Source organism: Aythya marila, assembly GCF_965140915.1.
Source record: "Aythya marila genome assembly, chromosome: 2".
Classification (NCBI taxonomy): Eukaryota; Metazoa; Chordata; class Aves; order Anseriformes; family Anatidae; genus Aythya; species Aythya marila.
In genome coordinates this window covers 154,906,664-155,195,021 of record NC_139043.1, presented here as the reverse complement: position 1 = coordinate 155,195,021, position 288,358 = coordinate 154,906,664, and the positions used below count along the sequence as shown (strand labels likewise).

Below are 288,358 nucleotides of genomic sequence, written 5' to 3'. Positions count from 1 at the left end.
TAGTTTGCTGGCCTGATCATAGGTTACTGTGACTATTTTATGTGTCTTGAAGTGTTCTGCATGGGTTCTATGAAGCAATAGATCTCATGTTGTTATTTTGTCCTATCAACCAGCAATACGTAGATGTCTTAGGTACACTCAATTGTCTAAAACTTGACTGAATGTTTGTGCCTGGACAAGCAAATGACATTCAGTGGATTACAGAGTTTTATCACATCTTAGAGTAGACTTGCACTTCATCAGGTGATTCATGCTCTAAACTCCACTCATTTCATTGATTGGATTGTCTTTAAGTAGGATGAGAATAAGAATAATTAGCCAAATGGAGACAACTAATTTACAGACACATGAAATTATGGACATTAATCTTGCCTTTCATCCATGACTCAGTTTCTTAACAGTAAGAGGAGATTAATAACACTTTCTTATCTTGTAAGGCCAAATACAGATTCCAAGATGTTCAAAGGCTACGAGAAGAGTAACATGGGACAGCTTTTCTGCGTTAGAGATAAATGCATTGAAATTACTAGGTTGTGAGAACATCCCAGGTCTGTCCAGGATTAAGCAAACAGTAAGGTATTTCAGGCATTTCTTCCTCTTCACATGCTCAAACTGGATGGAATTTTAGAATAGAAACCATTCTGATGGACTCCAGTTGAATGGAGTCCATCAGTTGACTCCTGATGAAGTTTCACAAGTGCCTAAACAGAAGAGAGATGCTGTTATGTTAATCCAGGCCTTGCATTGCTCAAAATTATCAACCACAGTCACAAAGAAGGCATTGAGGATACCTTGTTAGGAATGCCAGTACAAATTATGGCTATCCTCTATAGGATAAGCTACGATGAACTACATCACGATTGCTATTGTCTATGAGGCTGCACACAGACTGCCACAGTTCCTCATTTGATTCATAAGCAGCAGTAAATCAGAAATGTGCCTGAGTCTTTGCAGGGTAATTCATATTCACCAAGTAAGGACTGTGACAGCAGAAGATATGGACAATTTCCAGCACCTTCCCTGTCCTTCTGGCTCCTCTCTGCTGCTTGGCAATGAATGGCAGCTTCTGTTGATAGTGTCATGACAAAGGCCAAATACCTTTTAAAATGTTTTTGATAATTAATTTGATGGTGGTATTGCTGGGAACCTCAATACACATTCATTATAACTTGGCTCCTCTGAAACAAGTTAAAACCTGGATGAATTGAAATTAATGGATGGTCTAAGTACCATTCATCACTGATCAGCAGAAGTCTCAGGATGTGTCAGAAGCAGTTTCCTTCACACCACAGTAAAAAGGGAAAAGAAAGTTCACACTTTAAACTTCCACTTCAATATACTTAAAAGCTAGATTAAGGAGAAAGAAATAGGTGGTTTCTTTCTCAGCTTGAAACCTGAATGCAGAACAAAATAATCTGATTTCATATTTGAAGGTGCAGCATGCGTTATTCAGTAATCAAGAGACATTTGCTGCTTTTTCTTCACCTTTCTATGTGCATGAATTTAAGTGTGTGTATGTGTATACTGCCTTAAATCAATCGAACGATCAAAGGAGTTGTTGACGCTTTGGCCACGCTTTGTTTTCAAACTACCACATCCACAAAGTGATAGCCTGGCTCCACTGACGTCAATCAATGCTTTTGCAGTGACTTCAAAGGAGCAGGCATCTGCTCCAGCATGCACTCAGGGAAGAAGAATTGCTTGCCTATTCCCCAGTGGGACACAAGCGGACACATTTGCATTGCTCTTTCACCCAGGCTGAAGAATTTGGGCTGCTTGTTTATCCCAAGCTTGGCTAATTCCCATCTGCAACAACTGGTCCAGGAGAGCTCTCTGTGTATTTCATGCTGCCCCTCTGCCACGTTCTCCATTCCTGACCAATGAAGGGTGAATATCTTCTTCTCTGGGTGACTGAAAAAAAAAGAGAGATGAGAAGAAAAAGTAGTGACAAGATGAACGCTCAGGAAGGTGGAAGAAATTCCTGCTTTTGAAATGTCTCTGTTGTTAACCATTTGTGAGTCAGTCCCTGGGACTGTCCCAACTTTCTATTGACATGAAAGCAATTTACTTTCTTGCAGCTGCTCTGGCAGGGCCCTCAGGTGGGAAGAAAAGACTGCCTTCCCCAGTCCAGAGTTCAAAGTCCATGAAAACAGGTCACCTTAATAACCATCCTTCTACAGAAGGTACTAAATGCATGGACAATGTACATATCTGCCTGAATCTACCTTTTAGAATCTGCCTGATTCCCTTTTAGGAAGGCTGTGTTACTGAAGATCAGCATGAAGCACTGCAAATGACCCAGCTGAGCCTAAACAAGCTGATAAAACCACCTGGGACTCCAAAACCAGGTCTCAAGGGCACTTGTTGCAGGGCTGCACACATGACATAGATGTGCCAAGATGGAAGCACAATTACTTCGAATACAGCTTCAGTCTTTGAATACACATTCAAATTGCTTTGAATGCAGCTCTCAGCACCCCCAAACACAGAGATGTCTGCTGAACACTGCACTGATGCTGTTGCTATCCCACATAGAACAAAATACAGCATTTCCACTTCTTGGCTTTACTGCCTAGGAAGACCAAAGTATCTTCTGCCAGATGTTTAAGTAGAGTTTAGGAAACAGACTCCAAGGGACGAGTTTTGAGTGAGACGTCGTAGCTGAGATGGTGAAAGATCCTGTGAACTGGGAAACATGCCATTTTCCTCTGATGAAGTGAAAATAGTTTTTCTTTCTTGATGCTGCCTTCCTTGGACACCAAGCAGAAAGGCTGAAAATACAAGCTGAAATTACTTGTGCTTATATAATCAAGCTGCGTCTATGCAAAATTGCTTCTTAATGACTCATCAAACTGCACTCTTTGTCTTCTCCTGCCGATCAGCTGACTGAGAGCAGTTGTTAGACCTCAGATTCCTCCCAGGCAGCCTCCATAAACCTTTTAGTTTTATTAGCTGTTTATAAATTATATTGAAATGCATCAGGCACCCACAGTTACAAAATATCAGTAATTGCTATATGTAATAAATAGAAGAGCATGAAAAAAAATACATATACATTTTAAAGTGCACCTGAGGCATGTTATAGTTGTTGCATAATATGTTTTGAGTTAATAAGTAGATGCACTTTGTGCAAAGAAAGTGCTTAAACTAGCTTTCACCGACTGATTTATTGAATGTAAATGTTTACACATCCAGTTTATATCCCAAGGCTAGTATGAATATAGTCAAAACAAACCTTGTGCGGGGAATGCATTTCATTGGGAAAGGTAGCATCCTCTTCTCCCTTGCAGTGATGTAAAGCTGGCACATCTCTCCTGGCTATGCTAGAATAGCAATGGCTTATCTTTGATATCAGAATGGTACTTAACTGCGGCAAAATGGATTCATGCAAGCTCAAAATGCGTATTTCTTTTCATTTTACAGACAAAATAATTACATGTTTGAACAGCTTACACAGAGAGATGATAGTTTCCCTATCATTTGATTTAATCAAGATGTAATGACCTAAAACCCCCAAAAACTAGAAGAAAAAGAAATGATTTTTGCTAGTATAGTTGGATATTATGAGCATGTTTATGTATATATCTGATATATTTCTATATGTATACACACATGTATGCATGTACATGTATAGAGATAAAGACACAGAGACAGATCTCTGAGGGTCAAATTAGATTATACTAATCATTTTTGATCACCCTGTAGTTCAAGGCTGGACAAGGGACCTAACACTTTTCTACGGACACAAAAAAGGTTTGCTCCATGTTTAGTTTTTAAGTGAATTTTTTAACAAATTGCATCCAAAGTCCTCTGAAAGTTCTGGACAGATTCCCACTGAATTCAGCAGATTTGGGGCTAAAGCCAAATTCAATGTCACCATGTAAGAACTCAGAGTAGTTGCACTTTCATTTACTACTGATCTTTTAACAGTTGTGTATCTGTCTACATATTTTAGATATGTGCTGGTACTTACACATTAATAGTTATGTGATGCCTTCCACTTCTGGATCTCAGATTGTTTTATAGTTATGAATTAACAACTCCTCTGAGGTACTTGCAGTGTTGCTAGCTGTGCAGCTCTCCTCATTTTTAAGCGTTAGCTTGGTATAATATTTTTGCTCAGGTAGTTAAAATGATTGGAAGTTAAACACATGCTGTTGGATATTAATTAGAATCCATATGATAAACATCTAAATTCACTACCCCTTATCCCAACATTTTTATTTCAGTGTTTTCTTTTAAATAATTGTCTAACTCTTAATAATAGTTTTGAATACCAGAGATATTACAATCATTAGTTGAACTGGCAACAATTTCCTTCTTAAAGAATGCACATTGACATCAAATTTAAAATATCAGATTTCAATTTTTTTCCTCTTTTTTTTTTTTTTTTTTCAAACAATTCCATTAACATTCACTATTGGTCTAAATTCTTCTGATTTTATTTTTCTTTTAAATCAAACTGTCTCAAAAACTAAAAATATTTTAAAACTAAAATGTGAGGGATATTCAGATGAAACAGGGATAGGTGCTCTTAAGAAATATCAGAAAAAGTCCTAAACAGACTAAATTTCTTACTGCTTAGAAGGTCTCCACTGTCACAGCATTGCCTTGAAGAAGAGATAGTTGAGCACTGGACAGTGCAACAGATAAATGCACAGGATTCTCATGGTGCACAGAGGTATCAAAGCTAGCTTAAACCATCCATGCTGCACAAAGCTAACAGTATCTGCAAAATCCCACAAGCAGGATAAATTAGCTCATGATTCGTTCCATCCTGTCTCAGCTAATACCCTGATACTTGAGTTAATGAATTCAGAATAAACTTGAATACATCTTGAATGCTCTGGGATTTGTGGACCTGGTTCCACTTTTTAGCTAGCTGAATGACACCCTGTGTAGCAAAGCACTTCTCTGCATTTCGATTTTCCATCTCTAAATGGACATACTGGAACTTTTTTTTCAATACAGCACTGTGAGAATAAACTGTACATCTGAACCATGCTTGGATACTCAGTAAAAGGCAGATAATACCTCTAACAAAAAAGAAAGCAGCTGGTTTCATTACTGAGACAGAGGCAAGGGTCAGCCAGTCGAGAACTAGTATTGTGCTCACGGTTGGTGGCCACTGAAAATGGATAGCTAACATGGTGTTCCCAAAAACTGTTTACTATTCAAGACATAAAAATGTTTGCATCCAAGTGTTCTGCCAATGATGCCAGAGAGGAGAGGGGATGGCAGCCTGAGCAAGCATATCTTACCACTTGAGTCCTTCTTAGGTGGATGACCATCTGTTGGGTTTGGATATGCCTTTTTGTCCCCTGAAGGATTTGAGGGGCATCAGGATCCAAGCCTTCAGGATTTACTGACTCCTTTATATTTTGATTTGGGTTTCCTGAGAAGCTATGTGTTTAAGGCCATGTTTTACATTACCTGTTCATCGAGTTTTCACCAATGTTGGTCTTCATTGTGGTCCATCTCCTGGTCTTTGATCCTTCTGTTGCCTCCACACATGATGCTCCCAACCACTCTTCATTTAGATCAAGATCAGTATTTTTATTTTGGTTCTCTATGCCAAGTCACCAAGTCATTCTTCTTTTGCTATTTTCCAGTTTGTTCTATCAGAGGTATAGGAAGAGATGAATAAAAAGGCACCTTGTCTCTTTTTCTAAGTTCTTTTAGGTCCTTTTTGAGGTAGGACATCAACCAAGAATAATAGGAGGAACCCAGCACTCAGGGTCCACTTTCTCCTTTCTCAAACTACTTTCTTCCCTCCAGACTTCCTTCCTAGCCTTTCTGCAAGGTGTGTAACACACTTTTAACCCTGTCCCTTTATTCACTAATGAATTGAGCCTACCTAAGCACTGTCTGGAAATGGGTAAGAGAAGCAGAGGAGCAGCAGCCCAGTTTCTTCCATCATTGTGCTGCTGAAGAAGGGATAAAGCTGGGACATCAGCAAGGGTCTCACTCACAGAACACCTGAGATGGGAAGGATGCTCTGGAGATCACCCAGTCCAGCCCTCCTGTTCAAGCAAAGCCACCTAGAGCAGGTTGCCCAGGAACACGTCCAAACACCTGGTAAATATCTCCAAGACCAGAGTGCTGAACCTAGCCTTGGCCTGGGCAGGATTGCTAGAGCGAAAATAAAAGTCACAGCTTGTAAAATCTTTAAGTTACATCTTAGAAAACACCTCTGGACCCGGTGTTTCCCTGATGTACCAAAGCCTGAGATTTCTACCCTGCAGAGAGCCATTTTCCCTGACCCTTTAGGGAAAAAACAGGCTGTGAACTCACTGCTGCCTTTGCACTGGGAGAAGGGTTATGTTTCTGAGGGGTGAGGTTTGAATTGAGCTCTTGCTACAGGAACACTGACAAAGAAGCACAAAACATTAGCATCTTCTTTAAACACAAGCTTTGGTGGAAAGGGGCAGAAACTCCACAGGCAGATGCTTCAAATTCAAACCAAAGATACTGTGTAAACCACCAAAAGAAAAATAGGAGAAAGAGAGAGGACTTGATAACAAGGAGAAAAAAAAAAAAAAAAAAAAAAAAGGAAAAAAAAACAAATAGAAGAGGCTCTGGCATCTGTACTGTTGCTCAAAGGTGATATCAAAACATCTTTCAGCCTTATTAGGCTGCTGACAGACTCTGTGCTGGCTTGCTGGGGTAGATCATTGTTTGAGTTAACGGTGCCAATTAGCTGCTGTTTACAGCCTGCCTGGACACAGGTCTGTCTGGGAGGAAAACGGACCTGGTGGGTGCCAGTGACACAAAGTGCCCCATTTTCAAAGTCCATGACAGTTGCACAGAGGGAAGCTATCTCAGCCATGCTCATTTCTGCCCAGACTGCTGTCAATTTACAATTTAAAAGAAGGATTTCACTGAGCATGCAGTAATTCTAGGCTCTGCAAGAGGCACAGGCAGGTCAGCCAAGGAGCATGAATTGTGGATAGTGCTTTTTTCTGAGAAAGCAGAAAAAAACATCGGTGGTTTTTAGTGAAAGGAAATGTAAGGAGAAGATGGAGAAACAGCTAACACCCTCTTTCCCATACCCGCTTCTCTTTGCACTGCAGACAGACCGTGGTGTGTGCCAGATGTTTGGTGGAATGAAACAGGACTGTGCAAACACACCACATCTGTAGCAAAGATGTTATTCCAATATGCCATTAGTAATATTATCAGTAACATTATTTCTCTGGGCAGCATTCGTGTTGTATGCCTGGAATGCCTAGAGCCCAGCCTGCATGGTGTCATTTTGATAAAACTTGTCTTTCAAACAGAAATCCTGTTAATTTCTTGTGCTGGGGATCTTAATTTCTTGTGCTTTGGATACCCTGTGGCCAACTGAGTCTCTGTGGAGTGAGATAAAATATGTAAAAAAGCAGAAATAGGAAAATACAGTTGTCATTCCAGATCTCTGAGTTGCCTGCACGGTATGACCCAACCTGCACTGTGTCTGAAGTGATACAGAAAAGGAATGAGTATGGAGTATACCCAAATATCATCCCCTACTTCCACTCCAGCAACTGGGGATTCCCCTCCAATACTGAAGGATTGCTGTGAGTGAGCCAGGACTCCCTCCTCCTCCTCCTCCTCTTTCTCCACAATAGAGCTGGAGTCCTCTTCCCTCTCTGTTTCAGGAGCTCCTGCCCTTAATGCTATGTGTTTGACTTCACCACAACAACTTCTGAGGAGTGACTTCAGTATTTTCATGGGTGCTGGAGGCCAACCTGAGGTCTAAGAAAGGGGACTGCTGGCAATGATAGGGTGGGAGAGGGTCTACGAGAGGGGGGGCTCCACAGAGGGCAATGGTAGGCTGGGAGGAAAAGCCTTATTCCAGTCTTTCAAGGGTTTTATTCCAGCATAACTCACTTTTTTTACCTTTATTAGAGTTATTCACAGTTTCCACCAAGAATGAGAACAAAGACTTACCAGTAAGCTTACCAATGAACTTTTATCATTCCCCATCATAGCTCAGTTTGTGCTCATTGTCTTTCTCTCTCTCACATACACAGACCTGAAGAAGACCCATGGTTGGCTGATCTGTTTGTCACCCACTTTTACTTGCTTATCTGTAAAACAGCCCAGTGAAGCTGCTCGAAGACGAAATTTAGACATTGTATGCAAAGCGAGATGTATTTTTTTTTTTTTTTTTTTTTTAATAAGCATAAAAATACAAACTCAATTTTCTGGTACAAAGGCTGTGTTGAGCCATCCACACACAGGCAATGAATAATAAAGTGAACACAACGAGGTGGATCGGACCTAGGCACAACCATTTTCCACCAGCTTCAGGGCTCATCAGGGACCTTCTGAGACCAGACATGAGTCCGGCACATGTCCCCTGGGCAGAAAACCACCAAACATCCCACATCATCTGCCCTCACATAACCAACTGCAGCCCAAGGTTAAACGAAAGATAGATGGCTGGAGAGTAAGGAGGGAGGAGGGAGGTGCTGGAAGGTACAGGGGATGCTTCTGATCTTCTCACAATGGTGCAATCAAAGGACGAGTAGCCTGGGGACAATTGCATCTGCCAGCAAAGTCGATTCTTGGCTGCCGTGCCAGTTCAGGGACTCCTCCTTCCCTGTTCTTTTGGTAATTACCCCCCTGCATGAGTGTCTCCCTGCCAGTGTGTTGTTTGTTCATTTAATACTGCCTGCCTATCTCCTTTTGTTTTTCTTTCCCTGGTTCCCACTGTATCTCTTCCCCTTGTTTGTCCTCAGCAGCTTTTGTTTGAATTAAATCTCTTTTATTTGCTCTCTGTGGGAGGGAGGTTGTTCAGGCTCCGTTTGCCTTGCAGCAGAGGCATAACAAAATGGGACATGTTAGGCCAGTGGTATTTCATCCGTCAGCACTATTAACTTGGAGTCCTTTGATTTTCATTCTTTCCGTGTTTCTTCCTCACCGTATAACTAATTCTTTGATTTTTCCTGCACCACTCACCCAATTTCCACGTATTATACCCCCCACACCGGTATTTGGCAGCATCTATAAAATATATTTATATTCTAATTATCACCAAGGCCCTCGTATAACTTCCTAGAAGATTAAACATCAAAAATCCTTTACAGAGTGAACAGCAGCTAACAGGGAGTTATGGGAAGCATCACCAGGAGCTTTGCTTAACCCCAAATCATGCAGGCAGTGACAAGAACATGATGCAGGGACATACCTGCCAGCACACCCACACGTTGGTGTTGACACGTGGATCCACAAGACATGTGCAGTCACAGCAATGCACGCTTGCAGAGGGGAACGTGAGCACACAACTCACAGAGGCAAAAAGCCAGGACCTCTTTCTGAAGTTTTCTGGCATCGCTTTGGAGGTGGGAAGTGGGAAGTAGCTGCAAGCTGCACCGAAAAAGCTGCTCACGCAGCTCCTGTCAGATACGGTTTGTACCAGCAGAAACCTTTCCTCACATGACCTGTGTTTCCACTAGAGGGCTGGAAGAGCAAAGCTTGTGCAATGTGCGACGATCTACACACAGAAACCTCATTTTTTGCCTCATGTTCCTGGAGTTATGCAAACATTCTTCCAAAAAATAAAATAAAATAAAAATCACTGTTTTAAGCATCTCCTTACTTCATCACTTAAAATGACAGCCACAAGTCTCTGCCATATGTGTCTAAGATGACATGGCATGAAGAGCTTCTGTGACATCAAGCAGAGGCTGTGGCACATTGAAAAAAAAATAAAATTAAAAAAAAAAAAACACACACACAACAACACACCATTTGTGTAAGGTAGTGGCTCACAGCCCAGAAACTGAAAAACATCTTTCTTATTTTAGGCATATCTCATTCCTGTCCATCCATGCATCTATCTATGTCCTCCAATGCTCTTCTTCTATCAATTTACCTATTAATATTCCTACTTATTTAAACAAAATAAGCTCCTGCCATCTGTTTGCCTGCCTGTGCATTCCATTGGGATTTTACTCTAAAGCTGATGCTGCTGTTGTTCTCCTACTGAGATTTCTGAATAAAGAACAGCTTTTTGGGTACATTTGAGGCATTTTTGAGGAATGTTGCAGGTAAACAAGTATTCTTGTTAACCACCCTTGACCACTTCTTTGAATCTAAAAGGTCCTGAAGTGACAATTTGACTTCAGGCAGGTGCTACACCTGATGTTAAATCTGAGAACAAATGTTAAATCTGAGGACAAGGAGGGCTGCAGAAACAAGTCCTCTCAGGCCAAATTTCATGATTTTCAGGGTTAAAGATGTACTTTTGTGAAGGACCATACTCTTCAGCATTAAACTCAGCTGTACAGAGAAAAACTGTTTACCAGCAAGAAATAAAAAAGCGTCGCTAATGAATTGCTGCTCTATGATTCCTATTCCCTTAAGCCTTGCAGTTAATTATGATATTAACAGTTACTGTTATATTATGCTGACATTTAGAGTACTCCAAAATTGGCACAATGTGCAAAATGGGAGAATTAAACACAGAGAAGCTAATGAGTGATGCTTGGGCAAGGAGGGGGGAATTACCCTTTGCTGACAAGAGAGGATGGCTGAACTTTTTCTCTATTTGCTTGTGATGTACAGCTTGTCAGAACTGGCAGCTTTCATGCAAAACTGCTACCATGGTGGAATAAAAGCATGAAGGAGGAGGGGGTGTCATTAACATAAAAAAAAAAAAAAATAAAATTCTAACTGGATAAATCTTCTATGAGTGAGCACTAAATATCCCTGTTTAGGATTCATACAGCTCAAATTGATCCGTAAGAAATGCCGACTGTACATTTTTTCCCCTTCAAAGCAATTAATCTGATGAACAGGAATAAAGTGAAAAAGGAAAACTTTGAATGCAAATAATAATAATAATGATAAAGCATCCTGAAGCTTTTGAAACATTATGACATAAATTTCAACTTAGCTGCTCACTTGCAAACTCTTTGCTGGTGAAATGTGTCTGCAAATCCTGGCAGAGATGCCAGGTTCTCACCTGATACTGGCAGATGGCAGAGGAACACTGTCTGCCACTTTTGGATGTCAAGGTATTATAATAACTTCTCTTCTTTTCCCAGCTATGAGGCATGGTGTCTTGGGAAAACTGGGTTCTGTCTGGATGCTGAAAGCAAGAGGCAGCCCCCAGCAACATCCGTGTCCATAATTTGTATGGCAGGTAGCTCACCATTCCACTGCAAGCAATCTTTTTTTTTTTTTTGCAAAAACAGGGAATTTCATCTTGGCAGACATTTCTCCAGCTGATGGGCAGACATTTCTACCACATCATGAAAGCTCCTGAGCGGAACATCATGTTTCAGCTTACAAATGGACTTGTCATAAAAGAGTGTCTTTTCAGAGAAATTCACAGAAAAAAAAAATACTTTTCCAAAGGAAGAGTTTAAAACTCATGCTTGCCAAGCCATGTAAAATTTGACTCAGCAACGTGAGGCAGAGGGAGGCTATGATATAAATGTCGAACAGTCTTGCAGCAGGTGGGTATAAAAGAGCATCTCTGTAAGAGTGTGCACGCTTGTGGCTGTGTGTAGGTGGCTGTACTCCACCCTACTCAACAGAAGCTGGATATCTTTGTTCAACTCAGTGCTTCTGGAAGACTAACTAAACCCAACTAGTTAATATATTAACTAATTTGATAACCAAGTACTTAATTAGCTGGTATGAAAAAGAAGCCTCATCAAAAGGAGACAGATCACCCAACTAAACACTCTCTGAATTGGGGATGGAGGCTTCTCCACAGCTGGTGGAGGCATGTTTCTCCAGAGTGGTTTGAGTTCCTCCCCACTACAAACTCCACAGTGAAGACGAGTCAGATGGAGGCATGGTGATGCAAACATTCCCCATGTGCCACATCCTTGTTCCTAGGCCAGTGAAATGGGTGAAGAAAGAAACACACAGAATCACAGGAGTGAAAAACAAAGCTGTACCCCCTGCCCTTCTCTCCTGACTTTCTTGTCTCTACTTTCCTTGTTTCTCCTTTGCCCTTTTTGTGCTCAGACCAGAACAACAACAACAAAAAGTTCCATACTTCCTTGTAAACCTCTATGCCTTCTCTCATTCTCCCCTAGGCTATGAAGGAGCCGGGTGACGTGGATATCTGCTGACATGTTCATCCAGCTGCCTTGTTTCCCCTGGCTGAGATATGCCTGGAAGCTCACGTCTGGCTGATGCCCCACAGACTATAATCCATGTTCCCACAGTAACCCTAGCAGCAGCATAGCACTTCCTCTTAAAACTTAGTTTCATCACTGTGATCCAGCTATTAGACACCAATTTTAATCTATTTCAAGAAAATAAGTTTTCCAGTGCTCAGGATGATGTGGCCATTGTATGAAGTGTCTCAATTTTGGGAAAGGATATTGACTATTTTTTCTAACAGTATAATGCCAAATATGAGGAAGAAAGATCAGCGGGGATTGACTTGGTAATCAAATCACCCTCTGAAATTTACAGCTAACACCAATTCCAGAAAGCACCGGAAAGAGCAGGTGTATAAAGCAATAATAGCAAAATATAATGTTTAACCCTGAATTTGGACACCTCTGACTTATTAAACTCTTAGTTCTTATGTGACTATGGTCTGCTTTCTTCTCTTTGCTAGAGTTTTCCCATATTCAAGAAGAAACTTTTTTATTTCCATTTCTTCCTTGACACTTCTCTCCTTGACATGTCACAGATGAAGAGCGTGATCCATTCTCATTGCTTCCTAGTGAATTTCCAAGGGAGGTACAAGCCTTGAAAGAGCAGATTCTGGCTGGAGTGAAACTGTTGACAAGGTCTATCTCATCTTTCTCCCATTTGCCTGGAGTACATTCAAGCATAGTCCATTTGTTAGGATATTGTGAAATCCCCATTTACCGCAAGACACGTATCAGCCTTGTGTGACTGTGTCCTGAAAGGTCCACTAGGAGAGCAAGGTGCCCTCAGACAATAGATGGAGTTGGGTTGGGTCTCCTGAAGACAACCAGGGAGGTATTTAGATGGGTTTTGTATAGAAATGTGTGATATGTATCTCTAATATATTCGAGCATTTCTGTAGTGCTTCTGTCATCTGCACCTATTCTCTGTTTTCCAACTGCTTCCAGCTTCCTAAATTCTCCAATGACTTCCTTCTGGATTTTATTTTGCTCTTCTTGCCTCCCTGTCCTCGCTTCACTGGATATAAAATTCAATGTCCCATTAAATTTAACAAAATTCAATGCAACTTAATTCAGGTCTGTTTTCAGTGGTCTTTCATTCAACTTACCCTAATTCAATCTATTTTGACTAACTGCAACACAGTTAAATGCAATTCCAGGAATTTCATTAAAAATAATTTGCTGCAGAAGAAATAAATAGTATTCCCTCAAAACAACAACAACAAAAAACAATCGATGCAATGTGATTTGGTTAAATGCAATTTCATTCAACAGTAGGAAATTAAATAAAAGCAATGCAATGTATTGCAATTAACACTCACCCTTGAAAATCAGGTCAAAGTTTAATTAGTGCCAGAGAGGTTTTATTTAGCTTTCTTGAATATATTTCTGTCTGGGACAAATTGGTAGCCGTCAACATACTTCTCTATAATGTTGCCATTGATGGATCATTTTCCTCCCACATACTGCTGTTGAAAGAGTCATTTTACACGTGTTGACCCACGAGGTTACTTCCAGCCCCATGTTCTTATGTTCTGTGATTCTTTCTGACTTGACAGCCTATTGCCTGAAATAGCTTTCCTGAGCTGCTGTGAGCAGTGCAGGACAAAATCAGACTCAGCTGCCAAATCCAACCTGAATATTCAGGTCTGTGAAGAGCTTCTAGATAGTGCTTCTTCAGGTGGCCCAGTATTCAGAGCTGTGATCTGCAACCTCTGCCTGCTCCCTCCCCTTGAAGGACAGAGGAGAGGACAAAAAGAAAGTTATTGGAAAGTTATTTCAAAGAATTATTTGAAAATTAATCTAAGTTCTTATTAATCCCCTGCCCAGATCATCCTGTCTGAGAGATTTTCAGTTCTATCACTGCTAACGCAGAGAAATCTCTCTCCTGTGACTTCTGCATATGAATTCACTTATAAAAAGCAATGCATGTGCACCTGCTTGCTAGGGAAAATAACTGGTCTGATGTGTACTTGCAGCACTTGAGGTCCCAGGTGGTGCAGCTCCAGAGATATTAACCAGGAATTCATTCATCTGCAGATTTTGAAAAGGGATTCATCTCATTTGACATACATGAAACTTTACTTGTGAATTATTTGTCTTATCTTAAATTAGCTACAGAAAATAACCCAACGTGATCTGTGTGGGAAATCTTATTTCTCTCCATTGACTCGGAGGGCTAGGTGAGATGTTAGATTAAAGTTCCACAGAATGAATTGAATTCTGGATGTCTATTTTTCTTCGTGCTCCCATTTACTATTGATTGAAAGGTGAAGCTTTCGTATTCTCCAACATTTATATATATTTATTATTTTCTTCTCTAACTTGGCAAGACTTTGAAAACTGAATTCAGAAACACAATAATGGCCTGAAAGAAGCATTTCAGCTCTATAATATATATATTGTGATGTGATTAATATAATGCAATGCACAGCTAAAACAAAACAGGAGCAAAGGAAAAATATATATATATTTTGACTGCAAAGGAAAAATAATTCCCTCTGAAACTGTTTCTTTGAAAAAATCACAAAAATCCTTGAAAATAAAGTACTCCTGCAAAACACTTCTGTATTGATTGAACAACAATTTCAGATGGAAATTACTCAAATCAAAATGTCTTCAGGAAACTCCACTTACAGTACTCTGGTGGAGCAACAACACAAAAAGTGTCTCATGAATATTGTAAGAAAGGCCGCTTTTTAGGGAAAAGATCTGCATCACTTCATGGTGCCATGGCAGAAAGGAACTGAGTGAGTTGCGGCAGAAAGGAACTGAGTGAGTTGCTGATGGTATTGTACAAATGACTTCTCTGTTTCCGAGAAGGAGCCAAAAAACAGAGAAATCTACACCGCTTGAAACTTGGACATTTACTGGCTCAGCTGGAGTAAAATAAAGGAACAAAACTCATCAGACAATTAGGAGAGAACGTAACTGATGAGGTTTACCCTCTCTCTGGTCTCTGTGATTCCTACAGCCTGGTTAAACTCTCTGCTGGTAGCTCATGAGGTTATTCATCAGCGCTGAATAGAAGGACAGAAAAGGGTAATGAAAGATGGATAGGGGAGGTGGCCCAAAAATTACAAACATGAACAGTAATTGCAAGTGTCAATGCTTCCCAAAATCAGCACCATATCTGTACAGTGTTTCTTTTGCTGCTGGAGAGACTGGGCACAGGCAGGTGATGCTATGTTACAGAATGCTCTTTTTTATGTTTGAAAACTAGGTAATTATGGCTTTTAGGAAGTACCCCTGTACGAACAAAGCTTGAGAAAAGGATCCTCTTGGGCAAACAAGCTTAACTCCTCTAGCACCAACATGGTAGCTGCCATTGTTTCATTCTCCATGAAGCAGACATGGTCTCACTCCTCCAACTCCTGATGTGTAAAATGGAACAGCCTTTGCAGTGCAATACAGCCATCAAAGTGACTGCTGGAAGCAGCAAAGGGCATTCCCAACTCCCCCTGGTTGTCCAGCATGGATTTCCTCCCAGCCAGTTACTTTTATGGGAAATAAGTACACTGGGAAATAAAAACAAGGTCACACCACAGGAAGATGGAAATATAGATGGGCATATAGATGGGCATAGAAGAGAGGGCATAGCTAGTGGAATATTTTTTTTTCAGATTTGGGAAGAGAGTTGTTTGATTTCTGTAAAATTTGAAAAAGACAATGGTTTAGGTAGGGAAAGATGAGGCAGAAACTGAGTTGAGATCTGTTTCAGTTAGATGTGCTTTGTGATGACTCAGATGGAATGGAAAATTGTAAACTATCTCTGTAGTTAGTTTTCTTTAGTTTCACTTCCTTTATGTAGTGATATATATATGCTTTGGTTACTTTCTTCCACTTATTCCTTCTCTTGAATGAAATCTTGAAAAGCTAGAACTTGAATTAAACTGTGTAGTGTGTATTTCAGAAGAAGTGGAAAACAAGAACCACAAAAACAATGGAAAATAGATTTCCTGAAACTTTTTACAAGGACTTTGAGAACTTGTGCTTTTGCAGAATTCTGGAATCAGTTTGCTTTGCAGGTTTTTAATTAGGATTTTTGCTCAACACAACCAAATCAAATACTAAAAAAAAGAAAAGTAAGGGGACCCAGCTTCCTAGAGTTACTTGGTAGATTGACACTGTATAAAGCAACTCTGGGTCAGACTGTACTCATTAGCTTTGCAAATCAGTGAGTTTGGCATGGCACCATCCAAAACATAATAAGGTTAAAATGTGGTGGTTTAATTAAATTCTCATGTGGTAGGAAAAGATTTTTTTTTTTTTTTTTTCTGAGAATATCAAAATATTAATAGCAATTATATAGACTCAGATTTGCTCCAAACAAATTGGACAAATTTAGAGGGTTTTCAAGTAAGTATATTTTTTTTTAGCTGTGCACTACACGTATGTCAAGGTGGGGGGATATGTTTTCTATTGATGAAGGTTCACCCACTTTATCAGATCAAGACTGCAAATCACATTCATTCCTCCTCATGCCAGAATCTCACATCTCTTTTGGACTGGCACTCATTATCAATGTAACTCATTCTCTGTTAGAAAGCTATTAGCATTCAGCCATTTGTAATGAGCTGTGCAGTACTAGAGGTAGGTGGTATGTACAGAAGTGATTAATTTGGTAGGGAGACAGATATGTAGTAATTATTTATTACTAGGTGGCCTCAGGGACATCTTGAACAAGATTCCTGTTGTGCAAAGTTCTGGACAAATGTGGGACAAGAAGTGAGGTCCAACCATACAGCACAGGTACAAGCTGAAAGAGATGATTTCACAAAACATCAAACCTAATCCTGTTAATCTCAACCAGCCAAACTGGGTGAGAAACACCCTTCGAGTGAGGTTTCTGTGCTTTTTTCCTACAGTCCCAGATCCAGTTCTTGTCCTCAGAAAGCCCAGAAAGCTCACCTTTCCCCACTGTAGAGCAAGACTGAACCTGAAGAGAGATTCAGGACAGATAACCTATTACCAAGGAGTTTTTGAAGGGCTATGGTGGTGAAGAACAGCTATGATAGTTTATATCTGCAGGAACATTTTCTCCAGGTAATTGTCCAAAATCACCTTCAAAGGCATTGGGATAGTTCAGCATTTTTCTTTTAGCTCACACTTCATCATGGACTCTGATGTAATAGCATGCAACAAGTGTGGTTCAATTTTTTTTCACTTTTCACAGTACAGACAGAAGGCTCAGATCCACAGACTTATTTACTAGACAGGGTCTTAAAAGTAGTTTATCCCTTTAAACAGGAATTTGTTGTGCAAATAATTTTCTGGATTTCTGAGACTAATATAACATAGCTCAAAGTGATTTATGAAGACTACAGAGGCAGGTTAATTGAGACGACAGCTGGTCCTTTGCTTTTCTGTGTATAGCATTCTGGCAGAGATTCATCCACTTCAATTCATTCCTCTGTGCCCTAATTTTTTTTTTTTTTTTTTTTTTTTTTTTTCCTAGCCTTGTTCTTAAAATCTTGCTAGCACCTCAGCTATTGCCTCTTTCAAAAAGCGAAGTGCTAAACTCAGCACAGAGACTTCAGAGGAACACAGGTTCCTTTTCCTGTTAGCTCATTTTCACAGTTTGTTCTTCGCTCACCATTTCAGGTATGAGGTTTAATTTTCTGGACAATCACTGAATATCCTTATTTCTCTAACTTCAGCCTGGGAAATTCCAGCACTCTTCTTGATAACATGCACTGATATCAATTAAACAAACTCTGAAGGACAACAATGGGTACATGTATTTATTGTGTGGCGTGGCACCACCATTGGCTCTTGGAGGTTGTCTAGTTTATTTTGCATGGTGTTGTGTGCAGGACCAGCCATAATTATCTCTTTTGGGACTGAAACTTATGATAAAAATGCTAGGAAGTTAAGGCTTGTGAAAAGTCTTGTCAAACTATGCTCCAAGTGAAGATAATCACTGGAGCACATCCCTCACCTGCATCTTTGCTCTGGGGTTTGGTGGTTGGCAGGTTTCAGGACACTTCTTTTTTTAGTCTTCAGTTGTGTTGGATATGCACACATCCTGAATCAGTGATACAGTGACAAGCTCCAGCTATAGGTCCTTAACCCAGTTCTTTATCCACTGAATTATGCTAGTGGAAGAGAACTAGAGATGGTTAGACATTTTTCCCAAATTCCCTGTGATTAAATATTTTGGCCTTCAGGGGACCAGGATGCAAGAAAGGCAGTGGTTCAGAGGACAGCTGCACAGATAAAGTTCTCATTCAACCCTCAACGATCTCTAACACAGAAAAAGCTCTGGCAAAGGCTTCATGTCACATCAGGCATCTCTCAACCTTGGGGGGCTGCAAGCAGAGTGCGTGCTGTAGTGTGTGTCCTCAAAATGAGACGGAGGTAACAGGTTTCTCTGCTCATAGCAAATCAAGGGCTACTGCTGAAGGCAGTCTAATAGGAACTTCCTTTCAAGCATATGGCCAGAGAGTAAACCAAAATAAATTTAGTTTCAAATATTATATAAATAAATAAATAGATTAAAAAAATAAATAAATAAAACTGAGAAGCTGTCTGACCTATGTAGTTCAGAGCAAGATATTTTGCTTCAGCAGTGTCTGGAGGCTAACCCAATTACTTCTGTTTAAACTATACAGATAACTTCGTCTGCTTTCTTTTTTTTTTTTCTTCCTTCCTTCCTTCCTTCCTTCCTTCCTTCCTTCCTTCCTTCCTTCCTTCCTTCCTTCCTTCCTTCCTTCCTTCCTTCCTTCCTTCCTTCCTTCCTTCCTTTCTTTCTTTCTTTCTGACTAAAGAGTCTAAATGTTGGGAGAATTTATCAAAATAACTATGTTCATTGTTGTCTATTTTGAAGGTCGATTGAAGGTTGATTTAATGATTAAAGATGGGCACCTTGACTTCAGCTCTAATTTTACTGTTTTAAACTTCCATCCTCTATGCCTTTTTTTTTTTTTTTTTTTTTTTTTTCTCAACTCATGAGTATCTGATATGCAATTAGAACCTCTAATCTAGTTATCTGTTAAGATCCGTTTTGCTTCACTGAGGAAATCATGCTGCTGGTTGAGAGCTGATCGTTCAACGTCAGATCTGTCACATCTCTAGGATCTTTTGAACAGTACTTCAATGAGCAAACACCAAAAGAGAATAGAGTTCTCAATAAATAAATAAATAAATTGTGTTATGTCCACTCTTATCAAAAAGAAATCAAGAGCAAAATTTTGCTTTTGTCTTAAAACGCAGACTTGACAGAATGAAGGAAGAAACTTTAAGTTTGTACACTGTTATATAAGGAAAATAAAAAAGATGTGTATTCATGGAGGATAACATAGGAAGCCATGGACCTAAACGTGAAAAAATTGAGTTAGGAAAAGTTTTCTAATAGCAGGGAAGTGAAGCCTTGGAATGAATTTCCTCAGAAGAATATTTCCCACACTAGCATGTTCAAAATGATGATTTTTTGATCCTATGATTATATTTTATCAGAACAATGCCATCTAATGTAAGGGAAGACAGAAATAACAACAGTTTATCTGCAAAGATTTCAGGAGGAGGTGGTTCTGGACAGTGTGCCTCTTGGCAGGGGACACACTGAGGGCTGGGAGAGTGCTAAGCCATTTTCCATTTTCTTGCCCAGCAAGATATTGTCACAGTGTCTGTGAAACTGTGGCCATCATAGGATGAACTGAGGATAAACTCAGTCCCCTGAGAACAAAAGCTTACTGTAGGTGTGCAAGGCTCTTCATGAGCCTAAATTGAGGTTGTTTGAAGGTGTCATGGTGGCAGGAGAGTTTGGTGACTCCAGGCTATAAGAGTTTGAGTTACATGAAAGGATTAAAATCTTATTTCTCACTATTATCTTGCTGTTTGCCAAAGAGATGTAGCTATTTGTTTCAACAGGTTCTGGCTGCTGAAGTGGGCATTCATTACAGATTCATGGGAGCGTGCATGCCATTAGATGCTCCAAAAATATGTCAGTCCAGCCATGAGAACAGATTTGTCACCACTAAGGAGTATCATGGCTTGTGCAGTCATGTTGCTAAGAGTAAGCTCTATCACCAGACAAGACAATGAAACAATTTTGGATTGATGAAAGATTTAAAGAAAGCTAAATCAGTAAAGCAACTTTAGGGAAAAAAAAAAAAAAAAAAAAAAAAAAAAAAAAGTATTTTATCAATAATTCAACTTTCTGTTACTTGGTATTGCTTTTTGGTTATTATTTGAACCTCAAGTATCTCAGCTATTTCCTGAGGCTGGCCAATTAGCCTGCATGACCTATAAACTTGCCCTGGATTTTTCTTAGATTTGCATCTTCCTCTTCCCCTTACAAAAGATGGTCCTGATACGAAACTTCATTTTTCTTAGGTTAAGGTGGTAAGACCCTCTCTCACTTCACTCTTTTGTTCACCTGACCCTTCCTCCTATGTTCTGGACACAGGGACATCATGTACTAAGGCATGGAAGACGAGCTCCTTTCCCATTTTTAATTAACATTTCTTACACATAATTTAATTTACACATTCCCTCCACTTGCCTGTTTTTTACTGTTACAGCTTTCTGACAACAGATTGGTAAAACTTAACCTTAATATCATGAGAAGTATTAACTGCACTTATAGTTTCGCAACTGTTCTCTTTCTCTGAACATCATATATGGACAAAAGCTGATCTTAAAAGAGCCAAGTCTTCCACTGCAGACAGCATGAGTAGTCTCTATTTATACAATAGAAAGACCCAGATTGTGTATTTGGAACAACAATAACAACAAAAGGCATCAGTGTAAGAGACTACCCATAGAGGTTGCAAACTCTAATTTCTTGCAAGTATTTAGCATTTGACTAAACAAAGCTGTGTGTGACCTGACCAAGGATTGGCAATTATTTCTTTAAGGGAACCTGGATAAAGGACTTGCAGATATCTTGTCCAACTCATATTCTTGGGTTGGGGAGTCCTAAGCACACCTGTGTTGATCCTAAGAAATTCAGTGTCAGGGTAGAGCCACCATGCAACTCCCTTTCTAGGTTTTCCCATGTTTTCTTCTGCTTGCACTAATTTTATGACACCATGATTGACAATCACAGAATCACAGAATCACAGACAGAATCTTCTAGGTTGGAAGAGACCTCAAGGTCATCGAGTCCAACCTCCAACCTAACGCTAACAGCCCTCCACTAAACCATATCCCTAAGCTCTACATCTAAACGTCTTTTGAAGACTTCCAAGGATGGTGACTCCACCACTTCCCTGGGCAGCCTGTTCCAATGCCTCACAACCCTTTCAGTGAAGACAACCACAGAACCACATCTTCTGGCTGTTTCCAATAACAAATAGAAGAATTTAGGGCTAATTATTGCAGGCCTCCTAATTTCACAAAATCAATAGAAACTACTTGTTTCATTAAATAATTGCAGTTTCCAATAGCTGGAGCTATTTTGTATGCAGGTGTGCTAAAAACATGTTGGTTTGGTGGTTACCTCACTCCAAAGCCTTTTGTGCAAAAAAAATGCATCTGCACAGCTGCAATCTTCTGCACCAGAGAGAGAAGAAATAAGAGAAGCATTTTGGGTTGCTTTGTCAGGAACATGATATGTGTTTAGGCTGGACTGAACAGGCTGCTAGGGCAGATGGCACAGAAAGGGGCAGCTCCTCAAACTGCCTTCAGTTGTCTTAAAATGAGAGTGCCTCATGCACTGGTGGGTAGGCAATGCGTGCTGAGGACTTTGATGCTGTGCTCATGGCAGTGCCTAAACTGGTGTGTGAAATGTCCAAACCTCTAATGACTGATGTGTGGTCACGTTCCTCTTCCCTCAACCTCAACACCTGCAAATATAGAGGCACAAACAATCTCAATTTAAATGGCAGAAGACTTTGCTTCATTTGGCCAAGTTCATCACTAAGGTAAAAGCACTATTTTAAAGGCAGCTACAGGGGTTATTTTGGTAGTCCTAACCAAAAGAATTTCACAGGGTGGTTAAATAATACAAAACTTATTTAAAAAGTACGTTTTTTTCCAGGTATCACTCATCTCCTACATACCAAAGAGGTGGACTAGTACCATGACTTGAAAATATTCAGTTCCTTTTCTCTATAGAAATCCTTCTCAGCATTTAGTTGCCTTGCTCCCACTGATGTGAGATGCTCTAAATCTTTTTAACCTTCCCCTAAAATCCAGTTAAGTTTAGGTGGTTTTGCAGATGTTACCCTTCAAGGACATGAAGAAAGAGTCTAAAAAGAGGACTGAAGGTGTCTAGAAATCCTACAGACAGATGAAACTTGCTCTGACTGAATATGAGGTACAAACCTCAAGATCTTTTTATTTTTATTAATCTGTTTTTTAGGAGAACTTTTTTTTCCAGCTAGCTAGGAACTGCCTTCCCATCTACATGTCTAAAAATCTTAGACTGATTTATTCAAACCTTTACCAAGGGAAACCTATTACTTGCTATGAGCAGAAATCTTTCACTACTGAAATAAAATCCTGCAAAAACTCTGGGTAAACCATACGCAGACATTCAAATTTGGATTAACAGCTTCAGCAAAAGAGTATACCAGCCATTCTGAGGGATTTGTTGTGATATAAAGGTGAAACTTAGAAAAGACAAGGAGTACCATGTTGGAACAAAACAGACAATTTTCACCTTGGCATTGACAACTTGTAACAGCTAGTAAGTATTCCCTAGATTACATCTTAAAATGAACAATACAGCTGCTCCCTTCATAGCATGCCTTAGGCAGCCTACTAGTGCAGGATATTAAAGCACCTTTTAAAATATGTTTCCCCCAAAATGACCTGCCTTTGATGGGACTTTGAATAAAATGTGACCTGGGAAGAAGGGGAATTACACATCTAAATTCAGCCTGTGTTTCGGCTTTTTCAAGAATGTGAAATTGGAAGAGGAGAGTTCATTCTTCCCCATGGGGAAGGGGTTTGCCAGCAGTGCTAGCAGCTGATGTGCTTGGAAGAGTGGTTCATGGCTCACCAATATGCTTGCTTTTTTATTGTGCTCTGTAGCCATCCACCAGCATCTGCCATTTTTTTTTTTTTCTGTCATGGACTTGGTTTGAAAGCTTTTTATGGTAGAGGCTCTTGGTTCATTCTGTGTGCATTCAACACAGATTACAACACTCCCTGCTGTAGCTATGGTTTGCAATCAATAATCCTGTGTTTATCCCTGTGATTAGAAGAGGTTATTACCAGGAGAAATCCTGTCCAAGATCTACATTGTAAAGATGGGGAGGTACTGTACACCTTCAAATCTCTTAGCCCTTCAGGGTTTTTAAGGAAAACAAAGGTCTGTTTAACAGAGGGTATAACCAAAGCAGTTACAGGTGCCTGTGGAGATTTGTACAAGGCTGTTACTGCACAAACAACCATGGAAAATACATTTGTCAGTAGGAATATGGATTCAGAATAAGAAACTGGGGAAAGTTTTCAATCAGTGGATGACAACAAGAGAGGGAAATTCCTTCGTGGTAGTGAAGGGAAGAAAAAATGTGGATATCCAAGTGGGACAGAAGGATCACAAAAGCATTTTTGCAGCAGATGAATGTCATGTATTTAAAGCTGGTAAACATAGTTAGAAATGAAAGAGCAAACTTCCACCTAGTGGAGTGCTGCACTTAAGGAGAAAGCAAGCTGTGAGCTGTGTAGGACTGGGGAATAACCACATCTGAAATGTGTGGAAAGTCCAGGTGTGCCTCAGATCTGAAGTGGTGGAATCAGGCATACAGCAAGTATGGGAACATCTCAGGAGTGATATTTCCTTTTTTTTTTTTTTTTTTCTGGGGAGAAATATTGTGTGGCTCCAGACTACGGAATTGCAGTATGGTGAAGATGCTTCTTCTCTCCAACCACTTTTATCCATTAAAACAAGGAGTTTCAATACTCTCAGAAAATGATAAGAAGCAGTAGGGAACTGGGGAACAAATTCTGGAGGGGCAGGAGTGGTAGTCTGAATGTAAATCCAAGGACACTAATTGGCTTGATGTTATCCAATATAAGTGAGGAAAGACAAGGCTTGATTTATGTACATCTGGATGTAGTACTGCTGTCTTGTTTAACACAGTGGTTTAAATACTGAATGGACTAAGGGCAAGAGAGCCTTTCACAGAGGATATCAGCTTTCCAGGACCTCAAGGCCACTAAGGTTAGGATAGGCTCTCAGAAGCTCTCTGAATCTCCAGGGCCATACAAGCCATGGGGCTATTGCCCTTCCCTAGAGCATTTTCTCAGGGGAAGGAGGAAAAGTGTAGATGCAGGAATTCAGCAAACGAGCTCCTTCACCCTTTGAAAGGCCTCTGGTTAGACAACATCTTCTTGTTGTTCTCTATGAAATTTCCAAGGCTGAGGGGAAAATGAAAACTGATTCAAACAACTGCATGTAGGCTCTGCTAATCCTGTGGAGAGCTTCAAGTTACAATGAATGGAGCAAGATCCCTTGGCCTGTTCGCTCATCTGTCTACACTCTGGATTGGCAGGGCTGTGCCTGATAGCACATCCTCATGCTCATCCTTCATGGACATGGGATGGAAATGTAGAAAACAACCAATTCATTTACACAGCCCTCTGTGTCCAGGGTTGCTAAACCCTGTCTATGCACCCATCTGAGTCGTGTTCTTCCAGCTTTGTCATTCCTGCAGGCACGCCTGGACCAGAACAGCTCCTCAAATTGTCCAAGCAGAGCTCCAGAGCTGACCCTGCACAGTGAGCAGACAAAGAGAGCGCTCAGGCTTGCAAGGCAGTTGCACAGATGGTACAATTAGGAAGAGCAGCTATGCTGCAGTGATCAGTATGGTCACCCTCGGTTCCATATGTGTCTTGTCATCACAAGTGGGCTGGCAGCCAGCCAGACGTCCTCTGTGTTTGTGTTTCCCTGGCATACATCACTGAAATAGGATTAAATTACTCTCTGCTGGGGCTGCTGGATCCCAAGGGATGGGTCACCTGCCAGACTAGATGAGGACCTTTCCTCCTGGGCTCCAGACAGCCTGAAGGTTTATCTGCTCTGGGCTTGATTTACTGTGTTTATTGCTTTGCGAGCAGTGAGGAGCAGTGTGGATGAAGATGGTGTCCCCCAGCTTTTTGCTAGCAGAGAGGCAATATCCTTTGTATTAGTGAAATACTCAAGAAATGACAGTGCAGTGCAAAAATCATAAAACAGCCAATATAAGGGTAACGATGAAGTAACGCTGTGAAAAAAAATAATAATAATAATACCAGGATATTGAAAATCTTTTCTACTTCTCTTACTTTATCCGAAATGAGAATGAGAATGAGGATATAACCTACGGATACGGGGCTTGTGCTGGTTGGTGGATGCTCCTAACTTTCTCTGAGAGGAGACAGAAAAGTTCAGGCATGCATTTACAGATATTACACAGAATTAGGTGGAAATTTACAAATAAATATGCAAATCCAATTTGGCAGCTGAAGCAGCAGAAGTGCGGACAAGGGATAAGCTTGTCTGAGGGGGGATTGAATCACAACAAATTGAATTTTCTGTGGGAGAGTGATATTTTTGGGATCAAACTTTAAGGACTTTAAGAACCACTTGGAATCTATGCTTCAATGCTACAGGGATGACTGCTGTGAGGACCAACAGAAAAAACATGATTTTCCATTAAATTGTCCCATTAGCTGGCTGGTTTGTTAACTTTTTTGAGTTTTGGGAGTGAGGAGGCATTACTTGAGGAGCCAAAGTGTTTCTGTGCTTACAAGTGAAGGTTTCCATTGTGAATAGTAGGACACCAGTGAGTGCTCAAGCAGAGGTGTAAGCACAAGCAGGATGACTTCATTACAAGGAAATATTAGCCAGGTTTGACCTTTTAGTTAGCACCTCAGATGAATAAAAGCATCTTTTGTCTCTGGAAGATCTTGGAGGCACAGTGATAGGTAGATCACCTGGACCTTTCATGGCAGTAACTAAATCAGAAATAAGACCTCATGGGTGAAAGGGAAAGGAGGCTGTTGCGATCCCCAGAGCAAATCCTAGTGAATTATTTAACAGCAAATGCCACCAAGACTCTCAGATCTCATATCATCCTAGGAAGGTAAGGGAGCTGGCTGGTAGCCACCTCAGCCCAGGATGGAACTGCCTAGGATTTGTGATGTACCATGGTTAGACCAGACTATCTGTGCTGGGACATATTCTTCAGAGGTAAGAGCTCAAAATGAAGTCCTGATGGGGGAAAGGCCCTGACCAACACTGTGGCTGGCTGGTGCTGTCATGTCAATTTACCCCTGCTAAATATCTGTTTCAAAGAGATATTTTTCTAAGCCACTTGTACAGCAAAGTATTTTTTTTTCTTCCCCCAATATACTATTAATGCTTCCTTTCTGTCCCAGAGGCTGCCAGTTTATCTATCTATCTATCTATCTATCTATCTATCTATTTTTGAAAATAAATAAATAAAAAGTCCAGTTTGTAAACAGTTGTGTTGCATGGAAATATCTAAACATAAAACACTGTTATGTGAACAAGGTACCAAAACAGACATAACGAGGTGAGGACTTGTAAAATAATACAGCTTAGGTGGGAGACTACTGAGAACTGAAACAAATGAGAAAATGAGAGGACATAAAAACAACAGTAATGTTGAAAGGAAGAAGACCTGGGGATATTTCAGCTAACAAAGGACATTGGGTGCTGGCTGTCTGGGTTAAGAGGAAATGTGAATGAAATGGGAGCCTTAAACTGGGAGGGCATGGGAGGAATGACAGGACTGTATCATGGTTGCCTTATTTTGTGCCTGCTACACAGTGAGGTGTGAAGTTGTATAGCCTTCAGGAGGATAAAGTCAAGTCAACCAAAAGGCAGGGAAAGGGAATCAAAACAGGATAATTTGCAAAACTGGCCCTCAGTTGCTGAGTCAGGCAATTAACACAGAGAAGGGGTAAATTTAGAAGGTAGATTCAGGTCTATTTTTGAAGAGTGAAATCCTCACGCATGCTTTCTGACAGGGAAAAAGAATGAAACAGCAGTAGTAAAAGATCCTCACAAAGTTAATGCATTCCCCAGGGAAACACGCTAGTTTTGAGAAAATTCCCCAGGTTTTGGTGCAGTTATTTGTAAAGGGGTTTGGGGGATATCAGAACCAGAATGGAGCATGAAATGAAGAAAGGGTGCAGGGAAGGAGTATTTGAAAGGGCTAACCCACATCTGGGTATATGTGTTGTGGATCCTGACTATTTCAGGGGCTCCTCAGTGGATGTCTTCCCCCAGCAAAATGCCCTTTAAGCTGATGCAGAATTGTTTCCTTCTACCATCATCTTAAACCTGATATGAACAAGACTAACGTAACTTCAAATCTTCATTTGTCTAAGTATCCCAGAGACATTTCCAAGGCTGAAAATTGATTCTGGAGGCAAAGGGAGGTGTGAAAGTATCTCAAAGACATCCTATCTGCATATTCTGAAGTTCAAGAAGAAGTTTTTTACAATGAGAGATAGTATTAAATGTAACCTGAGTCACAGACTGAATTTCTTTGACCTAAAGCAAAATTTGATGGCTGTTTTTATACATATCAGACTTAGTTTACCTAGTATAAAAGTAACAGTAAAATGAAGAATTGAAATGAACACAGCACAGATTTCCCAGGAATAAACATCTATGTTTTTAGGGATCAAAATTGAGTTTTATTCTTCCTCCACTGGGCCAAAACAAAAATTTGGATCTGCTTTCTAAAAGGATACAAGAACCTGGCTAAGAGTCATATGTTTGCAAGCCCACGTTCTCAGGAAAATTAAATACTTGTGCCTCTTCATTATCTCCTTCTAAAACTAAATGAAATAAATGTGCAGAATCAATTTGTGGAAGGCAGATTTAATTTTTGTGTCTTTTCCTGCATAACCCATTAGTAAAACTTTATTTTAGTGCCTTAGAGCTCAGTTCTTGGTCAGGAAGACAAGCTGATACCATAAGCCTGAGTGTATTTTTAATTGCAATTGGTTGTTTGTAAATGAGTGTACAGGCCTGGAACAGAGATGCAGATATTCCTCTCATTCAAGGACTGTAATCCAATTTTAATAATGCCTTTCCAAAGAATGATTCTGCTTTATGAAATTAAATTTCTAAGTACATAGAAATCTTTCCCATTGTCCACAAGTTCCCTTTTTGCAGAACCCCGTCTGGCTTAGTACTAGTCACATAATTTCTTTAAAGATCCAAAAAATACTTTCCAAGAAAAAAGGTCTTAGAAGACAATAAAATCACAAAGATCTGTATGCCTACAGTTCCTATAATTAGCTTGTAATTTGCTTAAAGAAGTCAAAAGTTAGAATACAGATAACCAACTTTTAATCATACATTCATCTATTTATTAATTTTTTAGTTGGTTTCAGTACAAGTCTTCCTAGTACTTGTGTCTGTGCTGCCTGAGTATTTTCTGATTAGAACTGTTTTCTCCATCTGAAAGAGGAAAAGGATGAAAAGAAGACATTCATCCACAGAGAGGCAATGGTCTTAATTGGGAAATGACCCCAGGTCCCCTCACTCCATGCCTTGTGCACTGGTCACAGCTCCAGACTTCTTTACAGTACTGGAAATAGTGTTTGGTGATAGATCTGGTGATAATTCTTCAAACATTAATCAATTTTCATTCTGACAGTATCCATGGAATCGTTTTTATGTTTCTCTTAGACTCATCTTGGGAAAAAGTTGATATTTACCTTTCCAGTTTTTCCTTAATTTTATTCCCCAGTTATCCTAATATTAAGAGATGAGGAAAAGTACTGGTAAACAAATGCATCTCTCCAGAATTTCAATACATTATGTTGAAATTAATGCAAGGACTGAAAACATATATTGCTGTCCTTCAAGTCAAGATCCTACAATCCCTTGTGACTCCTACTCTGATGCTGCCTTCCTCAAAATTCAGCCTTGAGAGGGCATGTTTTGTTTCCTGAGATACTTAATGATTGCTGATCCCAGATAGCTGTTTCTATCTGCAATAAAGTTGGATTTGAGCTGCTATCAGCAGTATTTGCAAGTTAACACATTGCAAAGATGTTGTTTAATTGACAGTAACTTTCTGAACTTGGCACTGGAATGAGATGGGAGAGCAATCTGTGGACAATAAGAAAGTGCTGCAGTCTTCCTTATTCTGTTGTCACTTCAAGCTGTCATTCAGAATAGCCCATCATCTCTCTTCTACTCCACTGACTTTGTTGTGTTCACCTTGGAAAGGCTAATTAGCTCCTTGTCAACTACTGGCTCCATCTGAGTCTTGAGCAGAAGAGCTTAGATCAATTTGTCTTTCCAGCAACATACAGCAGGAAGGAAACTGGCACTGGAATGAGTGGCAGGGAATACTTAACTCCCTTACAGTAATTATACAGCAAGCTTGGGCTGGCCCCTTGAAAGTTTTTTTTTTTTTTTTTTTTTTTCAGTCTTTGATCAATTGGACTGAATTGCTCTCTTTAAAAGAGAGAAAAATTTAAGTGCAAAGCAGATTTTTTCATGGCCAACCATCAGCAGAAATACACCACATAAGCTGTCACAGGAAGCTCCATCAGCACTGTTGCCTTCATTAGCTCACGGAGTTGGTATAACCCATAGGTAGCTCCTTCTTGAGCTCCAAAAGGCCTGAAATGCAAAGTCCAGAAAGCAAAGAGATTCCTATTACAGAGAGGTGAACATCTCAGAGATTTACCATCACTGTGAAAAGTAACATTCTCAGAAAAGTCAAATGATATCAACAAAATAACTGTAAGATGATTTTTTCCCCCCTTGAAGTAATTTTAGAATTGGCATGTTATTAAAAAGCATGGGGTTGATGGCTTCATCTTGGGTTATTTGCTGAGCACAGTGTGGTCTTTTGGTTAGTTGTCTGTGAAAAAGTCCATCTGGCAGTCCATTGGGTCAGCAATAGGACAACGAGAGGATAAAAATGAAGAAGAAAAAAGGCAGATTAGGACAAACTGCAGGTGTTCGGTCTTGTTTTTTCATGGAAATGAGGATAAGAAGTCAATAGATACCCACTCATGAGAAATCAACAGCAAACCTTATTCATACCAGTTACAGTGTGTCATAGAAGGCTAGTGTACAACATCCATTCACTCTTCTGGACACACACTTTCTCCTGTCATGGGAAGGCACCTAGGATGTCCTTATCCTCACCACTTTTTTTGAATTTGGGGATCTGTTGCACCAATACAGGACAGCAGTTCCTGTACACTTATGAAAGATCTGCAAAAACAAATTATATATCTGTGTATATGTGTATATATATAGAGAGAGAGAAAGAGAGAATGCAAAAAAATAGTCACTACAGGAAAAACATAAGCTACATTTAATGGACTAGTATGTATCGGATATATAGTATGTCAGTAAATGTTCACATTTCTGTACATACTTTGCCTCCAATTTTTCCCCTCAAGTCCTTCGGGAATGTCATTTTAAGAAAAGATGTTTTTTGAACAGATTATAAATTCTGTCTAATACCTGTCATACCTGACCCAGGAAATCTGGCTGTGGTATGGTCATTAAATTTGAAATGGATACTAAGTCCAAATTTTGAGACATTCTTCTATTTAAATTAATTATTTTTTTTAGCATGAATATTCTAAAAATGAATGATTTTTGTGAGAACTAGTTATCTTTTCTCCATATTGCTCACTATGGGCTCATTCTCCTCAAAGAAAACAAAAAAAAACAAACTCTTTCTACATGGCTTCAAAGAACTGCTGGTGGAGAAATGGCCTTCCCATGGCTCAGTTTGTTGTTGGGTTCAGTTATAACTCAGGGTAATTGAACCATGTCAGCTTCAGAAAGCAAAAGATCTCAATGTAGTCCCTCCCAGATAAAGCTTTAAATCAAGAGAGGACTTTGAACTTCTATTCACTTTCTGGACCCTGGAGCAAGGTGCAGGGTATCAGCCTGCAGGCAGGAGTGTTTTCCCATGCTGGCCTTTCATTGAAAAGGCAACACAGGACCATTTTCATCAGCTGAAACTGACTTCAGTCTTCCCCAACTGAAACTTTTATTATGCCCTATTTAGATTGTTCCTCAATAGCTTGAAAAGTTGGAAAAATAGAGTTAGGACATTCAGCTCATGCAAGATGCATGGTTGCATTTGTTAGCAGGAATGATGACTGCCCTGCTTATTTCCTCTAGAGAGGTGCAAAGTGTCATATATTCATTTAAGCTTATTTTTATCTTTGTGTGGGTGCCTGCGTCTCATTGCCTTCAATGGGAAATATTCAAATATTTAAGCATTCTTTCTGAATAAAAAGGAGGCAAACCCCAAATCTGGGGATTTAGCTTAATTCATAATACTTTGAGCACAGCTAAATAAAGGATGGGATATATTGTTTCTTCTTTTGATCTCTCTGCTAGTGTCTCCAATACCACATGCTGAATATGATATATGAGATAGGTTCCCAGCTTTTTTAAGGCCTCAAATATGTACAGTTTCCAAAGGCTATTCTTTCATGCTGATAATTCTGCTTGCACTTGTTGGGGTGCATGAATCTGTATAATTCAGGCATAGTAGCTGGTGCAAGCCCAGACTTAGTGCATCTTAAGCTATTTCAGACTCTACCTCTCCAACATTTATCTTGAGGAGAGCCACTGAGTGTATTCGCCACTCTACCCTAAGTTTGGATATACTGTGTGTCTTGGATGCCCCCCTACATCCTCATTCTGCCTCTTCCTTTAATGTTCACATACTCCCTTGTGCAAATGCTGTCCCAAATAATCTAAGTCCTAACAACTTATAGGGTGGCTTTCCCATGTAGAAACTTAATTTCAGGTGTATACAACACAGGTGTTTTCATCTGAGCCAGCTGATCCATTTCCCAGTATGGATAAAGGAGATACAGCTAACTGTGCTTCTTCTTGCCAACCCAAATGTAGGCATCTGCTTCAGGGTAAGAAGAATCATACCCCTAAATTCATTTATTTAATACTTTCTTTAAGTGTTTAACACTTTAACATTTTAAACACTTCCTTTGTTTTTTTCAGTGCAAAAATTGAAATCAATTCAAAAAAAAAAAAAAAAAAAAAAAAAAAAAGCTTCATACCTTGTCATTTCTGACCTAAAACTTTGCTTGGAAACTGCAGGAAAGCTTTAGCAGGACCTGGGAAGGAAGGTTTCTCAAAGCTGTGCTACTTGATGCTGCTCCTACTTCCCCATGTTAGTTAATGCTATATTGATATTCTGTCACTACCTCCTGACTTGCATTGGAGATACTTGTTCTCTTCTGCTGATGTTTCCTGTATTTAATGCAACTAGGAGCTGGAGAGGGGGAACATCTGAAATCCATTTTCCTTAGGGTGCCAAAAAGCATCTCATTCAAAGACAGCTGTTTAATGTCAGCTCAATCCTTCAAGCAAAGGTGTGAGGAATTGTTGGATGGTGTGCAGGAAACCCAGGGAAGTGCAAATTGTTCTTCAGAAAATGCAAATAGAAGAGTCCATTGGCCACATTGCTGTGGTTATGTTTTGTTTTGTTTTGTTTTGTTTTTTATTTTCATCTATGACTTAAAATAAAGATAATACAGCAGCAAGATGGAGCACTAAATACACTACCTGCCAAGAGTCAATACATGATTCAAAGAGGTTAAAACCCGAAGATGACTTATACGCAGATTTTAAAGAGAATTCACCATCCACTTGAATCAAATTTCTCAGCCTCTCAAAACGGGGAAAAAGCAGGGCTTGAATTATTGGCTTTCACCACAGCCTTAGGAGGTTTCCCCTTCCACCCACCATGTCTTCTTGCACTCACAGGTTCACCCTCTGAACTCAGTGGTGGGGAAGGGGCACAGGGATCAGGTCCTCCAGTTAGCTTGGAGTTGGACTGGAAACTGAAATCAAAACCCTTCTCTTCTTGAACCCAGTGACATGTAGGAGACAGATCCTTCTCCCGACCTCTGCTCATGATGTGCCAGAAGCACTTGGCTTCCTTCCACATTTCTTCCATGTGAGAGACTTGGATGTTGCCTTTTAAGAAACTGTGCCTGCATAACTGTGAAAAGCAGGACAATTTTATTTATCCATTTATTTATTTATTTTTCATACCCCTTCAGGAACTGTGGCGGTTCACATAGCTCCTGCTCTTCCCATTTGACCATGATGGGACCCAATAGAAGAAGGAACATTATTTTTGATTTCTTGTTTGCTTCCTTGTTCTATAGATATCAGTAAGCTTTGGATTACCTAGGTGAAGATAGTGAAGCTATTCTTTGCCACTACAGGCATCCCAGGAGTGCTAGCAGAAGATATTGGATTTCATCAAGTCCTCCTCCAAACGTTTCACGGTCCCATTATTCATACATAACCCTCTGGGACAAATTGACCATGGGGATGTGAGCCAGTAGACAGAAAATATAAGGGATGAGCCTGGTGGTAATGAACTCAATTGTGGCCTTCAATCAGCAGCTAGAAGGATCCCAACAAACAACCCCTGAGGGCTCATCACAGTGATTTGAGACCCCTATGGTCACATTGGGGTCACAATGCTGAAGCTGATGAGATGGCTGGTGGGGATATGCCTCACTTTGGTAAACTGTGTATACAGATGGAGCTGAAAATTCACAGGCACTAATGAACATCTACTTACATTTCAGCTGAATTGAGCAGAATGCCCCAATCAGGGGACAGAGTCTTTCTGCTCTTATCTGGGTTTTTGATCAATCAGTTAGAGCTAGGTTTCTTCTGCCTATTCTCATTCAGGCCATGGGAACCTTATGTTCCAGGCCAGAGGGTGACTGCCTGAGCTTTCACAGGAGAGGTGGAAGGTGTTTTCTCCCATGCTGCTCGGTAGCCACACAGGGGAGCCCCATATGACTCCAAATTTAAAGGAGAGAATTTGTGCATTTCCAGACTGAAGGCAACTTAATGCTTGGGTTTGTGTGTATCAGTGTATGTAAATTAGTGGTTTAATATATTTATCTCTTTGTTTGTTTCTTGTTTGTAGGTACATAAGCTTAATATAGCACTATTTTTTTCCCCCATTTTCCAATTTGGTTGGAAACCTGAGAATTGATCTTTTTTTTTTATAATACTATGTCAGAACAATAACTACATTTTAATAAAGTAGGCTGGACCACAGTGTTCAATCACAAATAATACCATAGATTTCCTATGTGAAATAAGAAGTCGTTTAGTCACCCTGGGAGAATTCAGCCTAATGCCTACCTGAAGTTAAGCCATCAGAAGTATAGCTGAATTCTAGCCAGTGATGCAGACAAACTACTTTTCAACACTACCTTAGTATGTGCGTGCCTGAAGTGAATAGATACTTAGAAACTTCTTTGCCTCCATCTGCATTCTGCCTTGCTTTCCAGGCCTGTCATTTCCCTGAACCCGTAGATGGAGGCTGGGGGATCAAAATCCCATCCTCTGTAAGTGACGAGCAGGTTCAAGACCTGTCTAGGACAACAGCAACAACAAAATAAACAAACAAACAAACAAAAAACCTACAAGACACAGGGGCTAATCCAGACCAACTATCCCATAAACTAACATCTGATGACGGTACCCCATCTCATGTTTAATATCCACAGCAGCACATCAGCTGGATGAGGCAGGAGGCTCACTCCTGTTTGACAGTAATTTATGCTCTGACATATGGGAAAATCTCTGCAATTTATGATTCATCTGTAGATGTGACCTGCTCAAGCAGGACCCCAATTTTTGGAAAATGAATAGTTTGAATGACTTTGTAGATTATTAACCTGCTTTTTCAAAACATTGTGTTCAGTGCTTCTGTTTTTGTTTGTTTGTTCTTTGTTTTTATTTTGTTTTGTTTTGTTTTACTTTATTTTAGGTTATGCCAAAATAAGCACTTTGCATGGAGCAGAAAAGGCAAACAAACTGCAAGAATTGGACGTGTTGTATTGCAGTATAGCTGCAACAACTACTCCAGTGCTGTAACACAGACTTCCCTCCTCTGAATAGTGCGATGGCCTCAAAGTCTCCAGATCACTCAGATTCCACAGTATTACTAAATGACTGGTGCCAAAAATATCCTGTTCGTTAACAAAGGATATACTAACATCTTGCATATTATAATAATTTTTATATATGTATATAATATCCATATAGTGGATATAGAAACATCTTGCAGTTCCAGAATTTCACAGTACTTTGTAAAAATGTGACCACTTTCACCATTTGGTGCAACACAGGACATACGTTTCCATCTATGAGATCTTGTTGAGAACAGCAAACAGAGTCACTGAATGTGCTATGTTTGTAATACTTTTCCCCCTTTGGTGTCATCACTCCCACTTCTAACTTTTGACAGAAACAGGGGTGAAGAAGAGGACAGAAAAATAATATGATGTTCAGGCCATTATGGTGCTGTGAGGATATGAAATTTTATGGTGCTGGGAAGATAGCACAAAGGTCATCCTCCCTTCTTCTCTCCCACCTCCACCTCTGTACTGAGAAATGCATTATAAATCTTTCCCTCATCCATAAATTAAGGACTGTTATTTACCAGTAACCTCCTTTCCTTGGAGAGTTATCAGCTGCCTTGTTTAAAACTGGATATTCTCAAAATATTAGGAGGATTAATCTTGTTTTCCCAGGGTGCATGAATAAATTACCACAAGCTGAGATGGAGCAGGCAGCAGGCTGGTCCCTCTGAGTGGGACGTGAATGCCACACACATGCTCTCATACTGTACTCTGATGTCAGTGCCCCAGGCTTCCACAGCTTATCTCCCAGGCTCGAATTCAGGCAAACATTGGGGTTTGTTATTACTATTATTATTATTTTATTTCCTGTGATGTTTTGTAAATCACAGTAGAAACATGATAACAGCAAGCTCGGCCCATTCAACAATATGTAAATATTTTCCCACAGGAAATGAGTTAGAAAATTCATGTCCACAAATTTCAAATTGTCGTTTAGGCGTCAATGTGTAAACACAGACAATCTGCATCCCAGCTGCCTTCAGCAATAATTCCTGTCTAGGTGCTCACCAGGCATGGAGACAAGAGGTACAGAGGGGTGTGCATATGTGGATGAGAAAGAGATGGAGCACGGGCTGAGATGGAGAGCATGAGGCACCAAGACATCAAGCAGCAGAAGTGAGAAAGAACCGAGCCCCAGCAGTGGTAGTTCTTCAGCCTCAGGACTAAGTGACCTGGAGTTGGGCTAAAGGCAAAAAGACTCATCTGCATATGTCACATATATATTTATTTTTTTTCTTCCCAAGGACATTTTCCATTCTTTATCTAAACATTTTCTGCCTGCTTTCTGACCATTCTAGATATGTTATCTGCTCTGGGGGAACAGGTGCAGAAAAGGGACTACAAACCTCCAAGAAACTCTACTCATGCACAATCTCAGTTGGGTAGCTGCCATGATCAGTAAACATGCAGAGACCCCTAAAACCACACGTTTTTAGCCAGGCTCGAAGTACTTTTCCCCAGTTCAAGGGACAACTCCATCACTTATGTAGTTCTCCCTTTACACTCTCCATCTTCCAGGGGAAAGTTGTCATTCACAGGGTATGCTCTGTGAGGTGACGGCCATGTCTTGGTCCAGATCCATGGCAACAGTGATAATTTTTTCTGTTTCCCATCTCTTTCAGAACACACAATGTATGAGGGCTGTCTCCTGCAAGCAATATTCAATGATGTATTATTTACTTTCAATCACTGACATTGTCCTTCTCCTCTCCTCAGCCCAAGAACAGCCTGATCTACCTCTGATCTCTGGGCTTTGGTTACTTGCACCCATACAAGCCATGTCCTTGGTACAGAGAAATGGTGCTAATTCTTCATCTAGAGTTTCAGAAGCCCAGTCATGGAAAGGAACAAGGTATTGCACATGATGGTCTCAGGATCTTAAGGGATGGGTAGGTGGGAAGATGGTCCTGAGAGAAGGTCTCTGTTATATATATATTTTTACTTGTATAGAAAATTTAAAGATGAATTGTGTTGGCTGGTGTTTCCCATGAAGGAGGAGGCTTTGAACTCTACATTTTGCACCTGATTTATTTTTAAAATTATTCTCTGTTTTGCCAGGGTTTCTTTTGGCTGATAAATTTTATTTTCCTCATTGACTCTGACATACATTTGCCACTCAGGCAATTACTCATACACTACTTTATGTTATACATCCATCGTTTGTAAGGCTATTTATTTGCACCTCTGGATTGTGATCTACACCATCATTTTTTTCTAAAGCAAATTAAAAAGATTAAGAGGATTGATATGACAAGACTACCTCTGAGAGGGGAAAACCTCTAGCCCTTTTTAGCTAGATGCAGAATATTGGCTTTCAGAAGACAAAAGATGGAGTGAGTTCACGTGTGCATGTGGTTGGTGTTTGGATCCTCACCTCTGCTCTTCTGTTGACTGGGGATGTGGTAATACTTCCAATTGATTTGCAGGGATCAGTGCATGGTGAAGCATAGAACACTGAGTTGTGGTACTTTTTTTCCTCATGGGATTAATTTTAAGGTTTTTCTTTAAGCATATACTGAAACACCTAAAAGAATGTGCATAAACAATGTGGAAATGTCACAGCATTTTGGAGGATATAAATCTCTTTCCTTCCATCAGGCCCTCTAGTACAGCACTGTGCAAACCCGTACACCACACCTATGAAGCAAGTGATTGTTAGAGCCATTTCTGGACAAGGAGCTCAAACTTGTTCAAAACAATTAGCTTCAAGATCAGGCTATTAATATGATTTTCATGGAATCAGGAATTCCCGATTCCCCCTTTGCAATGTTCTGACAAGGAACTTTTACTACCTTCCACCTAGGAGTTTTAAAATCAAGTCAATATTGAACTAACTTGTGATCTTTCTTTCTAGGTTTTTCCCTCAGGCTTTTTTTTCTTTCTTTCTTTTTTTTTTTTTCTTCCTCTTTATTTTTTTTCTCTCTCTCTTTTTTTTTTTTTTTTCTTTTTTCTTTTATTCCTCTCTCTCTTTCATTTTCTGTCTTGGCAAAGTTTCATTTATTTTATAAAAAATAAATAAATCAGTGAAATCAGTAGAATTTATTTCTAAGAATTGGTGTTTGGTGTTTTACTAGTGTAGAAGGAAAAAAAAAAAAAAAAGAGAGAAAAAATGAAAAAAGTTTTGTGACTTTTAACACTTCCATGATTCGGAGAGAAGTGTAGGAAACAAGTCACCTGCACTGGAGTCAGGAGGGCATTTTCTTCCATACAGATAAAGAGCTGACATAAGTTGGTCCCTAACATTTTCCTGTCACACCTAGTCAGTTGTTGCAGGCATGAATGTTTGATAGCAAGGTTGTGTTTTTGTCTTTGCACTAAATATGCTTGAAGTCTCTCCAACACTGTTATACTGGTCCAACATCACATACCCCTTCCTGCAGAACAGCTGAACTCCTCTGCCCCTTTGTAAGGGCTTTCTTCATAGGGAAGAAATTTCCTACACACTTTGTTTCTTGACTGCAATATTTTGTTTTCATGTGTAAGAATAGACAGTCTCTCAAGCACTCCCAGAAGCCTTAGGACTTTGACAGTGAAAGGGAAAACTTGGTAATAGGCCAGGAATAGCAAAGGAAGGAAAAGAGGAGGACACATCTCATAGCTCAATACTTAGTATTACTTCTGCATCTATGTTTTTGGACATACATGTAGAGCTCATCTCGACAGAGAGCTCATCTAGAACCCAGAGGTGTATGAGACCTCTGCCAACCAAACCAGAAGGCACTGGAGTTATGATGATATAGGAAACTATGTCTGATGTAACAGCAAGAAGAAAAATAGCTATCTTCACATTAAGACTTTTTTTATATTATTATAATAATTATTTTTTTTTTATGGCAAGAACTGAGACTAATTAATATTTTTCACCACACTTTTGGGGACAGCAGTCATCTTTGCTTGGTATTAATTTCCTGTGACCCTGAGCATACTACTTCTGTGCTTTTAAACATACTTGTGTGTTCCCATATCACACAGCAGAGTTCTGATTTTGCATTGAAGCCTTGGTGATAATAATCAACACAGCAGCACCCAGAGAATTACACATCATGATAATGAGCAATTTTTACTATGGCAGGAAATACAGCTTACAGTCTAGAAAAGTGAGAGGTGTTTTCCAGAAGTTTCAGGGTGTATTTGCATGATACATCACTGGCGTACAGCATCCTTCTCAGCTTGCAATCACTCAGAACTAAGTTTTCCCCTTGGTATTGGCTGTTGTCCAAAGTTTCAGCAATGTTCAGGACAAAAGCATATGTCCTTTGATTTTTTTTTCTTTTGGAGTGACAGTCTGTGAAACCTTGAAGAGTGATTTTTAGAAGAATTTTTTCAAAGGGTCACAAGCTGGTCTGCCTCAATCCTATCCTTTGGGATGGTGAAAGTGCTGTAAGGATCATGTCTCAAATGAAGCAAAAGGCCTAGCATAACAGAGATTACAAACCTTTGAGCATCTGGGAAATATGAATGAATGGAAAGTCTGGAAAGTCTGTAAAGTCCACTCAGAGTGAGTGATTTGGGAGCTTTTTGCCTTAGCAAGTAGAAAGTCAATAAATTTCCTGAATCATCCTTAATGATTCATCATTAAGGATGAACAGTGCAGAAGAAGTCTTTTATAAAGACTTTTTGACCTGGAGGTTTTCATTTCTACAGCATTCTTGCCGGATGACTCAGATCAGTTTTATATGATGTTAAAGGTACAACAAGTAGCTCTGAACATCCACTGGGAAAAACAAAGGTGTGTGCAAGTTAACAAGGACAGAAAACTTTGCACCTAGCATAGAAAAAAACAAAAGGCTTAAACAAATTATTAAGTTGGATATATGTAGCCTAGAGATCAGTTTCATATTTCTAACCTTGAAGGTAGGTATTCATTGGAAAAGTCTATGTAGGAAACTTTTGTTAAATTATTATTATTATTTACTTTTTAGCACGATAAAGAACAAGAACTTGAGGAATGTCTCTCTGCCCCGTCTTCTTCTCACTGGAGGTGCACAGGACCAATCTGTCCACTTGTGGAAAAAGCATCCCTGGCCCTGTGTTGCCAAATGAAGACCTAAAAGCCTGGAGCTCTCTGATTGGCCCTGTTAGCTAAGAGGGAAAGTAGGGAGAAAGATTAATTTGAATTTTAAAACTTGAATTTGTCCCTCTTGGGGATTGTTTGACACTAGTCTAGACTCCTTGATACTAAAGACTGATATTCATGCTCACTTTGAATTTCAATGTCAGATGTTCTTTTTGGCTGTTTGCCTCCTACTGTCTCTCTGCAAATGGAAATCCCTCTTCTCTTCTTCAGTCCAGACACAGGCATGAAGGTATTTTCCAATTGCAGATGATCAGGGAAGCCAGGGAACCTCCAGGAACTAAAGATCCCTCAGTTCTTTTATGGGAAATTTAAACTTGCTGAGTACTCTGAATACAGTCTGCAATGACATTGCAAACCTGCTTAAGAGCATTAGACAGTATGCCAGCATTTATCCACTCAGCAATGACTCTTAATTCCCATTACATTCAAATCCCCATCTTTCACTGCCGCTTGATTACAACGGTGATTAATTTTAAAGTCAACATATTTACCCAAAATACAACATCATTAAAAAGACTAAACATAAAACTGCATATTTACAAATATCTTAACTTGACGTGATTAAAACAAACAGCCCTCTCTAACCTTGTTTGGATATACGCAGATGAGCCCAGCTTCTTTTTCACCTTTATAATTTCATGCCAATAGATGGCACTAGCATTTTCTCCATTTTCACTACAATGTTAGATTTCCATAGTATACCTTCTGCCCTTTCTTGGATTTTCAAAGGGTAGAATTGCTCATTTCTGAGGGGATGTTTTATCCTTGGAACATATGTAATATCACTCCAGTTTTGCTTTCAGCTAGTAAATTTCTGCATACTTCATAAAGCCTCAATACCACCAGACTGACTTTTTCCCATTGTGGAAACAAAATGAATTTCAAGTTTGCATTTCCATACTGATGGGAGAGTTCACCATGAAAAAGCCTGTAGGGTCTCAGTATAGGGTGTCTTAAAAATTCTATGGCTTTTATTCCATCAACAGTATGAAAATAGAAAAAAAAAAAAAAAAAAAAAAAGAAAAAAAGTCTCCTTTTCAATTATATTTATATTTGAAGAATGATCAGTGGGTTGCATGAAGAGCAGAGGTATTAAAATGTGAATAGAATTCTCAGTTTATTTTACCCGCTTTATAAACCTGGGAGTTGGTTAACATTCCCTTTTCATACCATGTGTGACAGTTCAGCTTTTCTAATTAAAACCATACTTTAGGAAAATGTATTTTAACATTGTAGAAGGTGTTTTTATCCTTTGCCAGTGTACAGTCCTCTTGAATTAAAGCAAAAATTCCGCTGGTCAATGTCACCCCTAACAATATTTTCTTCTTTTTTCTCTGCTTAGGAAAAGATGTCATTGTGAATTGCTCCTCCAATGTGTATGGGAATCAATGGACTTGTATTTCAAGACAAAACAGGGTAAGGATTCAGTTCAACACCCTGCCATAGACTCTTAATAGGAATGGGGTTAAAAACAGTCAAACAAACTGAAAAAAAAAAAAAAACAAAAACACACACTACATACACACACAACACTCTGAAAATCTTGCTGCCCTAGCTCCATAACTTTTAACAAAAATGATATTTCTCCAAGTTATGAGGGTCTGGTAAGGATAAACTTGAAGATGAGCAGAAGTACAGAAATACCTTCCCCTTTTTATATCTGTTGCACACTGAAGAGAATTCATCGGGAAATTAGGTGAATCCATCAACTGGGACAGACCTAATTAAAAAACAAGCAAATCTTCTTATACCAACACATCAGTCATACTCTTTCCATTCCCATCCTAGCCTACATGGATTTAGGAAACAGCCATAAATTAACTCCATGACGTGTCTGTGATGGGAAAGCCCCTTTGTGTTGTTCTGAGATAACATCGGGTCATGACTAATGAGTTATGATGTGAACCCAGAGGAACAAGTGAGTCCTGGAGCCTGTGACATTTATTCTCATCAGATCTCTGTATTACTGATAGGGTTGCTTAAATATGGCAGCTAATTGTCAGCCTGCCCAGGGCAGCAGCGTTTTGTGTTTGCTGTTCTACGCTTTAAACAAATGCGGTGTCTTCACTTCCTAATGCAGAAGTAATTAACATGCCAGTTAAGGCACCTGGGCTTTGACATGGGAGCAAGCAGAAGGTGCAGAAATTAAACCACTACAATTAATTATGTTTGCCTCTTGGAGACAGGCACTGGTGTCCTGGGATTTCCTGTCTGTCTTCGTTCCCTTTGTTCATTTCCTCCCTGGTAATAATGCAACACTTGTAGAAATTAATTTGGTGGAAATTGATTAAAGGTGGACGTTGTTTGCCCCTGAAAGTAACTGTCTGTGATGCCTGGTGATGGGAAAGATGTGCAGCTACAGATGCAGAAGAGTGCACATGAACCTCCTCTTCTTGTGCTGGAGGTGTGGGGATGTTGGCCAAGGAAGTGAGGTCTGCCACAAAGCAGGGAAAGGAAGAGGAAGAGAAATAAAATTAAGGTTACATGGAAGCAAAATGAACTCATCAACATCATTCAGAAAGGCAGAGAATTCTTTAAGTCTAAAGGATTACATCTGACCGAGCCAAGACAACAAATAAGTAAGTAAATAAACAAACAAATAAAACCCCACTCCTACTGGGCTGCAGATTTGGATCTAATGGATGTGCCTCTCTTGTAACTAGCAGGGGTCTTGACTTTGGCCTTCATTCCTCCTCCAGTTTGTGCAGGTAAGAAAGGACTGTCCAGGGAATAAGTGTGTTGAACAGAGGAGTGGGAGCATTGGGTCTTTGTTTGTTTGTTTGCTTTTCCTTCTGATCTTATACCACTAACATGAGGAGAATCTCTCTGGCCAGATGGTTTCCCCATTGATCCTCCCATTCTTGATACACCCTCGCCAGGGAAGGGGAGTTCTATTGTTCTCCACAAAGTTTTCTTTGTTGAAAAGGTGAAAAATGGAAGTAGACGAGGGGTTCAGCTGGAACCAGGGATGATCCTTTGCATTTTAACATCACCCCCATGAACCCCTACAAATGGTTTTAGCCTTACAGCCAATTTTTATCCAAGTTTGTGTTACAGAACACTATGTAAGAAAGAAAAAGAAAGAAAACTGGCACGTAAGGAAAGATAATTGTAGAAAAGTAGGGAGGGGAAAATAATAATAATAATAATAATAATAATAATAATAATAATAATAATAATAATAATAATAATAATAATAATAATAATAAACAAAACAAAACAAAACAAAAAAACACGTAAAATGTAAGGGTTGGAATTACAGAGACGGAGTAACCAGAGCCTGTTCTGATAGCTGAGATCCCCACTGTCTGATAAAACCAGCAATTTTTCCATTATTAGTGGAGTCTGAGACCTTAAATGAAAAAGAAAGCAGAGCAAAGAGCAGAAAGGATAAATTGGGAATGCTGCAACTCCACGAGGAATTTCAAACAATTGGTTCATTTCTTTCTAACTTCATTATATCTCTCTATTTCTTTAATATCAGCTCTTTTCATCATCCAGGCACACTAATCTAAATTTTAACACTTTTTCAGAGTACCATCTGCTTGCATTATAATTTCCTCCAAGTCCTTATAAGGACTGTAATAATCCCTTCATGTTAACTTTTATTATTTCCAACATCCTCATCTCTGAAGCGATGGCATGGGGAATATGTGTATTAACAAATAACATCTCCAAGCAACTGCTACTGGTACTAATTGCCATAAAAAGGATAAGTTTCAACTATCTCATCAGGGCAATAGTATTCACATAAGTATGTTTCTACCAGCCTGGGTTGGAGTCTTGAGAACAGAAGTGCAGAGGAACTTGTTCAGATCAAGCACAGCAACCTGTCTCCAAAACCAAAGCTGGATGTGTGTGAAAGAATAAGAAAAGAGCAGGCAGAGATGATACATGTTTTTAATTCTCTCCCATCCTCCAACCATTTTTCAGCTCCACACCTGAGCCTGTTGTAGCTTGTTTGTGTATTAATCTGTAGTGGATATCTTTTCAGAGTGTTTGTTGTACCCCAAAGGATGGCTTGAAACTATGCTGTCATCTTGCAGGCACAAAATCCTTTGCCAAGGATTCTGCAGATCTACAGCCTCTGTTGTGGTCATGTCTTTTTGTTCATTTTGAATCTGGCTTCCAGTCATTTTATTTATGCACCTAGTTCTAAGAGAAGAGATGATGAACTATCAGTCCTCATCCAACTTCTCTAAAGTTTTATGATCTTATAACAGCAAAAAGAGGGGCAAACGCCTCTCATGAAAAAGACTAGAAAGATGAGAAGTATGCAGCTGAAGAGCACAGTTGAAGGTTATCGTGCGTAATAGAGTGGTTCAATTGGGCTGTACTGTTCACAGTATAACATGCAGTACTCTGAGCAAGGAAGACATTTACAGTTGCTGCAATATTCAAAGGGATACTTAACACAATAAGACTTCTGTTCTTACTCCCTAGTTTCCAGAGCTTAAAAAAAGAAAATCACCTTCCAACTTTCCAACTTTTTCTCTCTTCTGTGTAAAAGAAGGTGATCTTAAATATATGTCAGACCTGTGCTGAGAAACACAAAATGTACAAATGGGACATTATTTCATCATTTCATCAAAGAACGTGTGCCCTGTGCCCTACCTTGCTGGACTCCATACTCTGTAATATGAATCTTGCCACATTTCAGTAGCAGTACCTTTGATGTTTACTTTATAATATTGGAAAAGATGACTATACAAAGACTTTGCCTTTCAGTTTCTTTTTGCCGTATATTATAAATTGCCTGCTCTGCAGAAGAGCAGAACAAGGACTTTATTCTTTTACTCTAACTGCAAGACAATGTCAATAGATAGTGTGTGTTAAAACTTCAAGACCACATTATTTAGACTTAATTGAATTAAACTTTTTTTGTGCTTTTGTTGGCAGTTTTCTGCTAAGGTCACTCAGTCAAACTCATACTTAAAAAGAAATAAATGCATAGAGTTTTGCTACTTAATATATAGGTACGCTTCAATTGCCAAAGTCCAAGGTGAGTCAGAGGAAATGACTGCTCAGGTAGATAGAAGGACATGCCAGCAGATTCCCAATCTCAGCCAAGTCACTCTTGCCAACCCCAGACAAAGATTTGTTGGTTTAATTTTTGTTTTCTAAGTCAATTGTTTTATCTATATCTTCTCTTCATAGGTGCTCTGGCTATTTGTAAAGAGGATGAAACTATGCAGAGTTCAGGAAATCTCAACAGTCTAGCAAGGTCCCAAGACCACTGAGTATTTTTCCAGAGAAGAAACTTATTCTGGGTTTTATGAACAGCAACTAAGTTTGGGAATCAATGTAAAAACATCATAAAACACTATGGGAGGAAGGTTATCTTACATGTCCCAAGAACATCTTGTACAACATCTGATACTGTCCCCTCAGAATCTACCTTGGCATCAGCTCTGAGCAAAGCTAATGAGCTTTGTATTTTGGACATGATCTACCACCTGGAAGACACCACCTGGTCAAGAGAAACAAGCAGGTTGAAGATATCAGGTGTGCCTAAGACTGAGACAGATTTTGACATAAACTGCAGTCACCCAGGACTTCAGCCTGAGTTTTCTGGACAAAAGAAAATAAACAGGCCAAAGATGTTTCCTCAGTTCTGTTCAAGATACAAGCTTGCTAAGAATGCCAGCATCTTCTAATTGCTGCCTGGTGCCCATCTCCATCTGAATCTACAAAGGCGTTGTGAAAGATGAGACTGTCAATGGCAAGCCTCACAAACCTTTTGGCATCTCTCCCATGTTAAAAAACAGAAGAGCTTTCTTGTTATTTGTATATCCAATGAAGACCATATAACACTGGCAAGCTTTTAAACTTAGGTGGTAACAGAGAGGAGCTTCTATGTATTTATTATAGTATATTATTATAGATGGTTTGTCCATGCACTGGGGTTTAGAAAATCACTGAGGCAAGGAATACATCAGTTACAGCAGAGAAAAGGTTTCAATACAACATCAGCAGAAGAAGGAATCATTGGCTGCTAGCCCAAGGATATTAACACTACTGCCAAGTGCTGACCTGTCTGTAACAAAGACCTTTGAGTCCTCCACAAATTGCACTTAATTGGGTGGAAAGGCCTCCATTGATTGCAGTGGACTCTGCCTGAGGACTCTTCATAGGAAGGAGGGACCACTTCTGAGGTGAGTTACCAGAGCCAAAGCAATGTCATACTCAGTCTTTGTTTTCATTTGCTTTAGGTCTGAAACCAGAGCAAGCAACAAATATTTCCAAATGTTAGTGAAAATCCGCAGTTCAGTGAATTTAGGATGTTTGTGACTAGAGCCCAAGAGATATGTGCAGTGCCTTGGTTGATATCTCTGCAGAGGTATTTCTGTTTGCATACTTATGTTTCTGAAAAGATTATCTGTAGTGATGTGAAAACAATGCTATCTACAAGTATGCCAAAGACCAGACATTACAAACTTCAAGTCAGACATGGAGATATTCTAGCTGTCTCCAGGTCCTACTATCATAATCTCAATATACTACTGGTTGTTTCTGATCTTTGTTTGAAAACAATACACTCTGTAATCTCCACAGAAAGCAGAAAGAATCTGAAATATCCAGTAGTCAATTGTGGATAGGCAAAGCTCAAGAACGAACATCCAGACTGGACTGGGTTTGCTGGAAATGGATGTTATGCAGTTAACACTGCGTTAGTATGTGAAAGTTCAGTGCAGTTTTAGTACACATGTCCAAAGTGGTGCTGCTGGGCTTCCAAACTTGATCTGAGTCTTGCCTCAACAAGTCAAACCTCAACAAGTTTGGAAATTATCTGAGAAGACATTGGAATTGGTGAAGAGATGCTATTGAGATTAGAAAGAGATATTTCAGTATGAGAAAGAATAGATAAACACCATTGCTTAACTCATTCAAGTTATGCTTAGTCACATGCAGGATACACTCTAGGGAATCTGGATGCCAACATCTGTGTAATGTGTTTTTTCTCAAAATATGTGCTTTTTGGGAGAATGAATAATACTAAAGAGAGGATTCCTGAGCAACCACTCAAGTCTTTCTTTATGGGAAAGTACAAGCAGAGAAAAAGAATGTAATGAGCTGTAAAAAAATCTCCCCAAAAAATTCCTTTGAATGACACGAGGTCATACAGAAGCAGATCAGGTAAACATCAAGGAATATGTGCCGGGCGGTAAGCTCTCTCATAGAAAATAGCTAAGACAAGAACTTCCTGAAAAAAAAAAAAAGGAAAAAAAAAAAGAAAAAAAAAGACTGGAATATGATAAGTAGACACTCTTGTAGCCACAACATATTTAGCAGCATTTTGTAAACCTTTTTGGTTTGATTTTTTCCCCATAAATTGACTGATATTCTTTCATCCTTGCTGCTAGACTAATAAGGTTTTAGGAAGTCTGTCCATCACCATATCCCTGAACACACTAGATGCTGAAGTTTATGTTTGCCTTTTGTAGGCAGCATCAGGCCAATACATATACATCATTTGTATCTGCATCTATACCTGTATCTATACCTAATATTGTCTATATTTATATTTGTATATCTACACCTATATCTCTATCTATCTATCTATCTATCTATCTATCTATCTATCTATCTATCCATATATGTGTGTGTGCATGTGGTGTAGGGATGGGATGATATGTGAAGTGAGTAGCTTTTAATTTCTTTGTTTTGTGATCAAGATCTTCATTGGATCTGTTCTCCAGTTCAGCATCTTGGATGCCTCTACTAATCAAAGCTAAAAGAATAATTGTTATAGCAGAAGGGCATTCCGTTTACATGTCCAAGTTGGTCTGTGATATGCTGTTGAACACGGATTGAAGTATAAAATGCAATTAATCTGGAACCGGGGAAAGATAATAGGATGGCTGTACCTGACCTGACTTTGAAGTGTGGATGAAAACAGATAAGGACAAGCAGAAACATGGTTCCCTGGTGCTTGCTGTAGGAGTAAAAAAAAAAAAAAAAAAAAAAAAAAAAACAAACAACAAAACAACAACAAAAAAATAAATCACAGAGAAGAGAACAGAAGAACATTCTTTTATTAGGAGAAGTTATACAAGGATTTGATGGAGATATGCAGCAGGGGTATGAACTGCAAGATCAAGTGATAGATCCAGGACACTACAGTTTCCTGAGCTTCTTAAAATGCAGCTTTTTCTCATATGCACCGAGCACTTCTGAAATCTAAAGATGGAAAAAGCACTCACTACTATTATTAAAGATTCCTTAATAATTGATTCAGATGTTAATGCTTCTCCAAAATCAACCTACATTCTTCTTTCAGTGTCTCTGCTGCTGAAATCTAGTCATGCAAATGAGAAAAATGCACTGCTTACAACCATTCTCAATGCAAAAAACCACCTGAACTTACATTGCTGTTTGGTGCTGTTGATTTGTTGATTTGTTCTTGTTATGTAGTTGTTTCACTTAATTTAACTTATCCTTTTTTGAAAAAAATCTAGTTTATGCTCAATGGGATTGCCTTCTGTCATTTATATGCCTTTTAAAATTATTATTATATATATATATATATTTTTTTTTTTTTCCGGTTGGCATTTGGAAATGAAAAGTGATCCTGAAAGATAGAAGGGCAGAAACTGGATCTGGCACTGTAACAGGCTGCCTAGGAAGGTGGTCATGGTACCCAACCTGCCAGAGTTAAGAAGCCTTTGTACAACGCTATCAGATGGTCTGATTTTTGGGTGGTCCTGGGTGGAGGACCAAGGAGTTGTACTTGATCCTTGCATGTCCCTTCCAACTCAGGATATTCTGTTCTGTTCTGACCACACCATGACTAGTGGACATCCAAAGACAGAATTTCTTTGAAATTTCGTTATACAGGAACTTAGTGAGTTCACCCATTTCTCCTGCATGGAAGAAAAAACAAAACAAAACAAAAACAAACAGACAAACAAAGAAAAATAACAGCAAACAAGCAAACAAAATCAGATAATATAATCACTGTAAAACCAATATAAGATTTGCCATACCAAATCAGACCTGTGGTCTTAATATCCATGGACTGAAATAGCTGGAGAAAGATATGGCAGGTATTTCAGTAGTGGAGCACAGAAAGCAATCTCCTTTAAAAGTAATATCCTACCGTCATGTTTGCTGCACCAGGAAGATGGAGTGACTTGCCAAAAGTTGTGCCTGCCAGAGACCTAGAAAGAAAACTGATATTCGAGTGTGGTGATCTAGGCACTAGACCACAGCTTTGGGCAGGCTTCATTGTTTGCTGCTTTTCTTTTATTATTATTATTATTATTTATTTTTTTTTTTACATTAATCTCAAATTTGGAGAAGAACAAACATTCCCCTTGCTGAGGAAGCCCAAGCGTGGAAAAGAACACAGCTGCCTCTCGAGTCCATGTCCCACTGACAACATGGATATGAATAAGGCCACATTATTTATCAAGAGAACATTGGAGAGCTTCATAAAGCATAGCTGTCACTTGCAACACATGGAGTTCTGGGCTGGCAAGCACAGCATCCAAACAGATATCTGCAGCAGCTCCTGCAGACCTCCAAGCTCAAGAGAAGTCACTGTTTTGCAGAAAAGTCCTAGCCAGTAGTAGATCAGGCACATCTTGTCATTTTGCGTTCAATGACACGATATATTTGTTTTCCAGCACATCTCAGCTCTAACTTACAAAGGAAAAATATTCTGTAATGTTATTCAGAGAAGGTTATTGACTCTGGTGCCCAACCATTCTGCTTTACACATGTCATACACACCAGGAACATTTGAATGGCAGGTAGTTGAGGGAAGCATATTATCATTCAGAGTGAGGGATGCATGCCTAATACAGAAACAGAATCTGAAGCTGATACAGGCAGGCTGAGGCTTTCCAGTCCTGTCTTGTGGGTTTTGCAAAACCGTAATAGGGAAAATAAAAAATGCGAGAGGTTTAGTTTAATATTTACCAAATAAAAGCAGGATGAGCTCTTGCTGCTTGGTTGGCAGAGCAAGGACTCAGTGATAGAACAGACAAAATCACTGAGGTGAGACTCTCATTGATTGTGCTAGCAAGTCAAGTCATGTATATGAATTGTCACGCTGTTATCATGCTTAAAGCCAGTACTGTAGCTCCCACTTCTTATAATTGCTCTGCAATAACTCAGGAGCAAAAGCCCATTTGTCAAAAGTTTCCTCTGTCAGTTGAGCTATTTCCCACACCTTTCACTTCCCTCGGTTTCTTCAAGCAATCATGTGAATTTAAAGGATTTGATTACTACTTGGAGACCATTTTGTAAGACCAAAAGCCATAAAGCAAACCTTATCAGCCCTGGTAGATACATTGCAAACCTCGTGATATTTTTTGTGCCTTCAAGAGTAGGCAGAGCAGTTGGCTGGGAAAAAAAAAAAAAAAAGTGATAGAGAGAGATGCAAAAAGCCAGGTAGGGTGTGCTTAGTTATTGCAGCCTGTAAAGAGTTGCAGGAAGCTGCTTATCATGAAAATGCAAATGACTCGCTCTGTTCAATCTGAAGGAAGAGCAAGAAAACCAGTCAAGGTGTTGCCAGAGTTGCCAGGAGAAGTGTTTAAGCAGATGATCACTTCACATGCTGCCAGCTTAAAACAGGGACTGTAATTTTTATATTAACTCAGCTGTCATGTCAGGAAGACAGATATCCTGATGGGAAAAGGGAAGGAGAAGTTAGGTGAAGAATGGAAGGGGAAGTATTGGTAGTCTTATTGTTATAGAAAGATGTAGCAACTCTTTTTCTATCACATCTCGAGCATGCCTGAGAGATGACCCACAGTCAAGGGGGTTCAGGAGTAAATTTCTCTGAACAGGTATGTCAAAAATTATTTGTTGCATGCTTTCAAGCATTAATATACGTGCTGTGAGAAGGATGGGGCTTTGATGGTATCCATCTTAAAGGCCACTTCCCTGGGAAAACAGGAGAAGATTTCAAGGAGCTCTGGGATGATAAAGCAGGCAAAAGGATTATTACCCAAATTGCAGGTGGGAATTAACCTCTGCATGTCATTGCTGCCGCAACCTCCTGAGGCAAAAAAAATCAGGTGTAGTGCACCACAACATAGAGGGGCCACAGCAAAATCTGGTCACCTTACAAGTCTCTGATGATGCTGTTGACACCTCTGTCCCCAGGTCTTCTTTGCCCACAGAGAATATAAATATCACTGTCACTTCTACATATTCAGATTAAATGGCAAGAGTTACAGATCGCCAGTCTTCACACCTTCACAATCTTTACAGCTTTTGGGGGTTAGATTGCAAATTTATTGCTGACCAAAATATCTACAAAGATTTTTGTAGCTTTCTCTTAACTGAGTCAGAATGACAGCTGCCAGGGAATTATTCAATTACAGGACGACCATTTACCTGTTCCTGTTCTGTTATGAAATATAGTAAAATAATAATAATAAAATTAAAAAAAAAAAAAAGTGAACTGAGGTGATGAAAGAAAGGAGAAGAAATAAAAGACCATTACAGGAAAGAAAATATTGTTTTAATTGTTTTGAATATAATGAAGCCCCACTTTTTTTTTTTTTTTTTTTTTTTTTTTTTTTTTTTTTTTTTACCCCAGAAAAGAACATTGCTACTAAAAGTGCATTTAACTAGAATGGACCAATCCTCATCATAAAATAATACTTTAATCTCCTATGGACTGTAAATCATTATATAAATCAAGGGCGATTTGACACCTAATTTCCTGTGTTTCTTAAATCCTTCCCTAGCTGCTTCAATAGCTCAGAGTGTGGTGAGTTCAGCCGCTGTACCGCTATGATAACGTCTGGCCAGAGGATACTGGGGCATGAAGCCTCTTGGTGGTGGAACCACTAATTCTGGTGGCATCCAAAACTCTTAGATACTCCCACAGACATCTGGTTTTAGTCCTACAAACTAGCAGTACTGCATCCACCTGAGAAAGAGGGCTGTAGAAGTATTTCCAACCACCAGCACACACTTGCTACTCTCTGGGATGTCCTCTTGCAATAAGGACAGCTTCTTTCCCCAGTCCATGGACGGTCTGGGATGGGTTATCCTTCCTTTAGCTGATTTCTCCTAAGCAGCTTCACATTCAGTCCTGGGTTTCTGTACATTCACATGGTAAATCCAGAGCTACATTTCATTTTCTTTTTCCACTGTCAGGAAGATGCATTAGGTATTACAGCAGTCCTGCTCTCTCATTTACTTCAGAGAAATTGTGCAGGACTATTTTGGGCAGCCTAAGTGGAGCAGACAGTTTCATAAACTCACTCATGATTGACTTGGCACTGAGCGAGCTTGCCAGGAGACATGGTGTACTATAATCAATACTTTCTGGTAGCCTGCTGAGGTCTTCTGAAAATGGTTGAAACTCCTCTACTATTGCTCGTTTAGTGGCCCGGATGAGATAAGTAGAGCCTGTTGGTGCTTTTGTGCGTTTCCTGGGTAAAACTACACACCAAATCAACTTACTCACCACTGTTTTTTTTTTTTTTTTTTTTTTTTTTTTTTTTCCTGGCCATGATTCAATTAGGTTATAACCTCCTTCCTTATATATTGCCCTAGGGACAAACACCTCTGGTGTGCTTTCACTGACCTAGGCATGTGGTATTCCACTCTCTGTGGCGAGAGGAGGCAACAGCAAAACTGGACAACCCCTACCTCTATTCGGACACACATCCCCTTAAAAAAAAATAATTAAATAAAACAATATCCTTTGCACTGGTTTATTCCTATAGTCTACTGCTGAATGGGAAATATCTCTGTGTAAATCTCAATTCAGAAAGGTCAGAATTTATTGGCTTGTTCTTCGTTTGTTTTTTAACTTTCCATACTGGCATCAGGCTCACTACATGTATTGTAAATTTGGTCTTCCATATTCCAATAGCACATAGAAGATACCTAGTTTCACCCTCCATTTTTCTTGCTCTGTGGATAGAAACAGACCATCAGCTACCAAGGAGAGATGAATTTTAAGGAGATGATTGTAATCCTGTGGGACCAACCAGAAAATTCTTTTGCTTTCTACTTGAATATCAAACAGCCACCAACCCCAACCTAGGATAAAAGGGTACATTAACTCCATGTTATGTCCCAACCATTCTAATGCAAATGACTGGGTCTTTATGTGTTAGTCTTCACAGATCCTTTGACGTTATCTGCCCAAGGTCTATCAAGTCTTCTCGCAGTGACATTTAATTGCATTTGTAATTTGAGAGTTGGATACAGAACCTGCTTATAATTACTGGCATCATCAAGTTGAATAAGGCATGACACATGGCTGGTTTGGGCTGTCCAGTGGAGAATGTCCTGCAGAAATGCCTGCAGGAGACATTACCTATATTCTCCTCAGTTATACAGGTAGTATGTTTGGAGGGGATATTGCTTTGGTCCAACTCCTGGCTCCACACAGAACCACCTAAAAATCAGACCCTGTATCCGAGAGCATTGCCCAAACACTTCTTAATTCTGTCAGGCTCGGTGCCATGACCACTGCCTTGGGGAGCCTGTCCCAGTGCCCAACCACCCTCTGGGTGCAGAACCTTTTCCTACCACTCAGACTGACCCTTCCTGATGTAGCTTCATGCTTTTCTGTAAGGCTTTGAACAACCTTTGAATACTGTTGCACACGCTGATCAGACGTGTCCCTTAGCCTTATTGATATCAACAACAGGTTCGTGTGGATGATTGGCACAGAAGAGATATGCAAAACCAGAACAACTTTTGCCTGTTTTTACCAGGACCTCACGCTGTGACCTCAGACCGTGGCCATTTTATTATGTGTATAACTGGTAGCAGTCAGGAAACATTGCTACAGTACCCAATTTCCCAGATATTTAGTTGAACAACTCACAGATTTAAGGCCAGAAGGAGTAGCTTTTTAGACCATTTTTTAGATCTCATTCTAGAGCTATGAAGAAATGGAGTCCTGAAAATCAGTAGGGATCAAGCTATTTCAGAGACCTCTTGATCTTGACCAAGACATTGCTGGGAGTATGTTCATACTGAACCTAGCTCCACAGGTCTTTGAACTAGGACAATATCTCATCCACAAGGCTTTGCAATTTCTCAGCTGCTGTCAGTTGACTTTCTATTACAATTCCCTGCATGTTTCTAATAAACAAAATGTTCTTGTTGCAAATTAACAATATCGGGCCCATCTACGTCAATGCAAGCATCAGGAGTGTGAAAAATCCAAAGCATCTGACATGTTTCAGCAGGTTACTGGGCTGCTCAGGCTCTGTGTCTCAATTCTTATCTTCTTCTTCTTTTTTTTTTTTTTCTTTCTCTTTTTTTTTCCTCTTTTTTTTTTCTTTTTCTCTCTCTCTTTTTTTTTTTTTTTTTTTTTTCAGTAGAATATAAATAACTCTTGAAACAGAACATAACGTGCCCCTGTTCAATCAACTAAAAAGGTTACTTGCTGAGAGAGCTCAAACAAGCAGGACAAGTTTGCTCAGAACCAGAAATTTGAAATCACTGTGTTTTAATCAGCCAAACAGCAAGTTTCAAATAGTCATGGGTCTCACCCCAGAAAAATAAGCAATTAGTGTGTCTAGTATACTATTCAAATTTGGGGTGGCAATAGAGATTGACAGAGACTTTTTGCCTCCCTCAGGGTTGTTTGTCAGTTTACTAGATTTCAGGAGTCAACAGAAAAACTGGAATCACCTATTTGTGTGGACCCCTCTTTCCCTTACCCATGGCCAGTAACACATAGGTGATCAAACTACTACCTCTTTCATTATGGGTCTAACATCTGTATTTCTTCTGCTCAAAGACTGTCTAGCATTGCCAAGTTTTATGGGCAATATTTTGCCCAGAAGTCATGGCTTGAGAATGACTGCTTTCATCTGACAGCCTGCATCATGTAGTGTTCAGCTTCTTCAGCAAATCCAAAATATCATAAAATAAAAACTTAATCAAAGACTTTCAGAGAGACATCATCTCTATATTGGAAAGTACAGAACGAGCAGATTGCTGGAAGCTGCAAGACTATAGTGCTGAAACATCAGCTTTTGTACTCTTCTCTAGGCATCTGCTAATGCTCACTGCAGGGGACAAGACACTGGACCGAGTTTTTTTCCTGAAGCATCTGTTCTTATGTTCATCTCTAACATGTCTCTGACATAGAACAAATATTTTAATATTTAAATGCAATTATTTCATAGAAATTTCCTTCTGCTTGCAGTGAAGTCAAAATCACCATGTTATCTTGGAGATGTTTCCAGTCACTGACCACCAAAGTTCAGTCTCTGAATTTGGGGTTCACCAAAAATATTACAGGTGCCAGTGTGCACTAAACAAACAAACAAACAAATAAATAAATAAATAAAATAAAACTAAGTAAAATAAATAAATAAATGTGTAGTTCACATCAGCCTTTCAGCCTTTTTTTTTTTTTTTTTTTTTTTACAAAATTTTGTTTCAGTTAACTGCTGGAGAAGTTGCCTCAATGTCTTTCATCAAAATGCTGTGATCTCAGATTGCATTATTATTATTTGTGTCACATCTAATTAGTTCTTTCCTTCCTTTATTATTCTCCCTTATAATCCTATTCACTACTCTTGTTCAGAACCAGATGGGCCCAAAATCAGATAAAGCTGTGCAATGTGATCTCACTATCCCTATGTTTAGCACATGGGAAAGTAATTTAAATTATTTTTTAATCCATGAATCTATTACTGTGGCTGAAAGAGCTGAGATAGTACCAAGAGGGTTAGTGGTGACTGTTAGGTTCTTTACTTATTAATTGCAGTGCAAGTATTATTATTATTATTATTATTATTATTATTATTATTATTATTATTATTATTATTATTATTATTATTATTATTATTTTGTTACAGCACAAACACCTACACAGAGTGGCAGATCTGGAAAGCATAAACAAATTTTGGTGAATGCATGTTGCAGACTTTTTTCTGTCCACAGAGGACATTATGTCTCTCCTGTGTATCTCTACACCTTCAGCTCAATCTATAAGTTTCCTCTCTATTTAATTTTACAGGTATTTCATTCAACCCTGGCCTGTTGGCCCAGAAGACATCTACTATATATTTGTAACATAGGTAGAGGGAGGAATGCAAGGTTTCAGTTTCTGAGTTTGTTTTTAAAGTTGTCATTTCTGAGCATGACAAAGTTCCTGCCCAAGGCATTGTTTAAGTATACTGAAAAGGTAATTGTGTTATTTGTTGGAAAATTTCCAATTTATGCATCTATTGTTTTTCTTGACCTTCTTTCCACCTGCTTCCAAAGAGGTAAAGGAGTCTAAAGGGATGTACTTTAGATGGAAGGTATAAAAGGGAGGGAAAAATAGAGAAACTATTACTGAGTTTTCACATGAGGTTAGGATGGGAGCAATAGCTTCAAAAACAGATCTAGGGCCAAGCCTAGATCTCTTCTAAATGCACAGCTGGACTCAAGGTTGGATTTCTCCTGCACTTTTCTCATTTGGTGCAGTACAATAGATAGCAAGTCAGATACAGTGTGATAACAACCAATCATTACGACACAGCAAGATCCAGCTGCCCAGCAATCCAGATCAGAAGACTGGGTTCTCCTATTAATATCATGCATTCTCCTATTGCCTGCAGTATCCTGATGTGCACATTTCAGCAAGTTAATTACCTTGTCTGTACACATAACATGCATAAAAATTTCAATCACCAGCAGAGCCATGTGTTGTCTGGATGTTTTCTACCTTTAAATGCCATTTTCCAATATTTTCTGGTATGCTTGTCCTCTGCATTGCCCCACAGATGTCTCATGTAGGCCTTTATTAGTCTTCGAAGGGATGTGCACTTCATGCCTATTAGAACATTATTTTCTGCTTATCAGTCACACTCTAGTCCCTCATTTACAGTTGCAGTGCTACTATAATTACACTCCATATTTTACAGACCTTCATAGCAGTGTTTTAGTTTACAAATTGAAGAGTTTACTCATGCCAAAATATTTTGTTTCGTTATAAATTTCTTTTTTGCTTTTAATTTTCCCAGTAAGCCAAAATATCAATTATTTGCAGAACTCTAATTTAGAAAAGAAATTAAGGAATACATTTGTAACTGTGTGCTATTAACTATTAAATCTGCTTAACTAATTCTGTGATGGATTCTTTACCCTTGGAATTCTTATACCAAGAAGATATTTTTTCCTTGTTATAGTGGATTTCTTCTATTAAGAAATTATGTTTTAGTATTAACATGGCTATTAAACTTGAAGTAAAAATTACTATGGAAAAGTCCTATTTATTGTCTCAGCAGGCAAGAAGTCAGATTAGGTAATCACAGCACTCTCTTCCAGTCAAATAATTTGAAATCTAGTTTACATCGTTTATGATGGTGTCACATCTTCCGTCTGTCTCTTTGTTCATGGTATAAGGATTGTCAGGGCTGCAAAAAAGCAAATTAGCAACACTTGTTAGACATGAAGGTCTCACACAGGGCTACACATCTTTTCAGAATTGCCATTGGCTCCCTCTGGGATGAAGACAAATCTAGAGAAAAATACTCAGCCACGTGTTGATGTCCATAGGCTTTTGTGTCCATGATCTCCAGAAGAACTAGTTGTTGTGGGCTTCTGTTGTGAATATATAGAGGAGAGACAGAGAATCTCATGTGTAAATATCTAAAGTAGGAAAGATGAAACAAACTTATTTAGAATATGACTTTCTTGTCAATGAAGAAAATTGAGGGTGACTAACCCAGGTGGAGAAGTGTGTAGTCAGAGAGACCCAAACTTCATCTCTCTTACTTGACTATATGTAGACAAGTTCAACAGGATGTTTTTGCTAAGAAAGTTGTTTCCAAAATGTTTGAAAGAATATAAGATCTAATTGGTCAATCAAAGTATTTATTAACCAAGGAAACTCAAATCATATTGTGGTGGTTCAATGTTGCTATGTTGCCAATGCCACACCACTCTGTCACTCCCCCTCCTCAGACGAATAGGAGGGAAAAAAAGCTCATGAGTGTAGATAACGACAGGGAGACCACTTAGCAACTACCACGACAGGCAAAACAGACTCAGCATTAAGAGAGATTAATGTAATTTATTGCTTACTGGTAACAGAGTAGAGCAGTGAGAAACAAAAGCAAAATAAAAGCACTTTCCCCCCATCCACCCTCTTCTACATCCTCCTCCCCTGTGGCAGAGGAATGGGGAATGTGGGCTGCGGTCAGTCCCTGGCGCTTCATCTCCATTGCTCCTTCATGGGGTGGGCTGCCCACAGGCAGCAGCTCTTCAGGAACTGCTCCCACACGGCTCCATCCCACGGAGTCCATCCCCCAGGAGCAAACTGCTCCAGCACGGGTCCCCCACGGGTGGGCGGCAGCTTCCCCCAGCCCCCCCGCTCCTGCGTGGGTTCCTCTCCATGGGCCGCAGCCTCCTCCAGTCCACATCCACCTGCTCCACTGGGGGCTCCTCCACCCATGGGGGGGCTGCAGCGTGGAGATCTGCTCCATGTGGGACCCATGGGCTGCAGGGGGACAGCCTGCTCCACCAGGGGCCTCTCCACAGGCTGCAGGGGAACTGCTGCTGCCTGCCTGGAGCACCTCCTGCCCTCCTGCTGCACTCACCTTGGGGCTGCAGGGCTGCTTCTCTCACATTTCTTCGCACTCCTCTATCCCAGCTGCTGCTGCCCAGTAGTTTGGGTTTTCTCCCTTCCATAACACTGCTCTCCCAGAGACCCAACCAGCATCACTTAGTGATTTGGCTCTGGCCAGCAGCAGGTCCCTTTGGAGCAGTCTGGAGCTGGCTCCATCTGACATGGGGCAGCTGCTGGGCTCTGCTCACCGAGCCCAGCCACATAAACCTCTGCTTACAAAGCCTTGCCACATAAACCCAATAGACATACAAAGTGCATGGTCCAAAATCTTAATATATTGAAATACTTCAGAATTCTCAGTGGAGATTCAGAATTACTGTGACTTTCTTTTTATACAGCCCACATGTGTAAAGTTAAAAACAAAACAACATATGAAATCAATCAAGCAAACAAAACAAAAGCCACTTTTGCGTATTGTTCTGTCAAGATCATCCACAGACAGAAAAACTAAGAAAAAAGTAGCTGTTCTACGGTCAGCATTACTGTCCTTACTGTACACAACTTTTACATGTCTTCTAATATTGCAATTCAGGCAATATAGAAAATTCTCCCATGGATCAACAATAATTTAGAAAGTGGTCTATACTGTTACGCTTGATTAAATCTGGATTTAACGAGACTCCATCTCAAGGCAAGTTGTGGGTCCAAGGAGAGGAACTATGTAGGCACAAGATTCCCACTCCCGAAAGCTCCACAGTGTCTTGTTTCCCTTTTACATGGGTTTGGTGGGAATTAACTGATCAAATGTGGCTGCCATCAGATCATCACGGAATCATGGACTGGGAAAGGAAAAGCTGAGCCTATCCAGTGACAATGCTTGGGAGGATTCCTGCATTTAACATTTATCTCACCTCTCTTGTGGGAGCTAGGGTTCACAGGAAAGCACTCTCCTGTTTGGGTCAGAAAGATGGATCGCTAAAATACTAAGCTGGGCCCTCTGCTTAAGGGATTCAACCCTTTATTTATTTATTTATTGAGGGAGTATGGGACAATGAGAGATTACGATTTGATGAAAATAATATTTCTTTTTGTTTGTTTGTTTGTTTTGTTGACTTTTTTCTTCTTCTTTGGCGAAAATATGATGAGACAAGGGAACCCAGAACAGAAGCGGTGTCTTATTATATACAGTTTGGAGACTAAAAAGGCTCTGACCAAGGTTAGTGCCTCAAGATACTGCTATCAAGTATTGAATAAATGTTGCTAATATCACATCCTTAAAAGCCAGAGAGAGCTGTCCCTTCATTTTAGCCCTAAGATAGCTGAAATTTTCATCCTGAGGTTAGTCTAAACTTGACCCAAATTTTGTTGGAAGACTCAAAGCTCTCTCTGGAGTTTCCATTTAGCAGGAGTCAGGTTCTAGGTCATCAAGAAAACTTTTCAAATTTCATTAAGAAAATTTCCCATGTCTCCTCTTTCAGTATAATTTCACTTGCCTCTGAAATACTGGAATTTACTCATTGCTTGAGGCAAGATACAGGAACAAATGGACCACGGTCTAATTGAGTCTAATAAATCCTGTGTTCTTCAATAAAATATTATTCTTTTAGTCCCCTGTTGTGTCTCTTTGCAACCATGCTGTGTTTTTCAGGAGAACATATCAGAAACCAAAAGTCCAAGAGGTATGCATGCACAACAAAAATGTCATGTTTGCTGAAATACAACTTGGCTATTTTCATTTAAAAGTCCCAATAATTGATTTTATATTCTATATCAAGTGTAAAATTATTACATAGAATTCCAGTGAATCACACAACAACAACAAAAAAAGGCATTATTTTCACTGTGATTCAGATACCTTCTTTTGTAGTGTATTCTGTCCTAATGATGGGTTTTGGGAAGAAGATTAAATGATATTCTCTCCAGGGGAGTGTTTTTAATTATGTACTTCTTCCACAATGGCTTTGTTACAGCAAGTTTCAGGGTGTTTCATAATCCTCTGGTGGGTTTATCTTCACTGAACCTGCATGAGCCCAAAGTGCAATCTGTACTCACCTGCTTCGTTATCGGGATGATTTATGGCGAGACAATGGGAGCACCACAATTCGTGGCATGAATCCATTGGGACATTCATCTCACAAAGCTGCTGGTGAGAAAACCAGCTCAGACACTGTGTCTCATTGAAGCCTGGAGAGGCTCAGTAAAAAAAACAACAACATGGTGACACTGACTTACAAGTGTCCACGTCATTCCCAAATCACTGCAAGGGCACTGCGACCAGGCAGGGGAATATTCATCACCTTTATGAGTTATATACATTGGCACAGTAATATCACATATCTTTGGTGGGTGTTAATGCCCTTTTTATCTCTGCCAGAAGAAAGTTATGTAGAAATGTGAACAGGCAGATCTAGCTAGATCAGTCTGAGGTCTTGTTACCCTGCAGTTGTTTCCAGCCTCCCTGCTGCCCTCCAGGGAAAAAACCTGTGGGCATCCGATCCAATGCAGGGCAAAGCCAGCCATTCCCGTCTAAAACTCCCCTAGCTGACAGGGTGCCAACAGAAGTTAAATGAAACTCATGAAACTACTTACAAAGGGCAGAAATATTTCACGGTGGATTTTTCTTTCTGTATTGTACCTCTCTCTTTATCTCCGCTGGGATGAAGTTGAAGAGCAAACTACCTTCCCTGCTGCTAGGAAACAAATGCCAGAGGATCACTGTGCCTATAACCATAACCCCTCTGCACGACAGCAGAGAAGCAGACTTCTTTTGCTACACTGGCTACAAAAGCAGGTCAAAAAAGTGCCACCAAATGTATAGGAATGGAAACCTGAACATAAAACAAGGCAGTAATGAGCAATGCAGTTGGACATGCAAACACTAGAAAACAATACTGCCTAATCAGCCTCCAGGCTGGCATTTTGTCTTAACCATCTCTGCAGAGAAGATAGAGGGTGAACAGCAGTATAGAACGCCATACCATGGGATGCATTTTCCTAAACTGTATTTTTAAGGTGTAGTTATCCATTTGCATTATGTATATCCCACAGCACAGGTCAGGATGTTTCTTGCAGCACAGCCAGCAAGAAGTTGTCCGAGCTGCTCACCTGAAGCACCTCAGTCAATCACCTCTGCTAACAGTAACTACAGGTTGCTCTTCTTGTACTTAGTGCAATCTGTACGAAAAGCTTGCCTAGGGGGTACTTCATCTTCCAGATGCATTGAGTTCTCTGTGGACGTGTAAAATGGTATGATATTTTCATGCTTCAACAAATCAGAGTGAAATCTCAGCCATCCATGGTGATAGGACCAAGTATAGGGCTGCTTAAATGATAGGCTCAGACCTTATGTCAAAGCCAGCTCTGGTTCACTCTGCCTTTTACTGGAGGTTCAGCACAGGAACAACAAGGCCAGGCTACTTCTGTATCCAGCTCAGCCACAATGAGTATTTACAGTGATAGAATGCCTTATACTACCTCAGGGACAATTGCATAAGCATGTCGACCTACTGCAGGGCACAGCATCAGAAGAAATAAGCTGCTTAACCTGGTGCTCAATGCAGAGGCATCCCAAATGGCTCAGTAGAATCAGCTTGGGCTGGCCAGGTTTATTAGCTCCTGTTCAGCTCCAGCCATGTCTCATCCAAAATCCAATTCTGTCAGGGATGTTTTGCAATAGTGGTTTGCATTTATTCTTCTCAAACTCTGCTGCACCCCTTAGCAGTCTTTTCCATGTCACTGAGAGAAACTTCTGTGTTTGCTTTCTATGCTGGTGCCAAGGGACATAATTTTTACAATGCCAGACTTTACAGAGAGAAGGAAAAAAAAAAAAAAGCCTTGCTCCCATGCACCACCCTGCTTTTTAATTTCAGGCAGACTTTAAACACTAATGATGAGTTCTTTGGAACCTAAGCTGCCAAAAATAGTGTGTTTACGCACTGACAAGTGAAAAGATGAAGTTAATGAACCTGAAGTGAAGTTTTGATCCATCACACTAATAACAGCAGCAGCATTCTTTACATTTGTCAAATGACTCCATTACTGTAACATCTCACAGTCATTAGTGTGTTCAGCTCAACTGCCTTAGGAAAAATAGCTTCTATTTTATCTATTAATATTTAAGGGGCAAGGAGGTTAAAGGGCCTGTCAAAAGCCACCCAGAGCATTTGTATTCTATCTGGGAGCTAAATCCAGAAATCCCAATTCTTGGGTGAGACTTTTACGCATGTGGTAAAGCCCTGTTCACCTTCTGTCCTTAACATCCAAAAAAATGCAATCAAAAAATACAAAGATGTGGTGGTGGTGGTGTTTCCAAGACATAACTTGGGTACTAAGAAGACAACCAGACTGGGAATGCTTGTCCTCAGAAGAAACATATGTTTTAGTACACGAGAAGTGCTGAGGGACAAGACCAAAGGATTTACTTGATTTTTTTTTTTTTTTTTTCTGTGACTTCCTCAAGGCTACAGCAGAGGAAAAACTGATGGCAGTTTGAAGACACGTTCAGTGGGATTCACCTCCAGGACAAGTCATGCTGTTTAGGTTTTTATATGTTATTTTTGACATATGTCTTGGGCATCTAAGCTCCAGTTAGAGCAGTTACAGTCAGTACAAACCTCATAAACATAGTCAGAGGCTCCTAGACAGTAGTTCATTTCAACCTAAAACACATCACAGGTAAGATGCAGTTACCTAAACATAGTTATTGAGTGGTATTTGTGATAACCTCAGATGTCTCTGATGGTCAGATCAAGCCTGCTGACTGTATCGATTAGCTCTTCATTCACTGGGAGATCAGATACCAATGAAGAGGTGGAATGCTACTTGTAGACACCTGCATTTAAGTGTTTCTTTTTCCTAATGCAGCTCGTTTAAGTTTATGAAATTCTAGGAATCAGCAACTGAAATTAATTCCTGAGTGACAAGCACAGCTTTTCAGGCACTTGGGGGCTCTATGCTTGCTTTACAGGGTGCATTTCCCTATGAACAGTTTTTCAGGCAGTGTATCAGGATTAAGAATTCTTCTTTTTTTAAGGGAACTTTAGCCCCTTTATCTGGCAGATGTTTCCATCTACAATCAGATGTTTTTAATCGATGTGTCTATGTAAAAGGTCACTTTGATCTGATGGGGGGCTAGTAGGGTCCCAAGTGTGCTGGACACTGAATGAAGCACTACCTCTGGGGCTCACCAGGGAGGTGACCACTACCCAGAGGTAAACTCTTAGGCAGGTGATATCATTTTCCTCTCCTGAAAGATTTCCATTACGTTCACTTAAAAATACCTGTTCTGAAGAGCAGAGTAGATTCATTTTTATGTTTTGTTTTGTTTTGTTTTGCTTAATGTTATTTTTTCCTCTACTCAGAAACATCGGTTGCTGTTTGAACTCCACTCATGTGGGCTAAAATGCTTGTTTATTTTCACTGCAGTTTTTTTTCTCCCAAGACATATTTCATGATTGCTCAAATATAACTTCAAGAAAAAGTCACTCCTTCCTCTTTTCCATCTTGACATTGTAAACTTAAAGGAGTGGTATTGAAGTCAAAAACAGATCTATTTCCCCTTCAGTATCATTTGGAATAATAAATGATAATGAGTGATATTTGCAGCTTGCCTTTCAGCCTTTTGATCGCATAATAAGGAGAGTACTTAGCCTCTGCCATGCAGGTGTTGAATCCAGCTGTTCAGACAAGTGATTGCTTCAAAAGGCCTTTGCCTGAAGCATGAGTACAAAGCCACTTCCCATTTAGACGCTTTGAGCACAAGCAAGAGACTCGTGCATGAAGATCATTAGTTTCACTCCACAGTTAACTATTTGATATGCAAGTGCAGGGGTAGAGAGAAAGAGGGAAAACAGCCCAATGAGACCCAAGAGACTTAATACTTTAAACAGCACTTTTTTTTTCCCAATCTAGAAAGTTTTGCTCAAAGCACCATATAGAATGGGGCATTATCAAAGGAACATAGGACACAAAATCCTTCCTTCTCATTCTCTATCAGTATCCTCAATCCTCTACAAATGTAAGTCCCTCTGAATGTGGTTTCTCCTTTCTTTCAAGGGCAAAAAAAAACTAACCTAGTGGGTCATTCTTCTACCCATGGAGATGTTGGTCACTGAAAGATGTTCAGGGAACTGTCTGGAAAGCAGACTTCCTGATAATATTTGTCTTTTTTTGTTTGTTTGTTTGTTTGGTTGGTTGGTTGGTTTAATTGCATAATATCCATATTTCCTCTGCATTACTTCCTCCAAACTCTCCTGCCTCAAGCAATATACAGGCATAGATGACAAACTTCTATGCATTTCCCAAAGCTTCCTAGCAAAGTTATATAATGTGATTAATGATTAGAGCTACAACTGATTAATCTAAAATGCATAAAAAAGAACCCAATATCAGGACACTTATGTAAACTCACTGTATTGAACACAGGCATCCTGACACCTCTGTTTTGAACCCCAAAATTTCAGGGAGATCAAGGGAAGCTGAACTCTCAAAGATCGGATGATACAGAATTTCTCAAATGCTCACCCACAGAGCTGAGTGCATCCAAGTCCTACCAGCAGAAGCCTTTGCTAAACAGAGGATCTTGTAGAGCCAAATAGACTAAGCTTAGCTAAAATTGTCTTGTCCAAGAAAGAAAATCAACAGCATAAATATTGAGCCAGGGACCAAGAAGTTGGCCGATTATACCTAAACATCATTTCAATAGCTGCCCTTTCCAGATAAAGGATTATTTGGAAGGGCACACGTGTTTGCTCATTTCCTGGTTATTTGGCACCTATGCTTGTAAACCTGCATTATAAGATTGTTCTGATGATCTGGAGAGAAGTAGCCTTCTCCTTCATTTCAAGGACTTATTTCTTTATAAACCTAAGTAGAAATTGCTGGCATCTCCCTGTCTCAGTGGGATTCCCAATGCGCGTAGGTGATCCAAGTCGCTTGTGCAGCAGGAAGGCACTGGATCCTGTCCCATTGGTGCTTGGCAGAACAAACAGTAAAATGTCCTTAGCTGGATGTAAAAGGGCTATTTTGAACAGAGCTAAAACACATACCCATTTACTGAAATAACAGAAATCCCTAAACAGTCCATAGCCCTTGGCTGTGTGGGGGATATCCCACCTAAACAGGGCTGGAGGGATGATTTCACCTCTAAATATAGCTTTGGTGAAACGCAGGTGAAGTATGAGATGCTACACACTTGAAAATTCACTGTATTAGACCGAAAACATCACTTTCATGGGGTATAAATCACCAATCCAATGGTGGCTGCTTTTGCAGCTTACTACTTTGGGCTATTTTAGGGCTCTATTTTGGAGAACAGAAGGGGTCATGGGTCTGTGTCATTCTAGCTTCATGCTGGATCACCTACTGCCTGTCTTCCAAAAGCCAGCATAAAGCCACCGTAATGTCCAGGCCATAACGTGTTGATACAAATCAGATGTGTCCTGCAGAGTTATCCAAAAATGCACCCATCCAGAATTAATAATCACAGCCCAATGTATTACTGCTGAGTCCAGTTCTGCTGTCAAAGTCTTTAAACAGGATACTGAAAACAAAAACAAAAGCAAAAACACCCTGAAGTGTGTACAGAAAGAGCTGAAAAAATGATTTGAGGGCTGGAAAAATGCTTGACTGTGGAAAAAAAAAAATGAATAAATGAAGTCAAAGAATTCAATCTGTTTAGCTTAGTAAAAAGAACATTCATTAGAATGCATAAATACCTTCATGTGGAGAAAATACCAGGTAATAAAAGACTGTTTAATCTGGCAGAGAAAGGCAGAACTAGAACTGATGGCTCGAAGCTGAATTCAGGCAGAGTGCAATTAGAAATAAAGCACAGGGCTTTAACAGGGAGGCGAGATCCCTGCTGCATCTGGCAGCCAAGAGAAAGGGGGAAGGCTTTGTCTCCCCGTATTTTTACACTGATGGAGAATGTAAGAAAATGTGTTAACATCCATCTAGAAAAGGCTGAGTGAAAGGTGAGCCTGGCTGAAGTACAAGTGGCGAATCTTTGAAATAATCTAGAATTGATCCATAAAAAGAGAGTAAAGGGCTTTGCATGATAGTGCTGTTGGCACAAAATGGGTTGCCTGGTCTCAGGTTTAATCCAATGGCACAACAGTGCCAGGCACTGAGCAGGGGACTAAATGATGGCTTTTGTCTTCAAGGCATTGTGATGGTCTGTATCTCGGCAATTCCAACAGTCTGTTTTCATAGTTAGGCCATGACACGTAACTATTGTGCATTTACTAATTACTGTGTGCCTTTCCAACTCCCCTGCCTCTAATATAAGAGAATACAATTGGAAAAGATACAGAAAAAAAAGAAAAAAAAGAAAAAAAAATGTGATGGGGATTATTACAGAAGTGGAACTATCTCCTTGGAAAGAATTGCCAAATAAATTAGGCCTCCTTATCCCGGCAAATGTGACTGTTGGGAACCGACAGAGGTCTGCAAAGTCTTGAGCAGCCTCAGAAAGGGAGCAAATGTTTATTCATCATCAATTTAAAACAAACAAACCAATAAAAAAGAGCTATTGGGAGTTCTGAAATGGAAATAGCAGGTGGCAGGCTCAAAATAAACAAAAGGAATATTCCACACAGCCCAAACTTAAGTTACAGGACTTCTCAGTACAGGATGTAATAATTGTTAAATATCTACACATCTTCAATAATTGTTTAGACAGATGAATGGAGAAGATTAAATCAACTGGTGACTATAAATGCAGTATCACCATCTCCACCTTTAACTCCAGAAGTCTCTATAGGGTACAGTAGGATGCAGCACATCTCTTACTGTCTTCATACGCTCCTTTTGGCATCTGCTATTGAGCTTTGTTTTCAATATATCCACACGATATTCCTCAGGAGATGTTAAATTGCACTGCCCATGATTCCTGGCTAAAGACAGCACTGTGGGCATGCTTGAAGTCCCTGCAGAGCTTCAGATACCAGCTCAGAGGGGCTTCTGGTTTAGCTAATAAGACTGCTTTTGTATTCATATTCATCACCAAAAAAAAAAAAAAAAAAAAAGAGATTGTTGAGCACGGGAAGCCTACAGGTTTAACCGTTTTTTACCCAAGATATTGGTGTCATTTCATATTAACGTGAACACATGTCATCACAAAAAAAATCACAGTCCAGGTCTGCTAAATGTAATTTTGTGTAGAAACAGCTGCACATGGCACATGGCCTCCATGGCGACGTTTACCACAGCAATAGCTGGTGAATTCATAAGTGACCATATGCGTCAGAAAAAGGAGAGAGAATCTCCCCAGACAAAAATATTTGAGTTGTTTTATGCCTAAACAGTAAGATGTTATAAAAAGTAAAAACCTTGCTGCCTATCAGGGAAGAAAAAGAAAATTCTCATAAATAAATGAAACACATACAGAAGTGAAAGGGAGGATAAAAAGTAAGTGTCCATTTATAAAATGGAAGCATATTCCTGTAAACAGAAATGAATTAAAATATAAAAAAATTTCAATAAAAAGCTTCAAAATCACAAGGCATCACTCTCTCCCTAATTATAACCTCATCCATTTGTATCGTCAACATACAGTTATGATCTATCTACTGATTTTTTAGATTTCAGGCTGCGTCACATTGCTAAAGAGGGGAGGCTGCACACCATTTTGAAAATGATGGCCTAAATAAGGGTTCTTTTTATTTTAAGTATGTATTGCAACACTGTAGATCTATTAAAAAAAATAATAAATTGAACTGCCACTAATAGCCCTTAGAAATTAATATATTTATAAGGATGCACTCCAAAGACCTGCAACATACCCTCAAATACTCCTAAATCACAACTGTTTCCTCCCTGCTAATGCATTTTGCTTCTCATTATCAATGACTTATTAAAGAGGTGTTTGCGTCATTTGTATTCTCACAGAGTGTGTTATAGATGGTTTATTAAACACTTATATAAGTCATCAATGTCAGGTTATGCTTATGCATTATTTTCCTTGCTCATTTCATTACAACTGAGCAGCGTCTCATAAGAAAGCTATTTACAACGAAAAGTGGAGCCCTATGTCTAAAGGACTGCACTCGTTAAAGATCCTGGGATGTATTGTGTTTGCATAGAGGATGCAACACCTCCATTATCTGTTATTTGTGTAATGCTGGCCTAAAATCAGGATGAACCCCTGTAATGATGTAGGGTGATGCTTCCCCAGCTGCAATGCCCAGCTGAGCAGGAGCTGGCTGTGTTAAACCACATATCAAGTGTGTATCATGAGAAGACAAGAGGAGAACACTCAAGTCTAGCTGTGTCTGGCTGATTTTTCAAGGTATTTTACATGTGAAAACACAAAGCACCTCTTGGAAAAGTCTCAGTACACAATGGTGTGGGCTGAGTGCAGAACATTTTTCTATCTTGGTATTAAGAGGAAAAAAATAATGCAATTAAATGTCTACTTGTGTCACCTCTGCAAAACACCTTCTGGACATGGATCCTGACTTAGGCTCTTAGGACAACAGCCTGAGATGCTGGCAGATACAAGTCTCTGGTGGCTGTCAGTAGATAATGTTGGGACTCTTTTGAGGAACTACTTTTTGCAGGGGAAAAAAAAAAAAAAAAAAAAAAGCCATTTCTCAGACTCCCAGCAAATGGGTACCCAAACGATGGGTACCTCTAGCCATCCTGTGTCCAAGTCATTACTGAAGTGATGATGGTCATGCAGGAATGTCCTCCTTTCTGTAAATACTCTGTGTAACACCAGGTTTTGCTCCTCAGAATCACGGCACATGCAGATGAAAGCCATGAAGTATGGCCCGTGTGGGCAATGGCAAATTACCTTGCCTGTAAAGAATATGATTTTTTTTTCCCACAACTTGTCAATTATCACTTGTTTTATGGCTCGAAGCACATAGAGTTATTTCCTTTCTAAATAGTGAGTCTTGATTAACCTCGCTTACTTGCAATATTGTACTAAAGGATCCTGAAGGCTCTTTGCACCCTGCTGTAATACATATTTAAATTGCTAGGAAAAATAAACCTCTATTGTGAATTGTAGCAATGCAGCTAAATGACTTTGTCAGAACACATCGAGATACAAATGCAAAATGCCCTGGGTTCCATCTGGGGGTTTCATCAGAGGAACTGGGACCCTGGGACCCCGTCTCCCTTTCTAAGTGCCCAGCATCAGATTTCTGCTGACTCCTCAAAGCCAGGCTTCCTTCCAACTTCCTTCAGTAATGAGATCTGCAGGGAGAGGGGATTTGTTTTTTTTTTTTTTTTTTTTTTTTTTTTGGTGCTGTTTAAACACGGGCTGCCCATAACTACTAAGCAACAAATTAAGTGGCACCTGTGTTGGAGTCAGCAGAAAAAATAAAAATATATATATATATAAAAAAAAAAAAAAAGAGGAAAGAAGGGGAAATAAAAGTCAGTTTCATATCCTCTGACCACTGCTTTGTTCTGTTTCTTTCAGGGGCAGGACAGGCCCCTTCTGTCACTGGGACAGAAGGGAAGGAAAAGCCATAAATCGGTCACTCACATTCCTGCCAGTTGCAGAGCAAATATACGGAGAGGCACAGCAAAACAGATGCATGTTGACACCTGGAGAGCTGACTCTGCATTTTCCAAAGTCTTCCTGTAAAATATGGTTCTCTGTTGGGCTGTTGCTTCTCCTACTGCCATTCTTAACCATGGCACGGGAACATTAGGCTGAAAAGGAACAACCTGGGTCACAATCTCCAGTCTCCTAGGGCATCCTGTACTATGTCATACCATTTTTCTAAGCAGATTGTGTTTTGCATTTCAAGTATTCAAGATTTTGTTCCTGATGAGACGCTCTTCCAGAATTTCTGTCCTCTGATAGCCAGGAATCTTCCTTTAATTTCCAGCTAAAATTTATTTCTGACCTGCACAGACATTTCACTTCTTCTGCCAGTACTGATTTTCAGTTAAGTAGCTCTTCTCCCTCTATTTTTTATGTTCTTGATGTTTTTATATATGATAAGCATAGACATAATTTTGATGACTAAAACAGTCTTTAAGTGCCATTTTGGATCTCCTTGAGTTTATATTTTCTTGGTCTTGAGTGATTGGACATATACAGAGCACTTCTTGTATGTATTTACCAGAACCATATTACACAGCTCTGAAAATGAAATAAACCCCTCCTAACACATCCTCACCCTCTCTTGGCCAGTGTGTTTGAGATCCTGGGTGCAGTCTGAATTGCTGTCAATGTATGGCTTGGTTATAAACATCCAATTGATGGGGATGGACTAGGGTGTTCTTGGCAACAGTAATTAAAAATAAATAATTCAGCATTTGGAAACTGTCTTATCTCTATTTTTTAACCATCTAACCAAAGACAAATTCTTCTTTGGCTAATAATCACAAAAGCGTAGCCAGAGATGGAGAAGGGACCAGAGAAACACGGAAAGGGACTAGACACATAAAGCTATTAAAATATCTACAGAAGTCAGTGGGAGTTAGCCACCTGAATAGTTTTATGACTCTAGGTTTAGATAATTCTGAGTTATACTCAGAAAGTGTATTTAAGAACACATTTGCCCATATTTTGGAAAATTCTTTTGAAAGTCTATCAAGCTGGGCACTGACACAATAAATATAGTACAGATCATTAGCCTTTTTTTGGGAAATGACTGTCCTTTTTGGGATGGACATGCTAATACTGTTCAGTAGGTAACTTTGGTGTGAGAGATTAAAACCTAAGATATCTAATTAAAATGAGGGCAGATGTTTAAATTAGTTTGAAGAGGAGAAGATATTTGAAAGTGTGTATCATTTTGATATAAAAAATATAACAGCTGTGTATGGAGCCCATAAATCCCACAAAGAGCTCAATAATATTGAGATCCCATAGAATTTGGAGTTGGATGTAAAACATTAAAACTCTTGCATTGCAATGCAGGATTGCAGGGATTTGATGGCACTGGCTCAGTCTTTTGCACAGTTAATGAGCAATAATCAATGCCACCATTTTCAGTGGCGAGGTGCTCCCTGCTCTCTCCCTACTTGACATCCACAGATAGACTATTTCCTCCACGCTTTATTGTTTTACATATTTACCAAAAAATTAGGCTCCATCTGCAGCTTGTGAGGCTGCAAAAGGCAAACAATTCCCCCCAGATTGAGAGCAATAATAGGTTGTTCTCCATGCAAATTGGGCAAAGCAAATGCTGGGTAATTGGCTAAAAATGAGACTCTGATGATCTCTGTTCCAAACTGTCATTTAAGACAAACAAGTATATTTGCATGTGAGGAATACTGCCAGCCTACAGCTGGAGGAGCCTTAATAGTGGGGCTATCACATATTGGTTCAGGCTAGACTCCACCAGTCAGATGTGGGGTGGCTGGCGTGCTAATAATCCTATCAGATTTGCTCCACACTTATAGGGCCACTGGGGAATAACAGGGTGACACGGCTCCCAGGCAGCCCTTGGGAAACAAAAAGCTTGTGTGCTTATAGGTACCTTCTTCAGACACATGATGGCAACCCCAGGTCAGAATAAAGATGCATCTAGCAATATAACTTCTGTCTGATGAGTGAGAAAACACTTAGCAATGTTATAGAGTGGGATTTCCCTACATATTCCCTCTTAGAGGCTGGGTTAAGGATTTGCTTTAGTTTTGTAGGACACATTGCCTGCCAGACCGATCACAGTCATGTGCTGAGGGCAAACTAATAAACCTGATGAGTAGTAAAGTTCACATTTTCTGTCTGTCTTAATGTGCTCACATGGTTTCTGGATTCAGTGTTGGTTGCAGCACCCAGGCAAGGTAACCTTACATCAGTCCTCAATGTACTTTGTATACTCTGAAAGTAATGAAATCCTCTTTTCAGTTCCCTGCTTGATCACAGAGATGCAGAAAGCTATCAGTGTAAAATGTCTTGAAGAGATGAGGGTATTACTACCCTAAAACACAAGGGGAAAGCCTCGGATGGAGCCCTGAGAGGCTGGACTTAAGCAGAAACACTTCCCACCTTCTGACCCGAGGAAACATCAGTGAGTGATGATCAAGGACAGTTTGACATCCCTGCCCACCTATTCTCCATTGCATCCCAAACCTTACCAGCTTCTTCTAATCAGGGCAGGTTCAAAAAGCCTAGGGACAGGCAAATAGGTACCAGATGCAACCAAATTCCAATCAGAAATATATATCTTGACCATCTTTGGGGAGAAGGTGCTATAAGCATGGCAGGACATTTATCATGCCATGGGCAGGCACACTGACCCCAATCTTAATTGGATCTAGCCTGACTAACCCTCTGACAGCTCCTTTGAAACAATACTATAATAACTTGGGAACATGCTCTGAATGTGCTGCTTTGTTATCAGTGAGCAGCTGTTCTGCTGTGATTCACAAATCCTCATCAGATGAGGTGGAGCCCAGCATGGACTGGTGTGGTCAGTTCAGTTATAAAGCACTTGCTCGAGGCCAGGGACTGGGAGAGTTGCAGTCTCAGAAGGCCAGCACTGCAGAGAGAGTTTGATGTTGTAATAAAAAGGCTGTGTTTCAAAGGTATTTTTTTTCTTCTTTATTTCTTTTGCTAGAAAGACTGTTTAAGCAGAATTAAAGTTTTCAGTTAATGTAGTAGTTCTTTTATTGCTAGTGACCCAGGTTCAAATATTAAAGTTCTTCATGATTCAATCTAAAGAGACAAAGTACCATGGCTTTATGTGGCACAACTAGGGCTAAAATATCTAGGGAAATTCCACGGCTGGAGAAGTACAGAGGTAAGAGTTTTTTCTTAGCTCCAAGACTGTAAAACAGAAGGTCTCTTAAAGTAAGAGTGAGGTTTAAAGCAGCAGAGGAGAGAAGGTTCAGTGTCTACTTTTCTGAGCTGTGTAATTAGGAAGATCTCAGCACATAACTCATGGAGATGTGTTCTACAGAAAGATGTAGATGACGACAAAAAGAAGAATTACCTAGCAGATGGTGTGGTTCTCTGTTTTTCTAGTGGGTACCTTTTTTAGTCATACTCTTCCTATACCCCTCTTCCATCTTATCCTTCTCCACTCATTTTGCCAGTGTTGTCTGCTGACAACACTGACCTTTGTAGCAACCCAAGAACACAGAGGTGGATCTTACAACATGCAAAGTCAGAAGCAGAGTTCCATGTAAACCTGAAGAGAGATGCTTGAAATACAGCCATATTATTATTATTATTATTATTATTTTGTATAATGGTGTGTAGTAAAAAGATAATGATAAATTGGAAAAAATAAAAATATGAATAAGCAGAAAAATAAAATGAGGCATGTGAGTGCATTTATATATGAAACTATATATAAGCATTCAAAAAATAAACAGGATTTCCTGAAATATGTATATGAGAGAGGGAATTAGAGACAGAAAAAAAATAATACTGTAAGGAGAAATGTGACAGTCCTGCAACTTGTCTTACAAAAAAAGATGCATGTTAAAGCTTTGTCTGAGCTTACTCCCAAATCCAGGCATGTCTCCTGTTCATACCATAATCGTTTAAGCAAGTTTCTAAGAGATGCAGGACTTTAAATTGGAGCTGTTGGATACACTGAGTATGATCCCTTTCAGGACTTATGGTCTTGTTCATGCACTGTGTACCTTAGGAGCAGCTGGCTTAATGTATTTCAGTCCGATTGATCAGCAATCATTGCTGTTGTAGCCTCAGCTACAGCCTGATGGCTGGTTGCATGGCCCAAAAGTGTGTGGTTGTGGTGTGTAGCAGACCTAGGCCAGCTTTCAAAAACAGTTCTCACTGTGAACAAGTAATTTGGCATTTCCCATTACTGATGGGAAAAGAAAGAGCACATACATCCCAGAAATGTCCCTACTCCCCATTGAAAGCTGTTGATTACAGCAAGCCTGAAGAATGAAATAATCTTCCTGAATGTCTCTGTCATTCCCCTGACCCTGAATTCTGCCTAAAAGATTGCATCTTGCCAACAGAGACTAAGCTAGACTAAGGGAATTAGGGAGATGTTGGACGAATTCTTCTGGCTGTAGTATGTTGCCTTCTGAAAAGCCAGATGGAAATATTTGTGGAGAAGTGTGGCCATGGAGAAAAACTTATCTTCCAGGTAATCAGATACCAAGGAAAACATCAGCATATAGCTATCTGTCATGCCTGGTTAAAATGTGAAATAAGTAACAGTGGGACACATCGTCAGACAAGAGGCCAAAGAATAACAGGAGAAGTGTGTTGCCTCTCATGCTGAGAAAACAAGCTGAACCCAGCCTCTTGGTATGTTTAAATCACAGCGTTTCCATGCAGAGGCAAGTATTAACTGTTCCCTTGAAAATCTTTAGTACAGCAATCACATAGTCCTTCCACCTCCTCATATTAAAGATATTTTCCCTTCCATAGCTGAGGGTCAAAAGTTTAGTGAAATTAACTTGCTGGAACATTGTTCTTTTATTTATGGGAGAAGCTGTGGTGCTTATGTTCCAGATATAACTGCTGGAGCACATAGCTGCGTTCACATCTAGCAAGGCTGTAGCCCTGTTCTTTGTTACCCTATTTGCAAGAAAATGCAGAGAGAGTGAGCAAGCAGAGCCCCTGTATTGGATATTGCAGTGTTACAGCCATAAGTCAAGCTTATTCTCAAGGCTGGACTTCTCTATCACCTGTGTTTTTAATGCTGAAGCTTAGTCTAAGGGCACAAAACCTAGAGCTCTGTTAAATGAGGCATTGCTGAGTGTATTAAGTCCATTGCAACAGCCCAAATTCATGCAGATCTGATCAAATCCAGGAGCAGAGGAAATATTCTGATAACTCTAAAAACTTTCTTTATCAAATTAACCTAATGACATCTACAGAACTGATCACTTAGGGGTACCGTGAGGGCCAATTGATGGCACATCAACGATCAGCATCTGCACTGCATGTGGACAATGTCTCAAGAAACAAGTTCTCCAGAAAGCACCTTTGTCTTCCAATGCATCTCAACAATGTTCCTTGGTTTCTTTTGCCTGGTCTTCCTAGATATCCTACACTTGCCAAGGCACTAGAAATGCTAGGGAAAGGAAGAGGGAATATTACTTTTTTTTCCCTTTATTTTCATGACAAAGAAATATAGGTTAGATTTAGGGGTGCGTTTGTGGTGTTTCTTTCATCAGACCTGCCAATTTCTTCAGGTAAACTTTGAGTTACTGGGGGCAAAAAAGGCACCAGTTTTAAAGCTAATGAATAAAATGCACAATGTCTGTCTGGTTCAGAATAAGAGGAGAAAATTGACTGTTTAAGATGTTCTTCTAATCATGAGGCTTTTGGGAGGCTGACAAAGATATCTGAAGATACAGAGCATCTTCTGTAAGGACTAATAAGGATAGACTAGCTTTCTTCATGAATACCAGCTGAAAGAACCAGGCTCTGTGGAAGGAATATCCGTGAGCTGTGAACTATGAGGCCCATAGCAAACACATCTCAAGGAGGCCAACACTGCTGCAGGCTGTGTATCTATAGGGATAATGTGAATTGTCCTTGCCTGTGTAATGGGTTTCGATGTATTAAGGGATCTGTCTTGTTTAAAATTCCTTGTAAAATATAAGAAGGAGCCTAAGACTATAAGGGGTTTTGTGAAACAGCTGACAGATCCTACTTCTACAGATAAGTACTCTCCATAAAGTACTTGGGAACTGCTTTTAAAAATTTATAGAACTTTTATTTCAAAAGGAGACATTTAGAAGCAGAGACCTTTCTTTTCTTTCTTGAAGAATTCTTTCTTGAAGAATTTCCACTTCTTCATAAAATGCCCTCTATGTGTCCATCACTCTTACTGGTGACAGGGTTCACTGAAGGAGGTGGTTTATGTATGGAAGACTCATGAAAGCACTGTTCCCAGCCTTATTTGAATGAAGTAGCTCAAATGGAAGAGAATATGACCCTCCTGCATCTTGGCAAACCAAATCAACAGAGGACTTTTATCAAACATGATGCTTTCTCCACCAGAACACCTCCAATTTCCCCCAGTTTTGAGCTCCTAGCAAAATCATCCTCGCTGCTTCAGCATTTACTCAGGTTTATTTCCATATGATGTGTTGCATTCAGAAATGGTGTCTCTTCTTTATCTCTTTGAGGACCATCAATTAAGAGGCCAATTGAATCCATGAGATTCCCTTTGCTTTTAACAACTACTTGTTCAAAATCTCTTGTGGGTAAAAGGCAGCAGAAAGCTTTTTCTTCTCACCTCTTTTTCAGCAGCTAGTCATATAAAGGAGGGACGTAGAAAGGGAAATTCATAAATATGAGGAGCTGGAGCCAAGTATTGACCCATCTAAGGCCATTGATTTCAATTCACAGTTTACCAGAGGATTATTTCAACTGCTTCTTATGCGACCCAGCTTCTCATTGTGCGAATTATTTAGCCCGAGAGGCTATTTTAGATGACATTTATTATTTACATTTTTATATGCCTTTGGAGATTTCTTTCCTTTACACAGTGCCCCCACATCTTTCTTTTAATTTCTATCCCAGCTCTCTCACTGTGCTGTATCATCATGGTTGTGAGAGCCAGAGCTGAGGAATATACTCAAGACCAGTGTTCTGAGTACTGGGGAAGGAAACAAAATAAGGGAATAGCTCATCTGTTGAAATTGTAGCTATAACCAGGTGTACTAAAATCTGCACAGTGTTCATCATTGAATTATCTTGCATTTTCATGTAGAATTTCCTCCCAAAGGGCTTTATAATAAAAAAAGATTTATCAGGCAACACTCATCCCTTATTTAGTCATGATGAAATAACATTTTTCTGGACAGTATTTTCACAATAACATAAGACCACACTATTCTTAGCACACAGCCATTTTGCCTTATTTATTGTGCATCTCACAAGTCCTTTTGCATTCCCACAGGTACAGATAGCAGTATTCATTGTAGCTCAGCAATGGCTTTTGCAAGGAGTAAGAATATGTGGGTATGGAAAAGCAGAGTTATTTATGAGTAAATCCCATTTATAATTTAATGCAAAATCATTTTCTCAATCTATTAAATATATTAATTAGATATCTCCAAATCTTCCTGTCCTTTCCAGGAGGAACCAATGCCACTCAATATTCTTGAGAGAGAAAAGATCTCCTGTTCTTTGCCTGTGTGGAGAAGTCACTGGAGAGCTGGAATAACCATCTGAAATCTGCCTGACTGATGGATTTCAGCCACGGCAAACAGTCTTACCTGGGTTGTTCTGGAGGACCAAGTTGACCTATTATTATTATTATTATTATTATTATTATTATTATTATTTACCATTAATTTGTGATGCCATTTGCACCTACAGAGCACACTTGGTTGTCCAAAGAGAAATTCAGTCTCCTACATCTTCCACCTGAATCTTTCTTAATACTCCTGAAGAGCAGCTACCTGATACCATGACTGATATTGGTAAAAGTGAGTTTAACATTTGCTAAAGTAAACTAAATACAGGACATGCTGTCACTCATTTTAACAAATTCTCAAGAAATTAAAGTGCTTCACTCATCCAATTGTGGAACAGGAGACATTATTTATAAAATATTCTACTTTTCTTGTGTTGTTGTCAGAATTGAACATTTCTTCTGGAAACACTCTCATTTTCAAGATTTCTGTATAACTTGGTATAGCTGTAAAGACTAGAATTTTTAAATAATAATTTGGAAATCTGCAGTACCTTCTAGCCAAAGATACTTTGGTAATCTATACTCCTTGCTAGAAATCTTTGCCCATCCTTCAGTGAGAAACATAAAGATATTGAGGGTGGGTTGTCAATCATACACTTTGCCACCCCTGCAGTTCATGCTGGGACAGCAAGAAAGAAGAGTTTCTATTTGCAGTTGAAAAAAGGAAAAGTAAAAGAAAGCTGAAGATGAATTTAAGGAAAACAGATTTGTCATGACAACCCAAGACCATTCCAGAAGGGTTTTCCAGAGCAAAAAACAGAGTCCAGTGGGCAAAGCCTGAGCCCATGACATCAAAAAGGATTGTGCTTCTGATTTTTATCTGACCAAGCTTGCACAGACTTTGCAAGATTTGATGTCTGGGGTTTGTAGACGATTAATAACCCCTCATCTGTCTGACTGATTTCCTTTTCTCACAGATTGGGGCACGTGCCTGGCGATGAAACATTTGTGTTCTGAGAAGAGGACCGAGTTCACTTCTTCCCTTTGCCAGTGCGTGAATGAACATTACAATATAAAAGATATCTCAAGTTCAGACATCCAATATTTTGTGCAACATTAAGTGTGTTCAACGTCTACCCCTAAGTAATAATTAATTCCCAGAGACAATAAATATTGTTTGGAGACACCTGAAGGGTGAGAGAGGAGCCTCTTTGGCATTGACATTGAGATGCTTTTTAAGTCTGTAGGTCTGAATTGTCAGTGAGTACAGCCTGACCCAGCAGGGATGCAGTGAGGGCTTGTGTCTGCTAGATCACATCATGAAAAATTGATTGTGGCTTCATTGGCATTTTCTTGAAAAATAAATAAATAAATATATACACAACTTTTGTTGCTGTTTGGAATGAAAAAAAAAAAAAAAAATAAATAATTGTCAGATCCAAAGGAAATGTTTCATGCTAGTCAGTGCTTTGAACTGTGGATATAATATTTCAGCTAAGCTTTTTTTATTATTATTATTATTTTTTTCTTGTAAGATGAAGAAAATTTAGAAATCAGAGTCTATTTTGAAACCTCAATAACTGTTTCATATAGGAAACAATAGAAAATTAATATTCTGCCTTTTCAATTCTCACTGTTCTTTTTTTTTTTTTTTTCCACCTAAACTTCAAACAACCTTTGGGCTCTTGATTAGTTTGTGAACCCTAGGTTATTGTCACCAGTTTAAGAAGCAAACAGCAAGGAAAAGTAACAGGAGCGTTCATATGCTTGATAACACAATTCTTCAGAATCATGTAAGGGACTGTTTTCATCTCCTAATATCATCAGGCTAATCCCAGTCCAATACAGAAGCTTTGGCAAATATAATTCAGAAGCTTTTCAGCCTGACAGGGAGTGGAAACACACATGTCCTCACAATTGGTGCTGCCAGCTGCAGAGCACCACTGCAATTTTGACATCTCAGCCTAGTATGAAGGCACTGATAGACTCTGCAAGGACGGTACTTTGAAAATGGTAAATGGCACATTAAACTCTGTTCTGATTCCTTAGCTCCCAGTGATAACAAGCATTCACCAGCAAATACCAGCTATAAAGATGTAGCACAACATGCGCTGGGAAGTTATAGACAGGAAAATCAATCATCTCAGATGACATGAATGCAAAACTAGCCCAAGTTGTAAAAGCCAGAACTTCTGTTCTTGTGCCTGAAATGTCCTGGCAGAAGATAAAGATCTTATCACTTGCTGAAATGAAAAGTGCAACTTTTTAAGAACATATATCTGAACCCACAGAAAAGATGCCAGCATTCATTTTTGGATAAAGGAATGCAGTATAAAAAAAAAAAAAAAAAAAAAAAAAAGAGAGAGAGAAAGATGCAGATAAATTCAAAGTATCTGGTAAATTCAAAGTATGCTGGTAAATTCAAAGTATCACCCCTACTGGTAATGTTTGTAGGGCCCGTACTTAATGCAAGATGCATAAAAGAAAAATGTCAAGCCTTCCTAGACTCTGCTGAATGGATCAGTAACCTCAGTGTGAATTTTTAATTTGCTGTTGCTTTTTAAAATGGCACAGACAGGAGATAGTGAGGGAGAGTGCTCAGAGGGATAGTTAGCTGGTGGAATGGGCTAGTGGGGAAGATGATTGAACAATCTCATTGTGCTGAAGTTTTACTGACATTTCTTTCTACAGAAGGCAGCCTGCCATCTCAGCATTTCTTCTCCCATTCTTGAAGTGCCTTATCTTCCCAGCCATGTGTTCATATGCTTTGTTAATGAGCGTGATATATAATACATTTCACACAGAGCCAATGCTAACCTGATTTACAAAGGATGGGGTGAAAACCTGCCTTTGAGATGGGATGTGAATCCCAATGTAACAGGATTTTCTGCAAATGTTATATAGTTGTAAATAATGGAGTAGGGATAAGAATAGACAAGTCAAGCCAATACCTGAGATGCATCTTAATTACCCCTCTTGGCACAAGCATGAAGCTATGCACATTGCTTCTAGTCAGTTCAGATGGGCAGGTATTTTTAATGGTTTTGGCCCAATTTATATGAGAGATGGTAGTTGTGGATTATTGTTTCATCAGTCAGCCTGTCCCATCTGAGTTACGCTAACATAAGAGGAAAGACCAGTCCCATCTCACTGGAACCTTAGTTACACCTTAAACATCTTTCAGACCTAAGCTGGCTGTGTTGTGAAACCTAGCAAAAAGGTTTCCTGAGCTGATCAAAGAAAGAGGTATTCATCTATATTCAAACTGAAGGTAGGTTTACAGATCCTGATAGGGGGAAATGGGTTTCCTTCATCCTGTTACTCCATTTCACTTAAGACTTTATTATTATTATTACTAATTTAGAAACCTGTGTCTAGAGCCTGTTGAAATCACTGTTGTATTCACCATTTGAAACGTAAGATAACCCTCAGTATTAAGAATCTTAGAGGATCGGTTTGATCCTTGAATTTTTAGCTCTATCTGCTTTTCTAAGAGCTCAAAATGAAATTTTAGAAGACAGACCAATATGAAGCATAGAGCTACTGTTTCCCATTTGATTACAAAAGATTTTGTCTACCACAGCAAACAGTGTTCTCCTTTCCACTAAGAAAATGAGATATTGACTTTTGACACCAAGAGATATATATTCAGCTGTTTGTTTATTGATAGTAACACGTGCACTTTTTTGACTACAAGCCGGTAATTCAATTTCATTGACTTACAACAGCACAAGACCTTGCTGAACGCCTGCTGGGGTGATTCTGAGAGGAAAGAGCAAGGGGAGATCTCGGCACCTTTTCACCTCGCCTTGGTCCTTTCTTTCAGTGCCAGGCATTTCTCTGTGCATCAGCTAGGTCTTTTTATGAATTAGGGCATAATCTATCCTACTCAATTTGTATTTGATTCTTCAAGTAAAAATTCCTGGAGGTAGGTCCTAGTTGTTGCCATGTCTGCTTTTGATTAGTTGGTGATGGAGTCCAGTGCATTGTAGAGCTGTAGAATCATAGAGTCTGTTAATCATAGAATAGAATGGGTTGGGTTGGAAGGGATCTCAAAGATCACCTAGTTCCAACCCCCTGCCTTGGGCAGGGACACTTCCAAACTGGAGGAGAGAGAGCTTCAGGAGGGACCTCACAGCAGTCCCCTGCAGGGAGGTTGTTGAGATGCATAGAAGGAGGACAAGGCAGTAGACCCAAGTGGAAATGAAAGATTCAGCCCGGATATAAGGACAAACTGTTCCATGATGAGAAACAGGCCCTACAGGGGTTGCAACCTTGGAGGTTTTCAATAGCTGACTGAATAATGACTGGGACAACCTAGTATGACCTCATAGATGACCCTGCTTGGAGAAAGAGGTTGGGCTGGGGGCCTTGAAAGGTGCTTTCCATCCCAATTAATCATCCTGTTGTCCTTCTATAACCAATGGGGAATCATGGGTTCAAAAACTATGACCAAAACAACCCCCAAATAAGAAAAACACAAAACAAGTTTTAAGAACTCAAGATCTTTTCTGCTATTCATGACAGTGGGTAGTCCTTGTTTAGGAACCAAGCTCTCAGTTGCATTAGGGTTTGCTGAGGTTGAGATAAAAACAAATGATAGCTATTGAAAGCTGAATTGCTCAAACTTGCTATAATTCAGTCAACATCTTTTTTTTGACAAAGTAGGTATTCAGTCAACAAATGGGACTTCATTTTTTCTGAGAATTGTTTGTAGAAGCATACAGACCATCTTTTTTATCAACATAAGCCTGAGCTCTTCATGTAAGACTCACCTCTGTTATAGGATGGTTTGGCACTTCTTTCAAGGTTGTTGCAATACAAGGCCCCTAAATATAGAGCATGAATAGATGTGTCTTGATAATGAAGTTTACTAATATCCAGTGTCTCCAAATGTTAGCTTTTCCAGGAAGCAAAAATTCAGAACTGTACAGAGTCACAGTTCAGTGTCAGAATCAAAAAGGGAAGTGGGTGTGATTCAGCCGGGTTGGTACAGAACTGAAAGTTCAGGTTTTACTTTTATGTGTTTTTTTTTCACTTATAATTGAATGTTTTGCTTCGGTTTCAGGTTGCTAAAATCTTTCAGAAAAGTTTTTCCAATTGGAGGGCAGAAATATTGCTTTTAGAGAGCAGGAATCAAACAATTCTACCACAGGAATTAAGTAGATATTCCCCCAAATTTTCAATTTCTAATTTATCCTGCACTATGCATAATTTTTTATATATATTGCTTGAAAGGAGTGACTTGATTAAACTCAATTTAGAGAATATTTTTGGTCCCTTTGGAGGTTTATTTATTTATTTATTGTGAGGACTACAGCAAACAAGCAAACAAACAACCATTTTAGATTTAGCCAGGAAGTGTTTGCCTGAAAAGATGTGCTGAAAGCTCTGTTTGAAATAAATCTTGTCCAGTCATTTTGTCTAACTGGAAAACCCTAAATAAAAATATCCCATACTTCCCAGAGCACTTTCAATACACCACTAAAACATTACACAAATACTGTTTCATTGCAACATCTTGTAGACCCCATATATAGGACCAAATTGTGTCTTAGTTTAACCAGGCAGAAGATTGGATTAAAAAAAAACAACACAACAATAACAAAAAACTTATTTTGAGCCCCTACCTGGGTGTATGAACCTCCTTCCTACAGTTGCCAGTAAAGGAATTAATGTATTCTGGGTGAAAGATAGTTTCAACAGAAAAACGGATATTAAAAATCAGTTTCTCTAACTTATGTTAGCCACCAGAACTTGCTGTGTTACACACTTTCCCCCCCCCCCCCCCCCCTTCTCTGTGCAAGGTTTTTAAAGCAACTGTTTTCTTATATTTATAAGTATGTTAAACTTTTCTTGGTATTTAATGGAATTTCTTTTAATGTTCTTTCTTGCCACATCATCTTGAGGGCCCTTTGCTAGTAAGCACTTGTTAGAGCAGTTTTCTCCCAAGTGTAACCCGGCAATAAACTGCTAGCGAATGAGATAGTAAATCTTAATACATTCTGAAAGTAATGGTGCCCTTGTAGGACAAAGGGGAATTACAACAACAACAACAAAAGATTTTGTCAGCTTTAATTTTTATTAAGAACCTCTACGATAAAATTAAGAAAATGTGGACCTTTTTCTCTGAATCTTGATGAGCTACTGCAGTTTTATTTGAATGGTGATGGGCATCTGGGGAAAGGGGACAGGCGAGGCAATGCTCAGCTGCAGGGAAACCATAGAGCATTTTGCTGAAAGGCAATTGTTAAGGAACAATATGACCTGGTGTTTTCCCACCATCTATATTGGCAGCTGCAGCATGCCTAGGTCTTTCTTCCTCCAGAATAAGACAAAGTGGAGCTCAACAAGATTTTGAAGCTTAACTGAGAAATAAATTTTATCCTGATGGACTAAATGGACTAAGTGGGACATGCAGGATGAATGAACAACTTTTTCCTTTTGCCAGATCTAATATTAACCCCTCAGTGATGAAAGCACACGTCTTTATACCTTGAACTTAGGATCAAGCCATAGGCAAGATCTGGCAAAAACAATTTCCTCTTATCCAAGGGAGCATTTATCTCAAAATGCAATGTAAAAAACCACTGTTCTGGGTAGATGGAGCACATTTCTTTATGACTGTGACCTGAAGAAGAAGATTCCCAGTTAGGTTTCTACATGCATCATGGAAGGGAGATGGAGCATCTGCTATGGAAACATGAAATACACCACCAGGGATCCTGCCCCTGGATTTACCAAATAGAAAATGAAAGAAGCACAGACCATATACTGTTAGCTCACTACAGAAAAGCCATGGCCTCAGCAAGTTATAAAGAATGTTGCTGGCTGACACAACTTTTAACCATGACAAGATAGTCCTGACAGATCTTTCGGCATGTATTAGAGCCAGATGACTGCCCTCTTTTCACTGGAAAAAATCCCTTGAAACAGTGAATTTGATAAGAAACAGAGAAATCCAATCTACTGAAGCATCCTTCTCAATCTTTAAAAAGCTGTGATGAATATTTCTCCTTTTATTTTTTAAGTCAGAGAAACAGAGGTAAATAGCCATATGATTAGATTCTTCTCCATTGCCAGTCTTTCTGGACACACTAATTTCAAGTACTTAGCTAATAAAAATACAGAAAACAGAGTCAGTCTGGGTAAGCTGCAATAAGAAGTCTGTTTCTTTCTTTCTTTCCGCCGCTTTGAAGAATCCATCCTGGTGACATTACACTACATCTGGAGCATTGGCAGGAATCAGTACAATACTGGATTATCACACAAAAATGTTGACTTTTTGGCAATTTCTAATCAGACTGTTTTTCTACAGGTCAGTTGAACATTCCAAGACCAAATTATCCTTTTTTTTTTTTTTTTTTTTTTTTTTTCTTTTTCTTTTTCTTTATCAACCTGCTTCTTCTTCAGTCTTTTGTATTCTTCTAAACTAACATGATCAGTACATTGTTATGAAAAGAACATATCGAGTTGATCATGGAGCAACTAGAAGGCAGTTTGGGGTTGACTTTGCTGGTCTTTAAGGACCTGAAGTTTGTCTCCCGGCAACTTGGTCACCCTTTTTAGAGTTCACAAAGAGAAGGAGACATGCTTGGCAAGTAATTCATATGAAATTTGACTCAGTTTCTGAGGTCAAATAGCTCTCAATGGACTACAACAAGACTTTGGGGTTTAGTTTCCAGGGTCTTCAGTTTACTCCATAACAAGTGGTCTGTCCAAAACCTTGGGACAGAGATTACAGAACAGCTGCAAAAGGGCAAGTAGTCCAAAAATCCTGCTCCCAGGACATCTGTGCCAGCCCAGAATCATGTCCTGGGCTCCGATTGCTAAATCCAAGCAAGAGGCTTTCATTATGCTGGAAAATGCCAGCTGGTTGCATTTGTATTTACAACTCACTTGCCTTCAAATGCTCAAAGGAAACATTTCTGCCAGTTTTTCTTTCCCATCAATATTTATGACTCAGTTGATCGGGGCTGAGGTGGTTTATTTCAGGGCAAATAATTATTCCAGGGACTTCGTACATGAAAAATTAATGAAAGGAAAAACTGATTCATTTGTTTGATCTTCAAATGGACATAGAAGAAAATCCCACCTGGTCTGATAAGGAAAAAGGTTCTGTTCAAAGTTTATCATCATGTTATGGCGTTAAAGCCTTACTCAAGTGCAGTTGTAACTCAGCATTTTATGTGCAGTTTTGTTCCTTGTTCCTTGTTGTTTTTTTTTTTTTCTTTCTTTCTTGCTTTTTTTTTTTTTTTTTTTTTTCAGTGCCTTCTATTCAGCTTTCTCAAATGGATTCACCCATGCTCACATCAAATATAAGTATTGTCCTCCCCATTGTATGTATGTACTCAGCATGGCAAAGAAAAAACACATGGGGAGATGGCTCAGAGCTTCCCTCTCCCCCATCTGATAGAGCCCAGGAGCCCTGTTCATCTCTCTGGCTCCAGCTACCAGACCGAACTCCATTTTTTTGATGAGGAGTTATTTAATAAGATTTTTTTAATTGGTTTTCTCTAGGTTTCACATGGACCAAATTAAACCCATAATGTGTGCAGATAAATGTACTGATATCCCAGGGCTGACATATCACACAGTGAGATGCTCTTTATTAAACCAATTTTTCTTTTTAAACCACCTTCCTCAGAAGAGAGCTAGGAGAGAAGGAGGATGCTCTTGTGGTCCATGCTCCCACCCGGGGAGATGCTCCTTGCTCTATGCTACTGCCCACAGTAGCTAAATACGAATGTACATGAACACAAGGGGAGTCACTTGTTTCTTCGCCTCAGATCATCCTTGATCAATGTGTATAAAAATAAAACTCTTGGAGCAAGGAACATCTTCTAGGGCAGTATATGAAGCTCAACAGTCAAACTCCTTTTGCAGAACCCAAGCATGGCCTGGGGCTTAAATGCATTAACTGCTGTATCCAGATTTTTCAAGGGACAACCGAAATTACTTCATTTTGATTGAGTGTATTTTAGTCAGAACAGCAAAGTGAGCAAGCCCTGGGACATATGCATTGTCTGTAGCCTGTACTGAGCTGTAAGACTAGTTGCTCTGCTAGCTTCTCGGGGCTACAGAAGCCAACAGCTCCTTTGTGGTGTTCCTGATAGGCTGATTCCTTAAAAAAGGGCCTGAAGCTTTTGCTTATAAAACCCAAAGAGCTACTACTTGGGTTTTATGTCCCTCTTGGAAACTGGGACCCATCTGCCAAAGCAGGTAAGGACATCTTTGCCAATAACTTTACCAACATGGAAAGGAGGACTAAATATTTAGGGGATGGTGATTACAACTCTCTATTAACCAAGGGAATTGGAGGTCAGGGTAGTAAGTACCTGGAGTAAGGGGGTGGCAGACAGAAGGCTCCCAAAGTGTATGAAGACAGGTCAGCAAAGAATCTACCTCCCTTGGGTGCACAAACATCTGGGAAACAAGCAGAGGAGCTGCAGATCTGCAGCAAGGTCCTGGCAATAACAACACCTCTGCAATAACAGAGACCTGGCGGGACCGCTTGCAGGGCTGGGTGCTTCAATGGATGTTTCATATTACTCCAGAACTCCGAAGGAAAAAGATGTGTTGTTGGAGCCATTTGCAGGAACAGAAAGGGATGCAACTGAAACAGAGCATGAGGACCACCCCCCCTTTGCTGTTACTGTCATTTTACATTTGGAGTTTTAGTCATTTCCTCGTGAGAAGAGTAAAAACAAGAGGAGGAGGGAGCAAGAAATGCAGCAGGAAAACAAATGTTAGAGAAAATGAGAAAAGTCAAGAGGTCAACAAAAAAAAGGATAAAGAAAGAGGGGCCAAAAGACAAAACATCCAGGGAAAAGAGAAAGAAAAATCAGTTTTGCTAGTCAGTGTTACATAGGAAATAATGATCTGGGGTGCTGGACAGATGTGGAGGACCCTATCAGAGAGTGAGTGATAGAGAAAAGGAGAGAAGGGAGACAGAAAGAGAAAAGGAGGCAGAAATTAAAGCAGCAGCAAGTGAAAAATAATCAAAGATAAATAAAGTCGACACAAAAAATGACTTTCATTTTCTCTTGCCAGCACTCTAAAGTGAGCGGTATGAACAGAGACTTTAATTTGCCTCCTTCCCACACTCAGCCCTGCTGATTCATTCAGCTCGGCAAGGCTACACTGCTCGCTAACCTATAGTACCAATTTATATGCTAATCGCTTTCGTTTGTAAATCAAGGCAGTCTTCTCCAGTGTCTCCCCCCACCCTAAATTCACTGGTGCGAAATGCAGTCCATCTCTGTACACGGGGCTGGGAATTGCCAACTCTGAAACACAAAAGGCATCAAATCCTAAATAATTGGATCATTGATGGAGTTCATCCCCATGGATTAAGTTGCTGTTTCATCTCAGCCCCTCACCTGCTCAGCAGGAGCATTTCTAAAGGGTTTTATAATTAGCCATGCCTGCGGAAGGGCGGAAAAAAAAGATCCCTCTTCTTTTCGTTTACTCGGTGTTCCCTGCTTCTTCGTATCTCACAGATCTAAGACAAGCTGGGACAAGGAAATATATATTTCTTTCACACATTTCCCACATTTGAACCAGTCTGCAAGTCCCTGAGTCCAACAAGTCTGGAAGGTGCCTGCACACATCCAGGGTACAGCTGGAAAACAAATGGGACTATTGCTTTTCAGATGCCTCTTCATCCAGGATGAAGGACAGGAGATAAGTTATTTCCAGTCTGTTGCTCAAGGACTCCCAATGGACCAGAGAAGAAAGCACCATGGCCTCCTGGAGGAAAGATGCCTTTGGAAAACTTTGGCAGAACAAGAGGGCTGTTTTCACAACAGAGGTTAGGATTCTGCTCTTCATTTGTCATCAAGTTAAAATGTGACCTTGCGATCCTTTCCATTCCCTCAGGAGAATCCCCTTTCAATCCAAGGCATGGCTACAAGCACTCATGGAGGATATGAATTCAGCAAAGCAGAAAGGGATGTGTGTGGGTCTCATGCTGCACCATTAGGTAACCTGTGGTGGGAAACACATGCTCAGTTTCTTTGAATAAAAAGCTTGTCCTCTTCTGGACAGACAGTCTTTCATAACTTCCACCCTCATTTTATCCATTTATATCTTTAGATATAAATTTCAGTTGTTCTTTAGGTTATAGAACTCTTGTTTTCTGATTTATTTATTTTTTTATTGTTGATGTTGTTCTTCCCTTCCAACAACAAAGTCATTGGCAATAGTGATAAATTCTTGACATTGTTTAAGCATTGAGCAAGCTGGTCTCTGTTAGCCTTAACATGTGGTCTCAGTTTATCTGAGCTTTTGACTAGCTATTCTTGGTCTGAATCCCTCTTCCTTGACTGTAGGTGACCAGTTGCACTGGTCTCACCACCAAGGAGGCACCAGAATCTCATGAGGTTGGGCATCCCAAGGAACCCTTTGTGCCTGAACACACACACTGCTCCAGAGGAATCTCATCAAGCTCTTGCAAAATGTCATCTCCTCTTCTTTATTGTCTTGGAAAGGTCTTTCCTGGTACACCCAAAGCTTGGCATTTGATTTTTCTCTGATTGATGACTGTCCTGAATGCATCCAAGCCTTTTTCCTTTGTTGCTCCCATCTGCTGAGCCTCCTGGGCTACAGCATGAGCTCTGTGCTTAGTTTGGCTCTGTACTTTGTGCTAAGAAATGCTACTCAGTCCCTCTCCTTGCTCTCACCAGTCATCTAGTTATCCTTATCAGATGATGTCTCAATCCTTCTCTGTATTGACAACACCCTTCAAATATTTGCCTCCAAACCTTTTCTTGGCAAACACCTACCTTTTTGTTCCAAGGTATCGAGCAAACACATTAAGTAAGACAAACTCTGCAACTTAACTGAGGAATATAATTATTGACTCCTGCCTTACTCTCATCATAGTCTTTTCTCCCCCAGCAGCTTTCTTATCCATGACTCACATGATGTCTCATTTTCTCCATCAATACCACAGTGCGATAATCTATTTGTTGCTGAGAACAGACAAATTATTCTGACTGCTGATCTAAGCTCAACAAAATCAGCTGTTTTATTTAAGGAAGGTAATGAATTTCTAATGAAAACAAGTTCTCTTTGGTCAACTGACTACACCATGTGGTCCATTTTCACAGAATCAGAGAACCACAGAAAGGCTGAGGTGGGAAGGGACCTCTGGGTCCATCTGGTCCAGCCCCTGCTCAAGCAGGGCCACGTACAGCAAGGTGCCCTGGACCACGTCTTGGTGGCTTTTGAAGGTCTCCAAGGAGGAAACTTCACAACATCTCTGTGCCAGGACTCTATTACCCACAGAGCACAGAAGTGATGCCTGATGTTCAGAGGGAACCTCCTGTGCTCCAGTTTGTGCCCAGTGCCTCTGGTCCTGGCACTGGGCAACACTGACAACAGTCTCACTCCATCTCTCTGCTCCCTCCCTTGGGATATTTATAGATGCTGATGAGATCCCTCTGAGCCTTCTCTTCTCTGGGTTGAACAGTCCCTGATCTCTTGGACTCTTCTTGTAGGAAAGATGCTTCAGTCCTTTCACTGTCTTGGTGGCCCTCTGTTGGGCTCTCCCAAGTATATCACAGTCTCTCTTGTACTGGGGGGCCTGGAACTGGACCCAGCACTCTAGGTGTGGCCTCCCAGTTGCTGAGCAGAGGGGAAGGATCACCTCTCTTGGCCCACTGGTGATACTTTGTCTAGTGCAGCCAAGAATGCTTCCCATTTGCTTTTGTCTCTACTGATTCTTATAATGGGCCCAAAGCCCTGCCTGAGACTGAGTGGGGATGGCCCTTTATAAATCAAGCTGATTTCCACTGTCTTGGCCTAGTATGGATGAAGATCAGTGAGGCCAACCTTTTAAATCTTTTCTTTTCATTAAGAAATGTTTGGTGTCATCCATCGTGAAATTGCTATCCTAACCTATCATGGATCAAAAGACAGCTTATTGCTTGTGTCAGTGGAGATGTCAGCAACTGGGACCCCACAATTCAGAATCACAGAATCACAGAATCACAGAATTTCACAGAATTTCTAGGTTGGAAGAGACCTCAAATTCAATTCAATTCAATTCAATTCCTCCCAATTCAATTCAATTCCTCCTAGGCTTTTGGCTTCTTGCAGAAATTTGGGCAAAACAGAGTGAGAGGATCTAGTAGCTGCAATGGTACTGTGGCTTAGCCTAAGGGGCGTCTGTGGAGGAATCAGATGGCTGGTGCTTGGCCATCTCCTCTGCTGATGGATTTTCTTTGCTCAAGTCAAGCCTCTCTGCCTGTCCCCTGTGCCCCTCCTGTTTTTCAAACAGGTTGCCAGTCCTTTGAAGATAACATGGCCTCTTATTTCCCATTGAAATGCAAAAAGCCCAGTAGTGATGGAAGCCTATGTTGGCTGAGGCGCCAAAGCCCAAATTACAATATTAATAATAGGTCCAAACATGAAGTAATGCCAAGAAGCTACCAATTATTTCAGACAACAATTGATCAAAGCGAAGAAACTCCTGGTATGCATTAAACAACCCTTTGATTGTCCATTCCTTGAAAATCTTCATCCTACACAGCCCAGGAGATAACAATTTGCCTTTTCAATCAATTATTTCTACTGAACAGAAACTCCCCTGCACTTCCTGCAGTATTTGCCAGCTCTTTTCTCTCCTGCCTCTCCATCTTTCAAATCACTCCCAATATTTGCATAACTCTTTGGTCGTTGCTCTACCTCTGGAGAGGTCACTTGTCAAAGTGTTGCCATGAAGGGCTTGATTTTAATTTTGAATTTTCATGGCTTTGAAGTTGACATTTTCCATTAGATTAAAAAAAAAAAAAAAAAAAAAAAAAAAGACACCTCTTCCCTGCTGTGTGCTGCATAAAGCACGGCTACGTGCCAGCTGCTGCAGCAGGTCACTTTGCATGGGCTGCTAAACCTGTTGGACACATGGGAAACTGTGGTCATACTGGGTGCCATCACTAGTACCCAAGAAACTGGGGAAGCTCAAACATAGATTAGTGCATTTATGCAAAGAGATGCAAAGAAGCTTGTGACAAAACTAGAAAATGTGTTCCCATTTCTTTTAGTCTCTGCCCCATAAAGAAAATTCATTATATACCCTGAGGTGCTACCCCCAAACATGACCCTAGACTTGTTTTTTACCTCCATATGCTAAGCTCTTTTCTATTTCTGCTGGTCTTGATCTCTGCAGGAAGGCAGCAATTTGCTAGACTTAGAATTAAATAGCGCATTCACAGTTCCAGTAGCCCACAGGAGGCAAAAATAAGCAGCCCCATAGGATCAGGTGAGAAAAAATGTGCTTTGCTTTACCATTGCTGAAATTGGACTTTATACTGGTATACAGGTTGAAAAAAAATCAGTTTCCTCATCATAAATAGAAAAAAAAAAAAAGTAAAAAAGAAAAAAAAAACACACCACAACTAATAAACAAATCAAAAAGCAACAAGAAAGCTATTGCAGATGGGCAGATCTGACACATGTTGCTGCAGCTAATTAATTGCTGCTTCCTGCTTAATTCCCATTCTCCCTCTGGCATCCACTGAGCACATTTCTCATATATGTCCTAGCTGCTGAGCATCTTTCTAAAGTCACTTTGACAGCACAAATGCACTATACTTAACCTGCCCAAATGTATTTCAGTGGTTTTGTACACTTACAGTGGTTTACCTGTGTGTGTATGAAGTAGTGGGTAAGGACATGTGCAAGTGTGTGTGTGTGTAGGGAAATACACACACACACACATATATATATATCTGTGTGCCTATAAACGTGCATGTGTCAAAGATTTAGGGCTAGGCTCTCATTTTGTACCACTTAGGACATTTTTCTCCATGACCTCTTTGCAGGACATGGCAGTGGCTTTCGTTGCAGGGACAACTCCTTGGGCACAAGAAAGTGATGAAATGTTCCTCACGCCCAGCAGAGAAATGCTTCTCACTACTGACTGCTCAGGACACACTGAGAAAGGAATTTCAGCCTTTCTCCTGTACTGATTTTGATGTTCAGGCATGTACCTGCATTTCTTTAGAGATCTGGATTAATTAACTGAAGCGGTACCTTGATGATGTCCTGCAATATACAAGTATATTAACACCTGCCCAGCTGCTGCTGCCAGCAGAGCTGCATGTGTTTACACAGCAGAAAATTTGTTTGCCATACTGACTTCCCTTTTCCTGTAATTTGGCCTGTTACTTAAAGGGCTTTAGGGTCAAGAGGAAGAGGTGATGGCATAGACCCAGCCCTGGTGTGTCTGTGTCGATGAGGAATCAGCAGCTGAGAGCAGCACCCTTCTTGTGCCTTGTTATTTCTTAATTGAAATCTGAAAGGAGAAAAAGCGAAACAGATCACCCAAATCTCACATGGTAATTCTCCCCACTGGTTGTGAGTCCTGCCTGTCTTTATTTCTCAACAAAACACAACACCTTTATTTCTCAGTTTAGAAGCTGAAGTAGATCTTGCACTCAGCAGGAGCCAAGAGGTGCTGCTTTCAAAGAAGCAAACTGCTGTGAAGCAGCTGATGGCTGGGAACCCAGTGCCAGAACATGGTTTTGGGACTTCCTGAGCTTTTCTGGGGTGGTGGTGGCCGTGAAATGTCTTCTGAAGCCATGTTGCTCCTCACCAATGTGCACAAACCCCAGGAGGAGGTGGGCAAGGCACGGCCTGCGCCTCCATGCCACAGGCCTCCATAGGCAGCTGTTGGGGTGTAGGAAGGGAGCTCGGTTTGCACGGCTGACTTCTCTTGAGATGATCAGCAAAGAGACTAAAGAGTGACTTAAACCTGACTGCCTCATTCCCCTGGGTCTCTTTTATGGCATTACAGACGTAGCAGCTACTCAACTTGCTAATGACCTAGCGTAATGAGAGATGTTTATTACTCAGACGTTGCATGCATACAATCAGCAGTGAATTTCTCTGCTGGTGCTATTCAGCATCAAGGCCTAAAAGAATTCACAGGTATTTAAAGAATATTAACAGGAAAGAATGATTTTGACTACCCAACACGAAGTCCTGTGTGGAATCAGCTTAGAATTGTGTTTGTCATCCATGTGGTTGTCTCCAGGGCTTGGTAGGTAATCGACCTAAACATGGGGCTGGTGGACATGATGGAGCTTTGATCCTCGGGAAAATAAAAGGTTTTGTGGAAAACCATGAAGGAAAATAGGTCTGAGCGAGCAAGAAAAGCACCTGGAGAGATCATCCAGGTGGATCCTGTGAGGGCTCCTTGCTCAGAAGGCTGTTGGAAGCTGCTCTGAAGGCGTTTGCTATTCATATGAAAGCCACAAAGCAGATGTTTCCCTGGGGAGCCACTGGCCTCTTCCTGGAAGATGCAGGTTGGTGAAAATAAGGAAAATAACAAAACAAAACAAAGAGGCAAAACCACGAAGAAACAAATTAAAAATAGTAATCTTCCTTTTCTTCTCTCTTTAGGTTTTGTCATACAGGAGCTCAGGAGCAGGTACTCAGCTCAGGCCCAAACTCATTTCACTGATCTTGGATGCCCCAGCTGGCAGCAAGGCGAGCCCCACTGACCAATTCTGAGAGAAAACAGAGAAAACACAGAAAATCTCTGGTATAGGGAGTAAACCTGCCCTGGTCCCAGGTCTTTCAGGAATGGTGTTTTGCTTTACATGCCCCATTTTCTATATGGGCAGTCCAGGGCAAATGCTTTGTATTTTCTTCAATTTTCAGCTTCCTCTCAATTTTCCAGTCACAACCAAGAAGTATTTTATATTTGTGCAGTGTGCCATTTCTCCACTGATGCAGCATGGCTGTGCTTTCTCCTTGTGGATCCATGGTGTGGCTACAGGCTTTCTGTGTTTGCCCCATGGCTATGGCCTGGAGTGGAGGCAAAACAGGATCCTTGGGGGGATCAAGACAATTTGGGGGGACCTCAGGAGGCTGAATTATTCTCTCACCCTCCCACACCACATGGTAACCCCATGCACAAAAGGAAACCACAAGCACACGCACTGACCCCCTGCATCTGCCAGCTCCAAGATCAGCCCCAGCACTGCTGATATTTACAGCTCCATGAGCACTGCGGGGATGTGGCTCCCTCTTTTCAGGTCTTCTTGATGAGGAATAGCAGGACTTCCTGACCTGCCTCTAGGGCTGTGATAAGAAATTTGGGTTCTCCTACCCTCCCAGCCCCTCACCTTGCAAGGTGCCTGCGGGTTAGTATTTCCCTTCTGCCTGATGCTACTACAGGATCATAATATGGGAGATGTAGGGCCGGGAAGGATAGAGAAGCCCTAGAACATGTTGCCCTCATGTGCTGCTGGTGAAGATTGGCTGGATCATCACAGTGGGGTACTGGGCTAAGACCCTCTGGACCTCTAAGACCCACGGCAACCATTTCAGACCTCTCTGGATATCTCACAGCAGCCACTGAGGCTCTAAGTGGTGACAACGTGGCCTCTGCAGCGAGGATGAGCTCCTCCACCTGGGGAGTCACCATGGGACCGATGCCATCTCACAGTAACAGCTCTCCCTGATGACATGGTGTAAACGAGAGGATTTTAGCCTGTCTAGCCAAAGACTGCTCTTTTATTTCTGCCAGATGCACCAGCTGTTTGGATGGGTCATGCCAAGCGCTGTGGGCTGTCATCTGCTTTTGGTGGCAGGTGTCGCAGCGGGGATGCAGCACAGCAAATTGCTCCGAGATCCGATTCAATCCAACCAGGCCAAGGGAAGCTGCTCCTTCTGGGCACCTCTGGTGTCTCTGGATCAAGGCCCGGCAGAGCAGCAGCACTGGGGCAGACCCCAAACCTCCTGCAGGCCTGCCCGCAAACCTAAAAGCTGTCGATCAGGAGATGGAGCAGAGTCAGGACAATAAGGGCACGTTTTTACTGCTGGAGGATTTCAGCTGCTCAAGGGGAAATGGTAAGGAAGTAAATAATCCCTGGATCAACCCATTTCTTGTTGCCTTTCATGAGTGACATCCCTAACCCCTTCGTGCTCTGAGCCATGCTCTTGCTGGTGATGATGGAGGTGGAAGGGACGTCGGGGTGAACCAGGGGCTGGGTTTGCATGAGTTTCTGCAGGGCAGCACCGGCATCACCCAGACCCCATTGGGAACTGTAACCCAGCATCGCTGCCCTCTGCCAGTAATCCTTCCTGGTCTATGGTAATATCAGCCCTTCGTGGCATAGGTTGGGAAGCGGGCAGCAAGTCTTGGGGTGGAGATACCCACAGAAAAGCAGGCTGCGATGCATGGAAAAGGGAATTCAAGGTGGTTTGGGGGTGCCAAGAAGCTACAGACTAAAGGCAAAGGATGCACCTGGGGGGCACATTTGGTCCTAGGCTATGGATCTTTTAGGGCAAAGAGCCATTGTGTGTCCAGCAGAGGTGTTTCCCAGCACTGGGGCCTGATGCAAATCATATGTGGGGAGCTTTTAAAAAGCAGACATCGCTAGAGTTTCCACCTCTTTTATTAGAAATAAGACACATTCATTTTGTGCTCTGAAAACTGTACAGAAAAAAAAAAACTGACGAACATTGAGAGGAGGGAAGGAAGGGATGGCGTGGCATGGGGCGGGTAGGGTGAGGAAAAACAGAATTAACCGAAGGAACTGAGCAGAGAAAGTCGAATATCAACAGTTATTAAACAAACATTTATCTCTGTAATTACATAACACCGTTAATGTCCTGCAAGTAGGCCGGAGTGAATGGGTGAATGGGAAAGGTTGGGGAGGAGAGAGCAGGTTCAGGTAGGCAGGGAGGGGAGAAAAAAAAAAAGAAAAAAAAATATTTAAAACACAGTATAAAGATATCTGTTTGCTAAAATTCATTATTTGTAATTATAATAATTACAATATCATACAACCCGGCATCTGAGGGAGGCCTTTGTGCTTTCCTGTTTCATAGAATAATCTAAAATTGGACAATAATATCACAGTTTTTATAAGTAATCATTTTCCTATTATTAACCTGTTTGGATTTTCAAGTTTTTCTTTCCATCCATCATATTACACACTTAATGGCAAGGTAAATGCCACTGTCCTTAGAGACCAACAACCCAGGTGGCCCAACGGAAAGCTGGCACAGAGATGTTTGCATGTCCAGCAACACCTCTAAGTGGGAGAAGCACAACTGGGGGCAGTGACTGTTTTACCTCTTGGTTTCATAGCTTTTTCCTAAAAATGTTAAAATAATAATAATTAAAAAAAAAAAAAAAAAAAAAAAAAGGAAACCCAAACATGCAGTCATAACTCAGACCCTTATCAAGCTTTACTGCTGTCTGGCAGAATCCAGCCACTCACAGACAGAGGTTTGGCACTGCACATCTCCAAAGCTGGGAGAGTTGTCCCAAATGTCAGACACTGTTGGGAATGATTAAAAAAAAATAATAATACATGAAATAAAAGGCTGCATGGAATGCCAGTGGTATATTTTTTAATGATAAAAATATTGCACAACACTTTTTTGGGGTGAAATGTAGATAGCATTTTTTGTAGATCACCTTGACGAATGTCTAATGAAAAAAAAAAAATGTTATTTTTTTCATGACGAAATAAACAGAGCATTTTATGATGAGGAATGCCCCACGCTCCTGACCACTCCGCCTGTTCCTTCTTGTAGGACCACAAACCTGCCCGCTGGCTCTGGGCAGTGGGGAGGGAGAAGATGAGCCAGCGAGGGGACAAGAACTGAAGCCCAAAATGAAAAAAGCAAAGCAAAACATTGCAAGCGAGAGGCAAGGGGGGCTGTGTATTCCCACCATCCCAAACTTTCCACAGAGCAAGTTGCCTTCCACCTTCAGCAGGTGGCATCCTCACCCCATGCCTGCGCGGTCCTACGGCACGGAAAGGCATTCGAAACGACAAGAGCCAAAGAAAAGAAAGGTCTCGGGTTTCAAGTTCTCTTTTTATTGAAGAAAAGAAAAGAAGAAGGAAAAAAATAGATTATTTTTTTTGTTTGTTTGTTTCCAAGTGGACGTTATTCGTGTTGTCAGTTTGTCTCAATGTCCTAAGGCAACATCTCTGTATACCAAATATCTCCAGGTACATCGGTGGATCTGTCTTTCCCTCTTTCTCTCTCTGCCTTCCAGGGAGGGGCAGCTTGGAACAAATCTGAGTCCGAAAGCAAGGAAAAGTAACAGAAAAAAAAAAAAAAAAAAAGGATGAGGCCAAGCAGACCTTCGCAAGGCCTGTGCTGAGTTTATCTATGTAACAGTCAATGAAATGACCTACATTCGTCTTGGTGGTCTCTTTTTCTAACACCTTCAACCCTCTCCCTGGAGATGGGGCGAGCAGGTTTTGGAGGTGGTTCCTTCCTCCTGTGCTTGGCCCACTCCTCGGGGCACACAGGAGCTCCACCACGGGGGGGTTGAGAGGAGAAAGCCCCACCTTACCTCTCCACCTGAGCCATGGGTGACATGACTTTCGCCCACCACGTCCCTCCTGGTCCCCGTACGGACCCGCGGCGGAGATGCCAGGTCGTGTGGTGGCACGGAGAAGTGGGGGCGTCTTCTCGGCCACCTGCTGGGCACATCCTGGCTCCTTCTTTCTCAGACAAGCTGGTGAGGGAGAGGTGGGGAGTGAGGACTGGCAAGGGATGCCACAATCCCTCAAGGCTGGGTTCTCCTCCAGGACCTCCAGCCGGACCGCACCGCTGGCGTCACCTCTTGCGCTCCCCAAACAACCTCGATCTTCTTGGCCCTTTGTGGCGGCTGCTGGCTGTCCTTCTGCACCTCCTGGTGGCAAAGCAGGAAGGCTCCCGGTGTGTGGCAGCGGCCCGAAAGCATCCACAGGGCTCTTCCCCAGCAGCTCCTCCCCACCCTCTGCCTCCTCCTCGCTTTCTTCCAGGCTCACTTCTTCTCCAGTCCTACCTGGGAAAGCTCGTGTTGTCCTGAACCTACAGCTACTATACTCTATAAAGTAATATTTCCCCTCTCTGCTGAGAACAATACAAAAGTTACTCCATCTTACCAAAGGTTTCAAAAGAAACCAAACACTTCTCTCGCTCGGTTCCGATTTAATTTAATCATTTCTTTAAAACGTGGTTTTGTTTGTTTGTTTCGTTTGTTTTCCGGAAAAAAAAAAAGTCCCTTTCTTCCCTTTCCGCTCAGACCTCCGTCTGAAGGTCAATAATGTCTTGTCCCACCAGAGGGATGGTGGCCCCTGTTTTCTCCCACTCTACAGTTTTTAGTTCTAAGGGAGACTGTGCCACAGGTTCGATGTCCTTTTTAACCCATGACGGTGGGGACTGGACTTTCCTGATTCCTTCCCAGGGTCTCTTGTTTGGTGTCTGCTGTTTTTCTTGCTGCGAGAGGAGGAAGGAATAGGAAAGGAGAGAGAGAGAAAAAAAAACACACAAAACACAAGAGAAGGAGGTTAGTGTCTGCTCAATGCTTGCCATTTTTTCACCTTCTTTAGTCTTACATCAAAGTCAATTTTTCCCATAAAACTCCTGATCTGAGATAACATGGGATTTCAATGAGATTTGCACTCAGTGTTTAAATTGACTATTTTCAGGAAGAAAATCTTTTTTTTTTTTTTTTTTTTTTTTTTTTTTTTTTTTTTTTTCCCATTGCTCTCTAACATAATGCCTAGATGCTTCAGTTTTCAGCTGAGGCTTTTCCCACTCACAACTCCAATGGAAAAGTGAAAATGATTTTAAGAACTTCAGATCTTTTTCCATGTCTACAGGAAATCCCCACGTGAAAATTCAGATTACGATGAGGTCTGTTTGAATGTATATCAGCTGCATCCCATATAGATGGGATGCTCATTATGTGGCCCAGCTATTTACAGGCTATGGAATTGCAGCAAAGCTTGCCAACCACTTTGCCAGTGAGCCCACGCTGTTTGATGGGTTGGATTGTCAGCTCTGAGGCTAAAAACATTTACAACAACTCATTTTTTGAGTTGTTGTAAATGAGAAACTCAATTTCATTGTCAAAACATTACAACAACATTTACACCAAGCCTTCGAGGCTTTATTGTGGACTATTAGCCCACTCCCCTGCCAGCATCCCACCATGGACATCAGCCCAGAGAGTATCTTGTGATGCTTCTGCTGGTATGCACCGAGACTGGGGCTGTAAACTTGGGGAACTCTTCAGTGAGGATTTGAAGGGGAGTCCATGCAAAGATTTTAAATGAGGTGTTCCACTAAGCTTCTGTCCCCCACGAAGAGCGATGCTTTTCACAGTCAATTATCCCCACAAAACACTCCAGCACTTGGTTAAGAAAAGCTTCCCTGCATGTGACAGGAGCACAGAGCCCTTCTGAGCCACCTGCCAAAGGGAAAAAGTGGTAGCTAGCAGAAAGGGTGGGAGGAAAGGCAATTGCTTGGGGGTGACAAGGAGAGAAGAAGTCTCAGGAGACATGCAAGCAGCTCACATGCAGCCTGGGATGTGCCACAGTTCGATGCTGTCACCAGGATGTATTGATGAGGGGAGATGAGGCCGCACACAGACTGTGGTGTCACAATTGCACAGCAGGATGCAGCAGAGATCACTGCAGCCCCATAGGAAACCTACATGTAAACACCCAACTGCTACAAATCCTTCTGCTTTGGGTTCTGAGTTTGTCCCTAAGCATCTTTAGGCAGCCTGTGATTTATCCCACTCCACACTGCAGTGACAGTAGAAGAGGCATTGCAACCTCTATCCCAGCGGGGAGGGCTTCCATCCTATCAGCCAACCCACAAATTCTCCTTTTTCAGACTTTCACCCTTCATATAAGATGTGTTTGAAGCTGTCCCTGCAGCTGCCTACGGGGAGAAGGCTCTGGGTCGTTTGGTGGCCATGGAGTGATGAATGTGGGAACCAGGTAAACCTGGTCCTCTCTTCAATGGGAAGTGAAAGCTTTCTGAAATTGTCTTTGTTTTATTTTAAAGGGAGAAAAAATAACTGTTAAAAAAGGCCTTGTATTGTTCAAAAGAGAGCAAAATGTTTCAGTTTTTGAATTCTGCAGCTGTGGTTTTCATTAAACCCCATGGCACACAGCTGCTCTTATGCCGTGTGTTATTCTTACATTATTCCATGAGGTAGCACGATGCTGATTAACAGCAATAGGATGGAAAAGGTGATACAATTGTTGACTTATTCCATTATCTATCTTGGAACTCATTTAAGAGGCACTGTTAGTAAAACCTGAAACCTTTTCATCTCCGTGTGTGTTTTAATGAGACAAGTTTGAGACTCCCTGAAGTGCAACTTTTACCTATGGTGTTTTTGAGGTCCATTAGTCTGCCATGAAAAGATGTGGTGAGCAGGTACACAAAAAGACAAAAGCACAAACAGAACAAAAACTGAAATGAAGCTGCAAGTTTCCCAAAAGATGAAGAACAAAAAGCTTAGCCAGAACAGCTCTTTCCAATGAAAAATGTTTTGTTTTCTCCCACTACTGTTGTAGTACCCCAAGTTTTCAAAGTTACTGATGTCTACAGCTGTGTTATTTAACAGAGCAGCACAAATGATCGTATGTAATGCTCATAAATAATTCCATCTTTCCTCTCAAATGAAAGCTCTTCTTTGATGGCATTATTTATGGCCACCTTCAGCAGCAGATCCTTCTATTTTCAATCTCTGTTTTGATAGTCCCTCCATCTGCCACACTCCTGACCTTCAAGCTGTGAAGATGCACCCAGACCTGATCATGTTCACTGGGCATGATTGGCAAACCTCGGAGCTGGTCTTGTAATGGGCTGCTTTTGAGCTACGGAGTGAGAGCAGCTGCAAATTCAGATAGGGAACAAAAATTGGAAATAAAGCCAACAGTAAAACAAAACAACAAACCAATTACAAGTTCAGATCCACAACAGTGACCTCTGATAGGATCTGGCACTGAGGGACAAGACCTAAGGGTTGCAATAATAACTTGATCGTGATAAAAATGGATGTTGGGAATTATTAAGAAAGGATAAGTGGTGGGAATTATTAGGAAGAGAATGAAACTGAAAACATCACTGCGATAGCGCACAACTCCACTCAGCACCTGCATCTTGCCTATGATGTGCTCTCTGTAGGCTTCCTGATAGATCCCAAAAAGGATACGGTGGAAGTGATGAAGGCGCCCACTTCACAGCCACGAACAAAGTTATTGAGCACGTTTAGGAGGAAGGATTACACAGACTCAGAATTTTCAGCCTTGAAAAGAGATGGCACATGGTCCTGATAGAGGTCTGTGATGCTTAGTGGCTTGTTGATGGTAGGATCAGATCACTGATGGTGATGACCATCTCTTCCATGACAAGAACTACTACTCTGAGCAAAGAGTGCTGGAGGCACTAAGGGTTGCTTTTTGAAGATGCACTGCCATGTGCCTGCCCTGTTCTTGTTTTCCCAAGCTGCTTTAGACTCTGCTGGGGAGATGAGGCAAGCCCAGACCTGGTCCCTGGGTCAGACCTGGTGAAGTGGTTCCCATCCAGCTTCTCAGCGATGGGTTATCTAGTGATGCCCAGGGAGGCTGTTGAGCCTCCTTTCAAGATATTCCAGGCCTGTCTGGATGCCTACCTGGGCAATCTGCTCTAGGGAACCTGCTTTGGCAGGGGGGTTGGACTCATTGATCTCTTAAGATCCCTTCCAACCCCTACAATTCTGTGATTCTGTGTGATTCTGTGATCTCAGAGAGCATGGTCGTGCCCCGGGGACTGAGGATTTAGTGCCCAGTCTCTGCAGAGAACTGAGCAGGTTCGGTGCCATCAGCCGGGCTGGGCTCTGGCATGGAGGCTGGGAAGCAGCAGAAAATCTTCTCCTCTTGGCAATTGCCACCCTGGGAATTGGTAGCAGGCTCCTGGGAACAGTGCCCTTTTTCTTTCCCTCCATACGGAGAAGGTTTTTACTGCGTCCCAGCCACTTGAACAGCATGTAGGAAATGCCACCGGGCTCCCGTGTCAGCCCTGGCACTGCTGCCCAGCCACGCTGTGGGGTCTCAGCGGTCCTTGTGAGCAGGAGGGAAAGCCTCCCAAGCACAGAAAAGAATTCAAAAACTCAAGAGCGGGTTGTGTAATCCGGCTGTAAGAGGCACTGCTGCTGGCCTGGGGCCTGGCGCCTCGGAGACAACCAGGAATGGGCCGAGACGGGAGCTGAAAGGAGCAGAGGCTGCAATGCCAATAACTCAGAGCCTTTACTCCAGCTTGACACAGCTCCTGGCTGCTCGGGAGGGAAAAAATATTCCCAGGTTCCTGGCTGGTGCCAGGATGGCGGGGTAGAGGGAGCCCCAGGCTTAAGGCTAGGGTACAACCTGGTGCACAGGGCAGATGGGAGGCCTCCATCGCCCCGGTGGCATTTGGAGAATCCTTTGCTCACCCGCAGCTTTTGTTTCGGCTGCATGTCTTAAAAGCAAGGGAAAGGTTTTGGGGTAGAAGGCATGTCAGAGGAAGAGCCAACATAACCCTACAAAACCCTACAAAAACGCTTCAACCCTACAAAAACCCTCCAACTCTAAAAAAACCCTCCAACCCTACAAAAAGCCTTCAATCCTACAAAAACCCCTCAACCCTCCAAAACCCTTTAAACCTACAAAAACCCTTCAACCTTACAAAAATCCTTCACCCCTACAAAATTCCTATAATGCTACTGAAGACAGAGGTTAGGTGAACATCCACCTAGCGCTAGTCCTGGCAGACTGCAATGCTCCAGGGCTCCATGTGGCTATGGAAAGGAGATGGTGGGAGGAGGAACCTCCCTGCCCTGGGATCTTCTGCCCTTTGACTTTGTGCTGCCAAACCTACAACCCCATCTGGCTTCACCTGGATCCAGGTGCAGCTCCTTTGCTTAGGAGCTGTGGCAGTGCTGCATAAATATAGCAAGGGAGACTGCCTGGATTTGTAAGACACAGCTTTCATTTCAACATGTCGGTCAAAACCAACAAAATGTGCGATCTGCTAAGCTCTCTTATATTTTTTTTTTTTAATTTTATATTTTAATACCCAAACTTAATAGTTACCCTGAATGACCTGAGGAGGAATTCAGTGCTCTCTACAGGGCACTCTGTGGTAACTCCCCTAGAACAGCTACTTCCACACTGTGTTCATCGCCTCCAGTGTCAACTCGAAGGATATTTCATGACCCAAATGGTCTCTCCCCATGACATTGATGACTCCAGGACCAGAATGAAGTTATTCAGAGCATATAGCAGGGAATCTGAAAGATAAATATGGTGCATGCTGTCTAATCCATCTTTGGATCAATGTCGATGAAAAGTGATTAGAAAATGGGAAAGCTGTCTTTTTTTTTTTTTTTTTCTTTCTTTTTACAGAATGATAAAAAAAAGAAAAAAAAAAAAGGAGTGTTTTCCTTTCTTTGTTTGAAGCTGCAATTACTTCGTTTTCTCCTGCGGAGCTTCAAAGACGATGCTTTCTGTTGCTGTTCATTTTAGAGAAAAGTGAAATAAAAGGAACAGGCTGGCTTAATTTAGAATTTTGTTTTGAAAAAAAGAAAAAAAGAAAAAAAAAGAAATAATATGTGTTTTTAACTCATATAGATGGAAATCAGTTAGAAAACTTGAAATATGCACTTGTTGGAGAAGAAAAATATGTCTTCTGCTTCTGTACCATCTGAAGTTGAGATGGGCTGATCTGGAGGGTTGCTTTGAGCCAATCTAGAGGAACCATGCACAGCTGATGAGAACAGGCATTGAGGAGTTCTTGAAGACCCTTAAAAGCACCACTTTCCATAAACTCATGAACAGCTCCTTGCCTGAAGGTTGTAGAGAAAGCCAGGGGTCCCAACAGCATAAGGAACAAGCTGTTCAAGGTATTCTCACCATTAATCTACCCAGTGAACACATCATCCTTTTCTGCACAATTTTTATGGCCTACTGAGGGGTCTGCTGGTGGACATGGACACATGGGTGTTCCCAAACTGCCAACAACCGTGGATGCCACAAGGTGACCAAGAGCACCCAAAGCACGATTCCTTACAGAGTCCTTTGCTTGATCTGTCTTGAACCTGGTGGTGGGCACTGAGCGGTTTTGGAGCTGATGATACCGGGTTAGCATCAAAAGACAAGGCAGAAACTGGCTGTCAGCACAGAAGATACTGGGAATAAAATGCCTTTTTGAGAAATTTTGATGCTTGATAGCTGGGACATGGGTTATCAGGTGATCTACAGGAGAAGGTGAACTGCTGAGTGATGGCGTGTGGGACAGTGGGCAGCTGACAGATGGTTTATGGATGAATGAATTAAAGTTTGTCACAGTTTTCATAGCGGAATTTATTGTAGTAATTATTCTACTTTATGTAGCATTCCTCCCTGTAACAGTTACTCTAATTTGTCTTTTAATAGTTGTCAATTACCGAAGCCTTTAAAAAGTGCAGAGAGAATTAAACACATGGCCCAGAGGAGACACCCCACCTGTAAGTGAAGCTTCCCTTGCAGAAGGACACAGGCTCCCAGTTTTCTAATTCCTCAGCAAGAAAAAGCCTGTGTTTGACCACCACTACAACCTCAGACTACACAAAGAGCTTCCCATGGAGAGAGGCTGTATTTTCCCAGAGCTGCCAGCTTCTGAGCCAGTGTGAAGAATCCCAGGTATCCAGAGAGCAAGGAGATGAATTGTGTCAAGCAGCAGAGCCTGCCAGGGAGGCACGCAGCCCCGACTAGCAATGAGCTACGGCACTGATCAATAGTCCTTTGTTCTGGCTCCTCTGTTAGATGCCAGAGCAAGTGCTGGTGGGATGGGCACATCCTGCAGGTGTCTGAAGGGGAAAGCTTAGAAAAATCTCGACCGAAGAAGAGGAAAGTGAGTAATCAGGGCAGAAGCGGCGTAACAGAAATCAGGGGAAAGTCAGAGAATGGCAGAAAAAAAAAGTTTATTTTCCACTGGGTTTGGAGAGATGGGACTTGAATTTCAGAGCTGAGCTTAGAGCTGAATTAAGGAATGAGTCCAGCATCTTTATGTGAGGTCCAGGACAGGGCTGCAGCCAAAGCAGAAGCCATTCAAGCCATAGGGAGCTGGGCGTAGTGAGCAGCTAATAAGAACAGTCAAAGCAGAGAAATGTGGAGAGCTCTGCACAGCACAGCTTTCGTTGACCTCTGCACAAATAAAGAGCTGCTGTTTGAAACGAATGCAAAGCCAGATGCTGGCAAGGAGAGAGGAATATGTATGTGATTCAAACTTCTCTAATGGAACTGGATTAAAGGGCTCCTGCCGAGGGGGAAGGCAGGAGTGTCACTTCCAATGCTTTCAAAGCTGGTGTTAAGCACAGAAGAAACAAAGCCCTGGCTTACCTTAAAGGCTGCAAAGCCTTCACTTTCATACCATGCAGCTGCAGAGCATGGGGACCCTTCTTGACATCCAGCCCAGGCGCTGGAATCTCTTTAGCAATTAACTCGCAGGGAGGAGAAGCGTTGGAGATGTTTTACCCTGACAATATAGATCTGGGCAGAAAAATCATTCCCGGGTGGTACAAAGGAGCTTGAAAGAAGCCACCGTCCTGCTTTGATGTGGATGGTTCTTGGCTGAATGAATACAGACCTTGGGAAATATGCATACGTACGGGGAAGTAGGGAAACAATTGATTGCTTGAGACAGGCAAAAGGCAGATTTTTAAACTGAGAAACAAACTTGCAGCAAGGTTTCCAGCCACGAGATTATTCTGTTTTGAGCAATCAGGTGGCTAAAGCATGACTCAAGGTGCTGGGAATGACTAGGAGGAACTCTGCTGTCTGACTCAGCACCAACCTAACACTTCAACACGCATCCGTTTGGGCAGCAAAATGTGCCTTAAAGCTGCTACAAAGAGATACCTGCAGTATTCAGGGCCTGGATGAATTCAGGCTGGCTGAGTCTCAGCCCTGACTGAGGGCAGAGCAGAGGACCCAGCTCGTGGAGCAACCTGTGGGATGCACCCATCCCACCAGCACTCGCTTTGGCATCCAGCAGAGTAGCAAGAAAATAGGATTAATAATCAGGACTACTTTTAAGACTCGCTGTGGTGTTAAAAATGAAGGCTTGGTGGATCCCAGATGCTGAGAGCACTTTGAATTATTTTAATTACTTAGAATGTGTCGTGTGGGTGGCTGTTTTGTTATTATTATTATTATTTTTTTCTGATGCAAATCCCACTTTGGTTGTCTCCAAGCCTTTGATTCCCTCTGTGTTTCCTGGCTACAAATTAGCTGTCTACAGGACAACTATTCAGACCTCTCAGATGTTTCAACATATTGGTTCTTGGCTCAGGGTCCATACCAGTTCTCGGTTTCATCTGGGATAAACTGAGAGGGGAACAGTGTGCAACTGCCACACACAGGCTGGTCCCAAAGCAGCTGTCTGGATGAGCAAAACAAACCCAGATGTCCCTGAGTCAAATCCCTTTTGGGGGACAGACATAACCTGTCCCAAAGTCCAGCATAACAGGAGCAAAGGAGTCCTGCCAACAACCTTGTACCTTCCCTTTGAATTAGGGCAGATTTTCCCCAAATCCTCCCCATCTTCTTTGTCTCATCTGATCTTGAAGACTGCAAGCGAGACAAAATCTACTGTAACCCATGATAAGGTCATATAGAGGTCTATCAGTGCATTAAAAATTGATTTTTCGACTTGCAGTTGTCAGATCTTGCTGTATGTCAGTCTACTAATACTTTATTTTTTGTTATTCGTTAGCACTGAAAAGTTAGATTTGGGTAATATTCTACATCCCTGATTAATTCTTAATGACACAAATGTGTGAGACCCACACCCGTGTGCTGGTCTAGGCTTAAAGTTAGGTAGATGTGTGGTCCTGAATGCTTTGAACAAGGACAATTTTGGGTTGGGCAATTTTAATCAGGGATAGCTGAGCGTGCTTCCAATGGGAGCAATTTTATAGTTGGGGTTCATATTAGAAAGTCCATGGAATATGGAATAAATTGAAAAAATCAAACAGGAAAATCCATGTTTGCTGTTCAGAGAAGGACTTTACTGTGTTACTGTGCTCTGAGGCTCAAAGTCAGCTCAGCATTAGCACTGTGCTTTGGTTTGCAGCAAAATTGACTGCAGCAAACACTGGTGCCACAGTGTTCCCTGGGAGCGCGTTAAATATGGCCTGGCACTACTCCCATTCTCCTAATTGCCTACCTCTGACACACCATCCTGGCAGCACTGCTCACAGTAGGATGATGACAGGCTGTGGGGACACCCCTAATCTCGGTGGGGTGTGGATTGGGCTCCAGACCTCTGCTGACTTGTAGGGCCACGTGTGATGGCTCATGGCAGCACTGCAGGGTGCTTTGCAGCCCATGTGTGCTTCAGCACTTTGCTGGATTAAGGCCTCTGATTACAGCCAAAAAAGCCTCCTTGGTGATTGGAGTAGGCTGTGCAAGCTTTTACCAGGACAGCTTTTTTAGCTCCTGCCTGGCCCTGGAGCAGGATGCTCCGATGGTATAAGGCTGTTCCTCTTGGAGCTGTACCTGGCACCAGGGCTGGTGTTGCCCAACATCACCCAGAAGAGCAGAGCCTTCTGCATCCCTTTTTGCCTTCTCACTGTAGGAAACAGATCTTCCACCCCTGTGGCCTCCATGCAAGGGAGAAGAGAGGTGTAAGCAAAGGATTCCCTGGCTGCTGGGTGAGGGGAAAGCAGAATTCTTCCCCAAGCCTGCCTCTATGTCTGTAGGATGAGAGACAAGCCCAGAGGAACAAGTCAAGGCTGTCTTTGATAGGGCTTGGGTCATTCTCAGCTCAGTAATGCCCTTCAGAAACGGATCTTGTAAAGGAGAAAAGCCAAACAGCTCAAACATGCAGGAACCCCTGACGATGTTTCCAGCTCTGCCAGTAACTGCTCTGGGATGGTGGGTAAAGGGCAGTCTTCTTTACCTTTGAAGTGTACACTGCAGTAACACTTATCCAAAGTTTAAACATGTCAGTGTACTTGGAGAGGAAGAGTGTATGTGCCGGTACAAACCTTCAGATCTTTGCTGAAAAATCATGTTTTACAACTTAAGCTAGAGAAATCCTCAACAGTAAACATGCATGATGGCTGAGTTTTCAATCCCCCTCCTAAAGAGACAGATTTGTTGTTCCTCTTCCTCCCATTCCTCTGCTCATTCTAATTTAACAATGTAATAATTAATCTGAAATGAACTATGTATCTAGCATGATGGGATGATCAGTTTTGGCCAGAGAGTACTAGCATTTAAATCAAAATAAAAACAAAAAACAAAACAACACAAACCAAACCCTAAACAGGGTCAGCACCATTCCTAGGAATTCGCAAAGGAAGTCTTTCTTCTATGTAGACATTTAGTTCAAGTCTCAGCGGCAGCTTTCTGACCTTGGAGTTGAAGGAGGAGAGATGAATTGCAAGAAGATTAGGAAAAGCATCGTGTCTGGGAAAGGGCTTAGGACAACGGGACATGCTGCCAGGAGAGGCTGGGAAACCGCCAGGGTTGGAGAGAGGCTTGGTGGCTTGACTTTGTGGTTGCTTATTTAAAAGTGGAATCAAAGATACAGGAATGCAGGCAGATGGACTAGACCCAGTAAAGATCCCTTCTGCTCTACGCATGAAAGAGTGCAAGGGTATTCCAGGAGCCTTCTGACCTTGTTCATGCCTACAAGGCAAGGAGTTTCCTACTGGTGAAGGGATGTGTTTGGAGTCATGCGTTAGGAAAAGGTTTGGGACTGGTCTATAATGCTCTTCAATACAAAATGAAAGCCAGACTTACGCTAGCGTTAGTTTTATCACTTCCACCAGAAGAAATACTCCATCGTTTTATAACCTAAACACGCATAAAAGAGAAACATTTCTTTTGTTGTTACTTTAATCCCTGATAACCCCGGTTTGCCTTCTCAGGGCAAGCTGAAGATGGGACCTGATTTCCAGGGTGGTCCCCCGCAGCAAATGGCAGAAAAAGGGGTGAAGAAATATATTTCTTTTCCTTTGTAACACCTTGGATGTTACTAAATCCATACCTACTACTTACTTGCCCATACTGCAAGCTCCCCCTCCCAGATAACATCCAAGGGAAATTCACAACTTGAAAAAGACTCAGTCAATATGCAGAGGCCACCTTCACAGCTTCTTTCCAGCAGTTCAAAGCCCTTTGATGCTGACTCTGGCAACTTTAATTCTAGATAGATTTAGATATATCTCTGAAATGCCCAAAACATCTCAATCTATAAAACTCTCCTGCAAACATACCATAGATTAGCTTTTACATGGTACTTAGGCATTTCTGATTCTTACAGCTGTGGCATACCTAAATAAAAAAAAAAAAAAAAAAAAAAAAAAAAAAAAAAAAAGCTCAGAGCTGAAACTCAGTGAAATGCGTTGGGATTTTAGGCCAACACAGGCTTCTTTGATCTGAGCCTCTCCGCTAGATTCGGTATTCCACTTATTCTGTAACACTGGGCAGCCCATAATGACACCTTGCCACGCTCAATAAAAATAGGATTTGCTGGGACCACGTCTGCAGAGCTCGGCGCAGCTATGTTGTGAGTTCTGAATTCAGACCAAAGGCTCTGCAGTGCTCTGCTTCCACAAAGAATCAAACTAAATCTCTTTCTCAGCCACCCTCCGCACTCTGGTTTTGTCTCTAAGCCTGTCCCGTCCAAATAAGCCCCACCAGCACCTCCTTGACCATTCTGCAGGTGACTGTACTTCCTGGATCTGACTTTGCTTTCCTAAACAGCTATGCGCGTCACTGCCTCCTTGGCCCCTGCAGGGACAGAAAATTCTGTTCCATAATTATCTTAAAGGAGGCTACAGCGAGGTGGGGATCGAGCTCTTCTCCCAAGCACCAAGTGATAAGATGAGGGGAAATCGCCTCGAGTTGTATCAGGGAAGGTTTAGGTAGGATAATAGGAGAAATGTCTTTGCTGAAAATGTTGTGCAGCATTGGAACAGGCTGCCCAGGGAAGTGGTAGAGTCACCCTCCCTGGAGGTCTTCAAGAAAGGTGTAGATGTAGAACTCAGTAGCACAGTTTAGTGGTGGACATCAGCACTAGGGTAAAGGTTGGACTAGATGATCTTAGAGGTCTTTTCCAACCTGAATGGTCCTATGATTCCTGCTACCCCTGCATTTTGCCCTTTCCTCTTTCCACCTCAATTTCTCCAAGGCTGTTCTGGTTTCCAGTTCCTAGCTGTGAGTGGAGGTATGTGGCAAAGGACAGACACAAGCATGGGGAGCAAAGACAAGGAAACACAGACCCCATATGTGAATGGACACAAGGACAGACTTTCTCCACCTGGGTTGCTGCCCACTCTGCTGTGGTTCTCTAAGTACTGTGTAGAGCATGTGTCATTGTTGCAATGTGCACGGACATAAGCTCAAGGTAAGGCATTGAGTGAGGGCTCCCAAACTTTTCTGTGCTCCTGCTGGCACTAGATGGCTCCAGGAGGTGATGGTGCTGGGTATGTATGTGACTAACCTTGCTGTCCGTTGTTGGAGACTCCTTCTCCTTCTCTGCGTGCTGGAGTTTTCTGTTCAGGTCTTGGAACATGTCTTGGTGACGTTTTCTTGTGTGCATGATTTTCTGAAGGAAACACAAGGGCCACACGTCAGCAAATCTTATCCAGCTGTACAAAACCATAATTTCTTCCCCCCAAAGTTACATGTATTATTAAAACCTAAATCTGTCTCCCTGTAGGTGAAATCTGTCCTGCCTAAAAAAGCTTCAAACTTCACTGAGGACTCCGTGTAATGCTGCCTTTAATTTCAGGATAGGATGGGACAATTTTTGACCTTATGGTTGCCCCAAACCTGCGCCTGCCAACTGGCTATGCTGCAAAATTTGTGCTTGACTGGCACTGGTCTACCAGCTTGATCAAGGAAGTTTTGCTGACCTTTCTTAACTGATCACTGATGCCATGCCCCCACTCTGTTCAGAGCATGCCTCCTTGGCAAACATATTCAGAGCTTATCTGAATGTGTAGGATTTAGGCCAAAGAAGTTATAACAGAAACTGCTTTGCAATTTGCTTTTTCATTGTATTTTCATCGTTCTGCATCTCACTTCTACCTTCAACTGCTCAGAAGGAGACGTAGGACCAAGTTTTAGAAGGGTTTTCCTTTGCATGTAAGAGCACAGTGAAGGTTGTTTGCTTGTGCTTTGTCAAGTGCTCAATAATTGTTGGCTTATGTGGTTTGTGACCAACATGAAGAATCAGCTCAGATGTACTCACTGTGCCTCAGTTTCACACCAAACTCACAGCCCTGGGCTCTGAAGTGGTTCCAACATTAGAGGCAACTCCTCATGGTCCCTTAATGTAGCTTATTTTGGAATAAGACAGCAGCTTTGAAGGGAAAGCATGGCTCTGCAGTCACAGATGCCATGATCTGACTTAGGAGGTGTTCATCAGCTCCCAGTAGCCACAAGACCCTTTGTGGAACACTGGCTCTTTCAAAGCTTTCCACTTTGTGCCTCAGATATGAGGTCAGACACGTCCCTATGTACAATACAGATACTTGTTCCTCCCAGGCAGATTCTGTGAGGTTCATTAATAGGTGTGAAAGACCAGGTTTGATGAGGTGTTGTGGCAGTGCGAACACATTACCTGCCTTTCTGTTAAGCAGCAGAGTTTTGGCACAAAAGACAAGGCATTTTAGGTCACTAAGCAAAAGATGTACTTGTGCTTCCCAAACGGGAACGTGGCACAGCCACCTGTAGCACCTTATCAGCTTTCCACAAGCGGTTTGTTCATGGAAGAGATGCTACAGGCCTTGTGCACCCTGACACAGGATCTTGATTTACAAATGTTTACACAGAAGCAGCTGCTCCATAATTTAAGCACGAACCAATATAAATCACCCTTTGGTTTAGCTGCACAGGGTAAGCCTTACTAGGCAGCCAGCACAGCTCTTTCAACCCACCATTTTCAACCCCCTGAAGCAACTCTTTGGCAAAGTCTGTACTTCTGCAAAGATGCCAGGAAAAAAAAAAAAAAAAAAAGGCATTTCTCTTTCTTACACTACCCATCAAGGAACACACTCAGAAAAGGATGTACTCACCTCAAAATCTAGCTCTGCATACCGGGATTTCCGTCTCTGGGGATTCAAAAGAAAAAGAGAGGTGTGCGATGGTTAGTAAGGGATTGATAATGCTGGGCACAGACTGAACCACACAGTAGATAAAACAGAGAGGTTCTTTCTCTTTTTCCTTTTTCCACCACATATGTTTCTCTGTCTGTTCCTGATGTGAAGTGCCATTAGAGGGATCCCTCACAAAACCACAGAGCCCCAAGGAGGGCTGAGCATAGATTTTTGGCTAATTCAAGCCTCTGAATTAGGTAATTGCAGGTGATTCATAGAATGGGAAGCAAACAGAGATGCTCAGCCATCTGATCTAGTAGAGCTTTTGACCATCAGTCAGTAGAGACTGAAATTTGGGCAGCAGTGGCCAAGACTTGCTCTCTAATAACATGCAAATAAAGGTTCAGGTGGTGAGAAGTACAAAAGCTGAGACAGACAGACATCAGTGTAAGAGGTACAGACTAGGGGGAACTGCTAATTTATGTCCTGAGTTACCACGGGTCAGAAGGAGGGGTAACTTATGTAAAACCCCCGACATCTCTTTGGTGCTAAGAGATTTGTGGGGCATGCCTTAAGGACATTTTACATTTGCAACCACGAGGATTTTCTCAAACTGTATCATGACTGCAGCCACTAAAATGGGAAGCAGAGGAAGAGGATAGAAGGAGAAAAGGTAATGCAAGCCATGTGCCTTGCATTAAACTTAACCGTTTTTGACAAGCCAAAGTTTTGATTTGACTTTGCATTGCCTGTAGGGCAAAAGACAGTGGCTTTGTAAGCAATGAGGGATTTTAAAAATTAAATTACAAAATGATATCACCTTCTGGGGTTCCCTCAGAGTAATGTAATACTGGAACTAAAAAGGGGACTGCATTTGCCCTGGGACTCCTCTCTTGAAACATCTGATGTGGCCAACATTAAGGACATGGCATCACCATTGGCTGGGAACAACACAGGGATTGATATGCTCACCTCCAAGGAGCTCATGGAGAGGGTGGAGACGGTCTCACTCTTGGACACCACACCTGAGTTCCCTGAGTCTCCTGTGTCACACAGGCTGTTGGGAATCTGTGACTCGTTGGAGATATTCTGTGGGGGCAGCTGCTGCTGCTGTTGTATCATGGAGGAACCCTGCACCTCACTGCAAGTCATGGTCACAGGCTCCCGTGGAGGACTCTTGACGACAAAACCTGGGTCAGTAGCCATACTGAGGTGGATCAGCCTTGTCTGGGGCATCTGGTCAATATTGATGCTGTATTTGCTCTCGTCCTTGGGTGGTTTGGCCCGTAAGGTAGACGTGTTGGTAGGCAGAATGACATAGCTGGTGTCCAGCGTTTGTTCTTGGGCCCGGGAGAGTTCTGAGTCCAACTTCTTGAAGATGTCCCCATCACAGATGTAGATAGATTTGGGCGGCTGGTTCTTGTCCTTCTTCAGGGTGAGACTGTGATTGCTGAACTCGTTCAGGTTGATGGCCCCCAGGTAGTGCGGGGAGCCCTGCAGATGCATCTTGGAGACGTTGGCTGGAAGACTGTTAAAGTTTGAGGACCCCTTCTGGTGATTGAGTTTCAATTTCTCCTCATCCTGTAGTGATGGGCGCTTCAGCGTTCCAGTGATGGTTGAGGTCCTGCAGGCGGTGATGTCTTTATTCAGCACTAGGGAGACAGACAAATATCCTTAGCACCTCACCTTAGCCTTTTTTTTTAACACATCAATACACCAACCACAGTCACACCATGCTAGCATGTTCCCTTGGACCTCTCAGAAACAGACTACAAAGGCCAAAAAATTTAATACTGTTCTTTGTTGCTGTTGTTGTTTTTTCTTTTAGTCCAGGATGCTGAAGGTAAAACTAAAACTAGGGAGGAAAAAAGATCCCTCATTTTAAGAGAATTCTCTGTGCTGAGAATTTCCCAACCCAGTCATGGCCAAAACTCCAAAGTACACCAACACATATAATCATGCTGATAACACTATCTCAAAAAGCAAATACATGTATATAGCTATTTAACACATGTAGCATACACATAACATGTTACTAGCCTATGGCTGAGCAGATTGTTTCATGTAGAAGCTTGATTTCATGAAAAAAAAAAAGGCTGTGAATCAGAAAATAGTTGAAATGCAACATTATCTACAGCTTTTTTTTTTTTTCTTTTCTTAATATATATTATTATTTTAAAAATTTGCTAAACTACTTCAGGTTGATCTTTTCCAACGGATGGTTTCAGGATTTGGTATTTTAAAACACATCATATTTTCTTATCAATTTCTGACAAGCTCTCCATAAAGCTTATGTTCCAATAATCATGCCAAGCCTTAGTGAGAGATAATCATTTAGTATTTCTCAATTTGCATAGGGGACAAAACGGAGTTCCATGAATATTCCTAAAGAGGAGGGGAATGCTTTAATCTGAGGATAAGGTGAACATGCCGATTAGGAGCTATATACAGGACACACAGACACTCATTCCCACACCACACAGTCTACAACAAAACAATTGCTTCATTATGGGCACAAGGACCTATTGCTTGGTTGATTTGAGGCTGCAGCAAAGACCTTAAGAAGATTATGGCATCAGCCTTGATGTCTGCAGGGGATAGAAAACACTGACTATGGGGCAGGGACAAAGTGGCGTGGCACTGAAGGATACTTACCCAGCGTTTCAGCACAGGAAAGGAGATAAAAATTTGTGTTCCCCTTTCTCTCATCTCATAAAAAAAAAAAGGAAAAAGAAAAAAAAAAAAAAAGGACCTTTTACAATTTTTTTTTCTTGTGGAGCAGAGACAAAGGTCTTTGGGGTGACCTGACACACAGCAGAGGAATCCCATGGGACTGGGGTCATACCCATTTTTCTGCCAGCTTATGCTGGTGGGTGCTGGAAGAGCACAGAAGCCCTCAAAAATTACAGAGCAGGCAAGGCAGGTTGAGGAAAAGACCAAGTGGAATACAGGAACTTTTAAAAAGCTTCGAAATCTACACACACAGGGCATACCTATGGCAGCCACGGTTATCTTGACATGGCTAGAGGGCACACTAGGACAAATTAGAGAATTATAATGTATTCATACCATAGGGTGCAGGAAGGTGTTACTGAAATCAGGCCTTTAGCTAGGATGTGTCAGTAAGGTTCAGTGATTTAGACTCTCCTTGCTCACATCAGCTGCATGAAGCAGGTTTGGAGAGGTTTGCTCTTACCTATCTCCAAGCATGAAGCAGTGAACCTTCAACATTGGGCTAGAGACCAAATCCTACCAGTGGATCCATGTTATGAGCAGTATCAGGTGTATCTCCAAACTTTCATAGCACGAGAGCTGGTGCTTCCAGGACAAGTCATGGCCAGGAAACAATGGATAATTTTTTTATTATTATTCAAAAAAGCAGAATGCATAGGAAGACCACTGATATACTGTACAGAAAGGTCTCCAAAATGGTGACTATTATTAATTAGCTTGGTGCAGACTAATGGCACTTTACCAGGGGATGTTTATCTCCTCAGGCAGACAGCAACAAACAAAAAATAAGTTGTAAAGGAGCAAACTAAGGACGGGAGGGCTAGGCTGTTAAAGAGCTGCTGATCCAGGGTCTTCTGCCTTTCCTTTGGAAAACTCAATTTAGAAGCAAGAAACTTGGTGATAGATACAGAACAGCTCCTGATTGCAGAAGTCTCGGGTCTGCCTTGGCTGTCAGCACAAAGTGGGCTGCTGGCTACGTAGCTGGTTGAGTATGCATGTTTGCTGAGCATGCATTCAAGTCAGACCTGGTCTCACGTGCATGTCTTTTGCAGATGGTATTTTTGAACTGAGGTCTTCAGTGTCAGAAAGGAAGGAGAAAGACAAACGAGATGATGGAGTCAGCGAGAAATACAATTATAGAGTATGAGACAGAGAAACAGAGAGAAAAAAAAATGGAGCGACCCTGAAAAGAGATAAATGGACAGAAAGAGACCATGAAATAAGATATCACAGGGATAAGTGAGATAAATATACTGTGGCTGTGATAGGCGTAAGGAGAGGGAGTGAGGCAGAGAGAAGGACTGAAGAAGACAGATAAGATATAGATAGATATTAGATAGATAAATGATAGTGACAGTGATAGACACTACACAGAAACACAGCGACAGAGATAAATGTTGACAGAGATAGAAATACATAAACAACAGGTACAGCAAGACAGACAGCTGAGGACAGTGATAAATAAGTGATTGCAAGATAGAGAGAGAGAGAGATGCAAGATAGATAAACACATTAGAAGCAGATAAAGAAATGATAGATTAGATAAAGATAAATGGAAGGGACAGGTAGACAGATGTAAAGAGTGAGGGAGAAAATGAGAGAATGAGAAGGAAAGAGAATGAGAAAGAGTAATACAGAGAAAGAGAGAGAAATTTTCCCATGATGGGAACTGCACACATAGTATTTACTGTCCTTGGCTTGGAGAGATCCTGGTTTGGAAGATGTGAATTATATGCAAGTGCCAAGCGAGCTGGCATTTCTCTTGCTTGGGGAAAGGGAAAAGTGTGGGAAGGTAAATGAAAACCTAAATATCTACAAAAAGGGAAAAAATCAAACAATAAATCCCAGCCAAATGGTCAGGCATGCCAGGATCAGGAAAAGACAAAACCTGCAGAGACAAACAGGCAGCAAAGGAGACTTCAGAAGATGCAGACACCCTCAGGGGCATGGGAGAAAAGGGACTTAATGGGACAGGGACAGTTGGCCCATGCATAAGAAGTCAGAAAGAGCATGTGTGACTGAACACACAGGAGAAAAGTGGAAGCAAAGAAAGACCTGACCCGCCTCCATACGAACAGGCAGCTTACTACTGCACCAGAGGTGTGCATGGGGCCGGGGAGTATGTTGGGAAGGCTCTCCAAAGTCCAGACCTGCTTAAAGACACCTCCTGAGCACACAGCTGTCTGAGGCTGGCTTTGGACAGGGCTTACTACAGCAAAGAAGGATCACAGCAGGAAGAGATGCAACCAATCTCTTCTTCCTTGATTCTCTTCTCTGCACTGTGTCACAGGGACCATAGGTAAGATATAATACTTCAGAGCAAGGTTTGACCTTAGCTAGAAGACCAAGAGAGCTGGAGGGGAATAGGTTAAGCCAAGCATAGGGGAGAATTAGGGGAGCTGCTTTCTTTTGGCCAGGGTTGAGAGTAAGGGCAGCCCACACACGCACATGCAAGCCACTACGACATACACAAATAAAGTAGAAAGGGAAAAAAAATGGCCTAGTTCAATCCCCAAACCAGGTCACTTGTTGATTCTCACCTGTGATGTGCTCACCTGATCTACAAGCCATATCCACGTCCTTCTCAAAATCGGTCTGAAAGACAGAGAACACAGAAGACGTGGTCAAAAGGAGGTGATGGGGAAAAGAAAGGCATCTGGAAAATGCAAAAAACGTTTTAATTCATGAGCCAGACATGATCACTGCCAGAAAAGCGGAGGAGAGACATTTCAGTTAGTTTTTGAAACATGTCAAACAGACTACTTTTTTTCCACCTGTGGGTCTTGAACCTCAGGCACTGTAACACTGCATCCCAGCTGAATTCTTCTGATCATCCAAAAGCTAATTCCTGAGCTGCCAAATTCATATATCTCCCTGGAAGATGTTTACGCATATTTCAAATAAACTGGGGACAGATTTCTGGCCTGATCTGCCTTGGACTTATCTCCCACATTTAGTCCAAGTGGATTCTCCTCCACCAGTTAAAAAGGTCTACAGATGCTGCTGATAGTGCTCCATACTTACTGTAATTTCTTGTGATTTATCACAAAATCACATGAAATGGAAACATGTCTCTGCTTCTTAAACTCTTAAATATCTTCTGAAACTCTGAAATATCTTAAAATATAAAATTAACGGTCCCTCTAGGAACAAAGGCTGATTAACTTTGGTTGTGGTCTGTACAGGCAAATGAAACTCTTTCTTTCTCTCAGTATGAATTAACTCCTTTTTGAAAGCTTATAGTAGATAACACTTTAAAGAATTTTGTGTGCTGGGAAGACCACAGAATAGCAAAAGGTAGAAGAGTTCACTAATTATTTCTAGTATCATTTCAGAAAGAAGGCATTTAAAATAATTGTACTAATGTGCTGAAATGCATTCCAATTTCATACTAAGAAGAGTGTGTAAAATAACATCCCCATTGCCCTGGGATAAACACTTTAGTATTAGCAGGTTGATAACCAAGAGTTTTTGGAATTATGAGTAATTATGTTAACCTTACTTATGCTAATTTACTAGCAAATTGTTTAGAATATCAAATAAATTTGAAAGGAATAGAAGAGAAATAATATCAGGTTCATGTTAAAATGGGCAAGTGTGATGACAAAGAAAAATGTAATCACATTTTGATGATAGGAGTTTCAGGAAAAAATGCAATTGAACAACCTCTGCTAGTTCCATCAATAAATAAATAAACAAATGATAGGTTTATATTTAATAAATGTCAACAAGATTTTGTGGAAAACAGTTTGCTCAGCTAAGCTTCTTTTAATACATCGAGAAGATTTTGAGATTAGTGGAAAAGGTAACAACAAAAATCCTGTCCTTCAAAGACTTTGATTTCTTTGGTTACAGCACAATTCAGTGACTATAAAATAACATTGTACCCCTCTAAAATATCAGCAAGGAGTCATCATTCATGTCTGAATTTGGGAGCTCTTTGTGCTTGGATGTAAAGAAACTGATTGTAAGCTCTCTGCTTCTCAACACGTCTATCAACAGTTCAGAAGTAAATGTAATCTCATAGCTAAAAACTTGTAGCTGACAGAATTTTGCAAGATGGTTGATAATAAATGAAAGCAGAGGTATACAGAGGGAGAAAAATCTGACACTTCAGAATATAGCTCTTGGGATACTAACAATAGAATAGCAAATATAGTGTCCACAATCTGAAAGGATACTGAGAGTTTGAAGGACATGTGGAAAAGTGTTACAGAAATAATTTGACGGCAAATGTCTTACAGAAAGAGAATAAAATAGTGTGTTAACTTACTGCAAGGAAGACTGGGACTGGATATGATTATTGTCTGTTATTGAAGGAGCTTAAGTATGAGGCACACAAGGGCCTTTGTAATTACACGTAAATAAGCATAGTCAGAATAAATGTGTGAAAATTAGAAGAATACATATTTAAATTAGAAATGAGGCACCTGTTTTTAAATATGAGATGTGGTAGAATAGCATATGCCTTGATGTCTTGACTTCAAGATTGTGCTTTGGACTGAAATGAGACCTGGCACCCAAGCACAATCTACCTGGCTTAGCACAGGAGTGACTGGCAAAAATTCCTGAGGTCGTGATATAGGTCTAATATTAAATAGATGTTTTAAGAACTTGCTTGAATCTTATAAGTGATTGTCCTGATGTTGTTACTTCAGTTTCAGAAATTAAATGCCTCCTATGTCATACACATCACAACACCAGAGCAAATGCAAGACAATTCCCCATCGTTCATCCTACTGTCTTATCTAGATTGTTTGTAAAGGATTTACACAACAAGAGCAGGGTTTACAGTGCTTAAACTATATTCCCAGTGAAGCAATGTAAACAAGTGTGCTTGAGACAGTATCTTTATAATAATGACTATGATCCAACACACTGTGATTAAATCAGCATTAAAAAAAATTGCTTCCTAGCTCCAGCTAGGATGAGGCAGTATGATGAAGATGAAAAGGTCTGGGAGACTTAGGAGATATATTTGCCTTTTGTGTTTTCTGGGAAAGGAAAGATCTCCCCAGGATGTCTGCAAAACCCAGTAAGCTGGAGCCCCTGAATGTTACAATGAAAAGAAACAAGCCTTGTGTGAAAGAGCCTACACTATGATTGTTCAAGCGCAGATTTAAAGGAAAAAGGAGTGATGATTGCAAAATATATGATGGACAGAGCCCTCTGTTTATCAGTTACATGTAAAAGACACCCATAGGTCCCTTAGTAACAGACTAGATGGTAGTTTTCCCTACCATTAGTTGAGCATGTCCATTCTGAAATGACCCCCCAGAGTCTCCATTGCCCTCTTCCTGACGATCTACGACTCGGCACTTCACAGCATCCTGGACCTGCAGGAGCAAATGGATTTGCACAAGTCAGAAACAGACAGAAGAACCAAATGTATTAAATTCTGCTAAAAACAACAACAAATGAAAATATAGCACTTGGTAGATCACAATATTTTTTATGATGGATGCTATTGCATAAATTGTTGTATTAGGGTCTACAATTTTTGGTTATGATCCACCACCAGCTGTACTATATATCTGATCCAAAACTCACTGAAATCAATGGAAAAAAATAATGCCAGTGACTGCAATGGGAGCTAAATGCAGGCCCATATTCATAACGCAATTAGAAGAAGGAGTCTCAGCCAAGCCAGTGTTGTAATTCCATTGATTTCATTGGCCTGACATAAGGAATTAATCTGTTTTACTTAATTTAAAGGAGCTGTAAGAAGATAAAATGAATACTGAAAAAAAGGGCTTCCTGTCTCTGTTATTAATAGTCTATCCGCTCAGTAGGATGAAAAGAATAAAAGAAACATAAAAGATTTTTCCTTTTCTTCCTTGATATAATTTACCATTTTAAATCTCCACAGGGAGGCTGGAGAGAATTTACTCAATTTCCTCACTTGATTACCGCTAACATTACTTTCTAGCTCAAATGTCTATGTGCTAATGCCAACATACAATCATGCCGTAAACCTTGGTGCAGGTTGCCCCTCTCAAAATCAAATAAGCAAAATTGGTTTTCTTAATAATCCATATTGGGGAGGGAGAGGTGTAAACAGCCTGGAAATATTAATTTTCACAGAATCATAGAATATTCTGAGTTGAAAGGGACCCACAAGGACCACTGAGTCCTGGTTCTACACAGGACCACCCAAAAATCAGACCCTATGTCTGAGAGCATTGTCCAAACATTCCTTGAAGTCCAGCAGCTCAGTGCCATGACCACATCCCTGGGCAGCCTGTCCCAGTGCCCAACCACCTCTGAGAGCAGAACCTTTCCCTAACCCCCAGCCTGACCCTCCCCTGTCCCAGCTCCATGCCGTTCCCTTGGGTTCTGTTGCTGTCCCCAGAGAGCAGAGCTCAGCGCCTGCCCCTCCACTCCCCTCATGAGGGAGCTGCAGGCCGCCATGAGGCCTCCCCTTGGCCTGCTCTGCCCTGGGCTGAACAAACCAAGGCACCTCAGCTGCTCCTCATACGTCTTCCCCTCCAGACTCTTCACCATCTTTGTAGCCCTCCTTTGGACACTCTCTAATAGCTTTATGTAAGATAAGATTCATCAAGATAAGATTCATCAAGATAAGATTCATAAGATTCAGCTTGCCACAAACCAAACCCCCCAAATCCCTCTCTTTGGGGTTGGTCTTCAGCCTCTCATCACCCAGTTTGAACATATAACCAGGGTTGCCCCTTCCCAGGTGCAAAATCCAGAACTTGCTCTTGTTAAACTTTATCTTGTTGGTGATTGCCCAGCTCTAATTTGTCATAATCTCTTTGCAAGGCCTCTATACCTTCAAGGGAATCAACACCACCTCCTAGTTTATTATCATCTGCAAACTTACTCAGAACAACTTTCACTCCTTTATCCAAGTCATTTATGAAAACATTAAAGAGATTTTTGGTGTTTAGCAAGCAAAACCTGGCATTTGAGCTAGAAAAAAGTGAATCTAAGAGTGTCCCCCAAATTCTACTCTACAGGACACTTGGCATAACAACCACTGATTCATTCTTTCTTGCCTCCCATCTTCTGACTGATAATGTCATGGTCATTTGCTTGGCCACTGCCTACATGAAGGCAAAAGCTCATAGGATTAGAAAAGCTACCAGGCTGAGTGGGCATTTTTCAGACATTTTCTGTAGGAACTTTGTTGGTTATATGAAAGAGAACGAGTCATTCTGCTCACCTCCCTCCTAAGGATACAATGAACCATCACGATGACAAAGCCCTCCAATGAGTCAAAGACAGCAAAAAGGATCTGGAAGAGCGCCGACCGCCGATCTGTGATTGCCAGAACTGCAGACATCCAGGTGAGAGCCAGGAGAGGCAGGACAACGCAGGAGCTCCAAAGGGATGCCCTGTTAAGGGAGAGGAAAAGAGAATTGAGCTCCACTTCAGCCTCCCCTGCTCCCACATGGGATGCTAATTCAGCCTCCTGATCCCATGGGGCTTCAGAAGACTTCTCCAGCACATGCATACTTGTGGCTAGACGTCTCCTGAGCCCCTGGCACAAGGAAGCAGGAAGATGCTTTGCAACACTCACGCTACCAAAACAGGTGACACACAGTTTCTACAGGAGGGACTACTAGCCGATGGTGCAATCATGCATAAAACTTGAGGTGAGGAGGAAGGATGCAGATACCTCACTCCCCCTTTCGCGCCCTTCCCACTCTACGTCACTACACCACAAGGGTGGCGTTTCCCAAGGAGGGGAGACAGAATACATTCACTGTGGATTGCCAGAGGGAAGGGGAACAGTTGCAGCAGAGGCTGGTTTGTCACAATGGCTGTCAGTACTCAGGCTACAGACACTTGGACTTCCAGAGCACATGGAAGACACCAACAGGTGGGGACATGTCACGGTTTCAAGTGACTAAAGCAGACAAGCATAGAGCTGATGTGAAGACTGACCTTTTGCTGTTGCTCCCTTACCCTGTAGCTGATGGTCCCTATAATTCCACAACAATAAGCATCACAGGAGCTGATATGTAACTCTGATCATCTTTATGAACAGAAAAATTTCAGTTTTCTTGTGTGATCTGCCCATCTGAATGCTTTGAAAAGAACTGCAGTTGCTTCTATCTTTAGCAAGTATTGCAAATAACTTTATTCTTGAGAGACTCCTTTAAGATTCAAGCCACTTAGTAATTCACAGGACCAAAAACTTCCTGCAGTGTTAGTACTGTTGCATGAACCTCCATCTTTTCTATGGTTGATGGCTCTAGAAATTAGAAGGTAGCTCTGTTTCTATGGGCTATTCAGCCCTTCAGCTCTCTCACTAAAAGCATCCCAAACAATTTCAGCAGCAATGGAGATTTTAGGCTGTCTGTTGTCCTATGTATTTGGCACCAAGAGTACCAGGAGATTTCCTTTGTGAGCTTCTATCTAACAAATAATAGTAGAGCTATGCACAGACTGAGCAACAAGTTGAGCTTCAGGATTTTCTGAGTAGAAAACCTCAAGCTATTCACTAACAAACATAAACAGGTAACACAATAAATTACAAGACAGATATTGTGACACATGGTTTACAGTACTTGCATGGGACTTGCTTACCATTTTCTGATATATGATCAAGACTTTTATGTTTACTTGCTGGTTATACAGGTACCACTCTCAGGCCTCAGTGAAAGTTTTACCTGAAGAAAGCTGGAGCCTGGACACGGGTATGAACATCAGGATGTAACACCCTAAAGAATTTTTCAAGGACTGTTACATCAGTTCTGCTGCAGTGACCACATACTGAAGTGATGGGTTATTTTTGTAATCATAATGATACTATGATTGCAAATATTTCTACAACCTTTTCAGACTCAGATGTGTTTCTCGGTGGTGTTTTTAATCAATGTGATATCCCTCAGGGAGCCGTTAAATGGCATAAAATCTTTTCAACTAAACTAAGCATTATGAGGCTTCCTTGTAAGGTAAGGGTCAGATATAATGTAGATATGCTGTAATTTTATGTAGGATAAACTCAACTTTAATGTCCAACAAAGGCAATAATTTTAAAGCACTATTAAGAAAAGAACCAGCAGCCAAAGACAACCCTCAACCAAACTGCCAAACAGACGTTTGTATTCCACTTCTCTCCCAGCTCCCTGATATCTGGCTCATTATACTGAAGTAAGTGAAATCTTTCATTGCTATCATTTGCAATGGTGCATTAATATAACTGGCTAAATAGTAAGTGCAGTAAAAAAAATTGAAGGTGTAGAAAAGCCAAATGGAAAGTTGAGGTTTGCTCCATAACGTGCCGCTCTAGATGCATCTTCCACAAAAGGATCAGCAAACACAAGATGCCCGATGCATGGCTTGGTAAAGGAAGTCAATCAAGTAGCAGTCTGCAGTTTGATTGCCCAAAATCAGGACAGTCAATAGAGGCTGATAGAGAAGGTCTGTACCAAAGAACTCGCTTTTCTGGAACTACCTGGTCACCCATCACACTCTTAATACATACAGATATGTACATTATTATTACCAAAATGCAAATAGGAAACCTGTCAACCACATCTGAGAATGGATTTGACCTCTAAGTATTGGTTTGAACCAGAGATCTAAATTTGCATAGGGTTTTCCATTCTTGAAAAGAACTGCAACATCATATTGACAATGATTTGGATCTGGATTCAAGATTAGATGTGGATTTTGCTTTGCAAAGGATGCTGCTGAAGAGATAAATTCTAATTTTCACTAGTGACAGGTAACACTTCAATCTATCGGCTTCAAAACCTGCTCCAAGGGATTATGCAGACACTCTGCTTTAAACAGGCACTACATCAGTCTGAATTTGCTACCCACAACACCAATGCAATATTCCCTAACTATGGGGGGAACCTTCAGAGCTCCTGCTTCTTTATGTTGGATTCAGTCTTCCCTAGCCCCATGTCCTGAGTTTCTCAACATGGACAAACTGTTCAACTCTTCTGAGTCAAGGCGTCCTAGTGGACTTCACTATTGCTTCCAGCATAAACAAATTTCAGAGCATCACTGTCCACATCACACTTCCAACTCAGATGATTAAAATAGTATTATGCCAAATATTCAGCTGCTGTAAATCCGAATTATTCTGAATTATGTCTTACAGCAGCTAAGAGTATGGCCTGACTTTCTGCTTTCTTTGTGATTCATCTTGCAGATGCCTTTTCAACAATATTCATCCCTTACAAATGTTATGGAAATGTTGCTTGACATTTAATGCATAATCTTTTTTTCTCAGGAGGCAGACGGCAATGGGTCATAAGACTATAACTTACTCTAATTTCACTTTCAGAGCTCTGCTTAGCCTTTGAAATATTAAATTCAAAAAAAGTTCCATTAAAAAAAAATCATATCTAGACCGAAATTTTAAAAGAAAACTCAGGGAAAGATAAGTGGTTTTCCTGTGACATTGCCCTTAATTCTACCTGCCGTGAGCTGAATTCATAGAAGAATTCACACTTCAGCCACTTTTCTGTGTGCCCATTTTGTAGGAGGCATTCTTAAAAGCTACCAGGAAATCTCATAGGACCTAAGAAACATCACGTTACGGTGCCATGTGATGGGAAATAAAATGATGATTTGTTATATAACAACACTGTGATGACTTAACAGCTCTTCATTATGGATTATCTATGATCAATGAATCCATGATTTGTATTGCTTGGGACAAAAGACTAACCCTGTTGGCTGGCAGATGAAGAATGCATTTTTCCTATTGATTTATCCTGATTTATTTGTTGCATACATGACAGCACTCATCATGAACAACTAATATGAAGGGAAGATCATTACATTGTAGTATGGGAGCATGATGCTTACTTATTGCATGATGACCATGGCGTGATAGTATTACTCAGCAGGACTGATCCAAGTAAAACTACTATGCCACGTGACAACATGGGCACACATTAAAAGTATCCACAGCTTTATCTAGCAGGGCAAAGACTTAACCTCATAGGAGACCCAGCCCTGGCAGCAAGCAGATGATGGTCTTTGGTCAAAAATATCAAAACCTGGCAGTAGTTTTGTTCTTTAGCTAGCTGTCAGCCTTGGGATTCTTTGTCTTTGCAAAAAAAATAAATAATAATAATAATAAAAAAGGCAGGTTATACTGATGGAACTTAGAGAATCGCAATGGAAAGAGCAAAAATGGATTTGGGAAACAAATATCTACATGAGAAAAGATTAAGAGGCCTGTGCCCTGACAAAAGGCAAGTGTAGGGGGACACACAGTACATGCCAACAAAGATGTAAAGGGCCATTCTAAAGAAGTAAGCAATCAATTTTTCTCATTACTCAAGGCTGACAGGGCTGCCAGTACAATAAGCTTAAGAAACAGCAGCAGAAGAAATAGCTTTAGAACTCAGAAAGCAGCTCTTGGAGAAGAGCTCTGAAAAGGAATATGGTTTCTGGCCTTCAACACACAAGGTAAGGGATGTCTCACTGCATGTTGTGCAGACAAGGTGGCTCCACTACTCTGATAAACCTACAATTCCTGCCTCACAGCTGCTCTGTTACAGGATAATCACCATACAAGGTTTTACTTGACTGTAAATCTTGTGCTTTAACCCTTCTCTAACTTGTGTTATTTCTAGAAGCAAGAACTTGAGCATTTCCCCAATTTTAGGGACAGTTTCAGAGCAGCTCCCTTTAACTCAATGTCTATATAGCCAAGACAGGAAATCTTTACCTAGCAAAGAAGAGCCACTGTGCATACTGATCCCACGCATGGGGAGCACAGAAACACAAGACATTATTTCTATTTTCTCCAGAAAATGATTCTACTCTCACTTGCTGCAGTCTGCATGATATGACCAGGAGAACAGGAGATCAAACACCTCTGAATTAAGCAGGAAATGAAACAGATATGGGAAGACTGCTTGATTATTCACCCTCAGTAAGGGAAATAGTTTTTTGACCTCCCAAGCACCCGCAGGGGCTAAATATTGTCCACAGGTTAAGAATCCAATTTCAAATTCCTTGAACTATGCAAACAACACTGTTCCTGGTGAACAGTCATAAAATCAGCCACTCACAGAAGGGGTGATTCACATTAGTGCTTGGACTACAATACTGGGCAAAAAAACTGACATCCAAGACTTTCTGAAATGACTGAGCCAAGAAAAATCCCTTAACACAAGGGACTCCTTAATCCCTCTGACAGAAGAGCCTCAGTTGACATAAAATGAGTGATATATGAGAAGTCCCTTCCTTCCTTCCTTCCTTCCTTCCTTCCTTCCTTCCTTCCTTCCTTCCTTCCTCCCTCCCTCCCTCCCTCCCTCCCTCCCTCCCTCCCTCCCTCCCTCCCTTCCTTCCTTCCTTCCTTCCTTCCTTCCTTCCTTCCTTCCTTCCTTCCTTCCTTCCTTCCTTCCTTCCTTCCTTCCTTCCTTCCTCTCTTCCTTCCTCTCTTCCTTCCTCCCTCCCTTCCTCCCTCCCTTCCTTCCTCCCTTCCTCCCTTCCCTCCCTCCCTCCTTCTTTCCTTCCCTCTCTATCCTTCCTTTCCTCTCTATCCTTCCTTCTCTCCTTTCTTTCTTCCTTCCATAACAGTCCCCAGTATTTTCTGTGGCTGTCCCCTTTCAAAACAATATCAAGAAATGACATGTCCTTGAGATATATTCCTGTCTCAGATCAAAATTTTTCACAGGTAGCAACGACAAATGAATTATAAGGTAGTATTTGACAGGCTGAGGCTACTGTACAAGCAACAATTGCAAGGAAAGAGATGTGGGAACAGAGGCCGTCCAATGGCAATATATAACCCAGATTTCATCCAAAGCATTCAACAGGGAAGGCTTTTTTCTAACCCACAGCTGTCAAGTCTGGGTTACACTTAACAGGTCATAGACATCCAAAGCTTTCCTTTTTATCATCTCCCTAGTCAAGAAACTGCCTAATTTTCAGTACATAATTTTTGTCTTCTATCACGATCACTACTTGCTCTCCCATCAGTGATTTACCATGTTCTCCCTCAGTTACACATCCCCTTCCCTGATCCCTTCTCTCTTAGGTATTATCAAGAAGAGCTCCTCAAAACTTTTTTGACAGGAAGTTGTATTCTTTCACACAATCCTAGCTCAGAGATGAGCCTCTGACACCCATGGGAGGAGAACTGGAGGGAGCCTGAGGAACCCCAGAAGGAACCAGACAGGCACATCCTTGATGCACTTGCTCTCTGCCAAGCAGCTATGCCTAATTCAACACTAGAGAGGAGCCAGGAATCCTCACAGCATCTGATTTACACTACAAGACTCCAAAAGTCAATGGTAAAGCTGGCCTGAGTCCGGGATCAAGGCCAGCAGAATGGTGGCAGTGACATGAGGCACAGTCAAGGCTTTGCCTTACTGACAACCTCATTTACAATAATTTGGAGGAAGAAAACCAGAAAGAGTTCAGCTTCCGAGTGAAGGGAACAAAAAAGGTCAGTGGAGGGGATGAGTGTACTAATTCATGCATAATTCACTCTTTTTGCAAGGACAAGAGCAGAGGATACTTCAGGATACACAGCAAAACTAGTACTGGCATTAACTGTCTAAGGTATTCTATCGGCTGGGAAAACAAAAGATACATCCTTTTACAAGGGCTCTCTACTTTCTATCAAACCACTTAAATTAGAAAAGCAGGATAAGCAGATCTGGATTTCATATCTCCTCTTTCTAATTTGAAGATGAATCAGAAGAGATGACTTATGACAGAGCAATGTCAGACAACATGGAAGAAAGATTAGAGATTGCTTTACTTTTGAAATGAATTTACAAGGAACTGAAAGCCTCTCCTATTTAACAGTCTACTTTATTAATAGTAAGGTTTTTGCTCAGTTAGCATTCCTCTGCAGCGACAGGAAAGCGAAATGCAGTGACCTGCTAATTCCAGACTCGTGGTACGAGTGCCTGGACCGATGCCATCTCAGCATCTTAGCTCGGCACTGTTGCAAAAGGGAAACAAGTTCAGTAGTGAAAACTAATTAGATTTTGTTTATTTTTTGCATCTAATAAAAACTGTTAGCTCTTAGTAGAGGTAATGGCATGTTCTCTTTTTCTAACAACAGTGGGTCATTTTCCAGAAATATACATTCTTTTCTAACCTCTTCTGAATTTCCTATAAATGGTGGTTTTGTTTTACGTTTCCACGTTTTGAAATGGTGGCTCTCAACTGTCTATTTTTGGTCAGATTATTTACAGGTAGAAGTTTTACAAATTGAAAATGTCTAACTCTGAGACCATTTCACACATTTAATAGATACTACTTTATCCATCAAAAGCAAACATTTTATATATATTAATTTAGCCACCAAAATCAAAATATAGCATCACCTAGTAAGGATGTAGATAAAATTTCAGAAAGGAAAGGAGGAAGGACAAATCTTTCCTCATGACTCTCCCTACTACCTTAACCTTTGGGAGAAAAGCCAACAATATAAATAGAAACAATTTCTCCAGCAGAACAAAGCTCTGACATTTTCATAATTTAATTTTTTTTGACTAACTCCAGTTACATCTAAGAAGAGATTTAACAGCATTTGACTTTTGTAACTCAGAGCTATGAAACGCTTTTAGATTTTGAGAACTAATTCCAAGTGCTTTTAGGGGTCCAAAAGAGGCAGTCAACACCTATCAAATCAGAACCACAGCCCTATGAGGTTTTAAACTTAACTCTAGCCCTTTAAAAGAGGACAAAAATCAAACACTTAGAGGTGGTTTCCCAATTCACTTAAATCATACCCAGTGTATATTTACTCATTGGAGTAAAAAACTCAAACACATGCTTAAGTGTTTGACAAAACTGGAGTTTGAAGCCCCAGCCTAGCACCAAAATGAATGGGAACCACACCTTTAAGTCTGCAAATTCAAGACCTAAATTGAACGGGGGCGTTAAACGTAAACCCAACTTCAGGCAAATGTCTTCCATGGGCTGCTCACATGCTTAAAACTAGGCATGTTGTTAAATGCTTTTCAGGACCAGCCCCTCAGCTCTTGCCCCAAGGACGCTGCAGGAGCCCTACACTACTCTTGGCCCACACAATGAAGTCAGGGAGAGGTGGGGATGTGGGGATGTGGGGAGGTGGGCAGGAAGATGGGAGAGAAAACAAATGGGCTGGTGAGGGAGGGGGTAAATGAGAGAGGGAAATAATAATAACTAAAAACAAAAGAAAAAAAGAAGAAAGTGGAAAGAAAGAAAGAAAAGAAGTTGAAATTAGAGGAACTAACATGGCGTTACTGGTGGCTGTGGCCGAAACTTCAGCGGAAGAAACTACTCCACACTTGGAACATTTGAGCGTCATGCCGTAAAGGGGCACTGCCATCTGACTGCAATTAAAACCAAAAGACTGAAACAAAACAAAACACTTTGCTCATGAACACAAACGTAGAAAGGAAAGGGAAAGAGAAGCCAAAAGAAAGAATGAAAGAAAGAAGGAAAGAAAGGAAGAAAGGAAAGAAGAAGAAAGGGAACCAACCAACCATACCCAGTTTGAAAAGAGAAATGAAAGACAGGCAGGAATAAAACTCTCTCATCTGTACCACTCCAGATGCGGGAAATGGGGAAATGTACAATTCAGAGATGTGTTGGTGCTGCTGGAGAGGGTGGAACTGTGTTGGTGTAAGTTTTGCCAGATTCAGGGTGCCTAAATCTGGCACCCATGGAGGAGAAGCCAGTACTGCTCTCCCAGTCTCCACCTCCTTCTTTTTTTTTTTTTTTTTTTTTTTTTTTTTTTTTTTTTGAGGAATTGCTCGTTTCCCTCCTGGCCTTTTTGCTCCAAAACAAAAAAGGTGGCAGGGTTGTACAGTAGAAGGCAAGAAGTAGGGCTGTGGGAACTGTGCTTAGCTTATTTCCTACAGCAATGTGAGGGATAGGTAGGACATTTCCTCCACTGCCCCTTTTGTGATGGTCTTCACCTTGGTGGGGACACCACATGGCAGCTGCCAATACCAGGGGATGCTCTTTGGTGGCTTAATCCATGATGAAGGACATGCACATGCATCTGCTGTTCGTGTCCTTGAGGCTGAGCATGAGCTCGGGTGTTTTGTCAGCCCATCAACCTGCCCTGAAGGGAGGTGGACAGGCTGACTAATTTTTAAGACATTTCTTCTCTTGGGTTTTGTTTTGGAGCTGAAAACCTTTTTGGGTTGAACCCTGAGTCTTGCTCACATGGGTTGCTCCCTCTTTTGCTGGATGGGATCAACCAGAAAGACAGGCTGTTGTGGGCTGCCAGTATAGGGTGCTTCAGGGATCAGGGTAGGGCACATCCACATGATTTTTGGAAGCTGATTATCTGTGAACCCAACAAGCCAGCTCTCACTTGGGAGCCCAGAAGCCGCATGAGCTTGTCACTGGCCCATTTTCTTCACAGAATTTACTAGTTTATGTGCTTTGCACAGGTACATGACCTCCATCCACATCAGATCTGGCTCAGAACATGTGCAGGACTCTGCAAAACATCCTACAGACCTACATGCAGTGCCTAGTATCAGAGTAGGCAGGAACATCGCTGCCAAAGGACAGCAAGTTGGCTACTCTTTGGTGGTGTCTGGAAGTACCAGAACTTGGGTTTTTACAGCCCTGCCCTGTCTGGGAGAGGGCTCAGGAAATGTTACAGATCATTTCCTAACTTTTATGGCTTTGTTTTCAGTCTCCCTGCAAAAAGGACACTCCCATGAACACCAACACAGCATTATTAGTGGTCTTAGTGGTCGTTGAGCTCACTTTTAAGTGGCTATTGATTGGTCTTTTAATTAGTTAGTTCCAGTGACATAAGCCATTACTCCCTTGCAGAATAATGACTAAGTAACTAAGGTAGCCCACAGCAACTTTCAGCCTTGAGACACAGAGAAAGTTAGTTCTTGTGTCAATAGATTCATATCTTCCAGGAAGGATGTTGTAAATCCAGTGAGGACAATGGCTGAACCAAAGATAAAGTGGGTCTTAAGACGCATTAAGTGCATGACCCTTAAAAAAATAATGGTCCATCCCCATACCTATAAGCCACAAAGAACAGATAAGCAGAGAGACAGAGAGAGGCAGAGATAGGCAGCAAAAAGAAAGTAGATTGATTTGAGGAATTTGATGGAAAACTATACCAGAAAAAACATGAATGACACTGAATCACAAAGAACTGGCCAAAAGACCACTATAACACACAACTGTAACTGCTGTTGGGTGCATTTATGCAGAAAATTGTAAGCAGTAGGCACAGATGTGGGTACATTTATATTCTAATTTGTTCTGGTTCGGGGCTTGAGGTTGCTTAATATATTGAATTTCCGTAGCAGGTTTATATTGGTGCATGTAGGTATGAAAGGGTAGCTAATGAAATAACCACAGTGAATAATGCATTCATTTAATCTAGCTGTTTCTGCTTCCTAAATATCCACAAGCAGCTCACAGACTCATCTGATGTGTTCAGCAGAGCCTGGACTTTGCTACCCTTTACTGAAAAGTGCTTTATACCACGGACAGCCCAAAGAGTAGGAGCATTGTTTCCAACATGAAAGGCTCCCAGGTGAAGGGCAATACGAATCTGCTCCTATTTTAATGCAGTCATTATCTCTTTCCACTTGCTTTCCTTTCTAGGTACTGACGATCCAGCTCTTACACCCCGCTAGGACACGCAGAGAATGTTTCACGCAAGGTACTGGGGCAAACTTTCTCAAGCCCTCTCTATAATCAACGGAGGGAGAAAAAGAAGTTAAGCTCCTCTCAGGGGTACGTTGGAAGAATGAAACAGGGCACCCACCTCCCTCCAGTGGCTACAGAGGGAGCCTAGAGAGATTAAGCTCACCAGGCTAAAATTAGCCTTTGTGAATATATCCTATAGCCTCATTCTTCTTCCCTGGCTGCATGAGCACACAAATGCTTCTGGAATAAACCCTAGCTGAATAAATTTAAAATTCAGTTTAAAGGCTCCTGCGTCCAACATTAAAACTTTCACTTTTAGGAGCACTCCCATCAACAAGGCTCAAACCCTGTCGGTACAGCTGACCCCAAGAGGAGGCAGAAATGGTAATGGGGAAACACTGCAAGCAGGTAGGTACCTGCTGGGATCCCCTTCCAGGGTTTTCTCCCTAGCTCGAGCACGTAGCACGTGCCCAGAAAGGATTTGGGGCATCCATGTGTACTGCGCCAGCTCTCCGTGTAACCACATCCACCTCTTCGTAGCCTAGTTTTATGACACATGCATAAAGCCACTGCCATCAGAAAGTCAATGGTTTCTGACAACAGTAATCAGAGTGATTTCCTCTGGTTACTATAGGACAAGACCTATGGTGTCTCGGGTGCTATTTTACAGGAGCTGTTAACACCAATTTATTGGTGCCAACAGATCTGCAGTACATGTGCTGGGCTCCTCTTAGTGTTCAACAGGTCCTTTTTCCCCCTTCTTTTTCCCCCTTTGTTCTTTTTAGCAACACTGAACCATACTTCTTGCCTCTGCTAAAGGAAACACATTTCTTTAGACCAGCTCCTCAGATCCAAACATCTCGGAGGCCGTTACTCATTCGGATCATCTCCAGATCTACCCTCCAACACGGTTCCCAAGCCCAGGCCAGAAGCGGCTAGCTAAAGGGAAGGGGCACCGGAGCTCTCCAAAGCAAATCCGCAATCTCAGTGGGTGCACTCCAAAAGGAGAACAAAACCATTTAGCACAGAGAAGGCTCAAAAAGTGCTGCACACACACACACGGACACGAAAGAGGGGGGAAAAAGAGAAAAGAAAGAAAAAACAAAGAACATCAGAAAAACGACTTTTTTTTTTTTTCTTGCTTTGCAGGTTTTGTTTTCAAAGCACAACTACGAATGTGATCAATAACCAGCTGAAAGGGATTAAATAAGGTCACTCTGTGTGCAGTTTAGTTTAGAGAGTGAGAGATGGATGGGCAGTAACTCGCTGCTCTGCTAATCCAATAAAGCGTTTATTTCAGTGTTGGCTTTGCAGCGTAATTATCTTTCTGGGGACTCTGCCTGCAGTTAGGGCATTTTCTTGAGTTCTCTCTTTGTTAAATAGGCCTCATGCAGAACAAAGCACTTCCTTGGTGGTTGTTCTTGTAAGCAAAGCACCAAGGTCACTTGACCGCATTCATCTCCAACCCAGCAGCAATAGACACCTCTGCTCATCCTCATCCAAACAGGCTCAAGTCTCCCCTTGTAATAACCCTATTAAGGCACCAATTTCCCCTCTTCACTACACCACTTGGGCCTGCCAACACTACCCCCAAAACATGAGCCTTCCCTCGTTCCTCTCCTCCTCCTCTGGCTGGATAAGAGCTTACTTCTGCCCTCTGTTTGATGCCAGCATCAATTGAACATGAATTCCAGCAGAACTCCCCTCTCCATAGCACAACGACGGGAATACTGAACCCTGCCCATACTTTCTGCCTCCCAGATGCAATTTTAGGGCCCGTGGGTGTTGCAGCACCACAGTCGATGCTGCAGCTTATTGTTTCTGAAGCCCTGGGGTGCTACAGGCTGACCTATGCATTTGATTTGACTCCAGGTGTCAGCATACCACTTGTCTTTTGCTTAGAGCATGGCATAACCCAGGGACAAAGTCTGAGCAGGCTGCAGACCCAAACAAGAACAGAGGAGAAGGGGGCTTTCACGGTCCCCGAGCCAGTGACCAAGCAGCTGTTGGCAAAAGGGGCTGGAGGTAAAGCCAGGGGAGAGCCCTGCATGGCAGCTGCCATCCTCGCTGTGGAAGCAACTTTTCAATTTATACTAAGGCAAAACCCAGCTGCCACAAGTCCTGAGCTTCAGGATGGAGGTTGGGGTGGTGGCTGTGGAGAAGATAAAGAACCTCAGGTCATATCAGATTTTTTTTCCTACATTACCTGCCAGTCGTCCACTATACACATCCATCCATCCATCCATCCATCCATCCATCCATCCATCCATCCATCCATCCATCCATCCATCCATCCACTAATTTCTTCACCTGTACAGCCCCAAACACCTTTTTCTTTAAAGCACCATGTCCCTTTGCCATCTCTCAACCACCTGCCAGGCATTGGGTGTGACACCATGGGACATGCCATCCTCAGCAGTGTCACCTTCTTGCCCCAGCTTCTGTCTCTAGGCATCAGAGAGAAAAGCCATCTGCTTTCCCTCATCTTTGGGATCTACATCAGCTTGGGCTGAAGCCTTTTTAACAAAGAGCTGAACTTCTAACCCTCGTCACAGTTCTGCTTCTTGGGTCTTTTGTCTCCACGCTGAATGGCAAGGCAGAGATTAAACCAAGGATTTCTTTGTTTGTTTGTTTTGTTTTGTTTAAATCTGCTTTTGCTTGCTGTCTGCACCTCCACTCTTTGCATTCTTGACCTGGTTATTGATCACAACCTTGGTTGTTTTCTTTTTTTTTTTTTTTTTTTTTTTTTTTGCTTGCTTGCTTTTCATTCTTTACTTAGATGTATTGATAAGGCATACCCTGCCCGTTCCTTCAGTTTCTTATCTGTTATTCCATCTTTGGATACAAGTTTGTTAAAAACCAGAATGCCAATAACCATGTTCACCTGTTGAAAGAAAAACAACACACAGATTTGTTCTCAAGTGGGTCAGGTCAAACACAGTAGTACAGAAGGTATCTACAGGACAAGCTGAGCCCATTAGTTTTTCGCAAAGCTGGGTGGCACTGTCACACCTCTGCCCCCTTTCCACCCCATCCCACCTCCCTGCCACATGTCTGAGCTCAGGAGAGCAGAATGCAGCTGGCAGCAGATCAGAAAGGTCCCCATGGACCAGAAGAAGGCTGTAAAATGCTCAGATCATTGCAGGGCTTCTTGTAGCCCAGTGCAAGCTCAAGATCTAGGCAGGCAAACCCATGGCACAAAAAGAATTCTTCAGGGTCGTACAAATAGAAAACGTCCAATGCAGGGGAGAGCAGTGGGGTGATACAGCCTAGTTTCAAGTGTTTTTTTGGAGTTTGTGCTCCCAAAACAGCAGCTGTAATTATAATAAGGTGATGTGGTTTCTGCTCAGTGAACCACAACTGTTGCTCTCAGGTGGAGGGGTGCTGGAGCAAGTAGAAACATCAGCTGCTTGACACAGCTCGTGGATTAACCACCCAGCCGATTCCCAGAAATTAATGGGCAACTTCACGGAGCCCTTCCTCCTGCTTTATTAGGGTGAGAACACAGACATCTGCATCAAGCGGGTGCAAATACTCCCAGGGAAATAGCTGTGCAGAGCTGACGTCTTGCAAAGCGGCGTTAAACTCCCCAGTGCTCTGTTCTGACTGCACTCCCTGTTGCCAGCTGCATCCATTTTACAGCCCCCACCAAACCTCAGCAGCCCCTGAGCATCACCCCGTTAGTGACCCGCTAGTCCCTGGGAGCACAGCACTGATGGTGGAAAACAAGTGACACCCTCCTGGTTTTGCTGACAAGGAGCCACAGGGTGTTGGCAGAACAAAGCACTGCTGCTCTTCTGCGTGGGGGGCGGGGCTTGCAATAAAAGGTTTTAGGACAAATTTAGAGATTTGCAGCATCACGTGTTGGCTGAGAGCCTCGGTGAGTATAACAGACCCTTGAGAGGTAGCCCTCAGGGACAGCTCACAGAAAACACAGCCCAAGGGAAGGGAGATGGCTGCTAAGCCTCCATCTAATTGCCAAAATCATCCTCAGTACTTAGCAATCTTTCTGAGCTCGGACTGCTGGTCTCAGCAGAGCATGACCCAGCTTTCTGATGGGGAGTCCACAGCTGGGAGTGAACGGAAGAGCTCCCACATAGCAATTATTTCCCTTTGTATCAGCTGCTGGTTGAGCGGACTACTTCCCACAGCTGCAAGTCCATTTCTAGAGCTCACCACGGTATTGTTTTAAAGAAACAAGGCTGGCGAGTCAGACACAGTTCAGCCAAGGATCAGCATGGAAACAACCTCTGGTTATATGCTGGAGGCTCCTGAGTGCATGAAGTCCCCTTCTTTAAGGTGCGAGAAAGCAGTAGAGAAGATGAGGTTAAGGTTTTGCAGGCTGGATCATTACTAGGGCTTGAAACACTTGAGGGTGTGTATCCTCAATCATTTACTGCGGGGGAAATGATGAAGTGCAGCTCTGTAATTGCAGCTGTGCAACTGTTTTAATAAAAAAAAATAAAATAATTTATCCAACGCACTGATCATCGTGATCAATATCCCACTCTGATCCTGGCCCTGTTTCTTTTCAAAGATGGGGATACAGGCAGGGACATGCCTCTAAACACTGCCACTTCCAATAACATGCAGTGTAACTTCATTTCCTGATCTCTAGAATGCCATATAGAAAAAAAAAAGGCACAAAGCTGAGATTCAGCCCTTGAGATATCAGTGCCTGATGAACTCCCTGTCCTCGCTTCACTGTGAGCCTCTCCCTGAAGACACCTGCTGATTTCATCCTGTGTGTGATGAAGTATCACCAGGGTGCTTCACCTGAGTCAGGGGTGTACAGCTGCATGCAACAGCTCTGCGTATAAACTTGCTGGTGTTTTTAAGGCTCGAGGTTAATATCTGGGATGTAGCAGAGAGAATAAATGCAGCTGGAGCTAAGTCAGCTGTGTGCAAAGTCACTTGGGTGTCCATATATAAACATTTTCAGAGTTTCAGGTGAGAAAGAGCTTCTTAGCTCCTTCAGAGCCAAATCCCACCTTGTTCTGTGCATCCCAACAGCAGCTGTATTATCTCTGAAGCAAACCTCACCTGAGAGCAACACAGCTGCATGTCCCTAACACAGCCCTGCAAGAGCCTCGCTGTCCTCGTGCTGAGCCAGTGGCACAGCCCCTCCATCACTGGCATGTTCATCCAGAAATCAGGACAAAGCCTGCACAGGAGGAAGCTCAAGAAGACTCGAGGTCTTGAGGACAGTGCATACCTGAGAATTTATGTTCAATCCTGTGCTCTACTGCAAACTCACAATGTGGATTTGGGCAATTTATCACACTTATCTGTCTCCTAGGTTCCTATTCATAAAAAGATGTTCAATGCCTATCCTTCCTCTCCTTCCCAACTCTCTTGGGCATTATTTGCTTCTCAGTTAGCAACGAGTCAGGTCACCTAAAGGAGATGTAGAGGCTCCCTCTCTGGGCACTGAAAACAGCCACCTCCAGAGACGACTCCCCACCTCCTAAGCCCTTCTGTACCATTTCCAGGTGCTGACCTCTCTGCAAGGTTATTTCCTTTTCCATCTTTGAGTGAAAACAGAGCCGCCGAATGGAAGCAGGCTGCGGAAAGCTGAAGGATTACTTCCCTTGTTGTTGGCACAACAAAAGCAAAACAGGCAGGAGGCTGACTCCCTTTTCTCAGGGCACCACAACACTTCACTCCTTCCTAATCACCACTGTCTGTTGAGCATTCAAGCTACCCAGGCAGAGCTATCTGCTATTATGCCGTGGGGCTGGGAGCTAGTTCGGCTGAAAGGAAACACTCAGCCACTTAATGCTGCTGTCAATTATTCCAGCTATAAAGACTCTGACCCCATCTGCAACGTCAGGGAGAGAAATCCAGCCATCACATGCCTACAGAGATCTGAGGACTGCCTGGCCTCAACGTCTGCTTATCCCCACTCTTTGCTGATGCTATCCAAAGGCTCAAACACGTGTGGTAGCCCTATGCTAAAGAAAGACCCTAAACTATACATGCTTTGCTTTATTATAGAGGACGGGCAATGGATGGCTTGTTTCTTTGAATTAGTGATGAAACAACAGCACCAACGTGACCTGACATGCTGGGTCTGTTCTCACTGCTGTCACTGCAAGAGCTTTTGTGTAGTTACTCTCCTGTAAGCCTGCTGCTGCTGCAGGGCAGCTAACCCCCCTGGCACTGCAGGAAACAAAAGCCTGAGCTGAAAGGGAAATTGTGAGTGTCAACAGTCCCATTCCTCAGGGACTCTCTGGGACACTTGAGCTTTAGAGGACATACAGCTCTGAAAATGCAGACTTCCACTTAGATGGAGCTCAAACGTGGCATTAACTGTGTCTGGGATTGCTGCAGGAAGGATTTTTTTTTATTTTTTTTTTTAAGGACTGGCAGTTCTCAAAGCCTTTGAACCCTGACATCAAGATTTCTCAAGAGCAGTGAGGCTTCAGCAGCAAGGGAAACTTGATGAAAAGCACGTCATCTGGAGTGACACCTTCAACTTGGGTAACAACTCACTGAGACAAGCTTTTGGGGACAGAAGAACAAACTCCACCTGGCAGGAGGAGGTGGGACAGAGTTTGGGAATGTCCTCTTTACCCACACCATCTCTTCAAATGAGAGGCAAATGCAGTGTTTGACACCCTCAGTACTGTTTTGAAGACCTCTATTTCACCTGCAAAAAAAAAGCTGCTCAGGTGTGCTGCACATCCAGGACAAATGAAGAATAAATGCTGGATGTGGAGGCCCAGCTTGCTCTCAGAGCAACCAGTAAGAGCAATTTTGGAAGGAGATAATGTCACAGTTTTCCACCACCAGGCTGTACTTCTATCCAGACAGAGCAATAAAAAGGCAAAGCATTAACCAGATGCCTAGGGGACTCCAGAGAGGCCAGAGGCAGAGGGCTGATAGCTGAGACACATTAAATTTCAGGCTTAACCCCATCCCAAATTGCTGGCTTTTAATGCTTTTTGCTTTCCTCCTGAAGGGGAAAGCTATTTAAAACACAGGTGGAAGTAGAGAGGGACACTCTTGGGTTGGAAGAATGAGGGATGCCCTGTAAGATAAAAAAAGGGGGAAGAAAAATGCTTTCAGCCAAGCACAAATACCAAAACGACAGCGGCTGCTGGTCCCACGAAGGCGTAGAGAAGACCTCCCTCTAATGACAGCCAGCAGCTGGAAAAGGAAGAAGGAAAAGAAAGTTACCCAGTGGCCAGCATCACCAACAAAGAGGCACATGTTTTGCTGCCTGTGGAGTTGATAATCCATGGTAAAAAAAAACGTCTCAGACTTTACAAGCAAGCAAGCTGTGCTTTCCTTTCCTCCAGAATGTGCCCAAAAGCTCAACTGCCTAGGGGTCTGCCTGCAAAGCCTGGTTTAGTTGCTGACAGAGGAGCACATGTAAAATTTCTGCCACACTCTGCTTTAGACTAGGTCCTGCGATTTGCGAGCGAGACGATGCTCTTGTCGTGCTCACTTACACAAAAAGAGTAGAAACAGTGGAAATTGTCCCTCATTATTTGCTAACCAGTATGCCCCTCAGGTTTTAAGTCCAGGAGAGCAGCACGTTTCTGCTCCTGGATCCTCCCTTTGGGGTTGCTGCCATGGGGAAACTTTGTGATGCAGGAGGAAAGTGGGATGGATGTGGATGCTCCTGTGGAATAAGCTAAGCATGAGGCATTGTGGTGCACCCCCTGGAAATCAGCTGGTTGCTTCTCCCTCACCTGAGAAGGATTTTTCCTCTCTCCGGTGTCCTTGTGTTGGGATTTAGGCTCCTAAATTAAAGGGTTGGTGCCTGAACAACCCAAAGTGAATCTTCTTATTAAGTCTTGGTGTCTATCATGTCTGTGCCTGTCATGGTGCCAGTAGGCCTCGATTTTTAGTCACTGGAGATCCAGTCTACTGGGTCTAATTTTTTTTTTTTTTTTTTTTTTTTTAAGCACTTTACAGTTACATTCAGTCAAATCACAGCCCGAACTCCACTGACTGCCTTCACCACACCTTCCCCACACCGGTAATGAGGGCACCCAGCCTGGATGGAGACCTCACTGGGGAGACAAATCCCAGGTAGGGAGCACGAACGGGCTCCAGGTGTCCCCACAGGGCTCCTCCTGCACTCTACATCCACACCCAGACTTTCAGGTTTGAACATAAAGACAGGAAGGAAAAATAAAAGCTTTTTTTTGTTTTATGGAAGCACATTTTCACTGTGAGGGTGGCCACACAGGCTGCCCAGCGGGGTTGTGGGGTTTCCTCCTTCAAAAGCCACCAGGACGTGGGCCTGGGCACCCTGCTGTGGGACCTTGAGGTCCCTTCCCACCTCTGTAAGTCTGAAAATTACATCAGCACTGGGGCTGAAATCCCCATTTCATGGGGAATCTGGCAATTTCCAAGCATGGACACACAAAGCAGGCACTTCGGAACAAGAGAGGATGTGAATTTACACTACAGCACCAGCCCCATTGGAAGTTTGCCCACTGTGACATTGCAGGGCCCTGGAGAAAACGTGAAGTAATCCCATTTCAACAGCAAAACTTCCATGCATTTACCAATGTGTAAGAGCAGGCAACTGCAATGGAGCAAGGACTTTCTGCAAGCTCTTAGCCCAGCTAACCCTGCAGTAATTCACGTACGTGCCGCCACTCCCAGCCATCTCATTTTGTTTTGCATCAGGAGAAATGCTGCCTTTCAGACCCTCCCAGGAAACAAAGCCTTCCTGGAAACATTTCAGTTTTGGATATCAACCTCTGATGTTTTCGTATCAGCTCTGACTTGCAAAAAAACGTTATTTTTCACCTTAAAACACAGAATGTTTGGGGAAAAAAAAAATAATTCAAACTGGAAATTGGAAGCAGGACCTTCTGTTTTTCTCCAAGGCCTGAATCTTGTTTGTTTCTAAATTAAAGCTGTAACATGGTAATTTAATCAATTCTGATTTCTTCCTGATAGCCAGTTGCTCCTTCAGAAACTGTCTGAGCAGCTGTGATAATAAAACAAATAACCGGGATAATAAAACAAATAACCAGGCAGGGAGGGAGGGAATAAGAGTGAAGATTTGGAGCACTGCAAGAGCTGGAAAAAGTCTTCATGAATGCAAGGGGAAAACCGAAGGGGGCTCCCAACTACCTGCCATTGCCCAGCCTTTCTGCTCTGATGCTCAAAAGTGTCTTAAAGATTTTTTTTTTTCTTTTTTTTTTTTTTTTTTTTTTTCCCAGGTCTCTTCTAGCCACAAAGGGAAGATGAAGCTTACCAGGTCTCTTCTAGCCACAAAGGGAAGATGTAGCTTACCCCAAGAAGGGAGCTGGCAGCCCTATACTCATGAGGACACAGTGCAGGGATGGCTTTCTATGAGCTTTTTGAAGGCAAGTTCACACATCACTGAGCACCAGCCTCATCCTTTCTGACTGCCTGGCCTCCCTGTCACAGCTCGTAACCACTATGTTTCCTTCCAAAGCCATCAGAGGTAGTGGCTGACAGCAGGAGCGGAAATAGCAGTTCTGGAGAAGGAGAACTGACAGCAAACTCCAGCAACACGTGAGTCCTGTGGAGATGCTTTTAGCCTCATCCCTGCAAGACACAGACATGTTTGCATGGTGTAATGAGGCTTCCCAGCACTTGCCAAGGGATCTCTCAAGAGATCTTTTAAATAACATCACCAGTTGAAGGGAGGGAGGGAGCGGTTTAGCAATGCTCAACAACCATTTCCAAGCAGGGCTTCCCAAAATGGTATCAGCTCTTGCATCCGAGACCTCTTCACACCACATCTGATCCATCCAAGAGTCTGCTGTGGCAAAGCTGTGAGGTTGGAAGGCTTTGGTCTTGGTCCTGCAAAGAGCTGACTTTGAGCAGGACCTTCTGGACTATCCCCTACAGCTCTGCCTCTTCCAACTTGGTGTCCCAGTCCAGCCAGATAAAAGGTAATCCTTATATCTCCAGCCTTCCCATGCACCAAGCAGCCTCTGAGCTCCCTGATTTACAGCTCAGAGATGTGGCCAAGCCTCTGACCACCACCAAGTCTCTGTGGAACAGACCCCCAGGCTGCTGCAGTTGTGTGCTATCACACTACTACTACTGTTATGATCCAGAAACTGCAGGGTTGGAAGAAGTTTTGAAGGACACTGTGAAGTCCCTTGTGGTCTATCATGTCAGCTTTCATCCCCTGCATCACAGGGAGAGACACGTTGTAGTTAACATCTTGATGTTCCTTTTGCAAGGTGGAGACTTCATGCCTTGAAAGCCTGCCATCCCATCTGAAACACCCTGTGCATGCCCTATTCCAGCTAGACACAAAGCTAAAAGTGCCTCTGAGCTCCAGCTCCAAGCTTTGCAACCACCACAGACACTCCTGCTGTGGTCACAAACCAAAATAACCCTGGGACAAGCTGAGATCCAGGTCTATATTCTGTTTATATATATCCAGCATTAAACAGGGTTACATCTAGTTCCTGTCTGAACAGCCTCAAGGTTTGGAGGTCAGCTCTGAAATTCCTGGTACATAATATTGACTTTGTTCTAGAGAAGAGGTACAACCAAGACCCAACTGCACATCAATAGAAGAAAGCTTTTATGCCCCTTTAACAGGAAAGCAGGGACAAGTGTGACTGTACTGCGGTGTAGGGGCACCCTGTCTATCTTGGTCCACACCGATTTTTGCTTTGTGATCTAAAATACACCGATTGAGTTGAGCAAGAACACTCAATCAGTGCCTGTAGGGTCACACACGCTTCCTGGGGTAGTACTGGGCTCTAGTGCACACCTAAATTTGCTCAATTTACCTTTGGCTATCAGTACAGCCAATGGCAGGAGTCATGAGGTGGTGGCAGAGCTACAAATGTCTGACCAAAGGCTGTTTCTCATGCTCATGCTCTGCAAACTGTGGCGTTAGTGACACAGCACGTCCCAGGAAGATTTTCCCAGTGGATTAGAGCTGGGAGCATGTGTCCAAATTCACTAAGCACCTCGTGAAACCAGCAACCTCCTGCTGCAGACACATCTGATGTATCACAAGGGTTTTCAGAGGAGCTGGCTGGGGATAGGCAAGAGGGGAGCCTGAGCACTTGGGAAAGTGCCTCCCCACTTTGGTTTGAACGGGAGCTGGCAGAAAGTGTACACACGATGAATAGGTGCTTGCAGGGCAAAAGAAGGTCTAACAGTATGTACACTGCCAATATTGGGTAGTGGGAGAGCTCAGCTTTCAGTTCTTTGATGCTTTTGAGTCTGAGCATGATCCTTCCAAGCCAGAAAAAAAAAAAAAAAAAACAAAAAACACCACCAAAAAACCCTACCACAAATCACAACAACAACAACAACAAAACTACAACCACAACCAGCACAACCTAATTAAGAGCCCTAGCACCAACATGTGCTCTCTATGAACTGTTGCCTCAATGACTTTGCTGAGACTCACCGGCTTTACCACCCACTGGGCTCCAGCATGAAAGGGAATAATAAAGGACTGGATTGGACCTGCCAGGGTGCAAAACCCCCCTGCTATTTCGTTGACAGGCACCCTGACAGCAGAGCTAAGAAATGGTGTCACAGGCAGCCAGCCGGCCTGCCAAGCAGGCAGCCTCCAGCCCCTGCATGCGAGGAGTGACAGAGATTTAAGGGCTGGAAGGAGACAGGGGATTAGCAGCAAGAGGAGAGCTGCTCTGGTTAAGGACACCCTGGGAATGATGGAAAGTCAACGTGCTGCCTTGCTGGCATGCCAATCTGAGAGCAAAGAGGGTGTCCAGCAGCATTTGTGGTGCCTTGATGCTCTTGTGCTGCAGGCTGGGAGGGCTTTGCCCTAGGGCAGGGAGATGCTGGCATGCACGGTTCAGGGCAGGGAGGTAGGGAAAGCTCATCTGCACAGTCCCTCCTTCCTCCCAAGGCTTGTGGGGTCAATATTCAATACAGAACTCTGTGGTGGCCCTTAAGCATTCACAGGGAAGAATCCACAAAGCTTTTTGCACCAATTCACAGCAGTCTATAAACGGGAAAGGAAGCAGAAATATTTAGAGCTTCCACCCATTACCCCAATGCCTCCTGATTAGGAGTTGGTCTTAGATGGAGGAGTGTCCTATAAGCAGAATTTGGATTCACAGAAAAGCTAAAGGGCATCTGGGACCTGTGACACCTCGGAAAGCCAGGCTCCTCTTCTGAGCCAGTCGACAAGCACCGAGCCATCACTAATAGGACAATCTGACTCTAAATCCCCCAAAAGCTGGGGCAGGGCAGTCTGGACAGGTACAGCACCTGTACACAGGCACTCAAAATGCAAAGAACTGGCCAGCGAGGCTCTAGACAATGATGGGATGGGATAAGGAAAGGCCTGATCTATTGCTAGGTAAAATATCCTTTGACTGCCACTTTGCATAAAATTTCTAAACTATTTTTTCACAACACAGTGAAAAAAGTACTACTTTTTTAAAAGGTTGCACTAATGCTCAGCTCTGAGTGATTCCAGCCTTGCCTTAATGTTTTGTTTTTTTATTTTTCCCTCTCCACAGCTTTATTTTGTAATTTCTACCAACTTTCTTCCCCACTACAATAATAATAATAATAAAAAAGTTTCATAAAGATAAATAATAATAAAGAAAAAAATTAAAAAAACACAACTTGGTTTTCATAAAAGTAAATACTGAGCTGCTTCCAGTGGGGGATTCAGCAAACAAATTCAGATTGCTTTCAAAAACTTGGTTGGAAAAACTTATCCACATTTTGATGCCTAAAACTAAGCTGAGCTATTTGGAAAACCTGAGTCCAATCAAGCAATCCATTACATAGATAAACACAGAGGCTGTTATTTCATTTTTAGACATCCCAAACTTTAAATATTCCACATTTTGCTCTAAAAATAAATAAATAAATAAATAAATAAATAGATAAATGCTATGTTTATCTAAAGGTACTTAGATGAAAATGATGTACTATATGGAAGAATTAATCCCCCCATTCCCTGCAAAGCTGTTTTTAAAGGAACACACAATACTTGCTCAGTACCTAGCCCTGGTGGTATTCCCGTAGGGATGCTTCAGAAGCAAATGCAGACAAAATCCACGTTGCTGACTGTGGCACTCTTATCCCCTGGTGAAAACGTCCCTCTTATTCAGACAAACTGAACTCAGAGGGCTGCTCCTGTTCACAAAACCAGTCCTCTCTCTGGGGACTTGGCTCTCCTAAGGTTTCCCCTGGGCATCTGGATGGGGAGGAGGGAAGTGCACAGCATCCCGATGAGCCGAGGGCTTGAGGATGCTCCTTCTGCTCTCATCACTCCTGCTTCTCTCTGCCACGGGCACTAATTTAGCTCCTACCTTTGCTCCTGCAGGTCACTGACTGCATTTTGACAAGGATAGAGGGTTAGACGGGAAGGAAAAGGAAGCAAAGCCTCAGTACTCACTAGTTTGCGGTGCCGTACCCCTTGGCTTTTGTAAACCCCACGGAAATGGCAACCACCAAGGCGGGGAGCCCTAAAGAGAAGAAAACATGAGAAAATTGGTCATTGCAGCACACGTGCAGGTCTGTACCAGCTCAGGCATATCATATACCCCATTCCTCTCGGTGTTATTCTAGCACCATCTGTCCCAGCCTGGCCCTTTGGCAGAGGCTGAATTCAGGACCTTCAGAGCCAAAAACACGAGCCCTTGTTACCTCTGCTAATGAAGTGAGTGCCATCAGCTGTAATCAGCTCGCTTCCCGCTGTGGTCTCAGCAGTTGTGTGGAAAATGATAGCATTTTCAAATGCACAGCATCAATTCCTTTTATTTTTAGGGACATGGATAAGCCAGTCTGTTTCCTGCAGGTGGGATATCCAGGCACCATCCAACCCAAAAGAGCTGGCAAGGCAGAGATTGAGACCTATGTTTGCTCTTAATATATGAACAACCTAGGTTCAAATCTCACCCCAAATGAGACAGAGAAGGTTATTGAGAAATGCTGGCCTGAAACTCCAAGAAATATCATTAAAAGCTTTGGCATGGTTGGGTGTTTGAATGTCCAGGCACTTCTGAGCTAGAAAAAGATGTTATATCCTGCTAATAGCCTTCTGATCCATCCTATTCCTCCTTGATAAACTGCTCAAGAATCTACAGAGGAGATTGGGTACTTTTCTGATTCACTATCCCCAGCCCAGCTCTTCCCTTTCTCTATCAAAATCCCTGGATATCGGCTGGTAACATCTGGTTCCTCAGCCACCAAGGGCTCTGTGGGGCTTTTTATAGCCCTCCTCCTCACGCCATGCCACATTAAGCTGTCTCAATGCTAAAGACGGGCAAATCCCATTAGGAATTAGCAGGATTAGTAGCCAACTGGGATTAGTGCTCCTTGACGAGACCCTAATTCCTGCGCCGTAGAGGTCACAGCAGGCAACTGTGGTTTGGAGGGCTGTCCAGACACAGCACCCAAACACTAACCCTGCTGGCAGTGTGCTCACTCGGCAGTAAAACCATCGCATGGATGATTAACTGAAAGGGTCAGCAGCCAGCTGGGTGGTGTAGGGCCAAGCTGGCTGGAATATGAAGCATTTGAGTCATCGGAAAGAGAAGTGTTTCTCTTCCCCTACAAAATTCCCAAGCACTGCTCATGTTTGAGCAGCCTGAACCAATGGGTAGGGGTTAAGGGATGTCCAGTGGGTTACGAGATGTGTCTTTTTTTTTGGTTTTCATTTTAATTAACTCTTGCCCCTCTTACTGAACTTCCTTCATGCCTACAGACCAGGCATCCTGTCCATACCACCAGCACAGTGTTCAGTACAATGCCATCGGTGTGGCACCCCACAGCAAGCACCACATGAAGGCATCAGGGAAAGGGCTTTTTGGGGAGTTGATCATTGACGAGAGAGGCTCCGTTGGAAAGAGGAAAATTGGCTGAGACTCTGCCAAAAATAGCAGCGTGTTCTTTACAAAGTGCTTCTCCGGGACGTGACAATTATGCAGAAAGGCACATTTGGGCTGTGAACTCGTCAGCTTTCAGGGACTGGGTAGGAAGGAGCCCCAGCTTGTGCTGAAAATGGAGCTGTGCAAGCTGTGTTTGCTAGAGGAGGTAGCCACATCAAGGCAGCTGAGCCAACGAGCATAGCAATGAGGGCTGCTGAACTCCTCTGCCTTGGGAGAGAGGTAAAATGAATGCCTAAACACAGTTGCATGGGATTGATTAAAAAGAAATAAATTCAAGCATTATCAAAACATATTTTAATAGATTCTTGGCTATCCGAAAGAAATCTGCTTCTAACTGGTCTGTCCCTGTAGGCAGCTACTCGTGCTACACAGTCAAAAAGCGAATTTTACAGTCCTAACTCCACAAGAAACCCGGTTTGAAGAGTTTTGTTCTGCCAGGCCAGCAGGAGAACTGTGTCATGCGATCAGCACATCCCATTAAAAAAAGGTCATTTGATAAAAATGACTACCAAGAGCCACAACTGTTATGAACAACTGCAGACCCACTCAGAGACTCAGCCAGGGTGACATTAAAAATCCATTTGAAGCCCCGACATGATCCTATGAGGACTAACCAAATTATTCCTTCTTTACTGGGACTAGATGTTCTGATGGAATTGTTTCTAGGGAACAATTTGCCCGTCTAAATAACTTAAAATTGTTCTAATTGCTAAAAACTCTTTGCTGGAAAGGCGAAGTTGCTTCCCCGAGAGGAGAAGAGAAAAACTGGGAATAAATCTCAGTGCTGATGAAAACCACGGTGGCTTCAATGAACTACAGCTGCCAGCAGCTGAGAACTTGGCAGAGATCTAGAACGAGGGCTTAGAAAAATGCTAATAAGCAAAGGGGGGAAAGGGGGAGAATCAGCTCATGAATTGTGCTAATTATTTCAGATTATGCTCTTTAAAACATATTTTCAGCCTCTTCCCTCTTAGAGGCGTCATTAATCCCAGCTGAAGCCAAGCAGGATGCTAAATATCTGGAATTCCCTTGCTGCCTTAACAGGCAAGAGTGTTCTTCACTTCATGTCCTAACCTATTCCAAATGTTATTATGCATCATTTATCAGCCACTGCTTCCTAGCCCAGGAATAACTACATTTCACTAACACTGCAAATTATGCTTCTACACATGTAGGCTACTTTTAAAAAAAATCTGTACAGATCACAATTGTGGATGTCACTCGTCCAAAATTCCCTTGACTAACACTCCCATCTGTCCCAGCGTATATAAATCAGAATGAAAAAAATCCCTTTTATCACCTAACAAAGCTATCAGTCTCTTGCATCTGATGTGCCTGATGCTCCTTGTGTCACATCATTTGTACTTGAACACATGCACCAACCCCCAAAGCACCCACAGCCCATGCTTTTCACATCTGTGCTTTCAGGTTTGGGTTCCATACCAGCCTTCTCTTTCAGTCACACAGTTTATTTTGTTTCCTAGGCAAAAGCCAGGGGTGAAAACTTCAAGGGATGCAGGTGCTGCAAGGAGGACGGCCCCTTATGTGCCAGAATAAATCACATCAGGGCCCTTGGTAAGCATTGCTAATATCTTGCCTGGGGTGAAATGCTTGACTCCAGCAGTAAAACGAGCCCCTAATACAGGAGCTCAGTGCTTTCTCTCTCTCTTTTTCTCTCTCTCTCTCTCTCTCTTTTTTTTTTTCCTCCTGCTTGCTTTTGAGCAACATTTTGTTCAGTTACTGCTTTCCAACACAAGCTTGTCGTCGCTTTGAAAGCCCAGGTTACGGGCTTGCGTTTGTTTTCTCCTACAGAATGCATCATTTAAGGTTAATAAATTAAACATACGGAAGAGGCAGAAGGAGGAAAATTAGTTACAAGCATCTGCACCGGTCTCAGAGTTTATTTGTCTATGCAAGGCCCTGCTGCCATGGAGACAGGATTTCAGAGCTCACTTCTCCCCGGGTTGCACACGGAAGGAGGCAGAGAGAGAGAAATAAGAGAGAGAAAGCAAAAGAGACCCAATGGCAGGAGAAATCCCTCCGTATGCCCCTTGGACACATAGCCTCCTCCCAGCTCATCTCTCTTGTGTCACCCTGGGCCGGATGGGGCAGCACATAGGACTCAGTTTTTACCATCTCAGCTTTCCTCATTTTTAACCATCCCAGCCCTTCTGGACACCCCCAGAGGTGTCAAGCCCCTTGTGCTGAGCCTTCTGCAGAGCATCGGTCCTTCTGCTGGCCTGGACCCTCTCTGCTCTGCATCCCAGGATGGGAAAATGCTTTTTTTTTTTTTTTTTTTTCTCTCCCCTGTGGGACCCACAATCCTCACCCCATCCGAGGCACAAGAAGCGCTTGCGGATGATGCGGTTCCGTAACCGGCCCGTCACGGCCATGTAGGACTGCCAGGCCTCGGTCAGCACCCAGCAGAAAGAGGAGAGGAAGAAGAAGTGCAAGAAAGCCGCCACCAGCGTGCATATCACCTGGAGAGAGGAGGAAAGGAGGACACGTGAGAGGAGAGAGGAGAGCGGCAGGCAGAGGAGGGCTGCTTCCAAACCAGGCTCTGGAAGGGAAGGTCACAGAGATCAGCAAAAGAAAGGACATTTTGGGAGGAGGGAGCGTCCCCCTAGAGCTTTGACCCAGCTTGCGGTTGAAGCATTTGCCTTAAATTGAAGCACTGCTCAGAAACTGGTTGCTCTTAAGCATGAGCTCCAAGCCTGTGGTTAACTATTTTATAGGATCACAGAATATCCCAAGTTGGAAGGGACCCATGAGAATCATTGAGTCCAACCCCTGGCTCCACACAGGACCACCCAAAAATCACACCGTGTGCTGAGAACATTGTCCATACATTTCTTGAACTCCATCAGGCTCAGTGCAGTGCCCATATCCTTGGGGAGCCTGTCCCAGTGCCCGACCACCTCTGGGTGCAGAATCTTTCCCTAACCCCCAGCCTGACCCTCCCCTGTCCCAGCTCCATGCCCTATTTTATTGAAGTCTTGGCCCATAGTGGTGCTGTTTGCCCTTAGCAAGGCACATTCATTTTCCAGTGAGGAAACCCCCAATGCTTTCAGAGAGGATAGAGCAGTTATTAAGGTTTGCACAGCACCGTGTCAGCGGTGCTTCGCAGTAATGGACTCAGAGGAAGGCAAATCCGAGGGGTCCCTGCCAGGAAGGATGACTCTTTGCAGAGCAAATATATTGAGCTGGGTAAAACCGTGGCTGCTAGGGGCTGGGAAGGACTCTGAGCATGAGAGGTGCTGAGCTGTCCAACAGCACATAACTACTAGCAGAGAGGAAAAAACAAAAAGCAAAGAAAAATTGTAATGAAATGACATTAAAAGAAATTTCATAACTGTGTGCTCTACCACTCGGCAGGGAAATCTCTCGGAGGAAATGCAGGGAGCTCAGGCCATTTAAACTTAAACTGGAGAAAGCACCAGCGAATGCATTATGGAGAACAACCCTGTAGTGCTGGGGAGATGGGCTGGAAAGCTGACAAGCTCGTCTTTGTTTTTTAACGCAGCAAAGCCAAATCGTTCGCCGGCACAAATCGGTGCCGCTCCGTTAACTCTGCCAGAGCCGTGCTTCATTTTCACCATCAGAGAATGGGAACCCCTCAATGAACGTGATACCAATGGAAATAAACTCCCAAGGAGAAGGGAAAGCAAACAGACTTTAATAAAAGTGACTCTGGATGGAAAAAAAATGGTTTAAGGCATTGAGGGCAGTCAGGGAAGGGGGGTTACAGCGAAGAATTTCTCTGGTTTGAGTTATATCAGGAAAAATGGACTTTGGGTTTATGGTCACTGAACCTAACTCTTCTTCCATCCAGCAGCATCTTTCAGCACAGAGCTCTCTTGTACATCTTTTATCACGATTTTATCAGATTGCTCTTGATCCATACACTGGCAGAGCCAGGAGTTGTCAGAGGCTGGGAATAAAAGTCAGGCTGTGAGTTCGTGGAGACAGGGACTGCCTTCTCATTCCATGTTTGTGTTTGACACGGAAACCGTTGGTATTCTGCCTACAAATGGCTTCTGGATGACAGCTCTGTACAAATAACCCAGCTCAATGTGATAATTTGAGTAATTTTCACATTTTAAAAGAATCCTCAAAATATGTCTGCTATTCATCAGCTTACAGACCTACGTAAAACAGCTACAAATGGGGTGCTTTCAGGAATGTATTTTGAGATATTTTTATTTTAGAACTTTTTTTTTTTTTTTTTTTTTTTTAAGCTAATACCACAAATGAAACTGTCAGTTTTATTGTGCCGATTTTATTCTACACCAGCACGTTTTTCTGCTCTCTTTGCCAGCAGTTTGGAGAGGAGAGAAAAGACCTCTCTGCCTTCCAATTCTCCACCTGGGAGATACATTTTCCAAGGGTTTTTACTCAAACAGGTAATTTTGAGGGAAAGGGGAGGAGAAGAGAGGAGGAGAACGCAACAAAAAATGCACATCTATGCTAATGATTGTGAATGGACCTCATTAAAAATCCATTACGATCAACGAGCTGATTTTGCCCAGATTTGGGAATGATATGGGAGTCTTCCCTCTTGTTTTCCCAGTCCCCTGAAAGAAGATATGGCTGTCAAGGCCATTAGTCCTTGTTTTTGTTGAAGAAGAGAAATCAGGTTCCTTGCAGCTCGTAGCCTTTGAGATACGGTCAGTCCATGCAGCATTCATTTCTTTTGTATCACATTAGTGCTGACCGTCATTTTTTAGCCTTTTCCCTTTCATCTTCAAAAAGCTTAGCAAATCTAGGCGTGGAGTCTTGCCTTTGAGGTTCCACGAATGGAAATGATGGGGGAATTTGGCGTTTCCCAGAAAACTATCACTGTAGAAATTCTCTCAGAGTAACTACGATTAGAAATCAATCACCAACATTTTAGGAAGCTCCATTATCAATAATTGAATGTGAATAAATTCCTAATTCACACTCCTTCATCTCTTCTCTCTATAGTTTTCTTTCCCTGTTCCCTGCCAGTGACTGTTTACTAGATGGCTGAGCGGAAACCCAAGAATAACCTTTCTATTTCGGGTGTTTCATGCATATGTATGTGCAAAGAGCTAAGCTGCCTCATGCAACCGCAACCAGCTTTGAATCCCCACTACCATCTCTGATGAACATCCACATCAACGTGAAAAGAAGCACAAGGGGCAACCTGGGTTCCCAGCTGTGCTCTGAGGGGGGTGGGAGAGGGTTGAAGGCATCCACCTCCAATCCTGGAGTGAAAAAGAAGAACTAAAGAGGAGGTCCAGCCATGGTTGGCCTTGTTGAGCATCTCTTAGTGTTTCTTTCCATGAGAAGCTGCTCCTAGCACACACTTGGGGTTGCAAGAAAAGCAAAGCTGAGCTCACCTTTTCCCCACCTCTTGCCCCAAGAAAAACATGGTGGCAAGGAAAGGCAGCTTTACTTTGCAAAGCTAGTTTCTGAAGGGTTTAATAGCAACAGGGCCATCTGGCTGCATCTCCCTACACTTTCCTACCCACATGTGGCTCAAGCAGTTGTAAAGCTTCCTTCAAAACACAACCCATCCCTGACCCCAAGGGCCTTCCATAGCAATGAGGCTTTGTGATTCATTAAAGCCTGGGGCTTCTCTGCAAAAACACTTCCAAAAGTGACAGCATGCTGGCTGTCAAAGTAGCGACTCAAAAAAACAAAACTGGCTGGTCACTGGTTGCTGTTAATTAAAAACTTGATTCTGATTTCTGATTGCGATTTCAGCAGCAGGATGAGCTGGAAGACATTTCTGGCCTCAGTTTCCTGTACAGAGTAGTTCGGATGGTTGAAGCATTTGGGGAGGGAGGAAGATGTACGACAGGAAAATATTCATGACGAGCAGCGACTGGGTACACCAGCTGCCAGCAGAGAAAGTGCTTTAGCTGGAGAAAAGTCATCCAGGCAACACAACACCTCTCCATCTGGATCTCTGATGCAATGAGGCATGTACCCAGCCATCATTGTACAGGGCTTGAAAACCACATCTACTCCTTGCCTTCCCTGCTGGAGCAGCACCGAGACCCACAGCAAGTCCCTCAGGGTCCCAGAGGCCCAGTGATGTGTACAGGGCACCTGGTGACACTTCCCAACGCCAAAGAAAGGTGTTCTTGGTGGCTGCATTGCTTAACATCTGCTGAACGCTTTAAGCTTGGAGCATAAAAATTGCTGGAGAATTAAATGTAACGCTGAGATGTTGAGTATTTTCCTCTCTCTTTTTTTTTTTTTTTTCTTTTTTTTTTTTTTTTTCTCCCTTGCTCAATCTGTCCTTCTTTGTCATTTTTGGAAAATAAAAACGGTGAAAGCCTTGCAAATAGCCATGTTTCTTCAGCGCACCATGTGCCAACTACTCTAGGCAGATATTCAAAAATATCACATTGGTTTTAATCAAAGCCCTGAGGATGCTGACAAATTATCAAAGAGTGAGCGGGAGAGAAAATTGAAATCTGCCATTTAGTTGTGTCTTTGACACGTCGCTAATTAACAGATGGGGGAAAAAATGAGGAAGTGCTGCCTGGATGGATTGCTTCTGTGCTAAAGCAGGGGAAAAGCAAAAAAAACACCCAACAAACCAACGCATCTCCTACCTTGTTCCGGGTCTGGGTCTGTCCGATCAGGATGAGAGCGTTGGAGGAGATGATGGAGAGGCAGAAGTTGATGAGAATGACGGAGCGCTCTGAGCGGATGTACCTGCAGGAAGAGAAGAGAGGGAGGGAGATCCACCCTGTTACACCTTGCGGGAAGCTACCTTGAAAGGCATCAAACAGATGCAGGTTGCATGGGGCCAGGCTCTACTCAAGGCCACGGCAAGAGATTGCCCCCTTCCTGCAGATCTTGTGCGTTAAATGGAGCAGAACAAGGGGGAAAAGAGGAGGAGAGCTCGGCGTGGTGCTCAGCCCACAGGTCTCGCAATCCTCCCCATCAGTGCTGGAGGCATGAGCATGAGTCAACAACGTAGGGGCCAGCCTGGTCCCTAGCCTGAACCCCTCCTAAACCAGGTCTGAGTGCTGTTAAGTCTTCTTCAGCTCAGCTTACTGGAAAGGGGACTTGAAAAGGAGCTTAAAAGAAAGCATACACGCAACACATGGCAAGAGTCCCAAATAAGAAGAGCCACAAGCATGCTGGCGATGGAAGCAGGTTACGAAAGCATGCACCTTCACAACAAAGTGTTTGCCATTCAGCATTCCCCTTGTTTAACCTAACAGTGCAACCAAAAGCGAGAAGGATTTGTGGCTTTTTTTGGTTTGTTTTCCCCAGGTGGAGAGGTTTAGCACTTCCCAAAACTAGGCCAAATATGTCGCTGTGGCCTTGGGTCCGGGACATTAGGGATCCAAGCAAGGAAGCCTTCTGCACCTTGCAGGAGTGAGCCACTTGTCACTTCTGATTTGCACGGTGCAGCGCGGCGTCAGCTCGCTGCTCAAGTACGTGCGTGACAATTCATTCCACCAACTGGCTACAGAGGAAGATTTCTTGGAAGGCACTTTTATGTACCTAATAAAATTAAAAGGCAATTGCAAAAGCGCAAGTCTTCAAGGATTAACTCAGGACCTGACCACACCAATCGCACACACGTGAATAATCCCAGTGATTCAGCCTGCATGCCGGATGACTAAAGAGTAGAAACTAATGTCTCTAGAAATTAGAAACAGATCTGTTAACCAGACAGCTCATCCCTGGAGGCTAATGCAGGATTATTTCCTATATTCCGGCACATCAACTATTTATATTGATAATTTAATTTTGTTAATTAATTTCAGCAGGAGTCAGTCAGCCACGCTATTTGGCTAGCATGGGATGTACTGCAGATCTGTGCTGTGCCAGGGGGGATCCATGCTTCAGATCAACTGGAGGCTGCGAAGCTTTGCTTTTCACTTCCACCTGAGTTTGCCCTCCAGATAAGCAGGAAGGTTGAGGATCCACTTTCCTGGATATAAAAAGTCACTGGTTTAGCCTGAACTTACATCGGCTCTGATGGAAACCTTGTCTGTGGGTAGTTCTTCCTCAACACTCACCCCAGCCCTGTAACACACTCCAAAATTTAGGCTTCCAGCTCAGCTAGAAATTGCGTTTGCTGCCTGCAAAACAAAACTTGGACTCCTTTCACAGCCCATCTGATCCCAGATCGCCCCATTTCACTGGGCTCAATATGATGCTGTGGATCACCTGGATCCTCCTCCTTTTGGGGATGGGAGGTACCAAGCCTTCAATCTACCTAGGCTTTGATCATGCAAAGCAAAACAAGCCCCAAGCTCAAGTCTAGAGCCATCAGCTTCTGGGAGACAGAAATGGAGATCTGGACTCTGTCCTGGTAGGAACAGGATGTGGTAAGTCTGTGTAGGAACACTGTGGTTTAGCTAGTGTTAGTGTGCACTTAGGAAGTCTCTCCTGGTTAAAAAAAAAGTAAGAAAGGAGTTGAGTGTAAGTGTAGTTGATATGTGAATGGAAGGGGTTAGAAACCAGCTGTTTTCAGACTTCTTACTCCCTAAAAAGCTTTTCCTCTCTCCATGCTTCCCTTCATCCACCAAAAGGCTTCCCTGCTGTCCAGATCCCTGGACCTCCAAACAACGAGGTGTGAGTTGGTGCCACGTAGAAGCACAATATCAGAATAAGTTAGGCTGAAAGAAAACCTCTGGAGTTTGATCTTCTGCCCAAAGCAGGGCTAATTTCTAAGTCCTGTCAGGTTTCTCAGAGCCTTGTCCAATCAAGTTTCAAAAATGTGGAAGAATGGAAATGCCACAGCCTCTTTTGGGTGGTTTATTGCAGTGTTTAACCACTCTCATGGAGGATCAGGTCTCCCTAGATCCAGGTGGATACTTTCACACTGCAACTGGTGGTCCTAGATTTTTCACTACACACCTCTGGGAGTTGTTTGAGTCCTTTTTCTCTGTGCCTTCTCCCTAACAGCCTCCTCTTCTCCAAGCTAACCAAGCCTCATGTCCCAGGAGTGTTCATCTGCCTTTGCTGTAGCATTTCTTCAGCCCATATCTCCAGTTTGCTGAAGTCCTGAATGATGGTGCTGCTCTCCAGCATGTCAGACACTCCTCCTGTTTCAATACCATCCAAAAACTGCCAAGGGGCCATTTCCCCATCATCCAGGTTGTTAATGAAGATATTAAAGAGTGCTGGTCCTAGAAGCAATCCCTGACAGAAGCTGCTAGTAACCTACTGCTGGTTAGGCTTCAAGCCTTTGACCACTGCCCTTTAATGACCACCATGAACTCCACCCAGCTTTTGATCTACCTTAGAGCCACCAACTCATCCCACAATTCCCAAGGCTGGCCACTAGGATGCTATGGGAACCTATGTCAAAAGTCTTGGTAAGTATAAAATGTACACCACCCACTTCTCCTTGCTGTCCGTAAAACCACTCATCCCACCTCAAAAGGAAAACGGGTACAAGCTCTCCTCAAATTCTGTCTATTCCCAATCACTCCTTGACCATCATTTTGCCTGGAAATAGGCTTTATAACTACTTGCTCTTCAACCTTCCCAGAGGCTGTAAAAAGGCTGACCAGGCAGTAACTCTCTGGATCTTCCTTGCCCTTTTAAAAGATGGGTGTAACACTTCTTCCAACCATCACGAACCTCCCTAGATGTTAAATAATGGGTCTACAATACCAGCCAGCTCCCTTGACACACTCCACACATCTCATTTGGAGCCATGGACTTACAAATGTCCACTGTATGGAAATGGTCTTCAGCTCCCTCTTCCTTGGTGATGGAGAGCACTTCTTCCCCCGGTTCTGCCTCTAGGTATGGGAAATTGGGTGCCTGGTGGTTAACCTTGCCAGCAGACCAAGACGAAGATTGATGTTTTCTGTGTCTTCCTCCATTAGGATAAGTGTCCCATGCATCGTGTCCCTGAGCCATCCTTTAGTGCCAACGTACCTACAGAAACCCTTCTTCATGCCTTGCATGTCCCTCACCATGTTCAAATCCAGCTGAGGTCTGACCTCCCTAGTTCAATCCTGTACCCTGACCTAACAGCCAAATATTTTCAGGCTGCCACACTTGCTCTTTCTCCTTGCATCTCCTCTTCTCCAGCCCAGGGATGCTCCACAGAAAGACATCAGCATCACTGTAAGGCCATTTGGCAAAAGAAGTTAGGAGCTTGGAACAGAGAGGGAAAAATCACAGGTCTCGATGGGTTTAGCCAGAGGAGAGAGCTCAGTAAAGGCAGAGCTGCTGCAGAGTGCTGTCTCACCACCCCCTGGCAGCTACATGGGCTCTGCCTACATATCCCAAATATGTTGTACGCAGCCACCAAAGCTGGGAAAAACTCATTGCAAACGTAGGGAGCTTCTGCTCCGGCCCAGGTCTTGTGGGATGTGGGGAAGCCCCGTACAAACCGAGACAGATGGAGAACGTGGGAAAACCCTGCAGTCTCTCCCTCTCTGTCCCTATTCTGCTCCTTTCCTCTCTGCAAACACTGACTCACGGCTGCTTCTCACGGTGCATACACATGTCCTTCTCCCCGCACTCCCTTACTCATTCCTGCTACTCCCACGGGGGCCACCTCGGCATCTCCAGCAGCAGCAGAGCTTCTGGATCGAAAGAGAGCGTTAAAAGCCCCTCGAGAGCTCGCTAACGACCGCTAAATCAATCCTTGGCCTCAGTGGACAGGCAGAGAAAAAACCTCACGGGGCTCTCTCTTGGCGATATGGCGTTTGGGAAGTGCTGCCAGCGAGGAAGGTCTGCAGGGTCCCACGTGCTGGCAGCAGCTGGAAGGGTTGTTCAATAGCAGCATCGATCCCCATGCCGTGCGAAGGGCACTCTGACTCCAGAGGCTGTTGAACTGCTGTTTCCATCTCGTCCAGGGATGGAAAAGCCACTGGAGTTCTTCTGAAGCATCACCAGGTCAAGGAGATGCTTGAAGGAATGGTACAGAGCTAATTTGAAACACAGTACCAAGTCTTTTCACCCACTCTGATCCATGAGCAGTTCTTGTTCTCCACATATTTTTCATTTTCAATCAGCTTTTGAGTGGGAAGATCTTGTTTTTCTCTGATCTCCCCTCTTTCCCACGCAGGTGGTGGTGAACATGGTCCCCATGTAGATCGTGGCTCCAGCTGTGACCTAGGGCAACCACTGCCAGGAGGTACCGAGGTCACCCCACTCCTGTGTCCTAAGTATCACTGACCCCTCTGCCACAGCTGCTGATAAAGCCAGAAATTTCCCACCTGTAGCAGCTATTTCACAGCCATCTGGCTACTGGTAACTGGAGTGAGGCCACCAACAGGCCACCAGCAGCCATCAGACAGAAACAAGAGTGAAGGGAGGCTGTGCCAAGCTGGCCACATCCAAGTGAGGGATTGCAGCAAGAAGCTCATGCCGGTTACACCGATGGCTGAGTAGGTGTCACTAAAAAACATCTTTTAGTCGGGGTTTTCAATGGGACACGGGGGGCAAATTCATTTCCTCTCTGATCCCGAAGTGGGGATTGCCTTCCTTTTACTCTGCCCCGGATCCTGATCCTTTACTATGTTCCTTTTCCCTTTTATTGTTTTCCCTTTCTTTCTTTCTGCTTCCTATGTATAAACAAATCCTAGCTGGGCAAAATTCTGGGAAAGTCTCCAGACTGTCAGCCTCAGTGAGCCTATTCATCACAAGAGGTTCATGCTCAAGCTGAGCCCATGTATGCCTGCTCCAGATGCCTTTGTCCAGAGCTCTGAATGGGAAATTTCCTGGCCAAAGCTCCCCAGAAGAGCTGAGTTCTGCTGACTACACTCCACAGAAGACCAAGCAGACAGAGCACGAGGATTTTCTCCCCTGCACAGAATAAAATAAGACTGCTTTGATACATCTGCCGTATTTTAGCAGCTGGAATAATACTGACAATCCCACTTCTAAGCAATCCCCCAGCTGTTGTCTGGCAGACTGTCTAACATCTAGGGCAAAATGAAGTGAAAGCCAGGAGAATGTTGGATATGATGTTCCTGAGACCATTATTAGAACAGCACATTCATGTCCAGCAGCTATGCCTAAAATAAAAAGGACACACAGAGTGCTCAGGGCTCAGCCACGGGAATGCTGTGAAGTTTAGAGAACATGAAAACATGATCTACAGATAAGAAATGAAACAAACTCAGCGCACCAAAGAGAAATTTTAGAGATCACTTGATCATGCTTTACAAATATTTACACAAAGAGACTGAGGATAGAGAGCCCTTTAATCAAGATATATCTGGTCTCAGGATCACTTGGAAATGCACGTCCATCCCTTGCTAAATCAGAAATGCCCTTTCAAGCCCCTCCATAAACATGTCCCCCCGTTCGTGCTGAACTTGATCGTTTTGGGCATGGGTATAACACCAAGGCTGCGATTAGAAATTAAAAAGGGAAGGCAATTAACTTTCCTGGCCTCAATAACAGTAAATATTGAGGGGCAGGCTCCTGGAAGAAAACATAGCATGTTACTCGAAATGACTCCATCATGCTCCAAACAGATTCAACCTCATGTCTGAACTTAGGTTTCAGATCCTGAACTCAGTTCTAAGAGGAAAGAGAGGGTGAGGCACCAACACCTGCTCTTCACTCCTCTCTCCTAACTTTCCACTTGATCCTGACACCAGTGACACCAGTAAGTCACCTACCAGCGCTGCCCAGTGCTGCCCAGCCTGAGGAAAAGCAGGAGAGGACAAGGACTTGAGCAGATCCAATGATACCCCAGGCACGGAAAAACCTGAGTTCTAGATAAACGTTATCATGATCAGTCTTCAGCTCAGAGCACTCACCATAATTAACCAGCCACTATGCACTGTCACAGTATTAACAAAAAGGTGCATTTTTTGCTCATTTTTTACTCCCTTCTCTCTTTCCTCTAACAACGGGTAGAAAAAGTTATCTCAGTTCATAATGCGAACATGAATTGACCCTTTCCTCCCTACTTAGAGGTGTCATTGGACAAGGTAAGAGCCTCGGACTAATCCCTTCTCACAAAGGGTCACAAGCAGTGTATTCCCTGTAGCCACTCCATTTCAATTTCGGGGGTGCTCACCTGGTTCTCATTTTCCTTATTTTGTTTATTTTAGAGTCAAGAAGCTCTCAACATGATAGTTTGGGAAAGGCAAGGGTCTCCATAATAAGCTCAGCCCTTGTGTGATGCAGTACATGGGGAGAATCTATGCAAATCTTGGGTTCTTGTGCTTGCAAGAGTCCACCATCACGTATCTTACAGGGGCATGGGCCAACGTGGACTTTTGTTTGACACATCTCAACCACAAAATCAAGCCAGCCTCTATAATCGGCGCAATTTAAGGTTGCACCTGACCTGCTTATAGGTGTACAGGAGCTCTCTGAAATGGGATGTAGCGAGGAATCCCAGCTGAAGCTAAAGGCAGGACATAACTACGAGATTGGAGAGTTATTTAGCTTGCTAGATTTAACATCCTTAAGCTCCTGAAAAGTGCTGTCAGTTCTTCAGACCAGACTTTTTCGTAACGGATCATGGATGTTTTGGTGGTACCAAAGACCAGTCCACGATGCCTTGAAGCAACCTGTTTGCCAGGAGGCAGCATGTGTCTACCTCTCTGCAAACGAGGTTTCCTGGGGTGTATAAAGGCATCAGAAACAGCACACAGCTTTTGAAAATGAACAGTGAGACTACATGGGGTCGTGGCACTCATTTCACTGTGCTAATTTCTCTGGCACGAAAAGCAAAGAGTGATGCCAACTAAGCCACCGTGATGACTTTTTGCTGGACCCACTCATTACAAAGGGGCTCTTCCTCAGGCACCAGGCACCCAAAACAGGACAGCAAAACCTCCAGGATCCATGTAGGTCAAGAGACAGTTACTTTCCCCAACAAGAAGAGAAGAAGAGAATGAAAGCCATACCTCCAAACAGAGACATAAATGATAATCAACAGCAAAAGTGTCAGCGAAGATACTCCACAGCCTACAATTAACGTGACAGAAGGGACCAGCACCTTTTCCATGTTCTGAAAGAGAGAAAGTAAGACATTAAAACAAAAACTAATAAAAATAAATGAATAAAAATAATGAAAAAAAACAATATATGCTGAGGAGATGCTAACAGCTCGATTTCACAGCAAGGACTTTCCTCCTAATTGTCTGCAACTCACCTGACCTTCACATCGCACTACCTACACAAATAAAGAGGAGAGAGGACCAGGATCTATTTTTGGGTGACCCGACCTTTGTTTGAACCCAATTCTGCTCCCACATGCACCGGTGTTAAGTCTGGAGTGACATCTGATATCTGTAGCCAGGGAGGGGTGTAAAAGCACAGGTTACAAGAGGAGGATTGGGCCCTTTGTATCCAGTGCAAAGATAATTAATGAGGCAGAAGCAGGAGGCACTGCCCACACTCGAACGATTACAAATGAGCTCTTCTGGGAACGGCTGATGCTGAAGCTTGGAGGATGAAAAGAAGGTGAAAATCTTCCACTGACTACAAACATCCATCTGGCAAGGGAGGAGACGAGGCACGGAAAGGAAAAACACGCTGTCTACTCCCCCCAGGGACCCAGCATCTAGTCACACCATCCATCACTTCACCACCCTTACACTACCAGGCATCTCTTCATGTGCAGGGGACTTCTGAAAATGCTGCTGTGCAACAGTTCTCCTTCTCTGTCTGAACACAAAGGATCTGCTGCCATCAGTCCTTGCAACATCAAGAACAAATATATAGGTGCTGTAATTCTCCTAACCTAGTTCTCTCAATCCCTGGCACATTTCTCATCTCCACACCAGTGATTTCTGCTGGCATGGAGGCGGAGGAACAGAGCCCCACCATGCAGCACGGGACCCTCTAAGTGAAGCATTTTGCAGACGTGTGGGAGCACAAACAAGATTGGCTCCGTACCAAGCCCTATTACTGTGGCCAGGGAGATGAGATGGTTTCTGACATAGCAAGGGATTGGGATCTGAGCTAAATTATCCCAGCAGTTTGAAGGGTTTGAGAAGATCTTCCTCACTTGCTTATTTCACTTAAGGCCACCTCTTGTATTTTGCATCTCACTGGGGGGAATTAATGAGGAACAAAGCTTTCAGCACCCTGCTGGTGAAACCCATGGGAGCTATGGGAAGGCTGGCACAAGAGCTTAAGGGATCTGAGAGAAAACTGAGTGATGAATTCAGAAGTTTGAACGCCCAGCTGCGCATACATGTATGTACCCAAAGGAGTACGGGCTGGTTGCAGGATTTTCACTTAGAGCTGATGGGATACAGATGACTGCAAACTGGAAGCCAAGTGTGATGCTACCTCTCTGCAATATTCACACCCCACTGATCCTATTAGCCCTGAAACATCACCTTACCAGGACTGTACAGCCTCCCTGAGCTTCCTTTGGGAAATGGAAAGCTTGGGACTCTCTGAATCAACTGCTATTGGATACAGACTGAGGTTCTGGATGCTGAGCCTAATTCAGTTGGCTGAAATTATGGGATTGGATGTAAGACAATGCCTTAGTCCCTCTAATTAAGAGCAATTGTACATGAACAGCAAGAACATGGCGCAGAGCCTCCCCAGTCCATCCAGCAAGGACCTGCATCTTCTCCCACCTAGAGCTTCCTGAAAAGGCTTCAGTTTACACACTGAGTTTTCCTCTTATTTGGATCGCTGAGATTTTTACCATCGACTGCTGGGACTCTATTCCCACCGAGGGAATTTACTCCTGCCAAATATTTGTGGAAAGTTAGAAGCAGGATTTTTGAGAATTAGCTAAACACTGAGAAAGACATCTCAATGAAAATATGAACATTTCCACTTGTTTTCTATCAAAAAAAGTTGAAAGTGGACACCTTCCAGATGGTCCGAGTGCTGAAATATTGCATCCTGCTCCTTACAAACTGATGTGTGGAAGGGACCTTCTTTGGGAATTGAAGTCTGTGATTTAGTCAGGATATGCAGAGATATCCAGATATGGAGAGAAACGCAATCCCCAGCACAAAACCACAGCTTCTCTCTATGCCACCTCTACCTTGTTTCACCCTGCAGAAGCCCAACCCTGCCTCAAAGATATAGGACTGCAAAAAATGGGAAGAAGAACTCTTCAGACACGGACTGGGCTCTGCTCACCCGCTCCAAGCTCCCTCCCAACACTTTTCCTCTCGTTGCTCCTCCCTTTTGGCAACATGAGTTCACATCACATGACCAGTGGCCTGGGACAAGCATCGATTGTGACATTTGATTTAAGTAGGTCTCGTTTCACTAGCTTTTCATGGGCAACTGGATAAAAGTCAGGGAGGAGCTCCATTAAAGCAAAAAAAAACCTCAACAGATAACTCATTTCTAAGCCATCTGAGAGCACCATGAGAAAAGGAGTTTGGATTTTAACAATGAGCAGACTTTGTCCCTATATTCACAACTCAATAACCCTAATTCTTTTCCACATCCTCTCCGACTTCCTCCAGCCCCAAAAACCTCAGGTTCTTTCCCCAGTTGGAAGCTGGGCTGGTTGGCAATAGCTGGTGTCTTCCTCCCTCTAGAAGACCCCAATATTCTCCTCTTTCCTTTATCCTTTTGCCAATTTATCCTTTTATCCATAAGACCCCCGGGCACCAGAAGGACTCTTCCCAAGGAAGAGTCCAGGGATGGTTGGTCCGGCCCTATTGGCATCACAACAATGGGTAATTATAAAAAACACTGGCTGCAATAAGAGCAGGAGTAGACTTTTTGGGGAACATGAGGTCCTAAAGGCTCAGGCCCATGTAGCTTAGGATCCTGCTTTTTTTTTTTTTTTTTTTTTTTTTTTCATTATTAAGGTTTTTCTGTCTTCCCCATCTTCTTTTCCCCCTCCTACACTCCTTCCCTTTGGCAAATGAAGCATTGTTTGTTTTATTTCTCCTGACTAATTAAATCCCCTGACAGAAGGTGGTTGGATGCTGGAGGATCTGAGGCAAGCAAGGAAAAATTTCTTCGGAGGAGGAAGAGAGGAAACCAAAAGATTGGTTTAAAAGGAAATAGCAATACCACCAAAATGACAGCAAGGCGCTCTACAGGAGCTCCCTGACACCGAAGCCAAGAGGGAAATTGGTTCCTTGAGAAGGCCAGGCAAGGAATGGGGTGTCACCTTGTCCTGCCTGGGCTGGAGATGGCACCAAGTGGCCCATCACTGCCTCTCCTCCATCCCCTGCCTGCTGCCGGTGGCCTTGGGGAGCCTCCCAAAATGCAGGTGAGACCATGCCCCATGTGGGCTGAAGGAAGACCTTTGCCTGGGCACAGCAGGACAGAGCTGGTGGTTACGAGTCGCAAGGGCCACTGTCCTGTCATCAGGCATGACAAGGGAGGAGAGGAGCAATCAATGACATCAGCGAGGATGGAAATAATGAGCACCACTGCCCAGGGCTGCTGGCTGCCCGGCCACAGCATCACCCTGTCTAGCAGGGCACAAGAACGCTCCTCTTCTTGACAATTTCCCTTGGCTTCCATCTTCTCTTCCCTTTCCTTCTCTTCATTTCTCCTTTTATTTATTTATTTATTTTAACCTTCTCTCCTTTGTCTTCCTTTTCCCCTTACTTTGGCCATTTTCCATGAAACATTCCTGCCTTTTCTTCTCGCTCTCACTGCTTCTCCCTGGCTCTCCCCTGTTTGCATTCTCTCCATGTCTCCCTTTCCATCTCTTAGTTTCTGCATAACACCATAAAAAGTGACTTCATCTGAGCTGTGCCTGTTCCATTACCCTGCCCTGGCTCCAGGGTCAAAGAGGTTCCAATTAGAACAAAGTCAAAAATGGTATTTCTTAATGCCATGCTGTTTGCCTGAGACCTTACAAGCAAGCTGTTCTTTTCGCTTTTCCCATCTTTGATACCTGCACAAAATCTGTACAGGCACATCAGCCTACTAGTAAAGTCACTGAAAAAAATAAACCATTTGTTTTTCTCCCAAATCAGCTGCAGACATGTGAGAATGGAGTTTAGGGCTTTGTTTTTGCAGATGTGTTTTGCTGCTCAGAATGGTCGTCTTGAGCCTGACTTCTTGCACATTTTACATGAAAGCCTCATGAAATAAGAGAATTACAGAAGTACTGCTTGCAAGGGACATCTGGAAGTATCTAATCCAACTTATTGCTTGGAGCAGGACTCAGACTAACATTGGGTGAGGCTGGCTTTGTCTAGATGATGCTGGGAAACCCTCAAAGACTGCAAGCCCCAGCACACTTCTGTTGACCATGCCAAGACCGTGCCACTCTTCCAGGGAGACATTTTTTCCTAATACCCCGCATTAATCTTACAGGCTATAGCTTGTGGTTCTTTTTCCTTGCTATATCATCAGGCACAAGACAGAGGAGCTTGGTTTCATGAATTTTGCCATGGTACCCATAGGCTGTGAGCAGAGTGCCCCTCACCTTCCTCTTCGCATGACCAACTTCTCCCTCTCAAGTCATGAGCAGTGAAACTCATTCGACTCTTCTATGAACAGACTGGACCTGATGGCATGCTGCACTCCAAAAACTGCTCGGAAACCACTTCACTGTTCCAACAGACTAAAGGCTTTTCTCAGTTCCCCAGCAGTTTTTAAAGCCACTTTCTATTGATTTTGTTGCTGGTCGGACAACTCTTTTCAAAGCAGCGAGCTATCAAAGAGGTGGTAAAATTGCTGGAAAATACTGCTTTTACCAGTACTCATGAAAGCGAACTGCTTTCTGAACAAGGGGGTGTATGTCAGTGCTGTAAGAAAACAACCTAGGAGGGGTGAACCAGGAGGGGGATGCACTCTTGTCATCGGTGAAAAAAAATCCTGAAAATGTTTTTATCCCCACTTAGATTCTGGGTTTTTCATTCAGGCTCCAGCTCTTTGGGTTCTGCTGGCAGCATGCAGGCAACAAAAGCAGGTGTAAAGCTACGAGGAAGGTATAAAGCAATGCATCTCTGGTGTTGTCTCTAGCTCCTGCTGCCCACCAGCCAAGCAATATTCACACCCAGGCTCCCGACCAGCTGAAGGTCAAAAGGAAACTTTCGTTCATGGGCTGTGAATTGGGATCTGCCCTATTCCAGGCACCAAGGCACACATGGTTAGGTGCAGAAGCTCACCTGATAGACAGCAACTAGCTCCTTTTGTACCTGACCTTCATTCGATTTCACTTTAAGGCTCCCTTTCCAAATAATTGCCTCATTCCAAAAATATAGGGGTGCCTGTATGTACCTATACATGTATATATAGGTATATTTAAGGGGTTTGGTGAAGTACCAGCCATGTTGTGCACCTCAGCACAACCACTGCACAAAAAGGACAGCAGTTGTCCCAAAGGGCAGCAAGCCAGGTTATCCAGGTTATTCTTCTTTTAATACCTAAAGGGGGCTTATATAAAGGATGGAGAATGACTCTTTGTTCAGGACAAGGGGGAATGGTCCTAAACTAAAAGAGGATAGATTTAGACTAGACATTAGGAGGAAATTATTCACTGTGAGGGTTGTGAGGCGCTGGTACAGGTTGCTTAAAGAGGTTGTGGATGCCCCATCCCTGGAGGTGCTCAAGGACAGGCTGGATGGGGACCTGAATGGCTCAACCCGAGCCATTCTATGATTCTTGGATTCTTCCAGGGCAATATATAGTACTTTTAAGGACTTTGACAATGAGTGATGCTATGAAACCTTCACCTGAGTCCACAGTGGGCTCTTGACCCAGCTCAGCCATGTGCCCCCCTCTGAGGACTCTGCAGAGCCAAGAAGAGCCTTGCCCTTGCCTGTTCATACCCCATCAGACAGCACAAGAAGGTGCTGCTCATACTCTCTTGACCATCACACAGTGCTCAACCGAAACAGCACTGACATCCAGCCACCCAACTGCAGTGGAGCACACCAGCTGCTGAGGACCACAGCGAAATTACAGATACAGATGGAGCTGCTCAAGGGAAAGCTCAGTTTTTACCTCCTAGAAGCAGTATTTTTTGCACTAGTTGTTGTGGGCCTGCTCTGCCCCTCAGACATTTCAGCCTGTGTTGCCCCAGGAGAAAATTCATGCACTAATACTGATCCTACTGGGGATGGGGAGAGAGGAAGAGCAGGACACAGGTTCTTTCTGGTGGACCCCAAAATAGAGGCAGGAGCAAGGATTTAGGGAAGGTGGGCTCAAATCACCTGGGAAAGGAGCTTTTTGGGGGGCTCAGCATTATCAGCAGCCCTACAGGGTTCACCTAACTCAAAACAGGAGCAGTGAGGAGTCATGAAACTATTTCTAGTTTCTGAGCAGGGCTTTGAGATCCCTGCATGAAAATCCCTCAGTGGTGTCATCAATAACCAAGTTCTTTGCAACTTCATTCTTGGCATCCTCCCTGGCTCAGCCCATGTCATTGCAAGAGCTGTCTGGAGGATTTGTACCTCGTTTTGCTTCCTTCATATCACAACCACCATCTTCTCATGTCAAAGCTAATAGGTCCCCGTTATCGGGAGCGTATCTGCAGAGCTGAGGGCTCCTTTTATGCAATTTGGCCAGTCTAACGGGCAATTCTCTGTAATTACAGTCCAGGAAAATCACCCGTAGAGACACCTTAATGCGCTACTATTTATTAACAACTGCTAACTCCACTCAGTACTGAGTCTGCTCCCAAGACACAACAGGGCAATCTGCCTTTCAAACAGCCTAGAGGAAGCTCTCGGGGTGGAGGAGTGGTTAGTAGGAACGATATAATCATTTCCTTCAGTCTGGTGGGGAATTACAGGATGTAAAGGCGGTGTTATCTACTTGCCAGTGGTCAGCACAACAAGGCACCTTGCTGCAGCTCTGTGAAGGACCTGATTTCATTCCCAGCTCCCAAACTTGAAGTTAGGACATCAAAGAGGACTGGATCGTGCTTGTTTTAACATGAAGAACCCCACTCAGCCAACCTGCTTTTGACTGAAACCACTGCCTTCAACTTCTCAGGGGCCTGTTTTGTCCCCCCCTGGAAATGGGAGGGAATAACAGTGCTCTGTCTGCCAGAGCTCAGCTCAGCTTGGATTTTAGATGTGTGCCTTAGGGGGTTCCCAGAGCTACGTCAGGACAATCAAGCACAAACATCTCATTCTCTGCTGTGCAATATCAACGTTGGGAGGTAGGAAGGAGAGAGAGCAGACAGCTTTTGCTTTAACTGTTTCTTAGCTGGCTGTCCAGAGTACCTGTTCTTTAAATCTCTGCTTTTTATGTGCATGGCAAGACTTGCTCTGCCCAAGCCCTTCCTTTTAAAGCATGTTTTACATGATGGAAGAAAAAAAAAAGAACCATTTTGCATAGTAAAGCTGGTAATAACCAAAGCAGTCTAGCCCTCTATGGGCCCTCTTTCCTTCTGAGACACACGAGGCAGAAAAGAACTTCAACCAGGCTGTGCAACACCACTATCAAATGCGCTGCACTGAGCAGCAAACCCTACCTCACCAGGTCTGCTGTAGAAAATAAGAAGGCCCAGGATCATTCTGCTGCCCTGAAATGAAGTGATGTGGTAAAGCTGATGTTCTACCAGCTCAGGCTTCAAAATAGAGGGTTTTTTGTCCGTACCTTCAGGTGGAACATCCATGGACTGTGCCGTCCCCCAGGCACTGCGATTTGGCACAGGGACAAAAGCAGTGGGGACAATTACAGGGCAGTGCTAGACTGGGCTTTGATATTATTATTATTATTAATAATAATATTAATATTCTCACTGGTATTATTTTACAGTATGGACATACAGGCTGAGTCTAATGACATTAATGACATTAGCTTCCTTTGCTGCTCCTCTCTTCTTGGGATCACCCCTTCTCTGTACTACACAGCAGACAACCAGCCCCAATAAAATCTATAAAAGATTTGCAAGCTCATCCCTGCGTTACCCAGCTCGGTCTGCTTTCACACGTGCGTTCTCAGCTCTGCTAACTTCAGAGCCGCAGTGCTCAGCCCCTCGCGGGAAAACAGGGCGAGATTTACACACAGCTTAAAAAAAAAAAAAAAAAAAAAAAAAAGGAGGAAAAAATAACGCCATGGCAGACTGGGAATGGAAAACGAGGGGGAAATCCAGACTGTGTTTATCCTGATTTAAGCAGGGTTTTGGTTGCATGCCAGGCGACGGCGTTTCACCAAATTACTCCAAAACAGCCCGCTGTTTGTTGTACTCTCTCGGCATCGTGCTGGCGAGCCTTGCCAGAGCTGCGGGTCTCCCAGCAGAGTGAGCGATGCTCACCCTGCCCTGGGGACAGCCCAGCCAAAGGAGAAAGGTGTCTGGAAGTTCCCTTAATTTCTGCTTCCAGCCATGACTTTTCTCCTGCAAGGACTCATCTCTCACCGTTCAGCCCCTGAAGGTCCCTCCACTGACAGTGGCTCCTGACCTGAGCTAGGGCTGAACCCAAAACCTTGAAGCAAAAGATGTTTCCAGCTCGCTATCAATCCTCTGAGGCTTTCGGGAGTGAATTGGCTGGAGTTTGCCTCTGAAGAGGATAGGGAAGGATTTCAGCTATTTAGCAGCTGATGGGATTTGTGGGCGTCACACAGATGCCGTTGTGGTGACAGTGACAGCTTTCTGCCAGCTACAATCGGAAGAACCCATGGGATCAGGCATGATTTCCCCCACCCAGTGCAATACTGGGTGGTTACTGGGGGCTGCTGGTGCCAGCTCCCTCTGCACAGGGCAGTGCTGTCAAAGCAGGGATCTAGGGGTCAGCTTCTGGCCCTGCCACTCTTCTCGTCCTCAGCTGAGTGACAGGGAAGTAAAACCATAACAGCCTGGATTTACACCAATTTGATATAATCTCCATCAACTTGATATAAACACAACCAAACCAACCCCAGCAGTGGGATATTCCCCACCCGGGAAAGGGCTGACACGACTGACATATCTAAAAGAGCAGAAAGAGCAATTTGTCATGAAAAATGAAAGCATTGGCTTACTTATGGGAAAAGAGCAAAGTCACTTTGCTTCCGTGGATTTATGGGATGTATTCTACACATCCCTCTGGTTAATTTGGCAGGTAGCTGACAAGCCCTCTAGCTGGAGACCTTGTTTTGACCAACCATCACCATGTACAACATCATGCCAGCTTCCCACTTAGACCACCTTAACTTTCATAGAGGAGTTTCAAGCTCGTGTACTCATTTTTAAGAGCCTGACATTTGTTTTCTGTGCGTATTGACCATTTTCACGTGAAGATTGCCTTACTGACAAAGTCTTGCCAGGGAATTTGTCCACTCAGCTGTCCATGGACAGCGAAAGTATTAAAGCATGAGCCTGTTGTAAACGGATTCAATTTTAGCTTAGATGAGCAGACGTTTGTTGCAAAATAATAATAACGACTTAATTTCCATGTCTCACTGCATGGCAGTTCAAGGGCAACCTAAGCCTTTAGGCAGGGCACAGCAGGGCTCAGTGGTGAAGCAGCTTGTCAAAATTACCTAAAAAAGGCTTTTCCAGGCGAAAAAGGGCTATGAAGATGTGTGTGTGGTGAGTAAGAAAGGTAGGAAAAAGGCTCAACCGTTCAGCCAGCTCTTTTTGGGGCTCCAAACATGATGTGATTAGCCTTGGAAGGGCTTTGCAAGGGAAGATGATCGCTGATGAACGTGCTGGCTCCCACCCCTGCTGGGCCCATGAGACCTGCCTCCATCACCCACTCGTTACCATTTTCAACCGAGCACCTTTGTGCTGTCTCCCACGCCGTCCTCTGCTTTGGGAGAAGCTCCCCCCGCAAAAAAAACACACCTAGAAAGCCACCCGGGGCTCTGTCTTTAATTCTCCCTAAAAGCCTGGCGGGTGCAGTGCCTACAGAAAGCTCCTGCTGGCAGCAGATGTGCCACGACTCCCTGCAGTGACTAATGCCCTCGCGCTGCTCACATGTGCCCCCACGCCTGCCTACAGCCACGTGTTGCCTTTCCTTTTGCATTTCAGCTAGAAGCACTTTGGGATCGGGGTGGTTTTTTGGGAGCAGGGAGCTTTGGGATGGTTTTTCTGGCCTGTTCAGCACCGGGCAGCTTTTTGAAGTCATGCTCCATAGCTCAGCCTCCTGGTGACACGGCGGTCCAAATAACTCATGATAAATATGAAATAATGTCAAGACAAGAGTTATAGCAGGCAAGCAGCTTTGTTCAACTGTAGGCAAACCCTTTGACTTCTCCAAATACATCTCCTCACCCGTTCCAGCCTCCCCATCTGCCTCCATTGTGTGCCTCCACCTCCTGACAACCCACCGCACCTCTGCCACGCTTCTCCTGCTCGCACAGCAAGAAGCAGACAAGCAAGTGAGCTGGTTTACAAACTACAGGCAGAAAGGTGAGAAAAGACCCAAGAAGCTCATTTCCCCCAGAACTATCCCTGACCTGTCCAACCAAACCCCACTGATGGAGGCTCACGGTGCTTGGCTGTTCCCTTGCTCCTGAATTAAACCATCACCACCACTTGAGCCCAGTCCTCAGCTACCTTCCATCCATTAGGCTATTTCCCCATTTCCCCTTGGTATTTTAACCTCAAGGGACAACTCTAAGCCTCTCACAGGGCTCCCCGTGCCACCAGCGTGCAGGTAGCATGCCTGGCACCATCCCCAGGCACACACACACCCTGCCATGCTCATGCATTGCACCGCTCCTGCCCCAACGTGGAGCATCCCCGAGAGACACCGCTCACCCCCCTCTGCACACATTTTTGGCCCTTCATGGCTCAAATCAGCAGAGGCTGAGCCAGAGAGCTGCTTTTCAAGCCCTTAGGAAATGGAAAAGTGGGAATTGGGAAGAGCCCGGTGTCCTGGCTTAAATCCACACCTCCTGTACCGGAGTAGTAAGCCATGGATGGGTAGTAGGACAGCGGTCACCCTGTCTTCGTGGCACCCAGCCATTAACCACCGTGGGCTCGGAATAAGCACCAACCCCCTCTGAAGCTGCTGGACACACAGTGCCCCAGGTGCAGATGGGAAGCCTTTAATTTCAGATGAAAATGAGGAACTAACCTCAGCCCTGCTCCTGGGGTCACCCAGCAAACGCCGGCGCCGGTCTTGCTTGTGCACCAAAGGGTGAATCGGGCTCAGTGTTACTCACGCTGAAGCAGTGAATCCCCCAGTGTTTTAAGCTCGCTGCCACTCGATCATGTTCCTCTCCCACGTCCCCTTCAGATGAAGAGACACAGGGTGATGCAGCAGCATTCGCCTGCAGAAGAGTCCCTGCCAGGGCTGTGCGGAGCTCTTCTGGCTCTGGAGAGCTGCAGCCCCGCCACTGCCGCTGCTGCTGCTGCTGCAATCCCACCTCCCAGAGTTTTGAGCTCAAGAGCCGAGCGAATCCACAAGCGTGGAGTGGAAACTCGGCAGAGGGAAGCCATCGGCTGCAAAGATCTCCCGAACTGCTCGGCGGATCGACAGACAGCCAAATGCGCAGACAGCCGCGAAGGAGGTGGGATGCGGGGAGGACTGCTTATTATGCTGAGCCAAATCCTCCCATTATTACTTTGTGTGCTACCTGTCTTCTCCTAATATATTCCGCTGTTGTCTCTCCTAGAAGCGCTGCACCGAGAGGGATTTCCTATAACCCTTGTCTCCGTCTCCTCACTTGCATTTGCTGCCTTATTTGTGGATTCCCAAATTATCTGTGCGCTCTGCAGCAATGGCAATCCCCAGCCACCTCTACCCCCAAAACAGCAAACCCAGCACTGCTCCACTCCCTGTTCCCCTTCCCCTGAAAACCCCACAAAAAACACATGCCCGCTGACTACAGATCCTCTCCAAACTCACTCGGGTTCGCCCAAATTCACTCTGCCATGGGTGCCGATGGGCTTCAAGGCAGCAATGACAAAGCAAACACTCCACAGCGGGGGGTCACAAACCCATTTGGATCAGAAATGAGCCCCTCTGTTATGAGGCCACTCTTGAAAAATAATGCTTTCCTTCTTGCTAGACAGTGGGTCAGCCTATTTGCCTATCGAAGGGCATCACATCCTATTTCCAGGTTGTATTATGGGAGAGTGGGAGGGGAAAAGCCAGCTGGTTCACGCTCTGTCCACTCCATGTTAAAAAACACGTGGCCAAACTCCCGATTTTAGTGAATTTCTTTGCAGAGCAAGGGAAAGAGCAGCGTGGAGCCTGTGACCTGCAGAAGCCCAGCTTGCTCCTCTGGGCTGCCACAGATCCAGGGGAAAGATCCCCCTGAAAAAACACCAAAACCTTCCCCAGAGTCAGCACAAAGCTGTCCCGAGTTGGGCAGGAGCCCCAGCAGGATCTCCCATCACCTTTTTGCCCTCTCCATGTCTGGATGGGGAGATCCAGTGGTAACAGCATGAATCCTCAGGAAATCTCAGCAAATATTTCCAGTTGGAGAGCTTGGTGCGATTAGCTCCCAAGAGACAGCCTGGGTGCAGCAGCATCCTTTAAAGGACAGGGCACAAATGGGGGATTTGGAGCTCGAAAACCCAAAAGCTCACATCTCAGCAGTGTTTGTCCTGGCTAATGAGTGAGCAGAGGTTGCTGCTGCTCTGCCAGGGACAGGGCAGTGCTGGGACCTTTTGGTGGCACCCCGCGGGCTGAGGGAACCGAGGCTGGGACGGCACCTGCCAGCGTGCTGCAGCTGGGGGAGAGGAAGCGGAAAGCAGTGAAGTGATTAGCCCAAGGTCATCATCTCATCTGCAGGCACGGGAACAGCTCCCAGCCCCGTGGCTCAGCCAGCACACCCGAACAAACCCTTCACCCCCTGTTCAAACTGGCAGCGGTTCGGCACCTTAAGGATTCAAGTCTAGCAAAAGCAAGAACTTCTCTTTGAGAGAAAAGCCCAACTTTTAAATCACAGCATTAACATCACATGAGAAGCAGCATTTATTCGTTACAACCCTGGAAAAAAATGGGAAGTTGAGCACTGGCTGTCCTCAAGGCACACAGAAGGTTTCATTCCTATCCAAACTCCAAATCTCAGGTGCTAAACAACAGTAAAATATTCATATTAAAATACCAATCTCTAAATAAAGTGCTCCGGCCTTAGCTAAGGGAAATGCTGCCCTAATTTTCCATCAGAAGTGCTGTCAGCCCATTCTGAGAAGCCATCCTGACCTGGCCGAGATGTGCACTGAGAGGCTCCTCGCCATGCATTGTTATTTCCCCAGGGTAAAAAGGATTTTTTTCTCCTCTGCTGCACAGACAGCATCGGGATGCTTTCAGTAAATAAATAAAAAACAAACAAACAAACAAAACTAAATATTGTGAATTGAGAGAGGAGCTCGGGACTTGTTGTCCCCTCGTGTATGTACCCTGAAAGGTGTCTTGCCTTCATGCCAACTGGAGCTAACAGGGAACAAAGCCTCTCCTTTTTGGATTGCAGCAACCTGGGATGGGATCTCACCCCTTACACTCGCCCACCTCGCCAGCACACCTCCAAGTCAGCTCTGCCATCCAGCCTGCTCCAACACACCCCACAAAACCCCAAGGGTGCTGCTCAGACCTTCCAGCTAATTGTTTGCATGTTGGTAAATAAATTTTTCTCCAATAATTCAACATGGACACACCAAAGTCAGCAGCCATGCAAGTTTTTGCCACCAGCACCTTTCCACCTTTGCTAGCCCTAGAAATGAGGGCAGAGCTGACCAGCCTCTGCACACCAGGCTGGGAGAAAGGAGGGGACGAGAGGGCAGAGAGCTGTATTTGTGCCCTCCTACTACTCTAGGAGCCAAGTTTTAAAACTTGCTCGACTTTTCAGATCATGAGCTGGTAGGCAGAAGAGACAACACGAGTCAAAAAAACACAAGTCAAACTCAAAGACAGACAAAGAGAGAAAGGCTGCCCTGCAAATCCTCAGGCTCCTGCTCTCTTCCCTTCCCATCTGCAACAAATTGCCAGGAAAACCAGGAAATATTGAAAAACACCACCACAAGACTCTTAATCCGACTGACCATACTTTGTAAAATTTGAATACAGGGCTGTGTCATTTCTTTTTGGCCCTACCATTCCCCTACCAAGCTGGGTATGGGGTAAAACCAAAATGAAAAGACAGACCCCAAATCCCATTTGTGTTCCTCAACTGAAGAGGTTTGTTGTTTAATGACAGCAATCCAGCCAAAGCAGTGCCAGAGGCAGCCTCTGGCTGCTGCAAATAGCAGGGACCATCAGAAATCAGACCCAGAGGAGGAGTTGAACTCAAACTCTAGCTTCTGGGCTGGGTCTGAACACCTCCATCTCAGTTTAAGGATGTCTGTTTCCAAAACTGACTCCGAAACCAGCACTCCCAGCCCACAGCTCCACTGAAATCAAGGAAAACTGGTTCCTTTCCCTGCTTCAAAAGCAACACTCAGGGAAATCCTGTCCCAGGAAAGACCGAATCGCCCACCTGGGCAGCAACACTTGTCCCCCCAAACCTTCCCAATTCCATCCTCACTGCAAAAATAAAAGCTGTGCCCGTACCAGGGTTACAAATATTTCAACCTGCCAGGGCCAAAGACTCCAGAAGGGAGATTTATCGCAATAAATAATCTTCATGACACAGGAGGACGGAGCTTCTTGTCCAGAGAGCTCCCAAGGCACATGAAAAACTGCACTATAAATGTCAGCACCTCAGACGCCACCGCTGACGAGATGCCACCTCTGGGAAAGGCAGGCAGCACAGGCTTGATCATAAAGACACTTGGCTAAAAAAAACGAGGGTGGTACCATGAGGACATGGGTGAGCAATCCTCTAGAGCACCAACAAACCCTCGGCTTTACTTCGGGGGGATCAGGAGGTAGCCAGGTCCCAACTTTCCTCCCAGCGTGGCCAAAGGACTCACTCTGGTTCTCCTGAGTTGACTCCAGGCTGGGAATAATGAGTTGTGAGACTGCAACCCAACCAGCAACTAGAGGAGTTGGAAAGAGGATGGAAGAAGCAATTTAAGGCCTAAACCCCATAGGACCCGCAGAGATGTTAGCTGCAGATGCAATAAAACATGAATGGGGGAAGGAAGCAACATCCTCCTGCAGCCAAGTCCACTCTCAGATGCAAAAATACGCGTACAGATGGCAAAGAGCTTACATCAACCTTGTGATACCTAAACACCAAGAGCTGAGGGAGTAATAGTATTTAGCTACATCAAATTAACCTTTTCCTTTTCTTAGATGCTTGGTTAATAAGCAGCAAGCAAATTGTGAGAGCATAAAGTTAGTCCTCTGTTGGAGAAACTCCTGCTTTAGCCAAGCCACAGCCTCCTTTCCCACACTGCCCAGTCCTCTGCTCATCTCCAGGAGAAAGATCCCCAGAAAAAACCTTCCCCAGAAACTCAGCTGCACACCTGGGCTGGCCCTGCCTTAAAAGTATTCCTACAGAAGAAATTATGATTCAGTTAGGACCCAAACTCTCTCTGAATGTTGGTGGGACCGGGTTGTTTGTAATGACAGCACGGAGCCCTCACTGCGTGGGATGAGGCTCCCCCATCCATCATCCCTGTGGGCATCATAAGGTGCAGAGACAGCAGATGGGGTGCTGGAAGATTGGGATGAAGGCTGAAGCCTTGCTGCTGTGATGACACGGAGCAGGGAGCTGCGGGAAGAGGGCCCCAGCTGGCTGCCCTGGGCTCAGCTTGGCTGCTCCAAGAAAATTTGGGGACCATTCCTGGAAAGCACAAACCCAACACATCGCTTCCCTTCTGCACTTGGTTTCACACAGCCAGAAGACACCAAAAAAGCTACCCAAAGTAGAAAAAGGCTGCGGGGACACCAGCACCGATGCAACCAACTCTTTCCAGGTTCTTTCCACGCAGGGATGCACTGCTCCTACCTTCGACCAGAGCATCTCTGCTTCAATCCAAAGTTCAGTGCCTCGCACGAGAGGACCCCGAGAGCAGCTCTGGAGCCCTGGTTGGAGTGGCTGGGCCTGCACAGGGCCCGGGCAAACACAACCAACACTGTGTCTTTAAAACCACTTCAGTGCAGATGTTGTTTCCATGGTAACTAGTGGACCAAATACATTAGTGTTTCTAATAATAAACCGAACCTTCATCTTGGAAAATGTGATCCCCCCTCCCCTCCCCTTTACCACCATCACCCTGCCTTTCTTCTTCTCCCCTCCCCTTTCGCCGAATTAAGCCCAGCGTTTAACAAGCAAGGCATAATTAGTAAATAACTGCAAGGGCCCCGTAAGTCCCAGCACCCAGGCAGATGGAGAAGAGGGAGGTGGAGGGGAGGGAAAGGAGGGAGGGGGAGCCTCGCTCCACGAACCCGGGAAAGTGTCCAAAAAGGGGATGAACTACTTAAAATAAATAAATAAATAAATACTCAAAGTGCAAGGTAGCAGAGGGCAGCCACCCTGGCATCGCCCTGGGTGCCCTGGCAGCTGATTTGGGGTGCCAGCGCCCCACGAGCATTTCGAGGAATCTCACACTCCTCCAGAGGCTCCGGTATAGAAGCGGCACCAGCTGCGCTGTGCCGGCAGCAGGTGAAACTTCACGGACCCCCCCCGAACACGCACACACCCCCCCCAGCACCTGCAAACCCCCCATATTCCTGCTGTGGGACCACCACCTAAAAAAAAAAAAAAAAAAAAAAAAAAAGAGAGAAGGACCCCGAATTTGGGAAAGAGATGTGGTGAGATGCAGAGGGGTGATTCCCTTAAATGTGACACGTGGGAAGATGGAGTGGGGGGGACCACGGGAGGAAGATGCTCAGTGGGGGTTGTGCCCCCCAACAGCAACAAGCACACGATTCAGCAGCGTTGTCTTTGAACAGAGCAGGAGGTGTGGGGAGGATGAGGAGGGTGGAGAGGAAGGGGAGTAAAGGGAGGATGGGGAGTAAAGGGAGGAAGGGGAGGAAGAGAAGGAAGGGCGGGATGAGAAGTAATGGGAGGAAGGGGAGGATGGGGAGGAAGAGGAGTAAAGGGAGGACCGGGAGGAAGGGGAGGAAGAGGAAGAAGGGGAGGATGGGGAGAAAGAGGAGGAAGGGATGGATGGGGAGGAAAGGGAGTAAAGGGGAACAAGGGGAGTAAAGGGGATGAAAGGGAGTAAAGAGGATGAAGGGGAGTAAAGGGAGGACTGGGAGGAAGAGGAGGATGAGGAGGAAAGGGTGGATGGGAAGGAAGGGGAATAAAGGGGAAGAAAGGGAGTAAAGGGGCAAAAGGGGAGGAACTGGAGGGTGAGGAGTAAAGGGAGGATGGGGAGGAAAGGGTGGAAGGGGAGGAAGAAGAGTAAAGAGAGGAAGGGAAGCAAGAGGAGTAAAGGGGAAGAAGGGGAGGACGGAGAGGAAGAGGTGGAAGGGGAGGATGGGGACGAAGAGGGAGGATGGGGACGAAGGGGAGTAAAAGGGAGGAAGGGGAGGATGGGGAGGAAGAGGAGTAAAGGGGAAGAAGGGGAGGATGGAGAGGAAGGGCAGGATGAAGAAGAAGGGAAGGAAGGGGAGGAAGAGGAGGAAGAGGAGGAAGAGGAGGAAGAGGAGGAAGAGGAGGAAGAGGAGGAAGAGGAGGAAGAGGAGGAAGAAGAGGAAGGCGACACCGCCGCCGCAGCACCCCCAGCGTGTGTCCCCCCCCCCCGCCGCCCCCTCCCCACGCCGGCACCCGACCCGCACCATCGCTGGGGGACCGCAAAGCCCCGGGGATGCCGATGCCGGCAGTGACCGCGGCAGGGCTGGGGTCCGTCCCCGCTCCCCTCCCTTCCAGCTCCATCGCTCCCGGACCCTCCCCATCCTTTTATTTAACCCCCCCTCCGCCCCGTAACACCCCCCCCCGGGCCGGTACTCACCATGTCGGGGTTGAGCTGGGCTAAGATGGCGAAGGCGGCGAGCCTGTCACACAGGCATTTGGTCCGGGAGGCGTCGAGCGGGACCGTTCGGCAGCCGCGCCAGGACCAGGCGCCGGGCGGGGAGGCGGAGGCGGAGGCTCTGCTGGAGGGAGGGGAAGGAAAAGGACGGGGCGGCGGAGAGAGAGGGAGAGAGGCCGTGAGGGAGGGCGGCGGGGGGCACGGCGCCCGGGGGCGGCAGCGGTCCCCTCAGGCTCGCCCCTTCTCCCTCCTCGTCCTCCTCGGGGATGGGGATGGGTGTGGGACTCAGCGGGGTGCTGGGCCAGGTCCTCGAGGTGGTGTTGAGCCTGGTCCTTGACCTGGTTGTGGTCCGAATCCTGCCCCTAAGCTTGGTTCTGGACCTGATCTTCAACCTGGTTCTGGTCCGGATCCTGACCCTAAGCTTGGTTCTGGACCTGGCCCTTAACCTGGTCCTGACCCTGGATCTGATCCTGACCCTGGTTCTGGTCCTGACCCTGGTTCTGGTCCTGGTTTGGGACTTGGTCCTAGCCTGGTGCCGGTCCTGATCCTGATACTAATCCTGCTTCTGGACCTGGACCTCGTTCTGATCCTGTTTCTGGTCCTGATCCTGGTCCTCAGTCCTGGTTCTGACCCTGGACCTGGTCTTGGTCCTGACCCTAATATTGGTCTTGGACCTGGTTTTGCCCCTACTTCTGGTCCTGATCCTGACAGTAATCCTGCTTCTGGACCTGGTCCTAAGCTTGGTTCTGGTCCTGATCCTGACCCTAACCTTGGTTGTGGACTTGGTCCTTGACCTGATTCTGGTCCTTGATCTGGTCCTAGACCTGGTCCTGGACCTGGTCCTAGTTCTGCCCCTGATCCTGATACTGGTCTTGACCCTGGGCCTGGACCTGGGCTTAATCCTGGTTCAGGACCTACCCCTGTCCTACACAACCCATATATACCTCCCTAACCCTATATCCCATATAGTCGCATAATCCTATAGCCCCGTCCCACACCCCTTACACCCCTCAGTCCCCCCATATCCCCATCCCACCCCATATACACCCTCCTCACCCCAAATCCCCCTGGGGAGCACACCCTTTCCCCAAATACCACCCCCACAATGTGACCCCAAAACCTCCCTTCCTGGCTGTGGAGTCTGGGAAAGGGGTGCCAGGAGCTCCTTGCAGTGGCACCCAGTAGGGCTTTCAGTGGATAGGGAGACACTGAGGGGACACTGTCCCTGCTTTTTGTGTAGGGTGAGAAGGTCAGGATCCCTGCAGACAACCCAGGAGCACATCATAGGACACGGAGGCAGAGCAGAAGGGCCACACACCCTCTCTGGGGCAGCACAGGGTGAGGTGTCCCCTCTCCACGTCCTCAGAGGAGGGGACAGGGACAAGAACATCAGCAGTGAGCTGAAGGCAGCTCCAGATGGAGCCGAGCTGCTCAGCAGCCTGAGGTAGCTCACAGATGGCCCGGACCTCAGGCCACTGAGTCCAGCAGACCTGTCAGGAGCTGCTAAGAAGTTTTTGTAGAACTGGGCTCCAAACACACGTCAAACCCTTCCTCGTGCAATGGGCCCGAGCCTCCTTCTGCCTCCTTCAACATCCCTGAAAGCAGGGAGAAAGGGCTGGGCACCAACATCCTAACAGCGACCAGCGCAGTTTGAGGATTGAAAAAAAAAAAAAAAAAAAAAAAAAAGCCAAATGTAGTTTGCTTGTAGGAGGTCTGAGCAATGCACAACCCAAAACAGTTTTTCTGGCACCTGTGCAAAGCTTTCAAAGTGCCCCCACCCTACTTCTTGTCCAACCATGTCCCGACCCTACTGCGTGTCCATCCATCCATGTCCCAACCCTACTGCATGTCCATCCACCCATGTCCCAACCCTACTGCTTGTCCATCCACATCCCGACCCTATCATTCTGACCCCGACCTGGCAGCATTCCCCACTCCCTTCCAGGAACTGTCACCAATTCACCAGCTCCCTTCCTGAAGGCACTGAGGGATCCACGGCCAACCTCCAAGGGAATATGGCTCCTGAGCTCTCCCCGAGATGTGCTGGCCCTATTTCCACGAACCACAACACCAGTCACTTGTTCTGTTTCTGCACTGCCACCGAGACAAACGCCTCATTTGCGGTGTGTGTAAATAATGACAAATGCTTAAACTCTCTCAACCAGTTGTGTATCGCCATACAAAGTGTTCATTTAGCTTGACAAAATCTCCTTTCCGTAAGTTGATTGCTATTAATTTCTCAGCTTTAATGAGCGTGCTATTATTCAATTATAATCAGGATGTTACCCACAAGCCCCTTGTTGTAGGATCCTGCATCCCATGGGGTTATTGCGCCTACGACAGATGTGAGCCTGGCGGCTCTGGGGCAAGGACACATGCCTCTTTCCGGACTTGGAGAACTTCCCCTCTTCTCTCGCAGAAGAGCAATGACCCCCAATTAGCCTTAGCCTGCTCCTTCCAAGCCCTCGCATGCAAAATTGCTCAGACTTGTCTCTCTTAAAAACTCCCGGCTTTATTAGATGATGTATAGCATGTTTTCTAGCAGCTGCTGTAATGAAAAGTATTTCATTAGATAGGGCTGCGGATTAAGTAGCCATGCTCTCTTCCAATTACAGAATATAGACGTTTATTGAAATTTCTGCATTATTATAAATAAATCCGTCGTTCCAAGCCAGTAACAAACCAATATCATTAGGATTCGTTTTCTCTTAGCATACACTAAATTTTCCTTTTTACTCACATTAACAATCCCAAACAATGAAATTATTCCATTTTTTTTCCCTCTTATCTGTTTCAAGCTTTTAATTTGTGTTGCTTGCTATCAATTTGTCCTTCCTCCATATCTCTACACCAGCTTTTACTTTCTCTCTAAACCAGGCTGTTGGTTTTGTAGTTATTGGCTTGTCTTTGCTCTTTTTGTTTGTTTTCTTTGCGTGTGTGCTTTTTAGTGCTGCGGTCATCTTTTTCATTTATGGCTTTGCAGCTATCTTGGAAAGCATTTTAAAAAGGACTTCTAATTACCCTTAACTTTTTCTCTTTAAATAGGCTTTCAAAACAGAGAGACACCCTTGAAGTTATCATTTCCACACCAGATACGTGTGTGTTGACACGCATGCACACCCCATGGCATGAGCAATTTGGATTCTCTTGAAACGTGTGGACACAATTGCCTTCACATCACTTTCAATCCTGAAGCTCAGCTTTATTCATTTACCAGCTCTCAGAGTAGACTAGGACAGATCTGGGCCACACATCAGTGAAAGTAACCTCATTAAAAAAAAAAAAAATAAATAAAATAAATAAAAAGAAAGGATAAAAAAATAAAACAAAAAGAGATCAGAAAGCCTACAGAAATGGGAAACCCCAGGGAAGGTATCAGAAAACAAATACCGCTCCCCAGGTGCTGTGCCCGGTCTCACTCTCTCGTGGCAGAAAAAATGAGAGCACAGCAGTGAGCTCAATATCAGAATAAAGTCAGTCCAAAGCCACACTTGGCATGCTCTGATCCCCATTTCTAGGTGCTCAGAGAGAGCTCATAGTGATATCTAGGAAACCAAACAACAAACAAAAACGACAACAAAGAGAAAACCACCCATTTTATCCTACCCCCACTTTGCTCAGGTCTGCTGCCTGCTTATTTATCCCACTGGATTCAAAGAAATCAATTGGATCAAAGCCACACGGGTTTTGTCACTTTAAAAGCTGCGATAAATCACACCAACAATGGGTGCTGTGGGAGGTGCTGAGTCAGAAATTCGGGGTAAATCATCTCATCAACTATGCCATTTAGCAGAAAGTGAAAATCCAGCCCTCGTTAATTGATTATTGCAAAAAATTAAGCTGCTCAGGATATTTAAATGGCTGCTGCTCCAAAAGGGCATGTGCATCGCACTAGTTTTAAACTCAAAAGTAGAACTCATCTCTCTTTTTCCTCTTCCTCTTCATGAATCTGTTTAATTACCTGTTCTCTTTGCCCTGCAATCCTTTGGACAGGATTAATCTGGAAGGACAGAATAATGCTTTGGATATATTGAACCTTCGTCAGCCTCACTTCTGGATTCAGCATGTATTTCTTCATTTTAAAATAAATTTCTTGTCCACATGGTTGCTAATAAGCTCCTAAAAATACATAATTGAGTTGCAACTGGAAGACTTCAAACTCACAGCTGTATCCAAACCTCATGAGTAATGCCAGCTGTGCGATTTTGGGGTGTTCCAGCTGTGGCTATGAAAAGCTTGAGCCTGTCTGGCAATATCTGTTGCACATGGCATATTTAATGCCTCCAAGAGAGATCTAATGGGATCTGTCCATAGTCCAGGGGATCACATCTGAAGGAATTGCCTTCTTGTGGGATGGGGATCGAGTTTTGCCCAGACAAAGGTGTGTAGGATCAGCCAGCAAAGCTTAGCAAAAGCCTCGTGGTTCACAGCAGATTTCAAATCCTAAGTGGTTTAATCATTGAAATTTGTAAAACGGAGCTTGTTTGTGGGATCTTTTTGAGGGGATATTGCAGCTGCATGAAAAAATGCCTTCATCATGGACCTGATTAAAAGCTGCAGGAGAAATTGGGATTGTTACAAACAGGTCCTTAAAGGAGATTGTGTGTTTGTGTATAGATTTCAGCTGTACGTCAGCACCGAGCCTTCATTTTCTCAGCAAAACCATTGATTCTGCAGAAAAGTACACGGGGTTTGCAATGGAAAACCCCTGCTCACAACTCAGCAGCAAAGAAAAGGAGCAGGATTTGAGTTATTCACAAATATTGAATACAGGTACACGAATAAGGAAGCAGAATTATTTCCAGGCGGTCTCAAGAGGAGAGGGAAGAAAGAGGAACTGTGCTAAAGGGAAAACGTGGGCAGAATATCAGAGAACAGTGTAGTCAGACTGATTACGAGCCAGTCAAAGAGGAATTGTAGAAATCCCCAAACCAGACTGGCGTACAAAAAAAAAAAAAAAAATTGTGCTGGGAGGGTTAGCAGGAAACCTGACAAGTTTGTTCTGTCTCTGATGTCTGTGGTCAGATTTATCTCCGGTGTAATTCCAGCGACGTTCCATGAGAAAATGTTTCACCATATGTTACAACATGGCTCTGAACATTATTTGAGCACTTGATGGGAAAAAGCAATTAAGCACTGTCTTGTAGATTTAAACAGGAGCTTAAGGACTTTCTGAAATGGAAATGCTTTTCTGAATAGGAATTTGCACAAAGGATGAGGCTTTGTTGTAGGAAGAGGCATGGATCAGGAAGGGGGGTTAAAAACAGGGTATTTATTTATGACATATATAATATAAAGGATCTCCAGAGGTTTCTTCCAACCTCAGTAATTCTCTGACTCTGATACTTATGGCTTCACATGGGCCGTCCCCCCTTTGCTAACCAGGCAGGTCATGCAAGCACTTGGCGTGGGTCCAGCTGGCAGATTGATTATTAATTTGAAGAACCAGAGATGAAGTCAAAGTTAATCCTTTTTGAGGGATTCCCAAAAGCAATTTTCATTTCCAGCCAAAGGCTGCCCCGGAGCGCCTTTCAAACGCTCTGGCTCTGCACAATAACTCGGGACAAAAAAAAATGTACAATCATTTTGCTGCAGCAAGTGTGGCACAGTCAGAGGTTCTGCAGGACCTCGGGGCTGGATTACAAAGTGAATGGATCCCAAGAACAAGGGACACGAAAGGGTTTGCTCCTCTTGGAAAAGAAGGCAGGTTAGAAAGAGATTATATATAACTTCGATCTGCTGCTAAAGCTGTTGTGAAAGACCTCTTATGACACAGGTAAACACTAAAATAAATGAGACATTGAGCCAAAGATGGGCTAAAATCAATCTAAAACATGTCAGACTCTCAGGAAGTTTTGGACACTATCAGTGCCAAAGCAGTAATAATGCTTTGGTTAGTTTAGGCCTTCCTAAGAACTGGATAAAAGCTGCAAAACTGTTTCACCAGGGTCATCCTGTAATCGAAGACATTATTTTGCCTTTTATCAGTCCACTGACTGAAAGCCAGGCTGAGCTCTCAGCGATGCTACTGAAAACCCTGTGAGACATCACATACATCCAGCAAGTCAGGCTGGCTTTGCTGAAGTGCAACCCCTCCTCCTAGAAAAACCCAGTCTGAATTTCAAGCGTTGCACCTGTTTGGTGACATCCATGTAAAATCAAGTGTCGTCAACCTCATTTAACTGATAAGGAAACTGAGGCACGCAGAGAAGATGTGAAGGGATAGAGTTGTGTTAAGAGGACACTAATGGGGCTTCTTCAAATAAGCAGTCACTCCTCAAACCACTGAGCCACGCTGACTCTCAGTCGATAAACAAAGAGTACAGCTTGTGGTTGGGTTCCCCAATTTCTATACTGAAAGCAAACAAAAAGCAGCTTTCCAGAGCCACTCTTATCAGAAGTGGGAGTAGTCCTTCTTCCATCCCATGTTGTAGTGCCCAGAAGAAAAAAAAAACAGGAGGTATAGATAGATAGGTAAGTAGGTAGGTAGATAGGTAGATAGTTAAAGAGATCAAGAGATAATGAGATATAGATAGATAGATAGATAGATAGATAGATAGATAGATAGATAGATAGATAGATATCTGTCACTTACAGGTCCCTCATTTAAACACCATGACAAGTCTGACTTCCCCTTCATGCCCATGACAGTTGAGTTTCTCCTACCACTGAAGGAAGAGAAGTTACAATGACCCCTAAGTTGCATCCATGAATATGACCCCAAATGCTTTTGTTGAACCCAAGGGCTCTTCGTCTTCTGGGAAACAAACCCCAACAGATGGGGATGATGTGGTCACTGGGGTATAGACCAGGGCATGAATTTCATCTTCAGCTGCTGAAACCTCCTTACAAATTTTACATGGCACTGATGCCCTTTTTCTCACCTCCACCCTGACAGCACAGACCTGGCACTAAACAAAACAATTTTCTGCCAGTAGGAAAGAATCAATAATCAGATTAACGACTATTTTAAAATAAATTCTTTAAAAAAAAAAAAAAAAGGAAATTGAAAAAAAAGAAAAAAAAAAAAAAAAAAACCTACTATTGATCCAGTCGCTTGGTGTGAGGAAAATTAAACCAGGAACATAAACCATTAAACCATTAAACATAGGAATATATATGTATATATATATATTTTTTTTTCAGAGGTCCCTAATAATAGATGGTTTCAAATAATTCACTTCAGAACTGACACAAGGCAAATGGAGAGAGTGGGGATTTTAGAAGAGACTTGGGACCTATGGATGACATGGGGTAGTGGAGATTTTCTCCAGGTCCTTGTCTTTTTGTGTGAGGAGGGACAGGAAGAGAAAGTCGTAAGGAGGTTAAAAGCAAAACCTTTTCCCAGCTGTGAATTTGTAATCATGGCTAACTGAATTGGAGCATTTTGCAGGGGACAAGGTTACTTACTATCTGCAAATTAGCCCTTGAAAAAAAAATAAAAAGAAGAAAGCCCATATGCAGCATCCAGTCTGAAGCCATAATTAACATAAACAATGTTAAAACTCACAAAGAACTACATATTACCATTGAAATAAAGCATATGGCTGGCTAAATACCCGTAAGATTATCTGGAGATAATCTTTTCAGGCACCATAAATACAGCTGATGCTGAGCAGTAATGACTCTCATCAGAAGGCTACACCATCCACACCATCCTGCTGGAAAGTGGCTGACAAATAACGGGCACTTTCCCCTTTTACATCCCCACTCCATGGCCCCACGAAAGGGCTGAAATGTGGACGTGGTGCTTCTTGCACTGTGCCTTTTCCTCTTGCCTCAGTCCCTGGGGATGTGTGGGGTGGGAGAGCAGACCTCGACCCCTGGGCCTGTACCCTGTGATGGCAACTTTGTAGACTCATAGGATCATTAAGGTTGGAAAAGCCCTCCAAGATCATCTGGTCCAACCATCCCCCTACCACCAGTGTCACCCTCTAAACCATGTCCCTAAACACCAGGCCCAACCGTTCCTTGAACACCGCCAGGGACGGTGATTTCACTACCTCCCTGGGCAACCCATCCCAATGCCTGGCCACTCCTTCTGAGCAGAAATTTCTTCTCACGTCCAACCTGAACCTCCCCTTGCACAACTTGAGGCCATTCCCTCCAGTCCTATCACCTGTGAGAAGAGGCCGACCCCCAGCTCCCCACACCTTCCTTTCAGGCAGTTGTAGAGTTCAATAAGGTCTCCCCTGAACCTCCTCTTCTCCAGACCAAACAACCCCAGTTCCTTCAGCTGCTCCTCATAGGACTTCCTTGCACTTCCCTGCCAAATGTCCCTGACAAAGGCAGCCACAGGACAGACATCTCACCCAGACAGACCCCCAGAAGGACCAGTCTGCCCAGCATGTCCCACCCAGTAACCCGATGAACCATCCTCAACACATGCCACAAGTGTCAAAGCTTTAATGCAGAAGACCCAATACCTTTGGACATAGAGAAGATGTGGAGAAGCTGAAATCTCTGCGAGCGTCCTCGTTCCTTAACATGGGAATAAATGTGAAAACCCTGTGAGGTGCCACAGTGCTCATATTGTGGAGGAAACCAGTTGACTAGCCGATCAAAACTGTGGAAACTCTCCTTCATAACCCCATCTTAAATGATTGTTTAAGAAATAGAAGATCTGATCCCTCCCACGGCATCACAGCTAGACTTATACACAGCATCAGGAATTCAAGCCTGCAGTACCGTGCGGGTGTTTGTTGTAGAGAGTATTTGAGGATTTTTTTTTCTTTTGCCTTGTGGATTTTCTCCTTTGAAAGGATGATATTTTCAAACTCTTCTGCGGAACTGTGTGAAATAGAAACCGAAAAGCCTACAGTTTCCTATAATCCCGTGACTTCACGGCTTTGAGAAAAAAGAATCGTTCTCAGATTTAGCTAACCCACAAGCACTGGGATCATCAGGTCGCCTCACCTGCCAGTAACTGCAGGAGATGACCTTGGACTGCTTTCCACAAAAGTTAATATTTTGTCCCTCCAAGATTTTAGTCTCTGTTTTTAAACTCATTATTGCTATCCAAAGCTAGAAGCCCAGGCCATGCCTCCAAGTCTTATTTTTGGGGCAAAGTTGCAGAGTTGGAGCTCTCCTGCTGCAGCAGAGTATTGGAGCAATAGTCCTTTAGGTATTGGGGTCATCGTGGGACAAAGGTGACAACAGGAGGCACTGTGAGAGTACTGTAAACAGCATTTGGGACTTGCTGAAGCTGCCTTTCATGAGCAGAGGGAATTCCCACTGTAATTTCACAACAAAATGCTCAGCACGCTGCAGGCTTGTGGCTGATTCTGTAGGCAGTCCCATCGTGCTAGGAAGAATCAGGCCAGCACGCCGAAGTGATAAGCAGCAGCCTTGTCATATGTACCGAAAACATTTCAGGGAAATCCTTGGAGGAACCAGGCGCCTTAGCTGAGCACATCCTTTACTACGCCTGGACGCTGTGGTCCCACATTCAAGTCTTATGAGAAAGGAGGCTTAGGAAGAATGGGGAAACAAGGCAACAGAGGCTTTTTCTAAGAGTGCCAGATGCTAAAGTAAATGTAAGACATTGCAGCCAGCAGTTAACAAGCTGGAAATGCTCCCTATGGCTAGTCAAGGGTGTATAAATGCCTTCAGTGGAAAAGCAGTGAGAGCAATACAGACACCTGGTGAGAGAGATCTCACATCCACCTCCGTGCATGGCCAGGATGCCTCAGAAATAGCAGTGTCTGTGCCCTGCTTGCAGTCCAACATTCTGTCTTAAATGACCCCAAAAGAGCCCCAAAGTACTCCAAGCTGCCCTGAGCCCCAGCCAGAGCAGAAGGCTGGCTGGCGTGGGGCAAGGGACACAGCCATCCCTCCGTGGTTATCACACACAAGACCTTGGAAATGAGAGGGCAGCAGGCTTGCCTGTTTAAACAGCTGCTTGTCCAGCTGGGGATTTTGAACACTGCTTTGCTGAATGGGACTGAAAGAGGAGAGGAAGATGAAAGTGTGTTATTAGCTCTGAACAAAGAGTCTGCAGATCCCGGCTCTGGTACGCATCCCCACCACTTGCACTCTGATTTTCAGCCTCCACTTCTCTGAAATGACCCCAGCTAGTTTGTCACTCTCCCCAGCTTTTGGGGCAAACTCAGTGATGGTAAACCAAAAAATGTTGTCTACCTATAAGCAACACCTTGCAAGCCAGCAACCAAACAGTGCTGCAGAGGTCCCAGTCCTGGTTCAAAGAGTGCAGGATGCCCTAGAGCCAGGTCGGGAAGAGGGATGGCTCTCTGGCCACAAAAACACTGGCTCCAGGGTATGCTGCTTCTCAGAAGCCTAAATCAGAAAATTTTAATGGCTGAGTGCAGGGCTAGTGGATAAAGAGACAAAGAAAAATAAATCAGGCAGATGACAGAGGGGCTGGGAATAGGAGGAGGTAGCAGACGGTAAAAGAAATTAAATCAAGAAGCCAAATTAAGGTGCTGCAGGCAAAGATGAAGATGCTGGATTAAAGATTAACCGTAACCAAGAGGGAGATGCAGTCCTTTAAAGGTACAAATTACTTCAATGCACTTAGCAAAACCCACACAAATCTAAGAATAAAGTCCTCACAGATGCAAGTGGATCACAGTAAGAGATACATCTGGACTTGGAAATGTTGGATAGCTTCACGTGCTGGTGTTTCCAGCTGAGAAAAGGGAATTAAAGGCAAAGCAAGGGCAAGCTGTCTAAAAAAAGGGAAAGCGCTTGCTGACGTAGGGGAAAGGGTGTAAGAAATATCTTCAAAGGGTCTGGCACTGTGCAAACAAATCCTGAATCTGTGCAGGGGGGCTGCTGAGCCTTTTGGGGGCTCTGCTCAACTTTGGGGCTCTGTTCACACATCCCCATCAAACTGCAAGCAGGGTAAGTAGGGCACCCTTCAGCACTGCTGCTGGGCACAGGAGGTACCAGTCCCATCAAGACAAATTAAGTGTTTAGACCGCTTCACATCAATGCTCTGGGGTTGCTGGGAGAAAGGTCGCCGGTGCTTTGCCACCTCCTTTTAGCACAAGCAGCTCACGTTTTGCAGTGGAGCATCCGAGACCCTGTTCCCGTGAGAGTAAGGGTGGAGGTGGAGGAAAATGAGGGGTCGTGGGGTTAACTTTTTTAATACACTAAAGCATTCTCATCACTTCTTTCAGCCACCCTAATAAGATTTTTCTGGGCAATAAAGACTGCTTAATGTCCATATGGGTGACAATAAGAGCAGGTTATTTCTAGCTGGTTTGCCCTGCCTGTCACAATCCAATCCTGCTCCTCAGACAGACTTTCTGGAACAATTATCCATGGTCAGAACTGCAGGAAAACACCAAAATCAAAACTAAGACCTCCAACTGTACATGAGTGAGCTCTGGATCAGGCACAAGGAGCAATGAAGTGCTCAAAGAGCCAGGGGACAGAAAGAGGCACACACGTATGTAGCAGGAAGGTTGAGTGGGTGCAAGCTCAGCGAGCAGCACTTCTTCCCAGTCAGTGCTTTCCTCCGCTCCTTCCTTTCTATGTGGCCTCCTTTCCCTCTGTGCTCTGCAAAAACGAGCATTTTGTGGAAGCTGAGCAGAGCTGACAGCCCCTTGAATGCTTGGAGTGCCTCCCTTGTTCCCAAGTCAAATTTTGGAAAGCAGCAGCTGCCTGTTCCTGAAGGTCGCTTGGATCCATCCTGGCTCAGTGGTGCTGCATCGCTGCTCATCATTGTTCTGCAGCTCTAGCCACCGTGCATGTCCTGCCACATTACATGCTAGTTTGTTACACATTTGGGGGAGAGTGGGATAAAGAAAACGTAAAGCAAAACTTAAAAAAAAACATCGGGATTTCTGGCTTAACCGACGTGGGTGTGCAAAGGAATCTACTTGAGGGTTTGCTTTGGATTTTTTTTTTTTTTTTTTTTTTTTTTTGCAGGAGAGGAGGAAACCGCTGGGAAATAAAGATGATACTAATGCAGGGAGGAGGCTGGTGCACTAATAAATGTTAATAAATAAATGCTGATACTTGACATCGTGCTGCCCCTCTCCTCAAACAACCCATTCCCACCTCCCTAGCTTCCCATTGGATGTTTTTTCACTGAGGATCGATGTTGACAGCTCCTGGGGGAGGGCAGAACCCAGATTGATCAGAAGATTGGGGTCCATTTTATGTGGCCAGCATTGTTGGGTCTGTCCCCACTCCTTCTCTCCCTTGCTGATGAACGTGGTTGCGAGCAAAGCACTTGCAAAGAGCAGAAGCAGGAGCAGGTGCTGAGCGGAGCAGCACGGGGCTGCTTGTGCTTTTCTCGGGAAAGCAGGTCACGGGGGAGGAGGGGCACTCGTTTCCCAGCTTTGCTGCTGTGAATGTATTTAACCAAAGCGACGCTGGCAACCAAACACGCTGCCGGCTCCTTTGGATTGCTATCCAAACCTTTTAAACCCACTCTCTGCTAATGAAAATGGCTTTCAGAGATGCGGGCTGGTGGAAGGATCTCTCCTCCCAGCAGCATCACTCCATTAAAGCCTCTTCTCCCTCCTACCCGTCCTGCCTCCCCTCTCTCCATCTGGGCACCAAGAAGGACAGAGTGCTCTCCAAGACACCCGGCCACAGGATTTCAGCTCACACCTCCAGTAGCACTCTGTCCCCAGCCAGTTAACCTGCCCAAATTGGACAGCTGTTGCAGCATCTGTGCAAATTTGCACCGATTTTGTGTGCTGAAATGAAGTGGTGCTGCACAAAGAGGCTTTGGAAGGCTCAAAGGGTATTCACCTGATGGGGAGTTTCCAACTTGCCACTTAGCGGCAGGACATGGGAATACTCCTTGGCTAATTAAATACCTGCCAATTACCAGGCAGTGCAAACGATGACCGTGCTGGTTAAAGTAATTTATACTGGAAAATGCCTGTGCTGCCCTGTCTGTGATTTGCAGCATCAGGGCTGGTTTTTACATAGAAATTATGTAGAAGGCACATTTGTGGGGGTGAAGCATCCTTCCTTCCTGCCAGCCCATCCACCCCAATCTGCCCTAAAACCTGCTCCTAACACGCACGCGCACCGGTGCCAAAAGCATCCATCACCGCTTTCTCCCTTGGCAGGCTGAGAGCTGAAGCCCAGCTTCTGTGCCTTCTGCAGCCCTGTGCAGACACCTTGGGCTCTGCAATGTCCTTGCAGAGAACAAAGCAGCTCCTGCTCGCTAAAGACACCTGCCTGAAATACTCAGACTTCTTCTCCCAAGCTGGGCAGCTCAGAAATCCCATATGACTTTTTCCTACTCTGATACCCGCTGAGATCTCAGGCTTTAAGCCAATAACAACAAAACACATTCAGCCTTCCTGGGAGCTGCTTTCTGAAGGGAGGCACAGAGCATGGGATGAAGCCAGCGAGCATCACCACCATGGATGAAGTGCAAAATCCCCCCAGGAAACCTTTCTCCTGTGCTTTGGCATTGCCAGGGTGCCAAGCGTGCACCTGGAGCCAGGAGCCTCAGCAGGAGCAGATCAGCCCCGGCTTGCGGATAAGGAGGACACCTTCTGCTGCTTCCCACCCTGATGGGAAGCTGGGGAGATGGGAATATCCAGAGGAAAGGAGCAAGCAAGCATCAGCAATAGCAACAGGAGTTGCTCAGCTTTTCTCAAAGGAATTAGCGATGGAGATTTTGCAGAGAAGGAAGTTTCAGGAGCCACTGGGGACAAATAACCTGTTGGGGAGAGAGAAGCTGGAGATCAGAGAGTGTCCATGTGTGTGTAGTGGGGATGGAGCTGATCACAGCATTTCATTTGGCACTCAGGAGTCCTGATGGTGATTCCTTGGAAATCACAGCATTGAAATGCGTTCAGGTTTACTATATTGTCCCCATCCCATCCAAAAGCCCCTTCCCAGCACTGCTGGCTGGTGAGTCAAGGTCTCCACCATGCATTGAGCAGGGAGAAGATGGGCAGGGGAGGACCAAAGCGGTGAAGCTGCTGGTCCCAGCCCTCACCTGCCTACGGGTAACAGAATGGGGCAGGAGACAGCTCACACTCTCCTAAAACCTTAATCTGGGTAAAGGCAAATGCCAAAGAAACTTCAGAACTAGAAGTGACCTAGAAAAGGAGGGGGGTTGTCCAGCTCTAGCTGCAAGAGCAGCACACTGGAGGCTGTGAAACGCTCAGGCATGACAGTAATAGGAATCATGCGAGCCTTGCTTCCCTGGCTGCGGCAGCAGCTCTTTACTGCCGTTGAAGATGTAGCAGTCAGGACAATTTCAGCTGCTTCCCAGATCCCAGGAGGAGCCAGCAGAGCTGGCAATTAGCAGAAGCATCTTTCGCACTTGTAAACTGAACGAATCGGCTGGAAACGGACTGGGAAGAGGGGAAATGCCCGCGCCACGATACCATGTGTAACAATGCTTCTGAGACGGCGGTGCCTAAACGGATGGAAAAGCAGCTTCCAGGAAGGGGGTGGGGATTTCTGCTTAGAGCTACATCAAAAAAAAGTCAGAACAAGTGTCCCATTAACGCAATACCCCTGAGGACACTGTGAGGGGATACACCTCCCCATCATCTCCACACCATTCCCTGCTCCATCGTGCTAAGTCAATGCCACATCTGAGCTGCATTTTTTTTTTTTTTCCCCTCTGCCACATTACAGGAGCCTCAGACAAAGCAAATTAAATCTCCCTCCTCACCCTGAGTCGATCTTATGGGGCTGAAGAGCAGAGCCTCTGCGAGGACCGATCACTGCACCACTCCTCCATGCAAAATGCTGCAGCTGTGCCTGCTGCAGCCCTGCCCATATCCACACTGATGCTACTTTCTCCCCACGTGCTGGCAGCTGCAATTTATGCCCTCAGCATCAAAAATCCCTCTCCTCCAGGTATCCTTGCAGCTGAAGGTGGATTTCCCCAGCTATGAGCCAGATCCTTCAGTGATATTGGGCAGAGGAAGCTTCCTCTGCTCTCCTTGCATCACCATGTTCCAGGAGCTGCTTTTTGTCTTGAAACAACCTGGATTTTAGGTATTTGCACTGTAATTCTCAGCTGCACTCCTGCTCTGGGCCACAGCACTACTAAACAGACCCTTGGCACATGCTGTTAAATGTCAGCACAGCCTCCAGCACAGTTTTAACCCATGCATGGGACATAGGGAGTAGAAAGCCCCTGATGCACTGCTGCAGCTTTCGTTGGGCCCCTATAGACATTGGAAGGCACGTGTATCCCAAATGACATCCCAAAGATGGTAGTATTAAGGCTGAAATCAGACCACAAATAAACAAATAAATAAAAATCACCTGGCTGTTGGTGATCCCTGCACCAAAACCTGTGGGGTGCCCCTAGGTCACTCAGGAGCCTTGCCTAGGATGCTTGAAGGATGCTCAGCAGCCCTTAAGATTCGACAAGTGAGCCAAAACCACCGCTAAATAAATAACATCCACTGGAAAAACTAAATGTTCTCCTGGATCCTTGCCTCCTCTGTGTCTTGTCTGCCTGGTTTGGGACACAGCTGGCTTTTGCTCCTAGCCACCAGCAGAGCCATGGAAGAGGATGGAAGCTCTGGGCTCTGGCTCAGATGTGCTCCTCCTTGGTGACAGTGGGTGATGCTCCCTCAGCTTCTCCTTCTCCATCTTTAGATGACAGCATCTGGGATTTTGAGGACAGGCATAATTCATCACTGCAGTTATGAACCTTGTCCTTCCATTACCATCCACATCAGGATGAAAACTGTCCTCAGACCTGCAGATTTCCCTCTAGGAGGTCCTCATCTCTTGCTGGGTCAGGATTGGAGTCTCCCTGCAAGGTGTCAGGCTCCAGGGAAGAGTGAATTTCTCCTCTGGCTCTCCATCAGACCCCAGCTCCTTGTCTGACAAACCACCCCACCAGCATTACCCATGTCCATTAAACCACCTTGGGAGGCAGCTCTGGCCCCAAGCAGAGGGCAGCTCCGGGAGATTAATACACAGGATCCAAAGGGTCGTTACTGTAATTGAATCCATGTATTAGCACAGCATTGGAAAAGGTTTTGACAACTCAGAAAATCATTACAGGCCGTGTTGCAGCCTGGGGGGGTTAATGGGGCCTTCTGGCCTTGCTGTGTCAGTTATTTTTCTTTCCGAGGCTCCTGATGGAGGGTTAAAGGGAATTCCAGTAAATCAGGGAGGAGTGGAGGAGGATCTGTTCTTCCAACACAGAGCTTTGCTGCCTTCCAGGAGGGCTCAGCCCCCTGGCTCTGTGCCATCTTCCAGCTCCTGCAGCTCAGGTGCATGGTCCTTTGGTCCCATTCTGCTCCGTGAAGGCTAAAATTCACATTGCATCCCTTGCTGCTGCTCCCACAACGGGCAAAGCTGACAAGATGTGGGCTCATCTCACGTGCATGACAAGTAGAATCATAAATCTCATGTTTAGATATCCAATTTTCAAGTAATAATACCTATTTTTCCTATTTCTTGTCACTTAATGGAGCTCCTCACCCCTAGGTTTCATGACATTTAAAAGAGCTGTCGGGTGTTATCAGCGCAGTAGACTCGGAGAAAACTGAGGCACGAAGCTTACATTGATTTGCCCAGACACACAGAAAGTTCATCGTTAGATGAAGGCTGTGTCCCAGGCACGGTGTCCTCTTTTTGCTGCTGTATTTTAACAGAACATTTCATCTCCTCGTGCAGTGCACGAGCAGTCAGGTGAAAATGCAAACAAGCCCTTTTCTCCTCTTCAAAAATGGGGTCAAGCTTTCCCTGCCCTTATTCTGTGCACCAGCTCTCAGACATTTCCCAGCACATCCATCAGTCCTGTCCATCCTCAGGCAATGAGATGGGCACGCAGACCTCTCTCTGCACCCTGACCACTTCCCAGGGGCTCCCATCAGCAAAGTTAGAGCTCTGCAAGGTCTCTGGGACTGGAAGAAGCAGTTTTGCCCCCCCATTATTTTCCCCACTACAAGGCAATTCTAAAGCAGGTAAGAAACCCAGTAGAAACTCGATTCAGTATGTTTTTCAGCAGGTAAAGACAAAGAACAGATCCGTACATGGTTGTCAAGAGATTTTAAGAAAAACTGATCCCCCACTGTTTGAAACGGTTGTGATGAGGACGTGCATCGCTATGTCTGGCTTGCATCCTGTGCAGCTCGTGGATTTTATCAGAAATGAGCCACTTAGAGAAGTTCATCAGAATTTTTCTCAGTCTTGCCAGACATTTGAGCAAGAAAACCTGATGAGGAAACTCCTTGTGTTCTCAGCAGAACTTGGGAGGACACAGCCTGTTTGAGCTTCCACCTAGTGCTTATCTTTTGTGTTTTGGACAATCCTGGGATACTTTTGCTCAGGTCACACATTCCCCCCCTGCTATGCACAGGCTGCTCCACAGCCTCCAGCTTCCAGCAGAGAGAAACAAGGCTCCAAAGGACACAGACCTGCTGGGATCTGCAGGTTTAGAGACAGGACCATTAGGGAAGCCCTCCTCTGGATCCAGACTGGCTTCCTTGCACTCGTAAAGGGGAAAAAAATCAATCCAGAAAAATAAATAAATAATTAAATAATAAGTGCATGGAGGTACAGGCACCCTGCTCTGAATTTTACACGTGGCAGGTGATGAGCATCCTGACACTGCAGATGTTTGTCTCTCCTCCATACACCTGAGCCTGCCTTGAAGCTGCTTCAAAAACATGCCCTGTTGGTTATTGACCCACTGGAGTTGGACCACACCAAGGGTGGGCTTCAAGTTTCCCCAGCATCCTTTTTTATTCTGCACTCAAAGGCCTGGAGCTGGAAATCTGAGCTCTCCACCAGCAAAGGCAGCTGCCTGTGCTGTGTTATTACATTATCAGCACACACAAGGTACCACGCAGGCAAACACCAAGGGAAATGCAGGAGAAATGCACCAGGGAATGGGTGCAGAGCCCAAATATTTCTGCTTCACACAATCCAGTAGGACGTCATGTGTCACCAGAGACCCTCAGTAGCCACATCTCCATGGTAGGTGGCCACAGAGGGCCACATGGCTGCTAAACTTGTCCCCTTCCAGCTGCAAAAGGGCTTTGTGGCTTCAGGGCAAGCCCAAGGACAGACTGGATGGGGCTTTGGGCAGCCTGGGCTGGTGGGAGGAGTCCCTGCCCATGGCAGGGGTTTGGAACTGGATGGTCTTTAAGGTCCCTTCCAACTCAACCCAACACAACCCAACCCAACCCAACCCAACCCAATGCAACCCAGCCCAACGCAACCCAACCCAACCCATTCTGTGACTCCATGATTGTGTTGCTCATACATGAGCAAAGATGCATAAGTACCACCATGCATTTGCAGATACCTGCATAGGGCACACGTCCCTGCATCCACACGGGGACTCACCAACAGCATCCTGCATCGATTACACACAGAAACACTGACATGTGTCCATACCCATGGCCAGGCACTGGCACCCACTTGTTCCCAAACACTCACCCCATTATATCCTCGCATGTATTTTGCGTGTGTACCCATGTGGGAATGCAAACACACACACGGGGCTTCAGAAGCTGTCCTGATCTTCACAGTGCTTTGGTTCACAGCACACACCCAGCGCCAGGGAAAGGTTGGGGAAACCCTGCCGAACCCAAAGCCTCTTCCCAACAGGGCTCTAGTGGGACTTCTGCCAGCTCCGTAAAGAAAATTAATTTATTCCACTTGTGTTCTTGACTGCTTTTCTAGGAAAGTGAGGGAGAAGCTGGAGTATTCGATTCAGAGCCCCTGAATCCTCTCTTTCTCCTCTGTCAGAAGCTATTAAACCGTGCTCTGTTGGCAGCAGCACAAGCCCTGCATCACGCTGCTCGGCTTCTCCTGCATCCTGTGCTGTGAAAGGAGCAAGAGAAAAGCCAGCTCCTGCTTTTCCCAGTCCCATGGACAGTGCTGACTGATGGGGAGTCACTCAGCAAAGGCCAAAGAGTCCCTTGGAGGCAGTTCCCTGGGCTTCCAGCAGCACCAGCTTGCCCTGGACTTGCCTCCCTGAGAGCAAGCTGGGAAGCTAAAGCCTCAGGCACTGGAGGTGTGACCTGGTTTCTCTGAATGAGAAATGCTGTGGCTACTCTCGTTTAGGCCATCTCCTGGGGCCATCCTTCAGTCTGCCTGGGTGCACACTGAAAGTGAAGTCATCTGGGTTGGATCAGGGCTACTTTCAACGGGTTTTAGCACAGGGGAACTAATTCACACCAACCTCCCTGCATGCCCCTGTGCAGCACATCACTCCTTTTGTCCACCACCATCCCCTCAATTCCTCCACGGGAACACGCAGGAGAGGCAGCATTTGCAGCTGGAGCTAAAACAAGCTGAAGGTGTTAGTTAGGGGAGCTGGGACAGGGGTCCCAGCACTGGCACCCTGCACAGGGCCACATGAAGGAGGTGACACTGGCAAGGTGGCTCCTGCACACCTGGCTGGAGTGCTGCATCAGGAAATATAATGCATAATGGGCTGTGAGTGGGTGCAAAGAGGAAAGAAGTGATTTCTCATGGGGCTTTGAGGCTGTAACATTGCCTTGCAGCCTGTACACGGGCACTCTTCCATCTTTTTCAGCACAGGCAGGCCACGTTAGCTTTTGATGTGTGACAGCGGCAAGGCTGGGAGTGCACTAGATGATGCACAAAAGATGTGTCAAAGGAAAAGGAAGCTGTTTCCTGCTGTTAAGGAACTTTCTTTCAAAGGGAAGTTATTTGGAGGTGGATGCAATGGGCCGGTGTGAAAGTCTCCATAGGATGCTGTAACTACAACCCCTCCCTTGTGACACTGGGCAGGGAGTACAAGAAGAAACAGACCTATTGTAGATGCACTCTGAAGGCAATGAATGAGTAACCACTAGGACTGGGATTGCATTAAAATCCTGGAAAGCACAAAGAAAAAAAAAAAAAAAGTGCTTTTCTTTTTATTGAGTGCATCAGAGGCTTCCAGCTAGGAGGGCACAGTGTCCTGCTCCTCACGCTAGGCTGCAGCACGCAGCAGAGAGCAGCTATCCTTTGACCACACAGGGCACGCAGTCAGGAATTCAGGCAGCTTGGGACTGTCTACATTAGAGCCTGAGCATCCCATCCTGAAATCAGGAACCTCAGGTAACTCAGCAGCACTGCAACACCCACAAGATTGCTGGACTACAGACACCCCACGAGCACAGCGACCCTAGGGCAAAATTCTGGCATCTCCTCCTAGGATGCTTTCGGGCTCCTTTGGCTTGTCCCAAGAGGAACAGATTGATAGTCTGCCCTGTCTGGCAGCATCATAAAACACCCCGTGAATCCATGGGGGAGATTTCTGCCTAACCTTGGCTGAGGATTGGGTTTGGGACGGAGCCAGGAGGATGTGACCCAGCCTCATCCCATGACCTGCAGCATCACTCACCTTCTCCATGCCCAACCTTGGCATACACGGGGCACCTTCCTCCACAGCAAGGTCTGCATTTCTTAAACGAGATAGGTTAAAGGCTTTAATTACTGAAACAGATGATCTCTCCCAAGGGAAGGTAAGAGTGTCCTTGAATTAAAACCACAGATTCCTGAGGCTTTTTCTCTTCTAGGAATGAAGAGGTCTTTATGCAAATATTTGTGAAGGCTCAGAAGGTCTCTCAAGAGCAGTTAATATAATGCCTACATTTATTTTATATTGTTATGCTCTTTTTGGAGACACAGAAGCAAAGAAAATTTGGTGGCAGGAGCCTGCCAGCCCCTCTAAGAGCAAGGGATGAGTCCCCTGGCAGCACAGACTGGCCAGATCCCCCTGGTGCACCAAACCATGGTGGGTGAGAAATAAAAATCTGGTAGTGGGCAAGAATGTAAGAACACATAAAATGACTGCATCTATCGACCCAATCCTGTCCCAGCAGGAGAAAGAGGGAGCACCCAACCAGATCATGCCTGGACTTTAACTTGGTCAGGGCTAAGCAGCTAATAATTACTCCAGATGAATACCCTTGGAGGAGAGCCAGAGAATCCCAAATCATTCTCTGATTTCAACTTTCAATTACCCAGCCGGTGCTAAGCTCATTAATCATACTTGCAGCACCCAACACAACAGAAATGAGTCCCTGATCCTCGCCCCTCTTATTTGATGGTGTGAGGAGCTGGGGGCAAGAGGAAGAGAAAAGAGATGCAGGGGTGCCACCCACGAATCTAATAGTCACTTGTAGGGGCTGGGATTAATAAATCAAAAATCCATTATTAATAATACTGGCTTAAATATCTATCTAAATGCAAATGAATGAGCACCGGGGATTTCTTCCTTTTTTTTTTTTTTTTTTTTTTTTTTTTTTTTTTTTAAATGTGTTCTAACAACTCTGTCTTGGAGGAAGCACATGCCCACATGATAATTGTCAGTTTTAATTGCAATTTTACAGCTCAACCCTTCACGGCCCATGGATTTTAAGTGGCTTTTAAAGGGCCACAGCATCTTTTGGATGGGATTGAAAGCTCAGGTGGCTGCAGTAACAGGCAGGAGCTCTTCGAGTTCCCTGCCTCTGTGCCTGGTAGGTCACATCAAATAAAAGGGGATAAATCCAGAGGTTGGTTTGCTGCAGTGGAGGTTGGATCCCCAAGGTCTCCAGCCTCAGATGGGTGACTGGGGACACAATCTTGGAGCAGGAGCATGGAGAGCCAGCAAAGGAGCCAGATTAAGAGACAGAAGTGTCTTCTGAGTAAGCAAAACCATGGGAAATTGTCTTGGCCTGTGTGGGGAATATGACAGGGAGAAAACCATGGGATATGAAGCTGTAGAGCTATTGAACTGGTCAGAGCAGGGAAATAAGATTTTCTGACGTTTGTCCACTTGCACAACCATCTTATGAGACCAATCAATGGGCTAATTTCCAATTAAGAGAGAGAGAAAGGTGGCAGGAAGAAGAAGGTGGGAGCAAAGGGAAACCCACATAAGTGCAACTGAACCTCAGGGTTTCCTGAGTCTCCAGCCATGATCTCAAACATGTACCAGGCAACAAACCCAGGGGAACCTAAAGAAACCCTTACTCCAATCAGGAAACAAGTATCAAAAACCATGATCTAAACTCCTTGAGAGCTCCAGGGTGCAGCTCAAGCTGGAGGTGGGCATTCAGTCCTGGACAATAGGGTTTGCAGAGTTTGCCTTTCATTAGACTTTCCCAGGACACAGCAGTGGTGGCAAATGAGCTTTAAAATCTTGTGCAAACAGCTTTGCAGCTCCCCTTGCCAAAGCTCACGGGATCAGGTCTAGCTTTGCAACATCCCCTTGAAAAATCTGCTGACACCAGCATTTTGGAGATTTTAACTGCTTGAGACTGCAAATGTTGTTTGAAAACAAGTGTGTGCGTGCATACACACAAACACAAAGACGAGTCTTAGCAGCAACATTTGTGCAAACAATCTGCTGGGGTTTTGGAAACCACCCATGAGAACTGAACCCCAATGTCAGTGCCAAGAAATTGCCTGCTTCGCTCTTAGCCCATCCTTTGATGCCATGGGTCAGACCGAAATATTCCTAACATCCCGTGCCCGCAGAGAGACAACAAGAAGCTGAACAAGCTGCCAAGCCTTGGGAACAAGCATGTGGAGCAGTCAGAACTGCCAGGACAAGGCGGAGGCTAGGGGCACTGGTTTGCCCTCAGATCTGCAGTGGCATCCAAGCTCCCCGAGCCACGTCCAGCACTGGGCAGTCCTTCGTGCTTCTCACGCCGGGCACATTTCAGTGCCAGCTCCAGCAGATGTGTTTCCACTCTGAATGCCCTCACCCCACCTAAAATCCCTCCATGTGCAGGCTGGATTTTGTTTTTTCCTTTCTCATGCTACAAATAATTCAAGGGGGTAAGTAAGAACGAAATACCCTCAACCTTCTGGATACAACCCTCTCGCTGGATAGGTTTATAAAAGCAAAACGTATGGCAGAAAAAAAAAAAAATACACAAAACCAAAAAACTCAAGCTTCTGTGAAGACCAGAAGAGGCATTGGTTCCAGCTTCTAATCTGGCTTTCCAAAAACAGAGTAGTACACAAAAGCTTTAATCTCAATTAATTCCTACAGGACAGCTCCTGTCCAAGCTTCCTCCTAAGCCTGCCCACCTATAGACAACTCTCTCTTTTTGGCTGACCTACAGACTGAATCTGCTCTCTGGCATGTAGGCAATACAATACAATCCCCATTTATTAATTCCACCCATGTCCTGCTGCATGAGGTCAGCAGAGCACTCGAGGTCCACACCTTGCTCTTGAATACCAACCATTCTCAAATGCTGGAGCAATTTCCGTGGTAAGCCAGAGGTACCAGTGCTGCCCTGGTGGATAACACGGATGTGGTTTCACAAGCTCAGAGTTTCCCTGGGTTCCTCAGCTTTCATTTGGATCCACTCACACATGCCAAATTAATCACAGACCAACAAGAACTGACTGCAAATATGTTGCCCGCCTATGTGTGTATATGCTGCTTAATGGAGCATGAAAGGGGAAGAATAAAATCATTTTTCAGATGCTGCAGATAATAATAATAAATAATAATAAAAGCAGAGGTATGCGCCAGGGGAGAAACTGAATGTAAGCAGAAAAGGAGTCAGGTCGGTCCACAAACTGAGATGCAAAAGTTAACGAAGTAAAAACACCATTAAATCAGACACTTTGGGCCCTCGTTAAGTTCATTCAGGATTTGAGACCACATTTTTGGAATGCTTTTTTTTTTTTTTTTTTTTTTTTTCTCTCTCTAGCAATTATTTTCCATACAGACTTTATGGTCCTGAAACATTTATAACTCTGGATTTTTTTTCCCTGCTAGGCACTATCACAATACTCAAGGCAGCTATGGCAGGAACCTTCACGGAAATCACATTACTATATCTCAGTTGCACAACACCTACTTCACCATGGCAGGCTATATTTGCAACAAAGAGCTCTGATTTTGCATTATTCTTTAGAGCCACCATGATCTTATGTCTCAGTTCACGTATTCCTCATGTTGTAACGTCCAAAGTTGGAAGAGTCAGAATGAGAAGCCACCCTTGTAAAACATGGGTTGGGGTCAAAGGAATACACAAACCTCCCTTCCTGTGAGCAGAAGCAGATATAAGATCCCTGCTCAGACTGATATGATGCCCTGTTACAGGTATGTGACATTCTTGGCACACAGATCCCTTCATGAGCTACACTGACAAACCTGATTTTACTTCTTTAAGTATAAGACCCAGTTCAACTGACAATAATATACAACACCAGGAGAGATTCATCTGTGTGAAGGAAGGATTGTTCCCCACCAGGGCAAAGGCCTTTGCTAGTTGTGGAGGTTGATGCAGGAAAAAAACGAGTAAAGAGTTCAAGCGACTACAACAGACTGACACATCACTCCTAAAATTGTGAGGATTTCACCCCAAAAACACACGGACCCGTGAGAGTAAAGAGAAAGCCACAAAACTCACCCTTCATTTTCATCCCACAGGATGCAGGTCTGGTTGGTGGTTCCCTGTCAGGAAAAAAAGAAAGAGGAAAATGGAGCACATCAGTGTTGTGCTGTTTATGGGGTATTTGTAGCAAGAGGAGAGAACTATTCAGGTTCTGCTGAACAGTTTCCAGTACTTTAAGCATGGTGTGTCTGATGTGGAGCACAGATATGAGGCCTTGGAATAGCTTCTTTTACCCTTGGGTTGAAAGGTGAAATAAAATGGGCCTCGCTTTGCTCTCCATCAACACAAGGACTACGCAAGGGTTTGACTCCAAATACTGTCTCTACCTACTGATATTCTTCCTCATCCCTTCTCTCATACAGAATCCTTTTGCTGCTCCCTTCTGGAAAGTGGATCAAGTACACCACGTCCTGCTGTGGGACACAGTTCTTTGAAGAGCCACGACCCTATAGGGGGTGGCCAGGTGTGGTTAAAGCCCCTGAAATACATTTATCATTACTTCTTCTGCAGCTGTCTTTGTGCACTTCAGAAAATTCTTCCTGGAAGGTCCAAAGCAAATACATGACAGATCTAATACTCGTGTTCCAAAGCCTCAGGAAGACATCTGAAATCCACATCAAGAAGGGACCTGGGGGTATGTAAATGTCCATCATGTACATCTGCTTGGGGTTGGCCAGGGGACCCTAGAGGGGATCTTCATCTGCCTTTTACAGCACTGACCACAACAATAATATTCAAGTCTCTAGTGGTATCTGCAAGGAACATTGCAAGCATCAATCAGAACAACCTTTCCCTTCCCTCTTCCTTTACCCGGGAAGATCACTGTCATAGCCTATTTTCTGATGAATGTACATTTCTTTTTTTTGCCCACAGCTGTGCCTCACAGTGAAATGATGTGAATGTGGGTCAAATATGCCCGTGTTTCCCCATGCAAGCAGTGCCATCATGCTCTTCCTGCCTTGGCAAGGAAGAAGCAAAACGCAGATGTGGGGTGGTGCAGCTTCCCAGGAAAGACTTACATTGTACAGGTGAGAGAATTCAATTTCCAAGGGGGTGAGGAGAGACCGGGGAAATGGCTTCACAGTCACAGAGATGACCTTGGAGTTTAGAACAGTGCTGTTCCTGGGAAGAGAAGTGAGAAGATGTGCTTTAATGGCCACTGGGGGAAAGTGCTGAATCCCACTGCGTCCCTTTGCAAAACGGAGAGTCCCACTGCATTCATCAGTGGTTGTACAAGCTTTAGTGAATACAGTGCAGAAAGAACTGGCCCCATTACTTTAAAATGCCATCAAAGACACCTGCTGGTGATGGACCCTGCCCTCTGCCCCTCCAGCTCTCCGCACAGCCACTCTGCATTTATTTCCCTGGGAATTAGACCATTTATGAAATGCGTTATGGACCCCTGCAGCTACTGGCCTTAAAAGCCATATCTACCCTGGCAAGAACATGGCAAGAATATGTCCCAGACATATTTTCTGGCCCTGACATGAAGAAACAGAGTTCATTTCATATCCTTACAAAAAGAAAAATAAATTTTTTCTTTCTTTCTTTCTTTTCTTTCTTCCTTCCTTCCTTCCTTCCTTCCTTCCTTCCTTCCTTCCTTCCTTCCTTCCTTCCTTCCTTCCTTCCTTCCTTCCTTCCTTCCTTCCTTCCTTCCTTCCTTCCTTCCTTTCTTTCTTTCTCTCTTTCTCTCTTTCTTTCTCTCTTTCTTTTCTCTCTCTCTCTCTCTCTTCCTTCCTTCCTTTCTGTCTGTCTTTCTGTCTTCTCTCTGTCTTCTCTCTTTCTCTCTTTATTTTCTCCTTCTCTCTTTCTCTCAAAATCTGCCTCAATCTGCCTTGCACTACAAGTTTGCCATGGTGGCCTTTAACAGGTTGTAGGACACCACGTGAAGCTCATTACCAGAGGCACTGACATGTTTCTCCAGCCTCTGAGAATCAAAAGAAAATGCAAAGAGGCCAAGCCTCTCATGTGTGTCTGCCTAAATGTCCATGCTAGTCAAATACTTTATTAATGCTGGCAGGCCTAGGAGATTCATCTCTTAAGAGGGGCAGGCAGGGAGGGGATACCTCCCATAGCTGCGCTGCTGGTCTCTAAAAAGCCAAATTCTTTGTAGACACTTCACAGGATACTGGACACCTAAATACACAGGGGATCCCACTATTTCTGCAGCAGGAAAAAAAATCAGGTGTCTGAGAATGTAAAAGGTCCCCATGGCCAGCAGCTGACAAGGCTGGGTAGGAGAGTGGGACTAGTATCAGGCTGCTCCCAGCTCTTCCTGCACTGATGGAAATCTCTCCCCATCCAAAACTTCACCAAGTCTACTGGCATTGGCAAAACCATTCACTTTTCTGTCTGGGTCTTATCCTCCTTTTACAAAAGGATTTCCTAAAAAAGTATTGTACTTGCTTAAGGGCAGGTGGGTTTAAAATAAGAATAAAAATAAAATTTAATAAAAAGAAACATAAAAAGAACACCAACATCCAAAATAAAACAAACTTGGAATCATCCAAGGTTGTGCAAGTGGATGTTCAGAAAGACATTATTGCAGACCAACAGCAGAGGGAACAACACTATTTTAGAAAGTTAAAGAAAAAAAAAATAAATCATTAAAATCAAAAAGAAGAAGCAACGAAGCACAAAAAACAGCCTACAAAGGATGAGTAAAGGGGGAAGTCAATGGGAGTAAATGTCAGCTGCAAGCTTTAAAATATAGGCAGCTGTAGAAAAGCCAAAAAACTAGAGCTGCTGAAAGGCAAACATCCATGCATAGCTTCATTAGTAGCTGGGTCTGGAAGGGTCAGGTCTTGGTTCAGCACTCTCCAGTGTTTGTGTGAACAACCAATGTGGCATGGAAACATCCTTTTAAAGGCTGCAGACCACACAAAGATAGGTGTTGCAAATAAAAGCAGAAAGATTTTCAGTGTGGTAACTCGCTAGCACACAGGATATGCTCTCATGCAGAATGAAGTCATCCCAGCCCAACCAGAAGTTATTCCCAAGCATCATCCCAGAAACACATCTGCACCTGAAAAATGCATGCTCTGAGCACAAAGCTACTGGTTCTGCTCAGGGCTATCTGGATCCGAGGGGACAGGGAAATGTATGGCTGAGATAAGGGATTGCTGCTTGGGGGAGGTAAATTGGGACAATTAGGAAGAGCTCAGCTGGTGCAGTTTGCTGAATTAAATCTACATTTTTTTTTCCTTAAGGGAAAATAACTCTGCATTGAGTCGATGTGGTCAAACCCAGGATGAGGGTCCTTAATGCTCATGTGTACCCAGGAATAGCTGCTCTCCTTTGTGATCAGAAATATTTTTACCCTGTAGGCAGGTACTACATGGCTGCATGGTTATTTAAAGACATTCTCCTTTTTTCTTGCTGTGTCCATTTGCACGGCGGTGAATTAAGAGGTACTTCTCTGCTGCTGCTCCTATTACCTCTTTTTTTTTTTTTTTTTTTTTTTTTTTTTTTTTGGCCTCGTATAGCCACAGGTGATTCAGGGCTCTGGATTTTTTAAAGAGGGACAGTCCTTTAATTAAGGAATGTCTTAAATCAGTTCTCCCACGGGAACGTTGCTCAGCGGCGGCGGTGCTGCAGCTGCTAGTTTTCAGAGCTCATTCACTGCTTGGCCAGAAAACACTGAAATACCGCTGGATCATTTGAGCCAATGATGTTTATTGCCCTTCTGATCTAATTCCCAGCGCCGTAATGGAAGATATTACAGAATACAGTTGGCTGGCTTCTTAATTCCCCTCTGCACTCACTTGGAGCTCTTTTGCCATTGCCAGTGCTAAATCTGTAGGTATTTAAATGATTATCAGTGAGAAGAGATGCCCTGGTGTTTATGGTAAATGGGCTCACACTAATCAGTGCAGAACAGATTTAGAAGGTGCCTTAGGATGCTGAATTTACTGCCTCGGTCCCAGCCTCAGAAAAAAAAAAAAAATAAAGAAAAGAGTGAAATAGCATGAGAAAGGGAAAAGAAAAAGGAAGGGAGTGCTGAACACAAAAGCTTGGGTGCCTGAGGCGTGTTGCAGTGGCCGGGAACGTGGTAGACATGTGCGGCCAAGCGTGCTGATCCACTGCTCGCCTCTCCCAGAGCCTGTCTTCTGCTGAGATGCTCCTGAAGGGCTCGCTGGGGTTGGCAGCTCCCCAGTTGGTGGCTGGTCACCCGTGTCCCTATGTCTTAAGCTCCCCAAATCCCTGGGGATGGGGAACCCCTTGGACAGGGGTGGTGGAGAGCAGGAAGCTAGCAGGCAGGGGTGCAGAAGCACCAGAACCTTGCTTCCACTTCTGCCAGGGCTGCATGGACAGGACAAAGCCTTCCTGCCCCTGCAGCAAGCAAATCTAATATAGATGAGCATGGTCCCACTGAATATTGGTTTGTGGGGGGCAAAACATTTGCATGACTGAGCCAAGACCTGCCACATTGCACCTTTGGTATTTTCCTGGAAGACCAGGGGCGGCAGATCTTTGGTGCCCCTTGCCTCTTGTCCTGTTGCTGGACACCACAGACAAGAGCCTGGATCCATCCTTTCCACAACTCCCTGTAGGGCTGCAGGGATGTGGGGGAGCTCCCCCGGAGCCTCCTTTTCTCCAGGCTGAGCAGCCCCAGCTCTCGCAGCCTCTCCTAATAACAGGGGGGCTCCAGGCCCTCCAGAACCTTAATGGCCCTGCTATGGGCTCTCCCCAGTATGCCCAGGGCTCTCCCCAGTGTGCCCAGGGCTCTTATACTGGACCCAGCACCGGCACCAGGTGTGGTCTCACAAGCTCTTACCTCTGGAGCGAGAGGATGTTGCCCACATTCCGGTACAGCACGGTCCCCACCACGAAGACAGAAGAGTCGTCTGCCTCTGCAAGACACCAGAGGAAAGGGAAGAAGAAAAGAGCACTGAGACAATCGGGATGTCATCTGTCCCCCCAGCTGACCCCTTTTTGCCCCCCAGAACCCACCAGGACAGCACATGGGGCATGGCAGAGAAGGGGCTGGATCCAGATCTGTGCTTCCTTCTCCCCTTGCCCCATGACAGAGAGAAATGTGTGCCCCAGAAGGCGTCAGCCAGGTGCAGGACAGGACCTCTCATGGGGGTTTCTGCCATGGCACAGCCATTGCCAGCATCACTGTGGTGGGATGCAGGTGCTGCTATAACCACATCAGGTCTCCATGGGACAGAAGGGAGGAACGAGCACCTTTGGGGTGACGTTGCTTGCCTGCAGGCAAGGCTTATTAATCCTGACGTTTAATTTAATCCTGGTGTCTTCCCCTCCAGAAATCCCACTAATCCCTCTGACAGTACTACAGTGGGCAACATGTGTAGGGTGAGAAGGTCTCTCACAGCCACCCAGAGGCATTCAGCCTTGTCCTCAGCCACTGAGCTGTCAGAGAAGAGCTGCATGCGGGCCAACAAGGGCAGCCCAGGAGGGGAGATGCCCTGCAGTGCCTGGCCTGACCCCATCACTTGTGTGATGCCTTGGGAGGCTGCAGGGGCCGTGGTCCCAAAGGAGCCTGGATGCTCTGCGTGACCTCCGGGCACGCCGCTCGGCCTCCTCCTGCATCCTGCACAGCCCAGATAAAAACAGCGAGAGCTTTGCTGGGCAAAGAGCAGGCAGCAGGGACAATCTCAAGGCTGAGTTGTAGGGGGAGAAATAAATCACTTGGAGATGAGGAAAGCCAGGGAAGCAGCCTGCTGTGGAGCTTCTCTGGTGTCTCATACTTAGGCTGAGCCTAGAAAGCACCCACTCCCTCAGCACAGGGCAGAAATGACTCTGGACGTTTCTTTTTTTTTTTTTTTTTTTCAAAATTGGGCTCAAATGAGGTGGGTGGAAGACAAGGAAGACTGACGGGCTTTCAGAGCAATCACATAAGCATTGCTTCTCCAGGGAAACTGACAGTCTTTTGGCCTTTCCTGTGAATCCCTGTGCAAACACAGGGATCCTGCAGCCTTTGGAGAAAGTCTTCCCCTTGGTGCTAATTGAATGCAGTAGGATATTTACCAAAGAAATGTATGTTCCTATGAGACTGTGAGCAAGTAAAACCCCAGGTCCCACAGTCTTGGGTATCCCAGCACCCTCCCAAGATGTCAAAGGATCTTGGCTGTGATAGAGCTGGAGGTTTGTAAGCTTCAGCTGCTCATCCTTAGATGGCTCTTCCAGGACCAGATCCAGTCTTGGAGGACACTTACAGCACTGTTTGCTTACATGGCTGTTCCCCTATTACATCTGCCTTTCCGTGCTCATTAACTGTACCTATAAGGTACCAACAGAGACAACGACTTGTGCTTTCCCATATTAGAAAGCCAGCATATTCAAGGAGGCCTGAGAGACTCATTTCAACATGCCCTGCAGATGATTGTGGATGGAGCTCAGAACCCATATGCACCAAGAAATGAGCAACCCTGTGCAGACACAAGTTTTCTTTTCACTTCTTTGCAGGTTCAGAAGCCTTGTAAGAAGCAATCATCAAGATAGCATTGCCCTGATTTTTTTGTGCTGACTCTTGCTCTGTTTCAAACATGCTGCTGATTTAGGAGAAGACAAACATCCAAACCCATGCACTGAGCCTGCTCCTGAACTTGGGCAAGGCGTTCACACTTGACCTTCAGTCTGACCACATTTGAAAGCTTTATTTGCACTCAGAAGGGATATGATGAGCTTTTGTGAGCAAGCTCAGCTGGGAGGAGAGCTTGGAGACCAGCCAAATGGAAGGAACCTCTCTTAGAAAATGAAGAAGACATTTTCTCCTGGAGTGCTTTGACTGCTCTGCCTACCTGCCAGCCCCGAAGACAGGATGCTCTTGGAGACAGTGACCTTGTCCTCCGAGTTCTTGGCCCAGTCCACCATGCCCCTCCAGCCTTTCATGGGGAAGGTGATGTCAGTTGCTGCATTAGCGGGCAGCTTGTGAATGCCAAGGACTAGAGGGAAGGAACAGATAAATTCAGTAAGCAAGACCAGCCTTAATAAATTCACACATGCTGAAAAAAATGCTGGAGGAAACAGTGGGAAATCAGGTAGCAGAACCATGAGGGTGGACCTCAGTAGCTCCAGGAAGAAAGCAATCTTCTTTATGCATGAAGGAGGGAGACATGAATTGTTAAGTCTCATGCTTCTGCTCAGTGAAGAACATGTTTGCACTAAACCTGGCAAAAGAGAGGTCTTTCTGCTCCTACACCACATCTCCAGGAATGGACAGTAGTATTTGCTTTGAGAAGTACAAGAAAGAAAACCAAGACTTCTCTGGACGTGTTCTCCCAGCAGTCAGCAGACTTCCTCAGCTAGGGGTTGCATCCAGACCATCAACTTTAACAGCCACCGGTGGACCTCTCCTTTGTGCATTTTCCTAATCCCATCACGAACCCATCTGTACTTTTTGGCTTCTTGCAGCATCCTCCAGCCCCAAGCTCCATGCTGCGGTTGTGCTTACAGCATAAATCAAACGCTGCCTGCTGTTCGCCTGCTGCCTGATCACTTCATTGGCTGCTGTGTGGCTCTTGTATTAAAAAATAAAAGGAAGCAGCTTAATTCTTCCCAGTTTGTCATCTGTTCTCCATTCACAGTTCTATAGCTATCTCTCAAATCTCTCCATGACCTTCTTCAGTCTGAAGCCCTAGCTTATTTGGCGAAAAGCCACCCCATAGTTCTGTCCATCCACATTCTTCCCCAGACTATTTGATGTTCCGCCACCCACTGGCTCCCTTCCTTCCCTCCCCACCTTTCAGGTTATACATATTGCCCTGCAATTACAGCTTCCTGGGGTCTACACTCAACACAGGGAGTGCAAATCAGCTCACCCAGGTTGTCGGTCACTTGGTAGGAGTCCCGGAAATCTTTCATGCGGAATCCGATGACATCAATGAAATCCTCCACCAGCCTGAACAGCTCCTTGGCATTTGGCCCTATCTGCAGAGAGAAGGAGAATACCTGGTAGCATGGATAACAAAAAGCCCAGCATGAGTTTATCTGAAGGCAAAGATTTTTGTCCTCATACTGGTAGTGGAACAGACACTGGATATAAGGGAATATTATGGAGCTTTGGAGAATGAGGGCTGAGAAATGCTAAGGAAGCCTAGAATAAATAAAAAGATAGGAAAGAGTAATTGATGAAACTGAGTGTGGAGGGCAATATCTCAAAGCAAAGCAAAGAGAAATGTCAGAGCTTGTCTGGAGCAGGTAATCTATGGTATCATCATCTTCTTCCTCAGGTTTATCTCTACTACCAGAGACAATTTGCCCTTCCAGAGACATCTCATCGGAAAGTGAAGAGCGGTCAGTGTTGAATATCTGCCCTAAGTCAAATTCTGAGAGCCTCTATCAAGCCTTAGACCTCCCTTATCCTCAGGTACTGCAATGTTTGGTCTGAGAAACATGTTTTGGCTTCAGGAAGCCACAGACATGTAGAGTCAGAAGAAGGTTGCATATAAATAACCTACTGAGAGGGAGCCCACTAAACCTTGCCCCTTCCAGGATAGCTATTTTTATTTTTTTTTATCACCCAAAAGTTCCAGCCTACACTGTTGGCATGCACAAAGGGCAGGTTTCTAGTAGGCTGGCTTTTAGGCTTGTTGTCAGGGGGATGTCTGGGAGAACTTTTCTTACATGTGGAGAAAAAAAGCAGCACAATAGGATCTCCAGGGAGAAGCAGGGAACAGAACTGAAGGGAGGTTCACTGCTTTCCCTACCACCTGGAGCATCTCAGGGACCTTTGGATGTCTCAGTTTGGTGAGACACACTAGTAAAGAGGTGTACAGAAAGGTGGTGAGAATGGGGAGATATTTGTTGGCTTTTTCTCTTGATCTCTGTTGGATTTCCAATTGCTGTTCTTCAGTCTGAGCCTTCCTCTAGGTCAAAGATCAGGGTGACCTGGGGCACTTTAAAGATATCCAGAGTTAAATTCTCCTGGAGGGAGGGAAGATCATTCTCAAAGGCAGGAATCCAGCCCCTAAACCTTCTTCCTGAGATGAATCAGGCTGTGTTTAGTGACAAAGACATGAAAACACTGGAAGAAAAGTCTTTGAATGACTGGTTAAACCCAACACCAGAGGCACCTGCAGCCTTAAACTGCTACCTTCCAATGAGCAGGGGAAGAGGTAGAAAAGTGATGGGGGGGTAGTTTGTATATTTAATACAGTCCACCAAACCACATCTCTGACACGTTTCAGCCAGTTGTTGACCTGAGTCAGAAACCACCAGAAAGGCAGACCATATCCCAACAAAAATGGTCCAACAAGCACGTGCTTAACAAGGACTTCCAGGGCCTAATGTCAAATTCCAGGCACCGGATCACTTTTTCTCTGCAGAAAAGCACTGTGGTCCATTTTCATGCATTCCCATTCTGTTGGCAGCACCTCACTCTCCAGAAAACCAAGTTGCTTCTTGCCCAGCTGCGTTGGATCTTTGGTCTCTTTTTTCTTTCCTTTCCTGGTGTTCCCCACATGACAAGGTCATTGGCAATAGCTCTTCTTTTCCAGGCATACATAAAGCTGTTAAACAATAACCGGTTAAGCAGTGGCTGATTTCATAAAAGATAATCCACCTGCAATGAGCTCTGCTGACTGCCTGCCTTCCTCGAGGCACAATTGCCTACTGGGCTGAGCAACCACCACGGGAGGTCAAAGAAAAGCTCCTTACATTGCCTCTCTTCCATCGATTTTCATGCTTGTGGATCCTCACTGTAATTCAGACCTCCCAAGGTGGCTGATCAGAGTGGAAGGGGCAGCTGAGGACAGCAGGATAGGATGGAGGCAGAAGGAAGGCTGAGCTGGCGAGAGATGGAGAAGGAGCACAGGGGTGGCCACGCGTGTCCCTCTGTCTGGCCAGCCAAAGGAAGCTCAGTGAGAATAAAACTCTGTCAGGATCAGATCAAACAGTCCTGCCAATACAGCAGGTGTGCGCATAAGGAGCAGCAAGTGAGGAAACTAATTTTAACTGGATATGTTTATATTCTGTTATGGACTGAAATCACAAAGTCAAAGTAACCCCAAGCTACACTGGCCATTATCTATCAGGCTTCTGTCATATATGATATGACCATATTGTATGGCTAACCTTCCCAAAAAAACATGATAGCCCTTCTCTATCTGAAGTTTTTTCTTCTTTATTTTATTTATTTATTTATTATTTTTTGTTCCCTTGAACAACACCAATGCCTGGGAGTTTGCAGGACACTGGAATGTGAGACTGTAATGAAGTAGGGTTTATTTTTAATGAGCAAGTTGGGAGCCAAAACCTTCATTTCAAAAGGACTGTTTAACCTTGTGAAGCACGAAGCCTGAGTTTGCTCCATCAGCTTTAAGTGAGAAGAACAGAGACTGCTGAAGCCTCTTTGACATCCAGTGCCTGAAGACTTCTGAGGGCAGCTTCTGTCCTAAAGCCACGGTGTTGGGCTGCCATCACCATTTCCACTAAAAGAAATGCCACATAAACATTTTCTTCACGTTGATTTCATCATTGTCCTGCTGCTCATGCAGGTCACTGCAAAGCTGGCAGCATCTATAGGTGCAAAGAGATCATACAGGGAAAGCCGATGGGAACAAATTGCCACCGGGAGTAAGCTGCAGCTGTTTTTACGGGGATCAATAGGATTTCCCTGTTGTCATGACAACTCATCAGTTTCCTCTGCACTGTTCTGAAATATGTACACACACCTGGAGGCTTGAAATTGTGCATTTGGTCCCTTACTGCTCCTGAAACCAGAACGCGCCATCCAAGTGCAACGGGAAAAAAACAGATCTCAGGAGAATGGGGAGAAGGAGATGTCCACAAGGCTGCTCAGCTCCTGGTGGAGGTTTTGTTGTTGAAGGAACTGTAGCACAGCTGAGCATTTAGCTCCTGTGTCAAGTTTTGGACTACCAATGACTGTACCCCTGGTGGGAAGGTTCCTTCCCAGAAGACTTCCCTGGTTGGGGTGAATATTGATTTTTTTTTGTGTCAAATGATTTTTTTTTCTTGTTTGTTTAATACTTCCAGACCTCTCTAATGACTTTCACAGCAACGAAAGGTGGTTAAAAAGGGGCTGCCATGTTCTGATCCACACCTATGGGTACTTTCCAGAGGACTGATCTCACAAAAGCTAAGTTATTCACGTTGGCCAGGTTATTTTTTAGGCTGTGACCAAAGTGAACTGGTGTTTTTGTTCCAAGGTGCAATAATGAGGAATGGACTTGGAAGGAATGAGCATTACCATTGGCTCATTCACCAGAGTTGTTGCTGGTCTGAGGCAGAACCATTTTACTCTGAATCCCCAAAACCTGCAGCAACATGAAGACGTTGAGAAGCCCAAGAGCTTGTTAAGGGAATAGGAAAAGGAAAAGGAACAGGGACAAGCAAAGAGTGTAAATGGGACAAAAGAGACAAAGAGCAAGTGTGACATGGATAGAAAAACAAACCATGTCAACCTCTCCTCCAAGTATACAAGGGTATAGCTACAGAATTATTCAGCAGGATCCCAGTCCTTGAGATGAGAGAAAGAAACAAAAAAATATAAATGAACCCTTGATCATCTTACACTGAACAGAACAAGAAGCTCAGGTGAGCAGAGAATAGCTCTGAACTAGGAAAATCCTGCCTGTCCTGCATCTTTGTAGCCAGAAACTCAGACCCATGTAATCCCAGTGCTTTATCTTGGCAAGAGGAGGAGACGAGAATTATAAAAAGCCAAGGGTGTGATCAACTCTAAACACAGCTTGATCTCTGAGAACTATCCAAAATTTAGTATTCATCACCATTTTTCCTTTATTATTGTTATTTTTTTTTTCCTGTTACTCATGCAGAGACCCTGGCTTAGGGCTGAAATCCTGTGGCTTCCTGAGTACTCCATAAATATGACTCAGCCTGGCACTGAGCTCACCCAAAAGACCAGTTACATGTATCAGCTGTTTGGGAGTAACTCCTTCAGAGGTGGTCAACTCTGAAGCTGATCAGAGCTGACCACATCCAGTTTATTTGTGTCTTTCATCACAACAAATTATCAGAGAAGAACAGCACTAGTGGATGGAGATATTTTGTGGTCTGTGGCTGGAACAGATTCATGTTGCACACAAAGCAACATGGACAAAAGACATGTAGACCCTTAGAAATTCCCCTTGTCATGGCTTAAGCCTATGCTGAAGGCTTGACTTGCTCCACGGGGTGTGCTGAAGGTTCATACCAGCTGAGCTTCTTCCCATTTCTCTCGGTTTTCCTCTGATAAAAGGTTGCTGATGATCTGGACGAAGTTCTGGAGAAAGGAGACAAAATAAGACAAAGGAGGCTGTTAGCCACGTGTGTCCCACTCAAGGAAGGACATGAAGGTGCACAAGGAACATGTGAGCATCACCTGTGCTCCACGAGCCTTCCCAAGGTCCTGTTCCCAAAGGCTCCCGAGGCATTTCACAGGCCTCTGCCCCCAGGGATGTTAGCAGCAATTCAGGTTGCAGAAAAGCCTTTTTCCCAAGGACTTCACTCTAACTGCTATACCTGTTAAGGCACTGGACTGGGAAAATGTCTCTATTACTGAAGATTTTTAAGAGCAAATTAAACAGATGTCTGCCAGAAACTGATTAAAAACAGATGATCTTGCCTTGTATAAATCACTTCTCATCCCATTTCCTACTATTTCATATTTTTTTTTCAGCATAGGGAATCATTGTCATTTCTTCTCTGTGGCTTGCAAAGAGAAGCAGTGGTGGATCAAGAGAGTGCTACGCATGGTAGTACCTTTGTTTGACCATGCAGCATGCAGCGAGAAGGAAGGAGACAAGATATTTCAGGACCATTGATTTTTTTTTTTTTCCCCCTCTAGTTTTACCACCCGTTGCAGATCCTGTTGGGTCAGTTTAATGTTTCAAGTCATGTAGTGATGACCTATCCCAAGGGCATATCTTGTAACCACTCTGCATGCAGATGCTGAAAGTAAAATCCTAGGGTGAGAAGCACAGAGACATTTTCCCTCGTCAATATCCAGCTACCCAATATCACAGGATCATCTTACCTGTAGTCATTAGGCTGTAATCCCTTGCAAAGAGTGCTCTCATATCAATTAGACTCCCCAGTAAGTGCTATCGAGTTGAAATAGTTCAGAGTGACTTTGGTTTTCAAGTTCTGACTCTGTAAGCTGGGGAGAACCAACCTCAAAGGCAGGGTTTGTTAACATGCAGAGACACTTTGCTCACGTGGAAAATACTCCAGCTTTTCAGCAGCACTGAGTCAGCTCAAAAGGAGGTAATCAAATCTTGAGCCCTCAACCCAGCCTTTCCAGCCAGGATACACATCTCAGCTCACCTGCACATCCCCAGAAGTTGGGCTGTGATAAGCCCTACGGAAGATCTCTGTCATGTTCCTGAGTACATCAATGGTGGACAGCAAGTCCCCACTGTAGCTGGTTCCATCCTGGGAGATTTCCACAAGGTTTTGGATCACTTCTGACAGCCCGTCTACCATCAGCCCACGCTGAGCTTTGGAAAGATGTTCCCTGGTCTGAGGAGCAGAGGGAAACATGACAAACACGTCAGTGACAGTCAAAGCCCAGTTAATGAGCTCACTGTAGGAATGGCTGGGGGAAGCTTTGTGACCTTCCTTGTAATTCAGAGCACAGATTAGATGAACCTAACAATCTCTGCTGACCTGAAAGCCTGTGATATTTTTAAAATGATAGAAGAGCAAAATGTAATTTTTTGGTATGCCCACAAAGAAAAGGTTTTTTATATGTTCAGAAGAGTTATGCTACTACACAGACACTATTCTGTTGCAAACCTAAGGCCAGCTATTTTGCCCTAAAACCTTGTTTTCTTATAACCAGTCTGGAACTATTTTGGGACAGACTGCACCTCTTCCTGAAAAGAAAAGAACGGTTCTCATAAAGGCAATGCCACTTTAAGGCAATCCATGGGAAGACCAGCAGAAACAGGAAAATTAACCACAGTAACAATTGTAAAACTAATGAAAAATAAGTGGCTTATTTAAAAATGTTACAATCACAGTCATTCTTATGGATAATGTGATATGGAAGACCTGGTAAGACCTGGACTCTGTCAGGCTAGATATTAAAATAGCCAGTGGGGAACCATCCCTTGTCAATGGAGAGCCCATATATCACAAGCTAGGCAGACAAAAGCAGTAACACAAAATCAGAGAGGAGCTGGTATCTCCCTTTCATGTAGAAATGTTGCTTTCCTTCTTCTTTGTACTTCTAACAGTATAAGAAACATTTGGGGAGATCATAAACTCATCAGGTGTTGAAGTCTGTCTGCCTTACCAGCATCTGTATGTTCCTGTAATCAATAGAAACACACTTGACATAGGTTGGAGGCTCCCAGTAAGCTATCCCTTCTTCATCTAAAGTGCATCTTCGAAGGATCAGCCCTGGAAGAGGAAAGAAAAGAGCATGGGAGTGGGAGCAGTTGGATGAAAAGCCCAGCACCTTCATGGAGAACTGGTCAATGCTGGTAGCACCAAGGGCAGCAGGGGCATCTGCAATGGTGGGGAGAGGTTATGTGTGTTTTGGGAGAGGTTTTGTGCATTTGGGGAGAGGTTCTGTGTATTTTGGGAGAGGTTCTGTGCATTTTGGGAAACATTATGTGCAATTCCTCTCCTTCATTTCTTACTGAGGGGTAGGCCAATACAAGAGACGCAAATGAAAACAAAACTTAACAGCTGGGACACAGCTGGCCAAGGTAAAAGAAAGTTTAATTTGCCCATCAAAGCAAGTTTCTCCCTGCTTCTGGAAGTCCCACGAGCCTCCCCAGGCGGCACGGTCTGGTACTTGCAGCTAAACCAGCCACACTGTCTTCTGCTGCCTACACAGTCTCAACGAGCAAAAATATCCAAAACATCCATCTTTGCATCAGCTGAGAATCTCTGAAAGCTGCCCGCAGCCCTCCCCCAGGCCTTTCCTCAGCGTCAGCTTGCAGTGGGTTGTGCGGTGGCAATCACATGCCTTCGCGATGCAGAGGAACAGGAGTACCGGCGAGGAGACAGCGGACAGGAATCGCCTTGCCCAAGCAATTACTCTGCCAGAGTAATCCTCTGGGATCCACTCAGAGAGTGTCCAAGGACCAGGCATTGCTGGGTTCATAGTCCCATTGCTACTGATAAGTGGTTCAGTGTCCTATGGATATGGCTCTTCTTCTGGGCTAACATTTGGAATGACTCTGACCCTCCAAGAGTGCATGAATCGGAGAGGTCCAGGGTCTTCTCCATCCAAAAACCTCACTCAAACAGAATAAAACCTTTATGTTCATTATGGACACTGCTGCCCTATTTCTGATCCTGCCTGGGATTGAGAAACATGCATCAGGGGTCAATCTCCACCACCAGAACGTCTCCTGGAGCCTTCTTCCCTGCTTTCCACTCCCTGGGGAATGTGTGGCTGTAACCACAACAGATAACACCAGGATGCCCAGGCACTACCCCTTCCCACCACCGTGGCCAGAGCACCTGAATATAAGCAGAGAGAGTGACTCTGGTTCATAAACGGGAGTGGAAATCAGCTAAGTGTGGCTTGGCAATGCATTCCAGATTTTGTGCTTTTAGATACAAGCTTCTTCTATGGTCAGTGGGGATGGCCAAGACTAGGGGACTTGTGAAGCCCAGCCTGCTTCTGCAGAGCTATCTGTAGCAATTGGATGTACAAGCCATACCACAGCAGCCCTTGATAGTGAAGCTGGTCCAGGATTAGGCAGTGGTTGGATGGGAAACCACCTCAGAGTGTCTAATATGGATCAAAGGGTTGCTTTTAAATAGTTAGGAGCTGCAGAAATCCAGAGAGAATTCACTTAGCCTTGAGCAAAAGGCAGATAGCCCATTGATCATGCTCTCCTCCCACATCCACATTGTCCTCATCTTGGAGGCAAAGGATGAAGGATGAACTGTAGGTGGGCCATTTCCCCAGCCAAGGCATGCAGACATCCTTACCGGTGGCATTGCGAGGACACCGGACAGCTGCGGCGTCCCCAGCGGGCGTCTCCTTCCAAACCACAGAGGCAAGGCTTTCCTCATCACAGATCTCATGGGGTTCTGCAAGGCAGGAAAAACTCCATTAGTAAAGCCTCTTCCTCAGGAGGGATGTGTAAAAGGGGAAAGAGAGGAGCACGGCCTGGAGGGAAGATCTTTGTGGGGTGAAAAATGTCAAAACCACTTTAAACTCTCTGGGATTTGCTTTGCCTGTCTGCAAGCTCTGACCAGCCTGAGGATCAGCTCATTAATACACCTGTAACAACCCAGGAAAGTCCTCTTACATGCCTGCCCTGTCTCAGAGGAAAGCTGCTCTTGCTACGCCCTACTAAAGTTTTCTTCTCTCATTTCAAGGTGAGATGTCCAGCTTTTGGGGCTGAACCTCAAGGCTTCAAACTCTATTCCTTCCACCCATCGGGGTCACCACACAGGTTTGGGGCTGGATGTGGTTCAAAAGATGCTCTGCATAAATAAGTTGGAGTAGGTGCAAAGGAAATAAACAAGTAGAAAAAAAAAAAAAAAGAAAAAAAAAAAAAGAAAAAAAAAAAGTGGATATATTCCTTGGGTGGGCTTCATTCAGGCACTCTGCTACCCTTTTATCCAAGGATGCAGGAAGAATGAACAGGCTGGATTTGCATTAGCAGCTCCTTTCCAAACAGTGCTGCAGAGTCCAGGAGGACTGCAGAAATATGCAAAATATGTTTAGAGGCATTACAGAGAAAGCCCTTTGGAAAGAGAAGGCTTTTGGATGCTTTTCTGAGTAGAGGTGAGTTGGCTCCAGGGTCTGTGGGACCTGAGAAAATGCATCCATCACAGAAGGAGGTGTTCTGTTAAATGAAGGGAACCACAAGTAGTGTGCTGAAGCTATCTATCACTCCTGAGGGTTGAGAAAGGGAAAATTATATTTAATGGTTTTCAGTAACATATTTATTTACTGTGCATTTAAATCTACCAGTAAAGAGAAAGCTGAGAGCATGCCTGTGTCTGGGCAGGAGTGGCAGCTGCAAAGCCAAAGCCAAAGCCAAAGCCAAAGCCAAGGGCAACCAGCCGTGGAGCTGGGCAGCTGCCTGCTGAGCTCCCTTCCCATGTAGGAAAGCGCTGCCCGTGCCAAGGTCCAGTGATGCCAGCAGAGATGTGCCAAAGTTGCAGGGAAAACATACATTTGATATAAAGCAATAGATGGGGGCCTGGAGTTGTCATGCTGCTTCCAATGGTGGAGATGACCTTGAAGGTCTCCTTTGATAAGGGTCATGTAGATGTGATGGCATAGATCATCTTAGGGTCTGTGTCAGGAGCAAATCCCTGGGGATGGATGTACCCTGCAGAAGCTCTGGAACTAGCCAGAGCTCCAAACTGGCTATGGGGAAGGCTCCAAGCCAAGATTATGGGCATGGAAAGTCCTGCTGCTTTGAAGAACTCAGAGAGGACCCAACAAGCTGCCTACATATCTCAGCTTCTGGAGTCACGCCCCAAGACTGTGTGTCCCCAGCCCCAGCTGCATTTCAAATACAGATTCCTCCCTGGTGCATCCAGTAGACCCTGATAATGAACAAGTTATGCTCGCTGCTTGAAAACAGATGTTTCTTCCTGTTTTAAAATTCCCCTTTGAGTAATCACTATTATAATAAAATCCCAGAGGGCAAGCGGGATCCCTGCTGTGCTCTGCACATATGCAGAAACAGTCCCTGTGCCAACAGCTCACGACTTCAGTGGGTAAGGCAGAAAATGGGCAGAAAAGTGGCAGTTTTATTTCCAACCATTTGGCGAGGAGCTGTAGGACAGTAAGATGAAGCCACCCAGTTGTGACCAGCACGTGGTCGCCTACAGAGCCTGTTGTAGGGCAGGGAGCTGAATGCAAAACACCTGGCTCAGTGGTTTGGCCGTGGTCATATATTCTCCACTGGGAACTGTTGCCCACGGGAGGGTTTGGGACATGAGGTGGGAAGCTTCAAACACCCCCAGCGTGCAAAAGCATGTCTAAAAGCAGACAGGGAGCTCACATCTGACCTGCCCTTGCTCCTTCCCTGACCTCTAGAAGCTTTTCTGGCTTGCACCCCTGCAGTCTCCCTGGGGGCCGCTGAGGGATGCTGTGGATCAGAGATGCTCTTTAGAAGTACACTGATTGTCTGGCATTCTCTTGCCAGTGAGTGCAGGAGCAATTCCAAGGCCAGGAGAGAATCATTTAATCCTTTTATTTTATTTTTTATTTTATTTTATTTTTTCGTTTTCTTGATGTTGCTTCATAACAATATCCCTTTTGCCAGAGTAACCTATTTGCACCGGGAGATTTTAATAACTAACCCAATTAAGCTCAATTCTTCTGCTCAAATCAAATCATGCCGGCATTTGATACTTTCTCGAGAACAAATCGAGCGGGTTTATTTTTAGCTTCTGACGGCTCCCCGCCTTTTCCTCCCCTTGCAAATTAACAACTGCAGCAAGACCCTTCTGGTTTTGAGCCCTAGCGGGGCTCAGCGCCTTTTCCTTTTGAGTGCCATGCAGGCATTGGCCCCTGCGGACACAGAAGAAAAGATTGGGCTTGTTCTGCCAGGGCCCCAGCTGGCACATGCTGAAGCTGAACTAAATCTGCATCGCTCTGTAGACACCACCAGACGACCTGGTGCTAAGCCTCTCCGTGGCGGAGGAGAGCTTTACGGCTGAGTTAGGAGAGACTCTCACCCGCCTCTGCTAATTGAGAGGCACAGCTTGTAAGGGGAGGTGATGTCTTTTATTACAGCGGAGCTGCGAGGAGTAAATGTGCTGTTATCTTCTGGCTAAACTGGGTAAAACTTTTGTGCTGAAGTGCTTTGGCTTTTATCTGTCCTCAGCAGTTTGCACAGGGCTCCAGGGGTCAGATGTCCTGACCATCACACATCCATCCCCAAAAGCTTCTGCACCTCTCATCACAAGGACAGCCAGGACACCACCATGACAATCTCTGCCATTGCTCACCGAGAGGCTCCAACAATTAATTGCCCTCTCGGTCAAAAATCAGGGCCCGTTATGATCGATGCAGTCTGCCTGCCAACATCACACAGGCCATTGATTCCCCACCAGCAGTTTCACCAGCAGGGACTTCAACCCAGACTAAGAAAGAGAATAGAAATGGTGTGCCAGCCTGTTGTTTTACACTGCATGGAAGACAGATAGAAGCATTCCAACTTATAAGTTTTTCCTTCTGCTTATTTTTCTCATTAAAACCCAGATTTTTGTCTGTCCTGCAGCTCCCTTGTCCTCCACCAGGGCTTTTACACCCTTTTTCTCAACTGGATGCTGTTCCCATGGCTGTAGCTAGAGAAGGATGAGACTGAGCAAGGCTCTGATGGATCTGCACACATCTGTCTTTTTTTAAAAACTGCCAGTGGCATGCGGGTCTCCCAGAGGCTAGGTAAAGGGTGGGAAACAATGAATCTTCCTCCACACTCAAATATTTCATGGGCTCAAAACTCTGATATCAATTTTTTCTCTGGAAGTCTCTTTCACTCTTATGACTCTATGACAATAAAAAAATGAGAAATATGAAGTCTAGACCAGTGGGACTTATCACACATCCACTGAAATCAGCATGGTCACACTGGCTTCAGCAAGAATTTTGTGCCTGGGTAATGAGCAGGGTCAAACGCAATCACAACTCCTTGTTGCATTCAGATCCCTAACACAGGGCTCAGCACCCTTTTCCAAAATTCCTGTCCCCCCATTGTGAAGGAGGGTGCGAGGAGTCTGGGGTACGTACCAGGACACCTCCTGTCATTGCACTGCTTGTACTCTTCTTTGGGGCCCTGGCAAGACTCTCCGCCGAAGAAGGGCCCGTAGCACACCCGGTCACGTCGTTGGGTCCCACCTCCACATGTGGTGGTGCAGCTGCCCCACACGCCCCAGGCTTGCCACTTCCCATCCACTGGAGACAAGAAAAGAGGAAAGAAACAGCCTGAAACATCCCCAACGTCATCTGCAATGGAAGGAGGCAACTTCCCAAGGCGAGCACTGGAAGGTAGGATGAGTAGAGAATGGCTTGGTGTGAAGGGAGGTCTCCTGCCTCAGATCCTTGTCTGATCCTCAACAGACATGGAATAAGTGCATACTCTTTCCCATTAAGGCTGCCCTTTGATGAGTGAGGGGTGTTCTTGTGTTCCTCCTCAGTATCCTCACCCCACAACATCAGCCCTGCTCAGATTTGGGGCTCTGACCATGAATGCTTTCAGGGCCAGCAGAGGTTTAACCTGGTGGGCAGCCATCTACCAGCCGAAGTCCATAGTTGGTATTTGGTTGGGATGCACAATACATGTCTGAAAATGAGCACAAAGGGACCAGCAGAGCCTCTCCCAGGTGAGAAACCTTGAAGAAACATCAAATAACCTCCACTCCAGCCATTTCCATTGCATTATGTTTTCACATACCTTGGAAAGAGCTACTGCAAGAGGCTAAGATGTTGTCTCATTTCCTGGTATCTTCTCCAAGCATCTTTACAGACTTAGTGGAAATGCTACTTCTTTTGCATTAACAATGGCCTTTATCAAAGCACTATAAAAATGTTAATTAGCCCTCACTACAAGCCTGCAAGGTAGGAAAATGTTTTCTTCTGCTTCATCACAGACAAGAAATAACAACTCAGTGACAGAAATAGAGGAAGAACCTAAGTCTTCTGATTCATATTTGGGTTTTAATTAAGAGTTAGCAGGTCACCTCCGGTCAAATAATTCCTCTCCAGAGGGTGGGAGAAATCCGTCTCTTCTTCTCCAAGCAGTGGAAGGAAATTACTGAAGAAAAAGGCCAGCACCAACCTCTCGTGCTTTATTTGGTGACATCTTGGGTGTCCACCCCTCAATCCTATGGGTTAATGGGGATAGAGCACCCAAGGAGAGCCAGAAAAAGGGCCAGGGAATGTATGGCAAGAAAAAATGGTCCTGATTAATCTTGACAGCTTCTAGATATCTAAGCCTTGTTTTCAGGCAAGAATATTTTTCACACCAGATTATTCAATTAGTCAGAAAGACATGTTCTCCATGGATAATTACTCACTTGTCTGGGGTCTCCTGGAGCATTTGCCAGCTATAGATTTTGGGTTCATGGTCTGTAAGTGTGATCCACAGCCTCCTTACTACTGCATCGCTGGTGAAAACTATGCAACTCTTCCCCAGGGGAAACGGGAGGGGGGGTTATAAAAGCCTACCTGGGACTGAAGAGAAGGATGACCCAAGAAAGAGAGGAAAAGTCATTGTCCACTGACCTGGGCATTGGCGTAGGAAGCAGTCCCTGGTCTCCACCCAGTGTCCTTGGCATTCGGCTCCCCCGTAGGAGGGCCCATTGCATTCCCTCGTCCGCTGTTGGGTGCCGTTGGAGCAGGAGGCTGAGCAGGAGCTCCAGCTCGACCACTCATTCCAGTTTCCGTCCACTGAGTGGCCCAAAGAAAGAAAACAAAGCGGAATGTGAAAATCGCTCCCTCTGGAAGGAGTCATGTACAAGAGTCTCTGGCCTGTGCCAGCAAGGGACCGAGGTAGGGGAGGACAAACCGGGGTCACAGAGAGTGTTAGGAGGACAGCATCATCAGGAAAAAGTTCAAACAAGAGTGGCAACGGCAATGTCTTGGGACCCTGTGCAACCTCCAGCTGTTACGTTATGTTATGTTCTTCCAGGATGCCAGCACCATAACACATTGATTTTTATGTTCATAGCAACAGAAAAGTTAAAATTATTGACGTTACATATTCTAATATAAAATTCCAAACTATTAATATTGCCAGTGACAACGTAACCTTAACATAGAGAGTGTGGATCATATTTTCACTGAAAATTTTGAAGGAATCCATCTGTTACCAGGATATTTGGACCAGATGATCTTAGAGGTCTTTTCCGACCTTAATGATTCTACTATTTTATAATTCTATTTCCCATTTTGGTCAACCTACTTTTTTTAGGGAACCTTTTTTTTTTTCACCATAACTAGTCCAAAGCAATACATGAGCCTGGTTCCTCAAGCACTCAAATGCTCTGTTTTGCAGAGGAGGCCCTTCAAGCACAAACTCGAATGACACTGTTATTGAGAGAAATTCACTCTGTCAGCCAGGAAATTCTCAGAGCAAAGGTGTGCTCCAAGAGAAGACCACAAACAGAGTGCGCGTGTGTGGTCAATGCCCTTCTGTCACAGCTGAATTAACACTGACAGGCTTGATGTATCTCCACACAGCAACATCTCTGATAATTAAATAGGAAAGGGAGGGAAAAGAGAGGTTATGATAGGGACAGGTTTGGAAAGAAACATGAATGCATCTTATTAGTGTGGTGCAGTGTGAGGCATTCCCAAGTGTGGCACTCACACCCTAATTGGTCCCTGATCATCAGATCTATCACCCAGCCTGCTATTCCTGGAGCGCTTTTTCTCATTAGCAGCGGTCATCATGCTCTGTTTAGCTCTCATTAACTGTTAGCTCTCACTCAGAATAAAAACAACTGAATCAGAGGAAAGTCTGAATTCTGGCTTGCATCACGTTGCTGTAGATTGCAGCTCATTTTCTTTCACTTTGTTTATCAGACCAAGAAAAATATATGCAGCCTGGTCCCCTGTATCATCTGCAAGGCCCCAAATAATCTCCATTGCAGCTGAGTGGCTCTTTGTCTTCAAGCATGGGAGAAAATGTCAAAATATCCAAATGAACAACTGTTAACTCAGATGGTATCAGGTGAGCTTAGAAGGTCTGAAAATAAGGCAGAAATGTACTTCCAAAAAGTGCCGATTTTTGGTAATCCAAACTTGATGTTTTCATCATGCATAATTCAAATTATCATGTCCATGCTTATCAGCCCCAAGGAGGAGAAATGCATGAGGTGGTGGCTGAGGGTTGGTTCTTCTTTGGAAGTGATCCCAAAAGCCACAGAGTAGGTCCTACCAGATGTTAATAAGTTCCTCTGATGGGACGAAGTGACAGTGATTAACCTTCCACAGTGGTCACTGATATTGGAAAGTTGACATTGCATTTCCCAAAGTAAATATTGCTTTTACCAAAAAAAAAAAATATGCTTTTTCCATACTATATGGTGTTGGTGGTGATTGGAATCCTACCACCACTGTGAGCTTCTGGAGATGGGAAAATGGAAAAGAGCCACATCCACAAATTGCTCATTCACTGGGAGAGAGCGAGCAGGGAATTTCCTTTGAGATGAGAGCTCATTTATTCCTGGACTGCAATTGTAAAAATATTTTTAAAATGGGGAAGAGACCATGTGGCATCTCCAGCCATGTACACTGATGTAAGGACATTTCTTGGGCAAGATGTTGAGGGATCTCCATCATAAACCCATCAAAGACCGTCACCATACCGCACAATGAGTCTATCAAAGTTCCTTGGAGCCTGCTTTGTGCAGCCTGTGCAGACACTGCCATTGTCTTCCCCCTGATTTCTTTTCCTCTGAAGGACTTGGGACTCAGCCGGCGATATCTGCTGCTCTGGAGGAACAAAAGCTCCGTTGTCCCTGAGCAAAGCGTTTTTATCGGCCGCAGTAATAAATCCTCTGAGTGGGGCGGGAAGGAGCGATACGGATGTCTGGCATGTCGAGCACTGAGCAGCGCCCATTGTTGTGCTTCAATGAGTCCCCCAGCGCTGCACTCATTTGGCACGGCAAAGCCACTGATTGCCTTTGTGGCATTAATTAGAGCTGAAGTCTTTCTGTTGGGCTGCCTGTCTTTCCTCCCCCCCTCCCTGTTTCATTTGAGACAGTGTATCCACATATTTATTTGCATTTAAATTAATTATGGCTCAACATTAACTCAGAATATGCTTTATTGCCCAAGCAATGCCAGGTCTGACTTCTTTAATTTGTCTTTTTTATGACAGAGCCAATTTGATGCCTGGGATGTCCTTATTCTGAGGAGAGCCTTCTGGACGGCAGCCAGGAATCCAGGGATAGTTACTTGGGGTGAAAACCAGGCGGAAAATGCCAGGAGGTTTCTCACAAATGTTTTCACAAAGTTCTCATCACTCCCACAGTCCCTTTCCTCCTCCGGGGACATCATAATTTCTCATAATGATTCTCATTAAACCTGAAAAGTGTCAGTTGACATTATCCTGGGAGAGGGGAGGCGTGCTGGGGAGCTCTCTTGTGTTCTGATCGCGTCCACCAGGAAACCCCCAGCTAAATTAATGGAGGCTCTGTGGTAAACCCAGGGCCTCTCTGGTTCAGGGAAAGGAAACCACAGGAGCACAATTGGATTTCCAGTGAGCAGAAACCATTTTGTCTTGAGGTTTGTTTCTGGTGTCTCAAAGAATAAATCAGAGAGAGGTGTTTGGAGGTGAAATTTAGGTGATGGGAAGAAGTTCCTAAAAGTTCGTAAGAAGTTCCTAAAATATGTCAGACAATGCTCTCAGGGGTCTCTTAGTTCATCTCGCTGCCCATGGCAGGTTCCAATACAGAAAGAACTTGCACAGACAGTGAAATCCAGGCAGGTATGCAACTAGTGGGCAAAAGCACTCACTCCTGTACAACAAACCCAGGTGGACACCATGGTTTTGAACCATCCACTGGGGATAATAAATGAAAAATATGAGATGTTCATGGAAATGTTAGTGATAACTGAGCCAGTCCAGATCCATCCCATGTAACGCGTCCTTAGTAAGTTACTACACAGGGCAAATTCAAACCTCAAATAGCTGAATATCCCCAGAAGGTGGCTCTTGGTTGCTCCTCTGATGTCTCCTTTCCTTATAGATGATCCTTTTTGGAACAGATCAGTCCATGTGATCCTTTAGACAGGACTGACAGCTACAGAGCTCTTTGTTGACCCACCTGTGGGCATCTTTGGGGGCCAGGAGACCTGCCGGAGGGAAGGCCTCTAATCTCTAACTGCCTTACCTGGGCAAAGTGCGATGTTGCAGAACTTCGTTTGCTTCTCCGGGCCCTCGCAGGGGTTCCCACCAAACTGTGGGGGCTTGCACGTGCGGGTCCGGTCCCTGTACCCTCTCCCACAAGTGGAAGAGCACAGGCTCCACGGAGACCACTCGTCCCAGGTGCCATGCACTGCAACCAAAGCAGAAGAAGTAAGTTTCCTTTCCAGAGGAAATCACTTCTGGAAAAGTGATTAAGCCCACTGAGCACAGCATCGTACCCCCTGCCCCCCTCTCCCGAATGAGCAGCCTGTGAGATGCTGGTATGGGAAGGCCAAGAACAAATCAGCCTGAAATCTGCAAGAGGAACATGGTGTAATTTTTTTGTGATTTGGTATTGACAACAAGTATCTTTTACTTTCCATCCCACTTGAAATAAATTGAAATGCACTTTTAATTCAACACGTTTTTCAGAATGTTGAGCCAAGGGAAAGGGCATTTTTTTGGTGGAAAAGATGCAATTAGCTAGAGAGGAACAACAACAACAAACAGAAAAATCACCCTTTGGAACGCAGCATTGCCATCATTTTCTCACTTGTCACCATTTTTTCCCTCGCTCAACGTTTTTTCTTATTGAATCTTCAAAGGCTACAGCATTTTCAAGCTCTCAGAAAAGCTGTAGCCTGTTTCATAATTGCTATCATATGCAGTGATACTGCAGGGACAAAGCTCAGGAGGCTTGGAGGAGCAGGATAGAAATAGGATGTGCAGCAATGCTCCAGCACTGCTCAGGCCATCACCGACAACTCCAAGAATTAGACTTCTAAAGCCTGCTAATCTATATTAACATAATCTTCTCCAAGATAATCTAATCTAATCTGGCCAGTTTATTTATGGAAGGTTCGTCACTGTAATCTCTGGAGGCCAAATGTTACAAGGATGTACTGATCTCTCTTAAGGGACTGCAGGACTTCACCCTTCCAGCTTTATCTGGAGAAGCTAACACAATATCTATAATGCTTCAGAAAAGAAATAAAAATGCAGTCATCCAGTCACTTTTCCAGTCCTCTATTGGTTGTTAACTGATCCACCAGCCTCAGGAAGGGGGAGTTTAAACCTAATGTTTTGTGATTGTCATCAGGCACCTTGCATGATAAGAGATAACTAGAGCAGAAAATTCAGCATGGGAACCAGCTCTGTGGTTTTGCCCTTGTAAGATTGGGTTGAACAATGATGTCTCTGGTCAGGAGTTGTGAATAACACACCTGGTTTAACAGCACAGTTCTTCAAAGTAATATCCAGGCCCCCAGATTGTGCTTTATCATCAAAATTGTGGAAGAAGAGATATAAAAGCGGAGAGGGATGGCTCAATACATGAACATACCAGCAGCTGAGTTTTTCGTGCTGACTTTGCAATGCTGTACCTTGAGTTAGCAACCAAAAGTGTCATCTGTCACTGCTCTTTCCCAATCTGCCTCATGCTTGGAAACACCCCCCAAGGGTACAGGCCTTTCAGATATATTTTGCTCATTGCATTTAAATAGCATGGAATTGTCTGTACCATACAGAGCAAGTGCCCATCTAACAGGGCTTGGTCAATTAATGGTCTCTTTGTGAGACTATAAGTGTTAAAAGGGAAGTAAAAGGGGAAAAAAAAAAAGCCTCCTTCCAAGAAGATGTCATGAAGGAGATGTCCTGAGCTGTTAGTACTCCACGAGCCTCTCTTCCCCTCCTGCCCATGGGTGCACGGAGCGCTCAGCCCACCTGGGCACACAGCAGAGTTGTTGCACTGCCTCTGCTCCCGGAGAGGACCGCTGCACTGAGTGCTGTAGGAAGACGACACGCAGAACCTGGTCCTGGTCTGCCAGCCCTCCCCGCAGGTGGTCGAACACACGCTCCACGGGGACCACTCCTCTGCTGCAGGGTCACCTGTTGGGGTTGGAGCAGAAGGTGAGGATGGGGCATCCTTGGTCCCTGGATCTCTGGGGATGTGCTTTGCGAGTGGCACTTTGCCAGCAGCTAAAAATCTGGGAATTTGTGCAAAGTGTCCCATGTGTAGGGAGCAAGGGGATCGGAGAGAAGGTTTTTTTTTGGGAGGGGGAGGGACGTTTCTCAGTGTTGTAACACACACACACAAAGGGAATGACAGAGAGGAAGTAACAGTGGTTGGGTAGGGAAGGTACACGTGTCCAAAAACAGAGCAGGTGTAAGGATCCAGCTCCTTTCCCTGTGTTCTCTTGACAGAGGGGGAACAGATAAAATAGCAAAAGAAAATCAACTGAAGCAATCCCACAGAGCTTTCTCTTGTCATCTCCTTCACCTGTGGAGAAGAGCTGCTTTGAGCATCTGACTTCCTGTATACACTATAACAAGTTCTTCCCTGTAGTATTGGGAAGACAAGTAAGAGCATCCCACTGAACAAACGATGGGAGTGGAAAGGACTGAGACATATTCCCTCTATCACTGATATCCCTGGACTCATATGGTCCTACCAGGAGGGTATCTCCCAGGTCCCAATAGCCAGAAAAGTCACGAGAAGCATGTTGTAGGAAAGGACAAATATTCCTTTCTTTTTCATAGGCACTGATCTAGCTTTGGGAAAATACCTAGATGAAAAGAAAAGCTTGCTCTGTTTCATTTAATTAAAGTCTCCAATGTTTGTTTTTTAGATTTCTAATGGGTTACCAATAATTATGCATGATAAACTTAGAACACATTTGGTATGTATAGCACACGGGCATATGACACAGGCAAACACCAAGAGCACATCTTTGAGGATGCATAAGAGAGGGGCATGTCCTTGTAGTAACAAGTTCTTAAGATCATCAGACTACACCATGTCACATCATAACCAGATGCATCTGGCAGACCACAGATGAAATACACAGGACCATGGTACTTGGTGCAGCATGACTTTAGGGGTCGTACATGCTCATGGCACAGCCTGAACTGCACCCAGCACTTGGACATGTGTCCAGCACCACCACCCCATTCCCAAAAACAGCTGGACAGTAAATGCTGTATTAGACTGACCAGCTTCAACACAGAGCATGAAAGACATACAGATGGTGGGCTGGCACAGCTTGAGATCTTGTCCTGCTTGTAGGCTTAAAAAAGAGCTGAGTGTCCATATAGGAACTGTGATGGGATCTGTAGGGGTTGGAGACCATCAAACTGTCCAAAACCGCCTCACCTGCCCTAAAACTACGCATGTTTGACTTCTTCCCCGAGGTGATATATTTGTTCACCTGTGTCTTATGGGAGTTGTCTGCACTTAATTAAATTTTATGCAGGATTTCAAGTGTTTGTGGCTCTCATCAGTCTGCTCATTGGACTCAGAAAGAGGGGAAGCTAAGGATGAGGCTTTCTCTACTTCATGTGTGCAGTCCCAATGATTATTGCAAGCTCCTCCTTTCATAATATGTCTTCCTACCAACAAGATCAGGGACAAAGAAAAAGGGACCTTGCAGACCCTTGGAATCTGTGCACCACCTGCCTCCCTTCCTGCCTGTGCAGGGGAGGGACTCTGAATGTAACCGTGTTCATTAAGCCAAAGTTGCTCAATACTGTTCCATTTTGCATTTTGTTCTATTAATCTACCCAACTAGTTCCAGTTAGGGAAATGTTGCAGACCACTGGTCTTTCTCTGGAATCTGTAGGAGACTGTGTGTTTTCAGGCCTTGGGGCTTCAGGAAAGCAACGCTCCTATATCCCATTTCTCATGTAATAGATCTCCTGGAATACAGAGATCTGCATTTCCATGGTAGTTTGATTAACTTTCCAATAAGGAACCCAACTGGTTCTGTCAGATAACCTTGTGATACTCTGAGTTGACCACCAACCCGTTACCTTTTACTACCATCACATTTTGCTTCAGCATCTGCCTTCCACAGTGGCCCAGACTCCAGAAGATCCCTCTTTGGCCCACAAAGCCCAACCATCCCTGCTACCTAGCCCACCTGGATGCTGCATGGACACGAAGTCTTCACAGTGCTTGGAGAAACAGCCAACCTCCTCCACCAACCCTGCAGCAGCCCACCAGTACTGGACCCCACAATGTAAAGTCCCTCAGTGGCAGAGAGCTGGCTTTTGTTGCTTGTTAAATGCTGCCAGCCTGTGCTCATAAGTCTTCCTGCAAGATCAGAGGTGGAACAGAGGAATTCTGAAGAGATGCAGTGGCTTCCTCCATCAGTAACCCATGGCTTGAAGGGCTTGCCATCCCACCACCTCCCCATTCAGACCTGGCTGTGGTTTTGCAAGCTCCGTGTCCAGACAAGAGTTAGTGTTACTAGATGAGTGAATTGCATCTCTGACCCAAATTCCACCTAGTCTCTCTCATTCCCCATCTTTGTATTTCTTTTCTTTTTCCTTTCACCATACAAACAGATATTTATAGAGGTTAATCTCAATTATCATCCCCCACATTGCACCAGTCCTGGTATTTTCAATCCATAATGTAGTTTATTTTCCAAGTGCTAGTTACTCCTTTGGGTTTGCTATGGATTTATATAAACCTACACTGCGTCCAGACCCCTCAAGCCTTGAAGAGATGCAACTGTGTTTCAAACCATGCCAGACCCAGTCCTGAGAGGCTCTCAGAACATCTTGGCACTGGGAAAAACCCTCCATTCTCCTTCCAAGAGAAGCAGAAATAAAGATCACCACCAAAACTACGGATGAGAAGATTTTCTGCACTCCTGCAGCACCCCTCCTTTGGCTGGAGAGGGCCCAGCAGGCGTTGCAGAAGAAGACACTCTGGGCATTGCTCCATGGAGTTGTAGCACTGCCATCCAGGATCCTTTCCAGCACCTGGCCAGCCCTGTGAGGAACTGATCTGGCTTTACAGAGAGCTCAGCTGGCTGCGGGGTCCCCATCAGCGCCTGCAGTTCCTCCTGACACTTCCTCACTCGGCATTAATTGAGCGGCACACGGCTGTCATCCTTCCGCCAGGATCCCTTGATTTTTGGCACGTCCCACCTCTCTGACATCTCGCCACGTGCCACCTCCTCCGTGTTCACACCCTGCCCTTGGCAAAAGCCTTCTGGAAGCAGCACAAGGGCTGGAACGGGAGTGACGGGGCCAGGGACATGCTGGGATGGATCTTGCTCTTGCAGCTTCATGTTTTGCCAGGTCTTACATGGATGTGAAATCACTTATAGTCTACAAACAATGTTAACTGCTAGGGAAGCCTTGTGCTTTGCTTGTATCCCCAGCCCGAGACTCCCCCTAAATCCCTCTCTGGGCTGTACCTTCTGCCTGGTCTTTACATCTCCTCCATCCCCATCTCCTTGACCACCCTGGCTGCAGTTAGTGTTTCTGGAACAGCTGCAGGAGTGTGGCCAGCGCGTTGCAGGACAGCCCACTGTTTCCCAGTTGGACATCCCAGTCCAGGCTGCTCCCAGGGATACACCACAGCCCAGGTCAGCTTGGCTGCTGCAGTGGCTACGATGGCAGGGATGTAACAGAGATATCCCCCTAGCCCAAATGCAGCTGCACGACAGGAAAAAAATGTTAAAGTTATAAGTTATAAACCTATTGGCCAGGCTACAGGCTGGAGTAAAGCACCAGGGAAGCACCTGAGACCTGAGGCACAGCAGGAAAATGGGGACATCCCAAGACTTGCCTTGGAGTTCTTTCCCTTCGCCCCCATTCTCCAAGTAGCAGCAGTACCAACACTCACCCTTCCCTGCAACTTTTTGACAGTTGCCAGTGCTCCTGCAGGCCACAGAGCTGCTCCCACCAGAGGGAGCAGACTCAGTGCAGGGTAGCAAGGAGATTCAGACCATCCCCACAACCCCAGCTGGTGCCTGATCACCTCCAGAGTTTCTGCACCACGGTGCTGCTTCCTGATATTGCTGCTGCACAGTGGTAATATCCTGCTGAGTTGGATGGAGCACATCTGATATGCACCAGAACATAACCCCCTCTCCCTTATGTTGCAGCCCTGGCTCCTCTGAAACATTTCTAGAGCACAAAGTGTTTGCAAGCCCACAAGGCAATGATTTTTAACCTGCAGCCAGGGTCAGCACATCTTGCGTTGCCCAAGAGTTACGATGCGTTGAGTGCCTGCCATGAAAGGCATCAGGAAAAGGACAGCACAAAGCCTCTCCAGATTGGACCTGGCCTATGTCCAGGTCCAGTTCACTCCCACCTTCCCAGATCACACACTCTGATGTTATTAAATCTCACTCCTCTTTGATTGCAGGAGGGCGGAAGGTCCTGCTTCAGAGGCTCTCAGATACGAGCCCTTGCACAATGCTAAAGACTTGGTGCCAAGGGAAAGCAGCCTTGCTCTCTCCCTTTTATGCCCTGCACACCTATGGTCGATGGGAAGGTATGGCATGGACTTCAGCAAAGAGGCTGTATCGCAGTAAGGTCAGCTTTGGCTTAATGAACTATGGCTATTTAGATAGTTCAGACAAAGCAGCGATTTAGGAGTAGGCAGGGTGATGAGAAGCAGTCTGTGAGAAGCATGGTCTGGTTAGAGCTTAGCGTCTAACCCTCTTTGCCTTCTTTAATTAACGGCAGCAACACAAATCCCTTGCTGGGGCAATGGGATGGGAACAAACTGAACGGCAACTGTTTGCTCAGGGTGTGACTTGCTGGGTAAGACCACACCAACCTGGGAGGAAAAGCGTGGGTTAGGTGGGTCATTGGAACAGCGAAGCGAGTCAATGCAGGCAACCCAGCCCAGCCGGGGGGTGCAGGGACCAGGAGGGTGCCAGCTCCAGAGGCTGTCGTAGGAGGTCAGAGCTTACCTATTTGAGGTGCAGGGTACCCGTAGTGCTGCAGTTCGTCAGTGTCCTCTCGCTTTCTGTTATCTGTGGACCTCAGCGATTGGCTTCTGGAATTATAGCGTCCATTGGCTATGGCAAGGTAATGGGTCATGTAAATACACCTTGGTTCACTCTGCAAGATCTTTCACTACAAAGGTTACACGTATAAACAACAGTGACCTGCAATGTTTGGTTGACACCACCACCTGCTTTCCAACCCCGGCACCCTTGGCAGTCCCCAGGGGCTGTAGCACCAAGCCAGCCTCCAAGACTTGGTCTGGCTGGCAGGTCAACCCCTTGTTTCACAGTGACACGTGGGACCATGAAGAATACGATCCCTTGTGCCTGGTCTTTAATTAACTGTGGTTAATTGCTAAGGTGTCTGCACTCTTTGTTGCACTTGTGTTTAACCTTTTTGGATGTGCCGACAATGAACCCCACCAACCCTGGCAGTGCTTTGAGGCCTATGGTGATGATCGGCAGTATTTTTCGGTGGAAAACTCTGCCTTGCAAGCAACATCTACTTAGCAATGCTCAGTAGAGTATCCAGAAACATGCTGAGTAGAGCAGGCAGGTGAGGGCAGGTGAAAAGGAAAGGGATGGCTCAAAAGGATGTCTCCTCCACCAATGCTACCATATCACCAGCAACAAGGAGAGATGAAAGTCTGGGGCCAACACCATGGCTTGTAGACCCACAGAGCTGCCACTGGGCACTTTTGCAACTCAGGTGAAAGAGCAAAGATTCTGATTACAGCATCCAGATATCAGTGGAGGTGTCCCACTGAGGACTGTTGAAATCATAAGGTAAATCATGTGGAGTAAAAGCACTGAACTCCTGATGAACAGCAAGCACCCTTCTTCCTGCCAAACCCACACTGCTGCCAGCTCTGCATTTGCATCCCATGTGGGATTCCTTGCTACAGAGGAAACTCGAATTTGACTCACGTTCTCCTAGGTTTTGGGCATGTGGCAAGCCTGATTTACACAGACACGTGCCCTCCCTAGTAAACAGACAAGAAACCGAGCAATAGCAACCAAATTCCACCCACCAGACCTGCCCGCTGTAAATCAGGAGAGCTCAGCTGACTCCACTGGAGTCACACAGAACAACAGAGAGCAGAACTGAATCCAAGTAATCTGCGATCTGGCACCCAGTTTGTTTCCAAACAGCAGGTACCAGACAGAGGGTCTTTTTTATTTTTTCCCAAGGAGGTAAAACAGTCAGACACCTTTTCAAGACACACAAACTGCGAGGAGATGAAATGGTGACAAATCCTGGAACCCTGGGAAAATTAATAAAGGTTAATGAAGCTTCAGCGTGGTGGCAGGAGTCTTCATTGGTTTCCAAAAAGGGAAAGCAGAGGAGGAAGAGGAATGATTCAGAGTTCCTGCCAGGAGCCAGACTTTATATTCAGCAGCTTGGTTCATGGAAGACGCCCATCTAGTGTGTGAAATTATGTTATTCCCATTACTGCCACTTCAAAGCAGGGCGTAAGAAACTGAGGGACTGATCACACCACCACCTCCAAACCCTTCCAGCACTCACTGGTTGCAGGCTGCTGGCTGGAGGGGACAGGATGGGGCAGTCATCAGTGGCAGGGTAGCTATAGCTGGACATCAGGACTATAAAAACCCTGATATTTGCATGCAATCATTTTTTGTTTGTCTCTTTACAGGAACAGAAACGGCCCAAATCTCAATCTTTTAATCACTACAGAGTCATGAGACCTCTGTATGTGAGACTCTGTTCACAAAAATGTTAATCAACCTCTAACTATATCCAGTGTTCTGAATTTGTTTAGGGGCAGGTTAAATTATTTCCGTGCTCTGAAGTATGGGACACATCCCAGTCACTGATCCATTCCCACCACCCTTGCATCCATTTCTGGCTATACCCCCACACATCAGTCTGCTCTGATTTAAGCCTTCTTCATGAAAGCATCTAAACCACGAGGACCCACAAAATCTTTAGCTGCTGTAAATCTCAGAGACTTCCCAGAGACTCATTTAGGCTGGGAGGAGAAAGGAGGTGGGCAGCAAAGGGCAGATGTGGGGTTTGGATGGATTTGTCAGCTGCCCACAGAAAGGAAGGTGACAGGGAAACGTGAGACTGCATGTCTCAGAAGTGGCCAGTGAGCAAGCATGGATAGATTGACAGGGAGACAGGGAGAAAGGAAGAAAAGATAAAAGAGCAAAATAAAATTAAAAGCAACCCTGGCACCATGGCCTTCCTCCCACCAGCTCTTAGGGCTCTGTGTTATTGACGTTTCCTAACGACTGATCCTGGACTGAGCGAATGGCATGACTTCCTTCAGAAATGACAAGCCTGCACTGTTATTGCTCATCCTAATTAAAGGCGATCAGGTCCAGTGGCTGAACGCGTCACCCTGACAGCTCGCCCCAAGCCTCCTCCAGCAAAGTCTGCCTCCAGGCCCATGCCAAGGTCTCTCTGCTGCAGCACGCAGAATGCCTGCCGTTTGGAAATGGTGTTGGAAAGAAGCAGGTCAAGCCCCATTTAGCACAGAGCACGGCTTAGATTTGACTTGGATAGTTACCTCCAATATATGCAAAACTCAGCTGTGATTCTGAAGGAGGGAGGGAGATGCCAGGTCTTTTATGCACAAGGTAAAATTGGTGCAAGTGATGCTTTGCTGTGGGGTTTTATGCACCTGAACTTTATGGGGCCACAAAATAAAGGTAGTAGGGAACTGGTCAGATCTCAAAAACTTGCTCCCTACAGCAGTGTTGGTGAAGAGTAATGCCAGGATCAGTGGAAAACCTAGATGTGATTTACATCCCAGCTATACAAATAACACAGGGATGGCACACTGTGGAGATACCCAGCACCTTGGAGAAGTCTGAAGGAGGGGTAGACAAATAATGCCCTTGGGGCAGCCAAGAGAAATTGCAATTGCACACAAGAGGCAAAGCAAATGAGATTTTTAAGACAAAACTTAGGAGGATGTTCCTGTAATGCTGGCTGCAGTGGGAAGAGGAAGCTGGTGACCAATGCTGCTGATGAGAACATGTAACATGTCAGTCAGCATCTTGCAGTAGAGTTGAGGGAAAATAAATAAATAAAAGTAATGCAGAGACTTCATGTCATTGTGAGACAAGTTTTGAACATCCAAGAGTTCTTCACCAGGGCCAAGCACTCTTTCCTCTATTTGTCCCCCATATAGAAAGAAAATGATAGAATCTTGAATATTATTCAGGTAAGCTGGGGTGGTGGGAAGGAAAAGATGGATCCAAGCAAAGGGTAGAAAAGAATGATTTAAAAAGTGTCTCAGCGCAGTAAAACCAAAGGGGAAGCCAAAGGAGAAGGTGTTGTCTATGGACCTTCTGGGACATCCAACATTTGGTAATGGAGCAAAACTGAGAAGGGAAGAAGCATTAATACCCTTTAATGACCAGGACCAGCTCCTCGGTGGGTGTAGAAGGGAGTCATTTTGGAGGCCACTGAATATAGGACAACTGTGTCAGCTTACAAAATGGCCCAAATGGCCCAATCTGAACATTTGAGGCTTATGAAAATGTCAGTGAGATGCTTTACTCACAGGTATGAATTGTCTGAAGCACCATTAAAAGTGGGAACACAACAAAGTTGCTGCAAGCAGCAGCTTGCACATATAAGACAAGGTGCTCTTTCAGCTTGATATGAATTGTAGCCTGGTGTGTGGCGAGCAGAGATGTTCTCAGAATATTTCAGCTCTGTGGCTGCAGCAAAAATGCTATTTTAAATGAAATCCAGGGGCATCGTAGAACAAACAGACATTCATCCATATAAATTGTGAACACATGTTTCTTCACACGACTAACAGTTGTACAGCTGAAGGGCCAGATCCTTATCATGCTAGACACTGGAAATCAGCACAAGCTGATGGGACTGGACTGGTTTCACACTGCTGCACCTGAGGGCAGGATGCAAGCACTCCTCTCCCAGGCTAGGGGAGACATAAGTGCCTGATTTGCGTATTCATAAATGTCAGAGACGGCTTTGCGTTACCTCTGCCAGATGGGATGGCAGGGTTTCAGCAGGATCCTCTGAGATTCTTGTTCCACAGGAATCAATGCTGGCTCCTTTCAGCTCTGATGGTTCTTGCACTTCTTCAGTTCTGCTGAATTCTAGTGCCAGGGGCAGGCCCATGACATCCCTCCTCTGGTCTGGATGTTGTCCTGCCTTGTACAGCCAGTTTCTCCTCCAGGACACTCTGCATTCCAGGTCACCAGCAACCATAGATTTTAGTACAAAAGAATAGTATGTTGCCCGTTCCATCCAAAAGACCTGGGACTCAGAAGCTCTTTTGCAATCATTTGCCATTTGGTTGGCTTATTTTCCCCTCAATAAAACAGCAGCTCCTGGCCAAGTCCAACAGATGGAGGAAATCTCCTCTGCCTCTACCAAAGAAGAGTATATCACCGGGTCTTCTGCTTCTAGCAAGGAAAAACCAGAGCTACAACAAACTCTGAATATTCTCCTTCAGATTATGCCTCTTGAGATGAAGGTCTGCCATGAAAAAAGGTTCTGCCCGAGTCAGGCTGCTGCTTTCAAAGTTTCCTTTCCAGTGTGGGACAAGTGTTCATTACAGGTTTCCTTCAGGATTTTTGGGAAATATTTATTTTTCATGCAAATAATTTACCTGACTCCCATGCCCTTGTGCTTGGGTGTGTATCCCTGGGGCAATTTAGCCAGACGAGGATCAACTGGCTACACAAAACAGCAGAGACACTGGCCCAAGCAAGTGCAAAAAAATTAAGCCCACACAGAAGTGTCACCTGTGGAGCCATTCAGCTGTGCCCGTGCAATGATTTCTAACACTACTGTCTCCAGTCTGCATGTGCAGAACCACCGTTCCCATCACTGCATACTGGGACCTGCTTGAAGGTCCTCCCGAGGCTGCTCTGGAAGAGGAAGGCTGGCAACAGGATGATAAGGAGGGTGTGATCCCTCTAGCACATCTGCCATGGACAGGCAAAAGAAAAGAAACCAAGGAAAATTTTGTAGATCCTCTGCAAGTATTCATTTAACAGCTCCAGGGAGTTCAGTGGGATCATGCAAGGTTGTTCCCATTGCAAATTTGCTCCCGATGCCATATCAATGACCTCTTCCGGCTGCTGGAAATCCAAACAAACAGCTAAGACACTTCTGCTAATCAGCCACCAGCTTACGAGCCACTTTGGCAGGAACAAGGAAGGAGAAGCTAAAAAGAGGTGGGCTTGCCCTTGTGTTGAAGGTGGTGGTAATTTCTGTCATTCAAACATAACTTGCTGTTCAGCAACTGATTTCACTTTTTAATGCTGGGATTACTTTTCTTCAGCAATTTTTGATGGTCCCAACCGCAGGGAGAAAAATATCAAAGTAATCATCCCTGTTTTGCTTTGCTGCTTTATTGAGATTACAGATGGCTGTTTGGTCAAGGAAAGAAACATTTTTTGTTTGTTTATTTTCTACTAGAAAATTCAGGTGTCAGCCACTCCACTTTATCTGAAGAGCTAGCCAGGTGTTATTACAAAGTATTGAAATGCTGTGCAATTCACTATGAAAATATACTTCTGTCCAGTTCTTTTTTAAAAAAATAATGTTTCAGAAAAGGAATTAAAATGTAGTTAGCTGCAACATATAATGAACACTTAGAAAAATAACAGTTCAAGTGGAAGAATGAACATCCTACTCATCCCTAAGAAATCTGTGAGCAAAAGTCAGTAAGAGAATAACAATGACACATTTAAAACAGAAGGATTTCTAATCTACCTCTAAATCCTCCTGGGTTTTGGTACAGATCACAGCAAAGAGAAGAAAAGGGTAAGTATAAAAATGCAAAAGCAATTCCTGGGTCGCCTTGTATTTTGGGGTTTTAAGGAATATAACTTGTACCTCTTTTATGCATAGCTCCAGAGGCAACAAGGGACAGATTCTCCGAAGAGCAAGGTTAGAGCCAAAGGCACAGCTGGGGTAGATGTGGAGAGATGTAGGTTTATCCTGAGGTTGGACATAGAGCTCAAGATGTGCATGGGCAAGTCATTTGGAAGAGTAATTGTTCACATTTTCCTTCAAATGCTTTTCAGCTTGCCATCATGAAAGCATCACAATGGGGCTCAGCAGTTTGTCTACAAAGAGACGCTTGGGAAAATTAATCAGAATTAACTTATTTATTTCAAAGGGATAAATCAATCTGTGCTGCCTCCCTCAGTGGATCCACACTTTTTCCAAACTATGGCTTTTCACTTAGCTCAAGATCCTTTCTTCCCAAATAAGCTCTGTTGAACTAACCACACTTTAACTGGAGCACGAGTTGACTGGATGGTTAATGAGAAGAGGACTGGAAGGCAAGTGGAATAATTTATTGAATCACAGTCCCTGGGGCACAATCAGCCTTTTCCTCACTTAGGATCAGCTTTACTCAGTGTTACACTCTAGAAAAGTGAGTAAATAAATGGTGAGTGAATAATGATTCATCTTCCACTGCTCTGCTCCATGCAATGAGTAAAGCTGGAAGCCCAGCCCAGGCTTCCAGGCTCCCTGGCTGCTCCCTTCATCCTTCCTTGCTGCAGCAATTTCAGGAGATCCAGCACAAAGAAGAGCAAAGGCTGGGGCAGACCAAGGGAAAGCATGATGCCCCTTGCTCAGTGTTGGTGGGTCTGGACCTGGAACAGTGTGTCCAGTCTGGGGTGGTCTGGTTCAAGAGGGATGTGAAGGAATCAAGCAAGTCCAATGGATGTCTGTGAAGATGATCAGGGCTAGGGATGGATGGGCTGCAAAGAGAATTTGCAGAAGCTCAGTCCCTCTCTCATTTATCCAACACAGGAAGGGGACTCTAAGGAGTATTTTTTGCCTCTTCTCCCATGTGCTGTCATGTCCCAGGAATGGCCACAGCCTCAGAGCCCCCTCTACAATGTTATCAGTTACTCCAGACATTCAGGAATTCAGAGCCATGTCCACCAAGCAAAGTGTCGTTCTTTTTCCAGCTCCATTTAGATGCAATCAGGTCCTACAGCTGGTCTTTCCCCTCAGGTCCAGCTTCCAGGTCCATGGCCATGGATGGGTGTACTCCCACCATCACCACCCCAAGCACCAGCCTCATTAAAGCTCCAAAGACACCAGCAAGAGCGTGGGGGATATCAGTTAAATTCCCCTAGTGTGGGCGAATCTCCAAGGGAAATTAGCAACTGTGAGTCAAGGAGATAAAGTTCAATATACTGGAAGGTTTCATAAAAAAAAAAAAAAAAAAAAAAAAAAAAAAAAAGCCTAATTGCAACAAGATTTAAATTTATAGAAGTGGTAAAAAATGCATGAAATCATTTTAGCCCTTATTAGAGGAATATATTTATGTCCCTCTATTTGAACTTCCCCTTTTTTAAGAGATGCTTCCCTGCCTTTGAAGGCAACTGAACTTTCCCCAGTTATTTGCCTAGCTGGAGGAGTTATCCAAACATTCTCTACTATAAATGTGAAATACAGTGTAGAAAATAATTATAATCAGACATTTGCCAGAACTTGCTGGGCTGAGATTCTTCTGCTGTTGTTCTTCCCTACTGTCTTCTCTCCTTTCAGCTAACGCAAAAGAAGCAGGGGAATGAAAGTGCCAGAGGTCACCAGCTGGACCCATCAGTATTGTCCTGCTGACTGGCACTGGCAATTTGTCCCTTGCTTTCTGGAGAAGAGGACCTGGAAAGAGGCTGCAGAGCCTCTGTCAAAGTCTTTGTCTTGCTCAGGCCCTGTGTTTTGTCTAGTGGCCAGACCTTTCTCCATGTCTTAGTGCTGTAGGCTTTCATTGTGTAAAGGAAGGGGAAAACAACATTGCACTTGACTAGGAAGGGGAAGTAAGTCAAAGAGAGATGAAAGAAGCAAGATTAGCACTTCTCTTAGCTGTATGCTTCAATTGTTTGGAAGAGAAGCTCCAGAGGGCAACTATCAAAGAAATGCCTTTAGGGTGTACATATTGTACAAGTCCATTGACACCTGATGTAGGCCTGCTTATGGATACCTATTATAGATCCCTTTTCTGTGGGGCAGAGGTCTGGATCTGCAGACACGTGTGTTGCAAGACGTGTGTCAGCATGTGTGCATGAGCACTCATGGCCACGAGACAATCAGGGAAGGGCAAGGCCATGCACAGCTGAAGTCTTGTGCTCCCTTGGGCTTACTGCTCCACCACAGACCTTCAGCAATTTTACTCTGCTTCTTTCATTAATTACGGCCACAGGGTTGAGGAATCCTCCTGAGAAGGGCGAGACGCTCGCGCGCGTGCAGGGGAACATGCCTCCACTTACTATTGCACGCCTTCCTATTGCACAGCCGTCCTTCCTCCAGGACTCCCTCGCAGGCAAGGCCTTCGTTGGGAAGGGGCTTGCAGGAGCGCATGCGGGTCTGCAGGCCTCCCCCGCAGTCCTTGGTGCAGTCGCCCCAAGCCGACCACGAGTTCCAACCACCTGGGCGAAATCCAGAAAAGCCCTGTCAGCTTTGGTGTCGTGAGAGGGGAGACAAAACCAGACCTATAGACCCTACAACGCAGCCCCTGCCAAGGCCCCAAAGCAGAATGTCTTTGAATGTGATAGGAAGATGCCACAGGAGGGTGCAGAGAGTCAAGAGATGAGAGAGGAAGAGAAAAACGTTGTCTTTTCATTGACTTCTCTTCAACCATTCCCCATCTCTACACAGGTACTTCACCTTCCTGAAACCCTGCCCCATTACTATGTCTTTCTGTGCTTGGTGTTGCAATGGGGTCCCTTCCTCTGGACAGACCCTCTCCCTGTTTTGTTGCCTGTTGGACCCTAACCCCAAAAGACAATAGTGACAACCACTCCAAAGTACACATCCATCATAGATGAGGTTGTGTCTTCTCCCTCTCCCACCGCACAAACACATGTTCCTGTGTGGAAAGAGCACAAGGGAGCTGGGAAGGGCTAGAGGTCCTTCTGTCCACTCCCCCTTGACACCAAAAGGATCATCCTTTCCCCCAAAATGTAGATTTCACCAACCACAGGTGACAGGCAGAGAAGCATGGCTCCTTGGGACCGCTTTGGTTTGGAGAATGATATTCCCCTGCAGTTCCCTTGCAGCACCCATGGGAAGTAATCTGGGAGCTTTACAAGAAGGTGAAGGTGATTTTTAGATCCCCTTCCCAACACCAATGCCAGCAGCAATGCACAAACTTCCTCTTGTACTACCAGCTGCAGCCCTGCAGGCTGATGGAGCCCCTCATTGAAGGGATGGCCCTTCCACATGCAAAAGGAAAATGCCAAGCCTCTGCAGTCGTCTGCACCCTGTGCCTTGCCAGGTTCTTACAGAGAACCTCTGGCCCTGGTGGGATATTAACAGCAGAACAGACTGTGAAGACTAAAACTGGTCTGCCTCACATGGGCTGAAGCCTTGCAGCAGGGCACCTGCAGGGAGCCCATCAAGGCTTAGTTTTGTGCTGTAAAAAGACAGCAGGGGATCAATCAGGCCCTTCAAGTGACAGATAAGCTGTCATATCCCTCACTGATCTGTTCACTCCTCATCACCCATATCCAGCAAGCCCTGTAAATGGTCTGTATGCTCTGTAAATGGTCCCTGCTCTAACAGCTGGTGCCAGTTTCTGCTCCATCATTTGCCTGTTCCATGGGGAGAAGCAGAGGTGGCCCTTCATCCCAGAGGTGGGTGCTCTCAGATGGCTGCTTTTCCTGCTGAGCATACTCTCATTACCTCACTACCCTGGGAGATGCTTCAGGTTCATTCTTCAGCATGGCTTCAGGTGTGCCATGCTCAGGCACAAGTAAAGATAAAGAGCTACAAAGACACTTTTTTTTTTTTTTTTTTTTTTGAACAGAGGAAACACTGGGAGAAAGAAAAATGCTGCTTTAAAAATAAATAAATAAATAAATAAAATAACTACTTCATTATTATTGTTATTATTTTCACCACGAATCATTGCCTCTGGAGTTGCAAATACTTCACTTCAGGTGGCCCAGCCTTCCTGTCTTGCTATTTGTGAGGCAATGGAGATTGCAGCTGCCCTTTGAGCTGTGCGTTCCACTGCTTGGAACACCTTGGGCAGGAGTCCAGCTCTGACAAAGTGGGTCCTCAACAGCCCATCTAGGTAACAGGGGAGAACGTTGGGGGAATTACCACCCCTTTGCACAGGGATGGGCAGAAACTCATCCACTGCCACAGCATAAAGACATGGTAGGGCCAAGAATCAACTCATTTCATGAAAAATGAAATAAATCAGCACTTTCAGCACTCTCATCACTTCCCTCATTGCACTGCAAAACGATGTCCTCCTAGACTCTTTTATACCATTCCCAAGCCTGGCCATGGAGTGATGTGTTCCTCACAAACCATTTTATCACAGAATCCTGCACATTTCATCCTCCTGATCTTTGCTCTGTAAGATAGCTCTCCCTCTTCTCCGATCATGGTGTCACAAGAGCTCCTACTGTGTCAGCACTCAGGCAAACTAGGTCCTCCAGTTGGGACTGGAGCAGGCTTTCTCATCAGTCTTGATCAATTCCCCTAAATATTGTTCTTGTACTGCAGAGAAGGGTGCACTGTCCTCATCAGACCCTTATACTTTAATTTTTACTATGAATTGTTAAATTTTATGGTCTGATCCATTTTGTAGTGTTTAGGAACACCTTTCTACTCACTTGGGTGGACTTTGAAAGGTTTCCTTCTGCCTCTTTCAGTTTTGTTTTTCCTCTCAGAGGAAGAGATCCTGTACTAACATAGATCCTGTACCAACACCAACTGAACGGGGCTCAAACTTTTGCTACTAAGACAGAGAGAGAACAAACAGGGTGCTGAATGCAGTGTTAAAGATACTTAATAATGAGAATAACATGGGAAAATAGGTCAGGATGGAAACACAAGCTGGTGAACCTGATGGCAAGTGACTCAGAGATCTTAGAAGCAGTGAGGAAGATGGGATGTTATTAGCACACAGTAAATATTTGTCCTTGAAGGAGATTATCTTTCCCTTGAAAGTTACTTTCTCTGCTGATTCTTTTTCTGTGTGGGGAAACAGACTTGTGTCTCCTGTTTCCTGACAGGAGATAGATTGTGTTTCTGTTGCAAGAGAAGCCATTGGCGTAATGGCAAGTATCCTGATTGCCTTGGTTGAGCTGATCAATAGAACATCTGTAACCAGACACATTTAAGAGCTAATAAACTCCTTGCTTGCCCTTTTAAGAATGTCTTTCTTTATTCTCCCTCCCTTTGAGATTCATAGCTTCACAAAATCCTTTTTTTTTTCTACACTTTGTTAGGATACTTTTTGAGTTAAAATACATGTGCTGCAGTGTGTTAGAAGGTTAATTTCCATTACATTTGTAGGCACAACACAGACTACTTATCCAAACACATCTCTGTCTTGGGTCCTTAGCTCAACAATGGGATATTCAAATAGACTTATATGCCAGGAGGTAATCAATTATGAAATAATACCCTAAAATATACAGAAATGGGTACTGTCCAGTCTTACCGAAGGAAAGAGTGGTGGAGAGTTTAGGGTCCTGTCTTTGACTTGTTCATAGTCTGCTTATCAGCTCCTATGGGTAAACCAGTCAATATAAGATAAAAGCCATCATGATTTCAAACCCTTAACCAGAATGAAACCACTTTATGGGGCTGAGGACAGATAGCTTCATTCCTCCCCTTCTTCCTCTGTTTCCATCCCATTTGCGAGTACTAAAGAGAAGCTAGAGTAGAACTGCCAGTGTACTTATTAAATCAGCACAGTCATTTACAGCCAAGACAAAGGTATTCCCCACTTTATGGTGTAGTCCTTTTTTATCAGCAGGTTGTCCCATGTTCCTGACAAATGAAATACTGCTTGTTATTTATCCTGTTTATTGGCTGTCAGATAAACCTTTTGAAATCTCCTTTCTTTTCCTGGGTGTAGTCATTTGCTGTTTCAAGTGATTTGTCTTTTTTAGTGGTGTTGTAAAGAAGCAGTTAAGGGCCTATTATATGAAGTTATACCCATCCCACCTTTGGGGGGGAAAAAAATGCTGTGTCAAGAGTAAAGCATTCAGCTCTTCTGGCCACTGCATCTGGCTGGTGTAATGGTGTGGCTGCATAATGGCAAGACAATGAGTTACCATTGCTGTGGAAAAGATGAGCTGTGGCAAAACAGAAATACTCCTGGTCCACCACAGGTGCAACAGAAGAAAAACAGGCTGGATTTTGTCACAGCAGTGGCTTCATACATATCCTATAGCTCAATTCATCAGGAGTGACTTGAGCTGCAGAGAGGGGCATGGATCTGCATGGACTTCCCATCTTCTAGGAGAGACTCATCTCCACCTGACTTCCACACAACTTCCCTGCTCTGACCCTTCTTACATTTCAAGCGTGGGCTTGAAGGAGACCTTGTTGATGCCAAAAAGCAAGTAAGAGGTGAAATACAATGCAGAATCCCACTGAAGCTAATGGGACCTTTTGCAGATAGGCCCTTTGCCCCTGGAGTCCTGTTTCAGCAGATCTCAACAAACTGCTGCACCCCGCTGATCGATGCGGGTTGAGTTGCCATCTGTACTTAATCCAGAAATAATGAGTCTGCTGCAACTGCTTTATGAAGGATTTGCTTTTCAAAGGCACTGGTTCCTGTGAAGGTCATATACCCAACCCATTCCTACTTAGCAAAGTTTTTTCTCAGCTGTGGCTTTGCAGGCCTGTAGGCCTTCCTGCTCCTTTATTCTCTTTAACTGGAGTAAGTTGTGGCTTACACCTCCACCTCCAGTGGCTCCCACCACAACCAGCATCTATCACCTCAATCCTATAGCAAGGTATGGCTTTTATTTTTCATTTCTCAGAGCAGTCCTAGCCCCTCACATGAGTCTTGTATAGCATGGGAAGCTCCTGCTCTTGGGACTGCTCTGAATGCTGTGGAGACTGTCATTCGGGGCGGCCTTTAATCCGGTTTCTAAAGAGTTTTTTGATCCTCCTCAGTCGGTTCTTATCATGATCACATACTAAAACAAATTACTTTTCACGCTAGGCTGACCCAATGCATCCTAATTCTCCACAGTTAAATGGAGAAACTTTCAGGATGGTCAGACTCAACTTTCAAGCTCATATTTGGTATTTCTTGTTCTGAATCTTAAGTGGAGATGCTGGAAGAATAGGTCTTACTACAAATTAACTGAGAGAGCTCCACTTAGAAGTCTCGTCCAAACACCCCTGATCTTTGGGAAGATTTGCATCCCAGTCTGGAGTTTATCTTTGCAGCTGACAGCTGCGTTGTGTCTCAGATGCCAGTCAGTCAATCATGCCTTTAAATTTAACAGCAATTCCTTAAATTAGACACCAGTGACAACAGAAAAAAAACAAAACCACCACCAACAAAACCCTAAGGAATCAACACAAAACAATCAATAGAGCACAGCAAAATGGTCTTTGCAGGCACATTGCATCCATCTCTAATTTTGTTTTTGGATTTAACCTCCCACTGACCCCAGCTGCAGACACTTCTGGTTGGCAGCTCTCTTTCAGATCCTGCAGGCCAGGACATCTTGTATTTGAAAAAACATGCTAAGACTACATAAAGCCATCACAGTTCTTTGTCCTATATCTGGAAATATTTATAGTGGACTTCATATCACAGTATCTGAGGGCTTGGGAATCATCAGCAGTTTGCAACTGAGTGAGGAAATGCTATTTCTTATCCAAACGGGGGAAGTATGTTAAAAGGAGATTAAGAGAAAGATTGTTTTATAGCATCTGAAAATTTGGTGTCTTATCTCAACTTGTTATACAATGGAAAAAGAGAAGGAGATGCTCCATAGGGGTTTATAGTTGCTTTTTTTACTATGTTGAGGAAAAGAAAAAAACTCCAGAAGGGACTGTTTTGAAGACAACCTTCTATTACACAAAGCAGTGAGCTTTCCCTGGAGAGCCATGCTTTCAGTTTGTAACTTCTGTGTGAGCCAGGAAAAAAACCTTTTTCAGGAAGATGTCCCCTTCTGATGCTCCATGTGATGAGAACCTGTGGCAGCACAAGTGAGTTGCTCCAGTCGTTTATTCTCTTCCCTTTCAGAAATAAACCCCATATAACACTTTGCCCTTTTGCAGATTGTACACACTAATATCATAAACAACCCACCCAAATTCCACAGAAATCAAAATAATTCCTTCCATCTCTCCTGTACAACCTTCTTTTTCTTTTTTTTTTCTTTTTTTTTCTTTCTTTTTCTTTTTTTTTCCTTTCTTTTTTTCCCTTTTTTATTTTTTTTCTTTTTTCTTTTTTTTTCCTTTTTTTAATTCTTTTTTTTTTTTTTTTTCAGATCCCAAAGCTTTGAGGAAAAAAAAATAAAAAAGCACAACCACCTCCCCAATTAATGATCTAGTGAAATAAAAACAAAAAATAAGGCTGTACCTTATTCTGCCCACCATCCACACCACGTATCATGAGCTAGGTTATCTGGCTAACTGTTAATTTAATTAAACATAAAGGCTCAGTGGTGAACAGTGATCCATGACAGGCAAAAGCACCCTGGAAACCTACTGGTTGAAAATAGATGGCACTGACCAGACTATGAACAAAGTATTAGCCTCCAAGGGGAAGGATCTGTCCCTGGTGTAAAACCTACTAAGGTGAGTCCTCACGAAAGACACTCTGTTCATTTTCTAAAGGGCTATAGGACTTGTGGTCCTATATGGAAAAGAGAATATGGGAACAAGAGTCTGGGAATCACACAAAACTTCCTCTGGGGTGCTCAGGATAAGGATAAGGAGAGATCAAAGCAGATTCATGTAAGAAGCACCACAAACCTCAAGATGGACTAGCGAGCGAGTAGGATAGGGAAGATCCGAAACGGGGGCATTGATCTGCACAGCCAGGATCATCTTTTCCACACTCTGTATGTTTACCTCTAACAAACTCTATATCAACAACAGCTTTTTCCTTCATCCTAAGGGGAGGGACCCAACTTTTATCTGGAGCAAACAATCATGTTGTTTTTGCTATGTAGGTCCAACTAGTGGTTCATGACAAACTCTAACTGTGAACACTATAAAGGTCAAGAGAAATGACCAAAGGCATTTCATAGCTTCAGTATAACCATGCATCAGGACTTTCCCCCACAGAAAGGAGATGGGTGAAGGCAGGAGAACGATGACAATGCAATCTGTAAGTTCAGGAGTGACTGAGACGTGATGACTAGGGAACAGTTGTTTGCTCTCTTTTCCAATACAGGACTTGAGGGGTGTCAAATGAAATTAGCAGAAGGCAGGTGCAAAACCAATGGAGGACATAATTCCCCAAGCAGAGTATTGTCAAGCTGTGCAATGTTTCATCGCATCATTTAAAAGGCGCCGACAAAGTACAAAAAGCAGCCAGAGAAATGCATAAAAAAGAAACAACCAAGTGCTATTTGAAGCAAAGATGGCAGCTCCTGCTCAGAAAATGTCTGGGCTGCACCTTGCTGAAGGCTGGATTGATGCTGTATGCTTGTCCTGTTCCACCCTTTGCTCTTGGTTGCCACCACTAATGAGAGAATATAGGGCTGAGAAACCCCTGATCTGACCGACAAGACTGTCTCATATTTTTCCAGCTTCTTGGTCTCTTCCTACCTTAACTTTATTACTTTGATGAAGTACAGACAGCTCAGGGGCAGGTCAGTATGTCCCACCACCACTGAAAACGTTGCTCAGATCACTCACTTCTGAGTACCCAAAAAGTGGTGTGATTTTCAAAGCTGCTGAGAGCCCAAAGCTGTCATCTATTTGTGTAAGATTCACAAGTGCCCTCTGTCCCAGCAAACAAAGGTCTTGAGGCCTGGTTCAGAGAAACGTTTAGGACCAGCTCCAGTCTCCCCATGCTCTGCAAATCACTTAAGGAGGCTGGAAATGAGGCCACAGTGCTTAGCTTTCAAGGAAACCCAGCATAAAGCTGTGCTTATTACATGAATCCCTGCAAATGAAACACCAGAGATAAAGAGGGATTATTTATGTGGAAATAATGGGGGAGGTGGGCAGGGAAATGAGAAAGGAAATGTTTAGTCTGGAGCAAGAGATCAAATAAGACTGCGGAAAACTCTTCCCCCAAGGAAGCCGTAGGGGCTTCATCACTTCACTTATTTCAAAGCAGAACAGGGAAAATATCAGAGAGCAGACTTGTAAGGAAAAATCCAGCACGTACCACTGGGGAGGAATGAAATGCTTCCCCGCCCTGAACCTCTCTGATACTGCATAAATCACATCAGAGCCGAGTTCACACGCTGTTTGCTTCTCCGCGTTATTGCAGGCCTCGGTTCAAAGCACAGAGGGGACATATTAGCATAGGCACATGCGTGCCTCTGTACGGTGCTAAATACATGAACATATTAAAATAAAACCTTGTATCTCAAGTTGACTGAAACCTTTCCTGATATGCATGTCATTATCTGTTTTCATTAAAGCTTGTTCAAAAAGGAAATCAGAGAAGAACATTTGTTAAATTTTCTTCCGTGTGCTGCCTGCTCTGGCCTGAAGTACCTCAGTTTCTCCAAATTTGTTTTCACCCTCCTGCATGAAGCATTCTTAGAACCCCCAAAAAAACATAAATGCAGTGACATGTTATGACACCCAGAGGTCTGCAAGCCCAATGCAATTTTAGCTTGCTTCCTGAACAGTATTTCCAGCTGAAGGATTTCTATGGTCCCCAGGACCGCAGTATCTCAATCCTCCACGAGCTCCATCATATTTCTGTTCAAAAGAGCACTGCAGAACAGGGCTGTGCTATTATTGCCTCTGCAAGCATGACCCCAGGGGGGCAAAAAAGCTAAAAAATTTGCCCAGTGTCACAGGGAGCCTGGCGTACAGCTCAGACAGATGTTAAATTTTCTTAAGGTTAAGCATCTTAAAGGAGAACATGGAGTAAATCACTCAGGAGAACATAAGAGTCACAGGATCACAGGATCACCAACTGGATGAGGCTGGAAGGGACCTCTGGAGGTCATTTGGTCCAACTTCCTGCTCAAGCAGAGCTATCTACATCAGGGTGCCCAGGACTACAGCCAGGTGGCTTTTGAATATTGAAAGTGAGTCAAGTGTCCCCTTCTCGGAGAGGTTTTGCCAAGGAGACACTTCTCTGCAGACACTGCTGGTGGCCTGTGGCATGCCTGGATCCTCTGACTGCTCCCAAGACAGAACCAGCAACACGAACTCCAGCTCAATGCTCAAGCAGCTGCCTTGGCAGCTATTAAACCAAATATTTAATGACGTTTGGATACACACAGCCAAACCCTCTTCACATGGAGGTGTCAGTAATAAGGGTTTTGCCTCGAAGGGGAACAGAGGCAGTTGAAAACCACATGAAAGCACTCGGTGTGTGTGCACCTCTGAAGAAGGCTGGTGAACAAGCAGGTTGTCAGCAGGTATTTCTCCCTTCAGTGTCCTCTCTTTCGCAGAGCTGTCGGTTACACTCATCCTGCAGTGGGAAGATGCTAATCCTGGCTTCCTTGCTGGGCAGAGCCTGACTTTACAGGCTCATCCTCTGACACGTTGTTAGCGTTTCTCCTTGCAGGAGGGAGCAGGCTTTGGGCTTGTCTCTGTGTGTAGTTTCTTCTTAATAAATCTTTTCAAGCAAGAGAAGAGGCAGAATGGGTAGGTCATGTATTGCTTGTGCAAGGTGACTGCAGAACTATAGGGGAGGCATCTGCGGGGTTATATCCAGATGTGTGTACAAAGGGTCAGGATGCAGTGTGGAGAAGAACCTGTATGCAAGCCAAAGTTGGGGGTCAATAAAAACTACATGTCCATATGGCTCAGGAAGATAGTTTGCTGTAAAGAGATACCCAGGTAGTCCACAGATGGTTAAAACAGCCCTTGGGATAGTAGCTGTCTGATCAGGATTGCTTGGAAGCAGAAATTGCATTGCACTGATGATCATCCAAGCCCCTTGTATTGGGTTGGCCACTCCCTCCGGGGTCAGAAGAGGTGTTATGGATTGATGCCTGGGACCAGGCTAAGAGTGGTAGGATCCCATCCCACAGAAGACAATGACAACAGAAAGTAACATCGAGCCATGTTTGCACCGGAGGTGTCCAGGGTGAGTGATGCTGCTACTGCACCAGGCATGGTCATGAGGATGAGGACTGAATCTCTTTTTCCCTCTTTGGCTGTCCCCTTGGCACTCAGTGGAGTAAAAGAGAACAACAGAAGAACCAGTGAGATGCAGCATCTCCCACTTTACTCTTCTTCTTCTCAGGTGTTCAGAGTATCTTGACTGGACCATAGTGGGAAGGGGAAGAAACTTTCCATTCTGAACACTGGTAGTGCTGGAACAGTGTTGGGAAGGCATTTCCCTTCAGGACTTACTATTCCCAAAGGTGTTTAAAAAAAAAAAAAAAAAAAGTTCAGATGGTGTGTGATATTTCAAAAAGATCAAAATCAACTGATTTTGATCTGAAGTTTCTACTGGATTCAGCTTTGGGAAGAGTTTGCCCTGATTTTGTACATGATTAATAAATATTGACAATGCTAAAGGATGTGTACAACTCTTAGAGTCACTGTGTAGTATACAGTGCCAAATCTGTCCCATATGCAAACATGAACAGCAGAGAAATACATTGTTTTTCTTCTCTGCAGGTCCCTGAGATCCATGCTAGGCTACTGAGCTGTGCTCTGAATCTCCAGACCACTTCATATCTTATTGCTGGTTATTTTCCACAAAAAAAAAAAAAAAAGTCTCTCTCTTGTCCCTGTTCTCCCTGGGATTCCTATATTCCTATTACAGTAGGCCATCTGGCAGGAGGTCAGGTCTTTGGCATCACAAATCTTGAAGTTACCCATTAAGCCTTTCATTCCCCAATCTTTGCAGGGACTCAGTGCTTCATCTGATGCTGAATGGTCAGTGTTTGCATTCTGCTTGCTGTTAGCCTGTGCTCTTCTGACCATTAATTGAGTGCTGTGGGCTGCTCAAATTTGTAGAGTAGTCTGAACCTGTGTGTACCCGTTAATATACCCACTCTTCTCTTCCCTCTCCGTGTGCATTTATCTCTCTCTTGCTCTGTTGTACCAATCATGGCAGCGTTTAAGTGATGCCTAATGCAAGCTCTTAGGATCTTTTGACATTGATGCTAAGGCATGGTAAATACTTGAGCCATTAACACCACTGCTGGCAATCTGAAGTCGGGGCACTGTAAAACAGACTGCAGGCACAGCAATTCACTCGCAAGTCCTGCAGAGACACCGCTTTGTAATGATTAAAGCAATTCCCAGCCTGATTCATAAACGAGTGTTCTCAAAGTCATCACCTTTTCCATCAGTGGTGAGAGGGGACCACTCACACGTCTGCTGTGTCCCATCTGGTCTTGCAGACAGCCGACTCGTGAACTCATCCTGTGTTTTGTGACTTGTTCACAATAGTTTGATGCAGGGTGGCCTGGGCAGCCGTGTCACCTTGCTACAGGTGAGGTCTCTCTTTGATTTCTTCTGTTATAACTGCTGAAGGAGCAGTTACTGCTGAAGAACTGTTGAAGCTTTTCCCTTAATGAATCTCTGAAGCATCTTCTCAGACATTTTCTAATCTGCTGAGTCTCAACTTGATACCCATAAGCTTCAGCTAATGGAGATGAAGGTGTGTCCTGCCTAAGACTATTCTTTACTGTAAAGAAATGAAACAGCCTTGGCCTGGGAGATGTCCTGATAAAGAAAAGAAAGGCACATTACCGAGAGAGGGTAATCATATTGTCAGTCAGGGTACTAATTGTACCATCACAGGTACTGAGAAGTTGCCAGGAAGGCTCAGCATTTACCTAGGCATTTGTAAATGACTTTTTTTTTTTCTTTTTTTTTTTTTTCCCCTGTTATAGGGGAAAAATTCCATATTTGCCATTTATATTCCAGCCATGTTAAGAGGCCTTGAGTGAGGTGAGAGCTGTCCTGGGATCAGCACTCTGCAGACAAAACAGTTCCAGACAGTCCTTGATCCTGAGAGCTCGCATTAGGCAGCATCTAAATGCTGCTGTGATTGGTACTACAGAGAGAGAGAGATGAACCTGCGTGGAGAAAGCAGGGAAGACGAGTGGGGAGGAGTGGGCATATTAACAGATACACAGATATTCAAGCTACTTTACAAATTATTGGCCATACTTAAATGTTAAACATCATGTGCATTAGCTACTTTTTTTCCTGTGCAAAAATGTAGAAAACATCCCTGAGCTAAAAGGTTTCTTGCCTGCACAGAAATGGCTGGATCCTGAACAGACCATGGATGTTATTTTCCTTCCAGCACATGTCCAAAATTGACTGGAAATTAATTCACACAAGAATAAGAGATGGAGGCTGACAGAGGAAAATTTATCTGCATCTTTTTTTTTTTTCTTTTTTTTTTTTTTTTTTTTTTTTTTTCCTTTTCTTACCTTTGCTGCACAGAGCCGTCAGGAATAATTAAATATTTCTAAATATTCACAAGGAATATTTAGGATGGAGAGCCAGCATACCAGGTGATTCATTTTACTCCAAGACTCTATGAACCTGAAAACATGTTTAAATCCCATATGGCAAGCCACATGAATACAACCCCTCATGTTCTCTCATCTTCATTCCTCTCCCCAGCACTTGTATCTGAAGCCCTCATAAACCTGAACCCCACAACACAGAAGGACCCTGGTGAGCATCTCCAAGTGAGAGCTACAGCCCCCACAGCCCCTAACCCAATACCTGCTTGACTCCAGCCTCTCAGCATGGTTTACTCTCATAATTTCTCTCTGTGGCTGTCCACGACTCCCTTCTGATAAATGCACTCCAAAAACTCCCCTGGAAATATTGACTTCTTGTCCAACAATTCTCATTTAGCACAAGGCAAATGAGAGCTAATAGTTATACTACTAATTACAAAGGACTGCTGTCTGAGGAGTTGGATTGTATTTTATTTTTCTTTGTGGTCATTCGGGATGATCTGTGATGGCCAAACACAGAATTCCAGGTGAGGGACAGGTCTGCATTGTGTGACTTCCAAGTGTCTCGGGTTGGATACATCTTTTTTGAGCGCATCAGTATAAGCCAAGAGCAACATCTACTGGCCGAGCTGTTTAGTGAGATCAAGTGTAGATCCGGCACAGCCTGTGGATTTACAGACCACAACACAGCTGTGAAATATTTTTAGCCAGTACCCAAACACCAGGGTCAGCACCAAACACCTCAGCTCTGCACACCTGGGACTAGCTCAGATCCATGTATAATCTAAAATTTGCAGTTCAAGCCCACTGTGTCACAGGTAGAGCATCCTGGTGGTGAGCAAATATCAGAGTATCTCCACATCTTCCTAACATTGTGCTCCTTGCACTTTCTGTAGGCTGTGCCTGGTTTGAAACAGCCACAAAGCAAGCAGTAATTTATCTACTGTCATGAAAGCTGCAAGAAGTTTCCACTGGGAGTATTCAAGTGCTCTGCCTTTAGAGGCAGAAACTAAAGTGTCCAAATTTGCAGACATTAGTGTCCAAATGTGTGGGGAATGGGAGAGAACAGCATGTTTGCGTGTGCATTTCATGGTGGGAATTCAGCATAAAAATTGATGTCTTTAAATGTGGATTATGGGCAAAGAAGAAAGGAAGAGGCTTCGTCTTCCAAAAAAGGTCCATTTAGATGTTGTTAAATTCGGTATTAGCAGCCCTTGTTCCACCCTCGGCCTCTCCCTTCACAGTCCTTCTCAATGGAGAGTATAGCAGTACGTGTATGTTAGAGAAAGAAAAATTGGTGAAGTTACACCCAAAAAATAGAAGTAGAAAAGACTGCAAGTTCACTTTATTAGGATGACTGAGTCTGAAACTTATTAATAATGGGCATAACTTATGCTTCCATCTCCGCAGTCTGCAGGACAGAGCCATTTGGGCATTGATGGGTGAACAGAGCTCTAAGGAACTCCAAATCAATTACACAAAAAATGCAGTTTTCTATCCTCAAGAGAGCCACTCCTCCCTGCACAGCAAGATTTAAGGGGAAGAAAGAGCAGAACAGCTTGATCTGTCTATTCTGAGCTCACTGCAAGATCATGGACAATCACCCAAAGCATTGGAGAGCTGGCAACAACTCCCTTAGCTTTAGAGGTTTATGATACAGATGTGTCATCTGAGCCACAAATTCCTTTCATAAGTAATGGAGGGAAATAAGCATTTTAAGGGTGTTGGCCATCTATTTCACCATCCTGCTTTAGGTCCTTACCCCAGAAATATATTGATTTTAGACCAGATGACCTGCTCAGATATAGAGGATGTCACTTGATCAGTGCAATCCTGTTTTCCATGAGAGATTGCAGAGAAGCAGAAGAGATTAAAATGAGAAGGAACAACAAACTAGAAGTGAGTGAAAACAAGAGAGGAAGAACAAGCCTGCAGGCAGGTGGTGAACTTGCTCTGTATAGTTATTGCCTACTGACTCACAGCCACATCCAACTGTCCACTTGTGAGTCTTCTTTCAGGCCATGGTGTCCAGGTGTTCCTTTTAGACAAGATCAAAAACAAGCTCTGAGGGCTGCAGGGAGCCATGCCCCTTGAAAAGGTAGGGGCCAGCAGCATCATAGGAACATATAAGTTCCTAATAATTTGCGTATGTAGCCTAAAAATTCAGGATTTCTGGTCAGGCTTGCTGGAAGTCTGATGCGCGATCTCGGAAGAGTCATCTTCTTTTTATCTCTGTTCCCTAAGCTAGTGAGGGTTTCAGGTTGTGATGGGGAATATAATAATATAAGAGGTTACTGGAACTGGGAGAAGAAGAAAGGCAATTCTCTTTTTGACCATTATCTGTAGAAACACTTTCCAGTTTGAAGCAGTCCTGTGTATATTTTACTGAGCCTGGTGCAGCCCAAACCTTTTCAGACACATCTGTCCCAAGCTTCAACCAGAAGGGGACCATAGCAAAGCCCACCTCTTTGTACAGGCACTGTTATTTGTCCACATATACAGAAAGGCAGAGAAATAAATTCATCTTATACTGGATTCTGGTCCACTGATAACGGCACAGGTGAGTTCTTGTAGGGACTTTTTAGGCACAGAAACTGTGTTGAGCATTCATGGTCAATGAGAGTTCAATGGGACCAGGAAGATCAGGATGTTCTTATACCTCTTCCTGAGGATGCCTGACCTTATCTGATGCTTTGTGGGCATGCACTTTGTGTTTCATCACTTCCACTTGGTTTCAAACACAGTTTTATAGAAATGGCTTCACTGCAGCAGTGTTGGAAGAATAGGGCAACACCCCAGACAGTTCAAGCCTTCCTTCCCTTCCTGCTAGACTGCAGATTGCACATAGGAGGCTTTAAGGACAAGCATCCCCTTGTGCATGGGGAGAAGGAGTCCCCTTATGTCTAACAACAGATAAAAATAAAAATTACTCCGGGCTACAGAATCACTAGGATCTGGATTCAGCTCCATGCTTCCCAGCTGGCTCCTATTCCTAGGTAATAGGTTGAATCAAAATGCTGCATCTAAGCAGATGGGATGGTTGAGGTTTTCTGATCCCTGGCTGAGCAGGCACACGAGGATACACGCAGGTAATTCGTGAGCAGAGGCCAAATAAAGAACAGAACATAAACCAAAGACAGGAGGGGCACTAACCTAAAGGGAAAGGTTGAGCTCTCGTGTCTCCTTGAATAATGCAAGGAGCAAAATATTCTGTTACTAGCCTAGGGAGCAGACAATTAAAACACTACTTGAAGCAAATGTCTCCTGACTCTGGCTTAGAATTTCAATTAGTTTGGGAAGTCTTATTGCACTTAAGTGCAGGTTAGTGACATTTCAGAGAGGAGAGATTGATTGGGAGCCGGGTTACAGCTCAGCCAGTGGGGATCATGTCTAGGGGCCTGTCCTTAAAAAACAATGTGTGATCTCTGCATGGCATTTTCCTTGTTTGGCTCTTTTATGTCTCCTATGAGAATAAATAACCCCAGTAGCCGGAGCTGTGTCCCCTTCTTTCAAACACTACTTTATTTTCTTTCTCATTTTCCTGCAGTCTCTTCCTCCTGGTGACTTTTTTTCCATTTTCTTTGAGCATCCTTAGGCATCCAAACAGTATTTCTCATGGCTTTTTCCTTCCTCCTGAAGTTTCTAACCTTTCCTTGCCTTAAGAATTAAGCTCTGACTTCCAAGAAACTATTTTCAGAGCTTTTTATCATCTTTGCAGAGTGAGATAAATCAAGGGAATGTGTTCTACATTTTGTCCCTGATGGACATCTGGATCGCTGGATTTAACAAAGATTGCAAAGGAAAAGGAGGGTCATATTATAGCAATATTGCAGCAGTACCAGACAAATTACACCTGTAGGTACAAACAGCTCCTCTCTTTATTACTAGACACCGAGGCAGCACCAGGAAAAGCCCAATAGCTGGTACGCCCAGGCAGGACTGGTCACCACGTCCTTGGGGGCAGAAAATCCCTCCTGTGGCTAGATGTGTCTAAGCTAACTACACTTTTGGGGAGGTGAGCATGAAATAGGAGGCACACAGAGGAATGGCTAACAAGGACACAGATGCTGTGGATTTTCCTGCCATAAATGAATAAGTGTGGGAGTGTTTTTTTTTTTTTTTTTTTTTTTTTTCTTTTTTTTTCTAGAAAGCAGCCCAGAATTCATTTATGTGCCCCATCAGTCGTGCTTTTGTTGCAATTCCTCCTTCATCCATACCCAGCTGCACACACCATTAAAACCCAAAGTAAACCCTTCTCAGAACAGCACACTGATCTAGCACTTAAAATCTGGCATAACCTAAAACTCTTCCAAGGAAATACTGGAAAAGCTGAAGAGCAATAGCAACAATCAGATAGGTTTAAGTTTTCTGCCACAGAAAGCTGTAGGGAAACAAGCATCTTTATGCCAACTGTGCACTGATGGGCAAGCCCAATGCATACTCTAAGCAGTAGCCTCTGCTCAGAGGTGGTGACTTTATTTTTAACCACCACCCACAGACATTTTTTGATCTGTAAATTTGCTAAATCAGTTTCTGGACCCACAGACACTTCAGTGCTGGCAGTGTCCTGTGATGAGGGGTTCCACAGCTTTGCGATACATCTCCTTGGCATGCTGGGCGTGCCTGCAAGTCAAAAAGCCCTGCTGAAGACCAAGATATATTATCTGACTGGGACACGAAGCTGTCTACATGAATCCTAGCTGGCCTGGAGACAGACTGCGAAGCAAAGCTTTTACAAAGGCTGTTTTAATTTCTTCCCTTCCTGCAGCCACCGTGGAGACCACGGCAGCACGTGCTGGGTCTGCTGGGGCACAGGGGCTCATGTCGCCAGTAGGCAACTGGTGCCTGTGCGCAAGTCCCATAAAGCTGAGATGCACAGCATCAGCACTGACTCTTTTAGCTTTCTACAATCTTAAATAACTCTCTACAGCCTCCAAAGATGTTCTGGCACATAAATATCTGTATATAAGCATGCATGTATTTGGAAAACACAACTAAACATGAAGATACATTTTCTCTGTTACTTTCTTCTAAATCTGCCTTAATCTAATCTCTTGATACCGTCATCTCTCAGGCGTGGATTTGCAGCAGAAGAGAGGTGATAGAATTACACAGAAGTTTTTCCCTCCAGCAGCAAGCTCTGGCTGTGCAGATACCAACATGATTTCTCAGTTGTAGCCCCAGTCACTGCCCCTATGGGCTTTGCACATCCCATCCCATCCACAGAGGAAGGAGGGGCTCTAACCTCGGACATGGCCAGACTCACGCAGCAAAAGCCTTTCCAAAAAGCCTGACTTTGCATTTGGGAATGGACTTGAAAAGTAAATATTTCCAATAAATGTTCTTGCTGGGTTCTTTGGAGATCTGTGCACCTAGAAGTTAAATTACTGGTGTGTTCTACTTGGGAGCACAGAAATAAAACAAGACTTTTTTTTTTTTTTTTTAATTATTATTTTGTCTAAATGGTGTTCTCTTCTCCCCTGATCAGCACTGAGGAAGGTTTCATCATCAGAGGAAAGCCCGTTTCATGCCATTACTCATCCTTCCCCATGGAGCCCCTCATGGCCCACATAAACCACAATCACTCGGAAACCACCCCTGACCCCTTGAAATCACCCTGGAGGCTTTTTGAACACCCCCTCAACAGATTGCTCCTCTTCATATCTGCAGAGTAAGATGGATCGATGGGGGACCCAGGGGGTTATTTTGCCCATGAATTATTTAGACTCACTGGGTAATATTTCATTTTAGACTGGCCTTGTTTTACGCTTGTAATTTTTAATTCTAATAATTCCACCTCTAGCAAGCAGAGACTCCTGAGAGCACTAGATTATATCTCAGTGGGCACACTCTCGAATGCATAAATAACCTCTCCTCTGCTGACAGCACAAGGGGACGGGCTGAGCTTTCAGTGAGGTTTGCTCCCCCCTCAACTCTCTTAAAGGAATCTTTATCTGTGTGCATCTATTCTGCAACATGCCTCTGTTTCGTAGCAAAAGCACTATTTAAATGCAAATGTTGACTTTTTGCCAGGGACTGGGGGGAAAATACTCGGTCTAATGATATCCTTCCAAAAGTACAACTGGTGCTTTTTTTAAAGGAACTGCATCAGAAGGGGTTGGGACTTTGCTTCCTTGCACTTCTACCCACCTCTGCGAGTGCCTTCTTCTACTCATTGAAGTCATCCTTCTATCCTACCTTTGCAAGGACAAAAAATATATATATACTGAACTATTTAAACAGAAATAAATATATTTAAACTGGCTGAACTTGAAGAAGAACAAAGTATTTTGCTCAGATTTTCCCTTCCCAGTCTGCTTTTTTCCTCCCCCATTTCAGGACAGATGTTCCAGATGTTAAATGTCTATGTGAAAGTGACAGTAAGGTGGTTGTTGGGCTGCAACCTTCCTGTTTAGGAAGGGAAAGAGGAGATTCAGGCTCAGGAGCTGGGTGAGAAGGAAAGGAGATGCAGGGTGAGTGGGAAAGGGAAAAATGCCTGGAGCAGGGTGATTAATTTTGTCCGGGGATACCCACTGTTTACTCCTTTGTACCATTTGTCTCTGTTCAAATACCAGTTCTGATTTAAAGCCAAAATTAGGCAGCCTTTTCAGAAAACCTTGCAAAGGTAAATAGCTCAATGATGCTGAAAGGGCATCAAAGCTGGGCCAGACAGGGAGAGAGAAACAACCCAAACACCCCACCGACATCCCCACAGAAGTGCCCTCACCCACTGCCATAGGGCCAGCAGCAAACACTCACCCTGGGATTGATTTTGGACCATAACTGATAATTTTGGACACTGACTGATAATTTTGGACTCTGACTGATAATTCCGGGCTCCTAACAGTAAGGCTTTGTGTAGGAGCAGGAAGAGCTCAAAGCAATTGGAGCCAGAGCTTTTCGCATGTGTGGAGGTCACGAGGACAAGCTGGGGCAGAGGAATTACATGGGGACACCAGAGCTTTCCTTGAGTGGAAAGTCTGAGGATTTGCTGGAAGAAAACCCATTATAGAAGAGCTGTAGCATGAGACAGGAGCTGGGACAAACCAGAGGACAGCAGAGGCTGTCTGTCTGTCCGTGCAATGACCCTCAGCCATCCAGACCCATGGCTTCTCACATCCCTCCCCCTGCCTCCCGTCACATTGCTCAGGATTTGCAGGCTGCTGGGTTTTGCTCTGGCTTTATCTGATGTGGTTCAGTTACCAAGGAGACACAGATCTGCAAGGGGGAGCTTTTTGTGGCATCCATGGGAGGAAATCGATGCAGATCACTTGGGGAGTGAGGACGCCCTGGGCCCCAAGCTCAGGAGCAATGAAGAGTTTGCCCTGGCCCGTAAGAGGCATCCCAGGCAGGCTGCAGCCTCCAAAAGCACCGTTTAAAATGAAATCAATCTCTGTGGGATGAGGAAAAGTCAGCTACTCCTTGGCACCAGTTGGTTATTCATGTCCTCTGGGAAATCACAGAATCAAAGAATCATTACGGTTGGAAAAAACCTCTAAGATTATCTGTCCAGCCATCTACCTACCATCAATATTTGACACTGAACCATGTCCCTATATACCACATCCACCCTTTCCAACTGAAACGCAACTTAGTAAAGTTAGAAATCCTTTGTTTTGCCTGCTCTAGTGGCCTACAAAGTGTCAGAGATCAGGTCCCATGGTTCAAGCCCCATGGCAGGAGCTGAAGAACTGTGCCCCTGCTGCCCATCTGCCCCCTGCCCCATCCCTCTGCCTCTGCAGACCATGCATGAAAATAAGATTCTCAGCCTCCTCTGTATCGCTTAGAGAATCCAGCCAGGACATTGGAGATGAGAAATAGTCCCCTTGTATACCCCTTAATGGTGCAAACTTGTTTTGGAAATGATGATTGTGGTGCCTGCATCCTTACCAAAACTCTTCCAGCTGAGAAACACTAAACAATCAAGACATGGAGAAAACAATTTTCCTTAAATCAGTGTTAATATTTTAGAGGTGGGCAGAAAGTTTAGGGAACCTGCTTTCAGCATCATAGCCTGCTTTTCTCCCTCTCTCTCCATGTCCCAGGGGACCGTCACCCTGCCCAGGCATTTTCGCAAACTTGGTTGGAATTGAGAGGTTCAGAAAAAAGGGAAAGCTGCATTGCAGTGCAGGTCAGAAGATTTCCAAACACATAGCTTGTTGAGGATAAAAAAAAGCCTTGACTGGAGCACTTCAACTCTTGCTATTCCTAATATCTTTTTAGCAATCACTCACTGTGAAGCACAGGGAAGAACAGAGCCAGAATGATCCTGTGCCTTCCCTTGCTGCTATAACAGTGGAAAAGCTCCCTCCAACAGACAGAGACACTGGCAGGAGGGGTATTTCTTCCCAATCCCCACCTGATGATCAAATTATGACCTTGAAAGATGAGCGCTGAGGGACCTTGTTAACTAGCAAGAGAGATTGTTTAGCAAGCGTCTGCAGAAGTGGATTAAAAAACAATAACTCACGGGAAGTCCTTTCCTCCAGCACCTAGGGAAGAGGGAAAACATATTGCAGCTCTGTGTATCCTTTACTCCTGGGGAAGGCTCTCTAGCTGAAGTGTCACTTTTAATTTCTTTCCAACGTGTATTTTGCAAATAATTCCTTCGCTCCTTTTTAAGTTCGGCAGCTAATACGCCGGAGCAGTGACAGTCTCCAGCAATGATTTAATGGAAGAGAAAATATGCTTCTCCTATATCACCTTTAAGAAGCACTCAGCATGAAGGATGATGGCAAAGAAGGGACACTCAAGGTGTGGGGACCCCATGGTGGGTACCCAAGGTTGCCCAGGCCATGGCTGTTTCCTCTTCCTCCTCTTTATACTGACGGGCACAAGTGGAAATCAGGGCAGGGATGGGGCTGTCATGGGAGCATGTAGCTAATAACAGGCCAGGAGAAGCTGATATCCCTTTAAACCTGTGTTTCTGTTTTGAAAAGATTTCAAAGGGAGATGTGAGCCCTCAGAGCGCTGGTAGTGTAGCGATGAGCCAGCACAGTGACCGTGTCAGATTAGCAGATTTTGTACCCTTTTTTGATAATCTCAAACACCCACAGGACATTGGAATAGATCTGTGCTTTTCAGGTAGGAATTGTAAACTACATGTATTTCTCAGTTCTCCAGCCACGCTGGCACAATATAGTAGGTGAGGATTAAAGACATGGGGGAGATACCAAGATGTGAATAAGAGTTTCATAAGTAACAAAAAAGACTGCTTTTTCCCCTAAACTGGATCTATCTATGGCTCTCAGAGCAGCCATACAACACAGCTGTGCTGAAAGGAGGCCCATAAAGCTTATTTTGCCCAGCACCAAAATGCAGCTGGTTCTGATGTGCCAGTTGCACACCAGTTTCTGACTTCACAGCAATGTGGGGAAAGCCACGTTCCAACAGTCATTGCCCCCATACTTCCTAAACACTGAGGAATCAGGACCTGTTTGAAGATGCTTTTCCAGGACATCCTTGACCCTGTCAAGGATGTCGAAGAAGAGGAGGAGGAGGAGGAGGAGGAGGAGGAGGAGGAGGAGGACGAGGAGGAGGAGGAGGAGGAGGAGGAGGAGGAGGAAGAGGAAGAGGAAGAGGAAAAGGAAAAGGAAAAGGAAAAGGAAAAGGAAAAGGAAAAGGAAAAGGAAAAGGAAAAGGAAAAGGAAAAGGAAAAGGAAAAGGAAAAGGAAAAGGAAAAGGAAAAGGAAAAGGAAAAGGAAAAGGAAAAGGAAAAGGAAAAGGAAAAAAAAGAGCGGGAAAAAATACAATCTAATGACCATAAAGGCCAGGACTTCATCAAAGAGATGGGGAAAGATGTTTCATCAGGACATTTTATGGAAATATCCCTAAAACACTAGTGATTAAACTAGTTAAGTGGTTTTCTGACACAAAGACAAATTTCTCTTGGAAACATTTGGGTTTTGCTACATTTTTGTGTGAAAGAAGGAAAAGCTAGAAACAAATGTTCTGTGTGGGATATTCCCACTGGATCCTTTCTGAGGGGAGCAAGAGGACAAGAATTGGAATTGTGCCATTTCTTGGGGGAGTTTGAAGGGGATTTTCAAAGATAATAGAGAAATAAAATGGTGGGGAATTCTAGATCACTGTTTTCAAGTGTATGACAATTTATGAGTTTTTAGGAACTGGTGCAAGCCTCAAAATGGAATGAAAGACACCTATGTGAACCATGTGAGACTCTGGAAGGAAAAGAAGCATTTCTGTCTTTGCACTTGGATTCCACATTGACCCAAGCTGGTCACGGTAGAGGTTTGGTCCCTCCCTGCTGTCCCCAGGCTTTGCAGGGTGACCCCAAAGACGAACAAACCCAGCCCTCACCCACTGGCCCAGCATCCCAGCCCCTTTTTTGTTCCTTGGCTCCTTGCACCAGCTGCAGACCACCCTGCTCTGCCTTTGAAGCAACGTCGTATGCATTGTCTGTCCTCTCCCTGCATGTCCTTGCTTTGGGGAGCTGCTTTCATCCCCTAGATCCCTCAAAATGATAAAAAAATCAGTGGTCCATCTCTAAACAGCCTCCGAACCCCAACCACTGTCAGGTCATCAAGAAGACAGCACCCCATATCACCCATCCCATGCTTCACAGCACTGATCAGCACACAGGAGAATAATGCCCCTTTAAATGCCCTAAACTGTCCAAAAGCAACACACCAGGGACAGATTTAAGGCCTGCAGGAATGAAAACATCACTTTCCACCCCAAGTGATGGGAGAGCTTTGCTTGCAGCACAGCATATGCCATCTGTTCCCTCGCCCACAGATCCGGCCGTGCTGCGTGGCCGCGTCACTGCAGCGCCAAGCACATGGTATTAGCGACAAGGCAGTGTTTAACCCCCCTCTATCCTGAGCAAAAATCAGGCAGCAGGACACCCTGAGAGCCAGCACCATGCCTGAATTGATGTGACACAGGGCTGGGAGCTTCCAAGGAGGTTTCTGGCCAAGTTGCTTGCAGCCTCCGCAGAGATTTTGCAAGCCAATGGGGTGATATGCAGGGTTTGTGCAGAAGGATCAGCACACACACAAGCTTGCAGAGCAAAGGGAAGGCATCTGGGTTTGGCTTGTTGCTTTTTCTGGCCTTATCCCATCCTGTTGTCACCAGGGAATCCCTTGCACAAAAGAGCTGTGAAGCTCCTTTGGGATCAAAACCCAAAAAGGGAGAGACCTGGAGCAAGGGTGGCAGAGGAAAACCTGCCTCCTATCCCTCCTCCAGCTGAAACCTGCTTTGTTCCGAGTACTCCCGCATTCCCGTTTAATGATCCACTCTTCATTTACATTTAATTAGAGGAATGAAAGAGCCAATTAGCAAGATCTACACTAAATGCAAACAAAAGGGATTGCTGGGTGACTCAGGCACGGGGCAGAGCTGAGGTGGGGTGCTGAGGGCAGCTGACACAGCCCTTAAGGCAGGCTGTGGCCAGAAGGCATGGTAACACTGTCCCCTTTCTGACAGCCAGGTGCTTGCACCATGGTTTGGGATACCCCATAGATCCAGAGGAAGGGCAGAGGCTTAAGTGCAAAGAAGGTGATGCTCAACAAAGTCAGGGAGGAGCAGAAGGTATTACCCAAAGCTTCCTGGGAACCTCTTTGTTTCATTTCATTCCTCCTGCATCAGCAGAAGAAATATTGAGGGACGCACGGGCTCTGGCAGCACCCTCCCTGCAATTTTCTTGTGCCTTAACCCTTTGATCCAGATCACCCAGAAAAACCTCCCCTGTAAAGGAGATGGAGAGAAGCTCATGAGGACAAGCAGTCTAAAGGATGGGCTTATATCAGAATTAACCTTGGCACCTCATTTCAGCACAGAGACTAGCACTTCAGCTATAGCCAGTAGCACAGTTGCACTTGAGCTGAGCTGAGCCACCTCATCCTCCTGGATCCAATCCTCTCCCTCCAAATCAGCTCTCCTTTTGGGAAGACCCTGGCTGGTTTATTCTGATGCCATTTTTGGGGTGAGACAAAGCATTATCTGCCCCACCATGCACCTGCAGCTTTTTGTTGACCAAGAAGGGAGCTCAGGGTGACTTGCTCAGATGTAACCATCTCCACCGTCTCCACAGACAGCTGGAGTTAGCCACAATGGCACAGGACAGTAAGAGCTGAGGATCTTTGCTGAAAACAGATCTGAGAGCCAGGACTCATGGAGAGAGCAACAAACCCTGTGGTGAAGTTGGGAGTCCAAGACTAATTGGTGAGGGCTATGCTCTAACTGGGTTTTGACACTTGTGGTGCAATGGCACATACTAAAACATGAGTGGTGGTAAATGAGTTCCTGTCTTTCCATGATCTGCCCAAATCTGGGGTTTTCTACTTCTCCTGCTACTCTTAGTTAAAGTGCTGTAAAAAAAATGGAGCAAGAATTTTTACATCACATCTATCCTTCTAACTGGTCTTCCCAGCTCCTATAAGAAACCCAATGTCATCAAAGCCATGATGCTCCATAGACATTGATGACCCACCTCCAGCTTTGCTGACACATGAGAGATGGATCCTTTGTTGGATGGTGGCAATGACTTTCTCACCCATAACTCACACCAAAGAGAAGCAGCAGATGATCCAGCCAGGACTGGACAACATAAAGTGAGAGCAGTCCAGCACTTCAGCCCCCACAAATGGAGCATCAAAGAGGTGACAGCACATGCAGAAGACAGGCTGGAGACTTCTCCACCAGATGATCTTCATAAAGTCTGGCCTGCCTGTGTGCTTGTTCATACTGGTGTAAATCCAGAGACCTTTCCCTAAATCCAGCAGAGAGACCCCATACTGTTCCTTGGCAGCTACTGCTCAATTCTGGCCTTTTCTTGATTTAGGATGAAAAACAAAAAGAAACAAACAAAAAAACAACCTTCAATACGAGGCAGAAAACAAATGGAGTGATCTATGTGATAGATAGATACTCTCAGGGCACAGTATAGTTTATCATTAAAACGTTGAAAACCTACAGGAGGTGATTAAAGATGTTTTCTCTGCACCACCCCCGTGCCTCATTTAATGCTGGACAGCCCCTCTCCATCGAGCTGCCAAGCAGCCTCAACGCATGGGTATCAACCTGTAAAAGAGTATCCTTTTCCTAAAATATAAAGAAGCAAAATTAAAAAATAGGAGTGTAAAAATAAGGCTAAATGAACAAGGTATGCAAATGCCTTGATTTCTTCAAGGTTATAAGCAGATGCACGGAAATAGCAGAGGACTCCTGGTCCAGCAACCTTGGCACCCCTCCCAGCACAAGACCACAGCTAAACTGGGTGCAGAGGTCCATGCCACACAGCACGGATGACACACTCAGAATATAAAATTAATTTCAGCATGCTGCACCATAAGAAAACACCCACATAGAGAGAAATTTCATCTAAGATGATTTTTCTTCTTCTTCTTTTTTTTTTTCTTTCTTTTTTTCCTGGCAAAAATACATAACTGGCAATACCAGATGTTTCAAGAATTCATACATTCTGTCAAACTGTTTGTCTTAAATAAAAGCAAAATCCAGTGCAGCAACATAGAGTCAATATTTGGGTTTTTAAACCCAGAAATATTAGGGAGAGAAGTTGGTCAAAACCTTCCCTCTGTTTTATTTTGGAAAAGAAAAATATATATAAAAATATAATAATCCAGACTCACAGCAAAGCATTTCCAGGTTCTGGAAATTCCACGTCTTCCATTCCAATGCAAGACTGCATTCAGCCCCAAATGTTCACAGCCCTGAAGCGTCCACCTCCACCTTCTAGATACAAGCCACTGCCCATGGCAGAGCCTGATGCACATCCAGAGAAAATAGTCACCCTCAAGAGCCCTTGTAGAGTTTCCCTGTGCTCCACATTTATAAAAACGTATTGCAAAGCGATGTTCAGGGGCACGTGAGTTATGGAGGGCGCACAGGATAAGTGACCCCCGGCTGTCGTTTCTGTGTATCTTTCAAATGTTTGTTGAGGAAAGGTATTAGGCTTTTTACTTCCTAGTTCCCTTTCAAGAACAAACAACAAAAATGTGTTGTGCCTCGGGCAGTCTTTTTATTATCTTACATACAGTTCATGCAATAAAGTCTGTTAATTAAAACATGAATATTTAAAATGGCTTTCAAGAATGGCAGCCTTATCTCACCGGAGGGAAGAAGAAAGAAACAGGGCAAAAGAAAGGGGGGAAAAAAAACATGGTAAAGCACAAGAAAGTCATGTGATAATTCATTTTGCCAGAGGAGTATTCAATTATTGAACTGCTGAATGAGTGCGTTTTCCCCAGCTGACATGAGATGTTCATTTACAGCAAGAGGGGCAGGGCAGAGAAAGGGATGGCGGGATGGAGTGGAGGCAAAGGAGAATGGGTAGAGTGTTAATTAAGATATGAGGAGGTTGAAGCTGTCTTTTTTGGCTGCTTTGTGTTGTGAAGTTGGGATTTTCTCAAAGCCGTGGGCCTGGAAATAGAAAAGCCACAACTGTCTGCTGCTTTGGGGCTGTTGTGACACCAAGAAATTATTGGAGGTGAGAAGAGGCTCAGCATCCAGTATTTGCCTTGGAGTAACTTTGCTCCTCAAGAACATATCCAAGGGTCTTGGTGTAATGAGAAACATACCCCAAGGTAAAAAGGAAGAGAAGGCGTGGGGGGTATGATGGAATTATGTGTCTGCATGTGCAAATCAATAAAGAACTGGAGACACACAAACGGTTTTGTACCAGCAGAAGAAGAGCTCTAAGGTAGAGCTGGTGGTCACTGAGGAGGGCTCCAATTCAGTCTCTACTTCAGCAGGAACTGGGTTTTGAGCCCTTTGCAGAGCTTTGCTGTGGGACAGCAGAGGGAAGCGTGTCCCACCAGCAGAGTGGCCATGGGGAGAGATCAGAAAAATGTCAGTCTCAAAGAAAGTCCTCATGTCTGCTGATTTGCTCCTGCAAAGGAGGAGCACGGCCACCAGGTTTCTCCCACCCAGGTCTCTCTGCACGTCCAACAACCCCACAGCAGGACCTGCTTGTCCCCTCTGAGCACTAAGCCATGCATGTTGTCCTCTCTCACCATGCTACCAAGCCATCATGGGGAAATAATTAGCTTGCTTTGAGGGGGTTAACACAAATTGTACATTTCCCAGGAAGGATTCCACAAGCATCAACAAAGCCAGCTTCTTCCAAAAGGCACCGTGATGCTGATCTGGAAAGTGAGTCGATGAGCCCACAGAGGGCTTTCAGCAAACCATGAGGTGAGACACAAGTCCCAGATTGCCCTTCCCACAGCTCCTCCTCCCCACTGCTGCCTCCTGGCATGGAAAGGATGAAGCATGAGTCAGCCCTGTGTTCCAGCAGCGAGTGTACATGCTGAAGGTCCTGATGGACACACCGCCACTCCAGAACTGAAGGCATCATGTCCTGGTTCTCTCCATGCATCTGGTTACGTGGCACTCATGGGGCTTTTGACTTTTGGACATGTTCATAAGCATGCAGAGGTGTATGGCTGTGCAGGGATGGGTGTAGTTTTACATGCATTTACATGGCTATGTGTCCACTCCAGAGCATGTGCATCTGTCTCCTCAGCTGATGGTCATGCACATGCCTGGAGGGACATTCATGCTCACATGTGTATCTGCTTGCCCTGCATGGAGTCACCCCCATACACAGGCACATTATTCCATGTACACATTATTCCATGTGCACACACTTGGGCATCCACGTGTAAATCCATGTGTTTGCTCTTGGATATGTATCTTTGAACCAGAGAGAAAAGGGGCAAGGGAAAACCCCTCCAGAAACCTTTCAAGCCTCCAGCACTCCGTAGGACATTTATCCCAAGACTTCCTGCTCGCCCTTACCAACTCAGCCCTGCTCCAGCGACCACGACCCACTCCTGCCTTGTAACCTGCACCCTTCTCCAGGTCTGCGACCTCCACTCTAGGTGCATTTGGCATTGTTCAGCAGGAAAGAGGCTGCAGGACAGTCCTGTTACAGGGAAGGATGCAGGTATTGGACTTGTACTCACAGGGATGCTCCACTCCCACAGTCACTCAACACAACACATTCCCATCAAATATGCCATTGTATGAACTGACTGACTAAAAAATTAGCTAGCACATCAATTATCTGGCTTCTTTGGACCATCATCCAGTCCAGCAATGTTCCAGAGAAGTTATCTCCTGTTCAGTGAGTAATTAAGGGACTCAGAAGGATGCTAGTGGTAGGAAAGATCTGGAGCCATTGTTTGAAGATGAGGGCCATAAGGGTTTGGATAAAATGGGAGGAGCTGGACTTGCCTCAGTAGGGAAAGAGAAGATTTCACATAGTATGAAATCATCCTTTCTACTATTCAAAAAGCCATCCTTTTAAGAGTAGAAAGGACAGCATGCCACCTTGCCATCCCTTCTAGGACATTTGGAACATCATGCAGAAGACTGGAGATTGTTGCGCTGAAAGACCTGCCAAAGTTTTATAATTAGCCTCTGCCTCCATCTCACAGCAAGTAAAAGGCATCAAATTATGTCAGAGAAAAGCTCCCACCAAGCTTGTCAGCAGCTCCAGTGGCGACAGGCTCAAATCACAGTGCTGCTGAGCTGCCTGGGGATGGAGGTGGGACCGAGCAGAGCGGCACGTGGCACGCAAGAGCTGCTGAGCGAGAAAAGCCATCTCTGCCCTGACAGCTGGTGGCATCCATCGCGGCTCTCCCAGGGGGTCTTTTGTTCTCCTTGACGGTTCCTCAGCTGCAGTGGTCTGCAGGGGCAAGCAGCTGAGCTCCCTGAAGGGGCCTTCAAGCTCCTCCATGGCCCAGAAGCACAGAAGCATGAAATGCAATCTCTTTAAATATCTCTCTATGGTTACCTGGGGACTGTCCCAGTCCCCACGTCTTTTCTTCTTCAGTGAATACCTTCCCCAGAAAGAAAGACATTTTTCTGAGTAGCTCCTCTGCTGCTCTTTCTGCCTTCCTGTTATTCTCATTAATAATCTCAAGCCACATCACCATCCATTGATCTCGGTCGACCCTAATGCCTGGTAGCTAGCCAAATTTCAGGCCAATCAATGAAGGTGCACCCCGATTTTAACAGCTGAACATTAAGGATGAGGATTTGAGGAGGTTAAGAAGGCTGACCAACTCATCTCTGCTGGGGAAGGTGGGCAGCTGGGTTTAGATGCTGCACTGCTGGATGGTGATGGAGCCAACCCAACAACCTCCTCTCCAGGTCAAATCACCCCTGGTAGGGCAGTGCTGATGCTAGATCTGACGTGCCAAAATTCATTCTGGGCTTTTACATGGCTATGCACAGAGCACAGCGTCGTGGGACTTCTCCCAATCTGGAGCCTCTCCCAGCCCAGCAGAGCACTCAAAACTGCTTTGCTGAATGCTCAGCAAAATGTGTCCATGGGCAGTATTGCAGGAAGCTTCATAATTCAGGGCACTAAAATGGAAAATCAAACTAATGAAGAAACAAACAAAACAACGAACTGAATGAAGGAGGAGGCAGGGAAAGAGAAAGTGTTTACAGGCAGAAATGAATCATCTTCAGCCACTTTTATTGATGTTCCTTTGACAGCAGACTCAGTGCATGCACTGCAGAAGCCAAATGCCAGCAGTACATCTGCAAGCAGCAGGCCTGGCCCTTCTGCATTAATGCTTTGCTGCTGGGTGAGGCCAGTGATGGCTTGCCAAGCCCACATCCACAACAGGGAATCTGGTGCAGATATCCCCTTGGTCCAGCTCTGTAGAAATCATTAACCCACTGCGTTTAGGGACCTTGGTCCTAATCCCAGGCTAACAGGCACCAAAAGCAAAACCGGCACTGACCTCATGGATGGGAACTGGTCCTGAGCACTGGACTATTATCCTCCTGGCATTTTCCTGCACCAGGACTATTTTTCCTTTAGATAGACACATGATAGATAGATAGATAGATAGACAGACGGACCGACAGGCACAAAGCCAAGGAGCCCTGTGCACAACAACAGAGTCGCCTCCTTCCCTTTTGGGCTCTAGCTTGTGCCATAATTGAAATCCCTGTTGGATAAGATGAACTTGCAGTAGTCTTTCCCATGGCACATGTACCATAGTGCCTTTCCTCCACACCTCCAGTTCTTGCCAAAGAACTGGCTGAAATGGGATTCCGTTTGTGACCTTGGTCATGCCACCAGCCTTGGTAGAAAATGGCTGGCTCAGCCAGTCTCACATTATGGGAAAAGGACACTAAAACTGGGCCTCAATTTCATCCATGGGGCATAAAAACATTAAGTGCACAGAAATTACTGCATAGTGCTCTTCATGTGGCTGTTTTTTTTTGCTTTAAGCCACATCTTAAAGGATGCACCTGTGCCCTTGGCTGGTTTTCCTGATTTCAGTGCAGAATCTTCTTGTCTGGGCATCTTCAACACAAAACCAACCAACCCCTCTGTCCTCAAAGCTAACGAGGGGGGATATGCCATCTTCCATCCATTAAAAAAAAACAAACAACAAAAACAACAACAATCCAGGCCGGCAGAGGCCAGAGCATCCCCCTCCTCAGCCAGGCAAGGAAACAAAACCAAGGACTTGCACCAGTTCTTTTGGTCCTGCTGCAAGGCAGAGAGGGCTCAGCCAGCCTTCCAGCTGATGACCATTCCATCCTTGTGCTTTAAGACCCAACCACACTCCTTGTGTGCCATATCACGTCCACACACCTGAGCTATGACAGCATTCTGGCTTTGGGAATCAGCACCAGGCTTTTTTTCTGTGCCAAAGAAACACAGTAGGACTTCTGTGGGACAAAGCTGCCACCCGGCCAGAGCATCCCAGTTTGTTCAGGAATCTGAAGCTGCAGCTTTCATCTATCCAAGCCGTTTTCCTTCCTTTTTGCTTCCAAGCACTGGGAATATCCCAAGCTGGTAACCCTTCTTTTGACGGCACGGATCACTCGAAGCCCACGGAGAGCATTCAGCTTAATGAGCTGTGTGGCAATTATTGCTCCATCAAAACCAGAGCCAGGGAACAAAAAAAAAAAAAAAGGAATATATTTAAACTCAACAGATATGCAATTCTGATGCTGTGCTAAAGGACGTTCCTTCCTAGCTCATTTTTCTCACCCTGATGGCAGGCTGAAGTGTGGGACATCAGTGTCAGATGGCTGGCTGCACCAGGTTCAAGGAGACTGGAGGTGACATTGGCAGAACCACTCTGGGGACACACGGCTGCTGAATGCCCCCCAGGTTACAGTGTCACAAAGCCACAATAAATGATACCTGCTGAGAATCCAAAAACAGTTTTCTGTTATTTTTTCCTTTTATTTTTTTTTTAGCCCAAGCTTGCTTCAGCACAGCCCTGGGGATGTACAGCCTCATAGAAGCCAGAACCAGCACCCATAGTTGCTGCACAGTTTTGTTGAGGATAAGGTCTCACCCTTGATGTGTTTCTGTTTACAGCCTGTTAGGGAAAGATCAGAGCTCTTCTCCCCTTCTGGACCCATTGCCTGCTAGATCTTTACAGCAGCTGGGCTATGCACAGTCTCTGCTAAATCCAAAGTTTATCTAGATGTGGAGAAACAACACCGAAAAAGGGAAAACTCTCAGTGAAGCCTGGGAGAAACCCAGGAGCCCCATCAACCAAATGATAGAGGATCCTCCAGGTCAGACAGCTCAGTGCCAGTGAAACCGATGGAGATCAGGCACCCTCAGCAGGGAATGAGGCACTTGAAAAGCTCTGTGGATCCAGTTCCCTTGGAAAGATAACGTTCCCCATTTTTCATCCTGCTCTGATTATTTAAATGCATCAGAGGTTAAGGGTGGGTGGTGAAAAGGGCCAGGAATTGCTCTGTGCACCTTCCCTTCTGAGCCATTAGCATCCTTGTTCTCACATTCAGCAGTTACAGCTGTAAAGCTCCACTGCAGATGTGATGATTTTGAATCTGGTGCCTGTGCTTCCCTGCATTAAATTTCACCCCATATTCCCATACAAAACGTTTGGGGGCAGCTGCTATGTGTCCCGAATATGAGAGGATGATAAACAATAATGAATGTTAAAAAAAAAAAAAAGGTGAATAACTCAAAGGCTGAGCCCTTCACCAGGGCTGCTACTCATTAAATTACCCATAAAAGTCCCCTCGTAGCAATAATGGGAGTAGTTGCCTTGTAAAACTCCCTCAGCAACTGGATGTAAATTCCACCTTTAGTCTCCCTGCTACAACAATAGCACATTCTGATGGTAATTGCGGATGTTTCTGCATTGTGATCATGTCCACAAACTGCTGGGCTCACAATGGAACTGATCGCTCTATTTTTCTCATTTTTCTCCCCCTATCTCCTAAATAGGACATCTCCATACAGACGCATGCACGAGTGGATTTAGTGCTGAAACAACACTGCGGACGCAGGAAATCTCTGCTCTGCTGCTGGAAAGACCCCAGATGTTATGTAGGCTTTGGTTCCTGCCTAATTGCAGGGTTTTTAATGATCCCAAAGGGAAGCAGTGGGGCAAGCAAGGATTTTGCAGATCACATAGGTCTGAGTTTTCAAACCAAGTCAGGACTGCCCTTTCTAGCACCCAGGAGGAGCTGCCTCCACGAAACACCCCAGATGACAGGTGACATACCTAATGCTTTACATAAGGTAGGAAAATTTCATATAGAGACCAGAAAGCAACCCTTATTTGCCCCAGGTTATGCCGGGGAGCTCTCACTGCAGCATTGCTATGCTCTCAAAGATGCACAGACCAGGGCAAACATAGAGAACTGGGACAAACACAGATGGAGCAGTGAGGAGCTGGAAAGCAGCAAACCTTCCCCTGGTACATATGGGTCTATGCCAGGAGGAAGGAGAGGCACTGAAACTGAGCTCAACTCCCATGGCCACTTGGTTTTTAAACCCCCAAATGAAGCAAATCCAAAGCCAAATTCCTTTTCTCCACAAGCCCAGCTGTTCTTTGGGCCTGGGGGACCATTGCTGGGAGGGATGGAGCTTGTAGTGGAGGCAGAGGTCAATGGAGAGGCTTCAGAGCCTACCCCTGGGCAATTACTCACAGCTTTTTATCAGTCCCTGGGCTTTCCTGCTCACTACATCCTACCACAAACACTGGAAATGATTTATTGAGTTATTCCTGCCCTAAGAGAGGTTCAAGGGCAGGAAGGCTGTGCCATCCAACATGAATCCTGCAGCTGCTTTGACCCTATATGTCTGGCCCTTTTTCCGCACCAGGGACCTCCTTCTGCAGCCACTCCAAGCAGAATCTCAGCCCTGCTGAGGAGATGCTATGCTTGGCCAGCAGAGCCAGCCAGGCATGAAGCAAAGTTCCCAACACCGACTGGCAGCTTGGAGGATGTGTCCTGCAGTGAGAGATTTATGAACCTCAGCCCACTTAACGCAGCAGAGGTTAAGAAGGAACTCGTTCATGGGTCTATAAATGCCTCTCCACTGTAGAGAATGGACACTAGGTGATTTCTTAATCTAGCAGGCAAAGAAAAGCATTTCGGGGCTGAAAAGGGAAACATCACAAAAATACAGCAATGAAGTGATTGAGCATTCAGGGGTAAGGAAGGACTGCGTGTGTTGAGAGCAATGGGGACAGAAAAACAATGGTAAAGTTTAAAGACAGGAAAATACCCAGCATTTTCAACTAGCTATGTCCTGATTCATTTTTTTTTTCTTTTTCTTTTTTTCTTTTTTTTGAATGAAGCAGGTCTCATTTCTATTCAGTTTCAAGCTCTTTGCTGGAATGAATTGGTGAAATCCTCTTGATGAGGCTGATCAGACTTGTTCGTCACAAAAATCCCTCCAGCCCTGAAGCCATCTGCTCTACCAGGGAGCACAAAATGTATTTCAGGAACACATGATTAGCTCAGTTTTGCAGTCTGCATCATGAATCCCCCCAAGATTGGGGGTCTGAAGAAGAGAAGGACCAGCATTTGTTTCACAGCTGCCTCTCTGGGCTACCACGACATGACAGCAAAGCAGTGGTCTTCCAGGAACAGATTACAATGAGACAGGGCTAATTAGATGTTCATTAAGTACCTAACTCAGCACAGCACTTAAGCACACATTTAACCTTCTCTCATTACAGTGTCACATCAACGTCCCATTTAAAGCTCCAGCTCTTGTTACAGTGAAACCAGCTCACATCTGGGAGGGCCACCAGGATTTCCAGACCTTCGAGCTCCAGGACCCCGTATTTCAGGATGCTTTCTCATCTGCTGCCCCACGGGGCCCCTACCCCTAACCTATGGGGGAGCCTATCCCAGGAATCTTGGTTTTCTTTCCCAAAGGGGAATTTGCCTCTAACCTTTAGGACCTACAACCAGTCTCTGCCTTCTTCCCACCCTGCTTTAAGCAGACAGAGGAGACCTGATGCTGCCCAAAAATATTTCTTTTGTTTAGTTATCTTCTAGAAAAATACAAATTAAATAAAATAATTATCCCTCTTCAAAGCCTTTCTGGTGCAACAGCTCAAGACAGCTAGAGCAAGGAGTGTCACTGTGGGGAGTGGGCTGCAGCTGTCAATATATCTCCAGCCTTGTCTTGCTGATCAGCAGGACAAGCTCCATGTGCAGCAAGACCCCAAAATATCTCCTGCCGCCTCTGTACCCTGACAGATTCTTCTTGCTCCCACCACCGCCTGCCGTAACCTCTGCAACGTCTGCGTGGGATGCAGGGTGCAAAGGAGGTGGCTCGCCAAACCAAGGAAGCAAATTTGGAAGCAAAAGCTCTTTTTCCCCCAGGCATTGATGCTATGGACAAGGAGGGGGTACGGAGGCAGTTTTGGCAGAGCCACTTTGTGAAGACCCCTTCTAATTGTCCACCGTTGCTCTTTGGTCACCAAAGTTGATGTGCAGATCTGTTCTTGGACTGCTCTTGAGCATCTCCAGAGAGCAGGGATGCTCATCTTGCCCAGCACATTGCCACGTGGGCGCATTTTCCATCCTTCAGGAATGGAAAATATCCCAGGTAGAGAGGAGGCACACTGCGACAAAAAAAGGCTCCACATTTTGTGGTGTCTGGATATCTGACAATTCCTTACATGCCTTGAAAGTTATCAGACCAGACTAGTACAGCACACACATACACCCTTGTTCAAAGACAAAAGTGTCAAGACAGGCTCCAAAAAAAACAAATGACTCAGGAAGCAGCAGAAAAAAAAGAAAAAAAAAAAAAAAGAAAAAAAAAAGTCGTTAAAAAGAAGAAGAATGTTACAAATACAATCATACAATCAGGACAACAATAACAGCATTAACCATCAGCAGTGCTCAGAAATCAGAAACCCTATCAAAATATTCCACCCACAGAACTCTGTTAAGGGATCGCTGGCTCGCTGTCCAAATTGGATCTCGCCTCCATCTTCCTGATCAAGCCTTTGCAAAAATCAAAACAGACACAGTGACAGACAGAGCAGCACATGGAGAGGCCGGGTGCCCTGCAAGCTTTGTTTCCATGTAGATGGCATCCCACCAGTAAAGATGCTAATTCTTTGTCTTCAGCACAGAGCAGATGTGAGCAGCCAGCAAACAAAAATAATAATAATAATAATAATAATAATAATAATAATAAAATAAAGTAATCTACACTCTCTACAAATATTTGACATCCCAAAAGGATTTAGATTCAGCCACCTTTGAGCCTCTTCCATATTTATTTTCTGGGAACATTCGAACACTCAAGCTGGACTAGGAGAGATCTTTACAAAAGCCAATATTAAGCCTGAACGTTTCAGGATTTGCTGAAAATCTTTTTTCAAATTTCACCTTTGGTTGCGATGAAAAAGGTCACGCTGCTTGGGTTGAATGCATAAATCTTCCAATCAGCCAAGGCAGAGTGTGGCACCTGACTGAAGGAGGCTCGTATCGCTCTGAGGAGGCGGGCAGCGCAGTGCTCCTAGCAAGCTGTTTGTACAGGAGGAAAAGGACACTGCAAAAAAAAATAATAATCTGGGATCTGGGGAGCAACTGGCCCCCTGTGCTCATGGCCAGAGTGAGGGGCACGGCGAGGAACTAATTTGTAGGATTTACAGCTCATCTGTGTGACTCTGCGTATTGATTTACAGAGAGGCGAGAAGCAAAATCTCCCCCGAAATACACCGACGGAAGCACTGATACCTGATCATATCCTAATCTCTGCAAGAAAATCACTCTGCCTGATAACCTCCTGCCTACCACAAGCACATTTTGCCTCCTTCCACCTGCAGAAATTCTCCCCCTGCTTGGGAGGGGGACTGCAAAAGCTTGGCAGAAGCCCCCACGGCCAGCCCAAATGGGAGGCTGCCCTCCACACTGCCCAAATTCCCATTTAGCATCACACCCCCGCTTTACATAAGCTGCCTGCTGGCAGGTGGGACGGGAGCAGATCTGACACAGTCCCTGAAATAGCGGCTCTGCTTTCTGACCCTCCAGTTCCCTCTTGCTTTGCACAGTACTGTGACACCGGTGGGGATGGATGCAAGGAGAGTTTCTCTCCCCGGCACAGTGCAGCAGCAACACACGAGGATCAGACTTCAGGAGTATCTCATCCCTGTTCTCAACCCTTTCTCGTCTTCCTTCCTCAACCCTTTCTCAACCCTTTCTCATCTTCTTTCTTTATTCTCAACCCTTTCTCTTCCTCCTTCCCCATCCCTTTCATGGCTTCTTGGCAGGCACAGCCTACATCACATTCAACATCCCAAAGAGAACAAAAGACGAACCAAATACCCGAGGAATGAGCCCAAACAAAAGGCACCACGTAGCCCCGCACAAGTAATGTGGTGAACTCTCTTTTTGAAAGCCTCCAGAAGGAAAATGAAGCTGAGATCCTGAGAACAAAATGAGCATGCCTTCTGCTGCCTTTCTCTCAAACCAGCCTTGGAGATAAAGTTTTTTTCCCATTAATTTAAAGGGTTGATAGGGTTGCTGAGTGCAGCCCACCTCGGGAGGTAGCTTGCATCCTGCCTCTTCTAGGATGTTTCTAATTGCGTTGGGGAACTGCTTGCCCTCAGGTACAACTTACTCTCAGCTGCAATGAAGCTGCAGAAGTAAAACAAGTGAGGAAAGAGCCTGAGGAAGTAGTGAAACAATTTAGGACACACTTCGGGGAAACCACTCATGAAGAGCCACCAGGGGTTGCCAGATCTGCCTAGCAATTAGCGAGGAAGTTTTTCATAGCAGGCATTTGCAGACTCGGATACACACATGGTGGGAACAACATGAGACCCAGGAGGGGACAACCCAACCATCCCTTCCTTCCAAACCCCCCCGGCTGTCCCCTCACTCACCCATGAACTCCACTCCACTGCTGTCCTTCGGGCTGCTCATGCAGTTCTCCAAGTAAATCCCATCCTTGTAACAATCTTCCTTCTTCTTTGCGAGCCCCAGGATCTCACTGGCTTGATCCAGGACCTCCCCTCCCGAGCAAGAGCAGGGGGTCTGCATAATGCCACAGGGGTGGGAGCTGCTGCTGATGGCCAGGCACGCATCCAGCCACTTGCAGAGCATCTGGCACGCGGCTTTGCTAGGGTTCCTGTTGCCCACCACGAGGTATTCCACCGAGAAGTCCCTTTCCTGAGCTTTCATGGGCTTCCACCGCACGGGTCCGTTCTCCACCCCTGGTGGCGCAGTCTGCTTCATCTGGAGGAACTGCTTGTTGGACTGGAGGAAGGCGTAGCGGGTGGACCCATCACAGAGCTTCAGCACATCGTCAAAGCTCTCCATGCCCAGGTAGGTGCGGGTAGATTCCAGGAAGGAGTCGAACTGGTAGGTGCGGATGTGCTGGTGGTCACATACGCCAGTGGGTTTGAGGATCTTCATGTACAAGGTGTACCTCCGAGGGTCGGGGTTCTGGATAATCCAAGAGCAGAGAGAGGAGTTCAACGGGAAGACGGCAAAGGAGGAGAAATACCCAAAGAATTTCCCCTGGACCAAAGTGGTGCAGGGAGTTTGTGCCAGGTCCAGAGCGACCACGGTCCACACAAAGTAGAGTGGCGATACCAAAAGCAGGTTCAGGGCAGATCCAATGCTCCTCATCCTAGGTCTCTGGTCCTCTGGAACTCAAAGTAAATGTCAAGCAGGTGCCAGATCCTGGACATAACAGGGACCAGCTTAGAGGAAAAGTGAGAGTTTAAGAGGCTCTGGATCCGAAATCAAGCCAATCCTCCCATGTCTGGATTTGAGCTCCCTCCTGTGGCCATAAAGAACACCTGGAAAAAAAAGGGAAGGGAGGAAAGGAGGAGGGGAGAGAAAGAGAAGAGATTTGGGATTTGTTTTTTATTTTTTCCATTAACCCTTCACAAAGCCAAGAATCCATGCAGCATCCCCAGCCCCACTATATCTCTCTGGTAGGCTTTACAGCCCCACATCACCCTCCCCATGTTAGCTTTGGAGGTGTCCCCATCCCTGGGATGTCCCAGCTAGGGACTCCTTTTACTTCTCATCTTCCCAGCCCTTTTCTTTCCTGCCCCTTGGGCTCACACCAGGTAGAGGAAATCAGAAGTTCCCCCTTGGGTGAGGATTTCCCTGGCCCTGCAGCACGTATTTCCTCCAAACCAGGACTGCTGCCCAATTTTGAAAGGGCAGCTCTAACCTCAGGCAGGGAGGTTCCCCCTATCAAACCTTACTGACGAGTATCAGGATGATGTCAGGAGCTTCCATGGTCTAAAATAAACAAACAGAAAAATAAAAGAATTGCTCAGGTCCTCTGCATTGGAGACCTGGGTGCAAGCAGCCCAGCTTCTCAGCTGCAAATATTGGGCTGCAAAATTAACTCTGATCACCTGGGGTGTGCATCTTATTGATCAGGGACCAAGCTGGCACTGCCAGGAAGGAATTAGGATGAATTCCCTGGCTATGGAGAGGGGCAGTGACTCTGATCCTCTTCACATCCCCATCAATACCACACCACCTGCCCCCAAACCTGCCCTCTCCCACCCTGCTCTCAAGCTCTCCCTTCCCAAACTGCAAACAGAGGAAGCTTTCACAGCAGCCAGATGAATTCCCAGCAAATCTATGAGTTATGCAGCTAAACCCAATCCTGCCTCCCAGGAGACACTTAAACAAGAGATGAAGCCCATAGACCATCCTGTGCATTTGGGAGGAGACAGCTTCCTAGCCAATAGCCAAATGCAGCTCCACATTCACCTCTTGCTTCCTTTCCTCTCCATATATTAAAGTTTTGCCTCTGCATTACCCCTTTTCTGAAAAATCCTTTTTTTTTTTTTTTTTTTTTTTTCTTCTTTTTCTTTTCCTGGGGAGGAAAGGGTTAGGGAACTGGAAAGTCAGATCTGCTGTTTGCAAACTGGGTTTCAGCCCAGCTTCAAATCACTGCAGCCTCTGCCAGCAGATTCCTGCGTGTCTGTTAGACCTGACACTAATCAGCATGGAGTCCAAATGCGTTTGCACTTAAATTTTTTAGAAGTCGGATCCCCACTCCTGATGGCGCTTTGCAGCCTGCAGAACTCTGCAGTGCAACCCTCCCCGTGCCAGCCTCGGGGGCTGGATTTCAGGAACAGCAGCCTGCTTAGTGGATGCAAAGCACCGCTCGGTTGCAAGGAAAACCACAGGCATCAAGCAAACATCCTATAAATTTCCGGAGAGGTCATCCTGATTAGCAGGAGGGGTTGCCTGCAAATGACTGTTAATGTTTTAAATATCAGCTTCGGTAAGTGAAGCATGCTTGCTGAGTCTGTGAAAGGGAGCAGAGAGTCTCAGATCTTTTGGTTCATCTCTCCCTCGCTGTAGGGCAGTGCCTGGGCAGCTCATGCTGTTCAGAAGTGGGCACAGCCTTGGTAAAAGCCCAAGTCTACCCGACCTTCCCACCACGAGCCAGCCAGGATCACCCTAACCTTTGGTCCAGCCCATGAAGGAAGCTGCAGGAGCCAGCAGCGCCTCCATGGCAACGAGATGAGGAGGCAAGGGCTGGGAGCTGATGGAGAGCATCAGGATCTGGCCCCTGGTGGTGACTTCAGCTCCTGGGATCCAGCCCAAGCCTCCTGCCCTCCACAAACCTGACTTTTCTCACGCCGGCCACATCCCTGTTACTGAACAAAGAGGTGGAAAGCACAAAACTCACCCTCCCCTTGCCCCTTTTGGGGAAAAAAGCACACCGTAAAAGCCAACAAACTTTAAGTAAACAGACCCGTTAATGGGACACTGTGTTACGGTTGTTAGGTCTCAGAATTGATTTCCCCTGAATGCGGTCCCATCTGGAGGGTTTCACCATAAGGAGCATAAACATATTTTTTTTCTCCTTCAGCTGATTCTTACTGAAGTAGGAATCTTTCCTTAGAGCAACCCCCCATCTAAACTTGCACTTTTGGCCCAACACACGTGGGGAAGAAGCAACGGGCAGTTTTTCAGATGCTGCGTTCCAGCAAGGAGATCGATCCGCCACGCTTTAATCCCCCAAGGGGGATGCATACAAGAGGTTGCAGCCTGCGGCTGGGGAGTTGATAATAATTGCATGAAAAGACAGATTGTCCCAACCTGGAAAACCCTGTACCTATGGCAGATGGGTTAATTTGCCCTTATTCCCTTGGTAGTTGCCACGTCTGGTTCCTAAGTAGCCTGTCTCTCTCTGCTATGCTCCTTCTTCCAGCAGGAGATGGGACCAGCAGAGAAGCCTTTGCTGGAGGAAATTTTGAGGACAGCAGGTGACTGTGAATTACCTTGGGCCACCCCTTGTTTGAGCTTTTCAAGGACCATCCAAAGGGCAAAAATGTTGCCCTCTTTATGCATGTACCCATTGAAAGACAAGTTTTCATCCCAAGCAACTGCAGAAAGAGGCTGATAAGTTTGGTTCAAAAGACTCCCCCATCCTGATTTCCTTGCACATGTGTCCAAGGTGGTCAAGTAAAAGGTTTTAATAAGAGATTTGAACCACTGGCAGGGCCCATGCACCTTCACATCACTGCCCAAAGCCTCAGCAGTCTTTTTGTACTTCCTCTTGCTGAGTATTCCCATCCCACCCTGGCACCCACAGGGCCAGGCAGGGTTAGAAACAGAACCAGATCGATCTTTGCAGCTTAAACAAACCTAGGCAGGGACTGAATCACACATTACATATAGGACCTGGACTGCTTGCAGGGTTTAATCACCTAGTTTGCACTGCTCCGTGTGACTTTTGGAGCCTGCAAAACTTGTCGAGCTGTAATGGTGAATTCACGGTAATGGTAAATCAAGACAATTTGGGTCTGAAGCTGGAGATTTCCATCACTCTCACACCTGCTTGCTTTTGGCACACATCCTTGTGCCCCAGACACATTTCACCCCTACCCCAGGGGTTTTGCAGGATGCGTGTGCTGCCCAGCATCCTTCACAGCAAGGGCAGCCTCCCTGCCTGGGCATCCACCCTCTCCTCTCCTCTGCTGGTGGCATGGGGTTCTCGGCGCAGCAGCAGTCTGGGTCTGGCCAATGGAGGGCACTGTTAGACACGCACACAAACACACACACACATTTTATAAAAAATAAAATAATAAAAAAAATCAAATCAAATCAAAAGAAAAAAAATAGCAAAACCATGACTGCAGAAAGTGCGTCCTTCCCCGCTGCTGGCCATAGGATCTCTCCAAACACCAATCTGCCAAACCTCAAATCCCTTCTCTCCTGCCTGTGGGCTCAGCTGTGCTATCGTCCAGGATTTACCTCCCTCTGCTTTTCCTCCTCCTGACCTTGGCACATGGCTGACACCCCAGCGGGGTGAAAACCACTCTCATCAAGCTAATCTTCCTTTCCTGGAGCTTCCCATTTCCCTGCGAGAAATCCCCCGATATCAAACAAAATATCCCTTTTGCCGGAGGCGGAAAGACACCTGGCCCTGAAAAAGCTCAGTCCCTTGTCACTGCGAGAAAACAGGGGAAATGAATATGCCCTGGCCTTATTCACAAAGATCTGCTAGCAGAAGGGAAAAAAAACGCTGCAACCACTTGGAAATTTTCTTCTTGCTACAGAAGAGAGGGAGAGAAGCGCGGTGGAGGTGCCTGGAGAAATATCCTGGCATCTGTCACCCAACAGTGCATGGGGAAGTCAGAAAGGGCTCAGACCTGGCACCTAGAGAGGGACCAGTCCTTGGAGCTTGGACCAGTCCTGGAGCAGCAAAACTTCCATAAATTCAGTGCTTAAAATCAGGTTTTTGCTTAATAATTTTTTAATGATCCATTTTCCCTCTTTTCTGCCTTCTACAAGGATTTTCCTCACTCTGATCCTTCCCAGAAAGAGTTATCTGCAAAGATTTGCCTTTATTTCCTGGTAAAGCAGAACCTGGTGGAAACTAGGACCCAAAGGGGAAAAAGGATGGACTGGTGGGTATTGCAGGACTGGGAAATCCTTTAGGTCTCATCCTGATTTTAGTGCACATCCACCCTCTAGAGGGATTTCAGGTGTGGGAAACATCCTGGAAAGGATTCCAACCCACCACATCTCCCTTGTGGAACTGCTCCAGCTCCCTGGGTCAGGTCTACCTCTGGATCAAATCCTGAGAGCTGGACTTGGCTAAGACTCCTTTGGGAAGCAGACAAGGGTCAGATAGCCAAGGGTCCAGCCCCATTCCCCTCCTGCTCTTTCACATTTTTTCATGGACCCCTCATGAAAATCTGCCTCATGGCAGATTTATTCTGCTGCTACAGAGACCATCCTGCTCACTGCCTCCATCCATCTCAGTCTCCTGAGTGCAAGTAAAGCCTGATGCTCACCTGCCTGCCATGTTAATAAATGATACTCAAACACACTAACATCCTTCATCCCAAATTTCTCTCAGCTCCATCCTGTAAAGGTACACGCTTTGGGGGTGGACTCCGGTAGATTGGGACAGCCTACAGGAACAGCATGAATAGGATGGGGAATATTTGATGACGTGATGGGGATTTGATTGTGGGTCAAACCCCCCTTCCCATTTCAATTTTCAGAGAAGAGGGGAGCTGGGGAGTGGGCTGAGAGATAAGATGTAGAAATGGATAATGCTGGGGAAATGCTGGGGTGCTCAAAGAGGCTTTTAACTGCTTTCAGGAAATTCCAAAGCTCCTGAGCCTTGACTGAACCATCCCATGTCTGACTTCTATCAGCATCGGCCAGGTGGAGAGACACTGCTGGGAAGAGCCAGAGGGCAGATTTTAATCCTGACTGCAGGATTGGTGTTTGCTCCCATTTAAGCACCTCTGCCTATCCGTGCCTCAGTTTCCCCACCTGCAAAAATGGATGTAAGAAGCCTCCTCTGTTTTTCTTCATTGATCTGAAAAGCTCCAACAAGACACTGAAGAGAGTGATTCATTCCCAACACTCTAGGATTTCATCCTGATATCAGATTAATAACATTAAAGACTTACACCTCCTCTCCCAAGTAAGAAAATGGAAGATGGGCCCATGGCTAAAGCTGTCAGGCAGGGGTGCAGGGGGTCAAGATCAGTTCCTGACTCTGAATTTTCATTTATATATACATATATATTTTTATTAATTTTTTTTTTTATTATTTTTTTTTTTGTGAGTTGGTTCAGTGAGCACCTGAGCAACAAGGCAAGACCCTAAAATGCAGGACCCTGAAACCCTTCCATGGAGGAAAGCCTGGCAGACAAGGAGGGCCAGATGTGCTCCATCTGCTCCCAGATGTGGCTGCCCAAGGGAACTGAGCCCAGGGCTCTGCAGCACCTTCTGTTGGGCCCATCGCAGCCCCAGCACGCAGCTGTCATGTGTGTGCTCGGTGTTTTTTAACATCACCTCATCCGGAGCTGCAGATGCTTGTCCTCGGCTGTCCTCTCACGGAGGGCAGTGCTGTCAGCACAGCCCACTGGGGATGCACCAGGGTTGGGAATTTCTCAAGGACTTTGTGACATGGAGGTGGGTTAGGTGCCAATGCATAATGAGGCTAAGGAGTCTACGGGGTTCTTGGCAGGAGGAATCCAATAGGAGTCTTGATTACATCTAACATTGCCACTTTCTCTGCCTCAGTTTCCCATTAGCAGAGCAGAATTAAACCACAGTGATTAAGTTAATTCTGGTAAGGTAAATCCCACAGTGGGTTTAGAGTGGTGGCAGTCACACTGCTTCTGGGCATTTCCTCACCCCCAGGGGAATACACAACTCTTCTGACCCCTGTGAGATGTTCAGTTCCTATCTCCTCCATGCCAGCACCACCTGCACCCCTTGGCATCCCCAGCTTATTGCCATCATGGGTTTCATATTTTACCAAAAACACCTTGGATTCTCCCCGTCAAACCCTATGAACCTCCTGCTATCCCTCTTGCCCTACTTCTGCCCATAAATGCTCCACAGCCAACCTTTTGGGGCATTTTTTCCTCTTTTCCCACCCCGTTCCTCCATGACCAGGTTACACAAGAGGGCCTCTGAGGGCAAAGTCATCCTCTTGGATGGCAGAAAGCAGGCAGGGGCTGGACCACTTCTCTCTCCACTCATTCCTGCTGGGGACTGGGCTGTGATTGATTGGAAAACCAGCGGGAGGATAAAAGCATTGTCATTAGCTGGGGAGCTAAATGGAAGCCCCCAGGGCTTGGGACTACTCAGGGAGGTCTGGGTGCTCATGATGATGCTCATGTCCATGTAGTTGAATCTCCTGTCCCCATAGCAGAGCAGCCTTGTTGCAGTGCTTAATGTCCCCTGAGCTGTGCCCACAAGGGCGGTGATTTTTGGCTGGGGTCAAAGCCGGGCTAGGAAGTGTCCTGAGATATGCTTCAGGCTGCCCTGCACGGGTGCAAGTCCTGGTGCCTCTCCAGTTTTGTACAGCAACCCTGGAGGTGCACAATGCTTGGTTTTTGAATGCTGCAATCTCAGCAATTAAAGCTGGATTGAGAATGTTTTCCTCTTCTGACACCAGGAATTCAGCTCATAATTTTAGGTATTCAGTTTCCAATGCTTGGTGAGGATGTCTATTTAAATTGCATACAGAAAGACCTTAACACGGTACTGCTCAGATTTGCAATTTTCTTATATGTCTCAGCAGAAAGAAAATGAAGATTCAGGGTATAGGTCCAAAATAAATAAATAAATAAATAAATAAATAAATAAATAAATAATAATAATAATAATAAT

General features: G+C 44.2%; 1 protein-coding gene across 1 annotated transcript; it reads right to left on the bottom strand.

The window, feature by feature from the left end:
• Nucleotides 1-98,688: 98,688 nt before the first annotated feature.
• On the bottom strand, nucleotides 98,689-281,353 carry ADGRB1 (adhesion G protein-coupled receptor B1; the record flags this gene model as incomplete). The annotated part of the gene is made up of 32 exons (XM_082755085.1): nucleotides 98,689-98,886; nucleotides 109,218-109,271; nucleotides 110,923-111,027; nucleotides 112,502-112,537; nucleotides 113,495-114,174; nucleotides 117,796-117,850; nucleotides 120,496-120,591; nucleotides 122,439-122,610; nucleotides 130,435-130,533; nucleotides 135,640-135,725; nucleotides 139,927-139,993; nucleotides 146,199-146,268; nucleotides 150,023-150,173; nucleotides 154,284-154,386; nucleotides 161,532-161,635; nucleotides 179,261-179,402; nucleotides 203,590-203,633; nucleotides 204,594-204,696; nucleotides 208,352-208,427; nucleotides 210,342-210,485; nucleotides 211,362-211,470; nucleotides 215,717-215,785; nucleotides 216,829-217,023; nucleotides 217,802-217,908; nucleotides 219,460-219,561; nucleotides 223,232-223,396; nucleotides 224,726-224,890; nucleotides 228,343-228,507; nucleotides 230,079-230,243; nucleotides 235,073-235,180; nucleotides 243,362-243,520; nucleotides 280,606-281,353. The coding sequence occupies 32 exons, from the start codon at nucleotides 281,351-281,353 to the stop codon at nucleotides 98,689-98,691; spliced, it is 4,842 nt and encodes a 1,613-aa protein (XP_082611211.1).
• Between the last annotated feature and the right edge of the window lie 7,005 nt (nucleotides 281,354-288,358).